Source organism: Magnolia sinica, chromosome 13 (assembly GCF_029962835.1).
Source record: "Magnolia sinica isolate HGM2019 chromosome 13, MsV1, whole genome shotgun sequence".
In the NCBI taxonomy this organism is placed as follows: Eukaryota; Viridiplantae; Streptophyta; class Magnoliopsida; order Magnoliales; family Magnoliaceae; genus Magnolia; species Magnolia sinica.
Genome location: NC_080585.1, coordinates 32,772,437 through 33,008,660, shown reverse-complemented (window position 1 = coordinate 33,008,660; position 236,224 = coordinate 32,772,437). Strand labels below are relative to the sequence as shown.

The window sequence follows — 236,224 nt, the reverse complement described above, 5'->3', positions numbered from 1 at the left end:
TGCTTATATCATAATGTCAAATTGGATATGGGCAACATAAACATCTCTTGCTTTCTCCTGCTTCCATATAAACATCTTGCTCTAGCCAACTTCTTCGCTTTCTTCTTCATCAGCAGTAGCCCATGCCAACCAATCTTTATACCCTAGAGGAGTGCATGGCCACTTCTCAATTTTAATGAGAATTGAAAAACCACTGCTTCCATTGACTATTCAATAACAATTAGCATCATAATCTTCCTCTAGCCAACTTCTTCGCTTTCTTCTTCATCAGCAGTAGCCCATGCCAACCAATCTTTACCCTAGAGGAGTGCATGGCCACTTCTCAATTTTGATGAGAATTGAAAAACCACTGCTTCCATTGCCCATTCGATAACAAGTAGCATCATAAGTGAGTCACTGTAAGAAATTTATGCTGGATGGATGATTGTGACCATTACTATTTGTGGATAGATTAAGAACATTGGAAAGAAAATATCAATTGGCTCACGTTCAACTCTAAGAATCAATGGTCAAGATTATTATTGAAACACGAATATGGGACAATAGCTTGTTTCTGGCAGAAGTGAGAATATTAACGGTTCGAACCATCAAATCATGTCATCATGTGGATGCTAGTGGGCAACGACACATGCAACCGGCAAAACAAACTCCAACATACTTCAGGAAAATATTTAGTGCTCCTACTGCCACATCTCTGTCCATTGAGTATGGGTGAGAATTCCTAAGCATGTTTCTTTACTAACGAAATGTATGGAGGGAATCAAAGATTCAAATGTGCATATGATCCCCATCCACCAGCAATGGGCTGTGGGAGATATTAGTATACATGAGATTTTGTAGCAAAGAAGAAACGTGAGCAGTGCTTTGTGATAAAAAGATCTTGTCCTTCTTGGATTGGTCAAAATACCAAATGTTTCTTCACATGAAAAGCCAAACTTTTTCACTTGGTGGGAGTAAATCATGAGGTATTATTATACATCTATCAAAATAAATAAATAAAGGATCATGAGGTATCATATAATGTTCGGGCTGAGTGATTGTATGGTATGTCTAGGCTTTTAATTTTTACAAGCAGGCCCATGGTACATCATTCAAATCAAGATATGCGTCTGGTTTACATAGAAGTTGATGATCAAGATATGGCCTGTGACATATCGGTTGATGATCAAGATATGGCCTGATGTATATGTCTTGATCGGGGAACCTAATGTCATGTTTAGGTAGTGATAACTTATTTTGATTAGATAGTTATTTGATACCCTACCCTTGTAAGATTGATGGTTGGTGTGTAGACACCTGAAAATTATAAATGGAATACTTTAAATTCAGCCGTTTAAATTGTGTGACCTGTGGCACACCTACGTGGACCCAATGAGATGCTGCCACGTGTCAGTAGTATGAGCTAAATAATGTACAAAATCTTACTTGTATACCGAGTATACTATTTACACCTGGCGTAACACTGCCAGATCAAAGGATATAGAAGATGCCACATGGAAACAATGCTACGTGTGGTGTAGATCAACTTCAAGAGGAGTTTGATACGTGTACATGAGAAAGCATTAAATGTTAGAATTATATCAAAAGTATTATATGAAAAAGCAAAAGTCTCTCTTTTTCTCAGCATTATATGCCAAAATCTTGTCAAAATATATTTCTATCTAACATTAAATGGTCATGCTAAAAGCACCCTCTATGGATATCAAAGCCAAGTGACATAAGGGCGAGTCCATTGACGGAAGACTCTAACCAACGCACGATTCAAAGAAGTGAGAGTCTCTCTTATACACGTAGCCATATGCAATAGCCTATAATGTCATGAAAGAATCAATGAGAATTATATACTCGATCATGTAAATCCTTCATAATGTTGAAGACTACACAAGACTACCGCATCTTAAAAGCCAAAAAAAGCAGCAATCAACCAAAAGCTCTAAGCCCACGTTAAACATAATCTATTTTCTTTTTACATTTTCATTACTTTTATCCTAGCATAACATATCCTACTTTTAGCATAAATCATTACCATCCAACACTATTGCAATAACACTGTAGAATAGATTGAATATCCATGACCCTAAGTTGTTAAATCCCGATCAACTAAGTTCTTACTTAGAACATTATAGTTCTGGTCACATCCTGCTAACCATCCTCCTCAATTATCTGTTCTTACGGACAGATCATGTACTTATCATTATCGGTTTTTATTTCTCTAGTTTATTTGATATTTTGTCGATTGTAATGACCCATATTCATATATTAATAAAATTGATATTATTTTAGTTTTTTTTAGTTTTCCTTTAAGAATACATTGAATGCTAGCAGTGGTGAAAGAAAAGTATTGAAGTTGTAAGGTAAAAAGAATCCATAAGAAAAGATGAACCCTTATCCTTTTGCAAATCACCTTCTCGCTGATTACAACTGGTGGCTATCTCGATAACTGGATTTGCGAATCTGTTCCAACGTATTCGTTTCGGTACGGGGGTCACTAGCATTCAATCAAACATTGAGTCGACTAGACTCTAGCACGCTTGCACATCATACACACACCCAAATCCGAATACAGGTCCTCGAAGACGTGTGGCCTTGTGTTTGATAGAATGACACAAACATGACCTAAATTATGATTAATGGACATTTCTAAATTATGATTGGTTAGATGATTCTAAATTATGATTAGTGGACATTTTCCACTGTTAGCCATACCCCACTTGGGAATCAATATATCGTTACCCAATATACCATGGACATTTTCTTATTGAATTCATACCATTGGCTATTTTTCATTTGAAACATTCATTAAATGTCTACCAATCCCTTGGTTAGAAAAGAAAATAAGTGTAACTTCTAATCTATGTCCCATAGCCATGTTTTGAAAAGTTTAACTGAACCTCTTAATATATCAAATGTAGAATATTTCCGTGCCTTCATATCAACCACGACATTTTGTTGGAATATCAAAGCTTCTCTCTTTAAGCTTACGGATATTGAGGAGCTGTGAAAAGGGCTCCACGTCCTCACTCGTTAGAAATTGTTGACAGTAGAAATCTAAATAAGAATCATTTCAAAGCATCATAAATCCCTTTATTAAATTAAGATAGAAATTGGAGCAGCATTGGGCTAGAACAATAATCGCTCTCTATTTTTTGTTATTTACGAATTCTCATTAAAAGTGGTTTGTGATACTCAGTAAAATGCAAGACACTACCACACAGCTTTGAGGTTTTGGGTGATTTAATGGAAAACTCATATCACTCTTTGGTACATGTGCTTGCACGAATATACGTGTATGGGCCATTTTGTGCACTCTAGATATATAGTGAATAGTTATAGCTGTGTGTGGCATTAGTGAACATGTAAGCAATTAAGAATCTTTAGTGTAGCACATGAAAGACGAAGAGCCATTTGTTAGTTTGAGAGATAATGCTAAAAGTCAATGTCATGGTTGTGGGGAATAGTTTTGGTTCTTTCCCAAGTATAGGATGTACTTTGGAATGGAATTATTTTTGTTTTTGTTTTTGTTGGAAGGCAAGAAAGAAATTATATTATCATCTAGACTAACCAAAGTAAAAAAGATTACAAGAAAAGAGAACGAAAGACAAAAGATAGCAGCAACCCACATCTCAGGCTAGGAGAAAAAGAAAAATATACGCACTAAAATGCCCACATCCCAGACTAGGAAAAGAGAAAACAGCCCATATGCTGGCCTAGTGAGAGAAAGCCCCCACTCGAGCAAGGAAAAAGCAAAACATTAGAAGTTTACAAAAGCAATCCTCAAACTGAAAGGACTCTAGTCCATGGAGAATGATTAGCATCTCAAGCGATTGGAGAAGACAGATAAGGGGAGTAGATAAAGGAACATAACTAAGATTTTCAATTGTTTTCTTCCTTCGTGAGTAAATAATTCTTGATATGATACCTAGATAATTGATATTTAAATTTAAATTGTGAGTGAAGAATTGCATTTGCCAAGAGGAGCAGTCTGAGTATTGAATAGTAGAAAGCGTCTTCATATTATAAACCTTAAATGAACCCATACCTGAGGAGACAACAAAGCAGAGGTTAGAGAAACTAAAAAGTAGAATTCTTATACTCTGGTCCACAATGCTTGCACAACTCTTTACAGGCACAACCATCCTAAAGGGCTTCTCCAGTGGAGAAAAGGTGCACACAACCAATCCTAAAATCTCAAAGAGTAGCATTATATATATACAATCCACAGCACGGGATTGAAGGGGCTTCACAACCCTGTCTCTGCAGAGTAGAAGGCACTTGAACATGGATATAAGAGGTGAGGAGGTACCAAGTGACACATAGAGTGTACAAAGACTAATTTGGAATGATTGGGCTGATAATGAAAATAGCCATACTCCTAACATGATGAAGAATCCTTCTTAGAAAACTTTCCTTTGAGAGAGATTTCTTGGAAACAATGCAATTACTTCTCTCTCTAAACATGCCAAGCAAGAATGATACGGAATCCACAGAAGTGATATAAATCAGTCATATGGAATCCACTTGGGGCTATTACAAATGGAATGAAATTTTAGTTGCACAATAGGCCTTGGGCCTTCAACCACTGTTGAAGAATGCATAGATTCAAAACTGGCCCCTTGGGTTCCATTTGTTGGAGCCAATGTGACTGTTAGATAATCAATCAAATGTAGCTTTTGATCGGTGATACATGTAAACTGGAATTCATTTTTAACTTTCCTATGTGTATGCCACACGCGTACAATTTCTCAGTACCTTTGTATCGTCCACCACTCAATCTTCATCATCCGTCAGTACCTCTGCATCATCTATGGTACATAAACATCAGCTTAAGTCTGATATGCATTGTATTCCAACCCAAATGATGATAATAATAATAACATAAATGGAAATCAAGAGGCTAGCTAAAGCCGCAGGTATGGAGACAGACACCCTGCCATAAACATGCAGCCACATGGGCTATGGTAGTGTGTTTGAGATAATGATCTGGCCATTTCACCCTTCAGGTGGGCCACGATGTAGAAACAACAATACGAAAATAGTCTTTGAGGCATAAGAGGAAATTAGAACATGTAATGAATGTGGCATTAGCATACTAGAGGAAGAAAGAAAGCATGAAGATTAAAAGAGAACGGCTAATTCCACATGCACGTGGGAACCATACACAACTGTATGTGTCACAATGTAAGAAATGTGTGACATCCGAACTTTCCATCAAGCGTGCTACACTGGTTAGATATTGTGGCATAAAATCCAGGTCGTTTCACACCTCAGGTGGGCCACGGCATTACATAACAAATGGATGGCCAGTAAGAAAAACTGTCAATTTACCGTGTACGTTGTGGGACACCTAAAGAGTGAGATTCTCTGACGTTTTAGCAAGATGGATGTTAAGAATTATTTCTAATATTAAGGAAAGCTCCTATCTCAGACGTGTGCTTTCTACTTGCACGTGTTCCTGCACGTAGATATGTACGGTTCCACACGCTTGTGCAATAAGCAATCCTCAAAAGAAGAGAATACCTTGAGTCCAACTGGTTGAACTGCATGTTATGGTCCATCCATCAGACAAATTCTAACTAAAAACGCTCATGGGACACATCCAATGGATTGACCCCACCATGATGAACATGTTTTCAAAATACATGCTATTATATGTTGTGTGGCTCACTTAAACAGTGGATAGGGCTGATTTTTGTATTAATTAATTATCATTATGCGGCCAACCTGTTAGGAGGTTTGGATTTAACAAGAACTCAATATTTTGGAAGTTATCAATTAGATGGAATTTTAAACTGTGGTCCCGCTAGTTGGACACATTATATGTTCCAATATAATACGATACCTCTTTAAACAGGGAATGGAATTGGGAGATGACTCTGTCGTTTCCTCCCCAATCTAACCCCTCCAACCAATTCCTTTCTCCCTTAGTCTTTCGAAGCGACGGCACACTGTCGGCCCCACCTTGCAGAGGCTGCACCTTTTTAAGCTTGGGACATCCGTACACATAAAAAATTTTCAGTGAATGCCAGTCCAATTGCCGCGGTGGAACAGCCTCTCCTCCTCCGTAGATTCGCACCAATTCCGGTAGAAAGGATAATCTCAGAAATTTTAGTTTAGGTAGGAGACCCTCATTATCCACCACATCTGAAATGATCTCTTCTACTCCTCCGCAATCATTCACGGTGAGGTTGACGAGATTAGGGAGCCCACCCTTCATCTGAACCGACGAAATAACGGTCTTCTTAAAGAAATGGCACCTCCAAAGCTCGAGAGTAGTCAGGTTATGGAGATCTTTAAGATTCGAGGTTTTGAGTTTGAAGAACACATCATTGGGCGGTCCTTCAAATGCATGCTCCATTCCTCCACATCTCCACACTCGTATTTGTTCCAGTGAATTCCAACCCAGTTGCAACAGGGGATCAGCCTCTCCTCCACATATGCGCACCAATGTCGGTAGATCTGTTAAGCCTAGAGTTCTTAGTTTAGGTAGCAGACCCTCATTATCCACCACATCTGAAATGATCTCCTCCACTCCTTCGCAATGAAACACGTAGAGTTGGTAAAGGTTAGGGAGCCCACCCTTCATCTGCATCGCCGACACAACGCTCTTCTTCAAGCCATGGCAACCCCAAACATCCAGAGTAGCGAGATTTTGGAGATTCACCACTAACCCCATCGGCCAAATACTTGTCATGCTCGTGAGATCTGAAAGAGCTAAGGTTTCGAGTTTGGAGAGCACATCATTGCGTTGCTCCACCGTGGGTGGTCCATCAAATAAATGCTCCATTCCTCCACAATAAGACACTCTAACCTTGGTTAAATTATCCATTCCTTGCAATAAAACGGATGGGAGTAGATGCTTTAGTTTAGGACAGTCGTACACTTCCAGCTTCTTAAGGTTATGAAATAAAAGGGTGGGAAGCAATCCCTCTTCATACTTAGTGAGGACTTTCTTTAGATTTGGCAGGTTTCTCAACTCTAAACTCTGTAGATTACCGAATGCATTTTCAGGAGACTCCTTTGCACTGACAACAAATTCCACATCATCACATTCCTCAACTGTAAGAGATTTCAAAATTGGGAATCGTCCACCGCGATTAAGTGCCTCTTGACCCTTGCAATTTTTTAACTTTAAATGGGTGGTCTGTGGTAAAAGCATTAGAGCCCATTCGGGGATGAGACTACAACCAACAATCTCCATATATCTCAACTCATCACGGTTCGACTCGGGATAAGCACGTTGTACACGACCATAATCAGGCCTTGGGCATATGCAGAAGCAAAAGTTCTTCAACTTCGTCAGATGTTTAATCAGAGGATAGTCTCGTGGCAAACGTTCCACTTGCACAATCCAGAGATGTAAATTAGATAACTCTTTCAAAGATGCCACTTCACTCAAACAGGCGTTGCTACTGCTGCCGCTGCTTGCATCTTTTTCTTCTGCCTTCCACTCGTGGAAACTGTTCCACATCTTCAATTCTTCCAAGAGAGTCAACCTTGATATAACACCACTTGGAACAATTTTAAGATTAAAAGTATTTGTTAAATCCAAGCTCCGCAGATTGACCAATTCTCTGATTTCATTTGGCAACTCGCATAACCAATAGTTAAATGACAGATCCAGAAATTCAAGCTGCTTCAGTCCCCCAAGTGCTGACAAACAATTCCCTTCTTCAAACTTGCAGCTCCTCAGACAAAGCACCCGTAGATTCACCAGGTTTGCCAGTGGTATCTTACTGATAAGTGTATAGCTTAGATCCAGAACCCGAAGTTCTTTTGTTGCTTCCCAAAACCCACCTTGAATTTCAATCGGCTCCTCATTTCCCGGCATCATCAATGTCACCAATTTAGGACAATGCATCCCTTCTGGCAGTTTATTAATCCCACATCGCCTGATAGAAATCCTCTTGTATTCCTCCCAACTTTTCCCCTGTGGCAAACCTTTCAATCCGATTCTCACAAAAGATTTGCAGTCCTCACATTCTTTTGACGAAATCCAAATGGCAACATCCCTAATAATGTCGTGCATCTTTACATACCCTTCCTTTTCACCTGCTAATAACAAACAAGAAGATTTGAGTTCTTCAACCAAAGCGTGCCCTTTATTTAATGCTTCCTCCCAACTTTCAACATCTTCCAAAAAGCCTTCACCCTTCCACAATCTAATCATCGTGTCCACATGAATATCATGATCTTCAGGAAACAGGCAGCAAAACAAGAACCCTAGTTTCAGCTCAGCTTGCAAACGTTCATAGCTGATTTTGATAGACTGGTACACTCCTTTCTCCATTTCTTTGATATTTCTTGGTGCAGACTTCTTCAGCTGTGATAGTGCGTTATCCCACACTCTAGGATCTCTTTCACCTCTCAGTGCCCTTCCTAATGTTATAATTGCAAGTGGAAGACCGGCGCATTCCTTGAATACCTCCCTTGCCTTGGTATGAAAGGAAGGATCATCAACAATGACACCTGCTTTATCTTTGAATAGTTTCCACGATTCCTCATCTGAGAGCACTTTTACTTGAATGTCGACTTGGCTTTCCATTCCTTTGCACACATCTTTATTCCTTGTTGTGAATATGATCTTACAATCCTTGAGTATGGTTGGAGAGGGAATCCCTACCTCTGCCAAAACAAGCGGCTCCCACAAATCATCCAAGATGATGAGGAACCTCTCCTCTTTCATTAATCTGCTACTAAGGTCAATTGCTCGTGACGACTCCGTATCATCCTGGAGTTTGAAACCCATTCTCTTTGCAATGTCTTCCTGGATCTTTTTGATGTCCGCGTCCTTTGAAACAGTAACCATTATGACTTTTTTGAATTGTTGTGTCCCATATAACTTATTATTCGCATTTTTCACGAGGGTGGTTTTGGCCACACCACCCATGCCCAATACTCCAATTATTTTGGTATTTTCATCACGTAAGGCACTCATGACTTCTTGGAGAGATGATTCTACTGATGGTAGACCCTGGATTGATGGAGCTTCCTCGATTATGACGGTCGGAAGGGATTGGGGCATTGTCATCTTAATATTGTCTGGATTCACTTTACCAATATGCGTAATAATGCTGTCCGTCATCTGTTTCGCCTGCTTGCTTATACTGTAACGCCATCTCAAATTCAGACAATGTAGACATCCCTTGTTTTCTGCCACTTTTTGCTGTACCGTCCCTGCTTTTTGTATCAATTCGGCAGCTCGTGTTAGCCATAGCTTAACTTCTGGGGTTTCTTCTTCACCATTGGAGCAACCCGTGCTTACCAATCGATCTATGTGCTCCTTCCTGGCCACCAGATCTTGTACGCAGTCTTTCAGATCCTTAACGTTGTTATTAAAATGAGTAACATAGCCGGTGCATTCCTTAAGAGGAGCACATGCGCACTTTCCGATCTCGACTGCAGCTGAACCCACCACCTCTTCCATTGCCTATTCAACACAAATAGCATCATAAACAACAACAATAATGAGAAGAAAAACTGAATTATTTTTCGAGATGAGTATTAACCAAACTCGTTCAAGATTACTAGATTTAGCTCATTAACAAGTTAGATTATTCAAAAATCTAACTTGTTAGTGATGGGACCCCACCATTTAAACGTTTGGCCAAACATTTTTCAGTGTCCATTGATAGTGGGCGGGAATCCATATTCAAGTTTCCTTCCTAGCAAAGGTTGTTGGGAAGAAAAATGTGAACGTGCATGTCATCCCCATCCACCACCAATGGAACATGGTGTAACTTGTAGAAAGAATGAAAAGTGAGTTGTGTTATCATTAAAGGGTCAACTCCTTATGAGAACACATCGCAACTAGTTCTTGAGGCCCTTCCCCCTGAACCGTTTTATAGGAGGCTTATGATGTAACGTAGTGTATATGGCCACTATGATGTACGGCCCACATCCAATCCATGTATGATGTAGAGCAGGTCGCGGATAGTTTCATGGCCAAGATGGACCTGAAAAGGCCCGATCGGAGGTGGAAGTGATCCGGATCGTCAGGACGTTAAAACGAACGTATCTCGCAAACTGAAATGAGTTATCCGATGTGCCATATATGATTTTGGGGTAGGACGACCAGATGGCTTCTTGACTGCATTTTTCTCAGCTTGTTGGGAGATTGTTGGTCAGGACCTTCATCAGGTCATGGTGTCTCTCTTCAATGGAGGAAACATGCCAAGAGCATACACTACATCCCTCATTTGTCTTATCCCGAAATCCCTAAATTCAGATAAGTTCTCTAATTTCTGTCTTATTAGCCTGTGTAATTGTGTTTATAAAATATTCTCCAAAGTCATTGCCAATAGGTTTAACTCCCTGCTTCACAAGCTCATCTCGCCGAAACAAGGGGCATTTGTCAGAGGCAAATCCATCATAGAAAGCATAACACTAGCCCAGGAAGTGTTCAGGGACATTGATAAGAAGGTTAGAGGGGGTAACATGGTCCTCAAGCTGGACTTGGAGAAAGTGTATGACCGAGTAAAGTGGAGTTTCCTCGTTGCAGTGTTGAGAAAATTTGGCTTTAGTGTTCAGTGGATTCAGTTGATTGAGAAGTGCTGGTCTAATTGCTGGTTTTCGGTATTGATTAATGGGGAAAGCTGCGGATTCTTCAAATGGGCTGAGGCAAGGTGACCCACTTTCACCGAGTCTATTTATTCTAGGGGCGGACGTTTTAAGCCGTGGCCTTCATCACATGGTTGCGACGGGTAGTTGTGCTCCTTTCTCCCTCTGGAGGGGCAACTCACCTTTTTATATGCAGATGGCACGATACTTTTCCTGAATGGTTTTATTAGCTCTCTTAAGATTGTCAATGAATTCTTGAGAGCCTTCGAAATAAGGACAGGCCAGAAGATAAAACAAGAAAAAAGCAAGCTGATCGTTCCCGCCGCCACGTCAAACATCAAATTAAGAAGAATGGCAAGAATTCTCAGTATCCAAGCATCTCACACCCCACTGATCTACCTTAGAGTGCCGCTATTCTTTGGTTGTTACAAGATAGCCTATTTTCCAGCCCCTCATGGCAAAAATTCAGTAGCGCCTTCAAGGTTGGACTGCCAAGTATCTATCCTAAGCTAGAAGGCTCACTCCAGTCAATCACGTCCTTACGAGTATCCCGATCCACACATTAGCATCTGCTGATGTCCCAGCCACTTTGTTGAACGAGTAGGAGAAACTTTGCTTAGATTTTCTTTGGGGTAAGGACGATGGTTGCAAGAAATTACACTGTGTATCATGGAACTCGGGCGGGTTGGGTCGGATTGGTGCTCAACCCTAGCCCAACCCAATCTTCCTATGCCTCAACCTTAACCCAACCCAACCCATCCTCGGGTTGAGAATTCTCAACCCAAGCCCAATCCATGCGGGTTGGGTCGGGTTCACCAGGTTGGTCGGTAGATATATGCTAATATTTTCATTATTACATTAGTCTATTATATTTTCAATACAAGTTTTATTTTTTATACCTATAATTTTATTAATTATATATGTAGTTATTTATTGTAAAAAAACATTTTTTCTAAGCAAACAAGCGCTAGGACAACTACTTTAAAAGTTGTATTGTGTATCAAGCAATCTATTTGGGAGAGAGAAATCCAATGTATCTTATTAGCTTGAGTAATCAGAAATGACATGGACCAATGGCATTGAAATTTCCTGTACCTTCAATACAGACGATCTGCACTCAATTATAATTAATTTATAAAGAACTTATATATTGATCAGGTTCAGGTTGGGTCGGGCAACCCGAGACCTCAACCCGAGCCCAACCCCAGTTTTATCAGGTTGGTGTTTGTATAGCCCAAGCCCGAGACCAAACCCAATACATCTTGCCCAAGCCCAACCCAATGTCGGGTCGGTCGGGTTGAACCCGCCCAACTTTCAACCCTAATATACGAGCAACGAAGGAATAAGTGATCGACCGTTTCTTCAACAGCCATACAACAAAGGCAGACGTTGAGGAGAATCATCAGCCTTGAGAGCTTGTGGGCTAACCTGATCAGAGTAAAGTACGCTGCCCATTTAGGCCCCTCTTCGTTGCCTCACGCGCGCCCACCTCCTCGCCAAGAAAATCAGGTGCCTCCTTCCTATCATTGACAACAACTAGGTGGCTTATTGGTCAAGGGGACTCCAGTTTTTGGCTACGTAATTGGACTGGGCTCAGTCCTTTAAAGGAGCTTGTCTTGAGGATAATTCCATCAGATTTCTTGGGCTTGAGAGTGCAAGACATATTGGGGATGGAGGGAATTAAGGCTCTCAATCCAATCCAGGGCCTATTGCCTTTGCAAGTGTGGAATCATATTACCAATGTAGGCTTCTATTCATCGGAAGGGACTGACAGGTGCTTGTGGACTGCATCGCCTTTAGGGAAGTTCGAAGTCAAGGTGGCTTGGGACTTATGTAGGATTGGTTCCAGAAGAAAATATTGGGCCAAATGGGTATGGCACTCTAAATTACCCTAAAAAATCTCTGTTTTCATTTGGAGGGCTCTCCATGGCGCGGTTCCTGTGGATGTTCGCATTAAAGGCAAAGGAATTAGTTTGGCATCCTGCTGTGACTGCTGCCTCCCCCAATCTAACCTCCAGCCCGCAGAGGAAACACTGGACCACCTCTTAGCTATCGGAGGCCTCACCATGGAGGTTTGGTCCTTCTTTGGTGCTCATTTTAACATCTCCATTTTGCCTATCCAGTCCATGGAAACCAGAGCGACTCATTGGTGGAGTAAGGCCAGATCATCCAACACTTTCCACTTGCTTCACGGCCTCCTCCCATGCATTATTTTTTAGGAGTTATGGCTAGCCAGGAATTGCTCCAGATTTGAAGATAGACCGGTTAGTGGGCCTCGCACTATAAACCAGGTGACCTGTTGGATGTAATTAATCGGTCCTTCTCTTCCTAACCCCCTTAAAGTCAATCCCTATCATCAGCACACATTACAACATCTTGGAATCAAATGCATCCCCGGGTTTACCAACAATCTAGAAGTTGTTAAATGGTCCAAGCTAGATGTGGGCTGGGTAAAAATCAATGTGGATGGGTCGGTCATGGGTAATCTGGGCCAATCCGGTGGTGGAGGGATATGTAGAGGCAGTAACGGGGATTTCATTTTCACTTTTTCCTCAAACTACGGTATTGGAACGAATTTCATGGTTGAAACCACATCACTCCCTGATGGGCTGGCCCTGGCAATATCGAAGGGCTTCTCTCACATCGATGTAATGACTCTCAGAGCCTGGTGGACCTGAGTAACAAAGATGGCAACCCGGGTTGGGCTCATTGGTATTCGTGGGCAAAAATTTCTCGTGTAAAGAAGAGGGCCACTTTGAGGATCTCCTTCACACCGAGAGAGGCCAATGTAGTGGCAGACAAGCTGGCCAAATTTGGAAGTGATGTCTAAGGTAGGACGGTTTCAAACCTTAGCTGATGTCTCGGCCCTTGCTCGGGGTTCTTATTTTCTAGATAGGGTGGGAATTGGTGCTATTAGATTGAGTCGAGGTGGTTAGTAGTTCTTCGGTCTTTCTTTCTTTGTAGGTATTTGTGGATTAGTTTCGATCAGATAAGTGAGGTCTTCGCCCCTTTTTGTGAGGCCTACCTGAATTACTTGCCTTCCACACACACACACATATATAGGGAAACGGTACTATGCGCTTGACCTCATGAGTCCGTCCCACGAGGACGTGCTGTGCGGGCCCCACCGTGATGTGTTTCGAACATCTACCCCATCGATCGGATGCACCATTCCATCGTGGGCCTAGGTCTCAAAAATCAAGTCAATCCATGACTTAGGTGGGCCACACCATATACGAAGTGGGGAGGGGCCGTGCACCATTAAAACATTCATAATCATTTTTTGGGCCCACCGAGATGTGGTTTGCAAATCCAGCCCATCCATTATGTGTGTCCCACTTGGATGAGGGTTCAGACCAAGTTTCAACAGCATTCAAAACTCAGGTGGGCCCCACCAAATCATTTAATAAGTTTTAACGGAGTCTACACATGATTATAGATGGTATGGCCCATCCGAGTTCCATATACGGCTGATTTTGGGATATCCCATAATTTATAGGGGAGCCATCAAATGCACGGTGTTGATGGTCGACACGCATCACGGTGGGGCCACGGCTCGACCTCACGGGAGCTTATCGTGAGGTCGAGCGCTTAGTACCTTTTCCCATACACACACACACACACACACACACACACACATAAGACACCATACATTTAATTAAGCTTTTCACCAATGCTTATTCACCTACGTGGAACATATTCACTTGTGTAGAAAACTTATTCATCTATGCATGGAAGTTATTCAACTACATGTTTCGACCCACCGTGTCAAATGTATGCTATCCACCCTCATCATCGTGTGCACTACCTCAAGTTCACCATAGACCCCAAAAATCAAGCCAATCCAAAACTCAGGTGGGCCATACCATAGGGAACCATATAAAATCATGCCAAAATCTCTAAATTCAGATGGTGTGGCCCCACATGAGTTTTGAAATGGCTCAATTTTCAACATGTCCCTTCCTCCTGGTGAAGCACGTCGGATGCATGTATTGGATGGCATAAACACACCACTAGGGGTGGCAATTGCCTAAGCTAGGGCTAGGCAAAAACCTAAACAATGCAAATCAATTTCTTGATACAGCGTTGTATAATACCTTAAAATAGAGTTTTGCTTAGCCCTGCAAACTTATTTACACAACACACCTGTCATCATAGAACATTAATAGGAGAGGTGATCTCTTATTTGCATTTTTCAGTGGCAATGGCTTGTGATGAGGACATCACTTCACGTTTTTTTTTTTTTTGCCACTTATTGAGAGGTCCATGGTTTTATCATTTGAAGATTTTGGTGCTGAACAAAAAATCTCCCATACACAAACTTAAAACCTAAATAATGCAATTCAATTTCTTGACACAGCATTGTATAATACCTTAAAATAGAGTTTTGCTTAGCCCTGCAAATTTATGTGCACAACACACCTATCATCATAGAACATTAATAGGAGAGGTGATCTCTTATTTACATTTTTCTGTGGCTATGGCTTGTGACGAGGACATCACTTCACGTAGACCTTTGCGTACATATCATAGGAGGAGGTGGGCCACACCGATTTTCCTGTGGTTAGGCGAGTACTCTTGATCATGTGAAGACCACATGTGCATGTGCGAGTTTTTGGAAGATCCCGAAGCTTCTCTAGACTCCTCACGGAGACTTCTCGAATCCACAAGGAAAGAAAGTAAGAAAATATAACTAAATTCTAATAAATTCGAAATTTAATTGATCAATGAGATAAAGCAGTTCACAACCCTTTAAATAGGGATACAAGCAAAAGGAGAGAAATTAGAAGCAAACTAAAACTAAAACTCTTAGAAATTTGTAACTTACTACAAATAGTAAATTTACTTTTTATAGTAAGTTTCCTATGTAGCTTAACCACGTTATTCTCCTAATTATTCTAAGCACTTTTCATGTTGGACACAACTCCTAAAGCCCAACGGATGAAGAGTTATAATCAAAATAAAACTTGCTATTTATATTAAAAACAGAATTAATATGAAATTCGATCGTAGATATGATGGAATTTTGCAAATCTGCGTATGGTCAACCAGACAGCTCGTCTTACCCCAAAATCATATATTTTAAGCCCAAAACTCATTCGGATTGCGAGATACGCACGATCTAAGGTCCGACGGTCGATCACTTCTGTCGCCGATCGGGCCTTTTCGATCAATCTTGGCCATGAAACCGTCCACGACCTACTCTACATCGATCCCCTCCACTTCAAAAGAACTCGTCCTGCTCTTGTTCATGATACTCGGTCGGGTTCGCGATATTGAAAGTCCATGAGATCGACATGTCATCTAGAAGAGTGTTGAGGGTTAAATATTGCATATTAGATCCCGATTATTACCTGGATTTACGAACATGATACCGTTTAACGTCATATTTTAATCATGTTTGTGATGCAAGGTGTATTTAGAAGCCTAGACTGAAAAAGGATACTAAAAGCATAGATTTAACGCTCTGAAGTCACCAAGGCAAGAGATGGAACCCAGGGGACTGAGATCGAAGGATTTACATGCCAGATATCCGATAAAATCAAGTCACTCACGTTAGACGAGCCTGAAAATCGTCTAGAATGCAAGATCACAGGGTTCCCACCATCCGTTCAGCTCGAAACTTCATATATGTCCTGAGGACCATAAATTAACCATACAAGTCAAATTTCAACCATTGGATCCTTGTGGAAGTTGCCCAACGGACAGATCAGTCCTAAAATCCTGGTTTGGTTCCCACTTGGTACCTGAATATGTTTCAATTCAAGTCTCAAACCTTTAAATGAGATGACAAAATGGATGGACAGAGTAGATTTATCATTCACATCACTGTGGGCCCTACACTAGTATGAACGTGCACATGGGGTGTGCACGTTCATAGTGCACCAGACCGGGAAAGATCGGTCAACACGCGTTGACCGATCCTTCAAAAAAAAAAACAAAGATGGAACTGATCTGTTTCCGCCGGCGTTCACACTAACAAATTCAGTGGGCCATCTTCATTATCATCTAATTCGATGATCTAAGCTGTCCAATGCATCTAAGGGGTGGCGTCGACCATAGCCATGATGACCATCTGCATCAATGCACACGCACACAGGAAGAGATCCACCATCCTTCATATGAGGTGCAAGAAGAACTCCGTGGACCACACTGAATCTGAACGGAATCACACCATTCCCGACCAAAATTTCAAGAGTAATCGGGTGGACGGCGTAGATTTCTCGAAAGAAAAACAAAGTGAGCCCCACCAAGCTTTAGCGCAGCTCCCCTGCGTATGGGTTACGCAGGTACCGCGCGTCCGGAAATCGCCTGGATTTTTCGAGCTGTTACATGTCCATAGAGAGGATCATATGGATGATCCAGACCGTTCAACCTCTTGAAAGGGTGGTCCTAACTTTGTCCATGATGTTAGTTCTCGTGGAATGGACGATCTTGCGTCCCGGATTCAAATCAAATGTAGGATATTGTTGCGGGGTGCGTTTTGTTTTCTGCGAAAGGAGGTGCGTAAGGAGGTCGGTTCTTCCACCGACTCCAGCTGTCTACGCACCACCTCTTTGTGCGGAAGCTCCACTTAGCCGACTTATGTTAGCTATTAAAAGAGGAAGCGTGGAGAGAGATGGGCATTCAAATCTGCTAGGACGTTAGTGAGAAAGGTAAAGTTTGTTTTATTTGTTTATTTACTATTTTTCTTTTATTTTTTTATTTTTTTAAGAGATCCAACTCAATTATGTTGGGCTAAACCTCTTAGCTAGGGCTAAGAGGTGGCTTTGATTCATGTTACACTGAATTGATATTGATTTTAGTTTGATTATTATGAATGTTTTCAGTTTTTAATGGTTTATTGTGACTAAAATTACAATAGATCTGCGATGGTTTTAAGTATTTCATCTCCCTTATTTTGATTGTGAAGATAGGCAACTCTATTGTTCACCATTGCCCCTTAGACAAGGTTGGATGATGAGATCCTTCCTAACATTCATACATCTTTCTAATTGATTGTGGATTAGTTTAATTCTGTTGTTTACTTTGTCTCATGGGCATTGTTTTGTAATGGAATCAACTCTAATTCTCATACCTTTCATCTCTTTGAGGACTAGATCAAAGGAAATTCAGATTGAGTTTTAGTGATATATCTTCCAACTGGATGAAGATGGGACACGAAGTCCAGTTGAGTTCGTGAATCAAGCGTACATCTCCCTGACCTCTACAAGTGGATCCTCTGAATCCCTAGTTTCTTATCTTTGAATTTTACAAATTTTAGTTTCCTATTTCACCATTATTCCCTCATATTCACTTGAGTTAGATTACATCTTATTCTAGTTCTAGTTCTAATTATTTTCAGATTACATGCAGGTTTCAATCCCTGTGGATTCGACCTCGGTCTTACCGAGTTTATTACTACATAACAACCCTATACTTGGTGTGTGAACAAGTTTTTGGCGCCGTTGCTGGGGACTGACAGTTACGTTTTTCTGAAATTAACTAGTTTTGGAATTATGTTAATATTAGGATTCTCTAACTTTAGGATTAGGTCCTTGTTTTTCTCATTTTTAGAAACTAACCTAACGTTCTTGTTTTGTAGGATTTTGAGTTAGACTCTCTAAAGTGGTAACCTCTGTCTAATTTTTATTTTTTTTACTTTTTTTGTTTTTAGGTTTAGGGTTTTATTTGATTTTTAGAAACTTTCTAATTTTAGGTTTTCTTTTGTTTTTAGAACTAATTTACTTTCTATTTTTAGGTTTGTAGGAACTTTATAACTTTAAGAAACTAATTTCTTTTGTTTTCTCTTACAGGATCTTAACATAGGCAATCCAACCTGGTAACTTCCTTCTAACTTCTCCTCCTTTTACTTTCCATACTACTGTAGGATTTTTTTTCTTTTAGGAGTAGACTCAAAGTTAGGGTTTCACCATGGAAGAGTGGGTACGTCATTATGCTGAGATGGACAAAAGATATTGGGGTGGAATGTTTAATGATTCTTATGGAATTCGACCTATATCTCAAGATTTTTCTCATAACTATGGGAGTGAGAATTATTATCACTCATCTAGTAAAAAGAAAACAATGCATGATTATATTATGAGCGATAATATATATTACCAACCATCGGATTCTCCCACCTATGATCCATATGATTATAATCAGTGGAAACATCAAAATTGAGGAAATGAATCAACAACATGTTATAATGATGATTCTCTTAGATCCCCTACCTTTGAGATCCAACTAGAAACGATCCAAGAGAATTCATTTAAGTGTAACATGGCCTGTCTTTTTTCAGAAATGAGAAAATCGTTGGAAGCGCTTAATTCACGCCTTGATAAGGTAGAGGAGGCTCGTTCATCCCAGTCACAATTCATTTCAGAAATACAATGCGAGGAAAGTGATCCTAACTCGCTTTTAAAGAACTCTAGAATTACAGATGAGGAGTTGGATTCCATTAATGAGTATACGGTTCAATTTCCCGTTGAGTCAATTTCGATGACTGTTCAAAAGAATGGTAAAGAGACATGAGTGTCTTTCAAATATAATGATAGTGACACATTTCACTCACATGACATAGATGATTTCAATGATGAAGGAGATGTTAGTTTATTTGAACCTCAACCTAATTTAGGAATAAAATGTGAGGAAAGCAATCCCATCCCAGGTGTGTACTGCACTAAATTAGACGATGATGAGTATTGGGATGACGATCATGAATGTGCAGCCCAAATTCTCCTAGAATTAATCTTAAGTTTGGTCCAGGTCAATGATCAAGACGTATGCGAAGCGGTCGGTCATAGTGAGCCACTCCTCTCACCTGACATGTCGATTTTAAAAGTGGAGGATGAGCCCCTTACAACCGACCCTTTTAACTCTTGTGAAACATGTTTGGACCACTCCTCTGAATCGAATGATGATGTGATTTAGGAGAAGGACGAGTTACTTGCTACGACTTTGGAATTTGCAACCACTCAGTTGAGGCCACCATCTAAGTTGTACACGTTTGACAATTCAACGCTTCGATTGCATAGTTTCAATGAACAGAGTGATCACATCGATGCTTCCCCTATTAATCTTTAATCTTTCTGTGTAGGACTGAAGCAAGAGGGCGTACCTCCATCCACTTTTAAGGATGATGAATTCCTTGGGCAGATCATCACGAGCTCCAATGTGGAACATAAGTCACGCTCAGCTGAATTTCCCAGCTCTTTCGATGATTAATTGGCACACTTTGCAAATTTAAATGATCCCATGTCCAAAGACAAAATGGATGCCTCGCAAGACAATACCTCGGCAGATGTCATAGACCGAGAGAAACCTCATTCTGAAGCCCCTCCTTCCCCAGACCCTGAATGTTTACCATTAAAGGAAGAGGAGCTGAAAATTGAACTAAAATCTGAAACTTCAGAATGTGTTGAGACTACATTACCTGAGATTTTTTTTTTAAAATTTTATCTACCTGTAGTCTCCGATTCACCACGGGGTACTAACTCTGAAGCTTTCTCTGTCACAGGTGAATCATATATACTTTGGACACCTTAAGAAATTAAAAAGAAACCTTATGCTGAGGTCCATAAATTTCTCTGAAAATTCATGCTCCAGGGCATCCAAGCCTATTGAAAGAGGGGCTTTTGAATGATTTTGTTTAAAACCTCCTTCGCCTTGCTTTGCAAGGAAGAGTTATCTACAACAGCACCTGCTTTTTCTTTGAATAGTTTCCATGATTCCTCTTCTGAGAGCACTTTTACTTGAATGTCAACTTGGCATTCCATTCCTTGACACACATCTTCATTACGTGTTGTGAATATGATTTTACAACCTTCAAGGCTGTTAGTAGAGGGAATTCCTACATCAGCTAAATCAAGTCGCTCATTTTCTCGTCAGGTACTATCTTCCCGTAACTTTTCTTTCAATTTCATTGTCTCATATGCATTGCATGCTCATATCTTTTACATTGAGGACAATGCATATTTTAGGTTGGGGGTGGGAGATTAGGTCACTTTTTGGTTACCTAATCAGTGTTTTTTTTGGTCTTGAGCAAAAATTATGAAAATTTTTAAAAAATTTTCTGGACTTTCTTGTGAATTCAAAGTGATTTTGAAGGATAATCGTGATTTGAGACTTATAATACGGAATGTTGGTGATTTACGACTCTTGGATTTAGTTATCTGTTAGATTTCACAGTTACGTTCGAATTATTAATCTATTATTAAAAGTTGTAAACATTGATTGAGTCATGATTTCACATGTCACATCTCGCTTGCACATTAAGGTTTCAGTTTGATATTGAAGGATTAACTTGGTAATAATTAAGCATAAAAGGAACCAGCCTGATAAAATTAAAAGGGTTAGGCGAATGGTCTTCATCATAGGTTTTCTCCCTATAGGTGGAGGTTCGATTCCCCAAGGTTAACATTCGGAAAGGGTTGGGCGAATGGTCTTCACCATAGGTTTGCTCCCTATAAGTGAGGATTTGATTCCCCTCCTTGGCATTATTTTTAATAGAGAAATTAAAAGCCGCTAATGAAAAAGATAATCTGCAAGGCAAGTTTCAATTTCGGTTTTGGTTGTTATGAATTCTCTTGATGGTTACTAATGATATCATGAAATAGAGAAGTGAATATTACTGTTGATAAGCCAAGATTACACTATACACCCATGGATCTTAATGTTTAGAGTTTTTTCTAATTAATGGATCAATACTTAGAACTTGATTATGAAGTTTACCGTGTACTAGAGTCCAGGATAAAATAATGCCCAACATTCACGGATCTTAGAATTCTAGTATCTGGATTGTTTTTCAAATATCACTCGAGTTCATAGAAATTGTTCTGTAATTCTCAACTTATTTTTCATATACTTTGCTCAGGACTAGCAAAATGCTGGTTGGGGATTGTGTTGAGGGTCAAATATTGCATATTAGACCCCAATTAATACCGTTTAACGCCATATTTTAATCGTGTTTGTGATGCAAGGTGTATTTAGAAGCCTAGACTGAAAAAGGATACTAAAAGCATAGATTTAACGCTCTGAAGTCACCAAGGCAAGAGATGGAACCCAGGGGACTGAGATCGAAGGATTTACATGCCAGATATCCGATAAAATCAAGTCACTCACGTTAGACGAGCCTGAAAATCGTCTAGAATGCAAGATCACAGGGTTCCCACCATCCGTTCAGCTCGAAACTTCATATATGTCCTGAGGACCATAAATTAACCATACAAGTCAAATTTCAACCATTGGATCCTTGTGGAAGTTGCCCAACGGACAGATCAGTCCTAAAATCCTGGTTTGGTTCCCACTTGGTACCTGAATATGTTTCAATTCAAGTCTCAAACCTTTAAATGAGATGACAAAATGGATGGACAGAGTAGATTTATCATTCACATCACTGTGGGCCCTACACTAGTATGAACGTGCACATGGGGTGTGCACGTTCATAGTGCACCAGACCGGGAAAGATCGGTCAACACGCGTTGACCGATCCTTCAAAAAAAAAAACAAAGATGGAACTGATCTGTTTCCGCCGGCGTTCACACTAACAAATTCAGTGGGCCATCTTCATTATCATATTCGATGTTCTAAGCTGTCCAATGCATTCAAGGGGAGGGGTCAACCATGGCCATGATGACCATCTGCATCAATGCACACGCACACAGGAAGAGAGCGATCAAACACAGGATAGACGGTGGAAAGATTTGAATCGATGGACCACACTAAACCCGAGCAAAAACACCCTTTCCCAACTGAAATGCCGAGAGGAATTCAATGGATGGGTCGGATCTCTCGGTTAACATCGTTCATGGGTCCCACCAAGCGTCAGCGCAATTCCCCTGCATATGAATTACGCATGTACGGCGCATCCGGAATTCAACTGGATTTTTCGAGCTGTTTCACGTCCATAGAGAGGATTGGATGGACGATCTTAATTGTCCATAAGTCAGAGAAGGGAATGTCGACGGTGCCTATGCTGTTAGATCTCATGGAATGGACGATCTTGCGTCTCGGATTAAGTTCAAACGCAGGATGCTGTTGTGGGTTGCGGTTTGTTTTCTGCGAAAGGAGGTGTGTAAGGAGGTTGGTTCTTCCACCGACTCCAGCTGTCTACGCACCACCTCTTTGTGCGGAAGCTCCACTTAGCCGACTTATGTTAGCTATTAAAAGAGGAAGCGTGGAGAGAGATGGGCATTCAAATCTGCTAGGACGTTAGTGAGAAAGGTAAAGTTTGTTTTATTTGTTTATTTACTATTTTTCTTTTATTTTTTTATTTTTTTAAGAGATCCAACTCAATTATGTTGGGCTAAACCTCTTAGCTAGGGCTAAGAGGTGAAGCTTGTGGTGTGATGGGAAGACTCTATGACTCTGATTCATGATAGTTGAACTGATTTGATTCTGGCTTGATTATAAGGAATGCTTCTAGTTTTTAATGGTTTATTGTGATTGAAATTATAATAGATCTGCAATGGCTTTGAGTATTTTCTTTTCATTATTTTGATTGTGAAGTTAGGAAGCCCTATTGTTCACCATCACCCCTTAGACATGGTTGGATGATGGAATCCTTCCTATCATTCATACATCTTTCAGAATGATTGTGGATTAGTTTAATTCTGTTGTTTAGTTTGTCTCATGGGCATGGTTTTGTGATGGAATCCATTCTAATTCTTATATCTCTCATCTCTTGAAAACTAGATCAAAGGAAGTTTGGTTTGAGTTTTAGTGATATATCTTTCAATTGGAAGAAGATAGGACTTGAAGTTCGGTTGAGTTCATGAATCAAGCATATATCTCCCTGATCTTTACAAGTGGATCCTCTGAATCTATAGTTTCTTATCTCTGAATTTTATAAATTTTAGTTTCCAATTTCATCATTATTCCCTCATATTCACCTGATTTAGATTACATCTTATTCTAGTTCTAGTTCGAGTTACTTTCAGGGTACGTACAAAGTTCAGTCCTTGTGGATTCGACCTCGGTCTTACCGAGATTAGTACTACATCACAACCCTATACTTGGTGTGTGAACAAAGATCAACAACATAAGTGTTGTCATTGATCTTTTGGATGATTAGTACCAGTCCAATCTTCTAATTCTTCAATTTGTTATACATACCGCTCAGAAATTTTTCTTTGCGCAGATGGACCATGACGTGGTTGCACACCTCAGACATTTTTTGTCACCGGTGCTTATCCGTTTGTTCCTTATACTTCTTGTTCGAGGCATGTAGCTTAGTCTGCACTTCGGTATAGATGCCCATAATCTTATTTGCCATATGTTCTACTGTAATGCTCATGCCTTGGTACTTGGGTAAAGGGACCAAGTCAAGTGTGTGGCGAGGCACTCGTCCGTAAATAATTTGGAACGGTGATTTCCCTGTCAAGCGGTTCACCATGTTGTTGAATGCAAACTCCGCTTGAGACAAGGACAAATCCCACTGCTTTAGTTTTTCTCCTAAAATACAGTGAATGAGGTTTCCAAATGTGCGATTCACAACCTCGATCTGTCCATCAGTCTGTGAGTGGTAGGTGCTGCTGAATTGAAGTTGTGTATTGAATCGAGTTCACAAAGTCTGCCAAAATTGGCTAATGAATTTCGTGTCATGATCAGAAGTAATGGTCTTAGGGACCCCGTGTAGCCGTACGACCTCCCTAAAGAATAGATTCGCCACATGTGTTGCATTGAAGGTCTTCTTGCATGGGATAAATACGTCACATTGGAGAAATGATATACTACCACGAACACTGAATCCATGCCGTGTCGTGTTTGTGGGAGACCAAGCACGAAGTCTATGGATAAATCCTCCCAAGGACCGTTAGGCACACGTAACGGAGTGTAGAGTCTCGTATTTTGAGATTGACCCTTGAAGGTCTAACAAACATGACAACGTTGTATGGCTTTTTCTACATCACGTACAATTGCGGCCAGTAATGCCACTCTTCCACAAGAGCTCGCGTTTTGTCTCGCCCAAGGTGTCCGCCGAGGCCACCTCCATGTAGCTCCTGAATAATTTGCCCATTGAAAGAACTTTTAGGGATACACAATCAATTCCCTTTGAAGAGGAAACCGTCTTGTATATGAAGGTCATTGGGATGATCTTCTAAGAATCTTTGAAGTCCTTGTCCTCGACATACAACTCCTTGAGACAGTCGAAGCCAACCACCTCATTGCTCATCATAACAAGTACTGATGACGACGGCTAAGTGCATCTGCCACCTTGTTTTATTGTCCTGACTTGTGCTTCAGAACGAATGTGAATTTCAGTAAGAACACAACCCATGTAGCATGCACACAATTCACGTTAGTCTGTCTATTAATAAACTTTAATGCTTGATAGTCAGTGTACAGTACAAACTCTCTTTGAATCAGATAATGCCGCAAATGTCACAGAGCCTGAACAAGTGCGTACAACTTAAGCTCATACATCAATCACTTCTTTCGAGCTTTGCTGAGCTTCTCACTGTAAAAGGCTAACGACCTACCTTCCTTTGATAGTACTCCTCCAATTCTGACATATGAGGCATCACACTCAACCTTAAATAACTTGTCGAAATTAGGAAGCACTAAGATCGGTGTTGTGGACAAACGATGTTTGATCTCATGAAGCTCTTGTCAACTTCTTTGGTCTACTGAAACGGTCCTTTTTTCATGTAATCTGTAATAAGCGCAACTATTGTGCTAAAATTTTGCACGAATCAACAATAGAAGGTTGACAACCCGTAAAAACTCATCACCTCATGAATGTTTGTTGGGATTGGTCATTCCTTAATGGCTTGCACTTTTTCATTGTTCACACGGATGCCCGTGGACGTTACAACAAATCTTAAGAATAATAGGCTGTCTATTATAAAGTTACATTTCTTCAAGTTAAGGTACAACTTGTTAATTTATAGGACGTACAGTACGTACTTAAGATGTTTCTTGTGCTCCATCTCATCCTAGCTATATATCAGTATGTTATCAAAATATACTACCACAAATCAGCTAGTGAATGGTTTGAGAACTTGGTTCATCAAACGCATAAAAGTACTTGGTGCGTTCGATAGTCTGAAGGGCATGACCAGGCACTCATACAACCCGTTTTTGGTCTTGAATGTCGTTTTCCACTCATCACCGGGTCGAATATGAATATGATGGTACCTGTTCCTAAGGTTTGGTTTAGAGAACACCTTGGCCCCTTCTAGCATATAGAGCATGTCGTCCAATCACGGTATTAGGAATCGATATTTGATGGTAATTTTGTTGATCGCCTGGTTGTCGACACACATGTGCCAGTTCCCATCTTTTTTGGCGTTAATAATGCTAGTATAACACATGAGCTCATACTTTCTCTCAAGAGACCCTTACGGATCAATTCCTCCACTTGCCCCTGAAGTATCTCACACTCCTTCGGACTCATCCGATAATGAGGGTTGTTGGGCAGGCTAGCTCCAGGGATGAGGTCTATGTGATGTTGGATGTCCCTCATTAGGGACAATCCATCAGTTAAATCTTCAGGTAAAACTTCTTTGAATTCGTTTAGCAATAGTCTTAAACTTAGAGGAATGTTTGAGGGTTCCGATTCCTTGTTATTCACCACTACGGCGTATACCTCACTGATTTCCTTAAATTCCTCCATAAAATCCTGAATCGTTAGGAGGGAACTCCCCTCCACTTTAGAGGCTTCAGGGTGGTTCTCTATTACCATAGGGGCAAGGATTATTTTTTGACTATCCTTGACGAATACGTAGACATTGTCTCGTCCTTTATGGGTCGCATCACGGTCCAACTGTCAGGGTCGACTGAATAACATATAACATGTTTCTATGTCGACCACGTCACAAAGTATCTGATCCTTATAATATTTGTCAATTGAAAATGAGACAGTACATTGTTCAGTTACCTTGGTCTCATTTATCTTTTTTATCCAGTCATTTGAGTACGGGGAAGGATGCTTTGTCGTTGGTATCTGAAACTTATCCACCATCATTCTTGAAACAATGTTCTCACTACTTTTACTGTTTATGATTACGTCACAGACCTTTCCGTTAACAGTGCACCACATACGGAATATATTATGTCATCGTGGATGTAATTTCTTCCGTGGGGTATACAGTAATCGCTTCACAACTAGAGATTCGCCACGATCCTGGATTGTCAACTCATCACCATTTGCTCCTTCCTAAGTGGCTTGCTCATGTTCATCAAAGTCAGGGTCTTCTTCTATAGCCTCACCTTAAGTGCCCCGTTCGTTTATAGCCAAGTGTGCTGTGGGATGTTAAGGACAGTATTTGATAAGTGGCTTGGTTAGCCACAACGGTAACAATTGCTCGACCTTAGCCGAATGTAAGGATTTTGAATCCTACTCGTGCCCGCTATTGTGGGTGCTACATGTTGAGGCCTAGATGAACTGCTTCCCGTATCATAGTTTGCAGTCGTGGGAGGTTAAGGACATTCTCCGAACAGTTCTTTTCCTCGTACCAGCACTGGATCCCGAGGGGGACCCATTATGGGGCGTTAAGTTGAAGGAAAATGTCGATTAAAAACTCTTGTAAGCTGCGTTTCTACACTACCTGCCAACCGAACCACTTCATTCATGGTCCTGATTAGGTGCATCTGAACTCAATCCTGAATTGTCGATCGTAAACCCCTATAAATCGTCCAACTTTCTGTGACTCAGATTCTGACAGCCGCTGGAATTCTTCAGTGTAATATGTGACAGTTCGATTTCTTTATCGGCAATTCTGGTATTGTTGGAATAATATCTGATCGTAATCATTGGGGAGGAATCGTGATAGAAGAAGGTGTCTCATCCGTTACCATAATGAGATGGGTGCCTTGTTCTGGTTGGCACGTACGAGTTGTAATTGTTCCCACCATGCAGAAGTATCAGATTTTAATTTAAACGCTACCAGCTTTACCTTTTTATAATCTAGCATGTCCATGTAATCAAAGTATCTCTCTAATTCGGCTAGCCAATCGAGAAAATTTTCTATGCGTAATAACATATTAAAGCTAGGAAATTGCCCTTACCTCGATAGTCGCTTTCTGCACGATCTAGATGATCGCCTCCATAAATTAGTCATTGGGTAAAGCCTTCATTAAGGTCCTCCTCACTAGAACTTGAATAATCTAGTGTGGCCCTACGGTTTATCACTAGTAGTGCTTTACGAAAATCAGGGTTGTGGCATACAACAACCACGGGCGGTGGCGTAACTATAAGCAATGGAGTATCGCCTAGGGCTCGAGGTGGGAGTAGTGCATCCGCAAGACGGTCGAGGGTTACCCGCAACCCTTGCATGGTCAACTGACTTCTCCGATGGAAAGCTTTTTCATTCTTCCCGCAAGATAACAAATCCTTAGATCATTGTCCACAGGATTTTGGCTCATACCTTCGTTATTTACTATTGGCCCGAGAGGATCCTCGCTTTATTACCAATTGAAGCAGGGATGAACGTGATGAGGTCGATCACCATCTTCCTCAAGGATAACTTCTCTGAATCCACGGAACTTCTCTAGACTTCTCACAGAGACTTCTCCAATCCACCAGGAAAGAAAGCAAGAAAATAGAAATAAATTCTAATAAGTTCGAAATTTAATTAATGATTGAAATAAACAAGTTCACAACCCTTTAAATAAAGATACTAAGTAATAAGAGAGAAATCAAAAGAAAGCTATTACTATAATTCCTAGAAATTTGTAACTTCCTAGAAATTTGTAACTATAAATAGTATATTTACTTTTTATAGTAAGTTTTCTATGTGGCTTAACCATGTTATTCTTCTAATTATTCTAAGCACTTTTCATGTTGGACACAACTCCTAAAGCCCAACGGATGAAGAGTTATAATCAAATTAAAACTTACTATTTATAGTAAAAACGGAATTAAATATGGAATTTGACCGTTGATATGATGGAATCTTGCAAATTCTACGTGTGGACAACTCGGCGTTCGTCCTACCCCAAAATCATATATTTTACGCCCGATGACTCATTCCGGATTGCGAGATACGCCCGAGCTACAGTCTGACAGCCTGAATCACTTCTGTCGTCGACCGAGCCTTTTTTGATCTATTTGGCAATGAAGCTATCCGCGACCCGCTCTACATCAAAAGCGATTCTCAAATGGTAGTGAGGATCCTAAACAAGGATCGTCCATCTAATTGGATATTGTGGTACTGGTGGGCCTAGGTTGCCTCTCTTTGAAAGATGGTGGAAGTTATCTTATCTTATGTTCCTAGAGAGGTGAAGGGTGCTGCAGACAGCTTAGCCCGCTTGGGGAGTGATTCTCAATGTAGGAGGTCCTTTTAGAATCTTAGTAATATCCCTAAAGCAATTCATGGGATCCTCTTTATTGATCGAGTGGGCTTTGGTTATTTAAGACAGGCTTGAATTTTAGTTCTTGACATTTTCTCCCCTTTGTGCTTGTGTACATCTTCTGTATATGATAGGAGGTCCGTGGTGGTTTTCGTGTGCTAGGAACGCAGAATGTATCCAGTGGGAGCTTTGCTCTTCATCCCTTCCTATTAATAAATTCTTTTATCAAAACATAAAATAGAACATGAATATAATTTTCCCAATGACGCACCACTCTGTAGATGCTCTTACCCAAGGATCAAGTCGTTCCACTATTCATGCAAGCCACAGTTTATTAAATGAATGTACTGCTAGAAAAAGAAAACAGAAAAACACTTGGCTGAGATTTTTGAACCCATCCTTTTGCTTCTAGTGGCCCACCTGATGGTTGAACTAGATTTATTGATGAAACTCCTTAACACAACTAGATTTCACTTATTTATAAGTACATCTTTTAAAAACTCAGCTTCAGCCACTACAGTTGGTTGATCGGTTTGCATCTAGTTATATCTATAGCTAGCAAAGCAACATGAGGAAAAAATGGTACTGAAAATGTGTTGAAAATATAATTTGAAAATAAAAAAACAAAAAAAAAATAATTTGAGAAATAATGTAAAATTGCTACCAAAACTGCTAAATTCATGCAGTGTGGCCCGCCTGAGTTTTTTTTATTTTATTTTCAGGTTGTTCTTTTTATTTTCTTTTCATCATGGTTAGTAACAGCAGATTAACCGGTTTGATGAAAGATACACACATGGTTCATGGTGCCCTGCACACAAACCTATGGTTGGCATCCCTCCCCATGGTTCCATGTGGTGACCCATATGAGCTCTGGATGTAGCCGATAGTTCGTCTCAGGGCCTTAAATCTAAGATACAACCTCATACACCAAGTGAAGTTTTCACATACCACAAGGTAGACCCAACATACTTGACTGCCTAAAACATGATCAGTTGCATACGATTCCCGTCCTTGCTTCGCTGACGAGGCCTAAGTTGTGTGGGGCCCACTGTAATTACGTGTTCTGTCCATGTCGTCCGTCCATCTATTTTGCCGATTCATTTTAGGGTATTAGCCAAACAATGAAGGAGATCAAAGGCTTAACTGGACCACATGACATGAAAGTGGAGATTAAATGCCTACCATTAAAAACATTTTAAGTAACCACCAAACAAGTTTTGGGTAAAATGAGATCTTTGTTTTCCCTTCATCATGTGCCACCTTATGAACAAGTTATTAACAAATAAACACCACGGTGGGGGCCAGGTAGGTTTCAAAAACGGGAAAGAATTGGCTACTCCCTCTGACACCATCCAATGGCTGGTGTCAGTGCTCTGTGGGCCCCACCATGATGTACGTGTTTCATCCATGCCGTCCATCTATTTTTACAGATAATTTTACAGTACGAGACCAAAAATGAGATATATCCAAATCTCAAGTATACCACATTACAGGAAACAGTGTTGAATGAGCGTCAACCATTAAAAACATTTTGGTGGCCATAAAAGTTTTGGATCAAGCTGATTTTTGTTTTTTCCCTTAATCTGGGCTTGTATGACCAAATTAACAGATTGGATGTCAAATAAACAGTACAGTAGACCTTAGGGGGATTTTAATGGTGGATATCCAATCACTATTATTTTCATGTGGTGTGGACCACATGCGATTTATATCCTTGTAATGTTTGGAATAAAACTCTAAAATGATCTTTAAAAATGGATGAACGGAATGGATGAAACACATACATCATCGTAGGGCCGACAGAGCACCGACCACCAGGGGGAATAGCCAATCCGTTTCCTTCACAATGGGTGTAAAGCATACCAGCATCGGAGATTGGGCCATGTCGGAACATCACAATGGATGAACGGCCATCAGAGCTTCGGCCATATCGTGATCGAGGCATATTCCCCGGACATCCGCTGTAGGAAATCTGCGTCCACAGAGGTGGTCGTACATTGCTTCGCTGTAAAGCAGCTCAAAAATGTAGCTGCCCACCCTTCATGACAGAGCAACTCAATAATGTAGCTGGCCATCTTGCCGTACATTGCTTGGCTGTAAAGTAATTCAAAAAACGAAAGCGTATTGCGGACAAATATGTACTCGATCGGAGATGGAAATGATCCGGACGGTAAAACTCTAAAATAGTCATACCTCACGAGTCAAATTGAGCTTTTTCAAAGTATCATGTATAATTTTGCGTAAGAGATACCACTTTAGCCAACCGAGGCCGAATTACCCACGTTGAATTTGTAGGATTCCGTCCAATTAACAGTTAGAAATTCATTAAAATTCATTTTACTTTCATTTTTACTATAAATAATAATTGTTAATTATATCATGACTTTGTTCCTTTTAAGCCGTCGGAGTCATGCCCAACATGAAAAGGATTTAGAACAATTAGGAGAACAATGTGGTTAAGCCATTTTTGACACTTACTATTTTTGGTCCAAACCATGAAGTTTGGTAGGAATCATGACCGCCTACTATTTATGGTAAGTCACATTTTTTAGGAATTTGAGATGGAGTTTAAGTCCAAAACTTTGTCCTATGTTTGAACTCATTATTTAAAAGATTGTAATTTCTTTTTTAATCATCAATCAATCTATTTTTGAATTTATTAGAAATTATTTCTATTTTATTTCTTGTGAATTCGAGGAAACTCTGTGAAGAATCAAGAGAGTTCCATGGATTTGGAGTAGTTATCCCTAAGGAAGATGATAATTGACCTCATTAGGTCTTTTCCTGCATCAATTAGTATTAGAGAGAGGACTCCTCTCAGACTGATGGCAAGTAACGATGGAATGAACCAAAATCCTATGAACGATTATATAGGGATTCATTATCCATTTGGAAGAATGGAAGCTTTCCATTGAGATAGTCAGTTGACCATGCAAGGAATGCAAAAAACTCTTGACCGTATTGTGGATGCGCTAATTATGTCCCGAGCCCAAGACGATACTTAGACGCTCGTGATCGTTATACTTCACAACCCTGATTTCGAAAGAGCGCTTTTAGAGGTGAATCCTAGAGCTACTCTGTATAAGTCGAGCTCCAGCGACAAGAACATCGATGGCATCGTTGCCCGACAATCAATTCATGAAGACGATCGACTAGATCGTGTTGAAAAAGACTATCCAGGCAAGGCTAAACTAACTATTTTTTTAATAGTTTATATTATATAAAAGACTTCCTCAATTGGTTAGTCGAAGTAGATTGATATTTTGATTACATGGACCTGCTAGAACATAAGAAAGTATGTTCCAATTAAAATCCGGTGCTTCTGTATGGTGGGAGAAATTATAACTCTCATGTGCTCGACAGAACAAAACGCCCATCCAATCATGGCCACGGATGAGACGCCTTCTTTGATTATGATTCATCCCCAGTAATTACAAGCATGTATTGTTCCAGCAATACCAAAATCATCAACAGAGGAATCGAACTGTCACAGTTTATATCAAAGAATTCCAGCGGTGGGCAACGGGAAATGACTTGTCGAAGACCGAATCACATAATGTAGCACAGTTCATTTGCGATTTACGATCGACAATTTTGGACAGAGTTCAGATGCACCTAGTAGGGACCATTGATGAAGTGGTTCAATTGACAGGTAAGGCAAAAATGCATTATACAAGGGTCTTTACTCGGTCTTATCCTTCGACTCGGCCCCCATGATGGGTCTCATGCAGGATTCAGAATTGGTAAAAGGAAAGGAACCAGTAGGAGGACGTCGTCAACTTCCTAAAACTGCAAACTGTGACACGGGGAGCGGTCCATCTAAGCCTCAATATCAACATCCACAAATGCAAATCTGAGTAGGATTCTAAATCCTTATGGTCACCCAAGGCCGAACAATTATTACCATTGTGGCTAACTGGGCCACTTATCAAACACCTACCATCAAATTCATATCCAACCTGATTATGAATAAAGTGTTGAAGTCATTCATTGGCCGGTTTGTGGTACTATATTTTGATGACATCCTGATATATAGCCAGGGTAAGATGGAGCACATGGAATATCTCAGGCAGGTGTTAAAGGTCTTGATAGTTAATAAGGTGTACCTCAACTTGAAAAGGTGTAGATTTTTTAATAGACAACCTGTTGTTCTTAGGATTTGATGTGACGTCCACGGTCATCCATGTGGATGATGAAAATGTGCGAGCCATAAGGGAATGACCGATCCCGATGAACATTCATGAAATGAGTAATTTTCATGGGTTGGCAACCTTCAATTGTCGATTCGTGTAGAATTTCAACATTATAATCGTACCCATTATAAATTGCATGAAAAAAAAAAAAGCCAGTTTCAGTGGACTAATGAGGCTAATAAGAACTTTGCTGAAATCAAGCATCGATTATCCACAACACCGATCTTGATTCTTCTCAGTTTCGACAAGCTATTTGATGTTGAGTATGACGCCTCATATGTTGGAATTGGAGGAGTTTATCACAAGAAGGCAAGCCGGTAGCGTTATAACGAGAAGCTCTGCAAAGCCTAAAAAAAGTAGTCGACATATGAGCTTGAGCTGTATGTAGTTGTTCAAGCATTGCAACATTGGTGGCATTATCTAAATCAGAGAGAGAGAGAGAGAGAGAGAGTTTGTTCTCTAAATTGACCATCAAGCTTTAAATTTTATTTATAGTCATTCTAACTTGAATTGTGTGCATGCTAGATGGGTTACATTTTTAAAGGAATTCACGTTCGTTCTAAAGCACAAGTCAAGGTAACAAAACAAGGTGTTCGATGCACTTAGCCGTCGTACATCACTACTTGTTACAATAAGCAATGAGGTGGTTAGCTTCGACTGTCTTAAGGTGATATATGGCTAGGGCGATGACTTCAAGGATGCATGGATAATATGCTAAGAGGGTCGTCTTAGTAATATACATATGCAAGACAGTTTTCTCTTCAAAGGGAATCGATTGCGCATCCCCTAAAATTCTCTAAGGGAGTAGATTATTCGAGAGCTACGTGGAGGTGGCCTTAGTGGACATCTTAGGCGAGGCAAGACGCGAGCTCTTGAATAGTATTACTAACTATAATTGGTATATGACGTGGGTAAAGTAGTGTAACATTTTCATGTTTGTTAGACCTTCAAAGTCCTGTCTTAGAATACATGCCTCTACACCCAGTTGTCTGTGCTTGACTACCCTTGGGAGGACTTATTTATGAACTTTATGCTTGGTCTCCCACAAATACATTGCAGTATAAATTCAATGTTCATGGTGGTAGATCATTTATAAAAGATGGCGCACTTTAACACATTTAAGTTCTTTAGAGAGTCGTCCGACTATATAGGATTCACAAGACCATTACTTCTAACCGTGAAACGAAGTTCATTAGCCACTTCTAGTGGACTTTATGGAATAATACATAACTTCAATTCAAAAGTGTCTACCACCTACACACCGATGGGCAAACTGAAGTTGTGAATTGCACATTGGGAAACCTCCTTCAGTGTATTTTAGGTGAAAAACTGAAGACGTGGGATTTGTCATTGTCTCAAGCGGAGTTTGCATTCAACAACATGGTGAACTGCTCGACACGAAAGTCCCCATTTTAGATTATTTATGGTCAAGTGCTTTGCCACATACTTAACTTGGTCACTCTATCCAAGCTCCTGGTCATGAGCATTACACCAGAACATATGGTGGAATAAATCATTGGCATTCATGTGGATGTGCAAGCCAAGTTAAATGACTCGAACGACAAGTACAAGGAGTAAGTTGGCAAGCATCAGTGACAAAAGGTGTTCGAGATGGGAGATTATATTATGGTCCATTTACGTAAGGAGAGATTTCCTATTGGGACCTACAACAAGTTGAAGAATAAGAACATTGGACCGGTACCGATCATCCAAAAGATTAATGATGATGCTTACATTGTTGATCTTCTGGATGACAAGGAGATTCATGTACTTTCAACATTGTGGACCTAAGTTATCATGAGCCGAAGCTGGACGAGCACTCGAGGTCGAGGTCTTTTGAAGTGGAGGGGGCTGATGTAGATTAGGTCACAAATACTTTCATGGCAAAGATGGACCAGAGAAGGCCCGATCGGAGTAAAAAATGATCATTACTGTCAGAACCTTAAAGCAATTATATCTCGCAAACTGGAATGAGTTTTTCGACTTATCATGTTTGATTTTGGGGTAGGAGAAGCTACTTTAACCAACCAACATGTTATGCCTGGTTTTCCATGCCAGATTTGAGAGATTCCATCAAATCGACCATCAAAAGTTCATTTTATTTTCATTTTTTACTATAAATAGTAAGCTTTAATTCGATCATATCTTTTGATCCTTTGAGTTGTAGGAGTTGTTCCTAACATGAAAAGGGCTTAGAAAAATTAGGAGAATAATGTGGTTAGGCCAAATTGGACACTTACTATTTTTAGGCGAAAACTATTGTTGAGGGTCAAATATTATATATTAGACCTCAGCTACTGCCTAGAGTTACGAACATGATACTGTTTAATGACTCATTTTAATCGTATTTGTGATGTAAGGTGTATTAACAAGCTTGGACTGAAAAAGGGGGGATAAAAACATGGATTTAATGCTCGTAAATCACCAAGGCAAGGGATGGATTCCGGAGGACCGAGATCAAAGACATTACATGCCAGAGATCCGAGAAAACTAGACCACACGCATTTAAATGGGCTTGGAAATCGTCTAGAATGCAAGATCATAGGGTTCCCACCATCTGTTCGGCTTGAAACTTCATATATGGCCTGAGGACCATAAATTAAACATATACATCAAATTTCAGTTATTGGATCCTTGTGAAAGTGGCCCAAAGGACATATCAGCCCCTAAAATCCTGATTTGGGGCCTACCTGATATCTGGATATGCGTCAATTTTGGTCTCAACCCATTAAACAAGGTGACGCAGATAATGGATGGAGAAGATTTTGTGTAAACATTACAATAGACCCCACATCACGGTATGAGTACACCATGTACACATGACCGGATGCGCACCGAGTCAGCGGAACCGGTCAAAAGACCGTGGACTCGATCCATCTTCTTCGCAGAGATAGCTGCTAGTGGGCCCCACTCGTCACCTAATATGAAGATCTGGACCGTCCATTGTGTCTGGAGGTTGAGCTTGACTCTCATCTAGGTGTCCTTTTGGCCCCATACATACATACACACCTGGATCGTCGAAAAACGCAGGATGGATGGCGAATTGATTTTATATAGCGGACCGCACAAAAACCAGATAAAAACTACTCCTTACCAACTGAAATCTCTTCAGGAATTCAATGAACGGGTCGGATTTCTCCGAAAACACCAATGTGGGGCCCACCGAGCATCTCAGCGTCCCTGTTTTCCGCAGGGACGTGCGTTCACAAGTCCGGCCCGACGTGGGCCGTTGTGTGACTCTGATAAAGGTTGGGTAGATGATCCAAACCGTTAAAATGATGGAAAAGGGGGTCTTGACCCTTCCCAAGAAGTCGGATGTCTAAATAGGTTGACCAATCCACAACAAACTCAGGCCAAATGCAACTGTATTTGTGTTTGCTGCGAATGCTGCCGCGAAATAGAGTCGGTCCGACTGCAAACTGACTCCCAGCGTTTCTAGACCGACATATATCTGCTATAAAGGAGAGAGGGACGTGAAAAACAGGAGGAGGCAGCCGTGGAGGCAAGGTGGAGACGACCAAGAGTTTCTTCTTCTTCTCTTTTAGCTTTTCTTCCTTTATTTTATAGAGTTTTTAGCATGATCGAGCCTATGATTTGCTAAACCTCTTAGCTAGGGCTAAAAGGTGAAGCTTGTAGCGTGATGGGGTGATTTTACGGCTAAGATTCATGTTTATGAACTGATGTTCGATTCTAGTTTGATTAATAGGAATATTTACAGTTCTTAATGATCTGTTGTGACTTAAATTACAATAGATCTGCGTTGACTTTGAGTATTTCTTGTCCCTTATTTTGATTATAAAATTAGGAAGCCCTGTTGTTAACCATTGCCCCTTGGACACGGTTGGATGACGGAACCCTTCCTAACCTTCATATATCTTTCTGAATGGTTATAGATTAGTTTAATTCTGTTGTTTGCTTTGTCTCCTGGGTATGGTTTAGTGATGAAATCCATTCTAATTCTTATGCCTTTCATCTTTTGAAAAGCTAGATTAAAAGAAGTTCAGATTGATTTTCATGGTTATATCTTCCAACTGGATAAAGATGGGGCTCGAAGTCCAATTGAGTTTATGAATCAAGCGTAGATCTCCCTGATCTCTACAAGTGGATCCTCTGAATCCTTAGTTCCTACCTTTGAATTTCTCATATTTTAGTTAATAATTCACAATTATGTCCTTCCTTTTACCTAATTTAGATTTCATCTTATCCTAGTTCTAGTTCGAGTTATTTTCAGATTATGTACAAGGTTCAGTCCCTGTGGTTTCGACCTCGGTCTTACCGAGTTTATTACTACATCACAACCCTATACTTGGGGTGTAAACAAAATCCGGCGTGGACAACTTGGGTTGGTAAATAGTAAGTTTACTATTTATAGTAAGTCACCTTTTTTAGGGAGTTTGAGGAGTTTTGAGTCTAGAAATTCATCCTAGGTTTGAAATCATTATTTAAAGGATTGTAAACTCATTTTCTTTTTTATCATCAATCAATTTATTTTTGAATTTATTAGAATTTATTTCTATTTTATCTCTCTTGGATTTGAGGAAACTCTCTAAAGAATCCAGAGAGCTCCATAGATTCGAAGTAGTTATCCCTGAGGAAGAAGGTGATCGATCTCATCACGTCCTTTCCTGTGTCACCATCAAATGGTTAGAATTATCTAGTCAAAGGTTTATGGAGATTTATGTTCAATCAAAAGTTCACATACATATGGTCTAGAGCAATGATTAGATTTATTATTTTGATCAATCTAGACCATTCATTATCTTAGCTATTAAACAAATGGTTAGCATCACCTGGTTAAAATGATTTTTAACATATATTTTCAATTGACGATTAACCGTTTTTTAGTATGATAATTTTGGATTGTCCATTTTCCTATCCATTAATTGGGTTCAAGGTGGGATGTACATATGGGACCAATATGAAAAATAGTCAAGATTTACGGATACAACTTTCTATAATTAACTTGGAAAATTCATTTTTTTGGTCATCAAATGGTTAAAATTATTCAGAGTGTTCTTTGTATTATGGTTCAACAAAGGCTCGCCTACATCTTAGACCCTTAGGATCAATGGTTAGGTTTATCTTTTAATTAATACATATCAATCATTTTCTTGGCCATTGATTAAATGGTTACATCAGCTAGTTAAAGTGGTTCATGAGAGTTATAACCAAACATTTTCTAGTATAATAATTTTTTATTATCCATTTTCACATACATTGATCGAATGGTTGGAATCACCTTATTAGTTTAAGGGCTACTATCAATTAAAGGTAGAGTATGCATTATAGATCACCTATACAAATGAACCAAAGTATACATTGGATCATGTCATGGATAAAATTAGCTAACCTAATGTTTGAAGTACATGGTGATAAGAGCATCCGAGCAAGTGCTTTGAAATACCTAAGGGTGAAGGAAGATGAGCCGAGCAGTGAAATTCAGTGACCAATTTGAATTACTTGAACTAGTTTGAAGATATGATTTGTTAGAAAACCCACATATCTCAGTTAGAAGAACCGATCTTGTAGGCAGCCCTACTGACCTCGACCTTAGATATTGGTCTCACCATGTCGGATGCCAACCTCGGCCATAGGTGACAATTTCGACTATTTACCTCGAGCTCGACCTCGACCTCAACCTCAACCTCGGATACCGACCTTGTCATCGAGGAACGACTTTAACATTCAACAACCTCGACTTTAGAACGGAAATACCCAGAAAGAATCATGTATCGTATATGGGTGGGGTTCTCCTACAAAGTTTCAGCTGAAGACGACGCCAATCGAGGCAGAATCAGAGAAATATCCGAGGACAGATTCTGATTCTAATACGGGTCCCTCCAGCGTATTTTACGGATATGCACAGATATGAGAATTGCCGGAGAACACCTATAAATATACCCTCCTCTTTAAAAAAAGATACACACAACTATCCCGATTTTACTTCGCCTAATATGAGTCTATACGACTGACTCCAGTGTCCAACAGGAGGGTCCGGGGTCACAACTGGCTCCTCCAATGTCCCTTATTCTCTATTAATTTCCAGGTTATTAGCAGCTTATTGGAGATGGAATAGGGTCGATCAGATTTGAGCAACAACAGATCATCCATTAGAGATTGATAGTTAGAATCACCTTATCAATAGGATTCTTCAATCCATTTTATTGGCTATTGATTGGATGGTTCGAATGAATCTTCCGAACCCAAAATATCGCGAACATCCAATGCCACTTCTCAAAGAAAATGACAAACTGAATTGCAAGTTCTATTGTACCTGTGGAACACACACCGTGACCAAGTTGCAATTTCAGGATGCGGTAGCTAGACAAAAAAAGTATAGTTTGTAATTAACGTTCAATTGCAAAGTAATAAAATACTGTTTGAAACCTAGATATGATTTAGTAAATTGATCATCCCAAGACTTCCTTAGGAAAGAAAAGAAAAGAAAAAAAACTATAGAAAGAGAACAAAGACAGAGAAGGGCAAAAAGATAGAGAAAGGAGCACACCTCGATTTGAGAATAGAGAATACAGATTAATAAGAAATTAGGACTCCAAAATGGGAGGAAAATATTACAAGCAGCAACGCCTGGGTTTGATAGTTGATTCAAGAGAGTGGGGAATAACTGCTTACTGCACTCGTTTGCATGAGATGAGATAGACCGGAGTATATGTACTGTCTGTGACTCATGTATACTGTCATCAATTAGGGTGCATTATGAGTATGTCGCTTAAAAAATTCAGAGATAATCCTCATGAGAAAATGTTGATGATGACTATCAACAGAGAGAGAGTATAAAAAGGAGCAAACCTAAAGTTGAGATTTGAGAATAGAGAATACAGATAAATAAGAAACTAAGATGGGAGAAAATATTACAAGCAACAGTTCTTGGGCCTGGTAGATGACTCAGGAGAGTGGGGAATAACTGATTAGTATGCTCGTTTGCATGAGATGAGATCCATGGAGGTACATGTACCGTCTGCGACACATGCATACTGTTATCAATTAGGTTGCATTTTAAGCATGTCCCTTAAAAAATTCAAAGATGATCCTCATGACATGATGTCGATAAGGATTATTGACGGAGAGGAGAGAAGGTAGAGAAGGAGCATACCTGAATTTGAGAATAGAGAATATAGATGAAGAAGAAACCAAGACCCGATAAAATAATAGAAATAGCAATGTCTGGGCTTGGTTGTTGATTCAAGAGAGAGAGGGGAATAACCCTTTACTGCACTCGCTTGCATGAGAGGAGAAGAAACAATCCAATAATGTTAGATAAGTCAAGGTGTGCTCAACCTGATGCTATTCCAAGGCCAAGAAAGGCAATACTAAGTATTCAATGAACGTACAAAACTCTGCTTTTTTCTTTTCTTTATCTTTTTATTGTTTATTATTTACTTTTAGACTTGACTTGCTTTTAGACATGTATTATTGCGTTGCTCGGCTGTAAAGCAAATGCAATAATCGAGAACTAATCATTAATTAAGATAATGAATTCCATTCAATTTCCCTTCCACCTTCCATTTTATTTCCTTGGATTGGGATGTAAAAGTTTAGAAATCATTCTTAAATTGTCATGTGGCTCACAACAATTAATTTCTAGCATGTATCCGTGCTGTGGTACTTTACAACAGTAAAGTTTATATGTTACCCAATTCATTTATCTGATGTGCCAGGCCAAGATAAAAGAAGAACTCAAAAATTATAGAATTATATATGAAACTCAGGTGGGCCATAGCACATGAATTAAGAAGCTTTTATGTTCAATTTTATGGAGTGGCCCACGTTAGTGTTAAACCAGTTTGTTTTTTAGATCAAGGCAAAACAAAGCGTGATGTACTTGATGGATGGAGTGGATTTCATGCACCATAAATGGTTTCTCAATGTCAGAGAAAATAAACTAGGTAGATAACTACTCAAGGTAGGAAAGCTTTTTTTTTTTCCTTTTTACAGGTTAAATATATTTACTTTGGGGGTTTACATTTCCAGCCATGTGTTACCTCCCGTGTATCAGAGAAAGTAAACCAGGTATACCTACTCACTCGGAAACGGATTGGCTACTCCCCTGCCACCAGCTCTGTGGCTGATGGTGAGTGCTTTGTGGGCCCCACCATAATGTATGTGTTTCATTCATTCCTTTCATCCATTTTTACATATTATTTTATTGCTTGATCCAAAAACTGAAAAGGATATAAATCTCAGGTTGACCACACCACATGAAAACAATAGTGATTGAATATCCACCATTAAAATCCTCTTAAGGCCCACTATACTGTTTATTTGACATCTAATCTGTTGATTAGGTCATGCAGTCCCAGATGAAGAGAAAAAACAAATATCAGCTTGATGCAAAACTTTTATGGCCCTCAAAATGTTTTTTATGATCGACCTTCATTCAACACCGTTTCCTGTAATGTGGCCCACTTGAGATTTTCATATACCTTATTTTTGGACTCACGCTATAAAACATCTGTAAAAATAGATGGACGGCATGGATGAAACATATACATCATGGTGGGGCCCACATAGCACCGACCAGCAGCCATTGGGCTGATGTCAGGGGGAGTAGCCAATTCGTTCCTACTCACAAAGCGAATTAAGCTGGTGTGTGTACGTGTCGCTCGGAGAGTAGCGCGTCAGCTCCTCCAGCCGCCTGACACTGTGACCTGCTGATGGGATAAGGAGAGTAATCGACGCATTCTTGCTTTTTCCTTGACTTGCTTTTAGCCATGTGTTATTGCGTGGCTCGGCTGGAAAGCAAATGCAATAATGGAGCAGCAATCATTGAGATCATGAATTCCATTCAATTTTTCTTCAGCCTTCTATTTCGTTTGCTTGGATTGGCACGTAAAATTCTAGAAATCATACCTGCATTGTTATATGTTGCTCACAACAATCAATTTTGTACGCATGTATCCATGCCCTCGTACTTTGAACCAATCCGTAGAACCAAACCGTGGATCCGATCCGTAGAACCGAACCGTGGAACCGAACCATGGAATCAAACCGATGTATTTTAGCATACCTTATAATTATTTTCTTTAGAATAATTATTTTTATAAATGTATTTTTACACACCTTATACAATATCTAAACCATTCATCAAATGGACCACAACATGGATGGACATGGGCTTGCAATTGGGCTGGATTATAAAAAGCCCAGAACCGTGGGACCGATCCGGAACCGAACCGGTTTTAACGGTTCGGTTCCGGTTCGGTTCTAGGGTGCCAACCGTCGAACCGTTCGGAACGGTTCTGTTCTAGTTTCACCCTAGAGTGGCTCGGCTGGAAAGCAAATGCAATAATGGAGCAGCAATCATTGAGATCATGAATTCCATTCAATTTTTCTTCAGCCTTCTATTTTTATTTTTTTTTCCTTGGATTGGCACATAAAATTCTAGAAATCATACCTGCATTGTTATGTGTTGTTCACAACAATCAATTTTATACGCATGTATCAATGCCCGGGTATTTTGACAAGGATAATGTTTATATGTCACCCAATCCATTCATCTGATGTGCCTTCTCCCGATAAAAGAGGAACTGAAAAATTATAGAATCATGAAACTCAGGTGGGCCATAACATAGGAATTAAGAGGCTTTAGGATAAATTTTATGGAGTGGCCTATGTTAGTGTTAAACCAGCTTGTTTTTTAGATCAAGGCGAAACAAAGGTGATGTACTTGATGAATGGATTGGATTCCCTAGATCATTTCTCTATGTTAGAGAAAGTAAACTAGGTACATAAGGGATAGGACCCAAAACGCATGCAATGCGCCATCATGTGTTATTCTCAATTCTAGCTTCTTCTTTTTTTCCCCTGCTTTTTTACCCCTTTTACAGATGAAACATATTTACTTTGGGGTTGACACTTCCAGCCATGTGTTACCACCCATAAGGGAAAACGCTTTTCATTATGATAAGGGAAAACCCTTCCCTATCCAAAAAGGCCCTAAGACATAAGGGATAGGACCCAAAACACATGCAATGCGCCATCATGTGTTATTCTCAATTCTAGCCCTGACCTTAAAATATGCTACATCCACAACTTATATGGGCAAAAACAATAGGAAACAATGGAGATGAGCTGCAAACCATAAGCTTATTTATATAGCTAGCCACTGCATTGTATCTTTCCTCAATCTGTTTATTAGGTGAAACTCGCCTTGATTGAGAGAAGCTACAAAAATCACCCTGATCTGAAAATCAGGCAAGCCACAACATATGATTGAGGTTGTAGGAGTAATTTTACAATATTCTCATTGATGTCGCCCACCTTTATGTTCCCTCACACTAATCTATTATATGTACACTGCACACAATGTTTCGGATCCAACAATCTACAGCGAGCTTTAGCATTTCTTTGTTGTATGTGATTGCTGCTGAACATTTGCTGTGATTTACAGCCCAGCAATGCACAACCACACATCAAAAGTCACCGTAACTTTTTGGCTCCTCGTTTGTGAAAGTGGATGTAACTCAACTCAAGAAAGATGATTCAAGCCTCAGGAGTCACACCATCCATCTTCATGTCTTCGGATCACTTACCATACACGGGGTATATGTTTATGATGATCCAGTCAACCACCCTAGATGTTAGGCACAGGCCTATTTGAAGTCTTGTTTGTGGCCGGGAAGAGCCCAGCCCTATTGACAGCCCTTGTTACAAAGTTAATCTTATTATTATTATTATTATTTTTAAAAGGTGAATGGTAAATGTGAGCCTGACTTGCTTTGGTAAAACTTGTCAAGCTGATTTGAACTCCCTCAATCAAAGTAAATGGGAAGGGTGAAAATCAATCCCAGAAATTCACATAGATGAAGAGGGGGGCGCGGTTTATCTGTGACCCTATCACTAGCCAACTAGCTTGTTTCAAAGCTTTGTAGGTGCCACCCTGATGTGTGTTTTATACACTCCGTCCATCTAGTTTGCTAGATCATTTCAGGGCATGGGCCCAAAGATGAAGTAGATCCAAATCTCAGGTGAACCACACCACAGGAACAGTGGGGATTAAATGAAGCATATCCAAATTTCAGGTGAACCACACCACTGGGATTGGATTGAACACTTACTGTTAAAAGCCTTTTCGAGGCCATAGAAATTTTGGATGAAGTTGATATTTGTGTTTTCCGTTCATCCAGGGGTCCATGTACCTTATCAACGGGTTGAATGGAAAATAAATATTACAGTGGGCCGTAGGAAGTTTATAATGGCATGCATTCAATTAATGCTGCTTTTGTGTGGAGTGGAACACCTATGATTTAGATCCTGATTTTTTAGCTTCTATCCTAAGATAGGATGGCAAAATGGATGAACTGCATGGATAAAAAAACATACACCATGGTAGAGACCACAGAGTTTTTGACACTAGCTAACTCTGGCCGCGTCTCATAGAGAAGCACTCGGTGAGCCAACAGTTTCATAACTGTACTTCAATTTTATGTTAGTTGTTCCTAATTCTAACTATTTAATATATCTATTGGTATATCCCAAAAATTTATTGTTATAATTATTAATGACTGTTTGCTTATAATTAATTTTATTAACTTTTGTAAGTTAATAAGTTTATTTTTTTACTTAAATTAATTTCACAAAATTTTTTATGAAAGTAACTTATGTACCGAAAGTTATTTATCTCCATTAGTGCTTACATCTTTTATTTTTAATTTTTAACTTTACCACTTATCTCTCCCTCAATGGATTGGATGGTCCCTATCAAAGCAAGCACCACACAATGGACGGTCCACATCAAATGTGGGGCTCATACAATGGATGGCTCAGATCAATGGTGGGCCCCATATTATGGATGACCCACATCAAGTGAGCTCACATAATGGATTGTCCACATTAAAGTAGGTCGCTAATGATGAATTGCCCAGATCCAAAGTGGTCCCACATGATGGACAACCCACATTGAAGCTGAGGCCCACATAATGGATGGTCCATATTAAAGTTGGGCTCCACATGATGGGTGGTGGGTATTAAAAGGGGCCCTACATGATGGCCAATAACATTGAAGGTAGACCCCGCATGATGGATTACCATATCTATGTTGGCCTCTAATGATGAATGGCCTACATCCAAGGTAGAGCTTGATGATGCATGGCCCGCATCGAAGGTGAGGCCCATGCAACAGATGGTTCACATCAAAGGTAGGCTCCACATGATGGTCAATGAATATTAAAGATATGCCCCACATGATACAATAACATTGATGGTGGGCCTCACATGATAGATGGTCCATGTCAAGGTGAGCTCCATATGAGGACAATTCATATGAAGGTTGGCCTCTAATGATGAAAGACCCACATCCAAGTTGGGACCTGCTCAATGATTGGCCTACTTCGAAGTTGAGCCCTGCATGATGGGCGATCCGCATCAAAGGTGGGTCTGCATGATGGACGATCCACATCTAATGTGAGCCCCACATGATGGATAACCGACATCGAAGGTGACCCTCACATGGTGGATGGTCCACAATATTGAAGGTAGGACATATAAGATGAACAGTTCACATTGAAGACAAGGCCAAGGTGGGCCCAACATAATGAAAGGTCTACATCAAAGGTTGGGTCCACATGATGGAAGGTGGATACTAAGGGAAGACGAGACAAATTGGAGAAGTAAGTACTTATGTGAAGTGATATTGAAAGCCAAACATAATTTTCTACTTTTTTTGCTTAATAAGTAGAAACTAAGGTAAGCATTTAAAAATAAGTAGCTCATGTTAAATAACTTATGATCCAAACACCTCCTCATCCTCAACCTATTTATTTTGATGTAATCACAATGTTAAGTGTCAATTCATAATGTTGACATCTTTACCTTTTGATACGTCTTAGTTTATAAAACGAGGTAGACTATGTGAGCCCCATGCATTGTATCAATGCCGTTCATTCATTTGTTTTTTTTTTTTTTTTTTTTTCCAGATCATTTTTACGGATTGAGCCAAAAAATGGTGTAGATCCAAAGATCAAGTGGAGCAGATCATAGGAAACAGTAGGAATAATGATGCCACTATTAAAACTACTATTTTCTTTGTCGTGGTCCCCTAAACTTTGGCTCTGCCCCCTTATTAGGCTTAATGCACTAAAATGATCTCAAAAGATGAATGAGTGGGATGGATATAATGCATACATCATTGCGGACCCGAGTAAGTTCCCATAAGGAAACAATGTTGAAATGTGCCAGTGTAATTCCATTCATTTAAAGCAGAGTACTCACATAATTATAGCTTTTACACTACAAATACACGTAATTACACCAAAATAAATAGACCTGTCTTACCTTGCCCGCACCGTAGAAGTGGGGCTCATGTTTTTGTTTTTGGTTTTTGGTTTTTTTAATTTATGGACATACCGGGAATTTAGAAGCCTTGGAGACCAGACTGGAAAACATTAACATTTCAACCATTTGGAGAAAATTTGGCATTTCAGCAAGAACACTACAAAAAGGAATAGACAATGGAAAGCCAGGAGCTTTCAACATGGAGGAGGCACAAGATTATCGGTCACAAACTATATGCCCATTTGTATGGAAGGAATCCGATCCCATTAATTAATTCCTCTTTACATAGAGCCTTAATTGGAATTAAAGTGTTAGAACCAAACGATGACAACAAACTTTTGGTCAAAGTTCCAAGGTGGTTCACTTGCTACAAGCACCAGACCCTTGTTCAGATTGGGCCAACCATGAATGCGCCCTGGCCCATAAAAGCTTAGGCAGGACTGCTTATCAAAGTGGACAACAAGTGTACATTGAGGGTAGACCATCAACCATTTCTTTTTTACCCATCATTTTCCGTATATATATTTTTTGCCCACCTAATTAGTGGATTGGCTTAATTTCAGGTTATATGACCGATAGAACCCACGTTCCTGCATTATTGATGGTGCATTGAACAACATGTAACTTGAGGCAAGAATATCTAAAGAGCGTGCCTACCGATGGAGGGCTCAAATCTCACACACGTGTTCTATATTGGCATATGTGCCCTTGTGTGGATGGGTAGGGCTCCATGTGCGGATGGGCTTGGGCAGCATATTCATGTGATTAGAGATACAGGTAATAGCAAAAAACAAAATAAAACAATAAAAAATATTACCATCCCTCTGTAAACAAGGGTTGGAAATGGGGCTTGAGGGTGCTGCTTCCATCTCAATCCAACCCCACGGACGCGGTTTGGCTCTACCCACCACTTCTTTCGGAAGGGTTTGGCTCCATCCACCACTTCTTTTTGAAGGCAGCTTGGCAGGCGACCCCAACACCAGCCTGCTAGCTGATGTCAAAGCTCCTCGACTCCACCATGATGTATGTATCCTCTCCATGCCGTCCATTCATTTTTCTAGCTAATTAAGACAGATCTGAAGATCAAGTGGATCACACCACAGAAAACAGTGGGGATAATACCGTCCACTATTGAATCCTTCCTAGGGTCCACAGTCATATTTATTTGTCATCCAACCTGCTCATAACATCACACATAACTGGATGAAGGGAAATCACAAATATCAGCTTGATCTAAAACTTTTCTGGCCCTAGGAAGTCCGGGCATTTAATCCCCGTCATTTCCTATGGTTTGGACACTTAAGCTTTGGATCTGCCTTACTTTTGGGCTCATCCCCTTGGAATGAAATAACAAAATAGACACATGCATCATAGTGGGGGCGCATAGAGCTTTGACATCAGCAATAGCTTGCTGGTGTTGAGGTCACCAGCCAAGCCATGCCCTTTCTTTTCGGAAGCGGATTGCGTCCTACCTCTGCCATCTCTACCCAGGAATGGGCAGATCTATGTGGGGCCTACCATGTTGTTTATTTTCCACCAACCTATTCATAAGGTCACACAGACCTAGACGAAGGGAAAACACAAACATCAGCTTGATACGAAACTGCCATGGCCCTCAAGAGCTTTGTATGTCTCATTTTTTGGATCATACCATAAAATGAACTCGCAACATGAATGCACAAATACATACATCATGGTGGGGCTCACTACCAAATCCGAGTCCAAATTACAGTACGCAATCCGCTTCCCCGCAGGTATGGTGTGGCCTGGCTCCAAGAGGGAGTAGCTTCTTAAGCTTGGAACATCCATGGATTCGAATCTTTTTCAATGAATCTGAATCCACAGATACGCACCAATTCTAGCAGAGAGTGTAATCCCAAGAATCTTAGCTTTAGCAGGAGAACCTCATTATTCACTAATGACTCCTTGGCAATAACCTAGGGTCAGCTCCACCAGATTTGGAAGCTCCCCTTCATCTGCACCGATCATTAAATTTTTTTTTTAAAAAATAAATACTCTACTCCAAATTATGACTTCTCCAAAGAATCTGAGTAGTGAGCTTAGGGAGTGTTACCACCAACTCCATCAAAGATCAAACGCCTAATTTGACTGATTTTGAATATAAATAGTCTGAATTAACTGATTTCAAAGATTAGCGGTCTGATTAGCCCAGTTTCGAATTTGATCAATCTAATTAAATTGGTTCTGAAGATGAGTATAAATCATTCCAATCATTTGAAATTGGGCTAATCAAACTGCTCATTTTTTAAATTGGTTAAATCAGAGCATTGATCTTTGAAAGCATTAATCTTCAAAATCGGTTAAATCACACCTTTCATCATCAAAGTGTCATTCCCTCTGACTGATATCCCAGCTTTTTAGCGATTTGTTTCAACGCGAACATTTCTTCTGGAAACCGATATAGTCATCATCAGGACCACCGGTGCAAGTTCAGTATGGACCATGCAACAGTGGTCAGTCCCACCTTAACTTACTTCAGGCTCATCCCGACCTAACAACAAACCCAAATCTCATACCTGTATGCCATATTCCGGTGTGTACCGACTGCTAGCCATCTCTCCAAGCATATAGAGCAAATCTGCGAGGGTAAATCTAGGGACTAGATTAAGTGCGGCTCTTACCATATGCCCCATCTTAATGTATGTATTGCATATTGCATATCCACACGCTGTCCATCGGCATGAGCCCAAAAATAAAGTAAATATATCTAAATCTAAGTAGGATCATGCTACAGGGAACAATAGTGATTGAATGTCACGCCATTAAAAACCTTCTAGGGCCACAGTAATTTTCTGTGATTTTTATTAGCCATCCAACCTGTTGATAATGTTACAAAAGTGTACATGAAGGTATTTTTTAAAAAAATGTAAGTTTAATTCAAAACTTTTGTGGCCCACAAGAAGTTTTTAATGGCCAATCACCACTGTTTCTAATGGAATGGTCCACATGAGATTTGATCAGTTTCATTTTTTCTGCTCGTGCTGTGAAATGATTTGTTAAAACTGATGGACGGTGTGTAAATAGAATAAATACATGTAGATGGGCCCCACTGTAAGGACCGCACCATCTTCGGTGAGGCTAGGGCAGTACCTAATCGGCTCCTGCAGGGGTTATGACCATACTTAAAAAGGACGCGGATTGCGTCCTACCTCCGCCCGTCTCAAGCCACGAACGGGCAGTTCTGTGGGCCGACCTGCTGTATTGTATCGGTTTATCCATGCCGTCCATTCGGATCATTCTAAGGTATAATCACAGAAAGGAGGCAGATCCAACGCTCAAGTGTACCACACCAAAGATGACTCTTGCATTTAATGCAACCGGCAACCAAGATTATTATTTGGTGTGGTCCACTTGAACGCTGGATCTGCCTCATTTTTGTGCACGTACCTTAAAATGATAGTAGAGGAGGGATGAACGGCATGGATAAACAGATACATCACAATATCAAAAACCCAATAACTCTGTTCAATGTCCAGTCAAGTCAGGCTGACTCGAAGACAACTCCAGTCAGTATTTATAATTAAATTAAAGAATACTTGAAAGTAATATTAGATATTTCAAATGGTGTATGCAACTAAAATGGCTAAGTAGATAGCAAAAACAGGGTTAGAGGTCTTTGTCTCTCTCCAAGATGACTCACTGAGTTTCTGAGCCAAGTCATCGAGTTTCAGAACTGTGGTAGTATCTGAGCCCAAGATGCTCTGATACAGACGGGTCTGTTTCAAAGCTTAGGCCAAGCAGGTTTCAAGTTAAGACACTCCGCCTAAATGTTGGGCCAGGCTTCATCAATTTCTCGTCCCACACAAAACAACATTGCCAACTCAGCTTGGCGCCCGCCCTAGTTAAAACTCGAAACATTTGTTGTGAGCTAAACTTTGGAGGAATTATATGATCCTAATCTTCATGCCTTAAAATGTTTTTTTTTTTTGCCTACACTATGAAAGTGTGACCCATGTTTTAATGATATAGACCATTGTTTTGATGGATGGATGTGGCTCTGAATGTCTTCTAGATTGGAAGATGTTAGCCCTTCAACCCTGGGGTAAGAATTGACATTTCAGCAAAAACAGAGAGCATTGTTACTCTTATGAAAGGATGAACTTCGAATGGTAAGGAACTTTTAAGAATGACAACTTCTTGACGTAGGGGAGGACGTGAGGTCGAGCACCGTTTTCCTCAAGAGGATAACTATTCTGAATCCACGAACTTCTCTAGACTCCTCACAGAGACTTCTCGAATCCACGAGGAAAGAAAGCAAAAAATAGAAATAACTTCTAATGAATTCGAAATTGATTAATGAATGAATAAAAACAAGTTCACAACCCTTTAAATAGGGGTACCAAGCAATGAGAAAGAAATCAGAATCAAACTACAACTAAAACTCCTAGAATTCGCGACTTACTATAAACAGTAAACTTACTATTTATAAACGGTCGTGATGTCTACTAATGCGCAAGGTTTTCGGCCAAAAATAGTAAGTGTCCTATTTAGCTTCACCAAACCGTTCTCCTAATTATTCTAAGCTCTTTTCACATTGGGCGCAACTCTTAAAGCCCGACGAATGAAGAATTATAATCAAACTAAAACTTACTATTTATAGTAAAAACGAAATTAAAACTGGGAAGCAACTGTCGATCCAGGGGTTTTTCATAATTCTGGGTTGCACAACCCGGCATAGCGGGGTTGGTTGGCTAAAGTAGCTCGTTCTACCCCAAAATCATATATTTTACGTTAGATAACTCATTCCGGATTGCGAGATACGCCCGATCTAAGGTCCGACGGTCCGGATCACTTCTGTCATTGACCGGGCCTTTTCTGATCCATCTTGGCCATGAAACTGTCCGCAACCTGCTCTACATCACTTCTGGTATAAACAATAACCATAGCAGGGCACCAACTTAACAGTCACAAATCTATGGCTGTCAATGAGTTGTGTCTGGGTCGAGCAAATTCAAAAGTTTGAATAGGACCCTACTGATCAGTTCAAAATTCAACCCCTGAATTGGCCTGTGGACAGCCCTACACAAACCATATGCTCCTTTTGTAAGGACGGGGATTGATGTTTTGATCCCTTATATGACCCCTGAAAAGGGTGTGATGAGGAAGGCCACCATCTAATTCAAGTTTGCCAAAACTTGAATCCACAATGTTATTCTTGAATCCACAAAATACAAAGTAAAATTCACAATTTTATTAATCAATAATGCTTAGACTTCCCAATTATGTTAGTTACAAAGATAAAGTAAAACTCTAATTAGGTGTTGTAATTTGATTAAACTAGAATTTACCTGAAATAATAATTTTTACTAAAAAAAAAAAAGAAAGTCTTAATTTAATCATAACAAGTGATTCCTAGCACAATTAGAATCAATTTTGTAAGAAGACTGCATATGCTAAAACTCTAAAATGAAGGAGATGCATCTAAATTAAAACTTCCTAAAAATAGCAAGTTTTTCCTAAACTGCAACTTTAAACTGGAAGAAAGCGTTTTCATATGAAATGGACTGACATGAGCTGCTTATGCAGGTTGGTTCACCCCGGATTGTTTGTTATATTAAAAATTTATAGGTTATGTGTCCCGTAACGATACATGGATCAAAAGTTATGTCCAATTTACAGTTGACACTTCGAACAACAATTTTTCCCTATCCAAAATGAATTTCTTCAATCCGCGGACATGCCTGGGCCCTGTTACATCATGCCCTATGTAGGATTGGGCCCGAATATGTGGATTATGTTTGCTTCCGTTCGAGCTTCTTTTGGTCCATTAGTATTAAGAATAGATCTGAGCCCACTCTACATTACCATAACCCTAATGTATAGCTTTAATTCAAATAAATGTGTTACTATTTAAAAACCAAGGGGAACAACAAACTTTGCAACGAACCATCTTATGCACTGTCACAAAAAGCACAGGCAGTACTATTCATCAGGTGGCCGAAATATATACATTGAACATATACAGTTGACCATTTGTTTCCATTGTTTCCTCTGGCAACCCATTTAAGTCCTCAATATCTCGCCCACCTAATTAGTGGACTGACCTGATTTATTATTATTATTATTATTTTTGGCTGGAATGGTCCAGAATATCCGCATTCATGACATGTCTTTCAGCATACTGGCACGCCCTTAAACATGATGTGAATGGTATTTGCTCAGATGGTTGTTCTTTTTTGCTCTCATCTGGAGCAGTGTGGATGGTTGCAGAGATGAGCTGCTATGGAGTGATGTGGTCCTCTGTTCTTTGTCTGTGATGTGAATGGGCTGCTGTTTGTAGGGATGTCTAATCAGATCATCTGCTGTATGTGGAAGGACTTTACGAATGGGGTCTGCTGTGTGTGATGGCTATGCTATGATAATTAGAAAACAAAAAGAAAAGGAATTTCCAAGCAATGCACCGAATTATTGCGTTGGCTCTCTGCAGTTTGATTGGCATATGCTTGGTAAAATGTCTTGGTTCTTATTGATTGAGGCAGAGGTCCGATGTGCATAGTAGTTCAGAGGATTGATTCTCCCCTGGTTGGTCTACTGGGTAGGCTGGTTGTTTGCTCTTTTTTTTTTTTTTTCGGTTTTGATTAGGGTGGCTGGAAGAACTGTACTTTTCCTATTTTGATCTCGTTTTGGCTGTGTGGTCCCACCCTTTGTGTATGATTGTATAAAGGAGAAAGGGTTGTGTCATCCGATGGCTGAGGTCCATTTCTTTTTGTGGTGCCCACCTGAATGGTGGTGCGTTCTCACCTTTCTTAAATAAATAAATAAATAGATAGATCTAACCATTCCGATTTTGGGGGCTATGATCTATCTGCAGGGGATCCTACAATTCACCTTGTTTAACTTGAGTTACATATGTGCCTTATCTCCAGCCACTGCAGTCATGCTTACGCCTGTCATACTCTGCTAGGGTATCAAATAACTCCACTGATGCAAATATTCATTGATATACCTTTTCAATTGAATTATCTTTCAGTGGGCATTGTCCAGTTAAATTCTGAGGATGATCTTTGCATGACAGGCTATCAGCCAGAATGATGTCCAAAACATTCTCCTCTCTTAACTCGTGCACACTTTAGAACTTAAGACAGAAGCTCATACAGGTGTCTGCTAAATGTATGCATCTAATTCATGATTGAAACCCTTACCGTGAAGGTCCCATTAGAACCCAACTCCCATCTCCGCGTATCTCTCTTCCCCGAGATAGAAACAGCGTTTTTTTTTTTCTTTTTCTTTTTTAAATCTTTCTTGTAGTATGACAAACTCCTCAATTTCTGTTTCCATTAGATTCCTGGGAAAACAAGAATTCCATCTAAATGCACCTGCCTCTAACTTAAAACAATCTGCTCTCCTTAAACCCCCCGTCCAAGGTAGTACTGTATAAAATTTCAGAAGAGGTAATGTATACTACTCAAAAGGTAAGTCTTCTTTCATTGCCCCTTTGAAATTACATAATTGCCTTTATAAATTATGAAATTACCATCAATAAGTTGATTTAACCTTCACATATTAAGGGTATTAAAGTATTTTTCTTCTTGTACGGGTGTAATTACAAATATGCCCTTTGAATACAATATTTATGAAATTTATATTGTTGAAATTTATACACTTTCTATTTTTCCTACAAGTGTTTGCCTTTTCTTATTAGAATTGACTCTTACTGAGTCAATGCCTGAGTAGTTAAAGTACCATTGTTGTAAGTACTATTGTTGTACCATTGGCAATATGTCTACGCTGCCTCGAATCCAGCTAAGTACCATTGTTGTAAAGAGAAACATTTGATACTCTGGAACAATGTGATGTTTCATACACATGCACACAGAAATTGTGCTGCGGCAAAGAGGTAACCAGAACTGAACTGTGTAAATCAGGGCCCACTTTACATGGGTCGAGAACAAAAATTTGATGGAACTGATGTGTTACCTAGCTAGTTGGTTACTTCTAAATAGAAGATTGAAATCCAAATAGTCAAACATTCCAAATTTGGCAAACAAATGTGTATCAATACAAGGATGTCGTCTCTCCTTTTAAGTTCATATTCAGCGTTGTCATGGCGCTGTATTTTTCTAATTTTTTCAGTTTTTTGTGCTTTATAGCAGTTCCATACGATGATAGGTGTGGCCTGTTCCTTTTTTGTGGAGCCCACCTGAATGATTGTACATCATTTTTTATTATTATTTTTTTTTTGTTGAATAAAAAGGAAAAAAAGAAGAAGAAGGTGAGACTCATCTGAAAATCAGGGTGGGAGATGTTCTTCCAGTGGTCGGGTATCATCTAAAGGTTAGGCTGCAAGTTTCAATTGTGTTCCTACGAAGTGTCAGGCAACTAGTCGTTGCCACTTTCAGAACCTGTCTTTCAGCAAACTGGCACGCCCATAGCCATGATGTGAATGTTTTTTTGTTCAGACTGTTGTTCTTTTTTGTTCCCTTGTGCAGCAGTATAGATGGCTGCAGATAGGGGTGGACTGTTGTGGAGTGATGTGCTGCTCTGATTTTTGTCTGTCCCGTGAATGGGCTGATGTTTATAGGGACGGTTAATCTGATCATCTGTGTTATGTGGAAGGACTTCTTGAATGGGGTCTGTTGTGCGTAGGGAGGGCTATGCTATAGTAATTGAATAATAAAATAAAAATTCCAGGCAAGGTATGCTTTACCAAGGAATGCACCAAATTATTCGTTGCATTGGCTCACTGCAGTTTGATTGGCGCATAGATGGTAAAATGTCTTCTTTCCTTTTAATTGAGGGAAGAGGTCCTATATGCATGCTAGTTCAGAGGATTGATTCTTCCCTGTTGTTGGTCTACAGGGTAGGCTTTTTTTTTTTTTTTCCTGCTTAGGGAGGCTAGAAGAATTGTACTTTTCCTATTTTGGTCTGGTTTTGTCTGTGTGGTTCAGCCCTGTGAAACCTTGAGCATCACTGTATAAAGGAAAGAGTTGTGTTATGCGATAGGTGAGGTCCTATATGCATGCTAGTTCAGAGGATTGATTCTTCCCTGTTGTTGGTCTACAGGGTAGGCTTTTTTTTTTTTTTTTTTTCCCCTGCTTAGGGAGGCTGGAAGAATTGTACTTTTCCTACTTTGGTCTGGTTTTGTCTGTGTGGTTCAGCCCTGTGAAACCTTGAGCATCACTGTATAAAGGAAAGAGTTGTGTCATGCGATAGGTGAGGTCCTTTTTGTGGCGTCCACCTGAATGCCTCGTACAAATCTTTTAATGTTACAGGTGGTGGGCTCTCAATTTTCTTAACCAAAATAATAATAATAATCAAACTCATCTGACTTGGGTTCTATGACCTATCTGCAGCAGGTTCTACAATTCACATGGTTTAATTTGAGTTACATATATGCTGTATCTCCAACTGCTTAGTTCATGCTTATGACTGTCAGACTCTGCCAGGATATCGAATAACTTCACTGATGCAAATATTTATTGATGTACTTTTCGATTGAATTATCTTTGGAAATCATTGTCCTGTTAAATTCTGAGGGTTGCCTTTGCATGACAGGCTATCAGCCACAATGGTGTCCTTAATCTCGTCCAAGGTGGTCCAGTATAAGTTACAAAAATGTGCTGCAAACAGATTGTCCTAATGCCATTTATCTTCCCAAAACCTTTTCTTGCTATCCAAAGAATAAAGGAATTGCCTTTGCTGAATTCCTATCTGAGCTTCATTGCTTCAACAAACCAAATTCCTTATATGAGGATTCCTTTGTAAATCACCCTCCTTCCTGCATGCCATACTTTATGACAATTACTTGAATCCACGGAGAGTTATCGTGGTTCGCAAACCTCCGTAACCACTTGCCAATGAGTGCCCAATTGATGATTATTAAGTCCTTTATGCCTATATGACCATCGTCCTGAGGATGGTAGGCTTCCTTCCAATTAAACAAATGATAAGTATTTTGATCAATGACATGGAGTAACTTGGCAAATTTGAGAGAGCTTCCTTTCTTCATAAGAGTGAATATTCTACCTCCTAATGACAGGTATTTGCTTTTCCATGCCGAATGTTTTCATTTCAAGTCACTCTATCGCCAAGCGGACTTACTAAACCTCATATATCACACATGAATTTTGAAAAGGAAAAAAATTCTACTGAGACAACAATATAACACCATTATATGGTTTAAATAGTTAAGTATTTATTTGAAAGTGCATTGGTGATGGCGTTGCTAATTGCATGCTTTCCTTGATGACATATTCGCAATTTTCCATTTTGCATTGGAGGGGAATGCTCCCGAGGCCATAGAACTGACAGAACAGCTAGTGCATGACCTTTATTTTTCATGAACGGGGGAGCACACCACTTAATTTTTTTAAAAAAATGGAGCAAAAGAGTATATCAATTCAGAGGTGGAAAACAAAGAGCCCTCCCACCTCGATACAACACAAAACTATATCTACAATGCAGCTGAACAAAACCTTTAAAAAAAGAAAAAAAAAAAAAGCAAAAAAGAAAAAAAACATCTGCAACACAAAGCAAGCAACCACACCATCACCGTTATCCAAAACTTCTCAAAATCAAAAGCAAAACCACTAAACATGGCATCCAACAGCAACACTCATGCCATAACCCGCCATCAGCCAACCAGAGACACCAATAGAAGCTCAACCAGAAAGTTGCCAAGAAATCACATACACTGCAAACCTTAGCCATAGTTTCACCTGACTGTTCCAAAGAGCAAACTGCTTCTAATGTCACTGGGGAAATTCTTCATGTTCCGCACAAATCTATATCCTTCCACACCACTTCGCATCTTTTCTAAGACATCTGCTACTGATTTGTTCTCGTGAGGCTATCCGACATTGGTCCTTTGCTCATTGGCTAGACTTGGACATCTCACTTGACTGGCTTTTTCTAGCTTTCCCTGCAGCATCCTTGATCCGCTGCCATTCAGGGCTAGAATGATGAATGACTCTTGCCTGCAATGCTCAGACTAAGTCATTTAGGTATACAATTAGATTGGTGCTCTAGCAAGGAAGAGGTTCTAGACTCCTCGATATGCACTGCTGTGTTCAAACTCCTAGCAAATTTTCAACCTCATAGCCCAGAGCTTCAGATTGGGCCAGGATCTGCTGCAGAAAAACAAGAATTTGCATTTTGATCTCTAAAGCCTTCATTTTGTTGAGCTTGTCAGCTCTAGAAAATGGTGAGGGAATCATCAGAGTACCCTTTACGAATTATAAGTGAGGGAATCATCACAGTACCCTTTATGAATTATACTCTTGCCCTTCAATGGAAAGCAATATTCACCTTAACTTTCATGGCATCACAGAAGCTCTGGAGTCTGCTGAGGCCAAGTTGATACCATTTGGTAATGTCGACAAATATGTGGAGAAACTGGAAATACGTCTTATACTAATTCTCTCTTCTAAGTTTCTAGCTATATTCTTTTATTTACCACAAACCAACATATGGGCGTGTCCAATATGTGGGAATTGATTTCTACATCCCACTCTTATTTATTATCCCACTCTTATTTATTGCAGCATCCTTGAGTTTGGATTGCTAAATGACAGACATATATTGGACCTATATTGTGCAAACTGAAAATCTGAGAACCTATGCATATTTGTGGGCTAAGGATCATATAATTCATCTTTAATACTAACTGTTTGTTTGATCTGTGTAGCTTAGATAACAACATTCAGGATACTTGATCACATGCAGTAATTTAAAGATTGATGGTGTTGGTTGATACTATCTATTTCGCTGGTTGGCAACACAAGATATGAGGGAATTCTCTGAAGTCAAGAGTCTTATTGTAGAATGGGCCCAAGTTCATGGGGCAATTCAGGGGATTTTCTAAGGGTTTTCTTTGATGTTTTGGGATGATTGATGGTCAACCGGTTGTATCCTTCTCACTTTCGCCCTTTAAAATGCAATTAATGTGGAGAAATCATATGTGATTGTACGGTGATCTACGGATTGTTCACACTCTTTCATTTTGGTTTTTGAATGTAATACTTGTATTGTAGGATATTTGAATGATATTATTTCATTTTGGATAAATAATTGTATCACTTCTGTTAGACAATGTATAATTTAGGCCTCTGTACAATGGAGACTTATTGTGCATACTTGTTTTTATGTAGTGTTTTCAGTAATCATATCTCTTTTAACATCACTCGAAGTTCCGTTGAAAAGTTCCATCACTTACCCAATTTTCCCTTGGACAACAATACATTCTATATTTCCTATGCAATGCCTTTATGTTTTTGTGTTCAAAGTGTGATACAGGCATTGATACCAGTAGTTGAAAATAGTGGTCATGTATTTTCAATTAATGCTTATGTCCAGTTAGTGCTTTTATTTATCTATTTATCATCTGGTTTTCCGTTGTGCATGCATGTCGCAAATAGGATTGTGTCTTTCATATCAAACAAGAAATAAATATCTTGAGAAAGGATGTAGAGCTATCAAGATTATCTTAGTTAAGCCATGAAGCATTTAATATCCTTAAATGTGGTAGACATGTACAAGATATGAACCTTTCAACTATTTGGCCCTGTTGTGGATGGAGGCAAAGATCACATTCATTGGTGATCTTGGCTCATGATAGATTCTTGAGGACTACAATTGGTCTGTTGGTTGTTCATTTGGAGTGGGTCATTGGTGGCACTGCTTGCTCAGGGAAATGTGGGCGGTGCTACCCCCTAAGGGCCTTACCCTTCTATTTTCTGGGGCTCTGCCCTTCTTTGGTTTTGCATATCTCTGTTTACGTTTCATTTCCCAGCGGAATCCCAGGATGTTATGTTTTTTGGAATCAGAGTCGCTAGAGAATGTGGTTTTGATGCGGATTTTGCTGGAGTTCTCCTCTCAGGGCCTGTGTTGGAGGCGAGGTGGTTTCCGTTTTTGACTAGTGGCGCTGTCTATTTGATGTGGTGTGATTGCAGGTTGTGGCTGAATGGCGGATGTATTGGTGCAGGTCTAGGCTGTTGCCGAGAATTGTTGTGGGTGTTGCTTGAGCCCTTTTGCCGCTGCCCAGCCTCCATAGTTTTGGGTGGTTTTGGGTAGTGGTTGGTGTGGTTTAGTTTGATGTGTTGTCTTTTCTGATCCTTGGTCAGATTTCTCTTGTTATTTTGTGTTTTTTGTGGATATATATAATAAGTGGGGGTGTTTGTTTTTGTGGTGCCTACCCCAAAATCAGCCATTTTGCCATTTAACAAAGTTATAGGTGGTGAGCTCCCACCTTTCTATATATATATATATATATATATATATATATCTTCAGAACTACAAATGGGTAGTTGGCAAAAAGTCCAAGAAATGGTTGACTTTCATTGATAAAATGCCTTATTGATGGCTATGATCATATGCTGGTTTTATTTTTATTGTAAGGTCTGTATAGTCTGTCCAAGATATGGTATATGATAGATGAATAGTTCAGATCTTGTGTATGTGTGTGCCCCCATGCCTTGAATTTAAGTGCTTGATAACTAACACTTAGATACTAGCATTTAGCACTGAATAATTTCTCAAACATCTATTCAGGAAGAAAAGCTGGGATTTGAGCAAGTTGGATCAACCAATCAATCGATTGACATCTAGTGGTTTGAGTGGGGACTTTTTAGTTAAAAGATTGGTAAGACTTTTGAAAGTAATTACTATGAATGGCCTTAGGGGGGTCGGTTGTACTTCATACTCTTTCACCTTCTTGTGAATTGGTAGGATGGGCCTTCACCATTTTCTTTTAAAGCTTTCCACAATAGCTAAATGATGCTGATGTTTGAACTTACTGCCAATAGGAAGTTCCAGTTTGTTCCATTCTCCTGATCTCCTGGTGTATATGCATGGTTTGTGGTGCAAGCTTCCATCATGGGAGAATGGTTCTCAAAGAACTGCAATGTGTAAAGGCTAGCTGGGTAGGCCATGTATGTGTTCATTTCTTCTTGTGATTTGGTTGGGTTTGCCTTGTCTTTCTTAACTGGCCGAATGAATGTGTTTCGTAATGTTGCTCAAATTAGCTCGTTGTCATCGTCGTCGTCGTTGTTGTTGTTGATGATGATGGTGTTGCTGCTGTCATTGCCAGGTTTTGGTCTCTCACAACTGAAGCATACAGTGTATCAAGAGAGTAGTAGCAACTTCACCACTATTTTAGATGAAACATACCATAATTGGATTAATTATCCTGTAATAAAACAAAAAGAGAAACATTTCATGTTTTAGTTACTCTGTTTTCTTTCTTCCTCTAGATACAAATTGCAGATTGCAAATCTATTATTTAATTCAATCGAGTGAATGTTGTCCAAAGTAGAGAAAGAAGGGCTAGACCGGTATGTTTGTTTCACACTATTTAAAACTGGTGGTGACTCTTCCAACATATGTATGGCATTGTTGTACTGCAATCCAGACTGTGCAAAATCAATGACATAACTGTAAATAGATCATTACCAAACCATTCAACTGATGAGTTGATAAACCATTTTATTTTTCATTTGAATTTGGATCATTCACCATTTTACCTTTAACCATCCATTTGTTAGCCATTGATTGGATGATTATGATTGTTTGATCAGTGCTATTTTAGTTATGTGCTCCATCCACAATGGAACCTACAATCTGCATGATCTGGATAGCATTACGTCAGGGCCACATACAAGATGAATGAGTCACCATCATTTTTTTAAATGGTGCAAAGCTAACCTAGGTGTTTAGCACAGAAAAATGCCAATCAGACTCAACAACATTCCCTTGTTGGCTCTTATTGCTATTTGTATTTCATATCCATATTTTAGCTTCACTTGAATATGGGATTTAGAAAAAAATAAAATAAAATTGTAGGGCAACTTACTCCATGTGATGGTTGATTATGGGCTCATGTGGGCAAATTTATGTATCCCCAAACTGTTGTTTGCGGGTTCTTAACCAATCATCTTCTGACTATGTGAGATTTTTTAGTTATATGCTTCAGCTAGGAAATCCTTTTCTTTTCCCTATTTTTTCTAAACATCTCTTCTTCTTTTTTTTTTTTTTTCAATCTCCCTCTCATTTCCTTGAATTTGTAATTCTCATCCATTTTCCTTGTTGCCAAATCAGAAGACCGTACAATGTTGATTTTTTTCTTTTCCCTCTTTTAGATGCAGTTGTATTCTCTGCTTTACGCGTAATGTAGACACAGCTATTGAATGACCAAAACTGTGCGTGCTACTTTGGAGGCTCACAATTCCGATAATTTTATATATATATATATATATATATATATATATATATATATATATGATTTTATTTTTTTCTAATTCTAATTCATAATGGGTCTTGGTAATCCTCCTCTACTTCCATTCATCAATATTAATTTTTAGTAAAAGAATTCTTGTGTTTGTTGAGATTGCATTCGGATGCACAATTGACTTAGAATTGTGAACGATTGATTTAATCATAGATAAGATAGAATTTTAGTTTCATGTTATTACATATGAGGTCCAAAATACCGATTGAACATGTAGCTGATAAATTCCATTCTTCGACAAAAGTTTTAGTAAAAGAATTCTTGTGTTTGTTGAGATTGCATTCAGATGCACAATTGACTTAGAATTGTGAACTATTGATTTAATCATAGATAAGATAGAATTTTAGTTTCATGTTATTACATATGAGGTCCAAAATACCAATCGAACATGTAGCTGATAAATTCCATTCTTCGACAAAAGTTTTAGTAAAAGAATTCTTGTGTTTGTTGAGATTGCATTCGGATGCACAATTGACTTAGAATTGTGAACCATTGATTTAATCATAGATAAGATAGAATTTTAGTTTCATGTTATTACATATGAGGTCCAAAATACCAATCGAACATGTAGCTGATAAATTCCATTGTTCGACAAAAATGTTTATGTTGTTGTTTTTTTTTTTTTTTTTTGTAAACTTTTTTCTCCCAAAAAATGACAGCAAATTAAAAATTGATTTTGAAAATTCCAAAACATGTCTTAAATATGTAAGGTATGTGTGTCTTAAATATTGACAACAATAAAAAGTTACCTCTAAATTATCAATCGTTCCACAATGCTCAATTGCTCAAGAGAGGCAGGTACACCCTTCTTCCCCCACTAATAACAGAAGAAGATTTGAGTTCTTTAATCCAAGTATGCCCTTTGTTTATTATTTCCTCCAGAAATTTGATGTCTTCTAAAAATCCTTTGCCACCTTCCAACATCTGATCATTGTACCCACATCAATATCATAGTCTTCAAGAAACAGGCAGCAAATCAAGAATCCTGGTTTCAACTCACTTGAAAAATGATTGTAGTTTACTTTGATAGACTGGTACGCTGTCCTCCATGCCATGTGCCTTTGATGTTTCTTGGGGTAGATGTTTTTAGCTTTGATAGTGCATTATTCCACAACTTGCAATTGCTTACACCTCTCAATACTCCTCCAAGTGTTGTAATCGCAAGCGGAAGACTGCCGTATTCTTTGACAACCTCCCTTGCCAATGGTGTGCAAGGTAGGGTCATCAACCATATCGCCTGCTTTCTCTTCAAATAGCTTACATAATTCATCGTTTGAGAAATGTTAACTTGGCGTGGTGTCGGTAAAATCTCTACCAGCGCTAGTATACTTTTAGCGGCGCTTGTCTGAGCGCCGCGTATTGTATACCCTTTTGCGGCGCTCATTCTGCCTTTACCGACGCTTTGTGGCTGATAGTATTTTCTGACAGAAGCGCCTGTATAAGCGTCAAAAGCGCCGCAAAAGTGTATCCAAGCGCCGACGAAGCACAGCGCCTGTATAACCGTCAAAAGCCCCGCTAAAAGTCATATATAGATTTCAAAGGCTCCAGTAGGCCAATAATATTTATTTATTATATATAATTCAATTGAAAAACCTGCATTTTGAAAGATAAAAAATGATGCAATACAATTAAAACTGCATATTAAATAAAATTTATATTACTTCGTAATAAAAAAAATATAATATTTATTACAATAAATTAAAAATGGTCTCAAATAAATAAAAACAAATCCTCTATATGGTCTACTCATGGCACAAGTGGCATCAAAAGGGTGAAGTGCTTGTAGGCCTAAATTCAGGCACACTTGATTAAAATCCTGCACACAAGGAAAAAAAAAAAAGAGTCAAAAAGTAGCATTCAACAAATTGATGCATGGAAAATAATCAATCATTTGATCCTATCCTTAAAAAGTCAAAAACTATCAAGGCAACAAATGTTGTAACTTGAATTCCATTACATCTATTGGCACTACATTGATGCATGTGTTTTATCCACGCCCATCCATCCATATGCACCCTTCACACGTGACATTCAAGTGTACACGTGACCAAATCAGTGGTGAATCTGGTTCATTAATTACAATTCTATGATCTGCTTTAGGTGACATGGATGAAACGGGATAGTATCTAAGATGTGTTGAGAATCAAAGAATCTTCTACATAATTATCACAATAATAGTAGTAAACGAACAAATTTAGAAAGTTGAGAATCTATTAGCATATAAAACAACTCTCAATTTAATAAAAACAATGAGGAGATGTAATACCACCAATATCACCTTCAGATGCTCTGGAATGACGTACAATTCATCCTCTGCACTTTGTAAATCATTCTCAATATGACCTGTAGCATCAATGCTCTTGCCCCTTTTCTTTGCCAAATCTTGTTCAACATACTTCAACCTATAAACAAGAAAACATGGAAATATGGGAGTTGATACAAGTTGAAAGGAGTCAGTCGGTACAAGTGGAGAAGTTAAGAATTTAGCACTCAACATTGGCAGACAAACAACGCCAACCATAACACAAATCGAACCAATAAATGCATATAAAACACTGGAAAAAAAAAAGACGGGGGTGTAAATATCATTACCCTAAAAAACTGAAATTTTTAGTGAAAAAATGTGGCAACCAAACAGATCAAAAACACGCCAGCTGAAACAGAAATACCCTCCCTTTTTTATTCATAAACCCCACATTTCTGCTTTTTTGTATGATTCAAGAAGCACAACTAGACAATGGGGTGTATGCATTAAAAAAACATGGGTGCAAATATCATTACCATAAAAAAGCTGAAAATGCAAGATTTTTACCTGTTTTTGTACCAGTTTGTAATGACCAAAGCCATTTCCAGAGTGCAGACAATGCATTGGAGAAAACCCCACCTACAAATCCTACAAAAAATGAGAGATTTCAGCTGAAATGCTAAAAAAAAGAGGTACTATCAACACCAACCCTCTTAAATGCAAACACCCAAATTCCATTTTTGGAATTGAAATAGTATAAAAGTGTACCATTTCTTTTTTCTAGTTTTAATACACTTACTTCCTGTAGTAGGAGTAGCAGCTGAAACTGACGAAAAGCCTCCAATCAACAAAACCATGAATATGAGCAGCAGAAGAGCATAGCATTTCTATCCCATTTTCTGAAAAACATGAATGAAGTTTGATTCCACGGAGAAGCATTAAGATTACATGCCACTCAGCTTTATCACACTCTGCCGGTCAAACAAAACATGTAGCCTACACCGATCCGAACCAATCAAACATCCTAAATCAAAATTGAAAATAAAAAAGGCCTAGAAAACTAGGGTAATTACGGATCAACTACCCTAGATGAAAATGTAAATGGTACCTGTTTGCAGCAATCTCCAAACAGATGATTGCTTTACATACCTCCCCCTGCATTCCAGAGAGGGAAAAAAGAAAAAAAATAAAGGATGCTGTTAAAATTCAGAGATCGGAAATGAACGGTTGACTTTTACTCTAGCTTTTGGCTGAAAATTAGAAAACAAAAAGAATTTAAACAGAAAGTTTGACTTTTCCTAAGTTTCTCTAAAAATCTTGATGTATGAACCAAACACGGGGAATGAAAAACATAAAGAATTTAAATAAACATCTAGACTTTTCCTAAGTTTTTTTCTGAAAACTCCTATGATGAACTAAACAAAATTTAATCATACCAAATAATGTTACAAATTAAGAATACATGTAAAATAAAAAATAAAAAAATCTCACTAAGGGCCTACAAGGATAGCAACATGCTAGGTTTATCATGCATCTGGCTTGAACCCATCTGGTTCAGATTTATGATTGCTCATATCTAGTAAAGCATACAACCATATTTCCCAAATAATGTTCAGTTCAAGTACTCCATCAAATTTTAGACATTGCACAAGTGCACACCCACAAAGATAATTACCAGAACAATAATTAATATGTAATCTGAATATGTGCTGGTAGGTGTATATGTAGGTTTGGCATTTAGTATTCCCTATATACCTTCTTTCATCTACATCCAAGTTACAACTACTTAAATGCAGCAAAACATGCATTTGAAATAACTGTATGGTCTTCCAAACAACAATCAGTTCCAAACAGCATACCCAGATCCAAACATGATTAAGGAATTCAGGTTTGAATCCCATTTTCTTTAGATCCAGGTATCGTATTTGAAAACCGTGGTTACTTCAGAACACACATCAATAGTACTATTGAAAAAACAAAGAAATCAAAAAAATATTCAGCATCTATACTACCCAATACTAACAGTGACAGATTGGCCGCACCACTCAGCTCTGTTATTGCTCTTGCAGCTTCAAATATAACCATTTCTATGAGTTAAAACTCCAAGAAGTTCCAAAGAAGCTCAAGAAACTTTTATGAGTTGCCTCAAATGGGTTGGACACTTCATACCAGCAAAAATCACGGATCCAAAACTTTGATTGGACGAGGAAAACCTAGAAGAAAGAAAAATTCCTCTTTTATTTTGTTTTTTGTTTTTCATTTTTTCTTTTAAAGAAAGTTAACAGAAGATTGAGTACATAATTACACGTGTGCATCCCACAAACGTTGGTAGGAACCTGCTCCAACCTATCATTGATGAGGCTAAGGGAGTTGATGGCGTGTCAAGTGTTCAGTGTAGATGTTTTGGGCAGCAAGTCATGGAACTCCCAAATGAAAAATCAATAACAATATGATATAACGTTGAAAAGATGTGTTTGACAAATTGAATTCTTTATCAGAAATGATATCCTAAAAGAGATTTAATAAAGAAAATGCGTGGAGAATAACAGAATCTGCTGTTCTGCCACTTCTATACTTGAAAGTTGGGAATCTTGCTTGCTTGCTTGCATTTTGGTTGTCATTGTACTTGACCTGAAATAAATCCCTATGTTAATATCAAATTAGAAGATATAAAAAAAGAACGGAAGAAGTGTGTTCATTTCTAGGAAAGAAGAAGATCACTAGGAAACAAAAATTGATGTTTCAAGAATCTTAGAGATGAATAATTTGAGCTTTTTAGTAGGTACATGGGGCAGTTGTAAGAAGCAAGAATTAATCTAAATAAGTTATGTGAGCTAATCAAAGCAGGTATTGCACCATTCCCCACCTGGACACGGGAACAACATTCGTCTAAAAGATATAGCCATTTAAGCTAACCTCCAGTGTCATTATCTATAGATGAATAAGTGGATAAATTAAAATATACAAACGATGCACCATCTTTAACACTCATCACAAACACAAAACCAATTCAGTGCAGCAAAAAGTACTCTGGTTGTCAAAATGAAGGATTGTTTTTCAATTTAAAGATGCAAGCCTTGCTCGTCAACTTGTTACCATTGAAGTAAGTTACACTTGTATAACTGTAGAAACTCGGCATACTCTGGCTGTCCTTCATCCATCATGTGCAGCTGTAGAACCAGCGATTGACATCTGGCAATCCCTACAAAGAAACCACAAGATCCACCATTGAAAAAATTCAAAATAAAAATAAAAATAAAAGTAAAAGAATATAAAATATAGAACTCCAACCAAATCCCCTAGGAAGAAAATCCCACCTGATGATGCTCTTCAAAACTGATCATTTTTCCAAATTCTACAATCAAATGAAATAAAATCAAATTATAAACCAAATAAATGTACAAAAATGAAGAAGATGAAGTACATGGAAACATATTGAGAGACAAACCTGTCCACCGGTGACAACGACGGAGGAAGGGCTTCCCAAGAGTCAGCAGGGCATTGTCACAACCATAGTCGCCGAGGACTGTACAGGCAGTCTGGATCCTGTTCATGAGGTGGATCAAGCTCTCCATTGTCGTCATCTCCATAAACCCTAGCCCTAAACTTCCGACCCGAAAACCCTAAAATCTAATTTGAGAGAGAGAGAGAGAGAGAGAGAGAGAGAGAGAGAGAGAGAGAGAGAGAGAGAGAGAGAGAGGGAAACAGAGGGAATCGGGGGCTAGAGGGATCTTCAGCATCTCATCTGTTGGAAAACCAAAAGTAGTGTTTCGATCTTTTTCTACGGCAGGGATTATCTTAGCATCGTCATTGACAGGTTCGAGTTTTAAAAACTTGAGATTCCCTGATCCAAAATCAATCACTCTCGGTTGTAGTTCAATGCTGTTTGAGCTCTCCATCAACTTCTTCTGCTGCAACGTCGTGTGATCCTCCACAACGGACCTGATGGGTCAGAAACTGAGCGCATTCAGCTTCGGGATCATTGGAGATCCAAGTAGAGAGGATCCATCAGTTGGATTTGCACCGTAGAACTCGGGGTTTTGGAGATTTCCTGCCAGAAGCGCTAGAAAACCCATCGTTGGAAATAAGAGGTTGATAGATCGTCCTTCGAAGAATCACGATGAAAAACCTCCCTCCATTTGAGGTTTTGTTGCAGATATTGATTGGAGAAATAAAGAGGAATGGAGCTGAGAATAAGGGTTGAATCGACCTTTTACAAAGAAAAATGGAGCTTCTACCCTAAAAAAGCTAATGAGACAGAGAGAAAAAAAACGGAGAAATTTTTTTGGGAAAGTACGAAATAAGAAATAAGAAATGGGATTCGGCGGTAGTCATTCCCTCCGTTAGGGCAAGTGCACTAAAGTACCGGCAAATTCATATTTTCATTGCAAAGATGTGCCGGTAATCCCCATATTTCTTGTCGCCTGCTTTCTCTTCAAATAGCTTACATAATTCATCGTTTGAGAAATGTTAACTTGGCGTGGTGCCATTGCGACCCTCTAAAACTTCCCTTTATTGCAGTGCTCTGCAATAATATCTGCCTTCTCTTTCGCCTGCTTTCTTATATCATAACATCAAATCGGACTCGGACAACCTAAGCATCTCTTGTTTTATCATGTTTCCATGAAAACATCTCGCTCTAGCCACAACACAACTTTTTCACTTTCTTCTTTCATTGGCGAAGCAACCTATGCTAACCAATCTTCCTTGACAGGTGTCCATGGGAACTTTTCAATTTTGATGAGAATTGAAAAACCACCGCTTCCATTGCCTATTCAATAACTAAAAGCATCATAAACAAAACCAGTGAGAACAAATTGTGAATTATTTTTCATGACCAATATTAACAAGTTGTTTATGGATTGAGTGGAAAAGGGATGTATGAAATTCATTCCATTCCTCTGAGCATGTCTGTGATGGGTCATCCCAGGTTGCTATATTTGGTTCACTGACAAATAGAGCTTTTGAAAAAAAAAGGATTTGTAGTTCATGAATAAAATACAACATGGCTGAGCTAGTGAAAGTATCCCAGTGGAAACATATTTTTGCCATTTGAAATTGAGTGGCAAATAAACAGGGCCTAAGGAAACTAATTTACGATAATGAGTTTGTTTTGCTTCTGTAGTAGTCCAGATTATAGCATTTCTTGTGGCTCACTGGACCCACATGTTCGAATTCTAGCATGTGCCACTGTTGATTGGGCCCGCATGCTGAATATTTTGATTATTTGAACCATCCATGTTGCTAATACGAGTCACTGTTAGAAAATTATGCTGAAGAGATGATGGTCACCGTTGCTATCCATGGATTTATTTAGAACTATAGGAAAGAAAATTTCCAATGCTCATGTACAACTCTAAGAATCAAAGTTTAGGATTGTTAATGAAGCATGATTATGGACAATAGCTTGTTTATGGGAGTTGCAAGAATATTTACAGTTCAAATCACAAGATCATCTGAGCATGTGGATTCCAGTGGGATGCGACACATGAAACACGGGAGGCCAAAAAAAAAAACACTCCAACATTCTTCAAGAAAATATGTAGTGCCTACTGTACATCTCTTGCTGGCCATTGAGTGTGAGTGGGAATCCCTTAGCATGTTTCTTTCCTAACAAATTTTAATGAGTTGGAGGGAATCAAATATTCAAATGTGCATGTGATCCCCATCCACCAGAAATGGTGAGTGCAAGACGTTAGTACACATGATATTTTGAAGGAAAAAAATGCTAGTTGTGTTCAGTGATAAAAATTTCTTGTCCTTCTTGGATCAGTCGAAATGCCAAATATCTCTTCTCATGAAAGGCCAAAATGTTTTACTTGGTAAGAGTAAATCATGAGGTATTATACACCTATCAAAACAAAGAATCACAAGGTATTATATAATGTTAGTCCGTGAGATTGTATAATATGTCTAGGCTATTTTTAACAAAAGGCTTATGGTTTCATTATCCAAAATGTTGATAAGATGGGACTCAATGGGAATGGCCCATGCACCAAAAACCCCCCATTGGAAATCCTACTAATGGAATATTTAGCCTTCTATTGGATAAATGAGAACTTTTGGCCACCTATTATTGATGGGTTTATGATTTTTCTGTCTGTGTGATTTTTGTTGGAGTAAAAATACAACATATATCGAGTAAAAATCAGCTTTTCGCTTTTCAAGTGTAAAATCTTGTTGCACTGTGGATATGGAGGAGTGCATCATAAATCATACTTTGTAGAGAGAAACGATGAGATTGGAATGTTTCAGAAGATTGGGCAATTTTGTGCAGTCTAGATATGTAGTGAACAGTTATAGCTGTGTGAGGCATTGATGAACATCTAAACAATTAAGAATCTTTGGTGTAGCACATGAAACATGAAGTGCCATTTGTTACTTTGAGCGAGAATGCTAAAAATCAATGTCATGGTTGTGGGGAGTAGTTTGACTCTTTCCTAAGTATGGGATCTACTTTGGAATGAAACTATTTTTTTTTTTTAGTTGAAAGGTAAGAAAAATAATTATATTACCATTTAGATTGGGCAGAGTGAAAAAGATTACAAGAAAGGAAAATGAAAGACAAAAGATAGCAGCCCATATCCCGAGCCAGGAGAAGAGAGAGAAGAAAAAAAAAACACTATTGCCCACATCCTAGGCCAGGAAAAGAGAAGAAAGCCTGTACGCCGGCCCAGTGAGTGGAGGCATCACTGCTGTTAGACAACACAGTTTAGGCCCCTGTAAAATGGAAACTTATTGTGCGTATTTGTTTTTGTAGTGTTTTGAGTTCTAAGTGTGTAATTAATAATCTTTTAATATCTCTTGATGTTTCATTGAAAAGTTTCATCACTTTCCCAGACATTGATACATTCCCAGATACATGTGATATTTCCAATGCACTATCGATATGTTTATGTGTCCAAAGGGTGCGATGCGGGCATAAAACAGTCACATGTTTCTCATGGGTTTTCAATTAATGTTTATGTCCAATTTGTACTTTAAAGAAAATCTTTTATCATCCAATTTTCATTGTGCATGCATGCCTCAAAGAGGATTGTGTCTTTCATGTCAAACAAGAAATAAATATCTTGTAAAAAGATGTAGTGCTATCAAGATTATCCGAGTTAAGCTACGAAGCATTAATATCCTTAAAGGTAGACATGTACAAGGTTTCCTTTCGTCTATTTGGCCCTGGTGTGGATGGGGTAAAGAATCACATCAATTGGTGATCTGGTCCATGATAGATTCTTGCATACTACAAATGGACGGTAAGGAAAAAGGCCAAACAGTGGTTGACTTCATTGGTAAAATCCCTTATTGATGGCTACAATCATATGCTAGTGTTGTTTTTATTGTGAGGTCTATGGTCTGTACAAGACAGGGCACGATCAATGAATAGTCCAGATCCTGTGCATATGTACCTCATGCCTAGGAATTAAGTGCTTGGTAACTGACACTTAGGTACTAGCATTTAGCACTGGATAATTTTTTTAAACATCAATTCGGGAGGAAAAGATGGTGATTTGAGTAAGTTGGATCGACCAATCAGCTGGTTGATCTACAGTGGTTTGAGAAGGGCATTTCTAAAGATTGGTAGGACTTATGGAAGTAATTATTATGAATGGCCTTAGGGGGGCAGATGGTACTTCATACTCTATATCTTCTTGTGAATTGGCAGGATGGGCCTCCACCATTTTCTTTGAAAGCTTTCCTCAACAAACTTACTGCCAACAGGTAGTTCTAGGTCGTTCCATTCTCCCAGTTTCCTTTGGGCTATATACATGGTTTGTGGTGTAAGCTTCTGTCATGGGAGAATAGTTCTCGAAGGCCTGCAATGTGTAAAGGCTAGCCGGGTAGGCCATGTCTGTGTTCATTTCTTCTTGTTATTTGGTCAAGTGTGCCTTGTCTTTCTTAACTGGCCAAATGAATGTGTTTGGTAACGTTGTTTAAGTTGTTGTTGATGACGATTATGCTGCTGCTTGTATTGTCAGGTTTCGGTCTGCCACAACTGAAACATATGGTATATCAAGAGAGAAGTAGCAACTTCACCACTGTTTTAGATGAAACACACCATAATTTGATTAATTATCCTTTAATTAAACAAAAAGAGGAACATTTCATATATTATTTACTCTGTTTTCTTTCTTTTCTTCCTAGAGATACAAATTGGGGATTGCAAATCAACCATTTAATTCAAGTGTGGCAAATGTGGCTAAGGAGTTCCGTAGTGCCATAAGGTAGAGAACGAAGGGCTAGACTTGTATGTTAGTTCACACCATTTAAAAATGGTGTTGACTCTTCCAATGTACATATGGCATAGTTGTATTGCAATCCGGACCGTGCAAATCAATGACGTAATTGTGGATGGATCATAACAAAACCATTACGCCGACGAGATGGTAAACCATCTTATTTTTCATTTGAATTTGGATCACTCACTATTTTATGTTTAACCATCCATTTGTTAGCCATTGATTAGATAATTAGGATTGTTTGGTCAGTGTCATTTAAGTTATATGCTCCATCCACAATGGGAGGCACAATCTGCATGGTCTTGATAGCATTACATCAGTGCCACATACAAGATGGATGAGTCACCACCAATTTTTTAAATGTTGCAAAACTAAAATTAGAGTTTAGCCCATAAAAAATGCCCCCACAATGAAACAAAACAACACTTCCGTGTTAGCTCTTATTGCTTTTTGTATTTCATATCCATATTTTAGGTTTACTTGAATATCTTATTTAGAAAAAAAAATAAAAATTGTAGGGCAAGTTAATCCATCGGCAATACCTCCTCTTAATCATACTATGGTTGATCACGGGTTTGTGTGGGCTAATTTATGCATCCCCAACACTAAAGTGTTGTGTGTGGGTGCTTGACCAGTCAACCTCTGACCATGTGAGATTTTTCTAGTCATATGCCTCAGCTAGGAAATCCTTTTCTTCTTTGTTTTTTCTGAACATCCTTTTTTTTTTTTTTTCTTTTTTCTTTTTTCTTTTTCTTCTTTTTATCTCCCTGTCATTTCTTTGAAATCGTAATTCAGTTGATTTTTGCCAAACTAAAGATCATTTAATGTTGATCTTTTTTTCTTTTTTTATTCCTATCTTTTCTTCTTTTAAATTCAGTTGTAGTCTCTGCTTTACGCATAATGTAGACACATTAGCTATTGAATGACCAAATTTGTAAGTGCTGCTTTGGAGGCCCATGATTCTAATAATTGATCATTTTTCTAATCCTAACTGATAATGGGTGTCTTGGTAATCCTCCTTTATTTTCATTCAGCAATGTTAGTTTCTAGTAAAAGAATTCTCATGTTTGTTGAGATTGCATTTGGATGCACAACTGATTTAGACTTGTGAACATTAAGTCATCAAAGATAAGATAGAATTTTAGTAGCATGCTTCATTATTCATAACGAGGAGGTAGGCCACATTGCAGTTACATTTGAGATCTAAAAATCCAATTGAACATGTAGCTGATAAACTCCATTATCAATAACAATATGATGTGTTCCATTCTTCAATAGAAGTGTCTATGTTCTTTGTCTCTCTCCTTTTACACTTTTTTTTTAAAAAAAAAAAAAAAAAATTTAAAATTTACCACAAAATAACAGCAAATTAATATTTTATTTTGAAAATTCTGAAATGTGTCATAGATATGTACAACAATAAAAAGTTACAAATATATAAATTATCAGTCAAGGCTCGACTGCTCAAGAGTGGAGGTACACTCTAATAACAAACAAGAAGATTTCAGTTCTTTAACCCAAGTTTGCCCTCTGTTAATTATTTCCTTAGATATCCAGTGTCCTTTAAACAGCCTTTACCTCTTTTTTTTTTTTTTTTTTTTTTTTTTCTTTTTAATATATGTTGTTTTACACGCACTCACACCTCAGTGGAATTTCACCGCAATGGGTGCTCGAACCCATGCGATGAAACTCTTGTGAGTCTACCAGCAAGGCATGAGTGAGCACAAACTTTACCTCCTTCCAACATCTGATCATTGAATCCACGTCAATATCATAGTCTTTGGGAAACAGGGAGCAGAGCAAGAAGCTTTGTTTCAACTCAATAGGAAAATGATCGTAGCTGACTTTGATAGACTAACATGCTGTTCTCCATGGCATGCCTTTGATTTCACTTGGGGTAGATGTTTTCAGCTGTCAAAGTGCATTATTTCACACCTTGTGATTGTGTACACATCTCAATACCCTTCCAAGTGTTGTAATCACGAGTGGAAGGTGGCAGTATTCTTTGACAACCTCCCTTACCAATGGAGTGCAAGGTAGGGTCGTCACCCGCTTTATCTTTGAATAGCTTCCACAATTCATCATTTTGGAGCACATCCACCTTGATGTTAACTTGGGATGGCGTCTTCCCTTTATCGCGGTGCTCGGGAATAATATCCACCTTCTCTTTTGCCTGCTTGCTTATATCATAATGTCAAATTGGATATGGGCAATATAAACATTTCTTGCTTTCTCCTGCTTCCATATAAACATCTTGCTCTAGCCAACTTCTTCGCTTTCTTCTTCATCAGCAGTAGCCCATGCCAACCAATCTTTACCCTAGAGGAGTGCATGGCCACTTCTCAATTTTGATGAGAATTGAAAAACCACTGCTTCCATTGACTATTCAATAACAATTAGCATCATAAGTGAGTCACTGTAAGAAAATTATGCTGAACAAATGATTGTGACCATCGCTATCTGTGGATAGATTAAGAACATTGGAAAGAAAATTTCAATTGGCTCACGTTCAACTCTAAGAATCAATGGTCAAGATTATTATTGAAACACGAATATGAGACAATAGCTTGTTTCTGGCGGAAATGAGAATAATAACGGTTCGAACCATCAAATCATGTCATCATGCGATCAGCAAAACAAACTCCAACATACTTTAGGAAAGATTTAGTGCTCCTATTGCCACATCTTTGTCCATTGAGTGTGGACGGGAATTCTTGAGCATGTTTCTTTTCTAACAAATTTTATAGAGGGAATCAAAGATTCAAATGTGCATATGATCCCTATCCACCAGCAATGGGCTGTGGGAGATATTAGTATCTTGTCCTTCTTGGATTGGTCAAACTACCAAATGTTTCTTCACATGAAAAGACAATCTGTTTCACTTGGTGGGAGTAAATCATGAGGTATTATTATACATCTATCAAAAAAAAAAAAAAAGGATCATGAGGTATCATATAATGTTCGGGCTGAGTGATTGTATGGTATGTCTAGGCTTTTAATTTTTACAAGCAGGCCCATGGTTACATCATTCAAAATGTTGATAAGATGGAACTCAACTCAATGGAGATGGCCCATGCACAAAGAATCCCTCCATTGGAAATCCTAATAATGGGAATATTTAGCCTGTTATTGGTTGAATGAGAACTTTTGGCCACCTATTATTGATGGGTATATGATTCTCCATCCGTGTGATTTTTGGAGTATAAATGTAACATATATTTTAATTGTTTGAAACTTTTGAGTAAAAATCACCTTTTCACCTTTCAAGTGTAAAATCTTGTTCCACAATGAACAGGGAGGAGTGTATCATAAATCATACTTGTTAACAAATATGCAGAGAGAAATGAAGAGATGGAGCTGTCTCAGAAATTATGATACATTTTTTTTTTCTCGAGGAAAATGTATCATATGTTAGCATATTTGATCCAAAAGTTGGGCCATATCTTTATATCACTCAAAATAAAAATGGGGCAATCTACTCTGTGGGTAGGTTACACCAGTTCATTGAATCATGCCATTGGCCGTACATTGATTTTGATGTTGTGTCCAACTCAATGAGTGGACCGGTCTAATTTACATATCAGTTGATGATCAAGATATGGCCTGATGTATGTCTTTAATTATCGGAGCACCTAAGGTCATGTTTAGGCAGTGACAACTCATTTTGATTAGATAGTTATTTGATACCGAGTGATGGGTAGTGTGCAGACACTTGGAAACTATACAAATGGAATACTTTAAATTCAACCATTTAAATTGTGGGACTTACGGTATACCTACATGGACCAATGAGATGTCACCACATGTTGGCATTATGCGCTAAATAATGGAGTGGCCTGAATAGAAATATTGTATCGATGTTGTACATTTCCCTCATCTAATATATATTCACACATTTTGAAAAAAAAAAAAAAAAACTGAGAGCTACAACAAGGATTTTTCATGAAAGCAGTAAGAAGATGAGGAAGTTTTGGGACAGTTTACTAGGTATTCATGATTATGTTAATAGCTCTTTTCCATTTTAATTCTCTTACTTAATTATAATCAGGCATTCAGAAGAGTTAAGAGGTAGGAAGTCTTACGGCGCTCTACACATCCTATATATGCTCTAATCAATATTACATTGATCACTGTACTCAAAATTCATGAGTTTTTGTATTAAAAAAAGGCACTAAATAATAGACAAAATCTTACTCGCATGCCAAGAATTTGTTTACACCTGACCTGGTACAGCCAGATCAAATGATCCAGAAGATGGCACATGATAACAGTGCCATGTGTAGTGTAGATCACCTTTAAGAGGAGTTAGAGACGTACACATGAGAGGACATTAAATGTTTTAGTTCTTCATCGGTAAAAGTGAGAGTTTTTCTATTTTTCAGTATTAAATGTCAAAATCTTATTGAGACATATCTCTATCTCGCATTAAATGCTACGGTCATGTTAAAACCATTCTCTACGGATGCCAAAGCCAAGTAACATAAGGACTCCAACAACCTTCTTATGCGGGGGTCCATTGGCAGAGGACTCTAGCCAACACACGATTTGAAGAAGCGAGAGTCTCTCTCTTATATGCATAGCCATACGCAATAGCCTATGCTGACATGGAAGAATCAATGAGATTTCTACAACCGATTATCCAAATCCTTTACGATGTTAAAGACTACATAAGTCCACCACCTCCTAAAAGCCAATAAGAGCAACGATCGACAAAGAGCTCCGGGCCCACGTTAAACATAATCTATCTTCGTTTTACATTTATCTTTACTTTCGTCCTATCATAGCATTGCCTAGTCTTAGCATAAATCGCTACCGTCCAGCGCCATTGCTATAGTACTGTAAATTAGATTAAATGTCTATAATCCTAAGTTGTTGAATCCTGATAAACTAAGTTCTTACTTAGAACATCATCTTTCTAGTCACATCCTGCTAACCATCCTCCTCAATCATCTGTTTTTACAAACAAATCGTATATTTATCATTGTTTGTGTTTATTTCTCTAGTTTATTTGATATTTTATCGATTTTAATGACCCATATTCATATATTAATAAAATTGATATTATTTTAGCTTTTTTAGTTTAATCATTCATCTTTATTCCTTTAAGAAATACATAGAATGCCAATAATGGTGAAAGAAAAGTCCAGAAGTCGTAAGGTACAAAAAATCCACAAGTAAGGACTCGCCCCCATCCTTTTGCAAATCGCCTTATTGCTGGTTACAACTGGTGGCTAACTCGATAAATGGATTTTTGAATCCGGTCCAACATATTCATTTCGGTACGGGGGTTACCAACGTTCAATCAAACATTGAGTTGAGTGAACACTGGCATGCCCGCACATCATACACACACCCAAATCCGAATACAGGTCATCGAACACATGTGTGGCCTTGTGTTTGATTGAATTGCTCAAACATGACGTAAATTATGATTAATGGACATTTCTAAATTATGATTGGTTAAATGATTCTAAATTATGATTAATAGACTTTTTCTTTTTTGGAATTGATACTAAGATTGAAACAAGGTTATCTTCACCTTGTCTAGCATGGACGTTTCCTTGTTGAATTCATACCATTAACTAATTTTTCATCTGAAACATTCATTAAATGTTTACCATTCCCTCGGTTTAGAAAAGAAAATCAGTGTAACTTCTAATCTATGACCCATAGTCATGTTTTAAAAATTTTAATTGAACTTGTTAATATTCCAGATGTCGAATATTTTTGTGCCTGCATATCAACCGCCACACTTTGCCGGAATATCAAAGCTTTTCTCTTTAAGCCTATGGATATTGAGGAGTCGTGAAAAGGTCTCCCCATGCTCACTCGTTAGAAATGGTTGATAATTGAAATCTAAATAAGAATCATTTCAAAGCATTATAAATCCCTTTATTAGATTAAGATAGAGAAATTGTAGCAGCATTGGGCTAGAACAATCACTTTTTTTTTTTTTTATTTACGTATTCTCCTTAAAAATGATTTGTGATAAGCAGCTGGATGCAAGACACTAGCACACAACTTTGAGGTTTTAGGCGATGTGATGGAAAACTCATATTACTCTTTGGTAAATGTGCTTGTGTGAATATACATGTATGGGCCATTTTGTGCACTCTAGATATGTAGTCAATAGTTATAGCTGTGTGAGGCATTGGTGAACATGTAAGCAATTAAGAATCTTTGGTGTAGCACATGAAAGACGAAAAGCCATTCGTTATTTTGAGAGAGAATGCTAAAAGTCAATATCATAGTTGTGGGGAATAGTTTTGATTCTTTCTTGAGCATGGGATCTACTTTGTAATGAAAATATTTTTGTTTTTGTTTTTCATTGAAAGGCTAGAAAGAAATTATATTATCATCTAAACTAGCCAAAGTAAAAAAAGATTACAAGAAGGAGAACCAAAGACAAAAGATAGCAGCAACCCACATCTCAGGCTAGGAGAAAAGAAAAACATACACACTAAAATGCCCACATCCCGGACCAGGAAAAGAGAAAAGAGCCTATATGCTGGCCTAGTGAGAGAAAACCCCCACTTGAGCTAAGAAAAAGCAAAACTTTAGAAGCTTACAAAGCAATCCTCAAACTGAAAGGACTCTCGTCCATGGAGAATGATTAGCATCTAAAGCGATTGAAGAAGACAGATAAGGGGAGTAGATAAAGGAACATAACTAATATTTTCAATTATTTTCTTCCTTCTTGAGTCAATAGTTCTCGATATGATACTAGCCAATTGATATTGAATTTAAATGGCGAGTGAAGAGCTACGCTTTCCAAGAGGAGCAGTCTGAGTATTGAATAGTAGCAAGCGTCTTCATATTATAAACTTCAATAATTCAAATACCTGAAGAGACGACAAAGCAGATGTTAGAGAAATCCGAAAGGAGAATTCTAATACTATGGTCTACGATGCTTGCACGACCTTTTATGGACACAAGCATCCTAGAGAGCCTCTCCAGTGGAGAAAAGGTGCACACAACCAATCCTAGAATCTCAAAGAGTAACATTATATATACAATCCCCGGCATGGGGTTGAAGGGGCTTCACTACCCTGTCTCTGTAGAGTAGAAGGCACCTAAACATGGATATAAGAGGTGAGGAGGTACCAAGTGACACATAGAGTGTACAAAGACTAATTTGGAATGATTGGGCTGATAATGAAAATAGCCATACTCCTAACATGATGAAGAATCCTTCTTAGAATACTTTCCTTTGAGAGAGATTTCTTGGAAACAATGCAATTACTTCTTTCTCTCCACAAGAGTGATATAAATCAGTCATATGGAATCCACTTGAGGCTATCACAAATGGAATGAAATTTTAGTTGCATAATAGGCCTTGGGCCTTCAACCACTGTTGAAGAATGCAAAGATTCAAAACTGGCCCCTTGGGTTCCGTTTGTTGGAGCCAATATGACTGTTAGATAATCAATCAAATGTAATATTTGATTGGTGATACATGTAAACTGGGATCTAGTTTTAACTTCCCATGTGTATGCCACGAGTGTATAATTTCTCGGTACCTTGGTACATCCAGCCGATCATAATCATCTTCATATTCATAGTACTGTACCTGTGCATCATCCATGGGTACATAAACATTAGCTTAAGTCTGATATGCATTGTATTCCAACCCAAATGATGATAATAATAATAACATAAATGGAAATCAAGAGGCTAACTAAAGCCGCAGGTATATTGGAGACAAACATGCAGCCACATGGGCTATGGTAGTGTGTTAATTTGACATAATGATCTGGCCATTTCACTCTTCAAGTGGGCCGCAATGTAGAAACAATAATACTAAAATGGTCTTTGAGGCATCAGAGGAGATTAGAACATGTAATGAATGTGGCATTAGCATACCAGAGGAAGAAAGAAAGCATGAAGATTAAAAGAGATCGGGCAATTCTACATACACGTGGGAACCATACACAACTGTATGTGTCACAATGTGAGAAATTGTTCACTCCCCAAGTGTAGGGTTGTGATGTAGTAATAAACTCGGTAAGACCGAGGTCGAATCCACAGGGACTGAAACTTGTACGTTTCCTGAAACTAGGTAGAAATAGAACTAGCCTAAGATGCAATCTAAATCAAATATAAATTGATGAATAATGGTGAGAGATTAATGTAAAACTTAAGGAATTCAAAGTTAAGAAACTAGGGATTCAGAGGATCCACTTGTAGAGATATCTTTTGCCTGCATCAAGAATCACGGAAATCAAACTGAACCTACTTGATCTAGTCTTCACAAGATGAAAGGTATATGAATTAGAATGGATTCCATCATCTAACCATGCCCAGGAGACAAAGCAAACAACAGGATTAAACTAATTACCAACCAATCAACAATGTATGAAGATCAGGAAGGGTACTGTCATCCTACCATGCCCAGGAGACGATGGTGAACAACAGGGCCTCCTGACATCATAAACATCAAAAGAGAGAAAAAATATTCAAAGTCATTGCAAACCCATTGTAATTTCAGTCACAACAGACCATTAAAGACTAAGAAAAATATTCCTTTAATAATCGACTAAATCAAATTCAGTTTATGAATTTTAAAGGCTCAAAGTAGAATCTCCCATCTCGCTACAGGCTTCACCTCTTAGCCCTAGCTAAGAGGTTTAGCCACACATGAATGGGCTAGACAAAGCAAATAAAAATAAAATAAAAAGAGAAAGAAAGGAACAAGAAGGAAAGAAATAAATAAAAGGAAAAGAAAGTCGAAACCAAAAACCTTCACTCTCTCTTCAATCGTCTAGCTTGGTCCCCTGCCCAAAGAATTCTTCACGTTTCAGCCATCGATCTCCAAAACTCCTTTCTTTCCAGCCCTTTATAGGTAAGGAGCTCGTTCTGCGGTATATCAGCCGTCCGGAACAGCTGCTGCGGAACTTTTACGCAGCCAAGAATGCAGTTTTCAGAACTTTGCTCTGGCTGGCGTTCTTGTGCACCAAAACAACAATTTCCCCTGATTCGTTCACCCACTCTGCAACGTATAGATGTTCCACCCATACTGATGTGTATCTGCATCCCTGACACACAAAACGAACCGTTCAGATCCTCATATGTGGCCCATCAAGAAAGGATGAATCACTGATTCAATCCAGGAAAATGGTACAGTGGATCATGGCAGATTTTCGGGCACAGGGCCTCTCCTCGTTCTGATGCTTAGGGACGGCTTGGATGGGTCACGGAGAGCTTGTGGGCCACTGAAATCGGATGCTCGGATGGTGGGCAGAAACGCAACTTACTTACCCGTCCGGAAATCCCGAGACTTTCGGCGCAAGGAAGTCTCCTCCCCGCTTTTCCTTCTCCTTCTGCATCATGCGGTCGGTCGGACGCGTCATAGCCTCTCAACAGATGGATCTGTTCAACATATCTGATCAGCACGTAGTGGTGGTGGCCCCACTACCGTCTGAAATCTGTTTCTTGCTTTGAAGGGTAACAACAGAGGATGTGGACAGCGATTCTTAGCTTCATTTGCAGTGCTCTGATCTTTGGTGTGACCAAAACTTGCCTGTGGATATGATGAACAGTTCCGATCATCATGAATGATGATGGAAGTGGGCCTGATCATGTCCCAACGGACGGTCCCGCGTTCAAAAACGCCAGCGGCAAAAAAATAGGGGGCCCGTAGCCTTGTTTCTTTTTCTTCTTTTGGAAAGCACGGTCAAAACCGTGTGTACATTCCTGGTGCAATGCTGATTGCACATGATGTTGTGCACATTCATCATAAGTGGGGCCCCACAGAGATGTTAATGAGAAATCCGCTCCGTCCATCAGCTTTTTCACCTCATATAATGGGTTGAGAAAAAACTTGAAGCATATCCAGATCTCAAGTGGGCCCAGAATCAACTGTTTATGGGCTGATCTGACAGTTGTGCCACTTATAGAGGTACTGAACACATGAAAATCGACGTGTATAGTTAATTTATGGTCCTCAAGCCACGTATGGAGTTTCGAACTGATCAGATGGTGGGAACTCTATGATTTTGCATTCTGGACACTTTTCAGGCCACTTGAGCTTCAATTTCTCGATTTTCTTGGTGTTTGACATAATGATATGGCCATTTCACTCTTCAGGTAAGCCACAATGTAGAAACAATAATACTAAAATGGTCTTTGAGGCATCAGAGGAGATTAGAACATGTAATGAATGTGGCATTAGCATACCAGAGGAAGAAAGAAAGCATGAAGATTAAAAGAGATTGGCTAATTCCACATACACGTGGGAACCATACACAACTGCATGTGCCACAATGTGAGAAATGTGTGACATCCGAACTTTCCATCAAGCGTGATACACTGGTTAGATATTGTGGCATAAAATCCAGGTCGTTTCACACCTCAGGTAGGCCACGGCATTACATAACAAATGGATGGCCAGTAAAAAAAAACTGTCAACTTACTGTGTACGTTGCGGGACACCTAAATAGTGAGATTCTCTGGCGTTTTAGTAAGATGGATGTTAAGAATTATTTCTGATCTTATGGAAAGCTCCTATCTCAGACGTGTGCTTTCTACTTGCACGTGTTCCCGCACGTAGATAGGTACGGTTCCACACGCTTGTGCAATAAGCAATCCTCAAAAGAAAGAGAATACCTTAAGTCCAACCGGTTGAACTGCAGGTTATGGTCCATCCATCAGAAAAATTCTAACTAAAACCGTTCATGGGACATCCAACCTGTTCAATGGATTGGCCCCACCATGATTAACATTTTTCAAAAAAATCATCCCTGTCTACCTATTAAGTTGACCACACTTTTATTTTGCATTTTTATCAATGGATACATGCTATTATATGTTGTGTGGCTCTCTTGAATAGTGGATAGGGATGATTTTTGTATTAATTAATTATCATAATGGGGCCAACCTGTTAGGAGGTTTGGATTTAACAAGAACTCAATAATTTGAAAGTTATCAATTAGATGGATTGTTAAACTGTGGTCCAACCAGTTGGACACATTATATATACCAATATAATACGATACCTCTTTAAACAGGGAATGGAATTGGGAGCTGACTCTGTCGTCTCCTTCCCAATCTAACCCCTCCCACCAATTCCTTTCTCCCTTTATCTCTTTAAGCGACGGCACACTGTCGGCCCCACCTTGCAGAGCCTGCACCTTTTTAAGCTTGGGACATCCATACACCTTAATTGTTTTCAACGAATGCCAATCCAATTGCGGTGGTGGAACAGCCTCTCCTCCTCCATAGATTCGCACCAATTCCGGTAGAGAGCATAATGTCAGAATTTCTAGTTTAGGTAGGAGACCCTCATTATCCACCACATCTGAAATGATCTCTTCTACTCCTCCGCAATCATTCACGGTGAGGTTGACGAGATTAGGGAGCCCACCCTTCATCTGAACCGACGAAATAACGGTCTTCTTAAAGAAATGGCACCTCCAAAGCACGAGAGTAGTCAGGTTATGATGGAGATCTTTAAGATTCGAGGTTTTGAGTTTGAAGAACACATCATTGGGCGGTCCATCAAATACATGCTCCATTCCTCCACATCTCCACACATGTATTTCTTCCAGTGAATTCCAATCCAGTTGCAACAGGGGATCAGCCTCTCCTCCACATATGCGCACCAATTTCGGTAGATCTCTTAAGTCTAGAGTTCTTAGTTTAGGTAGGAGACCCTCATTATCCACCACATCTGAAATCATCTCCTCCACTCCTTCGCAATCATACACGTTGAGTTCGTTAAGGTTAGGGAGCCCACCCTTCATCTGCATCGCTGACACAACGCTCTTCTTCAAGCCAGGGCAATCCCAAAGATCCAGAGTAGCGAGCTTTTGGAGATTCACCGCTAACCCCATCGGCCAAATACTTGTCATGCTCCTGAGATTAAAAAGACTTAAGGATCTGAGTTTGGAGAGCACATCATTGCGTTGCTCCACCGTGGGTGGTCCATCAAATAAATGCTCCATTCCTCTACAATGAAACACTGTCACATCGGTTAAATTATCCATTCCTTGCAATAAAACGGATGGGAGTAGATGCTTTAGTTCAGGACATTCCTCCACTTCCACCTCCTTAAGGTTATGAAGGGTGGGAAGCGATCCCTCTTCATACTTAGTGACGACTTTCTTTAGATTTGGCAACATTGTTAACACTAAACTCTGTAGATTACCGAATGCATTTTCAGGAGACTCCTTTGCACTGACAACAAATTCCACATCATCACATTTCTCAACTTTAAGATATTTCAAACTTGGGAATCCTCCACCGCGATTAAGTGCCTCTTTACCCTTGCAATTTTTTAACTTTAAATGGGTTGTCTGTGGTAAAAGCATTAAAGCCCATTCGGGGATGAGACTACAACCAACAATCTCCATATATCTCTCCATATATCTCAACCCATCAGGGTTTTTGGGATAATCACGGCGTACACGACCATAACGAGGCCTTGGGCATATGCAGAAGCAAAAGTTCTTCAACTTTGTCGGATGTTTAATCAGAGGATAGTCTCTAGGCAAACGTTCCACTTCCACAATAAACAGATGTAAATTAGATAACTCTTTCAAAGATGCCACTTCACTCAAAGAGGCATTGCAACTGCTGCTGCTGCTTGCATCTTTTTCTTCTGCCGTCCACTCGTGGAAACTGTTCCACATCTTCAATTCTTCCAAGAGAGTCAACCTTGATATAACACCACTTGGAACAATGTTAAGATGAATAGTATTTGTTAAGTCCAAGCTCCGCAGATTGACCAATTCTCCAATTTCATTTGGCAACTCGCATAACCAATTGTTAAATGACAGATCTAGAAATTCAAGCTGCTTCAGTCCCCCAAGTGCTGACAAACAATTCCATTCTTCAAACTTGCAGCTCCTCAGGCAAAGCACCCGTAGATTCACCAGGTTTGACAGTGGTATCTTACTGATAGTTGTTCTGCTTAGATCCAGAACCCGAAGGTCTTTTGTTGCTTCCCAAAACCAACCTTGAATTTCCATCGGCTTCTCATTTTCCAGCATCATCAATGTCAGCAATTTAGGACAATGCATCCCTTCTGGCAGTTCATTAATTCCACATCGCCATAGAGAAATCCTCTTGTATTCCTCCCAACTTTTCCCCTGTGGCAAACCTTTCCGTCCGATTCTCACAAAAGATTTGCAGTCCTTGCATTCGTTTGACAAAATCCAAATGCTAACATCCCTAACAATGTCGTGCATCTTTACATGCCCTTCCTTTGTACTTGCTAATAACAAACAAGAAGATTTGAGTTCTTCAACCAAAGCGTGCCCTTTATTTAATGCTTCCTCCCAACTTTCAACATCTTCCAAAAAGCCTTCACCCTTCCACAATCTAATCATCTTGTCCACATGAATATCATAATCTTCAGGAAACAGGCAGCAGAACAAGAAAGCTGGTTTTAGCTGAGGTCGCAAATGGTCGTAGCTAATTTTGATAGAATGGTATACCCCATTCTCCATGCCTTTGATATCGCTTGGCACAGCTTTATTCAGCTGTGACAGTGCATTATCCCATTCCTTAGGATTTCTCCTACCTCTTAGTGCCCGTCCAAGTGTGATAATTGCTAGGGGAAGACCGCCACATTCCTCTAAAACCTCCTTCGCCTTGCTTTGCAAGGAAGAGTTATCTACAACAGCACCTGCTTTTTCTTTGAATAGTTTCCATGATTCCTCTTCTGAGAGCACTTTTACTTGAATGTCAACTTGGCATTCCATTCCTTGACACACATCTTCATTACGTGTTGTGAATATGATTTTACAACCTTCAAGGCTGTTAGTAGAGGGAATTCCTACATCAGCCAAATCAAGTCGCTCCCACAAATCATCCAATATGATGAGAAATTTCTCCTCTTGCATCAATCTAGTCCTCAGATCACTTGCTCGTGAGGACTCGGACGTCCCATCCAGGAGTGTGAAACCCAATCTCTTCGCAATGTCTCCCTGGATCCTTTTGATATCCACGTCCTCTGAAACAATCACCATTATGACTTTATTGAATTGTTGTGTCCCTTGCAACTTATTGTTCACATTTTTGACGAGGGTAGTTTTGCCCACACCACCCATGCCCCATACTCCAATTATTTTGGTATTTTCATCACTTAAAGCACTCATGACTTTTTGGAGAGATGATTCTACTGATGGTAAACCATCAATTGATGGAGCTGGCTGGTTTATTACTTTCGGAATAAGTGGGGGCATTGTTACCCTCTCAAAATTTCCTTCATTGTGGTGCTTAACCATATTCTCCATCGTTTGCTTCGCGTGCTTGCTTATACGGTAACGCCAGCTCAAATTTGGACAAAATAGACATCTCTTGTTTTCTGCCACTCTCTGCTCTATCGTCTCTGATCTTGTATCATTTTGGCAGCTCGTGTTAGCCATATCTTAACTTCTGGGGTTTCTTCTTCACCATTGGAGTGGTCCGGGCTTACCAATCGATCTATGCGCTCCTTCCTGGCCACCAGATCTTGTACGTGGTCTTTCAGATCCTTAACGTTGTCATTAAAATGCATAAGATAGCCCACATGTTCCTTAAGATAAGGGCATGCACACTTTCCGACCTCGATTGCGGCTGAACCTGCCGCCTTTTCCATTGCCTATTCAACACAAATATCATCATAAACAACAAAAATAACAAGAACAAAGAAAAACTGAATTATTTTACAAAATGAGTAGTAATAAAACTTGCTATAGTCAACTAGATTTAACTCAATGACAAGTTAATCATTAAAAAAAACTTAGGATTCAGAAACTACACTGGGCTGACTCCATTTGGGATTGTTTGCCAAACATATTTTATCTAGTGTCCATTGATTGTGGGCGGGAATCCATGGTCAAATTTCATTTCTTAAAAAATGATCTCGTGTGGAAAAATGTAAACATGCATGTAATCTCCATTGCCTCAATGAAAAGTGAGTCGTGTTGTCATTAAAGAAAAGTGAGTCGTGTTGTCATTAAAGAGTCAACTGCATTTATGAGAACACATCGCAACTAGTTCTTGAGGCCCTTCCCCCTGAACCGTTTTATAGGAGGGGTTTATGAGTAAGATAGCCAGCGTGTTCCTTAAGAGGAGCACATGCACACTTTCCGATCTCGACTACAGCTGAACTCGCCACCTCTTCCATTGCCTATTCAACACAAATAGCATCATAAACAACATAAATAACAAGAACAAAGAAAAACTGAATTATTTTACAAAATGAGTAGTAATAAAACTTGCTATAGTCAACTAGATTTAACTCATTTAAAAAACTCAGGATTCAGCAACTACATTGTGTTACTCCATTTGAGATTGTTTGCCAAACATATTTTAGCTAGCGTCCATTGATTGTGGGCGGGAATCCATGGGCACGTTTCCTTTCTAAAAAAATGTTCTCGTGTAGAAAAATGTAAACGTGCATGTAATCTCCATTGCCTTGTGGAAAGAATGAAAAGTGAGTCGTGTTGTCATTAAAGTCAACTCCATTTTAGCAAAGAACACATCACCTTCTAGTTCTTGAGGCCCTTCCCCCTGAACCGTTTTATAGGAGGAGTTTATGATATAACACGTAGTGTATATGGCCCATTATGATGTGGCCAACATCCAATCCCTCGATAATGAAAAATCAGGTTGATCCAAAACACAAGAGCGTCACACCATAGGAAACGGTTGGGATATATGATGTCCACCATTAAAACCCTCAGATTGTGTTTTGGGAAGCGGATTAGCTGTTATACCGCGCATCAGCTATATATTTCACTAGCTCGGTGTCGTGCGAAGACGAGCATTGACGCTCCTCCAGGCTCCAAGTTGTATGAGCGGTTTAAATGAGATCAAATTACATGTGCCCCCTACTTTGATGGTGTATTTATTATATTTACCCGTTCATTTATTTTTTAGAGATCATTTTAGAGGCATTATACAGAAAAGAATCATATCAAAGATCATCGGACCACACCACAAATAGTTGCGAGATAATGATTTTATCATTAAATGGCAAGCTAGCCTCCTCGTTTTCTACGCATGTCGCCTTCTTCCTCAACTGCTTCTCCTATTTTTTCTCTTCTTCAACTTCTAAGTTATAAAACCACTTGTAGTGGGTTCACAACCAATTGAGCAGAACTGTCCATACAATGTAGTGGACAACATGCACTGATAGAATTTCCAACACCCTTACCTTCTTCAATTGAGAAATAAGATGTCACGCTTCTCACCTTCCTCATATCTCAGAAACAAAGGCTATCTCTTATAAATCCAACCACTCAAACCATCCAGGTATTCAAGCCATTCATCAAGTGCCCTTCGATGTATCGCCAATCTCAACTATTCAAGTTAGGAAACCCGTTTTCATCAGACTGTCTGCCAGCTCAAGATACACAACAACAACTCTAGCTACTTGTGATAACATCTCAAGACTCAAGTAAGTAACCTAACGTGCCTCATGATTCATTGGAATTAAAATAAATTATTTGCAATGGTTTAAATGATTGATGTACTGATTTAAGTGTTTTGTTTTAATATTGTATGATGTGGTAAATTATATGCTAATTTGTGTCAAATTGTATGAATGATAATAATTGTAAGTTAAATTTACTTATTAAGATAAGTATTTATGACAGTTATGAAAAAGATACGTTCATATATCATCCATCTTTCATTACATTTACATAATGCATGGTCGATCCTAGGGGCCTTCCCTGGAAGAAATATCGATCATGGTAGAGCGTTACTAAATGCGGGTTATGGCCAAGCCTACTGAAAGGTGGAATCCTACTCAATGGGTGGATGCAGGTTGACGACCTCCAACCTAAGCAGATAGATGCTCATCCCATTTGATGCATTCATACACCATTTGCATCCATATCATTGTGTATACATTTTTACATTTAGTACTTTGTATTGTTTTAATTGCTATGATTATGAACCATGCTGGATTATTTTACCAAGCCTGGCCAGCTTATCATTTTATTGATGGAAAAACCGTACAGAGGAGTCATTAGTAGATGATGTGGCACAGGAATTGGAAGGATCTACAGCACCTAAACACAACCCATATGAAACATGGCCATACTTGTCTAAAGATGAAGTAGCGACATTAGACAATTTCTGATTATGTGATTTATTTGCTAGAATAGTTTGATTAGAATATAATGTATATCGGTATTGATTTTGAGATTTTAAGAAATTATTTATATTTATTTCATTGAAACAATATTAGTATGGAATAAACGTATTTATAGCATGATGATATAATAAATGAATGATTTTTAAGGTTTATTTTATTTTAATAGTCGTCAAGATCTATAAATGTCTGGTTGATTAGTGCTAAGTGTTATGTATGTGTGATTGAAGTTGTGGTGGAACTTAAAATAAATGTAATTATCACTTCTGATTAAACTGATCAAGGTATCAAATTAGCACACTTTGTATATGAGTTAGAACTGAAACTTGGGTCTGAGGGTGCACACTCTGTACCCAGATTCTGGGGCGTGATAAGTTGGGTTCGGAGTAAGCTCGACTTGACTCGAGGTAAGCTCGCCTCGAGCTCGACTCGAAAGGCTGGCAAATAAGCCAAGCTCCAATGATAAGCTCAAGGCCGAGCTCGAGGAGAGTGCAGACGAGTCAAGTCAAGCTTGGTCCACCTTGACTTGACTCAGCTCGATGTACAACCCTACTTAAATCCTTTACCCAACTTTGGGTAAATTAACGATACTTTATAAGTATGAATCCGGATCATCTGCTTGCCTCAAGTAAGAAAATCCTGCTTTCCAATATCGTGATTAGTCCACGTCATTGCTGAAATTGTCAGCATTGCCAGTGTGTGATGATGTATTCCAACTACATTGCAACAAGCCGGATTTTCCTGCTTGTGGCAAGCAGAGGATCCGGATTCTATAAGTATATTGTAACATAGACACTTAAATGGGATGGAACTGCCAGTTGGATTGAGATGTATCTTCTTTCTTGGACTTATCATCTCATCAGGTAAAACTCAACTTAATCTTCCCTTTGATAGTTAAAAATAGTGGTAGAATATAAGATACTAAAATTTTAAGTAAGAAATTATACCCGGTGACGTATTCAGGGGTCATTTCACATTTGTTAGGCCTAAATCCAGACCAAAATCTTGTGTTTTGCCACTGGAATGTGGGGGGCCTCAAAAATGCCACTTTTCAATTCCTCTTTAAAAGCTGGGTTGCAAGATCACAGGATTCACAGTCCACTTCATTGGTCATATTTTAAATGGCTTTCTCTCTCTTTGTAATCCACAGTCAGCCAAACACAATTTCAGGGTTTCCACATACTGAAAATCCAGTTGCCAAACACAGCTGATATAAAGACAATCTCAAGGATTTCACATCCTGTCTTCGTACTTCTATAAGTTTTTTTTTTTAATTTTTTTTAAAATTTTAAATATATTACAAATCCAAACTAACAAACGACCATTTGGTGTTGGCAGTATGGCCATGAGGGCCTTGTATTGCGAGATTCTAACGGTCACTAGTAACAATTCAAAGTGATTAAGGGGCCTCTAATTGAATTATACGAAAATCAAAGGAACCGTTACAAGGAAAATACTCCAAAAACTTACTTTAGAATCCGATTGCAAACAGCCAGAACCACCAATCTCACGACGCCAATTGCCTCTTCCCAGCATTGAATTCATTGATGCTACAGAGGAATCAGAGTCCTCTGGTTTGGGAAAAACGTCAAACACGTTGCAGGCGGTTTCTCGTGCAATGTTACGTCGCTACCATTCTATCCATATATCTGTCGATTGCCCGTTCATAGATTTCGTAAAAATAAAAAGAAGGAAAGGGAAAAAAAATAAAAATGCTTGACCTCCGATCTTCCTCAAATCGCATCTTAAGAACAATCTCCCCTCCCTTGCCATTCCATGTCACGTGCGCCCACATGAAGCTCTCGAGGAGAAGCAACAGAGGCTGTCCATCTTTTCGGTCGTTGCTCAGGTTCTTCCGGATTTGTGCCGATCAGACGAGCGCGGGAAGTGACTTGCCTGTAAGGCTGTAACCCAAAGGAAAGCGGATTGCGTACTGTGTGAACTCTGTGGGGCCTACCATGGATGTACGTGTCCTATCCATGCCGTCCATCCGTTTTTTCATATCATTTTAAGGACATATTCCCAAAATCTAAGAATTTAAAATTTTCAAGTGGACCACACCACATGAAACAGTGGGAATAATGATGTCCACCGTTGAAACTTTCAAAGTGCCAATAGTGATGTTTTTTTGTCATCCAACCTGTTCATGAGGTGACACAAACAATAGATGAAGGGAAAAAATAAATATCAGCTTGATCCAAAACTTTAGTGACCCCAAGAAGTTTTCAACAGTAAGTGTTTAATTCACGCTCTTTCCTATGGTGTGGTCCACTTGAGAATTGAATATGCTTCAATTTTGGGCGTATGCCCTAAAATTATCTGGTAAAATGGATGGACGGCATGAATAAAATACATAAATCGATATCACGGTTTGCCCCCACAGAGTTTCCTCGGTACGTTTAGGGTACCAAGTTTGCTTCCAACCCGAAGCTCTGTGGGGCCACCGTCATGTTTGTGTTGCGTTCATCCTGTCCATACAAGTGGCTTAGGGAGTTTTACCGAAACAATCCAAACTCTGAAAAGGAGAGAAAAGTTCTATCCAAATCATTGTTTTTCCGAAATCATGATATACTGATTGTTGCATAACTCTCTCTATTGCATTGGTAAAACAAAATAGCCCCCCAAACCCATCTCTCTCTATGCAACGTTTGGAAAACCATGCAGCCCTAATAACCTGGCTCATTTCTCTTATCTCATGTCCCCCAACATTGGCAATCTGCGAGTGTATGAATTGTCTACGACACTTACAACACCCAAGCACTTCGGAGTGCATCTTCGCGTAGAGGTGGGACCCACATGTGAGGATTAAGTAGTTTTTTGTCCATATGACCTTAACGGGGTATTTTGGTCTTTTGGCTAAATCAAATGAGATAAAATGAGCTTTTGTGAAGAGAGATTCTAGCAATTCAAAGGGTGTTTTTCCTTTCCCGGAGAGAAGAAGGAGAAGAGAAAAATGTAATTTTATTAGAGAAGAAGATCAAGAGTGTCTTACTACTGAAAATTTTGTATCCGAGTACAACGTTGGTTTCATCAATTGTCTTTTCTAAGGATTGTGTCAATGGTTTCTACAATCTCTAATTGGTGAAAATTTTATTTTTCTTCATTGTCGGTTGTAATTTATATTTGGGTAATGTAGCTTGGCTGCTTGGGTATTGCCGTGTCTTGATAACTGTACTTCTATTATAGTAGATTTGTGCCGAATTAAGTCCTGATTTTTTTTCATTTACAATCTTGATGTCTCTTACATCCTGTATGTTTAGTGATTTACTTATTTGTATTAAAAGTAATTTTCATCATTTAAATCTTTTATATTATTAATTTCATTAATTTGCATATGCAAAGAAAAGTGTGTGGTTTCCTAACAAGAATTTATTACATTCATCACCTAATAACCATCATTTCACCGTACATACAGGGGATCAGCCTCGAAAAACTCAGTTCGGCCCCAACAACGTGTCGCATATAAAATTGCTCCCAAAACACCAAAGTTCATGCCTTATCAGGCTGATCTTTTTATCCTCATTTTATCATTTTGATTCACATGTAATCACCAGTTTAATGAAATATACACACCATGTTTGCCCGACTTACAAATTTATGGTTGGCATCACATCGCATCATCGTGTGGCATGGTCAACACTCTCAAGGAGAAGCAACAGAAGCTGTCCATCTCTTCAGCCCCATACTCTATAAACTCTGTGGGACCACCATGATGTGTATCTTATCTACACTATTCATCCATTTTACCAGCTTATTTTAGGGCATGAGCCCAAAATTGAAGCATATCCAAAGCTCAAGTAGACCACAAACCACACTGCAGGAAATAGAGGGGATAATGACGCCCACCTTTAAAACTTTCCTAGAGCCCACAGTTTACGTGGCCCCGGCCCCCAAGAAGTTTCCAATGGTAGGTGTTCAAGTCCCACTATTTCTTGTGTTGTGGTCTACTTGAGCTTTGTATATACCTCAATTCTGGGTTCATGTACTAAAATGAGCTTCTAAAATGGATAGAGGGCATGGATACAACAAATAAATCACAATGGACCCCACAGAGTTTACTCAGCACACAATCCGCATGCTGAGTAGCCTGACTTTGTGTACATGTGAAGGTATCCGTTCCAGACATTGGTCAGGCAGCATGTGTTTCTTTATGCACGTGCGACCCCTGATCAGTAGATGGTTTAGGAACATTCACCTTTGGGCTTAACGGGCCGGGCTCAAATATGGACCATTGACACCCGTACAAGCTGTACATGAATAGCTAGATCAGGAATTAAAAGGGACTATTGTCTATATAAATAGATGGCATATCTTCCAAATCTCCCATTCAGCGGCCACCATAAATCTAACTGTTTGGATCCAAGCTTTTCTTTATTGGCATGAAGACGATTTTTAATGGATGTTCTGGTGGGCCTTTTTTTACTGCCCTTTGATAATTGACGGCCTATAAGTAGAGCCCATTTCAAATATATGTAGATTGAATGCATTTTGTGGCCCATCTCTGGCCAAATGTGGACAGTGCTGATATAGAGGTGAGTGCAATCTAAAGAAAACAGAACTAAAGTGGGCTTTCCAGGCCCACTTAATGTACAATTGTGTGTTTGTGTGTGTGAGAAAGAGAGAGATGGATAAAACGCCTTTGGCTGGCTCTGTGGTGGACCGCCAACATAATTTTGGATGCACATGCAAACCTTCGTGAGCACTAAGGCAAGCGGGCCCACTTGAGCATGAAGTTCAAGTGTGCTAATAAAGGTATTCTTTGAGCCCAATGGTCAGTGAAGCTTTTTTTTTTTTTTTTGTTGGTTGGAATCAAGTCGAATTCATGGTTGTTGATATTTATTAAGGGCCTTGATACATGGACAATAACTGGGCCACATGATTAGTGTGGTTTGTGGAATCCACAAAGTCGTGCATGTGGGGCCACTTAAAAATAGACAAGTACTTGTAACATTTAGCAATTTATTCTCTTGGAGATTTGACCTCTGTGATACACTGACCTCTGTGATCAAATGCTGCCTGAGTGTAATGTTAGTCCTATGGGATGCAGTTTGGGTAGTGAGGCTGCTACTTGCCGGTTGGCTAGTGGCCGGTGTTCTGTGGGCCTCAACATAATTTATGTTGTTTATCCATACTATCCATCCATTTTTTTTCAGATCATTTTAAGGAGTTACCTCAAAAATGAGAGCTCTAAATACCACACCACAGGAAAACAGTAGTGATTGAATGTCCAATATTAAAAACCTCCTAGGTTCCACTCTAATGTTTATTTGACATTTAATCTGTTGATTAGATCATACATTCCTGTATGAAGGATAAAAATCCAAATATCAGCTTGATGCAAAGCTTTTATGGGCCGTAAGAAGTTTTTAATGGTGGCATTCAATCAACACTGTTTCGTGTGATGTGGTCCACTTGAGAATTGGATCTTACCTTTTTGGCTCATATGGTAAAATGATCTGATAAAAATGGATGGACAGAGTGGATGAAACACATATCATGGTGGGGCCCACATGGCACCGACCACAAGCCACTGGCGAGTGGCAGGGTCACTAGCCAATCTGCGTCCGGACATTGTGCACATGTGGAATGATGCCCTTAACTCACTTCGTCCATATCGTTCAAACATTATTGTTGGTTTGTGATTTTTTATTTTTATTTTTTCAAAAATCATGCTAAATTCTACTGCTGGAGAACTACTGGAAAAAAAACAGCCTAACATGAATAAAATCCAACCGTCCAAATTCAACGAGCAAATGCCTATTTGGCTGAGGTTTGGATTTGATAGAAATGCACCATCTGAGGACAGACACATATTTTGGACGGTTTGGATTGTTTCAGATGTTCGATTCATGCACACTTGGTTTGTGAACGGGTATCAATGGCCCTTTCTATTTCCTTTGAAATTTCGTCGGTCTAAAGTGATGGCATTCCTTTCTTTCTCATTTCTTTCCTCATTTAAAACCAATGCCATTTCCTGCGCATCAGGAGCTGAATAATTTCCCCACGGTTGATTGCTCTTCATCCGTTAGGGTTCCATGATCCAAACCGTTGATCTTATGGATTCATCATAAACAGCTCGAAAACTTTGTAGATTGGATGATTCTGATCCATGCATCAATGGCCTAGAAAATGACTGTTATGGGAGAATGACTAACTGTTCACATTCAACAAAAGATGGTCCAAAGATTGAACGGTTAGGATCTTTCGTTATGGAAGATTTCTGCAGCACACCTCGTCCCTGCTGGGACTCACGGATAAATGGTCTGGATCACTGAATCCTACGCATTAGGCGCAAAGGAGGGAAAACGAATTATGAGAGAAAGAAACCCTATTGACATTCGTTCATGTGCTCAAGCCAAACGAAAGTGCCCTACACAACCATGTTGCTAATGTGTGCAAGATCTCGGCCCTTTATCTGGAAACCAAAAACTAAATACATTTTACCACAGCTAAGGTGAACTACATGCATGCAAAACCTTAGACATCATAAACGAATATCTAATGGTCCAGATCAATTTACACATACCGCGCATTAGAGTTGCCAATAGGCCCAACTCCGATAAGCTGAAGCACGTGGGTTCCAGCGCAACAGCTAAGTATCTTATTGCTAGCCCAGCCAAAAACATGATTTCATAAATCAGGCTCCAGTCCACAAATGCTGAATAGGTCAGGCTGGCCTAGGCCTTGAGTCTGCAAACACAAATACGATCCAATTAGTCGGTGGCCTAAGCTCTGGTACACAAGATCAACCCAAGCGCATCTAGGATAGGTCCAAACTAGGTTGGCAGGTTGGGTCAGGTTGAGAGTCAAACTTAAGCCCAGCCTGACCTTAAGAGGACCTAAACCCCAACTGAACTAAACAATAATTCCAGCACAAGGTGCTCAACCCGACTTAACCCAAACCGAATTTGCTTAATGCAAACCCAACCCGAGGACCTGGACAACCAGACCCAACCCAACCTGAACTCGGGTTGGATCAATTGGTTTTGGGTTGACCCATACCCAAGTTGCAGCCGTAGTCCAAACCCAGCCCCAAGCAATCTGGACTTGGGGTTATTGTAGAACTCAATTGTTAATTGGGTATAACACATAGCTCTAGCTACAACCTGATTTTTACTTGTATAATCCATGCATGGTCTGTGTCCAACCAACTTTGGCTGGATTTTGGCTAAGGTTAAAGGCTGTTGTGTGGGCTTGTGCGTGAGTTTTGAGGCCCAAGAGTAGCTTTGTTAGGCGGGTGTATGGATATGCATAAATACCCAACAAGAGAAGCTTGTTTAACTATGTAGGAATGGGAACTTGGCTAGCCGGATGGATTCAGATTGGAACTTGATGCTTATCTAGTGGGCAATGTGGGAATGGACTAGGTTATATTGATGAAAGGCCATGCTTGAACTCGGACCTCTATCTTCAATGATCTTGAAGTGTTATGCTACTGTCACACAGTACACCATGTCTGGTAAAATCATCAAATGACATTTCTTTCATGATTTAAATATTTAATTTAGCTTAGGATGGCTTCATCTAACATTAAACCAAAAAAATAAAAAGGAATTCAAGTGTTGCCAAAGTTGGTAAGTTTGGAACCAACCTAATTAAATTTATCAACTTAAGGCTCATTTGGAACCCAAGCATAGTTCTAAACTCTCTAGGGCACCTTAAAACTTGGCTGAGTGAACTTAACCAGACAATTTTGAGTTAAGTCACCAGGAAACTTGCCAGTAACTTGATATTTGGTTTGATTTGTAATTGGGTATAAATATTGTGTGAACGTTCACATTGATATCCGTACAGATTTAAGAGGATTTTGTAAATTTCTGTAGAAGAGACAAAAGCATATAAATGAAAAGAATTTATTTATTAATTATTATTATTATTATTATTTTTAATCTTCGGTTTTTATTACATTTCAAGTTGTGATATATCATGAGCTCTTAAATATGCTAAATGAAGTAACCATTGATTTTGAGACAATAATAGCAAGAAAATAGGTTACTTAAGTCATGATAGAGTTGAAGTTGTTTAATGCAGATGCAGAGATGTGATGCTCTGTTATTTGTCTGTGATGTGAATGGGCTGCTGTTTGTAGGGATGTCTAATCTGATAATCTGTTGTATGTGGAAAGACTTCGTGAATGGGGTCTGCTGTGTGTAGGGATGGCTATGCTATGATAATCAAGGAGAAAAAAAAGGAATTTCCAAGCAAGGTATGTTTTACCAAGGAATGCACCAAATTATTGTGTTGGTTCTCTGCAGTTTGATTGGCACATGCATGGTAAAATGTCTTCCTTCTTATTAGTAGAGGAAGCAGTCCTACGTGCATGCTATTTCAGAGGATTGACTCTCCCCTGCTTGGTCTACTGGGTAGGCTGGTTGTTTGCTTTTTCTTTTTGATTATTATTTTTTTAATTTTCAAATTTTTTTTTTTTGGGTTTTGATTAGGTAGGCTGGAAGAACCGTACTTTTCCTTTTTTGGTCTAGTTTTGGATGTTTGGAAAGAAGGGTTGTGTCATCCGATGGCTGAGGTCCACTTCTTTTTGTGGTGCCCGCCTGAACGGTGGTGTGTTCTCACCTTTCTTAAATAAATAAATAAATAAATCCAACCATTCTGATTTTGGGGGCTATGACGCCCCTATCTGCAGTGATCCTACAAGTCACATTGTTTAATCTGAGTTACATATATGCCTTATCTCCGGCCATTGCGTTCATGCTTAAGCGTACCATACTCTGCCAGGGTATCAAATAACTCCACTGATGCAAATATTCATTGATGTACTTTTCAATTGAATTATCTTTTGGTGGGCATTGTCTTGTTAAATTCTGAGGATGGCCTTTGCATCACAGGCTATCAGCCAGAATGATGTCCAAAACATTCTCTTCTCCCAACTTGTGCACAATTTGGAGCTTAAGACAGAAGCTCATACAGGTGTCTGACAGAGCATGTGATGGACATGAAAATCCTGGATAACCTGATAAGAGTAATGTGCGTTGGCGTTATTGTGCAGAAAAAAAGGGGTTAACCTGGCGTCAATGTGCGTTTGCTGTCCTCTTTCCCCGCACCTCGAATCGGTGGACCACATTCTTTCGAATAGTCAAACAGCTATCGAAGTTTGGGGTTTCTTCAACAGGGCCTGTAACATGCGTCCAGTGGGGCCAAGCTCTGCACCATCCGTTGCTGCTTGTTGGTGGGCGTCCTCGCCGACCTCGAGGACTCTCCCCCTCCTCAAAGGGTTGATCCCGTCATTCATCCTCTGGGAGTTGCGGATGGCTAGAAACAAGGCGCATTTCGATAGTCAAGGAATGCTTTCATCGCGGATCATCGGGAACATGCTCCGATGGGTAAGACTTACGGTTGATGGTCTTCCGAGGACTAAATCCCTTATTCTGCCTATGCGCCTCTCGCTCGAGATGCTTGGGATCAGCATCACCATGCCCAAGCAGCCCATTCCTTCTACTGTCAACATCGAGCCGAGGTGGGCCAAGCTCGGCTCGGCTTGTCCATGCTGTACTCGATTTCGAGCTCAAGCTCAACATTGAAGCTTGGCTTGTTTGCCAAAGTTGTCCAGTCGAGTTCGAGTCGAGCTAGTGGTTCGAGTTGAGTCGAGTTTACCTCGATACGAGAGCTTTTTCATATGTTAACTTATTAAATTTTTGGCAAAAAAATACAAATTAAATGTCTCATATCACACATGCATTTGAAACATGTTAATTATCATATGTTTGAGCTGTGTGGGGCCCATCACGAAGTGTGATTGCCATCTGACCTGTCCATTAATGTGCCCCAGCATTAGGCCTAGATCAATCCAACCTGATTCATAACTTAAGTGGGCCACACCAAAGGGAATGTTGGGGAGAAGACACCCACCATAGCAACTTCCAGGTGGAATGTGGGGTCCACCTATTGTGTATATGTCATCCAACTTAGTTATCAGGTATGCCCCACAAGGATCAAGGGACTCACTGGAATTCAGCCACAACAAGTGAACATGCAGGATGTAGGTATGATTCTGCACAGCTTCCTTTGGTGTGGCCCACCCAAGATTTTGATGGAGATGATTCTTAGCATGTATGGTGCCCCATGAAGAATCTCACCTGTTGAACGGTTCAGATTCTACATACACATCATGAATGGGGTCCACAGCTCAAACGCATGCATGTGATCTTTTCACCCTTTCTAAACTATATGCAGCCAGTAAGGGTAGGATTCTCCCAAGGAGATTCTTATATTGTGGCCCATCCACCACCAGACCAGATAAAAATAATCTGGACCGTCAAACCATGGGCCCCACTTTTAAAAACCAACTATCCAACCGTATAATTCCTCAAGTCTAACTTTCAATAAAAACCCAATTTCATTTTTTCTCAAAATCCTTATTGCATTTCCATCTCCTTGTTACAGGGATCTGGTGTTGTAACAAGAGCAGCCGTTCATCCTCCTAATCCATCTCTAATTGCTCAACCGTGTCCAAATCCGAATCATGGTTACATTAGATGATTTGGAAAAAAAAAGGCAAAAAAGAGAATGATTTGGAAACTATGAGGTGGGAAAACCAAACAAAACAAAAAACGAAAAAAGCAAAGAGTAATTTCTTAAAATAAAGGCATGGATGTGCCAGGAGACAAGTGTTAAGCGAGTCGGGATTGGGCGCGTGGCTATGTGGTCTTCTTCGCTTGGCGAGATCGAGCGGGCAGGCAACGGGCAAGCAGCGTGCTAGTCGTGCGCCGGTGGTGGTGGTCCGGTGGATTTCTATTGGTCGGGCGCCGGGGGGGCGTGCGGTGGGTAGAGAAAGAGAAGAAAGGGAAAGGGACTGCTTGCTAGGGTTGGGTGGAGTCGGGTGTTTGAGTGACTTATATATATATATATATATAATATTTAATAAATTAATATTCTTATTAAACGAGCCGAGTCGAGCTCGAGTTCGAGCTTCGAGTCGAGTCGAGTCGAGTTGAAATGCCCCCTGGTTGAACTCGGCTTGAACTCAACTCGAGCTATAAAAAATCAGCTTGACTCCGCCCGAGTCGGCCATTCAAGCCGAGTCAATCCGAGCTGACTCGAGCCGAGTCGAGCGAGTTAGTCGAGCTAGCTCAACTCGTGAACAGCCCTATTGTCAATTGGTCGAGGCCACCTCGGGGCTAGGTCAAAGTGAATGTTGATGGATCGGCGAGGGGGAACCTGAGCCCTTCTGGAGGGGGTGGAGTGGGAAGAAACAGTAGTGGGGAGTTGCTCTTTACTTTCGCTTTTGGGTATGGGAGAGGTTCTAATTCGAGGGCGGAATTTAGGGCGATTCTGGATGGCATCAAACAATGTGCTCATCTTGGGTTCTCGAGAGTGGAGATATCCAACAACTCTAGTACGGCGGTTGCGGCCCTCGCCAAGGAGGCGAACGGGTCCTGGCCCTTGTGGTACTGGAGGAGAAGGATTGATGCTCTTAGACGTACCTTGGAGGTTCGTATCTCTCATATGCTTAGGGAATCCAACGTGGTGGCAGATGGGCTAGCCAGACTGGGGAGCGAGTCCCAATTGGTGACGGTTTTCAGATCTAAGGAGTCCCTTCCCACTACCATCAAGGGTCATATGTTCCTGGACAGAGTAGGTTTGGGCTACCTAAGGGAGGTCTAGTCCTCTCAGGGTGTCAGTTTTTCTTTCCTTTTGCTCACGGGATAGGCGGGCCACCCCTTTTTGTCGCTGGCCCGGCCCGAATTAGTTCTAGCTCTGTATAGCCTTGGGCTGCAATACAATCACTCTTTCGAAAAAAAAAAATGTCCTCCCCAAAATAAGGCCAGTCCATTTATTAGGTTGTCCATCGGTTGATGTGGCTAATGCAGGGACACCAAAACGTGGCCAAATTGTTTAATTCATAATATTGAAAAAAATAATTTACAGCGATCCTGTGATAGGATGGATGAGAAGTCATTCCTACCGAAGTGTGGCTAGGATCAGCAAACACCTCCGGGTAGCTTTCCCTTTATTGAATGTGATACCCTCCCGACCTGGAATATATACTAAACCAACTTTGGCATAACCCAATGCATCCCAAAGGTCCCAAGAACCCTCCATGTAACAGATGAAAATTCACGGTGGAGAAACATAATGATACTTTTAGACATAAGATGCAGCCATTTATGAGAATAATCTTTCTTTTCCAGAGTTCATCAACATTGATAAATTTTCCTTCCACAACAAACAATCCAAAAAACAGACACCTTTCTTGGCACCCTTGGAAATTGCCAAATGTGTGCATCTAATTCATGATTAAAAGCCTTACTGTGAAGGTCCCATTAGAATCCAACTCCCATCTCCACCTATCTCTCTTCCCCGATATAGAAACAACGTTGTTTTTTATTTTATTTTATTATAATAATTATTATTATTTAATTCTTCTTGTAGTATGACAAACTCCTGAATTTCTGTTTCCATTAGGTTCCTGGTAAAACAAGGATTCCATCTAAATGCACCTCCCTCTAACTTAAAACAGTCTGCTCTCCTTAAAAATCCCGTCCAAGGTTGTAGTGTATAAATTTCAGAAGAGGTAATGTATACTACTCAAAGGTAAGTCTTCTTTCATTGCCCTTATGAAATTATGTAATTGCCCTTATAAATTATGAAATTACCATCGATAACGATAAGTTGATTTAGCCTTCACATATCAAGGGCATTAAAGTATTTTTCTTCCTGTACCGGTGTGATTACAAATATGCCCTTTGCATACAATATCTATGAAATTTATGTTGTTGAAATTTATACACTTTCTATTTTTCCTATTAAGTGTTTGCATTTTCTTATTAGAATTGACTCTTACTGAGTCAATGCCTGAGCAGTTAATGGAGAAGGACTACAAATTAATTGGCAATATGTCTAGGCTGCCTTGAATCTAGCTAAGTGCCATTGTTGTAAAGAGAAAACTTTGATACTTTGGAAGAATGTGATGTTTCATACACATGCACATAGAAATTGTGATGTGGCAAAGAGGTAACCTGAACTGAACTGTGTAAATCAGGGCCCACTTTACATGGGTCATGAACAAAAATTTCATGGAACTGATATGTTACCTAGCCAGTTGGTTACTTCTAAATAGAAGGTTGAAATTCAAATAGTCAACTTTCCAAATTTGGCAAACAAATGTGTATCAATACAAGGATGTAGTCTCTCCTTTTAAGTTCATATTCAGCGTTGTCATGGCGCTGTATTTTTTATAGTTTTTTCAGTTTTTTGTGTTGTACAGCGGTTCTATACGATGATAGGTGTGGCCTATTCCTTTTTGTGGAGCCCACCCGAATGATTATACTACATTTTTTTTTGGTTGAATAAAAAGAAAAAAAAAGGTGAGACTCATCTGAAAATCAGGGTGGGAAATGTTCTTCCAGTGGTCTGGTATCATCTGAAGGTTAGGCTGCAAGTTTCAGTTGTATTCCTACAAAGCGTCACGCAACTAGTCGTTGCTACTTTCAGAACCTGTCTTTCAGCAAACTGGCACGCCCATAGCCACGGTGTGAATGTTTTTTTTTATTATTCAGACTGTTGTTCTTTTTTTCTCTCCCTTGTGTAGCAGTATAGATGGTTGCAGATAGGGGTGGGCTGCTGTGGAGTGATGTGTTGCTCTGATCTTTTTATGTCCTGTGAATGGGCTGATGTTTATAGGGATGGCTAATCTGATCATCCGTGGTATGTGGAAGGAGTTCTTGAATGGGGTCTGCTGTCCGTAGGGAGGGCTATGCTATGGTAATTGAATAATAAAATAAAAATTCCAGGCAAGGTATGCTTTACCAAGGAATGCACCAAATTATTCTTTTGCATTGGCTCGCTGCAGTTTGATTGGCGCATAGATGGTAAAATGTCTTCTTTCCTATTAATTGAGGGTAGAGGTCCTATATGCATGCTAGTTCAGAGGATTGATTCTCCCCTGTTTTTGGTCTACTGGGTAGGCTTTTTTTTTTTTGTTTTTTGTTTTTTGTTTTTCCTGCTTAGGGAGGCGGGAAGAATTGTACTTTTCCTATTTTGGTCTGGTTTCGTCTGTGGTTCAGCCCTGTGAGACCTTGTGCATCGCTGTATAAAGGAAAGAGTTGTGTCATGCGATAGGTGAGGTCCTTTTTGTGGCGTCCACCTGAATGCCTTGTACAGATCTTTTAATGTTACAGGTTGTGTGCTCTCAATTTTCTTAACCAAAAAATAAAAAAATAAAAAAAAAATCAAACTCATCTGATTTGGGTTCTATGACCTATCTGCAGCGGGTTCTACAATTCACATGGTTTAATTCAAGTTATATGTATGCTGGATCTCCAACTGCTTAGTTCATGCTTATGACTGTCATACACTGCCAAGATATCAAATAACTCCACGGATGCAAATATTTATTGATGTACTTTTCGATTGAATTATCTTTGGAAATCATTGTCCTGTTAAATTCTTAGGATTGCCTTTGCATGACAGGCTATCAGCCACAATGCTGTCCTTAACCTCATCCAAGATGGTCTAGTATAAGTTACAGAAATGTGCTGCAAACAGACTGTCCTAATGCCATTATCTTCCCAAAACCTTTTCTTGTTATCCAAAGGACAAAGGAAATGCCTTCGCAGAATTCCTATCTGCCCTTCATTGCTTCAACAAACCAAATTCCTTATATGAGGATTCCTTTGTAAATCACCCTCCTTCCTGCATGCCATTCTTTATGACAATTACTTGAATCCACGGAGAGTTATCTTGGTTCCCAAACCTCCATAACCACTTGCCAATGAGTGCCCAATTGATGATTATTAAGTCCTTTATGCCTATATGACCATCGTCCTGAGGATGGTATCCTTCCAATTAACCAAATGATTAGTATTTTGATCAATGACATGAAGTAAATTGGCAAATTTGAGAGAGCTTCCTTTCTTCATAAGAGTGAATATTCGACTTCACAATGATAGGTATTTGCTTTTCCATGCCGAATGTTTTCATTTCAAATCACTCTATCACCAAGTGGACTTACTAAACCTCATACATCACACATGAATTTTGAAAAGGAAAAAAAATCTCCTGAGAAAGCAACATAACACCATTATATGGTTTAAATAGTTAAGTATTTATTCGAAAGTGCATGGGTGATGTTGTAGTTAATTGCATGCTTTCCTGGATGACATATTAGCAATTTTCCATTTTGCATTGGAGGGGAATGCTCTCAAGGCCATAGAACTGACAGAACGGCTAGTGCATGACCTTTATTTTTCATGAACGGGGGAGCACGCCACTTAAAGTTTTATTAAATGGAGAAAAAGAGTGTATCAATTCAGAGGTGGAAAACAAAGAGCCCTCCCACCTCGATACAATACAAAACTATATCTACAATGCAGCAGAACAAAACCTTAAAAAAAAAAAAAAGCATCTGCAACACAAAACAAGCAACCACACCATCATCGGTATCCAAAACTTCTCAAAACCAAAAGCAAAACTACCCAAACATGGCATCTAACAGAAACACTCATGCCATAACTCGCCATCAGCCAACCAGAGACAGCAATAGAAGTTCAACCACAAAGTTGCCAAGAAATCACATACACTGCAAACCTTAGCCATCGTTTCACCTGACTGGTCTAAGAGCAAACTGCCTCTAATGTCGCTGGGGAAATTCTTCATGTTCTGCACAAATCTATATCCTTCCACACCACTTCCCATCTTTGCTAAGACATCTGCTACTGAATTGTTCTCGTGAGGCTATCCGACATTGGTTCTTTGCTCATTGGCTGGACTTGGACATGTCACTTGACTTGCTTCATCTACCTTTCCCTGCAGCATCCTTATCTGCTGCCATTCAGGGCTAGAATGATGAATGACTCTTGCCTGCAATGCTCAGACTAAGTCATTTAGGTATACAATTAGATTGATGTTCCGGTAAGGAAGAGGTTCCAGACTCCTGGATATGCACTGCAGTATTCGAACTCCTAGCAAATTTTCAACCTCATAGCCCAGACCTTCAGATCGGGCCAGGACTTGCTGCAGAAAAACAAGAATTTGCATTTTGATCTCTCAGGCCTTCCTTTTGTTGAGCTTGTTTGCTCTAGAAAATGGTGAGGGAATCTTTATGAATTATACTCTTGCCCTTCAACGGAAAGCAATATTCACCTTAACTTTCATGGCAGCACAGAAGCTCTGGAGTCTGCTGAGGCCAAATTGACACCATTTGGTAATGTGGACAAATATGTGGAGAAACTGGAAATACATCTTATACTAATTTTCTCTCTTCTAAGTTTCTAGCTATATTCTTTTATTTACCACAAACCAACATATGGGCGTGTCCAATATGTGGGAATTGATTTCTACATCCCACTCTTATATATTGCAGCATCCTTTCCTTGAGTTTGGATTGCTAAATGACAGACATATATTGGACCTATATTGCGCAAACTGAAAATCTGAGAACCTATGCTTATTTCTGAGCTAAGGATCATATAATTCATCTTTAATCCTGACTGTTTGTTTGATCTGTGTACCTTAGATAACAACATTCAGGATACTTGATCACATGCAGTAATTTAAAGATTGATAGTGTTGGCTGATACTATCTATTTCGCTGGTTGGCAACACAAGATAGGAGGGAATTCTCCGAAGTCAAGAGTCTTATTGTAGAATGGGCCCAAGTTCATGGGGCAATTCAGGGGATTTTCTAAGGGCTTTCTTTAATGTTTTGGGATGATTGTAGAATGGGCCCAAACCTTCTCACTTTCGCCCTTTAAAATGCAATTAGTGTGGAGAAATCGTATGTGATTGTACGGTGATCTACAGATTGTTCACACTCTTTCATTTTGGTTTTTGAATGTATTACTTGTATTATAGGATATTTGAATGATATTATTTCATTTTGGATAAATAATTCTATTCACTTCTGTTAGACAATGTATAATTTAGGCCTCTGTACAATGGATACTTATTGTGCATACTTGTTTTTATGTAGTGTTTTCAGTAATCATATCTCCTTTAACATCACTCGAAGTTCCATTGAAAAGTTCCATCCCTCACCCAATTTTCCCTTGGACAACGATACATTCCCCTAATACATTCTATATTTCCTATGCAATGCTTTTATATTTTTGTGTTCAAAGGGTGTGATACAGGCATTGATACCAGTAGTTGAAAACACTGGTCATGTATTTTCAATTAATGCTTATGTCCAGTTAGTGCTTTTATTTATCTATTTATCATCTGGTTTTCTGTTGTGCATGCATGTCGCAAATAAGTTTGTGTCTTTCATATCAAACAAGAAATAAATATCTTGAGAAAGGATGCAGAGCTATCAAGATTATCTGAGTTAAGCCATGAAGCATTTAATATCCTTAAATGTGGTAGACATGTACAGTATATGAACCTTTCATCTATTTGGCCCTATTGTGGATGGATCCAAAAATCACATTAATTGGTGATCTTGGCTCATGATAGATTCTTGAGGACTACAATTGGTCTGTTGGTTGTTCATTTGGATTGGGTCATTGGCGGCACTACTTGCTCAGGGAAATGTGGGTGGCGCTGCCCTCTAAGGGCCTTACCCTTCTATTTTCTGGGGCTTTGCCCTTCTTTGGTTTGCGTAGCTCTGTTTATGTTTCATTGCCCAGTGGAATCTTGGGATGTTATGTTTTTTGGAATCAGAGTCGCTAGAGAATGTGATTTTTATGTGGATTTTGCTGGAGTTCTCCTCTCAGGGCCTGTGTTGGAGGCGAGATTGTTTCTATTTTTGACTGGTGGCGCTGTCTATTTGATGTGGTGTGATTGCGGGTTGTGGCTGAATGGCGCACAGGTCTAGGCTACTGCTGAGAATTATTGTGGGTGCTTCTTGAGCCCTTTTGCCGCTGCCCGGCCTCCATAGTTTTGGGTGCTTTTGGGTAGTGGTTGGTGTGGTTTAGTTTGTTGTGTTGTCTTTTTGATCCTCAGTTAGATTTCTCTTGTTATTTTGTGGATATATATAATAAGTGGGTCCTGTTTGTTTTTGTCGTGCGTACTCCAAAATCAGCCATTTTGCCATTTAACAAAATTACAGGTGGTGAGCTCCCACCTTTCTATTAAAAAATAAAAATAAATAAATAAATAAATCTTCAGTACTACAAATGGGCTGTTGTCAAAAAGTCCAAGAAATGGTTGACTTTCAATGATAAAATGCCTTATTGATGGCTATGATCATATGCTGGTTTTATTTTTATTGTAAGGTCTGTCCAAGATATGGTATGATAGATGAATAGTTCAGATCTTGTGTACGTGTGTGCCCCCATGCCTTGAATTTAAGTGCTTGATAACTAACACTTCGATACTAGCATTTAGCACTGTATAATTTCTCAAACATCTATTCAGGAAGAAAAGCTGGGATTTGAGCAAGTTGGATCAACCAATCAATTGATTGACGTCCAGTGGTTTGAGTGGAGAATTTTTAGTCAAAAGATTGGTAAGACTTTTGAAAGAAATTACTATGAATGGCCTTAAGGGGTTCGGTTGTATTTCATACTCTTTCATCTTCTTGTGAATTGGTAGGACGGGCCTTCACCATTTTCTTTGAAAGCTTTCCTCAACAGCTAAATGATGTTGATGTTTGAACTTACTGCCAATAGGCAGTTCCAGTTTGTTCCATTCTCCCGATCTCCTGGTGTAGTATATGCATGGTTCGTGGTGCAAGCTTCCATCATGGGAGAATGGTTCTCAAAGAACTGCAATGTGTAAAGGCTAGCTGGGTAGGCTATGTATGTGTTCATTTCTTCTTGTGATTTCGTCAGGTGTGCCTTGTCTTTCTTAACTGGCTGAATGAATTTGTTTCGTAATGTTGTTCAAATTATCTCCTCCTCCTCCTCGTTGTTGTTGTTGATGATGATGATGATGATGATGATAATGATGGTGATGTTACTGCTGTCATTGCCAGGTTTTGGTCTGTCACAACTGAAGCATACGGTGTATGAAGAGAGTAGTAGCAACTTCACCACTGTTTTAGATGAAACATACCATAATTGGATTAATTATCCTTTAAATTTTATTTTTATTTTTAAAAAAAGAGAGGAACATTTCATGTTTTAGTTACTCTGTTTTCTTTATTTTCTTCCTCTAGATACAAATTGAAGATTGCAAATCTATTATTTAATTCAATCGAGTGAATGTTGTCCAATGTAGAGAAAGAAGGGCTAGACCGGTATGTTTGTTTCACACTATTTAAAACTGGTGGTGACTCTTCCAACATGCGTATGGCATTGTTGTACTGCAATCCAGACCGTGCAAAATCAATGACATAACTGTAAATAGATCATTACCAAACCATTCAACTGATGAGTTGATAAACCATTTTATTTTTCATTTGAATTTGGATCACTCACCATTTTACTTTTAATTAACCATCCATTTGTTAGCCATTGATTGGATGATTATGATTGTTTGATCAGTGCTATTTTAGTTATGTGCTCCATCCACAATGGGACCTACAATCTGCATGGTCTGCATAGCATTACGTCAGGGCCACATACAAGATGGATGAGTCACCATCATTTTTTTAAATGGTGCAAAGCTAACCTAATGCTATCAATACATCAGACCCAAGCCTGCTCATAAGTGCCTGAACCTTAAGACCCAACCATCAGACACAACACCTCTACACTAATCCACAATTAGGGAATCGACACTACAAATCCCAAATTAGGGATTCGAAACTCAAAAATTCCCAATACACAAATCATTGCACAATGTTACTTGAAGGATTAAAAAATGCCAAAAAATGCCCAAATTGATATGAATAGATAAGGGGAGAGAGAGAGAGAGAGAGAGATACCTGATGTTGCAGCAGAATGCTCCTTGATGTGTGGTAGATCGAGCAGAGAGAGATACCTGATGTTGTAGCAGAGGGCCGAGGAGAGAGAGAGAGAGCGTGCGAGAGAGAGAGGGAGCGGTAGAGAGAGAGAGAGAGAGCGGCAGAGAGAGGGAGAGAGAGAGAGTCGCATGACAGAGGAAATTTTAGGTTAGGGTTTATATATATATATATATATATATATATATATATATATATATATATATATATATATATATATATATATATGCAGGGACCATGCTGGCAGCCGTTAAAACTGGCCGCCGGCAAAGGGTTGGCCCATCGGTCGGCTAAGGCCCTTTTTCTTGTAGTGTAACATTCCCTTGTTGGCTCTTATTGCTATTTGTATTTCATATCCATATTTTAGCTTCACTTGAATATTGGATTTAGAAAAAATAAAATAAAATTGTAGGGCAACTTACTCCATGTGATGGTTGATTATGGGCTCATGTGGGCAAATTTACGTATCCCCAAAGTGTTTTTTGTGGGTTCTTGACCAATCAATCATCTTCTGACTATGTGAGATTTTTCTAGTTATATGCTTCAGCTAGGAAATTCTTTTCTTTTCCCTATTTTTTTCTAAACATCTTATTTATTTATTTATTACTATTATTTTTTTTTATATCTCCCTGTCATTTCTTTTCCCTCTTTTAGATGCAGTTGTATTCTCTGCTTTACCTGTAATGTAGACACAGCTATTGAATGACCAAAATTGTGCGTGCTACTTTGGAGGCTCACAATTCCGATAGTTATAATTTTTTATAATTCTAACTCATAATGGGGCTTGGTAATCCTCCTCTACTTTTATTCATCAATATTAATTTCTAGTAAAAGAATTCTCGTGTTTGTTGAGATTGCATTCGGATGCACAATTGACTTAGAATTGTGAACCATTGATTCAATCATAGATAAGATAGAATTTTAGTTTCATGTTATTACATATGAGGTCCAAAATACCAATCGAACATGTAGCTGATAAATTCCATTCTTTGACAAAAGTGTTTATGTTTATGTTTTTTTTTTTTTTTTTTGTAAACTTTTTTTCCCACAAAATGACAGCAAATTAAAAATTGATTTTGAAAATTCCAAAATATGCGTCTTAAATATGTAAGGTATGTGTGTCTTAAATATGTACAACAATAAAAAGTTACCTACAAATTATCAATCATTCCACAATGCTCAATTGCTCAAGAGAGGCAGGTACACCCTTCTTCCCCCACTAATAACAGAAGAAGATTTGAGTTCTTTAATCCAAGTATGCCCTTTGTTTATTATTTCCTCCAGAAATTTGGTGTCTTCTAAAAAGCCTTTGCCACCTTCCAACATCTGATCATTGTACCCACATCAATATCAGTCTTCAAGAAACAGGTAGCAAATCAAGAATCCTTGTTTCAACTCACTTGAAAAATGATTGTACTTACTTTGATAGACTGGTACGTTGTCCTCCATGCCATGCCATGTGCCTTTGATGTTGCTTGGGGCAGATGTTTTTAGCTGTGATAGTGCATTATTCCACAACCTACAATTGCTTACACCTCTCGATACTCCTCCAAGTGTTGTAATAGCAAGCGGAAGACTGCTGTATTCTTTGACAACCTCCCTTGCCAATGGTGTGCAAGGTAGGGTCATCAACCATATCACCTGCTTTCTCTTCAAATAGCTTACATGATTCGTCATTTGAGAAATGTTAACTTGGTGTGGTGCCATTGCGACCATCTAAAACTTCCCTTTATTGCAGTGCTCTGCAATAATATTCGCCTTCTCTTTCACCTGTTTTCTTATACCATAACATCAAATCGGACTCAGACAACCTAAGCATCTCTTGTTTTATCATGTTTCCATGCAAACATCTCGCTCTAGCCACAACAGACCTTTTTCACTTTCTTCTTCATTGGCGAAGCAGCCTATGCTAACCAATCTTCCTTGAGAGGAGTCCATGGGAACTTTTCAAATTTGATGAGAATTGAAAAACCACCGCTTCCATTGCCTATTCAAGAACTAAAAGCATCATAAACAAAACCAGTGAGAACAAATTGTGAATTATTTTTCATGACCAATATTAACAAGTTGTTTATAGATTGAGTGGAAAAGGGATGTATGAAATTCATTCCATTCCTCTGCGCATGTCTTTGATGGGTCATCCAAGGTTGCTAGGTTTGGTTCACTGACAAATAGAGCTTTTGAAAAAAAAAATGGATTTGTGGTTCATGAATAAAAATGCCAGTTGTGTTCTATGATAAAAGTTTCTTGTCCTTCTTGGATCAGTCAAAATGCTAAATATCACTTCGCATGAAAGGCCAAACTGTTTTACTTGGTAATAGTTGTTAGACAGACTGAAATATGCCTTGTATAGCTAGCATACCTTATATAGTTGGTTTCCATAGGTAGATGATTCTGATTTTATTTTTTTCCTTGTATAGATGCTGTAATCTCTATATATTCAACCCCTTTGGGTTGTCTTAAATACACAAAAGCTTTCAGCTCCTCTCGGTTTACATGGTATCAGAGCTTCACTGATCCAAATCTGGCACCACCTGTCAGATTCGACCACCCCTGCGTCGTCCGGCCACCCCTGCTGCGTCGTCCGACCATCCCTCTGCTCGTCCAGCGCCCTCTGTTGCTCGTCCCGCGCCCCCTGTTGCAGATCTGACCACTCCTTGCTCATCCGACCGCCCCTTGTTGCAGATCCGACCACTCCTTACTCGTCTGACCGCCCCCTGTTGCAGATCTGACCACCCCCTGCTCGTCCGACCGTCCCCTGTTGAAGATTCGACCACCCTCTGCTTGTCCGATTGCCCCTCTGCTCGTCCAGCGTCGCCCCTCTGCTCGTCCAGTGTCGCCCAATCACCTCTATTGCTCGTTCTCTTCGAGTTCCACCAACCCCATCCAGATCTGTTCCTCCCATCCAGATCTGTTGAAAATCTGTTGCTGTTGCTCGCATCCAGATCTGTTGCTGTTGCTGCTGCGTCGCCAGATCTCGCTTATCCAAATCCAGATCCACTATTGCTGTTGCGATTCCGCCAGATCCAGATCTACATTTTCCAGATCCAGAGCTACTGTTGTTGTTCCTATTCCGCCAGATCTGCTGTACGGTACACCTAAAACATTCTTCTACTGCAACTCTTTGCGTGCTTTATATTAATTCCGATCAATAGACAACAACTCATCACGTACAAAGGCCCCAAGGTGTAGTTTTGATGGTACCAACTATTCGCTATGGGCCATCCATTTTCAGAACTTCCTCAAGGGTCGTGGTTTGTGGGGACTAATTGATGGATCTGTTACTATTCCCACTTCCACGGATGCCGATAAATTAGCTGATTGGGAAATGAACAATGGACGGATTATTACCTGAATTCTCGATTTGGTCGATTGGTCCATTGCTGTTGGCCTCACACCTCATCGCACGGCTAAGGCAATGTGGGAGCATCTTCAGACAATTTATCAACAAAGTAATGCGGCCCGGTCATATCGTCTGGAACAGGATCTCGTTAACCTTACTCAGGGTGACGACAGTATTCAATCATTTTATTCTAAAATTGTCACAATTTGGACTAAGATGGCCTTGATGGATCCAATATTTCCTAATGACTTTAGGATTTTCCAAACTATGCGCGAGAGTGCGCAAGTTTGCCAATTTCTTATGAAATTATGTCCGAAATTCGAGCATTGTCGGGCTGCTCTCTTGAACCGTAGCCCTACTCCTTCATTGAATTCAGTTATTAATGATCTATTGGCTGAGGAACAACGAATGAAAGTTCTATCACTTCCTTCCTCGACTCCGGGATCATCTGATATGGTGCTTGCTGTGTCCACCACTACACCAACACGTGGCTCCTCTCCTTTAACTTGTCACGGCTGCAACAAGGTGGGTCATGATGTCGCTCAATGCAAAGAATGGTGCGCTTATTGTTGACGAACTGGTCATGGTATTCAAGACTACCGTACACGTGCATATGCATCTTCTTCCGGCCGTGGACGTGGTGGTCGTGGTCGTGGCCGTGGTCGTGCTCTTTCTGCTACTGCTGCCACTATTTCTTCCGAGCCGACTGTTAGTGATTCTACATCTACTGTTTCTGCTGAAGGTCTTTCATCTCCGTTGACTCCTGCGATGCTCCAGCAAATTGTTCAGGCCATTTCTGCGGCCGGTATGTCAGGTATATCCCCATCTTCTACATGGTTCTTCGATTCGGGTGCTTCCAATCATATGACCGGTGCTGTATCCCATCTTCGTGACATTCGTCCCTACACCGGCAATCAGGCTATTTCTACTGCGGATGGCACTAGAGTACCTATTCAGTCTGTTGGATCATTGACTTTCTCTCCTTCTGCTCATCGCCAGTTCACCCTTCGTGATGTGTTTCATGTCCCTAACCTCTCCTCCAATTTAATTTCAGTTAGTCAACTCACATCCAATAACTGCTTAGTCATATTTCTTCCCAACTGTTGTTTTGTGCAGGATCTGGCGACGGGGAAGGTACTTGGGAGGGGTAGGCGGCATAGTCGTCTGTACGTACTGGATTTTGATCCATCTATCACTCCGGCTCGTTGTTTATTTTCTCCTTCTTCATCAGATATTTCTTCGGCAAATAAATTGTGGAAACTATGACACTTTCGCCTGGGTCATTCACATTTTGATCGGTTACTTCAGTTAATTTCGTCTGGCATGTTAGGAAATATTTCTCTTAATAAAAATGATTTGGATTATTCTTGTTCTTCTTGTTGTCTTTTAAAAAGTAAGTGTGTTCCATTTTCCCTAAGTACTACAAAATCATCTTCTATGTTTGAACTTGTGCATACGGATGTCTGGGGTCCTTCACCAATTATGTCTCTCTCTGGGTTACGATACTATGTTATATTCATTGATGATTTCACACGTTACACTTGGATTTACTTTCTGCAATCGAAGTCACAGGTTTTTTAAAAATTCAAGTTATTTCACTCTATGGTGGAGACTCAATTTCGAGTTTCAGTTCAAACTCTCCGCTCTGACTCAGGGGGGAATATCTCTCAACTGATTTTCGTACATTTCTTCAAGGGCATGTGATTATTCATCAAACCACCTGTTCTGATACTCCACAACAGAATGGGGTGGCTGAAAGAAAAAATCGTCATATTGTTGAAACTGCCAACACCCTGATGATAGATATGAGTGTTCCTCGTTCTTTCTGGGCGGAAGTAATGTTACATTCCGTCTACTTGATTAACCGGATGCCAACCAAAGTTCTGAACAGTAAATTTTCTTACTCTGTTCTCACCGGCTTACCTCCTGCATATTCCACATTTCGTGTTTTTAGTTGTATCTGTTATGTTCACCTGGCTTCACGTGAACGTAACAAACTATCTCCAAAATCAGTCAAATGTATGTACTTGGGATTTGGAGAAACTCAGAAGGGTTTTCGATGTTATGATCCGGTTTCTCATTGTGTTCGGGTTTCACGACATGTTGTTTTTCTTGAACACATTGCTTTTCATTCATCTCTTCCTCTTCCGCACGCTCCAAACTCTCTTGGTCTAACTGCCTTTCCAGAAATTCCGTTTGCCTCAAGTACTCTCTCTCATCCGCTGTAGGTTTACTCATGTCGACCACGTACAGATCCACCACCTATTACTCAACCCGAACCTACTGTACCTGTTGTAGATCCCGAACTTACCTCGATACGTCGTTCCGCTCGTGAACATCGAGCGCCTGATCGGTTGATATGCTCTATGTCTGCCATGAATGCTACTCTGGATACCGTTTCTATTCCTACTTCATACTCTCAGGCAGCCACTCATGATTGTTGGAAGAAGGCTATGGCAGAAGAACTTGCAGCATTGGATGATAATCATACGTGGGACATTGTCACTCGACCTGCTGACCAACAGCTAATTGGTAGCAAATGGATTTATTCTGTTAAACTCAAGTCTGATGGATCATTGGATCGATACAAGGCTCGACTTATCACTCAGGGATACAAACAGGAATATGGAATTGATTATGATGAGACTTTCGCTCCCGTGGCCAAGATGAAAATTGTTCGTACTCTTCTGGCTATATCTTCTGTTCGCTCATGGCCACTCGCTCAGATGGATGTGAAAAATGCCTTTCTTCATGGAGATCTCCAAGAAACCGTATATTTGAAACCTCCTCCTGGCTCTTTAATCCTTGACAATAAGGTATGTCGCCTAAAGAAAGCCCTGTACGGCTTCAAACAGGCACCTCGGGCATGGTTCCAACGCTTTCACGATGTTGTTACAGGTGCTGGCTTTACTCAAAGTGGTCATGACCCATCCTTATTTTTGCGCAACACTGCTCACGGAATTGTCATTGTTCTGGTCTATGTTGACGACCTCCTCCTGACTGGTAGCGATGCTACTGGCATCTCAGCTTTAAAGGAAGTTCTGCAATCCTCCTTCAAGATGAAAGACCTCGGCCATCTCACATACTTTCTTGGGCTTGAAATTTCACGTTTTAAACGTGGGATCCTGGTCAGCCAGCGTAAATATGCCAAGGATCTTCTCGCTTTGGCATCATTAACAGATCAGAAAACAGTTCAGACTCCCTTAGAACTTAACATTCATTATGACCACGACGATGGTGATCTACTTGCACAGCCCGACTTATACCGCCGTTTGGTTGGGAGTCTGGTTTACTTAACTATGACTCGCCCTGATATTGCCTACGCTGTCCAAGTCGTCAGTCAGTTTGTTTCTGCTCCTCGGACTCTTCATATGACTGCGGTGTTACGCATCATACGGTACCTATGTGGAACTCTAGATCGATCACTGTTCTTCTCCTCCACGGTAACTCTGGACCTTCGTGCTTATTCTGATGCTGATTGGGCTGGTTGCGCTCTCACACGAAGATCTACCACTGACTACTGTATTTTTCTCGGCACTTCTCTCATCTCTTGGAAGTGTAAGAAGCAGACCACTGTTTCCAAATCAAGCACAGAAGTCGAGTATCGGGCGATGTCTGCTGCGTGTAGTGAGCTTGTTTGGTTACGTGGACTTCTTTCCGACTTGGGCATTCCTGTGCAGAATCCTACTCCACTCCATGTTGATAATCTCAGTGCCATTCAGATTGCCTCTAACTCGGTTTTTCATGAACGGACGAAGCATATTGAAGTTGACTGTGACTTTATCCATGAGAAATTTCAGTCTGGGCTCATTTCTCTACCACATGTTGCATCCCATGATCAGATTGCAGACATTCTCACCAAGTCCCTAACTTCTGCACGTCACTCATTTCTCGTTGGCAAACTATTACTTGTCGATGACCCGCATTAGTTTGAGGGGGGATGTTAGACAGATTGAAATATGCCTTGTATAGCTAGCATACCCTATATAGTTGGTTTCCATAGGTAGATGATTCTGATTTTATTTCTTTCCTTGTATAGATGCTGTAATCTCTATATATTCAACCCCTTTGGGTTGTCTCAAATACACAAAAGCTTTCAGCTCCTCTCGATTTATAATAATAAATCATGAGGTATTATACACCTATCAAAACAAAGAATCACAAGGTATTATATAATGTTAGTCCATGAGATTGTATAATATGTCTTGGCTTTAAATTTTTAACAAAAGGCTTATAGTTTCATCATCCATAATGTTGATAAGATGTGACTCAATGGGAATGGCCCATGCACCAAAACCCCCCATTGGAAATCCTACTAATGGAATATTTAGCCTTCTATTGGATAAATGAGAACTTTTGGCCACCTATTATTGATGGGTTTATGATTTTTCTGTCTGTGTGATTTTTGTTGGAGTAAAAATACAACATATATCGAGTAAAAATCAACTTTTCGCTTTCAAGTGTAAAATCTTGTTCCAGTGGATATGGAGTGCATCATAAATCATACTTTGTAGAGAGAAACAATGAGATTGGAATGTTTCAGAAGATTGGGCAATTTTGTGCACTCTAGATATGTAGTGAACAGTTATAGTTGTGTGAGGCATTGATGAACATCTAAACAATTAAGAATCTTTGGTGTAGCACATGAAACATGAGGAGCCATTTGTTACTTTGAGCGAGAATGCTAAAAATCAATGTCGTGGTTATTGTTACGGGTCAAATATTGCATATTAGACCCTAGTTATTACATGGATTTACGACCATGAAAATGTTTAAAGGCCTATTTAAATCGTGTTTGTGTTGCAGGGTGAATTTACGAGCATGTGACTGAAAAGGATGTTAAGAGTGTGGATTTAACGCTCTAATGTCACCATGGTAAGGGAAGGACTACAAGGGAACAAGATTGACGGATTTACACGCCAGAGATTCGAGAAAATCGGGCCACTCATGTTAAACGGGCCCGAAAATCGTCCAGAATGCAAGATCACAGGGTTCCCACCATCCGCTCAGCTCAGAACATCATTCGTGGACCATAAATGAACCGTACAAGTCAAATTTGATCCCTTGGATCTTTATGGAAGTGGCTCAACAGACACATCAGCCCTAAAACCTCGATTTGGAGCCCACTTACTATCTGGATATGCCTCAACTTCCGTCCCCACTGTTAAAATGATATGAGAAAAGATATGGACGGAACGGATCTCCCATATACATCAAAGTAGACCCCACCCTGAGTGGCATGCGCACGCGCACTCGCTGTGCACCAAACCACTCAAGCCGGTCGAACTCGGTTTGACCGAGCTTTCCTTCTCCAAAACGGAGTTTCCGTTTTCATTCCAGCGTTCGCACGCCGTCCATGTGGGATGCTGATGTGGGCCACCATGAGTGTCTATTAGAGAAATCTAAACCGTCCATTCAAAGACCAAGGACTATATGACCCAGACCTAGAGGAGGGAACTAAAACAGGACAACTTGAATGGTTTTCAACCGTTCAAACACGGAACGGACGACAGCAACAAAAGTTCTGTGGGCCACACTGAAACTAAGAAAAAGTCATCCATACCCGACTGGTTTTGCGAGGGGAATTCAGTGGACGGAATGGATTTTCCAGGCATCACTGATCATGGATCCCATCATCATCACAACGTAACCATCTTACGCAGGCTCTGTTTCGCGTTCGGACGCTGTCCGAGTTTTGCGGAAGGTTGTGTGACCATGGCGGTGATCAGACCGTCAATTAGAACCATCCAGTAGCTATCCAAACAAGTTTCTACCACTCCTATGAGGTTGGATTTGTTAGTTTGGGCGATCCTACCTCTCGAATTCACCTGAAACACAACCCATCTCTGCGTTTTTGCTGAGCAGAGGTGCGCAGTCCGGCGTTTTTGTGAACCACATTGCGTAAAGAGGAGTGCGGAACTCTTGCTCCAGGGCGTCCTTGCCTATAAGAAAGAAGAGAGAGAGAACGGAAAGGGGCATTCAATTGGCAGGGATCCACGGCTGGGAATCTTCTAACGTGAGAGAGAGAAAGAATGGTTAAGAGTGTTTTTATTTGTTTATTTTTTGAATTTTTGGAGGATTAGCCAAATCATGTCAGGCTAAACCTCTTAGCTAGGGCTAAGAGGTGAAGCTTGTGGCGTGATGGAATGATCCTACGGTTTGATTCATGTTGAACTTGTTATTGATTGGTTTGATTTTAAGGAAGGCTTTAGTTTTTAATGGTTTATTGTGACTGATATTACAGTAAATCTGCGATGGTGTGAGTTTTTTCCTTTTCATTATCCTGATTATGCAGTTAGGAAGTCTCGTTGTTCACCATCGTCTCATGGGCATGGCTGGATGATGGAATCCTTCCTAACATTCATACATCTATCTGATTGATTGTTGATTAGTGTGATTCTGTTGTTTACTTTGTCTCATGGGCATAGTTTTGTGATGGAATCAACTCTAATTCTCATACCTTTCATCTCTTTGAAAACTAAATCGAAGGAAGTTCAGATTGAGTTTTAGTGACATATCTTCCAACTGGATGAAGATAGGACTTGAAGTCCAGTTGAGTTCATGAATCAAGCGTAGATCTCCCTGATCTCTACAAGTGGATCCTCTGAATCCCTAGTTTCCTACCTCTAAATTTCTTAAGTTTTACATTAATATTTCACCATTATTCCTCAAATTATAATCAATTTAGATTTCATCTTAATGTAATTTTAATTATACCTAGTTTCAGATAACGTACAGGTTTCAGTCCCTTGGGATTCGACCTCGGTCTCACCGAGTTTATCACTACATCACAACCCTATACTTGGGGAGTGAACAGTTATGGGGAATAATTTGACTCTTTCGTAAGTATGGGATCTACTTTGGAATGAAACTATTTTTTTTTTTTTTTAGTTGGAAGGCAAGAAAAATAATTATATTACCATTTAGATTGGGTAGAGTGAAAAAGATTACAAGAAAGGAAAATGAAAGACAAAAGATAGCAGCCCATATCCTGAGCCAGGAGAAGAGAGAGAAAAAAAAACAATACTAAATTGCCCACATCCCAGGCCAGGAAAAGAGAAGAAAGCCTGTACGCCGGCCCAGTGAGTGGAGGCATCACTGCTGTTAAACAACACAGTTTACGCCCCTGTAAAATGGAAACTTAGGGCCCGTTTGGATTCGCGTATAGTATTGTATTGTATTGTATTTGGGTACTGTTCATGTATACATTGGACGGTTTTCAGAATACATCCAAATCAATCAGATACTAATCAATGTTTGGATAGGAGGTATTGTTTGACATAATATACAATACGTTATACAGATCAATGTTTGGATAGGATGTATTATGTCTGCGTATTGTACAATCTTAATTGGGTTGGGTGGCCTGTTTGACGTATGAAACTTTCTGATTTCTAGCCCAGATGATTTTCGCGTTGAAATGTACCAAATGAACAGTCCCGATCTTACACTGCATAGGTATCAGATATCCTATAATCCTACAAAATTCAAACTTTCATCCGCTGCCGAATACAATGCAATGAATACAAAGTATTGATGGCAATAGAACCCACTTACAATACTCTACTGTCGGTTCGAAAATTTGGCTGGAGTTTGTATTCGCATGCATGGGATTCAACTCCTATTCACTCCAATCCAAACATGGTAAACGTCAAATTATAACTTCTAATACGATACAATACATCCCAAAACGTGTATCCAAACAGGCCTATTGTGCATATTTGTTTTTGTAGTGTTTTGAGTTCTAAGTGTGTATAATCTTTTAATATCTCTTGATGTTTCATTGAAAAGTTCCATCACTTTCCCGGACATTGATACATTCCCAGATACATGTGATATTTCCAATGCACTATCGATATGTTTATGTGTCCAAAGGGTGCGATACGGGCATAAAACACTGTCACATGTTTCTCATGGGTTTTCAATTAATGTTTATGTCCAATTTATACTAAAAAAAATGTTTTATCATCCAATTTTCATTGTGCATGCATGCCTCAAAGAGGATTGTATCTTTCATGTCAAACAAGAAATAAATATCTTGAAAAAAGATGTAGTGCTATCAAGCTTATCTGAGTTAAGCTACGAAGCATTAATATCCTTAAATGTGGTGGACATGTACATGGTTTCCTTTCGTCTATTTGGACCTAGTGTGGATGGGGTAAAGAATCACATCAATTGGTGATCTGGTCCATGATAGATTCTTGCAGACTACAAATGGACGATAAGGAAATTAAAAGGCCAAACAGTGGTTGACTTCATTGGTAAAATCCCTTATTGATAGCTACAATCATATGCTGGTGTTGTTTTTATTGTGAGGTCTATGGTCTGTACAAGACAGGGCACGATCAATGAATAGTCCAGATCCTGTGCATATGTACCTCATGCCTAGGAATTAAGTGCTTGGTAACTGACACTTAGGTACTAGCATTTAGCACTGGATAATTTTTTTTAAACATCAATTCGGGAGGAAAAGATGGTGATTTGAGTAAGTTGGATCGACCAATCAGCTGGTTGAGATCTACAATGGTTTGAGAAGGGCATTTCTAAAAATTGGTAGGACTTATGGAAGTAATTATTATGAATGGCCTTAGGAGGCAGATGGTACTTCATACTCTATGTCTTCTTGTGAATTGGCAGGATGGGCATCCACCATTTTCTTTGAAAGCTTTCTTCAACAGCTAAATGATGATGGTGTTTGAACTTACTGCCAACAGGCAGTTCTAGGTTGTTCCATTCTCCCGGTTTCCTTTGGGCTATATACATGATTTGTGGTGTAAGCTTCTGTCATGGGAAAATAGTTCTCGAAGGCCTGCAATGTGTAAAGGCAAGCTGGGTAAGCCATGTATGTGTTCATTTCTTTTTGTCATTTGGTCAAGTGTGCCTTGTCTTTCTTAATCTTAACTAGCCAAATGAACGTGTTTGGTAATGTTGTTTAAGTTAGGTCCTTGTTGTTGTTGTTGTTGATGATGATGACGATGATGCTGCTGCTTGTATTGTCAGGTTTCAGTCTGCCACGACTGAAACATATGGTATATCAAGAGAGAAGTAGCAACTTCACCACTGTTTTAGATGAAACACACCATAATTTGATTAATTATCCTTTAATTAAACAAAAAGAGAAACATTTCATATTTTATTTACTCCGTTTTCTTTCTTTTCTTCCTAGAGATACAAATTGGGGATTGCAAATCAACCATTTAATTCAAGCATGGCAAATGTGGCTAAGGAGTTCCGTAGTGCCATAAGCTAGAGAAAGAAGGGCCAGACTTGTATGTTAGTTCACACCATTTAAAAATGGTGTTGACTCTTCCAATGTACATATGGCATAGTTGTATTGCAATCCGGACCGTGCAAATCAATGACATAACTGTGGATGGATCATAACAAAACCATTACGATTTTTCATTTGAATTTGGATCACGCACTATTTTACATTTAACCATCCATTTGTTAGCCATTGATTAGATAATTAGGATTGTTTGGTCAGTGTCATTTTAGTAATATGCTCCATCCACAATGGGAGGCACAATCTGCATGGTCTTGATAGCATTACATCAGTGCCACATACAAGATGGATGAGTCACCACCAATTTTTTAAATGTTGGAAAACTAACATGAGTTTAGCCCATAAAAAATGCCCCCACAATCAGACAAAACAACACTTGTTAGCTCTTATTGCTTTTTGTATTTCATATCCATATTTTAGGTTTACTTGAATATCTGATTTTAGAAAAAATAAAAAAATAAAAATTGTAGGGCAAGTTAATCCATCGGCAATACCTCCTCTTAATCATGTTATGGTTGATCACGGGTTTATGTGGGCTAATTTATGCATCCCCAACACTAAAGTGTTGTGTGTGGGTGCTTGACCAGTCAACTTCTGATTATATATGTGAGATTTTTCTAGTCACATGCCTCCGCTGGGAAATCCTTTTCTTCTCTGTTTTTTCTAAACATCCTTTCTTCTTCTTCTTCTTCTTCTTCTTTTTATCTCCCTGCCATTTCTTTGAAATCGTAATTCTCATCCAGTTTCCTTTTGCCAAACCAAAGATCATTTAATGTTGATTTTTTTTTTCTATATCTTTTCTTCTTTTAAATTCAGTTGTAGTCTCTGCTTCACGCATAATGTAGACACATTAGCTATTGAATGACCAAAATTGTAAGTGCTGCTTTGGAGGCCCACAATTCTAATAATTGATCATTTTTCTAATCCTAACTGATAACGGGTCTTGGTAATCCTCCTTTATTTTCATTCAGCAATGTTAGTTTCTAGTAAAAGAATTCTCATGTTTGTTGAGATTGCGTTTGGATGCACAACTGATTTAGAATTGTGAACATTAATTCATCAAAGATAAGATAGAATTTTAATAGCATGCTTCATTATTCATAACGAGGAGGTCGGCCACATTGCAGTTACATTTGAGATCTAAAAATCCAATTGAACAAGTAGCTGATCAACTCCATTATCAATAACAATATGATTGGTTCCATTCTTCAATAGAAGTGTTTATGTTCTATGTCTCTCTTTTTTTACTCTTTTTAAAATAATAATAATAATAATTAAATTTAAATTTACCACAAAATAACAGAAAATTAAAATTTTATTTTGAAAATTCTGAAATGTGTCATAAATATGTACAACAATAAAAAGTTACAAATATATAAATTATCAGTCAAGGCTCAACTGCTCAAGAGTGTAGGTACACTCTAATAACAAACAAGAAGATTTCAGTTCTTTAACCCAAGTATGCCCTCTGTTAATTATTTCCTTAGATATCCAGTGTCCTTTAAACAGCCTTTACCTCTTTCGTGTTTTTGTTTTTTTGTATATATATATTTTTTTCACACGTACTCACTCTCCACACACACTCACACGTCAGTGGAATTTCACCACAATGGGTACTGGAACCCATGTGACGAAACGCTTGTGAGTCTACCACCAAGGCATGAGTGAGGACCCAGCCTTTACCTCCTTAATTACAACATTTGATCATTGAATCCACGTCAATATCATAGTCTTCCGGAAACAGGGAGCAGAGCAAGAAGCCTGGTTTCAACTCAATAGGAAAATGATCGTAGCTGACTTTGATAGACTAACATGCTGTCCTCCATGGCATGCCTTTGATTTCACTTGGGGTAGACGTTTTCAGCTGTCAAAGTGCATTATTTCACACTTTGTGATTGTGTACACATCTCAATACCCTTCCAAGTGTTGTAATCACGAGTGGAAGGCGACAGTATTCTTTGACAACCTCCCTTACCAATGGAGTGCAAGGTAGGGTCGTCACCCGCTTTATCTTTGAAAATCTTCCACAATTCATCATTTTGGAGCACATCCACCTTGATGTTAACTTGGGATGGTGTCTTCCCTTTATCGCGGTGCTCGGCAATAATATCCACCTCCTCTTTTGCCTGCCTGCTTATATCATAATGTCAAATTAGATATGGGCAACATAATCATCTCTTGCTTTCTCCTGCTTCCATAAAAACATCTTCCTCTAGCCAACTTCTTCGCTTTCTTCTTCATCAGCAGTAGCCCATGCCAACCAATCTTTACCCTAGAGGAGTGCATGGCCACTTCTCAATTTTGATGAGAATTGAAAAACCACTGCTTCCATTGCCTATTCAATAACAATTAGCATCATAAGTGAGTCACTGTAAGAAAATTATGCTGAACAAATGATTTTGACCATTGCTACCTGTGGATAGATTAAGAACATTGGAAAGAAAATTTCAATTGGCTCACGTTCAACTCTAAGAATCCATGGTCAAGATTATTATTGAAACACGAATATGGGACACTAGCTTGTTTCTGGCAGAAGTGAGAATATTAACGGTTCGAACCATCAAATCATGTCATCATGTGATCAGCAAAACAAACTCCAACATACTTTAGGAAAAGATTTAGTGCTCCTGTTGCCACATCTTTGTCCATTGAGTGTGGACGGGAATTCTTGAGCATGTTTCTTTCCTAACAAATTTTATGGAGGGAATCAAAGATTCAAATGTGCATATGATCCCCATCCACCAGCAATGGGCTGTGGGAGATATTAGTATACATGAGATTTTGTAGCAAAGAAGAAACGTGAGCAGTGCTTTGTGATAAAAAGATCTTGTCCTTCTTGGATTGGTCAAAATACCAAATGTTTCTTCACATGAAAAGCCAAACTGTTTCACTTGGTGGGAGTAAATCATGAGGTATTATTATACATCTATCAAAATAAATAAATAAAGGATCATGAGGTATCATATAATGTTCGGGCTGAGTGATTGTATGGTATGTCTAGGCTTTTAATTTTTACAAGCAGGCCCATGGTACATCATTCAAAATGTTGATAAGATGGGACTCAATGGAGATGGCCCATGCACAAAAAATCCCTCCATTTGAAATCCTAATAATGGGAATATTTTGCCTGTTATTGGTTGAATGAGAACTTTTGGCCACCTATTATTGATGGGTTTATGATTCTCCATCCGTGTGATTTTTGGAGTATAAATGTAACATATATTTTAATTGTTTGAAACTTTCGAGTAAAAATCACCTTTTCACTTTTCAAGTGTAAAATCTTGTTCCACAATGAAGAGGGAGGAGTGTATCATAAATCATACTTATGTTATATGATTTTAACAGATATGCAGATAGAAATGAAGAGATGGAGCTGTCACAGAAATTATGATACAATTTTATTTTATTTTTTCTCGAGGAAAATGTATCATATGTTAGAATATTTGATCCAAAAGTTGGGCCATATCTTTATATCACTCAAAATAAAAGTTGGGGCAATCTACTCTGTTAGTGGGTTACACTAGTTCATTGAATCATGCCATTGGCCGTACATTGATTTTGATGTTGTGTCCAACTCAATGACTGGACCGGCCTAATTTACATATCAGTTGATGATCAAGATATAGCCTGATGTATGTCTTTATGGGAGCACCTAAGGTCATGTTTAGGCAGTGACAACTCATTTTGATTAGATAGTTATTTGATACCAATTGATGGGTAGTGTGCAGACACTTGGAAACTATACAAATGGAATACTTTAAATTTAACCATTTAAATTGTGGGACTTATGGTATACCTACTTGGACCAATGAGATGTCACCACGTGTTGGCACTATGCGCTAAATAATGGAGTGGCCCGAATAGAAATTGTATATCGATGTTGTACATTTCTCTCATCTAATATATATTCACACATTTTGAAAAAAAAAAAAAAAGATAAAAAAAATAAAATTTGAGAGCTGCAACAAGGAATTTTCATGAAAGTAGTAAGAAAGGATGAGGAAGTTTTGGGACAGTTTACTAGGTATTCATGATTATGTTAATAGCTCTTTTCCATTTTATTTTGTTACTTAACTATAATCAGACATTCAGAAGAGTTAAGAGGTAAGAAGTCTTACAATGGCACTCTACACATCCTATATATGCTCTAATCAATATTACACTGATCACTGTACTCAAAATTCATGAGTTTTTGTAAAAACAAAATACACTAAATAATGGACGAAATCTTACTCGCATACCAAGAATTTGTTTACACCTGACCTGGCACTACCAGATCAAATGATCCAGAAGATGGCACATGATAACAGTGCCATGTGTGGTGTAGATAACCTTTAAGAGGAGTTAGAGACGTACACATGAGAGAACATCAAATGTTTTAGTTCTGCATCTGCAAAAGCAAGAGTTTTTCTCTTTCTCAGTATTAAATGTCAAAATCTTATCAATACATATCTTTATCTAGCATTAAATGCTAAGATCATGTTAAAACCATTCTCTACTGATGCCAAAGCCAAGTAACATAAGGACTCCAACAACCTTCCTACGTGGGAGTTCATTGACGGAGGACTCTAGCCAACACACGATTTGAAGAAGCGAGAGTCTCTCTCTTATATGTATAGCCATACGCTTATGCTGACGTGAAAGAATCAATGGGATTTCTACAACCGACTATCCAAATCCTTTATGATGTTAAAGACTACATAAGGCCACCACCTCCTAAAAGCCAATAAGAGCAATGACTGACAAAGAGCTCTAGGCCCACGTTAAACATAATCTATCTTCTTTTTACATTTATCTTTACTTTCGTCCTATCATAGCATTGCCTAGTCTCAGCATAAATCGCTACTGTCCAGCGTCATTGTTATAATATTGTAAATTACATTAAATGTCTATAACCCTAAGTTGTTGAATCCTGATAAACTAAGTTCTTACTTAGAACATTATCTGTCTGGTCACGTCCTGCTAACCATCCTCATCAATCATCTGGTTTTACAGACAAATCATATATTTATCATTGTTTATGTTTATTTCTCTAGTTTATTTGATATTTTATCGATTGTAATGACCCATATTCATATATTAATAAAATCGATATTATTTTAGCTTTTTTAGTTTAATCACTTATTTATATTCCTTTAAGAAATACATTGAATGCCAGTAGTGGTGAAAGAAAAGTCCGGAAGTCGTAAGGTAAAAAAAAATCCACAAGGACTCACCCCTATCCTTTTGCAAATCGCCTTATTGCTGATTACAACTGGTGGCTAACTCAATAAATGGATTTTTAAATCCGGTCCAACTTATTTATTTCGGTATGGGGGTTACCAACGTTCAATCAAACATTGAGTTGAGTGAACTCTGGCACACCCGCACATCATACACACACCCAAATCCGAATACAGGTCATCGAACACGTGTGGCCTTGTGTTTGATTGAATTGCTCAAATATGACGTAAATTATGATTAATGAACATTTCTAAATTATGATTGGTTAAATGATTCTAAATTATGATTAATAAACGTTTCCTTTTTTTTTCGGAATTGATACCAAGATTGAAACGAGGTTATCTTCCCCTTGTCTACCATAGACATTTCCTTGTTGAATTTATACCATTGACTATTTTTTCGTCTAAAACATTCATTAAATGTTTACCATTCCCTCTGTTTAGAAAAGAAAATCAATGTAACTTCTAATCTATGACCCATAGTCATGTTTTGAAAAGTTTAATTGAACTTGTTAATATTCCAGATGTCGAATATTTTTGTGCCTACATATCAACCACCACACTTTGCTGGAATATCAAAGCTTGTCTCTTTACGCCTATGGATATTGAGGAGTTGTGAAAAGGGCTCCACATGCTCACTCGCTAGAAATGGTTGATAATTGAAATCTAAATAAGAATCATTTGAAAGCATTATAAATCCCTTTATTAGATTAAGATAGAGAAATTGCAGCAGCATTGGGCTATAACAATCACTCTTCATTTTTTATTTTTTATTTTTATATTTACGTATTCTCCTTAAAAATGATTTGTGATAAGCAGCTGGATGCAAGACACTACCACACAAATTTGAGGTTTTAGGTGATGTGATGGAAAACTCAGATCACTCTTTGGTAAATTTGCTTGCGTGAATATACATGTATGGGCCATTTTGTGCACTCTAGATATGTAACCAACCGTTATAGCTGTGTGAGGCATTGGTGAACATGTAAGCAATTAAGAATCTTTGGTGTAGCATATGAAAGACAAAAACCATTTGTTAGTTTGAGTGAGAATGCTAAAAGTCAATATCATAGTTGTGGAGAATAGTTTTGATTCTTTCTTGAGTATGGGATCTACTTCGTAATGAAAATATTTTTGTTTTTGTTTTTTGTTGGAAGGCAAGAAAGAAATTATATTATCCTCTAGACTGGTCAAAGTAAAAAAGATTACAAGAAACAAGAATGAAAGACAAAAGATAACAGTAACCCACATCTCACGCTAGGAGAAAAGAAAAACATACACACTAAAATGCCCACATCCCGGACCAGGAAAAGAGAAAAAAGCCCATATGCTGGCCTAGTGAGAGAAAGCCCCCACCTGAGCCAAGAAAAAGCATAACATTAGATGCCTACAAAAGCAATCCTCAAACTGGAAGGACTCTTGTCCATGGAGAATGCTTAGCATCTCAAGTGATTGGAAAAGACAGATAAGGGGAGTGGATAAAGGAACATAACTAAGATTTTCAATTATTTTCTTCGTTCTTGAGTCAATAATTCTTTATATGATACCTAGACAATTGATATTAAATTTAAATGGCGAGTGAAGAGCTGCATTTTCCAAGAGGAGCAGTTTGAGCATTGAATAGTAGCAAGCGTCTTCATATTATAAAACTTCGATAATACAAATACCTAAAGAGACAACAAAGCAGAAGTTAGAAAAACCAAAAAGGAGAATTCTAATACTCTGCTCTACAGTGCTTGCACAACCCTTTATGGACACAAACATCCTAAAGGGCTTCTCCAATGGAGAAAATGCGAACACAACCAATCCTAAAATCTCAAAGGGTAGCATTATATATACAATCCCCATCAAGGGATTGAAGGGTCTTCACTACATTGTCTCTGCAGAGCAAAAGACACTTGAACATGAATATAAGAGGTGAGGAGGTACCAAGTGACACATAGAGTGTACAGAGACTAATTTACAATGATTGGGCTGATAATGAAAATAGCCATACTCTTAACATAATGAAGAATCCTTCTTAGAATACTTTCCTTTGGGAGAGATTTCTTGGAAAGAATGCAATTACTTCTCTCTCTAAACATGCCAAGCAAGAATGACATGGAATCCACGAGAGCGGTATAAATCAGTCATATGGAATCCACTTGAGGCTATTACAAATGGAATGAAATTTTAGTTGCACAATATATAGGCCTTGGGCCTTCAACCACTGTTGAAGAATGCATAGATTCAAAACTGGCCCCTTGGGTTTCGTTTGTTGGAGCCAATATGACTGGTAGATAATCTATCAAATATAATATTTGATCCGTGATACATGTAAACTGGGATTCATTTTTAACTTTCCTATGTGTATGCCACAAGTGTACAATTTCTCCGTACCTTTTGTATCTTCCACCACTCAATCTTCATCATCCGTATACCTGTGCATCATATCCATGGGTACAAAAACATTAGCTTAAGTCTGATATGCATTGTATTCCAACCCAAATGATGATAATAATAATCATAACATAAATGGAAATCAAGAGGCTAACTAAAGCCGCAGGCATGGAGGACAGACACCCTGCCATAAACATGCAGCCACATGGACTATGGTAGTGTGTTTGACATAATGATCTGGCCATTTCCCTCTTCAGGTAGGCCACAATGTAGAAACAAAAAATATTAAAATAGTCTTTGAGGCATCAGAGGAAATTAGAACACGTAATGAATGTGGCATTAGCATACCAGAGGAAGAAAGAAAGCATGAAGATTAAAAGAGATTGGCTAATTCCACATACACGTGGGAACCATATACAACTGTATGTGTCACAATGTAAGAAATGTGTGACATCCGAACTTTCCATCAAGCGTGCTACACTGGTTAGATATTGTGACATAAAATCCAGGTCGTTTCACACCTCAGGTGGGCCACGGCATTACATAACAAATGGATGGCCAGTTAAAAAAACTCTGTCAATTTACTGTGTACGTTGTGGGACACCTAAAGAGTGAGATTCTCTGACGTTTTAGTAAGATGGATGTTAAGAATTATTTCTAATCTTACGGAAAGCCACGAAGCATTAATATCCTTAAATGTGGTAGACATGTACAAGGTTGCCTTTCATCTATTTGGCCCTGCTGCGGATGGGGTAAAGAATCACATCAATTGGTGATCCTGGTCCATGATAGATTCTTGCAGACTACAAATGGACTGTAAGGAAAAGGCTAAGCAATGGTTGACTTCATTGGTAAAATCCTTATCGATGGCTACAATCATATACTGGTGTTATTTTTATTGTGAGGTCTAGGGTCTGTACAAGATAGGGCACAATGGATGAATAGTCCAGATCTTGTGCATATGTACCCCATGCCTAGGAAGTAGGAATTAAGTGCTTGATAACTGATGCTTAGGTACTAGCATTTAGCACTGGATAATTTTTTAAACATCAATTTGGGAGGAAAAGATGGAGATTTGAGTAAGTTGGATCAACCAATCAGCTGGTCGATCTGCAGTGGTTTGAATAGGGCATTTCTAAAGATTTTTTTTTTTTTTTTTAAAAGGTACTCTTTTTTATTTTTTTTCTTCTAAAGATTGGCATTTCTAAAGATTGGTAGGACTTATGGAAGTAATTATTGTGAATGGCCTTAGGGGGGCAGATGGTACTTCATACTCTTTATCTTGTGAATTGGCAGGATGGGCCTCCACCATTTTCTTTGAAAGCTTTCCTCAACAGCTAAATGATGATGGTGTTTGAACTTACTGCCAACAGGCAGTTCCAGGTTGTTCCATTCTCCTGGTCTGCTTGGGCTATCTACATGGTTTGTGGTGTAAGCTTCTGTCATGGGAGAATAGTTCTCGAGGGCCTGCAATGTGTAAAGGCTAGCTGGGTAGGCCATGTATGTGTTCATTTCTTCTTGTCATTTGGTCAGGTGTGCCTTGTCCTTCACTGGCCAAATGAATGTGTTTAGTAATGTTGTTTAAGTTAGGTCGTCGTTGTTGTTGTTGATGATGACGATGATGATGCTGCTTGTATTGTCAGGTTTCGGTCTGCCACAACTGAAACATACGGTATATTAAGAGAGAAGTAGCAACTTCACTGTTTTAGATGAAACATACCATAATTTGATTAATTATCCTTTAATTAAACAAAAGAGGAACATTTCATATTTTATTTACTTTGTTTTCTTTCTTTTCTTCCTAGAGATACAAATCCCAAATCAACCATTTAATTCAAGCATGGCAAATGTGGCTAAGGAGTTCTGTAGCGCCATAAGGTAGAGAAAGAAGGGCGAGACTGGTATGTTAGTTTCACACCATTTAAAAATGGTGGCGCAACGTACATATGGCATAGTTGTATTGCAATCTGGACCATGCAAATCAATGATGTAACTGTGGATGGATTGTAACAAAACCATCGCGCCGATGAGATCGTAAGCTATCTTATTTTTCATTTGAATTTGGATCACTCACTAATTTACTTAACCATTCATTTGTTAGCCATTGATTAGATGATTAGGATTGTTTGATCAGTGTCATTTTAGTTATATGCTCCATCCACAATGGGAGGCACAATCTGCATGGTCTTAATAGCATTACATCAGTGCCACATACAAGATTGGATGAGTCACCACCAATTTTTTAAATGTTGCAAAACTAAAATAAGAGCCTAGCCGAGAAAAATGCCCCCACAATCAGACAACAACAATTCCTTGTTGGCTCTTATTGCTTTTTGTATTTCATATCCATATTTTAGGTTTGCTTGATTATCTGATTTAAGAAAAAAGTTGTAGGGCAAGTTAATCCACCGGCAATACCTCCTCCTAATCATGCTACGGTTGATCACGGGTTTGTGTGGGCTAATTTATGCATCCCCAACACTAAATGGTTGTGTGGGTGCTTGACCAGTCAACTTCTGTGTGAGATTTTTCTAGTCATATGCCTCAGCTAGGAAATCCTTTTCTTCTCTATTTTTACTAAACATCTTTTTTCTTTTCATCTCCCTGCCATTTCTTTGAAATTGTAATTCTCATCCATTTTTCTTTTGCCAAACCAAAGACCATTCAATGCTGATTTATTTATTTTTTTCTATCTTTTCTTCTTTTAGATTCGGTTGTAGTCTATGCTCTACGCATAATGCAGACACATTAGCTATTGAATGACAAAAAATGTAAGTTCTGCTTTGGAGGCCCACAATTCCAATAATTGATAATTTTTCTAATACTAACTGATAATGGGTCTTGGTAATCCTCCTCTATTTTCATTAAGCACCGTTAGTTTCTAGTAAAAGAATTCTCATGTTTGTTGGGATTGCATTGGGATGCACAGCTGATTTAGAATTGTGAACCATTAATTCAATCAAAGATAAGATAGGATTTTAGTAGCACGTTTCATTATTCATTGCTGTAATATTTGAGGTCCAAAAAACCAATTGAACATGTAGCTGATAAACTCCATTATCAATAACAATATGATGTGTTCCATTCTTCGACAGAAGTGTTTATGTTTTCATCTTTTTTCTTCTTATTTTAATTTATTTACCACAAAATAACAGAGAAATAAATTTTGATTTTGAAAATTCTGAAATGTGTCATAAATATGTATAACAATAAAAAGTTACAAATATATAAATTATCAGTCATTCCTCAAGGCTCAACTGCTCAAGAGAGCAGGTACACTCTAATAACAAACAAGAAGATTTCAGTTCTTTAACGTAAGTATGCCCTCTATTAATTATTTCCTCAGACATCCAGTGTCCTCTAAACAGCTTTTCTTTTTTCTTTTTATTTCTTTTTAATTTTTTTACACGCGCTCACACCCACACACACTCACACCTCTGGAATTTCAACACAATGGGTACTTGAACCCATGACCTTGTGATGAAACTCTTGTGAGTCTACCACTGAGGCATGAGTAAGGACCCCACCTTTACCTCCTTCCAACATCTGATCATTGTATCCACATCAATATTATAGTTTTTGGGAAACACGGAGCAGAGCAAGAAGCCTGGTTTCAACTCAATGGGAAAATGATCATAGCTGACTTTGATAGACTAACATGCTGTCCTCCATGGCATTCCTTTGATTTCGCTTTGGGCAGACGTTTTCAACTGTCATAGTGTATTATTTCACACATTGTGATTGTGTACACATCTCAATACCCTTCCATGTATTATAATCACAAGCGAAAGGCTGCCGTATTCTTTGACAACCTCCCTTGCCTATGGAGAGCAAGGTAGGGTCGTCGCCCGCTTTAGTTTTTAATAGCTTCAACGATTCATCGTTTTAGAGCACATCCACCTTGATGTTAATTAGGGATGGTGCCATCTTGACACTCTTAAAGCTTCCCTTTATTTCAGTGGTTGACGGTGATATCCGCCTTCTCTTTTGCATGCGTGCTTATATCATAATGTCAAATCAGATATGGGCAACATAAACATCGCTTGCTTTCTCCTGCTTCCATGTGAACATCTTGTTCTAGCCACGATCCAACTTCTTCACTTTCTTCTTCATCAGCAGTAGCCCATGCCAACCAATCTTTACCCTAATGGAGTGCATGGACGCTTCTCAATTTTGATGAGAATTGAAAAACCACTGCTTCCATTGCCCATTCAATAACAAGTAGCATCGCAAGTCAGTCACTGTAAGAAAATTATGCTGAACGAATGATTGAGACCATTACTATTTGTGGGGTCTGGATCCACGTTCAACTCTAAGAATCAATGGTCAAGTTATTGAAACACGAATATGGGACAATAGCTTGTTTCTAGCATAAGTGAGAATATTAACAGTTTGAACCATGAAATCATCTCATCATGTGGATGCTAGTGGGCAACGACACATGCAACCGGCAAAACAAACTCTAACATACTTCAGGAAAATATTTAGTGCTCCTACTGCCACATCTCTGTCCATTGAGTATGGGTGAGAATTCCTAACCATGTTTCTTTACTAACAAAATGTATGGAGGGAATCAAAGATTCAAATGTGCATATGATACGCATCCACCAGAAATGGGTTGTGGGAGATATTAGTACACATGAGATTTTCTAGCAAAGAAAAAACGTGAGCAGTGCTATGTGATAAATGGATCTTGTCCATCTTGGATTGGTCAAAATACCAAATCTTTCTTCACATGAAAAGCCAAGTTGTTATATATATATATATATATAGAGAGAGAGAGAGAGAGAGAGAGAGAGAGAGAGAGAGAGAGAGAGAGAGAGAGAGAGAGAGAGAGAGAGAGAGAGAGGTATCATATAATGTTCGGGCTGAGTGATTGTATGGTATATCTAGGCTTTTAATTTTTACAAGTAGGCCCATGGTTTCATCATTCAAAATTTTGATAAGATGGGACTCAATGTAGATGGCCCATGCACCAAAAATCCCTCCATTGGAAATCCTAATAATAGAATTTTAGCCTCTTATTGGTTGAGTGAGAACTTTTGGCCACCTATTATTGATGGGTTTATGAATCTCCATCGGTGTGATTTTTGGAGTACAAATGTAACATATATTTCAATTGTTTGAAACTCTAGAGTTAAAATCACATTCTCACTTTTCAAGTGTAAAATTTCGTCCCACAATTGAAAGAGAGGAGTGCATCATAAATCATACTTTGTTAACAAGAATTATTGTAACAAATACGTAGAGAGAAACCAACAGATAGAGCTGTCTCAGAAATTATCATACATTATTTTTCCAGGAAAATGTATCATATGTAGAATATTTGATCCAAAAGTTGGGACCATCTACTATGTGGGTGGGTTACACGTGTTCGTTGAATCATGCCATTGGCCGTACATTGATTTTGATGTTGTGTCCAACTCGATGAGTGGACCGGTCTAGTTTATATATCAGTTGATGATCAAGACATGGCCTATTACCCATTAGTTGATGATCAAGATATGGCCTACTGCATATGTCCTTATCGGAGAACCTAAGGTCATGTTTAGGTAGTGACAACTCATTTTGATTAGATAGTTATTTGATACCCTTGTAAGACTGATGGTTAGTGTGTAGACACTTGGAAACTATACAGATGGAATACTTTAAATTTACCCGTTCAAATTGTGGGGCCTGTGGCACACCTACGTAGACCAATGAGATGTCGCTACGTGTCAATAGTATGAGCTAAATAATGGACAAAATCTTACGCATATACTGAGTATACTGTTTACGCTTGGCCTTGCCCGGCCAGATCAAACGATCTAGAAGATGTCATATGGCAACAATGTTGTGTAGTGCAGATCAACTTCAAGAGGAGTTTGATACATGTACATGAGAGAGCATTACATGTTAGAGTTCTATTAAAAGCATTCTCCGCAAAAGTAAGAGTCTCTCTTTCTCAGCATTAAATGCCAAAATCTTATCAAAGTATATTTCTATCCAACATTAAATGTTAGGGTCATGCTAAAAGCACCATCTACGGATGTCAAAGCCAAGTAACATAAGGACGCCAACAACCTTTCTATGTGGGTGTCCATTGACGGAAAACTCTACCCAACGCATGGTTTGAAGAAGCGAGAGTTTCTCTCTTATACACATAGCCATATGCAATAGCCTACAATGTCGTGAAATAATCAATGTGATTTATATAGCCAATTGTGTAAATCCTTCACGATTTCGAAGAGTAAACAAGGCCATCGACTCCTAAAAGCTAATAAAAGCAGCAATTAACAAAAAGCTCTGGACCCACATTAAACATTTATCTTTACTTTTATCCTAGCATAGCATTGCATAGTTTGATCATAAATCGTTACCATCTAGCGTTATTGCTATGGTACCGTAGAATAGATAAAATGTCTATAACCCTATGTTGTTGAATCCCGATCAACTAAGTTCTTACTTAGAATATCATTTTTCTGGTCACATCCTGCAAACCATCTTCCTCCATCATTTGTTCTTACAGACAAATCATGCATTTATCATTGTTGGTGTTTATGCGTTATTTTGTCAATTGTTATGACCATATTCATATATTAATAAAATTGATATTATTTCAGCTATTTTAGTTTAATCGTTCATCTTTATTCCTTTAAAAAATACATTGAATGCTAGTAGTGGTGAAAGAAAAGTACTTATGGAAAGAATCCATAAGGAAGGACTAACCCCTATCCTTTTGCAAATCATCTTATTGCTGATTACAACGGGTGGCTGACTCAATAGTTAAATTTTTGAATCCGGTCCAATGTATTCATTTCAGTACAGTGGTCACCAGGGTTCAATCAAATATCGAGTCGACTAGACTCTGGCATGCTTGCACATCGTACACACACCCAAATCTAAATACAGGTCCTCAAACACATGTGTGGCCTTGTGTTTGATTGAATTCTGCAAACAAGACCTAAATTATATGATTGGTTAGATGATTCTAAATTATGATTAATGGACATTTTCTTCTTCTTCTTTTTTTTTTTTTGGAAGGGGGGAGCTTCTTTGTAGACACCTCACTATTAGCCACACCCCACTTGGGAATCGATACCAAGACCTCAATGTTAAAACGAGGTTATCTTCACTTAGTGTACCACAATCATTTCCTTGTTGAATTCATACCATTGACTATTTTTCGTCTGAAGCATTCATTAAATGTCTACCAATCCCTTGGTTAGAAAAGAAAATAAGTGTAACTTCTAATCTATGGCCCATAGCCATGTTTCAGGTGTAGAATATATTTGTGCCTGCATATCAACCACCACACTTTGTTGAAAAATCAAAGCTTCTCTCTTAAAGCTTATAGATATTGAGGAATTGTGAAAAGGGCTCCACACATGCTCACTCATTAGAAATTGTTGATAACTGAAATCTAAATAAGAAAAATTTCAAAGCATCATAAATCCCTTTATTAGATTAAGACAGAAATTGGAGCAGCATTGGGTTAAAATGGTCTATGATAAGCAAGAAAGAAATTATAGTATCTTGTATACTGGCCAAACGAAAAAGATTACAACAAAAGAGAATGAAAGACAAAAGATAGCAGCTCACATCTTGGACTAGGAGAAAAGAGAAAGATACACACTAAAATAGCCACATCCCGAAAGCCCATATGCTGGCCTAGTGAGAAAAAGCTCCCACTCGAGCCAGGGAAAAGCAAAACATTAGAAGCCTACAAGAGTAATCCTTAAACTGGAAGGATTCTCATCCATGGAGAATGCTTAGCATCTCAAGCGATTGGAGAAGACAAATAAGGGGAGTGGATAAAGGAACATAACTAAGATTTTCAATTATTTTCTTCCTTCATGAGTCAATAATTCTTGATATGATACCTAGGCAATTGATATTTGAATTTAAATGGCGAGTGAAGAGCTGCATTTTCCAAGAGGAGTAGTTTGAGTATTGAATAGTAGCAAGCGTCTTCATATTATAAACTTCAAATGACCAGAGACCTGAGGAGACAACAAAGCAGAGGTTAGAGAAACTAAAAAGTAGAATTCTAATACTCTGGTCCACAATGCTTGCACAACTCTTTACAGACGCAAGCATCCTAAAGGGCTTCTCCAGTGAAGAAAAGGCGCACACAACCAATCCTAGAAACTCAAAGAGTAGCATTATATATACAATCCCCAGCACGGGATTGAAGGGGCTTCACAACCCTGTCTCTGTAGAGTAGAAGGCACCTGAACATGGATATAAGAGGTGAGGAGGTACCAAGTGACACATAGAGTGTACAAAGACTAATTTGGAATGATTGGGCTGATAATGAAAATAGCCATACTCCTAACATGATGAAGAATCCTTCTTAGAATACTTTCCTTTGAGAGAGATTTCTTGGAAACAATGCAATTACTTCTTTCTCTCTAAACATGCCAAGCAAGAATGATATGGAATCCACAAGAGTGATATAAATCAGTCATATGGAATCCACTTGAGGCTATCACAAATGGAATGAAATTTTAGTTGCACAATAGGCCTTGGGCCTTCAACCACTGTTGAAGAATGCAAAGATTCAAAACTGGCCCCTTGGGTTCCGTTTGTTGGAGCCAATATGACTGTTAGATAATCAATCAAATGTAATATTTGATTGGTGATACATGTAAACTGGGATCCAGTTTTAACTTCCTATGTGTATGCCACGAGTGTATAATTTCTCGGTACCTTGGTATCTTCGGCCGGTCATCTTCATATTCATACTCTACCTCTGCATCATCCATGGGTACATAAACATTAGCTTAAGTCTGATATGCATTGTATTCCAACCCAAATGATGATAATAATAATAACATAAATGGAAATCAAGAGGCTAACTAAAGCCGCAGGTATATTGGAGACAAACATGCAGCCACATGGGCTATGGTAGTGTGTTAATTTGACATAATGATCTGGCCATTTCACTCTTCAAGTGGGCCGCAATGTAGAAACAATAATACTAAAATAGTCTTTGAGGCATCAGAGGAGATTAGAACATGTAATGAATGTGGCATTAGCATACCAGAGGAAGAAAGAAAGCATGAAGATTAAAAGAGATTGGCTAATTCCACATACACGTGGGAACCATACACAACTGTATGTGTCACAATGTGAGAAATGTGTGACATCCGAACTTTCCATCAAGCGTGCTACACTGGTTAGATATTGTGACATAAAATCCAAGTCGTTTCACACCTCAGGTGGGCCACGGCATTACATAACAAATGGATGGCCAGTTAAAAAAACTCTGTCAATTTACTGTGTACGTTGTGGGACACCTAAAGAGTGAGATTCTCTGACGTTTTAGTAAGATGGATGTTAAGAATTATTTCTAATCTTACGGAAAGCTCCTATCTCAGACGTGTGATTTCTACTTGCACGTGTTCCCGCACGTAGATATGTACGGTTCCACACGCCTGTGCAATAAGCAATCCTCAAAAGAAAGAGAATACCTTAAGTCCAACCGGTTGAACTGCAGGTTATGGTCCATCCATCAGAAAAATTATAACTAAAACCGTTCATGGGACATCCAACCTGTTCAATGGATTGGCCCCACCATGATTAACATTTTTCAAAAAAATCATCCCTGTCTACCTATTAAGTTGACCACACTTTTATTTTGCATTTTATCAATGGATACATGCTATTATATGTTGTGTGGCTCTCTTGAATAGTGGATAGAGATGATTTTTACAATAATTAATTATCATAATGGGGCCAACCTGTTAGGAGGTTTGGATTTAACAAGAACTCAATAATTTGAAAGTTATCAATTAGATGGATTGTTAAACTGTGGTCCAACCAGTTGGACACATTATATATACCAATATAATACGATACCTCTTTAAACCGGGAATGGTATTGGGAGCCTCTGTCGTCTCCTTCCCAATCTAACCCCTCCCACCAATTCCTTTCTCCCTCTATCTCTTTAAGCGACGGCACACTGTCGGCCCCACCTTGCAGAGGCTGCACCTTTTTAAGCTTGGGACATCCATACACATAAATTGTTTTCAATGAATGCCAATCCAATTGCGGTGGTGGAACAGCCTCTCCTCCTCCATAGATTCGCACCAATTCCGGTAGATGGGATAATGTCAGATTTTCTAGTTTAGGTAGGAGACCCTCATTATCCACCACATCTGAAATGATCTCTTCTACTTCTCCGCAATCATTCACGGTGAGGTTGACGAGATTAGGGAGCCCACCCTTCATCTGAACCGACGAAATAACGGTCTTCTTAAAGAACTCGCACCTCGAAAGCACGAGAGTAGTCAGGTTATGATGGAGATCTTTAAGATTTGAGGTTTTGAGTTTGAAGAACACATCATTGGGCGGTCCATCAAATACATGCTCCATTCCTCCACATCTCTCCACTTGTATTTCTTCCAGTGAATTCCAATCCAGTTGCAACAGGGGATCAGCCTCTCCTCCACATATGCGCACCAATTTCGGTAGATATCTTAAGTCTAGAGTTCTTAGTTTAGGTAGGAGACCCACATTATCCACCACATCTGAAATGATCTCCTCCACTCCTTCGCAAAAAAACACGTGGAGTTTGTTAAGGTTAGGGAGCCCACCCTTCATCTGCATCGCCGACACAACGCTCTTCTTCAAGCCATGGCAAACCCAAACATCCAGAGTAGCGAGATTTTGGAGATTCACCACTAACCCCATCGGCCAAATACTTGTCATGCTCGTGAGATTTGAAAGATGTAAGGTTTCGAGTTCGGAGAGCACATCATTGCGTTGCTCCACCGTGGGTGGTCCATCAAATAAATGCTCCATTCCTCCACAATAAAGCACACTGACATGGGTTAAATTATCCATTCCTTGCAATAAAACGGATGGGAATAGATGCTTTAATTCAGGACATCCATTCACGAATATATTGTGAAGGTTATGAAATAAAAGGGTGGGAAGCAATCCCTCTTCATACTTAGTCACGACTTTCTTTAGATTTGGCAGAGATCTCAACTCTAAACTCTGTAGATTACCGAATGCATTTTCAGGAGACTCCTTTGCACTGACAACAAATTCCACATCATCACATTCCTCAACTTCAAGATATTTCAAACTTGGGAATCCTCCACCGCGATTAAGTGCCTCTTGAGTACCCTTGCATTTTCTTAACTTTAAATGGGTGGTCTGTGGTAAAAGCATTAGAGCCCATTCGGGGATGAGACTACAACCAACAATCTCCATATATCTCAACTCAACATGGTTCCAATGAGGATAATCAGGCCTTGGGCCTATGCGGAAGCAAAACTCCTTCAACTTTGTCGGATGTTTAATCAGAGGATAGTCTTGTGGGAAACGTTCCACTTCCACAATACAGAGATGTAAATTAGATAACTTTTTCAAAGATGTCACTTCACTCAAAGAGGCGTTGCTACTATTGCTGCTGCTGCTGCTGCTGCTTGCATATTTTTCTTCAGCCTTCCACTCGTCGAAACTGTTCCACATCTTCAATTCTTCCAAGAGAGTCAACCGTGATATAACACCACTTGGAACAATTTTAAGATTATCAGTATTTGTTAAGTCCAAGCTCCGCAGATTGACCAATTTTCCAATTTCTTTTGGCAACTCCCGTAACCAATCGTTAAATGATAGATCCAGAAATTCAAGCTGCTTCAGTCCCCCAAGTGCTGACAAACAATTCACTTCTTCAAACTCGCAGCTCCCCAGGCAAAGCACCCGCAGATTGACCAATTCTCCGATTTCTTTTGGAAACTCACATAACCAATTGTTAAGTGACAGATCGAGAAATTCAAGCTGCTTCAGTGCCCCAAGTGCCGACAAAAAATTCCTTTCTTCAAACTTGCAGCTCCTCAGACAAAGCACCCGTAGATTCACCAGGTTTGACAGTACTGGTATCTTACTGATAGCTGTTTCGCTTAGATCTAGAACCCGAAGTTCTTTTGTTGCTTCCCAAAACCCACCTTGAATTTCAATCGGCTCCTCATTTCCCGGCATCATCAATGTCACCAATTTAGGACAATGCATCCCTTCTGGCAGTTTATTAATCTCACATCGCCTGAGAGAAATCCTCTTGTATTCCTCCCAACCTTCCCCCTGTGGCAAACTTTTCAATCCGATTCTCACAAAAGATTTGCAGTCCTTACATTCTTTTGACGAAATCCAAATGGCAACATCCCTAATAATGTCGTGCATCTTTACATACCCTTCCTTTTCACCTGCTAATAACAAACAAGAAGATTTGAGTTCTTCAACCAAAGCGTGCCCTTTATTTAATGCTTCCTCCCAACTTTCAACATCTTCCAAAAAGCCTTCACCCTTCCACAATCTAATCATCGTGTCCACATGAATATCATGATCTTCAGGAAACAGGCAGCAGAACAAGAAAGCTGGTTTTAGCTGAGGTCGCAAATGGTCGTAGCTAATTTTGATAGAATGGTATACCCCGTTCTCCATGCCTTTGATATCGCTTGGCACAGATTTCTTCAGCTGTGACAGTGCATTATCCCATTCCTTAGGATTTCTCCTACCTCTTAGTGCCCGTCCAAGTGTGATAATTGCTAGGGGAAGACCGCCACATTCCTTTAAAACCTCCTTCGCCTTGCTTTGCAAGGAAGAGTTATCTACAACAGCACCTGCTTTTTCTTTGAATAGTTTCCACGATTCCTCTTCTGAGAGCACTTTTACTTGAATGTCAACTTGGCTTTCCATTCCTTGACACACATCTTCATTACGGGTTGTGAATATGATTTTACAACCTTCATGGCTGTTAGTAGAGGGAATTCCTACCTTAGCCAAATCAAGCTGCACCCACAAATCATCCAATATGATGAGAAATTTCTTCTCTTGCATCAATCTATTCCTCAGATCAATTGCTCGCGAGGGCTCTGTCCCATTCTCCCGGAGTGTGAAACCCAATCTCTTCGCAATGTCTCCCTGGATCCTTTTGGTATCCACGTCCTCTGAAACAATCACCATTATGACTTTATTGAATTGTTGTGTCCCTTGCAATTTATTGTTCACATTTTTCACGAGGGTAGTTTTGCCCACACCACCCATGCCCCATACTCCAATTATTTTGGTATTTTCATCACGTAAAGCACTCATGACTTCTTGGAGAGATGATTCTACAGATGGTAGACCCTGGATTGATGGAGCTTCCTCGTTTATGACGGCCGGAAGGGGTGGGTGGGAGCATTGTCATCTTCATCTTCTCGGGATTCCCATCATCATAGTGCCTAACAATGCGCTCCGTCATCTGTTTCGCCTGCTTGCTTATACTGTAATGCCATCTCAAATTCGGACAATGTAGACATCCCTTGTTTTCTGCCTCTTTTTGCTGTATCGTCACTGCTTCTTGTATCATTTGGGCAGCTCGTGTTAGCCATAGCCTAACTTCTGGGGTTTCTTCTTCGCCATTGGAGAGGTCCGGGCTTACCGATCGATCTATGTGCTCTTTCCTGGCCACCAGATCTTGTACGCGGACTTCCAGATCCTCAACGTTGTCATTAAAATGCATAAGATAGCCCACATGTTCCTTAAGATAAGGCCATGCACACTTTCCGACCTCGACTGCAGCTGAACCCACCACGTCTGCCATTGCCTATTCAACACAAATAGCATCATAAACAACAAAAATAACAAGAACAAAGAAAAACTGAATTATTTTACAAAATGAGTAGTAATAAAACTTGCTATAGTCAACTAGATTTAACTCATTAAAAAAACTCGGGATTCAGCAACTACATTGGGTTACTCCATTTGAGATTGTTTGCCAAACATATTTTAGCTAGCGTCCATTGATTGTGGGCGGGAATCCATGGGCACGTTTCCTTTCTAAAAAAATGTTCTCGTGTAGAAAAATGTAAACGTGCATGTAATCTCCATAGCCTTGTAGAAAGAATGAAAAGTGAGTCGTGTTGTCATTAAAGAGTCAACTCCATTTATGAGAACACATCGCAACTAGTTCTTGAGGCCCTTCCCCCTGAACCGTTTTATAGGAGGGGTTTATGATATAACGTAGTGCATATGGCCCATTATGATGTACGGCCAACATCCAATCCCTCAATAATGAAAAATCAGGTTGATCCAAAACACAAGAGCGTCACACCATAGGAAACAGTTGGGATATATAGGATGTCCACCATTAAAACCCACTCAGATTGTGTTTTTGGGAAGCGGATTGGCTGTTGTACCACACATCAGCTATATAGCTGCTGTAGGTACGTGTCGTGCGAAGACGAGCATTGACGCTCCTCGAGCTCCAAGTTGTATGAACGGTTCAAAGGAGATCAAAGTTACATGGGCCCCACAGTGGTGTATTTATTATATTTACCCGTTCATTTATTTTTAGAGATCATTTTAGAGCATTATACAAAAAACGAATCATATCAAAAGATCATCTGGACCACACCACAAATAGTAGCGCAGATAATGATTTTTACCATTAAAAAACTTGTAGGGCCCACCATAAAGTTTATTTTCCATCTAATCTGTTTATAAGGTCACAAAGACTTGAATTAAGAGGAAAACAAATTTTATATTGATCACAAAATTTCTGTGACCCCAAAAGGGTTTCAATGGTAGATGTTCAATCAGCCACTACTTTTTGTAGCGTGCTCCACTTGGTAGTTAGATATGAGCTCACCAAACGAATGGACGGTTTGAATTTAATACATACCTTATGATCAGACCCACAAAACTTACCGACGATCAATAAAGCAGCTATATAGCTGGCGTGAGGTACAACAGCCAATCCGCTTCCGTGTTTTTGGGGCTAAACTTATTGTATACTGGAAGCCGATGTACCACTCATCAGCTATGTAGCTGCTGTAGGTACATGTCATATTAGGTTAAGCTTTTGGCATAGGAACCTTGAATTGGGCCTGACTTCGGCATCAACTGGACCCAATTTTCGTGACTGTCGGTCCTACTTTCTATTAGTGGAAAATTTATATTAAGTGAGAAAATGACAAATTTACCCTCCTCAAAAGTGAACAACATTGTTCTCGCTGTATATCCAGAGCCGGTTTGAACTTGTTACACGGGTTTGAAACGTGTTTGCTTTGTGGTGCGAGTGTGACGTATTAAGTTGTGATCATGGGGCCCACAGTGTTATTTGTGAAATATCCGAGCCATCCACCATTTCTCTAGTATGATTTTCAGATTTGGGCCCCAAAATAATTTAGATCAAAAGCTCAAATGTGCCACAAGGAAAGCAAAAGTGTATATTGAATGCATGCCCTTCAAACCATCATGGGTCAAGAATATTTGATGGTTACCTTCCCCACCAGGAATGACCTTCCGAAGGGTTAGGAATGCCGTTTCAACAATTTACATAGCTTACAAACAATTAACTTCTAAAAAATAATAATAAATAAATAAATAAAAACCATTGATAGTTTCAATGGGGGTAACCAACCAACTTTTTCTTATCTTGTGATCCACCTGTGCATTGGATTCACTTAGATTTTGAACCAACATTGGCTAAAATTAAAATGGTAGATAGTTTGGATTTACAACAAGAATTATAAAAGTGAGCCCCACTGAGACCGAGGGTGTAAAACCCGTATCCTAGTCCGTACTGTTCCGTCGAATCTCGCGATCCTTCCCGTCGAATCTCGTGATCCTTCCCGTCGAATTCCGGCAACCCGCGACGTATAATCAACGTTTGCGCACGACCCTAAGTCGTATCCTGTAGAATTGAGTCGGCTTTATTCGAGACTTGTACCATTATGACCGTATCATTGCCGCGGTTCCAACGCCGCGACTCGTGCACCAATCCAATACCCTGGCAGAGAGATGTGGGCCAGTGTTTATTTTGAGAAAACACCGCGCATTTGTAATCTTAAGAGAATCTCTACGACATGTCAAATCAATCCCATCAATCAATCCCATCCATCACCTCATGTCAAGTATAAAGCAACCCATGCTTTCTCTCTCCAAAGTCAACCCTTTCTCACCCTCTCTCTTACACACCCATGTTAGTCAAGTACACCATCACCTCACCCATCACTCACATCCATCACTCCTCTCCTTACATCCCATCTCTCTCTCTCTCTCTCTCTCATTTCTCAACTCAATCCCAAGCAACAAGAGAGCTCACATCCAAGCTCTCTTCCATGTGAGAGAGTGCATGTGTGTGGGCCACTTTCTCATCCCAAATCCTTCATCCAAGCCATCCACTTCTCATCTTCCTCCATCAAAGTGAAGCACAAGGAGGTCGGCTTTCCAACAGACCGAGAAGACCGACCGGTGGGTGCTCCTATAGGCTAGTTTTCATATTTTTTATGATGGGTCAAGTGAGGCCTACCGATCAATGGTATGGATCTCACTTTGGACCCTTGATGTGGTCGATGGACCATTTTGATCCTCATGATCATTCCATGATGGGGCCATTCTCCATGGACCCCATCATGATGTTTATTTTCTTGCATAGATGGGGTCATCTAAACCTTTCATTTTGGTAGAGAAAAGATCTCTACCGTTGATTTTCAATTTGATGGGCTCACGCGTAATAGGACCCACTTGATGTACGATTGGATGCTTGAAACGGGGGGCCCATAGTGCCGGGGTCCTTCCATCACACGTGTCCCACTCTCTTTTTATCTCTCTCCCTCTCTTGTTATTTATATATTTTATGTATGATGGAATGGCCATATGGCCCACCTGAATGGACCCCACCATGAAGCATGGTTTGGACCCAATCTATTTGTGGGTGAGGCCCACTTTACATGTGTATGTGATCCACACCACCCCACCATATGGTGGCCCGCCTAAGTAGGGCCCACTTCAATGCATGTGTTATGTGAAAACCGTCCAGACGTAAATTAAAACACAAATATTGGCTTGTTTTTCAAGCCTTTGGAAAGGGGTCACTCATATAGGCCCCACCTGGATGTATAAGATCAATCCAGGTTGTCCATCCCTTTGCTCAGTTTTTTTTGGCGTTGAACCAGAAAACGGAGCCAATCTGAGATTCTAGCGGGCCATTCCTTAGCAAACAGTGATCTCCACCATTTAAAGTTTCCCAAATTTTTTTTACACGCTGAAACAGGCCCAATATTGGGCTTGATGAACTTGTTATGGACTATGAAATCTAATGGTTAGAGTGGATTACCTTGAAGCGGGCCCCACACATGAAAAACCACATAAATAGAGGTTTTCCAAAAAAAAAAGATAAGGGGCAGCGCCTGTTGCCGCTGACATAGCAGCAGTACGCTGCTGCGCTTTGACGGTCGGCCAGCAGGGACCCATTGCTCCAGCCGTGGCCCCACCTTGATGTTACTTGTCATCCAATCCGTTCAGAAGTGGGCCCACCCCAAAAATCAGTCGTATACATGTCGCAGGTAGCCCACAACAAAAGGAAAAGTGGGATTGAAGGTCTACCCTTGGAACCCTTTTCTGGGCCACAGAAGTTTTGGATTTATATGAAGTTTGTTTTTACCCTTCATCCAGGTCCATGCGACCTTATCAACGGTCTGGATGGAAAATAAATGTTATGGTGGGCCCCACGTGGGACCCACAATGATGTACGTGTTTCACTCTCATCGTCCACTGACGGTGGACGGTGGACCCCCCTTACGTGTTCTGTCCACATCGTCCAGGGGACGGTGTGTGTGTGCGCGCGCGCGCGTGTGTGTGTGTGTGTCTATGTATGCATATATATATATATCATATAATATTATATATATATATACTATATATAAATTATATATTATATTATATATAATATCATATAATATTATATATATATATATCCTATATATAAATTATATATTATATTATATATAATATTCATGATGGTGGGCCTTCATGTGGACCCCTCACCATGATACATGTGTTGCATCCGAGCCGTCTAACCCTTTTGAAAGCCCATTTTAAGGCTTGAGACTAAAAACAAGACAGATCTATAGTCCAAGTGGACCCCACCTTGGTATATATATAAGGCCATAGGATTAAGCCCATCTTGATGTATTATGGCCTGTTGTTGGGGGCCCACTTTAGTATAGGCATAGGGCCCAATTGGTGTGGCCCATCTGATGTACATAAGGCCCATATGATTAGGCCCATTCAATGTAATTGTGGCCGTTGGTGAGGCCCATTAATGCGGCCCATTTGATGAATATAAGGCCCATGTGATACGACCCATTTGATGTATCTAAGGCCTATGGGTCGAGGCCTAATGAGATGTATATAGGTCCATTGCAATGTGTGATTCTCTATGGTTTGTGTAATGATGTTTTATGGCGGGCCATGCCTAAGGAACAATGTTGGTTTGACGTCCACATTGTAAGAATAATGTTGGTTAAATGTCCGCATTATGACTCTCCTTAAGGCCCATTGATAGGCCCATACTTGTTGATAATTCATCACTTTATAACATGCTTAGTATAGCTCCATGATTCATGCCCATGCGCATCATATGTATGCTTGATATGGGGAATGTTTGATCATAACATAAGTCATTGGGCTGAAACATTTACAGGACTCCTTATGAGGCGGAGTGCCTCACATGATTGCGTGGTATGCTCAGGATTGCTGCATGATTATACGGTGTGACTCATGCATCTTGCATATATGTGACTTGATCATTGTACGCCCTAGTGACATCAGGGTCGTGGCCTCCACAGGCACATCGTGAATGGCCAGATGGGACACCGAAAATATTTGGTTCTAGCACTATGGGCACTTAGGATGTCCTTGAGTGAAAATCCCAGAACCTCCGAAGCCAAGAGTAGCCCCAACGTCTAGACCGAGTGGAACATGAGCGCTCGAGTGCCGAATACCAGTAGACCGTATCTCCCACTGTGTTGTGGTCGGTTGAGAGGGGGTGTGGCCTTATCCGCCTGAGTGAGGGGGCTATAAGCTAGGCTGAGTGTGACCAGCTCGTAAATAGGTCCGCTATCGACGAGCTGGGTAGGTATTGGCAGACCACTGGTCAGGCAGATAGTGAGGTCTATTCCGCTCGCTGGGCTGTGCAGTTAGGGAGGAGGCAGTCGGTATCGAGTGTAATAGACCCCGGTGATTTCTCCAGAGAGCAACCGTATTGATATGTGGACTTATTGAGCAAGAATTGCATATCCATTCATTCATTCACTACTCACTTAGGCTGGTGGTGCATAACTATTTGTTACGTGTACCATTGCATGGCCAGGATTTCGGTTGGGCACGCGACTAACCTGAGATAAGGAGTTTACCACATTGTGTCTGACTATCCAAATTTAGATAAGGGACTGGTTTGGATAGAAGTCCCTTGTGATGGACCCCATAGCCTGTGATACTTCGTACTATCATCCCGACTTCACATTCCAGCATGGTCATTTCATTCGCACCGCATATCACATTGCATCAGCAGTACTTAGCATTTTAGGTTACTATGTTTTTTGCACTTTTATAGCCTAAATGAGGTTGATGGTATTCGTAACTCGTCAGGATTTACATGTTGCATTGCATCGTCAGCATTTATTGTCTTATTATGTTTTGCATCGCATGGCCTTGGTACGGCTGATAGCACTCATGGACTTACCAGTATATTTTCGCTTATTCCGATGATGTATGATTTATGGGCTTTATGGTATACTTGACACTTATCTTGTGTACACACTTTCATCGCCCTCTAAGCTTTTGTAAGCTTATGCACGATAGATGCATGCAGGTGGCGTTAGGTTGCAGCAGCATTGAGTCTGGAGTGTGTAGCTGTCCTTCGGAGCTTTGATTTCGATATATGTATTTCTCTTTTAATATTGTATTCAAATGTTTATATTAGTGGATATGTAGTGATGATGTTGCCTTTATGATTTGGGTATACTTATAGTTATGCTTCTTATGAGATAAATGTAAGTTGGAAAATCCTCCTTGTAGGATCCCAGGATCGGAATCTGGCATATGAGTGTTGGAATCCGAGAATGGGGCACTACGGAGGCTGTCGGCGCCGGATTCGGTGATCGAGAATTTTATGAGCCCGGTTTCCGAGTTTAGGGCGTGACAGAGGGGTGATCATAAACACTGAATGGACGACCATCGGAGCTTGGGCGATGTCGTGACATCACAATCGATGGACAACCATCAGAGCTTGGGCCATGTCGTGTGAAGACGAGCGTTGCAGCTCCTCGACCTCTCAGTTGTACAAACGGTTCAGAGGAGACCAAAGTTATAAAGCCCCAACATGATGCATTTATTGTATCCATATGGTTCATTCATTTTTTGAAATCATTTTAAAGCATGATACCAAAATGATTCATATCCAAATCTAAGGTGGACCACACCAGAAATAGCAGTGGGACAATGATTCTCACTGTTAAAACATTCATAGGGCTCACCGTAGCATTTAATTTCCATCCATTCGCAAGGTCACAAAGACATTAATGAAGAGTAAAAACAAATATCATATCAATCCAAAACTTCCGTGACGACCAAAAGGCTTTAAATGGTAGACTTTTCCCCACATCTTTTTACGCTGTGGCTCACTTTATCTTTAGATATGTCTTAATATGAAATGACGGTTGCTATATAACATGATAGGACCTACAGAACTTGGTGACTTCAACGCTCAGCCATATGGCTGGAGTGCAGTACACTAGCCAATCTACTTCCGCGGACGTACATTGCCGGGCTGTAAAGCAACTCAATAATGCAGCCAGACACCCTTTACCATGGGTGTACATCTAGTTCGGTCACTAGTTGATCTCAGCCTGAACTCGGCTTGGTCGGGTCCCTGAGCATGACTGGCCAGCTTAGCTCGGTTCAGTTAGCAGCTGGGCCAGTTCAAGCCGAGTTCACCGTTGCAACATTTTCACAAGCAACTGGACTGCACCTTCAAAGTCCCATGGTATTTGAGACAGCAACAATGGTTTTACAAGTATTTTATCAAACACTTTCTAAGCAACATAAAAATCAAGAAAAAAAAGGGTGTTGGTTTCATATACATACCTTTCTTGCCACTAGCCACACTTCTTTGAGTCATTTCATCAAACACTTGGTAAGCAACGTCAATAACAAAGTCACTGAGTCACTGAACTGGTTCGATCCGAGTTCGATTTGAGCTGGGTTTGATCCGAGTTGAGTCGAGCTGGGGCCGGCTCAAACTCGGCTTGAACTCATTTTCAAGATAAAAAAATTAGCTCGACTTGGCTCGAACTCAGCTTCGAGATCAAAAAATTAGCTCGACTTGGCTCGAACTCAGCTTCGAACCAAGTCGAATCAAGCTTTTTCGAGTTGAGTCGAGCAAGCTAACCGAGCTAGCTCGGTTTGTGTACACCTCCACCCTTTACTGAGATAGCCGTACATTGCTTGGTTGTAAAGCAATTCAATGATGCAGCGGCCCTCTTATGTAGCCAAAGAGACTCGATACGGGATACAACGGTGTTTGGCTAAGACCATGATTTTAAAACCTATTTCTGTTTTTAGTATCGGTGCTATCACCCCAATATTAGGATTTTTCAAGCCCATATGAACCCATACAACCATATCATTCATGTGTGATACGCATACATATCAGGTGATGTACCAATTTCGAATGACAAGTCAAACCATGGCCAGGAAATTAGATGTTAATTTACTTTTGAGCTTAATTTCAGTTGGTGCAGGTTGGACCCACCATTTGGTGATCCAAAACGTCCATAGTGTAGACTAGCCTGATTGTTTTTTGGCCCAATGGTCTAGAATATCAACGTCTGACACTTTGGCATGTTAGTTAAACAACCATTTAAATGAAAATTGTTGATGCAGTTTTTCGATATATCTTTCTTAACTCTTGTATACCTGCACAAGAAACAAATAAGGAAGACCCTAGCTAATGCAGGGGACCCTCCAATGCCAAAGTCAGGGATTTGGGTCTTTGTAGAAACGGTCTTGATAGATAGGGTTATCAGTACGTACCTTTCACGATTCATGGAGCCTCTATTTATAATAGAGGGGATATCTCAACATAGAGGGATCCTTATCCTTATTTGGTAGGTGCGTGTTGTAGTTGAGTTGGAATTCCTAACAAACTGGGATCTTCGGGATGATACACTTATCTCTCTGGGATCCTCGGAGAATACTTCAGACCGTTCCCTTGGATAAGGTCGCACTATAAGAAATTGGCCTTTTACCAATGAACTTATTTCCGACGAAATAAATTTCGTCAGTACACATGACTTTTCCCAATGAAATCATATTTTGTTGGCAAAAGATTCCCGCCACGACCAAATATGTTCCCGCCACCATTTACAACGACGACCTAGAAACTTTTCCCGACGACATTATGTATCGTCGGTGAAAACTATTTTCCCGACGATTATTTCATCAGTAAATGTAATTTTTCCCGACGAACCAAATAATTTGTCCGCAAAAGATCCCTTGGTGTCCTTTCCAATGACGGAGAGGCTATTTTTACTGACGTTATAAAATATTATCGGTAAAGGAACTTTTTACTGACGAAAAATATCGTCGGTAAAGGAACTTTTTACTGACGAAATAGACACATCGTCGGACAAAATTAACGGTGGACATATTATTTCACTTTGTGTGGTTGATCATGAATGTTGATTTGTAATTTTTATTTTTAGTGAAGCCAATAAGTATATTTAAAAACATATGTACAGAGTGGATGAGGCTGATAGAGCACAGGTGGACCCAAATATTTTTTTTAAGCCTTTTACCGACAAATTGTGAAAAGTATTACCAACGAAAAGTTTTGTCGGTAATAATGATATGTTTTAACTTGAACCGACTCCCGCGCCCATCTCTCTCTCTCTCTCTCTCTCTCTCTCTCTCTCTCTCTCTCTCTTTCTCCCTCTTCTTACCCTACCTCCTCTCCCGCCCGAACGAGCGCTGCTGCCTGCCTGACGCCCCTATTCCGGTCACCCTAAACCCTAACTCATTGTTGTCTGCCCGACGCCCGATTGTCTCCCTCTCGGTCTCTCTCATCTCAAATCACTCTTACGTTGGTCGAAAAAGTATTTTATTTCGTTCTTATGATTTCAGTCTTTTTGAAATAGGGGTAAATCAATTTTCATTTGGATGCCCGTAAATAGTTTAGGGCCTATTTGGATGCCTGTAAGTTGGGTTAGTGGGAAGTGACTTACAGGGAAGTCACTTGCAGGTGTTGTTTAGGGGAAGAAATTCACCTGTAAGTGAGCGATGCATGTACATATACATGGATTGCCTACTGACGCTGCCATTAGCCAATGCTCTATGGACCCCGCCATGATTTATGTGTTTTATTCATGCTGTCCATCTAGTTTTAAAGACCATTTCAGGGCATGATCCCAAAAAATAAGACATCCAAATATCAAGTCAATTACACAACAAACAGTGCTGATTGTACCCAGGTTTAAAAGCTACCCAGGTTTAAAAGCTTCTTATGTTCCACTGAATGTTTATTTTTCATCCAATCTATTAATTAGGTCACAAAGACTTCGATGACAGAAAAAAAAAATACAAATATCAACTTTATCCAAAAATTTTATGGCCCCAAGAAGTTTTTAACTGTGGTTGTTCAATCACCAATGTTTGCTATGGTGTGGTTCAATTGAGATTTAGATCTATCTAATTTTTGGTCTCCAGCCATAAATTGATCGGTAAAAGATGCTGCCAATAGCAATGTGGCTACTTAGACGTTGCTCCATGGGGGGGCCCACCATGATATATGTGCTTTATCCATGCTGTCCATGTACTTTAAAAGATAATTTTTGGGCATGGTTTTGAAAATGAGACAAATCCATATTCAAGTGGACCACACCACAAGAAAACAACGAAGATTGAACACTCACCATTAAAATCTTCCTAGGGCCCGCCGGAATGTTTATTTTCCATCCAACTTGTTGATTAGGTCACAAAGAAAGGAAAATACAAATATAATCTTCATCCAAAACTTTGGTGGCCCACAAAAAGTTTTTACTAGTGGGTGTTTAATCACCACTGTTTCTTGTGGTGTGGTCTAAACCAGATTTGGATCTGGCTAATTTTTGGGCTCATGCCATTAAATGATCTATTAAAAATAGACGTGCGGCATGGATAAATCACATACATCATGCTAAGGCCCACATAGCCTCAATTTCCATCTTATAAAGAAATTGGAGAGCTTTAGATTGGGTGCACTCTATTGGCACCGGTACCACTCGAGCGTACTGCCTAAGAGATGAGGCCTCCGAAGTTATTTTGAAGCCTCAAGAAGTCATCATGAATTGAGTCCTTGGTCCATCCTAACCTAGCTGTGAAGTAATATTAATAGTATACTAATGATTGTAACATAATATTAATAATTTAATATAGGGTAATAGAGGCCAAGGCATTGCATTCGTTCCTAGCATTAGGCCCAAACATGGCCACGATTAACTCTCAGGATTGAAAATCTAGGCTAGTTTCAGTCGGTGGACATAAAGACTTTCCCTAAAACCAGTTCAATGCTAGTTGGACCAGCTACCCTAGCTTTCCATGAAACACGATGCCGTTGTTGCTTATCAATGGACTGAACGGGTTAAGTACTCGTCCTTGCATCCGATAGGGGTGTCAACGGCCGGGTTGGCCCATGACTGACAAAAAAATCTAGCCTGAACCAGAAAGAAATTTTGAAAAGTAAAGCCTCACACCCATGATCTTTTTAGGAGCCTAATATGATGTGTATGTAGGATCTACTCTGACCATTAGATGTGTAATCCAATGTTAGGCTAATTAAGGGTGAAAAAGTCAGGCTTAGCCATGATTCAGGTGGTCCACAGCAAAAGAAACAGTAGTAAGAGAGATCCATTCTTAATTATTATAGATATCACTATGATGATTATATAAAATATACTCCAACCATTAGATTCCAAATTAATATTTAGTAATGGGGCCGAAAAATTAGACCTATCCCTGATTTAGGTGGGTCAGACCAAAGGAAATAATCCAGAGGGTAAGCCTTGCCTTGTGCATTCTTTCCAATCATGTGATCCACTTGAATTATGATTGAGGTTGATTTTGAGGCCATGGATTTAACAAGGTGTGACATACCCAATGGATAGAGTAGATTTTACATCAAACACCAAGGTGGAGCTCACCAAGCCACCAACCCCTTTCTCAAAAAGTGTGAAATAATCCCTACCTGAGATGTTCACTATAAAATAACTCTTAGAATGATGCCCTTTATTCTTTAGAAGGCCCACCTTAATGTGTAGGTGAAATCCTCTCCAGACTATTAGATGTATAATCCTACATTAGGTAGATGAACAAAAAACCAGGCTGACTTATGATTTGGGTTGGCCATACCAAGGGAAAAAGATGGGAAAGAAATGTCCGGCCTTGATATTTACATGGCCCACTCTAATGATAATATAAAATCCTTAGATACCACACCAGGCTTAGGCCTAGGGCGCAAACATCAGCTCCATCTATTATTTAGATGGGACATACCAAGGAAAGTAGTTTGAAGGGTGAGCATTCCCCTGTACACTATTTATAATCGTGTGGTCCACTTGAAATATGGATGGGACTGAATTTTTATTCTTGGGCCTAACATGGGTTGAAAATTTTGATGGTCGACATGGATTTTAAATAAACACTATGGTGGGACTCATATAAGTTGGCAATCCCTTCTCTTCTTCACATTTATTAACATTTTCTTTACACACTCCCGCCCACACACTACAACTACTCAAACCCATGACCTCAGTGTTAAAACTTACCACTGATCCATGAGTAGGGTCCCCCACCCCCCATTTATTATCATTAAGCCCTGGAAGTCGAATGAAGGAGACCCGGACTAGGTGAGATATCAGTAACAACTAAGTAGTGAGGCCTTGACTGTGGCGCCCATCTTGATTTATATGTTGTATATCCAGTCATCCATCCATTTTGTCAGTTCATTTTAAGGCATTTTAAGGTATAGTCCAAAAAATAAGCTAGATCCAAATCTCAAGTTGACCACACAATAAGGATTAACTACCACCATTAAAAACTTATCAGGGCTACAAAAGTTTTGGATCAAGCTGCTATTTGTGTTTTCCATTCATCCATGTCTACGTGACCTTATCAACAGGTTAGATGTCAAATAAACATCACAATGGGCCTTAGGAATTTTTAATTGTGGACGTTTAATCACCACTATTTTCGTTTTGTGTGGTCCACCTGAGATTTGGATCTGTCACATTTTTTGGACCATGCCTTAAAATGAGTAGGAAAAATGGATGGACGGTGTCGATATACAACACATAAATTGAGGTGAGCTCCACAGTCAGGGCCTCACCCACTATGATCTTCCCCCTGCCCCACCTGATCTGCACTCTCTGAGGGACGTTTGTAAACCCTATCAAGCCGGGCTGGACTGATGAGCTTTTGGACTTCTTAATCCAAACTTGGGCGGTTTATAAACAGGCTTCAAATTTAAGCTTGAGCCCGACCGTCAAGCCTCATACTCCACAGCCCATACCTAGCCCGATGTTGGACAAGCCTAACCCAGCCATTTGAAACAACTATGTTGAGGTGTGGAGCCAGCACACCAGAGCGCTGCTCGACCAGTCGAGTGGCCTACTTGACTGGTCGAGTGGCCTGCTCGACCAGTCGAGGGCATGCTCGACTCAAAGTCCAGCGAGCAGGTTTTTTGGGGCTTGACCAGTCGAGGAGCTTGCTCGACCAGTCGAGGGTTACGCGGATTTTACACGGACTGCGTAAATTTGAGGCGGTTTCGCAAGAGTGCGAAAGAGAAGTTGCCTAAGCTATAAATAGGGGTTCCTAGGACTATTCTAGGATATTTTAAGGTGTATGCAAATGGTTTTTTTTATATACATCCAAAGAGAAAAGGGCTATCTCTGTGCATGGGAGCATTGAGAAGGTTAGTATTTTGCTTGTAACTTCATTTTCTTCATAGTGGAAGTTTGCACCTATGGTTTTTTTACCCTTGTTGGAGTTTTTCCACGTATATTCTGTCTTGTGGTTTGTTGGTATGCTTGGATTCTACTTATAAATTATATTTCTTCCTGTTTATCATTTATGGGTGAGACCAGATCACAGGCAAAACTGCTAGGAAACTTCCAGGGGCTAGAGGTGAGAAGTCACTTCCTGTAAGTGACTTATAGGCCAACGGTCTGATTTTTTAAACAAGGGGAAGAGGGGGAAAACACACCTCCATTATCGAAAAGCTCTGGCCATTGAAGAAGCTCCACTACGCTCTCTCTCTCTCTCTCTCTCTCTCTCTCTCTCTCTCTGCAATGGCGTTGTGCGCCTCCCTCTCTCCCTCTCTGCAATTAATATTTCTGTGCGCCCATCTCTCTTCCCCTCTCTCGTTCTTTGCATGCAGTTAGGGTTGCCATTTTCTTTTTCTTTTATTTGAATAGATGGATTCAGTTAGGCTGTGACAGTGGGGCCCACCATAATTTGTGTTTTATTTTGGTACATCTATGCCATCTATCAGTTTTGCCAGCTCATTTTAGGGCATAAGCCCAAATATGAAGTATATCAAAATGGATTGAATGTCCACCATTAAAGCTCCCCACCGTCCGGTCTATTGAGGTGGACCATTTTTATTTATTTAAATTTTTTTATTTAATTATTTTAATGGATCTTATAAATATGGAGGTGGGCATATAAATATCACAGTGGGCCCTAGTAAGGTTTCAATGGTGGGAGTTTCAATCCCATCCATTTGCATGCACCCTTTTTTTTTGTGTCGGATGTAACAATCTGTAAATTTAGAATGGGAGTATGTAAATCAATGAGAGTGTGCATAAACATCAATTCCCTAGATAGAACAATCCATCTAAACCGCACTGTTTGATTTGAACTACTTGTATGTTGCATATGCAATTTCATAGTAATTTCTCAGTATTAAACACTAATTCCCTACATAGAATGATCCATCTAAATTGGACTGTTTGATTTGAACTACTTGTATGCTGTATATGCAATTTGTAAGTAATTTCTCAGTATTAAACATCAATTCCCTAAATAGAATGATCCATCTAAACTGGACTGTTTGATTTGAACTACTTATATGTAGCCAATGCAAATTCTAAGTAATTTCTAAGTACCTGAAATGTGTGTTGGACCTACTTAAAAATCTAAACAGATAGACTGTTGAAGTGTACCAGTGCAACTCAGAGCACTGAAACTTATAGTGATTTAAAAGCACTGTAGCATCTCCCAATAATCCGTTTGACAAATGCTTTAGGGATAAAATTACTCTCAATGGGCTGTGTTTGAGCCCGTCAAAATCAAAATATTAAATAGGATTGGCCCATCAGGCCCAACTCAAACAATTCAAAATTCATGAAGAAGCCAACCTCAAGCCCGTAAATTAGACATCCAAATCCCAACCATTGTATAATTAACTAATGTATTACATTGCTTCTTTGCTTTTCTCATTATTGTGCATTGTTTATAATTAGCTTAATATGTATTACATTTTTTTCTTAAATTATTATTGTGACTTGTTAGTTTATAGTTGTGACTTGTGAGGCAATTTTACTCCTCAGTGGGCCATAATATGCAAAGTGAACTGACAATCAAATGGATGCTTTCTATCCATCCATTTGTTCTATATGCTATAGCCCACATGAGTTTTGAAAGAGCATGACCCACCTGATGGAGCATACCCGGATGTGTGTCGAAGCAATCCGGATGTTGAGCGGGGGTCCCTGGAAGGTGGGAACCGCTGTTATGACCATGAAGAAGCTGTCCATTTTCTTTGGACAGAAATATGGGTGGCCTGACCATTTGGACAGGCCCATGTTTATGTATTAGCTCAGAATTGATGGAGTAGACCCGGATGTGCGTCGGAGCTATCCGGATGTTGAGTGGGGGTCCGTGGAAGGTGAGAACCGCTGTTATGATCATGATGAAGCTGTCCATTTTCTATGGACAATAATATGGGTGGCTTGGCCATTTGGACAAGGCCGTGTTTATGTATTAGCTCGAAATTGATGGAGCAGACCTTAGTATAACCCTAAACTTAAACCTACACCTAAACCTATTCTTAAATCCCTAAACCTAAACATACACCTAAACCTAAACCTAAACTCGAAAACCTAAGCCGAAACTCGATCCCAAACTCGAATCCGAATCCGAATCCCTAAACCCTAAACCTAAACCTATTCTCAAATCCCTAAACCTATAACCTTAACCTTAACCTAAACCTAAACTTAATTCACTTAACTTAAACCTACACGTAAACCCAAACTGATAACCCTAACTTAAACCTATATATATTTGTGCGTGGATGAATAGCGAAAGGAAACAATTTCCACCCTTAATTTGCCTCTCTTTTTGTATTGGCCTACTAAAGTTTTGAATCAAGTTGAAAGTTGGGTCTCAGGGGTTTCATGGGTGCGACATTACATCGACTAGATTTTAGGCCTATGACACACACACACACACATATATGAGTAATGCTCACACACAACTAGTTGGACATTACATTTTCATCCAACTAGCTGTGTATTTAATGAAAACTTTCTTCCTAATTAATGTAAATGCTTCCATTGCATGCTAATTAATGTAAACCTAAACCTATTCTCAAATCCCTAAACCTAAACCTATACCTAAACCTAAACCCGATCCTGACTATGATGAAGCTGTCCATTTCCTATGGATAACAATATGGGTGGCCTGACCATTTGGACAGGCCCGTGTTTGTGTGGAGCAGACCCGGATGTGCGTCGGAGCTATCCATGAGTTAGTTGAGTCTCCAAGACCTAAACCTTAAACCCTAATCCTAAACCCTAAACCTAAAACTAAACATCATGGTGGGGACAGTGCCCCCAACCGTTAATTCCTTCCTGGGACCCACCATGATGGTTATTTGAGATCCAACCTATTGGTAAGTTCACACAGACCTAGACCGGAAGAAGAGATAACACAAATATCAACTTGATCAAAAACTTTTGTGACCCCAATTAGTTTCGAGGTCCACTTGAGCTTTGGATCTACCTCATTCTTCAGCTCATTCCCTAAAATGATCTCTCCAAATGGATGGATGGTTGGATACAACATATACATCATGGTGTGATCCAAATCTTTGGTGGACCATAATACAATAAACAATGGTCCATCGTGATTTATGTATTTCATCCAGTCCATTCATCCATTTTAACAGATAATTTTATGTCTTGAGACAATAAATGATGTATATATATAAAAATCTTAAATGGACCACATGTACAGGAAAGAATGTGAATTGAACTTGTTCCGTTCAAAAATTCTTGGGAGGCTGCGGAAGTTTTAGATCAAGCCAATATATTTTTTCCCTTCATCAATGTTTGTGTGATCTTGTGAATAGGTTGGATGATAAATAAACATCACTACAGGCCCTAGAAAGGTTTCAATGATGGAAATCATTATACCCATTGTTTCTTGTGGTATGGTCCACCTGAGTTTTGGATATGATTCAATTTTGGTTTCAACCCCTTTAATGATTTGGAAAAGCAGATGGACAGTGTAGATAAACTACATATATTTACAGTGGGCCCAACTGAGCATACTGAGTAACTTAAGACACAATCCGATTTTAGGCGTAACTAACTTAGTGGGTTAGGCCTTGACTGTGGGACCTAACTCGATCAATGTGTTATACATCTACGTCGTCCATCTGCATTTGCAGCAACTCATTTTAGAGGATGTCCCAAATTGAGGCACATCTAAAGATCAAGTGTGGGTCATACCACAGGAAAACAATGGTGATTGAATGCCCAGTGTTAAAAACTTCGTAGGGCCCACTATAATGTTTATTTGGCATCAAAACATGTTGATAACGTCAAATAGATCCTAAACCTAAGAAGGGAAAACACAAATACCTGATTGTTCGAAAACTTGTGTGGCCCTAAGAAGTTTTTAATAGCAGGAGATCAATCCTCACTGTTTTCTTTGGTGAAGTCCACTTGAGCTTTAGATCTGTCTCATTCTTTAGCTCATGCTGAACCCGAATTCCTAAATCTAAACCTAAACCTAAACTCGAAAACCTAAACCTAAACTCGATCCCGAACCCGAATCCCTAAACCCTAAGCCTAAACCTATTCTCAAATCTCTAAACCTAAACCTACACCTAAACCTAAACCTATAACCCTAACCTAAACCTGAACCCGAACCCGAACCCGAACCCGAACCTGAATCCGAATCCCTAAACCCTAAACCTAAACCTACACCTAAACTAAACCTAAACCTAAACCTACACCTAAACTAAACCTAAACCTAAACCTAAACTTAATTCACTTAACTTAAACCTACACCTAAACCCAAACCTATAACCCTAACCTAAACTTGAAAACCTAAACCTAAACCCGATTCCGAACCCGAATTCCTAAACCTAAACTTCAACCTAAACTTAAGCTCAAATCTTTAAACCTAAACCTACACCTAATCCTAAACCTATAACCCTCACCTAAACCTAAACCTAAACTTGAAAACCTAATCCTAAACCTACTCCTGAACCCAAAACCGAACCTGAATTCCTAAACCTAAACTTAAACCTACATCTAATCCTAAACCTATAACACTAACCTAATCTTAAACCTATTTCCATAAACTGACTCTAATTTTTTCATTGTAGAGATGTTATGACAGAGAGAGAGAGGTTCAACATCTACGGGTCATCATCGATGAAATCAAAGAGCAGCTGGAGAGGTAGAGGGAGGAGGAGCAGAGGCATAAGGAGGAGGAGGAGATGCGATGGGAGGATCAGGACAGGAGGATCGAGGAGATGCGGATGGAGCATGAGCGACGGATGCAGGAGATGTTTTAGGCTCTCACTGCACACTTTGCCACTGATGCCCCAACACCTCCGCCTTCATATTCGTCATTTTTTATTATTTTTTTATGATTTATTTTATATATAAATGTTAAACTTATATGTATTTATGCGTGAATGAATATTGTGGGTTGTATGTGGATATAGATAGGATTATTTTATTTTATTTATGATTTATTTTATATACAAATGTTAAACTTATATATATTTGTGTGTGGATGAATGTGGGTTGTATGTGGATGTGGATAGGATTATTTGTGTATGGATGGATGTGGTTTGTGTTTGGATGGATGTAGTTTGTGTTTGGATGGATGTGGATGTGAATATGATGAAAATGTATTGTAACAGGTGTATATTAGGAATTTTTTCTTGAATTTTGAAAATAAATGAAACCAGGAAGAAATAAACTATTACCGATGAAATATTTCATTGGTAATAGTAGGTCTAAAACTTATACTAACAAAATCCTTCGTAGGTAAAAATTAATACAAAAATTTATACCAACGATCTATATGAGATATACCGACGAATTATTTCATCGGTAATAGAGGGCTTATGCTGACGAACATACTTGTTGGTATTATTGTTTTATCGATGAACGTACTCGTCAGTAATGTCGTTAATCCACAATTTTACCGACGAAGAAATTTGTCGATATAAGGTGTGTTTACTGACGAAATATATTATTTTTTCCTACCAACAGTAACATGTTTTGCTGACGATTTTAGTTGTCAGTATTTGTTTTATCATTGCCGATAAAGTCATATTTCGTCGGGAAAATCTTTTAGCCACAGTCTTATTACGACGATCTTTCCGACGATAGATTTCGTCGGTAATAATCATTACTGATGAAAAAAGATAAAATAACGACGAATTATGTTATCGATAAAAGAGTAATTTTCTGTAATGTCAGACATAGTCTGGGGTTGATAGACTCGTCCGGCCTATAGGTAAGGTCGGACGATAGAGGTAATGGCGCGTAAAAGATACACTGGCCGAGCTATTGGAAGGTTGGCATTGTTCTGATGATTAAACTGACCAAGCAAGCTTGTGACGTCTTTATGATCACTAACTTCAGTATTCTTTAGCTTCTTCACGATGCCTAACAGCTCTACTAAGCTATTCCTTGGGGAAGTTCGTTGAGGGTTGTGCCGACCTATAATGTGCCAATGTATAATGTACCAACCTTAGCTGGCATCGGACGGTTGGATTTAGTTGGCTTTTTCCTCACCATTAGCCTATTGGGTCGTGCTAGTTGTTGGTACGACCTGATCTTGTGGATCGACCCATTTTTCCCATAACTGTAAGCCCCACTACTTTCAAGTTGGTAGCATAGACTCGAAAAGTAGGTCAGATTTTCTCAGGTCGGACTATTCAACCGTAAATGCTGAGCATGGCGGCCAGCCCGGGAGTCAAGGTGTGTCAGTAATCATGTACGACGCGATCCAGGTGGCATGTCGTGGCTCAAGGCCATGTGACCTGTCAGGCCGCCTTTTCGGTACTAGATCAATGAAGAACCGACACGTCGCCATTTCTCGAAAATGGAGTCAGGTGACGAGCGGGGTCGCGCCATATGTCGAGACGGGATAGTTGGGGGGCGTTTGTATGACCACGTATTGATGAGGGCATTAATGCCCGTCCACATGTCTTCCCTATATAAGGGAAACCCTAACAAGGGGGCCCGACTCATTTGCCTATCTTCCCTTTTGTCGTTTTTTGCTTCCGGCGCACAGCAGCTTTGGGGAAGCAATTTTCGGCTATCTGCTAGCGATTTTAGGTGGTCTACTAATACCCAGTACACCGATGTTGCTACAATCCAATGAGTTTCACTCCCCCCTCCCTTTCCCCTTCTTTCTTTTTGGTTTGTTTCTAGCATTTTCAGGCATGTTGCTATGCTGGAAATGTCAAGTTCTCGGGAGGGGGCCTCCGGTGCTGATAGTGGGATGAGTGAGCTCCGTTCATGTCTAACCCACTATCCCTGATGATGGTGATGAGCGACGTTGAATTCTGGATGTTGCAAACATCGTGGGCGTTGCAGAGGTCTCGGCAAAGCGTCCGACGGAGGTCGTGGAAGACCAATTCGACGAGGAAGGATTGGTCGGATCTTCTGATGATGGGGACGAGAAAGTAGAAAAGGGCCCCTTAGAATCAGTCCTCGGGGAAGCGGACCTGATCAGGATCAGGGTGGGGTACCACATACCTGATTATGTGCTTCTCTGAGCTCCCTCACTGGGCAAGCTTCCAAACAATCCTCCCAAGGGAGAGGTAGCTATCTTCCAAGTCGCTCTCTAATGCGGCCTAAGGCTTCTCCTCTAGAGAATTGTGAGACAGGTGCTTGCACACCTGAAGATGGCTCCGAGGAAGCTGATTCTAAATGTATAGAGGGCATTGGTTGGCTGTTATGTCCTCTGGTCCAATCTTGAGCAGCCCGAACTCACAGTAGAGGAGTTCCTTAATATGTACCAAGTGAAGGTCAACCCTCTTCACGATGGTTGGTATTATTTTTCTTCTCGGAGGGGGACCGGGAAGGGCATGGTAGTGGACGCCCCGACCTCGAACAAAAATTGGAAGAATCGATGGTTCTGGGCTTCGGGGAGTTGGAAAGTACCAGGACCAATCTTGAGTCATGGTTGGGTCCCCAATGCCTTCACTGTATTAGGTCGGTGTTGCCCAAATTTAGTTTTTTTTTTTTTTTTTGGTTTCTTAGCTCGGCTTCAATGTTCTAACTTGTTCAAGCATGATTCGTCTTCCTTTTACAGATCTTTCCCAGCCTCATCCCGAGCTCAGCTTTGAATCTCATGCTTGCATTATAGGGGCAAGGTCAGTGAGGGTCGAGGAGAGATCGTTGAGAAAGCTCATTCAGCCCTAGCTTTTACTTAAGTCGGGCCTCGATTCTGAGCTAATAGGTATTAATTTTAGAGGACCTTAGTACTTAAAAGATTTGTTAATTGTTAACCTCTTCCTTACTCTGACTATCATAGAAATGCCTAAAGCTCGACCCACCATCAAGCCTGCTTTGAAACACAAGGCTCCCCTTCCCGGGGAATTAACTCCGACACCAAAGAAGGCCAAGTCGAAGACCAAGACGAAGGTGACCTCCATGAGCCAAGGGAGGGTAGGTCCCTCGGCCCCTACGATCGTGGAGGTCGAGGATGAGGCAATAGCTTCAGAATCTATCCCCGTTGTTGCTGAGGTGGCGATCGAAATGACCTCTAAGATAGGGAAGGAAGAACCCTTCTTTGTATAAGACGTTGTTGACCATGGTGTAGTGAACTTCCTTGGTTCGCAGGTTGCGCGCTTTTGAGTGATCTTCGGGAAGCTTATCCTCCTTAAGGAAATCGATAATCAGATCCATCCAAGTCAGTTACGAGCTTGTCAAAAGAGCTATGGTGAGGTCAGATCGCTAATGCTTGGTTTGGTGAGGAATTCAATTGGAATAGACCTTGGGATATCATCTTTGGCCGAAGTGGCTAATTTTGCTAACATATTGGCCTTGAAGATCTTTGCTTGGGGGATCTGGTCGACATTACACCTCCAGAACCCACTGATTAGTTCTTTATCCTTTAGTAGATATATTTTCATTCGTTCTTTCTTAGCTTGATATTCCTCAGCTATTTGATTAACGATTGTTGAGAATCGCTGAAAACTTCCAGGTGTTGGGCTCTCATGGCGGCCGCCAACCTAAGTCCGACGAACAAAGATTCATATTCTGCTACATTGTTAGCAGCTTGGAATCTAAATCTCAAAGCATATTGAACACATACACGATCTGGAGTCTCCAAGACTATCCCGGCCCTACTGACTTTAAAGTTGGATGAGCCATCAACATATAACGTCCACCTCGGTAGGTGTAACGACCCTAAAATAATTTCTTTCTTTACATCAATTTTCAATTTAAATAGGACGTGTGAGACCCGTATCTTAGCCCGTACCATTCCGTAGGCTTCCGCGGTCCTCCCAGTCGAATTTCGATGACCCTCGACCTGTATCCAACGTTTGCGCGCGATCCTAACACGAGTCGAGCATATTGGAGTCGGCTCGACTCGAAACTTGTACCCTAGTGATCGCGTCGTCGCTATGGTTCCAACGCTGTGACTTGCACATCGATCCGATACCCGGGCCGGGAGATGTGGGCCCATGTATTTTTTGATAAAACGCCGCGCGTTGCGAATTCTGAGAGAATCTCTACGATAGGTCACATCGATCCATCAATAAATGTCAAGTATACAACCTTACCAAGCCCATCCCTCACCCATTCCCCAAGTCAACTATCTCTTACATAACCCATACCCATCTCATTCATTTCTTACCTCAAGTCAACAAACACTATCCCATCTCATCCCATCACCCCACCTCACCACTCCTCTCTCTCTCATTTTCCAAGCAAACCTCATGGGACTTCAACGTCGAAGCAAGCTCCATGGATAGAGCTTGTGTGGCCCACCTTTCTACCTTCTATCTCCACCATCCTAAGTCGATCTCAACCATTGAAGTCCATCCATTGGATCTCTAGCATGCATTGACGGAAGAAGAAGACCAAAAGGATCTAAGGTGGGTGATTTCATTATTTGATTTTGTGACTTGAGGGCCCACATATGTGGGACCCATTGTTGAGGGTCAAATATTGCATATCAGACCCAGTTATTGCCTGGATTTATGAACATGGTAGTGTTTATAGCCCGATTTAATTGTGTTTGTGATGCAGGATGTATTTACGAGCTTGGATTGAAATAGGACGCTAAAAGCATGGATTTACGCTCAGAATTCACCAAGGCAATGGACGGGACCCCAGGGGACCAAGATCACTTGATTTACCCGCCAGTGGTCCGAGAAATTTAAGAAATTGAACCTCAAGTGACCTGAAAGTCAATCAGAATGCAAGATCATAGGGTTTCCACCATCTGTTGAATTGAAAACTTCATAGATGGCCTCAGGACCACAAATTAACCATTCACGTTAAAATTCATCTATTGGGTCCTTCTGGAAGTGTCCCAACGGATAGATTAGACTTTAAAATTCGGATTATGGGTCCACCTGCAAGGTGGATATGCCTCAATTTTGGTCCCAACTGTTAAAACGATATGAAAGATCTGATGGACGGAACAAATATTTCACAAGCATCACAGTGGGCTCCACGTACAACGTGCGTGTACATGGCATGTCCGCACGTGAGCCGCACTAGACCAGGAGTCCCAGTCAAAGTCGGCTGACCCGACTCCTTGCACAAGAACGGACAACGTCCTTCACTGTCCGTCCATTTTTTGCAGTTGTGAGGCCCGTTCATCATCCAGATCAATGATCTGGACCATCCATTCGTCTCGTGAGGTAGCCACAACCCACGCATAGGTGTCAGAATTCCAGATAACAACACATACTGGTTTTCAACCTTTCAAACAAAGGTTGGACGGCAAAATGGAAAAGAAAGTGGGCCACGTCTTCAGCACTCAAAAACCAACCATATTAAAATGGCTTTTCGAGACGAATGTACTGGACGGTGTGGATTTTCAAAACAAAAGCGAAGTGGGCCCCACCGAACACGTCAGCGGAGGTTGGAGCCAAGATCGCGAGTCCGGAAAATTCGGATCTTCCGTGGAGTTGTGTGACCCCGAACGTGATCGGATCAGAGATCAGGACCGTCCATTATGACCCTGAGGTAGAAGCAGAGTTCCGCGAGGAGTCTGCTGCAAACGATTTCGCACTCCAGCAGGGTCGGTTCTGCTGATTCTCCACCACCCCTCCTTGCTCTATAAAAGGAGAACAAGGAGAGAGAGGGGGATTCAATTCCAAGGAAAGAACGTGAAGCAAAGGAGAGATTTTTCTTATTTTTTTTCTATTCTATTTTTTCTGTTTTATTATTATTTTTTAAAGATACTTAGCTTCATCATGTTTATGTGTGGCTAAGCTTCTTAGTTAGGGCTAAGAGGTGAAGCTTGTAGTGAGATGTGAGAGTCTATTTTATGCCTTTGATTTAATTTTAATTTGTGAACTGAACTTGATATTAGTTTGATTATTAGGGGAATGTTTTTAGTTTTTAATGGTCTGTTGTGACTAAAATTACAATGGGTCTGCGATAGCTTTAAGCGTGTTCCTTTCCTTTTATGTTTATGACGTCAGGAAGCCCTGTTGTGCACCATCGTCTCCTGGGCATGGTTGGATGACGGTACCCTTCTGATCCTTCATAGCATGTTGATTGGTTGGTAATTAGTTTAATTCGGTTGTTTACTTTGTCTCATGCGCATGGTTTGGTGATGGAATCCATTCTAATTCATTACCTTTCATCTCTTGAAAACTATATCAAAAGAAGTTCAGTTTGATGGTTACACCCTTCAACTGGATGAAGATAGGACTCTAAGTCCAGTTGAATACTTGAAACAGGCATAAGATCTCCCTGATCTCTACAAGTGGATCCTCTGAATCCCTAGTTCCTTTCCTTGAATTGTTTAAGTTTTAGATAATTATTTCATCATTATTCCTCAAATCACACTCGATTTAGATTTCATCTCATTCTAGTTCTAGTTCTAGTTAGTTTCAGATTATGTACAGGTTTCAGTCCCTTGGGATTCGACTTCGGTCTCACCGAGTTTATTACTACATCACAACCCTATACTTGGAGAGTGAACAAGTTTTTGGCGCCGTTGCCGGGGATTGACGGTTACATTTTTTCTGAAATTAACTAGTTTTAAGATTAGTTTAAAATTAGGATTTTTCTAACTTTAGGTTTAGATTTTTCTGATTTCTAGAAACTAACCTGTTTTCCTATTTTGTAGGATCCTGACATAAACTTCTAAATTGGTAATCCCTTTCTAATTCCTCTACTTTTTCTATTTTTAGAATTAGGGTTTGAGTTTTAGAAATTTTCTAATTCTAATATTTTTCTATTTTTAGGAAATAGTTTATTTTTAGAAACTTTCCTCTTTTGTTTTTAAAAACTAGGTTAGTTATTTTCATTTTTAGAAATTCTTTCTAATTTTATTTTTAGTAACTTTCTAATTCTAACTCTTTTAGAACCTAACTTTGTTTCTTAATTTATTTTTAGAAATTTTCTACTTATAGACTTTTTGTTTAGAAACTAACTTTCATATTTTGTAGGCTTTTAAGATAGAAATTTCTAATTCGATAAGCTCTTTCTCTACTTTCAATTTTTTAGATCTCTTTTAGTAACTTACTTTCTAGTTTAGGACTTTCCTAAGTTATTTTAGAAATTTTCACTTTCTTTTAGGAATTTCTTCTTTTAGAAACTAGTTTACTTCTATCTTTCTTTTTAAGGATTTTCTAATTCTAGACCTTCTCTTTGGAAACTGACTTGTTTTGTTTTCTTTTGCAGGTTTTTAACTTAGGGGATCTAATTTGGTAACTTCTTTCGAACCCTCTCTTCTTTCTAGATTTTCTTTTCCTTTCTTAGGATTAGGTTTCGAATTTGATTGAGGGTTGCGAGTGTTTCATGCCCAAGTGGGCACGTGACAACACTCGACGTCTCTTGACTGGAGGATGATTGGTTGAGGGGTTAACTATCCATCGCAGGACTAGACACCACTCGAAATCTCCTGAGTTAATTGAAGTGATGGCTGAAAACCAACCTCTTCTACCCCAACCTAGGGTGGAAGACATTCAGAATGAGAATGAGGTGCATCAAGCACCCCCGCCTCGTACTTTACGAGATTATTTACAACCAGTGAGGGTGAGTATGCCCTCATGCATGGTTTTTTTTAAAAATACAGGACATACGGACATCAAGCTAAGGGTTATTCGACTCCTTCCTAAGTTTCATGGGCTTGAATCTGAAGAACCATATTTACATTTGAAAGAGTTTAATGAGATCATAGCCACTTTATATTTTCAAAATATGTCTGAGGACACAGTCAGGCTGAAACTCTTTCCTTTTTCCTTGAAGGAGAAGGCTAAGACGTGGTTACATTCACTGCATCTTAGATCCGTTGGCACATGGAATGATATGCAAAGGGAATTTATAAAGAAATTTTTTCCATATCATAAAGCGATTACCCTTAAAAAAGCAATCATGAACTTCACCCAAAAGGAGGATGAAACATTTTACCAATGTTGGCAAAGGTTCAAGGATTTGGTCAGTTCATGCCCACAACATGGCTTTGAAACGTGGCGCATCACAAATTTTTTCTACGATAGACTGACATCTTCCATGCGCCAAATAGTCAAGACAATGTGTAATGGAGAATTCATTAATAAAAATGTCGACGAGGTATAGAATTACCTCGATAATCTTGCTGAAAAAATACAATCATGGGATTATTACCCAAAATCGAACACTACGTCTAGGCCGACTCAATCTAAGGAGAAAGGTGGATTGTATCTCTTGAAAGAAGAGGATGATCTCAAGTATAAAGTGACTATGCTCATAAGGAAATTTGAGGCCATGGAAGGAAAGAAGGATAAGGTTAATGAAAGTGTTTGCGATATCTGTGATTGCAACATTCATACAACTGAAAATTATCCTACAATACCCGCCTTTCGAGAAGTGTTGAATGAACAATACAATTCCGTAAATACTTATCAAAGACCTTTCAATGGACCAACCTCTAATACGTACAATCCTGGTTGGAAAAATCATCCAAACTTTAGTTGGAGAAATGGACAAACTGCTACACCTCAAGGTTTCTTCAATCAAAATCCAAATCAGGGGAAACCTCAAGAAGAACCGGTTCAAAATTCCATGCAAGAACTGACCCAGGCAATGCGAGATTTTATACAAAAGATGGATTCACGTATGACGATTATAGAAAAGGGGATGCTTCCTGCACAACCGCTCCCCAATCCTAAACCGCAATATAAGATAAGTAATCCCAGCTCTTCAAATCAAATGGAGCACGCTAAATCCATCATCATTCTTAGGAGTGAGAAGATCATTAATAAAACCCTTCCGGTTAGGCATGAAAAGCCTCAAGAACCGGAAGAGGACAATAATGATGGATCTAGTGATGCCCCACAAAAATTAGAACCGGAACTTATAGAAAAGCCAGTTGCTCCATTTCCCCAACGGTTAGTCGCACCAAAATCTCTCTCTAACTCTCAGGATATCCTAGAGGTGTTGAAACAAGTGAAAGTCAACATTCCTCTACTTGATGTCATAAAACAGATACCTTCATATGCCAAATTCCTGAAAGACTTATGCACAACCAAACGACGGCAGAGTATTCAAAAGAAGATCTTCTTGCCAAGAAAGTGAGTGCCACAGAAATTCAAAGATCCTGGTAGCCCACCCATATCATGTATAATTGGGGACCATCGAATTGATCACTCACTTCTTGACTTAGGAGCGAGCGTCAATCTGATTCCCTACTCGGTATACAAACAGTTAGGTTTGGGTGAATTAAAACCCACCCTAACTACACTACAACTTTCTGATCGCTCTGTTCGTGTACCCAGAGGGATAATTGAGGATGTGTTGGTCCAAGTTGATAGATTTTACTACCCTGTATATTTTATCATCCTGGACACCGAACCCATCAATAACATGAGCACTCAGATTCCCGTCATTCTTGGTCGCCCATTCCTTGCCACTTCAAACGTAATTATCAATTGCAGGAATGGTGTCATGACTATGTTTTTTGGGAATATGACATTGGAGTCAAACATCTTTTTCAATAGCGGCAGAAACTTAGAGGATGATGATGATTTCTACGACATTAACATAATTGACTCTTTAGTGGAAGATACGACACCTCTGACCTTATCCTCTGACCCTCTAGAGTGTGCCTGGCCCACTCCCATGATTTTGATGATGACATGATTAGGAAGACGTGTGCCTTGCTTGATACTGCACTGGTACTTGAAGTTAACCGGTGGAGGCCACAATTTGAAGAGTTGCCCCAAACTGATGTAGTGCCTCTACCATTTAACCTCAAGCTGCCGAAGCTTGACCTAAAACCTTTACCCTCTGATTTGAAATATGTCTATTTAGGTCAAGATGAGACATACCCGGTGGTGATCTCTGCCCACCTGGAGAAAGAACATGAGAGTATGCTTATATCTACTCTTATTGAGCATAAGGGAGCCCTTGGATGGACGATAGCGGACCTCAAGGGAATCGACCCCTCGATTTGTACTCACCGCATATATCTTGAGAATAATGTGAAGACCGCTCGACAATCATAACGTAGACTAAATCCAAACATGAGGGAAGTGGTTAAGGCTGAGGTTCTTAAACTATTGGATGTGGGTATCATATACCCCATATCCGATAGTCAATAGGTGAGTCCAACTCAGGTAGTTCCTAAGAAGTCCAGGATCACCATTGTAGCCAATGCCAATAATGAACTCGTGCTAACAAGAGTTACTACTGGTTGGAGAATGTGCATTGACTACAGGAAGCTGAATACCGTCACGAGGAAGGACCACTTTCCTTTGCCCTTCATTGATCAAATCTTGGAAAGGCTAGCTGGTCATTCTTATTACTGTTTCCTTGACGAGTATTCGGGCTACAATCAGATTGAAATTGCCCCTGAGGACCAGGAAAAGACCACATTTATATGTCCCTATGGCACCTTTGCTTACAGAAGGATGCCATTCGGATTATATAATGCCTCTATCACCTTTCATCGATGTATGATGAGTATCTTTTCTAACATGGTGGGGAAATATCTAGAGGTCTTCATGGACGATTTCTCTATTTTCGGTTCATCTTTCAACGATTGCTTAGAGAGTCTTAAATGTGTGCTAAAAAGATGTGAAGAAAAGAATTTGGTACTTAATTGGGAGAAGTGCCATTTCATGGTTCATAAGGGAATTGTTCTTGGACATATTATCTCATCCAAAAGAATCGAGGTGAATAAGGCAAAAATTGATCTTATCTCTAACCTACCTCCACCCAAGAACATACGGGACGTGCGATCCTTCTTAGGACACGATGAGTTTTACAGAAGATTCATAAAGGACTTTAGTCTCATCTCTCATCCTTTATATAACCTACTTCAAAATGATGCACCATACGAGTGGACTGAGCCATGTCAGGAAGCTTTCACTAAGCTTAAGGGCATGTTGACTAGTGCACCCCTCATACAAGCACCCGACTGGAGCATTCCTTTTGAACTTATGTGCGACGCTTCTGATTATGCTCTGGGAGCTGTTCTAGGTCAGAGAAAAGATAAGAGGCCCTATGTCATTCATCATGTGAGTAGGACTTTAAATCCTGCCCAAGTGAACTACTTGCCTACGGAAAAAGAACTCTTAGTCGTAGTGTTCACCTTGGACAAATTTAGGTCTTACTTGATCGGATCCAAGATCATTATCTACACAGATCATGTGGCATTTAAGTATCTTTTTTCTAAGAATGGTTCTAAGCCCCGCCTGATACGATGGATCCTTCTACTCCAAGAGTTTAATTTGGAGATTAAAGATAAAAAGGGAGTAGAGAACGTAGTGGCCGACCACCTTTCTTGCCTTAATACCTCTGATTCCCTTGAGGTGACCCATATCAATGACATGTTCCCTGATGAACAACTGTTTAGAGTCTCCCATTCACCTTGGTTCGCTGATATTGCTAATTATCTTGCCACAGGTTCCATATCGACACAGTGGACTGCACAAGATAAGAAGAAATTCTTTAGCGAGGTGCGCAACTTTTTCTGTGACGATCCATATTTGTTTAAATATTGCCCAGACCAGATCCTAAGGAGATGTGTGCCAGACGATGAGCATCAGAGTGTCATCTCCTTCTGTCACTCACAGGCTTGTGGTGGTCACTTTTCTGCTAAAAAGACCACGGCTAAGATTTTACAGTGTGGCTTTTATTGGCCCACTTTGTTTAGGGACACTCATGAGTTTTGTAAGGCTTGTGAGCGTTGTCAGAAATTGGGAGCATTGTCCTGTCGAAATATGATGCTCTTGAATCCCATTCTTATTATTGAGGCATTTAATTGCTGGGGCATTGATTTCATGGGACCATTCCCCCAATCTTTTGAAAATCTATATATTTTGCTCGCTGTAAACTATATCACTAAATAGGTTGAAGCGATTCCGTGTCGGAATAATGACCATCGCACGGTTATTAAATTCCTAAAAGAGAACATCTTTTCCCGATTCGGAACACCTCGAGCTATCATTAGTGATGGGGGCTCACACTTTTGTAATAGGCCATTCGAGAATTTAATGAAGAAATACGATATCTCTCATAAGGTGAGCACCCCATATCACCCATAGATAAGTGGGCAAGTTGAGATTTTCAATAGAGAGATCAAACACATTTTGGAGAAAACGGTTAACCCTGACCATAAGGATTGGTCAATCCGATTGACTGATGCCTTATGGGCTTACCGTACTGCATTTAAAACCCCTATTGGAATGTCTCCTTTTAGACTTGTCTATGGGAAGGCTTGCCACTTGCCTGTGGAGTTGAAACATAGATCCTACTAGGCAATCAAAAAATTGAATTTCAATCTGGACAACGCTGGTTCGCTACGCAAACTTCAATTGAATGAACTGGAAGAAATCCGGAACGATGCATATGAGAACTCGAGAATTTATAAGAACAGAATGAAGGCGTTTCATGACCAACGTATTTTATGAAAATCATTCACACCTAGTCAGAAAGTCCTTTTGTATAATTCTCGATTACATCTCTTTCCAGGTAAGCTTCGATCTCGTTGGACTGACCCTTACATTGTGGTCACTGCGTATCCTCATGGGGCCATTGAGATAAGAAATCCTGACAATGGCAAGGAGTTTAAAGTAAATGGACATCGCTTAAAGCCATTTGTCGAGAAATTTGATTTAGAGGACATGTCCATACCTCTGACTGATCCTGTTTACCAGGATTGATCTCCTAGTCTGATGGAGGTATAGGTAGGTTTCCTGTTTTCATAGGAGTGGGGCAGTTTGCTTTATGCTGTTTTAGGTTAATTTGCTTTCTACATTGTCTTAGGATAGTTTTCTTTTATTGGTTTCTCTCTTGTGCTGACTTGCTTTCATGCTGAGATCTTTGTGTAAAAGCTTTTGGAATCCCTCGTTCAAGTACAATCTTCCCATCACTTCTCATTTACTTTCATTGTCTCATGAACATTGCGAGCATATCTTCTACATTGAGGACAATGTAGATTTTTAGTTGGAGGTGGGAGATTAGGTTACCTAATCGGTGTTTTCTTGGTCTTGAGCAAAAATTGTGAAAATTTTTAAATTTTTCGAGAATTTCTTGTAAATTCGATGTGATTTTGACGGCCATCTAGGGCAATTAGAATTTCAAGATACATCATGTTGGTAATTTATGACTCTCAGATTCAGTATCTGTTAGACTTCACAGTTAAGTTTGCATTGTTAATCCATGATTAGAAGTTTTAAATATTGATTGAGTCATGATTTCACATGCCACATTTCGCTTACATATGAAGGTTTCAGTTCGAAATTAAAGAGTTAACTTGGTAATCACTAATTAAGCACAAAAGGGACCAACTTGCGAAGTTCTACCATCATGTTTATAAAGAAGAATTGAAAGGATTGGGCGAATGGTCTTCACCATAGGTTTGCTCCCTACAGGTGAAGGTTTGATTCCCCAAGGTTGACATAAAAAAATATATATATTGTGCGACTGGTCTTTACCATAGGTCTGCTCCCTATAGGTGAAGATTTGATTTCCCTTCTTGGCGTTACTTTTAATGGAAAAATCAAAAGCTGGAAGAATAAAAAAATGATCTATGAGGCAGGTTTTGGGTTTAGGTTTTGGTTGACATGAATTCTCTTATTAGTTACCAATGATATCACGAAATAGAGAAGTAAACCTTAATGATAAAGTGAAGATTACATTATACACTCATGGATCTTAATGTTTAAAATTTTTACAAATAGTTGGATTAATACTTTGATCATGATTATGAAGTCTACTGTGCGCTTGAGTATCGGTGAATGTAATACCCAACATTGATGAATCTTAGACTTTTGGTATCTGGATTGTTTTCGAAAATCACTCGAGTTCTTAGAAATCGTCTTAGAAATCTCAATTTATTTTTCGCATACTTTGCTCGGGACTAGCAGAATGCTAGTTGGGGGTTGTGTTGAGGGTCAAATATTGCATATCAGACCCAGTTATTGCCTGGATTTATGAACATGGTAGTGTTTAATAGCCCGATTTAATTGTGTTTGTGATGCAGGGTGTATTTACGAGCTTGGATTGAAATAGGACGCTAAAAGCATGGATTTACGCTCAGAATTCACCAAGGCAATAGACGGGACCCCAGGGGACCAAGATTACTTGATTTACACGCCAGTGGTTCGAGAAATTCAAGAAATTGAACCTCAAGTGGCCTGAAAGTCAGTCAGAATGCAAGATCACAGGGTTTCTACCATCTGTTCAACAAGAAACTTCATAGATGGCCTCGGGACCACAAATTAACCATTCACATCAAAATTCATCTATTGGATCCTTTTGGAAGTGTCCCAACGGATAGATTAGACTTTAAAATCCAGATTATGGGTCCACCTGCAAGGTGGATATGCCTCAATTTTGGTCCCAACTGTTAAAACGATATGAAAGATCTGATGGACGGAACGGATATTTCATAAGCATCACAGTGGGCCCCACGTACAACATGCGTGTACATGGCATGTCTGCACGCGAGCCGCACTAGACCAGGAGTCCCAGTCAAATTCGGCTGACCCGACTCCTTGCGCAAGAACGGACAGCGTCCTTCGCTGTCCGTCCGTTTTTTACAGTTTTGAGGCCCGTTCATCGTCCAGATCAATGATCTGGACCATCCATTCGTCTCGTGAGGTAGCCACAACCCACGCCTAGGTGTCGGAATTCCAGATAACAACACCTTCCGGTTTTCAACCTTTCAAACAAAGGTTGGACGGCAAAATGAAAAAGAAAGTGGGCCATGTCTTCAGCACTCAAAAACCAACCATATTAAAATGGCTTTTCGAGATGAATCTACTGGACGGTGTAGATTTTCAAAACAAAAGTGAAGTGGGCCCCATCGAACACATCAGCGGAGGTTAGAGCCAAGATTGCGAGTCCGGAAAATTCGGATCTTCCGTGGAGTTGTGTGACCCCGAACGTGATCGGATCAGAGCTAGTTGTACGCAATGCTGCGCAAAACAGAGTCCGATTCTTGTGTAATTTGGACTGCGGAAACAGGGTCGGTTCTGCTGATTCTCCATCACCCCTCCTTGCTCTATAAAAGGAGAACAAGGAGAGAGGGGGGGATTCAATTCCAAGGGGAGAACGTGAAGCAAAGGAGAGATTTTTCTTATTTTTTTTCTGTTCTATTTTTTCTGTTTTATTATTTTTTTTCTTTAAGATACTTAGCTTCATCATGTTTATGTGTGGCTAAGCCTCTTAGATAGGGCTAAGAGGTGAAGCTTGTAGTGAGATGAGAGACTCTATATTTATGCCTTTGATTTAATTTTAATTTATAAACTGAACTTGATATTAGTTTAATTATTAAGGGAATGTTTTTAGTTTTTAATGGTCTGTTGTGACTAAAATTACAATGGGTCTCCGATAGCTTTGAGTGTGTTCCTTTCCTTTTATGTTTATGACGTCAGGAAGCCCTGTTGTGCACCATCGTCTCCTGGGCATCGTTGGATGACGGTAACCTTTTTAACCTTCATAGCATGTTGATTGGTTGGTAATTAGTCTAATTCGGTTGTTTACTTTGTCTCATGGGTATGGTTTGGTGATGAAATCCATTCTAATTCATATACCTTTCATCTCTTGAAAACTATATCAAAGGAAGTTCAGTTTGATGGTTACACCCTTCAACTGGATGAAGATAGGACTCTAAGTCCAGTTGAATACTTGAAATAGGCATAAGATCCCCCTGATCTCTGCAACTGGATTCTCTGAATCCCTAGTTCCTTTCGCTGAATTGTTTAAGTTTTAGATAATTATTTCATCATTATTCCTCAAATCACACTCGATTTAGATTTCATCTTATTCTAGTCCTAGTTCTAGTTAGTTTCAGATTACGTACAGGTTTCAGTCCCTTGGGATTCGACCTCGGTCTCACCGAGTTTATTACTACATCACAACCCTATACTTGGGGAGTGAACAAGTTTTGACCCATCCTGATGTATGTATTATATAGGGAGGGCCCATAATGGCGGGTCCCTCCCCTCCTCACTGCCGATCTCTCTCTCTCTCTCTCTCGTGCTGAACACCATTATAGACGGTGCTGTGGCTCTCCAGCGTGATGTATGTGTATTTCCACACCTTCCATCCATTTTCCATAGACGTGGCCACCTCACACGTGTGGTTCGTGTGAAGGTGAGGTCCACCTATATGTACGTGATTTAAACCCACACCGCCAGTCCAGGCGTCCAGAGAGTCTGGACGTTGGACTCCCTCATTCTAATATAATATATATATATATATATATATATATATATATATATATATATATATATATATATATATATATATATATACACACTGTGTGTGTGTAATATATATATACATAGATGTTTCTACGGTGGCCAGCATATAGCTGCTGTACTCAGCAGGCCTGTGGCCCATCATGATATATGTGCTATACCTGAGCAGTCCATCTGCTGGACGCTGGGCCTGCAGTAGTCCAGCAGCTGGACGCTGCGGTTTGGCCCCATCATATGATGTATTTGTTACATCCAAACCGTCCAGCCAACGGTGAGCTCTTCTTGATGCTTGAGGCAAAAATAAAGCAGATTCAAATATCTGGTGGGCCCTTCCATGATCCAAACCGTCTGTCCGTTGGAGGACGTGGACCGCACCATGGCACACGTGTGGGGCCCACAGGGATGTATGTATTTGATATTTACACCGTCCATTTCTGAACGGTGTATGTGGAGCCAACCTTTATATGTGATTATCCATGCCTTCCAATCCAAGGACGTGGATGGAAGCGGACTAGCTAGTGTACCTCACCAGCTTTGTAGCTGCTGATGTCAGCAAGCTCAGTGGGTCTGATCATATCCCAGCCATTCCTCTATGTGGACCCCACGCAGCTGATTAGCTGATGTTGTACGTCAGCAAGGGCTGTGGAGCCCACGTAATGTGTGTGTTTCATCCTATGCCTTCTGCCCTGATCAATGAACCAGCACTTGACGTATGTGTTTTATCCATGCTGTTTATCAGCACCGTCCATTGCTGGACGGTGTCATGTGGGACCACTGTGAGGTACATGTTTTATATCCACTTCGTCCATCTGTCCAGGGACGTTGGATCCACCCTGCTGCAGTGTTGCACCCACCACCATCCAGTTCAGGGACCGGTAGGACTGACCTTGATGTATGTGCCTTATCTGCACCGTCCAATACCTGGACAGTGCTGATTTACATGAGAAATGTCTGGACAGTGCTGATCATCTTCATGTGGGCCATGTGTCCTATGGGATGATAGGATACGGTGATACACATGTTACACATGTAGCTATTGAAATGATTTTGGTGTGGCCCAAGCCCACTTGAGGGCCATTGGTGTGGCCCATCCGTGAGGCCCACCTTTGATGTATTTATGGCCCATCCGTGAGGCCCACCTTGATGGATTTATGATCCACCCATGAAGCCCACCATGATATACATATTGTATCCTTGCCATCCATCAGTTTTCGGGCCCATGGGATGTGGCCCAATGCAATGTATATGAGGCTCGTTAGTGCGGTCCATGGGTTGTGACACATTGTGATGTATTTGAGGGTCATGTGTAAGGCCCACTTGTTATGTATTTGTGGCCCATTGGGTAAGGCTTATTGTGATATATTTTTGGCACATATGATGAGGCTTGACTTGATGTATACAACGCCCATTGCGATGTATATTAGGCCTTTATGTGAGGCCCCGGGCTCACTTTATGTTTGACTCTATGTGGGCCACTGCTTGAGAGCGATGTTGGTTAAATGTCCACATTGATGGGCAATGATGGTTAAATGTTCATATTGCGTTCTTTCCTTAGGCCCTAGTTAGGCCGATCCCGATTGTCGTGACTAATTTACCAATTTTGACTATCAATCAATTCCGATTGTCATGACCGATTTACCGATTCTAATTATCGATCGATTCCGATTGTCATAACCGATTGCCGATTCTGATTATCGATCGATCCCGATTGTCGATTTCGATTGAGGTGACCGATTTACTGATTCTGATTATCGATCGATTCCGATTGTTATGACCGATTACCGATTCTGATTGAACGTGACTGATTTGTCGATTCTGATTATCAATCGATCCCAATTGTCGATTTCGATTAAGGTGACCGATTTGTCGATTCTGATTATCGACCGATCTTGATTGTCATGACCGATTTACCGATGCCGATTATCGATCGATTTCGATTATCATGACCGATTGTCGATTCCGATTAACGTAACCGATTTGTCGATTCTGATTATCGACCGATCCCAATTGTCGTGATCGATTTACCGATTCTGATTATCGACCGATCCCGATTGTCATGACCGATTTACCAATTCTGATTATCGATCGATTCCGATTGTCATGACCGATTGCCGATTCCGATTAACGTGATTGATTTACCGATTCTGATTATTGACCGATCCCGATTGTGTGACCGATTTACCGATTTTGATTATCGACCGATCCCGATTGTCATGACTGATTTATCGATTCTGATTATCGATCGATTCCGATTGTCATGACCGATTCCGATTGTCATGACCGATTGCCGATTCCGATTAACATGATTGATTTGTCGATTCTGATTCTCGATCGATCCTGATTATTGTGACCGATTTACCGATTCTGATTATCGACCGATCCCGATTGTCGTGACCGATTTACCGATTCTGATTATCGATCGATTCCGATTGTCATGACCGATTGCCGATTTTGATTATCGATCGATTCCGATTGTCATGACCGATTACCGATTGCCGATTCCGATTAACGTGACTGATTTGCCGATTCTGATTATCAATCGATTCCGATTGACATAACCGATTTGCCGATTCTGATTATCGATCGATTCTGATTGTCGTGACCGATTTACCAATTCCGATTATCAATCGATTCCGATTGTTGAGGCCAAGTATTGAGGCCGATTACAACTTGTCGAAGCCGATTGTATAGGCCGATTACGACTTATTGAGGCCGATCGTATAGGCTGATTCCGATTGTCGAGGTCAAGTATCGAGGTCGATTTTAATTGTCGAGGCCGATTGTTGAGACCTATATGATGTATATGCGGCCCATATTTGAGGCCCATTGTGATGTGTATTCAGCCCGTATGTAAGACCTAAGGTGATGAATATGAGATCTATGTGATGAGGCCCATTGTGATGTATTTGAGGGCCAGGTGATGGAGTCCATTGTGATGTATGTTAGGCCTATGTGAAAGGCCCATCGTGATGTGTATTAAGCCCTTGAGTGAGGCCCATGGTGTTGTATATTTGACTCTTGTGTAAGGTCATGGGCCCACTATATATTAGGCTCTATGTGGGCCCTTCCTTGGGAGGTAATGTTGGTTAAATATCCACATTGTCGAGGCTGATTGACGATGTCAGTTATTGATGTCGGTTATGAGTATGTGACAGCATAGCATCATGATACATGCTCATACGCATCATCTGCATGTTTGTTATGAGATGTGGTTGATCAATGCATATGTTATTGAACATGTTATTATGAGACTCCCTGATAGGCGGATGTTATCTTACATGAGCGCACAGTATGCGTAGGATTGATGCATGACTGGATTGTATGACTCATGTATTTTTCATTATGATTACTGTACGCACTAGCGATATCAGGGCCGTAGCCTCCACAGGCATATCGTGGATGGCCAGACGGGGCACCGAAAATTTGTTCTAGCATCGGGCTGCCATAGATGGCCCTGAGTGAAAATCCCTAAACCCTGTTGGTACCCGAGGATGCCCCAATATCGAGACCGAGTGGATACATGAGCGCCCGAGTACTGAAAACCAGGAAGCCGCGTCTCCCACTGTGTCGTGGTCGGTTAGGAGGGGTGTGGCCTTACCCGCCTAAGCGTAGGGGGCAATACTAGGCTGAGTTTGACCAGCTCGTGAATGTGTCTACAATCGATGTGCCGGATAAGTATTGACAGACTATTGGCCAGTCGGATAGTGAGGTTTTTTATGCTCACTTGGACTGTGCCGCTAGGAGAGCGACAGTGCCATTTGGAGTGTACTAAACCCCGGTGATGATCACAGAGATGAACTGTACTGGTATGTGGACTTATTGAGCAGGAATTGCATACTTATTCATTTATTCATACATTCACTATCCACTCGGGTTGGTGGTGCGCAACTATTTATTACATGTACCTTCGCAATGGCAAGGATTTCGGTTGGGGCGCGCGACTAACCTAAGATCAGGAGTTTACCACATTGAGTCTAACTATCCAAATTAGGTATGAGACTAGTTTGGATAGAAGTCCCTTGTGATGGACCTCATAGCCTGCGATACTATGTACTATCATCCCAACTTCACACTCCAACATGGTCATTCCATTCGCACCGCATGTTGCATTACATTCGCGGCATATGGCATTTTGGGTTACCTATGTTTCTGCATTTATATAGTTTAGATACGGCATCTGATATTTGACTCTTTATTACTCCTCATTTGTATAGTTAATCTGAATCACGTATTATGATATTGTTCCTCATTTGTATAGTTAATCTGTATTGCGTATTCTGATATTGTTTGACTCATGGACTTGTCAGTATTTTCGCTTACTCTGATAACGTATGATTCATAACCTTGCACCTATTTTGACATTGTATGAATATGACATTGCGTTGAATACTTGACACTTACCTTGTGCACACACTTACACCACCCTCTAAGCTTTCTATAAGCTTATGCACGATAGATGCGTGCAGGTAATGTTAGGTTGCAGCAGTGTTGAGCTTGGAGCGTGCAGCGGCCTTCTGGAACTTGATTTTCGATTTATCTATTTCCCTTTCAGCATTGTAATCTAATGATTATTAGTGGATATGTGATGATGATGTTGCCTTTGTAAATTGGGTAATCTTGTGGTTATGCTTATTACAAGTTAAATATAAAAATAAATAAATAAATAAAAAATTCTCCTTGTAGAATCCCAGGATCGGAATCTAGCGTATGAGCCGAGAATGTGGTACTACGGAGGCTGTTGGCACCAGATTCGGCGATCGGGATTCCTATGAATCCGATTTTCGGGTTTGGGACGTGACAGGACGAACCACCCTCCACTTGAAACTAACATTCCAACTAAAAATCACTAACTGACTTTAAACCACCCCATGATGCCAACTAACACAACTAAACAAGTGCTGACTGTCTAACTGAGATAATCAATACTAAAACTCCTAGTTCAAGCTTCTACGAGAGTGGAAACAGGCTTAAAAAGAGTTATAAACCTCGTTTGAGAACTGGACGGCTTATATCTCACCACAAAGAAATCAAGAATTTCCAAGTAAAAGTAACCGTGGGTGAATAATAATTCCCCAAGGCCATTGTACGGCACCGATCGCCTTAGATCAGATCGTGGAGCCCACTTTTAATGGGTGCATGTACACAGTTTGTACACTCACGCTGTGCACGGAACTCATCATTGGGTCAAACTGTTGTTGACCCGATGAAATCCCGAAATTTCCAAAGAAATTCAAAAAAAATTCCTCCCGCCCAGCGATGCTTCAATGGGACCGTCCATTCGACGGTACAAATGAACATTTCCCGAATACCGTAGCTAAATCCACACCGTCCATCTGATTTTTTTGGGTCCTACCGACCTCGTTCACGTTGATATTACTCATTGAAAACCACCCGTGTCTCCTCTGTTAGCAACCCAGCAAGCAACGCACGAGCAAGACGCTGACGAGAGAAGTATAGCCACGCACGCCATCCCTCTGGCAGATCCGACCGTTGGGAGTCGTCGGATGAAGGCCACGTACGCACAGGAAGTCCCAGTCATCCCTACCATTTCCGAAATTAACAACCTACTCACCGGATTACGGAAAGGAATCTTTCCGCTTATAGCCACAACACATCTCGTCCGTTCATTGGCGCTTAGAAGCTTCCCTTAGGCAAATCCTAGATATTCAAAGTAGGGTAACCCGATATTTTCGTAGCAACCGTGAAAATAGCGAGATCTTGAAGCTGTGCCCCTATTTTTCACTTTCAATGAGTTGGGTTAATCAACAGCCATCCTTGCACCGTAAAATGGACCCCACATCACCTTTGGGTCATATCAGGACCGTCCAAACGGCCCTGATCTTCGGATTAGCCACTCTGTTGAAAATTGCCATTTTCGTCAACCACCTCCCTCAAACTAACTGTGATACCCACTTCCTGTTAAGTTGGACCCATTCACTGATCGGGTCCGTTCATCGTGTGGCCCACCACATTTAATGTCCATCAGGGACAATCAAATGGACTCATGTACAAGATCAAAAACATTGAGAGAACGTAGAGCCAAACCGTTTTCAGTTAACGTAAGTAATCTTTGCACTAATCCTTGTGATTAGCTGTGGATATTTCTAGAAAAGGAAACGGCTATAAATAGCCGACATTAGGGCGAATCCCAAGGAAAAGAAAAGATAGGAAATGGTAAGAGAGGGAGATAGGAATTTTGGACTCCGTTTGAGCGAGTTGCAGGCCTGGTAGCAACTAGACTCGGTTTGGGTCGTCCTCTGCTAGGCAAGGGAGATAGAGAGTAGGAAGTGAGATCAAGAGAGAAGGAGATAAAATAGAAAGAGATAAGGAAAGAAAGAGAGAAAATGGCCACTGGTGCGTGTTGCAGACCCTGTTGCAACTCGCTTCGGTCCTTCTAACAAACGAGTCAGCATTGGCCTGACTCGCTCTTTTACAGAGAGAAAGAAAATGGAGTGAGAGAAAGGAGATTGAGAAGGATGGAGAAGGAATAGAGAGAAGGGAGAGAAGAAGAAAGTGAGTGCAGGCCGACTGCTGGGACCATTTCCAGTCAGCCGTCTGAAGCTCCTTGGGCTACCACAGGCCCTGTTTGTTCAACTTCACAACCTCAGCCACAGCTCAGGTATCAAACTAAAACCGCCCCTGTTAAAGGCCAGACGCCAAAATCCATTCCCATCCTGACCCAATGCTCTGCTCATCCAGGCCATTATCATCCCAAAACGGCAACCATAACTGAGTCATGGAGGTGCATTTCTGATCCCGACGAACGCAGAGCGACTCACGCCACATACAAATCCCCTTTCAGCACCCAAACAGTGTCTCGGATCAAGTAATCTGCGCCGATCCACTCTCAGTTACTGTAGAAATCAATCTACTCGGCTTATGGTGTTCACAATCATCTCAACTTGATTACAAGTTGAGTAACTCAGCCACACGGACCTGGGTGAAGATTTGGATCTGAATCCATAGCTGGGGTCGTTTCACCATGAGCAATGGTCAGCACAGGGGACCGGTCTCTGTCACACTCATGGTATGGCACGCTGTAGTCCTGGTGACTCAACTGAGTTGAGTCACCGCTGAGTCGGTAACTCGAGGCCGTTTCAGACTCAATTGACCCCAACTCAGTTGGGCCAGGAGGGTAGATCTCACTGGTTAACCCAAAACTAGTCAGGGCCAATCACGCATGCCCGATTGAAGGCTGACCTGACTGGTTTCCCCAATTGAGCCAACTCAATGCTCAATAACGTGCTAACTCAGTCCGTTTCCCAACTGAGTCGAGCCAACTCCGATCATCTGGAGATAATTTGGGTAGCTTTGGATTCAATGGGTCAGTAATCTAACCCTGGGGTAGTAAATCTCTTAAGAATCGACTCAACAGGTTGTTAGTAGGAAACCCAACCAAGTCAACTCAGTACTGGCTCACTAGGATTCTATATTACTCTATTCAGGGACCGTTTGCAACAGATATATTTGAAGGACCTTTACCTTCAATCAATCTCAAACTAAGTGTTCATAGACGCACCTCATCCAATCGAGGTGAGGAGCATCCCCCATGGCTTCTTCCTTTCACTAATTTCCATATGGATTAAATCTCTAATGTATAGAATTTTAGAAAATTATTGATTCCTAGCTATCGTGACTTTCTTGGATTAATCGTTTTAATGCCATATTTCCTTATAATTATGTATATGACGTATTGTCTTATAAACTCCATGTCACATTTATAATTACTTGCCTATGAATATATCTCTGTTAGACATATTAAGAAAAGAAAGCTTCCACACTAGATTATCTGTGAATTGTGTAGTGAAACATTACCTTCATGACTTTCTATATTATCTAATCTCTAATTTAGTTGGCACTATAATGTGGATAGTTCTTAAGATATGGCAAATGTGAATTTGTTTACATATAGTGTACAAAGGGATGATTGGAATTCCATTTTCATAATTATTACTGTTTTGCTATGAGACAAAATTCCTCTTGTCATCTTTATATCATGAACATAACTCTAATGAGACTGACTTGAGCTTTACAAACTCTTATTTCATCATACATTATGAGTAGTATGAAGAATGATTATGGGAAGAGTCCTTAAGGGACATAGAAGGACTCTTAGATAATTCAAATGATATGACCTCACTTGAAATTTTACATGATACTTGGTGAGCCCTCCTTTGAATGTAAAGAAATTATGGAAATCCATGTGGAATACATAGTTGGATATTTCCTATTTGAAAGTTGAAAGTCATTCCTATTCTATCAAAGTAATGTATATATGTGTCATAGTGCATAACATCCACGCATGACATGTGAGTTTTTCCGAGTGTTCATCGTAAGTCACATCTTGTTGGGTTGTTCAAGGTACTATTGCCTAAGTCCAACCATCAGGTATGTGCATTTGTACACTTTGGGCCGCTCCTTCTTTACAAGAGGCTTTTCCGGGATTTTTGTACCTCCTTGAGCATTCCTCGAGTATTTTTCTAGGAGGTCATCCTTGGGCGCACTCACTTTCATGACCTTTTCCAAATAGTTTACCTATCACGAGCGGTCTTTTATTTTGACAGCTGGATGTGCATAACCAGATCTGTGACTTGAACATACATTCATATATTCATGCAAATGCATATATAGTTGTATTACCCTATGAATTAGATATGAATTGTTAATCTATTTTGGAATAATGTGTTATGGTTGAATATATGAGGGAAATTCCCACTAAGTTTTCACTCATCAAATCGTGCGGTTGCACCAAATAGATACAGGTATGACGGAGGGAAATGGTGCCTATGACGACACCCCGGGTGCAGTAGAAGAGGAGTACGGAGATGAAGAACATTATGCCAACCCGGTTGAGCTGTTGGAGCTCAACTAATGCCATAGGATTATTTACTTTCATGCTTTTAGACATTATCTCAGTTTTACTTGCTTTGGGAATTGTAATTAAAAATCCCCTGTTGTGGGATCTAGCGTTATTTGTTTTACTTTATAATTTTATTCACGTATGTTGAACCCCTTGTTAGCTTATACAGTGGTTACATCTTGTTGTTATGAATCGTATTGGTAATTAGTTGAATGGTAATCTTATTTCATAATGTAACCCTCGGGTTCTCGTACTCGAGCGACCGTCCTCGGGTCACGAGAATCAGGGTGTTACAGTAGGTCAAGATCAACTTGATGATCGGGTGTTGGCTCGAGCAGAACGCTCAGAACCAGTTCTAGCCCGGATTGAATGTACGGGTCGGCCTAAATGGTTAGATCGAAGCTCGACTCGTATACTTGTCCATGTGCCGGGATGAGCTCGATAATAAAGTCGGCCACCGCTTGACCCTTAATTGTTGCTCGGGGTCGATACTTGATGTCAAACTCACTTAGTTCGATCGCCCACTTAGTCAGCTTAGGCTTCTACAACACTTGGCGGAGAGGTTGATCAGTCGGGATGTGATGGTGTGGGCTTAAAAGTACGGTCGCAAACGTCGAGACGAAACGACCAATGCTAATGCCAGTTTTTCTAAGTCTGGATACCTTATTTCGGCTGAGACCAAGGCCTTGCTTATGTAGTACACTGGGAGTTGTTTTCCCTCCATGTTCCCTAATCGAGGCCAAGATTATTGCTGCATCTGAAACTACCAAATATAACAGCAGCGGTTCTCCTTGCTCAGGTTTAGAGAGCAACGGTGGCGACCCTAGGTATCGCTTGAGTTCCTAAAAAGCCATCTCGCATTCCTCTGTCCAGTTTATGACCTGCTTCCCTTTTAATTATTTGAAGAATGGGAGGCACTTATTTGTAGCCCGAGATACAAAGCGATTGAGAGGGGCGATCCTTCCTGTAAGGCGATGGACATGTTTAATTGTTTTTGGCAAATTCATGTTGAGCAAAGCTTTGATTTTTTAAGGGTTTGCTTCGATTTCCCCGTTGGCTGACCAAGAAGCCAAGGAATTTTCTTGAGCTAATCTTAAAAGCACATTTATTTGGGTTTAACTTCATCTGATATTCCCAAAGAATCAAGAATATTTCCTCGAGATCGAATAAATTATCTGTGGCTCTAATGCTTTTGATGAGCGTATCGTCCACGTATACTTCCATTGTTCGCCCGATCTGTCGGGTAAACATCTTGTTAACAAGCCGCTAATAGGTAGCTCCAGCATTTTTCAGTCCAAAGGGCATAACCCTATAATAATAAAGACCTTTGTCAGTGACAAAGGTTGTTTTTGACTTATTATATGAATGCATTACAATCTGATTCTAGTTGGAATAGGCATCCATAAAACTCAGCAGCTCATGCCCTGCTATACTATCGACGAACTGATTAATTCGGGGAAGAGGGAAACTATCTTTGGAGCAGGCTTTGTTTAGGTCGGTGTAATCAACACAGACCAGCCACTTCCCATTGGACTTTCTAACCAAAATGACATTGGCTATCCAGTCCATATAGTAAATTTCTTCTATAAACCCAACTTTTAAGAGCTTGTCTACTTCTTCTCCAATCACTATGTATCGCTCGGGGCCAAGTGGTTTGCACTTCTGTCGAATCAGTCGAGGATCGAGGTCGACATTTAGTCGATGAAAAATGACCTTTGGGTCAATGCCGAGCATATCTTCTCGGGACCATGCGAAGACATCTGCATATTATTGAAGGAGGTTCACGATTTTGTCTCGTAGCGGAGACGTTAGAGACAACCCGACTTGGACCATTCTAGAGCTGTCAAGTGGAATGAGAATGAGGTCCTCTACAGGACAACCCCTCTCTCTATAATGTTTTCGGGGGTCCAGAGAGGTGATGGTCATCGTATGATGCTGAGCTCTTAGCGCCATCGTATAGTAATGCCGAGCTTCGTGTTGGCCTCTTTTAACCAACTCGACGCCTTGCTCGGTCAAAAACTTCATTACCAAGTGATAGGTCGAGACTACACCCCGCAGGGCGTTGAGAGAGGGTCGGCTGAGGATTTCGTTGAAGATGGACGGGTAATCCACCACCAAAAAGTCAATCATCGTGGTAACTTAGTTTTGTCCATCTCCGGCGGTGAGAGAGAATCTAAGCAAGGGAGTCTTGACGGCTCGGAGTCGAGACCGACCGCCCCCCATCTTGTCGAACGCATGCACGAAGAAGATGTCGGCCGAGGATCCGATATCCACGAGGATTCGAAATACCTTGCAGTTGGCTATGGTCATTGTGACTACAAACGCATTGTCGTGTGGATGATGGACTCCTCGGGTGTCCTATTCGGTGAAGATTATGCTGGAAGTTGTTATCTTTTGTTCTTTTGAAGTTTAGGTTGCAGGTTGCTATCTTTTGTTCTTTTGAAGGTCTATTGGTGATGATGATTTCTCGTTCCAAGTTGGAGTGAGTGATGCTCCTTGCGTGGGTTCTCCGAGCTCAGTTCAAATCTCCCCGGTTAGTTCATTATTGATGGGCTATTCATCTTTTGAGACAGTCCGATCTCCTTTCCGATTGACGTATTCTCCAAGGTGCCCGCTGTGAATGAGCGCTTCGATCTCCTCCTTGAAGTCGAAACAATCGCTCGTCGAATGGTTGTGGTCCCAATGAAAATGGCAGTATTTATTTCTGCTTCGCTTGCTAGGATCGGATTTCATCTTATTCGATCATTTAAGGATGCGTTTGACTTAAATCTTTATTAAGACTTGCTCAGGTGTCTTGTTAAGGGGAGCGTATGACTTGAACTTACTATCAGGTCGCTTGTTTAGACACTGATTATCTCGTGATTGGTCATCCTTCTTTTTCTTGCTTGTAGTGGTCGAGCCGGGTTCTACTTTAAGTTGTTGTTCTTCGGTCGATGTTCCTTTATTCTGGATGGCTTGTCATAGAGTAGAGGCTTCCTCGGCATTAGAATACTTTTGCAACCAGTTCATAAGGTCAGCCATCATCGTCGAGGGGTTTTTATCCAGCGAGAAGAGGAATTTGGGATCTCTTAAACCTCTCATTATCGCGGTCAGAGCGATTTCCTCATAATGCTTCCGTACTTGCAATGTTTTAAGATTGAAGCGCTTGATATAGTCCTTCAGTAGCTCTCCTTCTTTTTTAATAATGTTGAGAAGATGAGAGGCCGGTTTGAGTCTCTCCTTTCCCCCGATAAAGTTTGGGACAAAAATTTGACCGAGCTAGGAAAATGAGCTAATGGATTGCGGCTTCAACTGCTTAAACCATTTCCGATCAGCTCTAGTCAGGGTCAATGGGAATGCCTGACACATTATTGCAGTAGACACGTTGTGCAGCTCCATCCAGACTTTGAATGACTCTAGATGCTCTGATAGGTAGGCAGTTCCTGAAAAGAGAGTGATTTGTGGCATACGGAACATGTCCGGCAATTGCACCTACATAATGTCGACAGTAAACGGAGGCTCGATTTCCTCCATTATTGCCTCTATTGGGGTTAGAGGGTTTGCACAGTAGGCTTGTCGTATGTCCCCAATATGACCACACAAGTCATTTAATTCGACTTTGCCACAGTTCTCCGCTCTTGGCCACAACTTCGACGGGAGCTTTACCACTCTTTTTTTTGTCCAGCTCATGGCGTAGGTCGGAAGCAGGCAGAGTGGCGGTGTAACATCGGGCACAATCAGAACAATGTCCTGAGGCATCCACGTGTGAATTGCCGAAAGACTGCATGATTCGATCGCACGTGTGGGGCTTATCACCAATAAATTAACCTAGGTTAAGCCACTAATGCGATTGAGTCTGATAATGTTTGGGCCGAACGCGGGTCGTAGAGCCGATCTGTCCATTTGTACTAAGCGACTGTTTGTACGAGTCATGCATTGCCCAAGGAGGGGCAGAAAAATCTGAAACTTTGGGAGGCCATGGGCTTATTAGGCTTATTGCCCATCGCGGGCAACAGACTCAGACGATGCCTGGAAATAGACGATTCGTGCCATCCAGACGGCACTTGTAAAGTGCAACTCACCCTAGCTTTTGCCTAAAATTTGAAATTTTAAAGCAAATGGCCCCGCCACTTAGGACAGTGAATTGGGACATTGCAGCCATCGGATTTCATCCAAATTTGCACCAAAGGTTGAAGATATTTCCCTGTACTCGTCCGCCAAATCTAACCCTTGATCGAGGAACGGTGACTGTTGATCGCAAATTGGACCTTTGCGGTAAATTCTTGTATTTGTTTACTGTCAAACCTTATACAGCCCCTTATCAGACCATGGGGCACCCATTTCATAATTCAGATGGGCCAGGGGGCCATCAGGGCAGCACTGAAAGTCATAAGTTGGCCCCAAAGGGCCATTTGAGGAAATAAGTGACACGTAGGGCCAACTGAACTAAAATGCAAGGTATAAAACACTTTAAACCCTCTCTCCCTCACTCCCACAGCAAAAATTCTAGCAGCTGAGAGGTAGAAGAGAGAGAAAGAGAGAGAGAGAGGGAGGGTGTGAGTGCTTGGGGAGCTAGGAAATTGGAATTCCCGCACTCCTACCTCCGACATTCGCCAGAAACCTAAGCCCTACGGCCGTAGAGATGAGGTGTAGCCGATCTAAGGTAATAATTCGAGTTCTCCTCCATTTTTCTTAGCTAAGGTCGCATGCATATGTCCTGACATGCAATTCATGTGGCACAGGGCCTTGGCACGTCAAACTTGCGGACCCGGCGCCGCTAGAGTGACCGCAAGAACTTCCAGTCAACGAAAAGTGCTGACCATTACCTCTAGGTGGCCTGTTATCATGCCTAGAGTGAACTTTAGTGATTTTGTGTGTAAATTTGCTTATATGTTTTAGTATAAATTTGCTGATTTAAAACTTATGCCTAGAATTTTCCTAAATTGGGAAAGAAATTTCAATTCTAAGTTCCCTGATGTATGCATTGATGAATTGTCTGTCAAACTATGAAGTTGCATGTGCATTATCCCCAATCTTGCTGATTTCATAAGTTAGATTATGTTGCATGCAACTTACATGGTAGATTGGTGTATTATTATTTATACTATTGAATTGCTAAAATTGTGGAACTCCTAGCTAGGAATGTCCCTAAATTTGCTGAATGTACACTATGGACTAGTACACATGCCTCTTGTAGATTTAAAATAGGAGAATTCACTACCCACACCACACCACGTAGGATGAAATTCTCCTTACAGCTAGCCACGGTGTTCATTCCCACACCGCGATCCTTTAAAACTTAGACCCACATATGTGTATAACTAGGAATTCCCAAGTTATGCACAACAATGTCTTATACCATGATTTCAGATGCGAACTATAATTACACTCACCTGATTCCCCTCACAACTATGGGTAGATCGACTTCTACTTGTTGGCCTTGTATTTACACATTGTGTCTTTTTCGGATCGGCCAGCCAACTGGGATTTGCTTAGGCAACCCTTTTGTTGGGTTAGCTCATGGGCAAGTTTGGTGCACTAGCCAAACTGCAAGTTGTTAGTTGTAGTTAGACTATGCAAGACTTTTCTCTTAGGCCTTACAACCATGGTTCGTCTCGTGGGTACGAATTGGCCCACTGGTTGGTCATCCTTGTACGTGAACCGTGTTTGTACATGCCTGCTGAAACTTGAGGCACCATATACCCGTTTGCATCCACTAATAACCATTAATTGCAGCCTACAAGACTCATGAGTTGGGGATGGTGGTATGAAACACTATGCTCGAGCTGTCGGCCTACGCTGAGGTGACGAGCCTCTCCTTACTGACTAGTGAGTAACTAAACTCGTGATCTGGGGATGGTGGTATGAGACACTATGACTGAGCTGTCGGCCTACGTTGGGGTGACGAGCCTCCTCGTAGTGACCGCAAGCAAGACTTTAATTGTCTTAAACGCCTTCATATGATTCCAATTATGGGAATGACGAACCCAAACAGGCCAAGGATCGCGAGAGCCATATAGCCATGGCCGCCGGAGCCGTATGATCGGATTAGGGCATTGATCTATCGAGGTATCTCGGTTTCCACAAACTGCTGGATGAATGGACATAATTAATCAACTTGGCTAACATTCACATTACATTGCATTGATTACTTTAGCGATTTAGCAGTCGTGGTCGCACTAAGGGAGTTTTGGTTATTCGCGATCGTTAGATGTTGTCATTCGAGGAAGTGTTGTGGTGAGAGCATGCATCATATCATTGAATTATGCATTTGCATTAACCAGAGTATTTAGGATTCTGTGAATATATGTCTTTCACTAAACTTGTTCATGCATATGATAATCTGTGTAACTTATTATTAATGGTACCACTAAGTTAATCACTCACTACCACTCTAGGACGGTGTTTCAAAATACCAACCAGAACCTGTCATAAATGCAGGGACGATGAAGCTGAATGCGCTGGAAGATGTCAGCGTGGATGATGAGGAGGAGCAAGCATATTACCAGATCTTCGGCGGCTCCTTCTAGCTTATGTATGGACGATCGCGAGGTATGGGCCAGGGCCCTAGTCATTTTGGGACACTTGTATGGGTGGGACTAGTTCCCTATCCTAGATTTTCTTGAGATTGTATTTTGGATATTTTACATATTTAGCGGCACTTATTACTATTTTATGACTTATGCTTCATAGTTCGCTAAACACCCCATGGCTTATGAGATAATCCAAATGTAATTGAAATCTGAAGCCCATTAGGGCACATGTGGCACCCGGGAATTCGGGAGCCGAGTTCCTACTCGACCCCTGAAATTTAGGGCATTACAACTTGGTATCAAAGCATGGTTCAGGGTTAAGCTGGGCCTTAGGCAGTGAGTCTATTATAATGCCCTATCGACTTAGAAGGGAGCGATCAAACTTAGCGACACTTATAAGACCCTACGACCTAGCCATTTGGCCAATCTGAACACTGAAATGATAGCCTAGGGTTCATCTATAGAAGAGGATTAGGCTACGTGAAGTGATCTAAATCACTGTGATAGGGAAATCGATGATCAAAGACGATCCGACCTAAATATGGTAGGATCAATCTGCAGGAGTACCTTGCGTCATCCCAAACATGTACTTTATACATCCGATAGTCTTACCCGAGATAGGATCCGCTTCAATTTCAATTTTTGGCTGGACAGGACGTCCCTGCCTTGAGTTTGAGAGACATTGGGCCCACCAGGGCCACCAAATAGAGGGTTTTTCAAACCTAAAAGATCACCACCAACATAGAAAATCGATCCTTGGGGCGCAATATGCGGATCTGACGATCAGCGAATCTAACCGATGCGCCAAAGGGGTCGCCGCGACCCCATGAATCACGAAAACACCCAAGGGGTGGTGGGCCACAGCCATTCAGGGCATGCCACCGCCAGACCAGCTAGATGGAGGCAAGGCCACCATCAGGTCGGTTGGCCATTGCCGACCATGGCAGTGCACGGCGGGACCACAGCCAAGGCGGCGGGCCACCCTAGCCCGAAGCTCAAGTGGGGCCCTCCCACATGTGGGGACTCCCTCCTACCCCTTTTAAACCCTTGAAAAGCCCTAAAGGCTTCTCCCTAAAGCATTCTCTACCTCCCTCACTCTTAAACCCTCACCCCATTCCCATCCCAAGCTTCAAAACCTATTTTCTAGGTTGTTAACCCTCTTTGAATCCATTCTTACCCCCAAATCCTTTAACCCATCCCAACAATAACCCACTCTTACCCCATTTGAGTCAAAACCCCTCTTCTAAGGGACCCACACCCCTCATACCCCCAAAAAAATTATCAACTAGGACCCTTCTTTCCAAGAAACCTCCATTCCTTATTTCATTCTTGCACAAGGGCATGAACATCCAACTCCATGGCTCTCTTTGAGGTAATATCATCGATCTTCTCCATTTCCATGCTTTTGTCTCTTATGGGGAAAAAGCGGGCGGCCCTCGACGACGCTGGGCCGAGCCGCGAAAGGAAATCTAAGAAGAAGCAAGACAACGGTGCAGGGCCAAGCATTGAGTGGAGATCGAAACGAGGTTTCGATCCCCCAGCCCCACCTACAAAAGCGGTGCTGCTGGGCATTGAATTTGGCAAGTTTAGAAACCGCGATTGTTTTTGAGGTGCATGTGGATGAAAAGCTATTCAGCGAGCATCAATCACTCGACCACCTCCTTGAGAATAGTTGGGGCCCAATGTTCGAAGGGAAGTACGGAGACAACGAGGGTCTAGTGCGAACCTTCTACGCACGCATTCAAAAACCCACTCTCGAGCCGCTCGAATTCAGCATTGGCCTCAATAGGTAAGAGGCCCACGTTGGCGTGGATGTTATCGTTCAAATCCTTGGAGTGGAGCACGGGAATGTGCATACTCACGAGGATAATTTGACGAAAAAATGGCAGAGAGACCTCCATACGCACCACTTGTGTGATAAGCTTGTCGAGTGGAGGAGAGGAAGCAACATTAAGCCATCAGATTTGACCCCTGACTATCACTCACTCCATCACATTTGCACTTACAACGAATATCCGAGGGCTAACAACCGCACGGAGTGCTCCCGGTTCATGATAGACTTTCTCTACCAAGTGGGACAGGGAAAGAAGGTTTGCCTGCCCACGCTTATGCTGACTCAAATTGTGAAGGCCACACTATCCACTCGAGAGAAACTGATGCTTCCATTTAGAGGTGTGCATTTGTGACCCGATCCGGCCCATTTCGAACAAAACCGACGACCAAGATCGGGCCTGATCGGGTTGTGATTTTCAGATCTGATTTTTTTCGGGTCGGGTCTGGATAGACCTCTGTCCGGACCGACTTGACTTGGATACCCGAACCGATGGGACCCGAACTGCACCAAACAGACCCGGACCGATAGGCGGGCGGGTAGTATAAAATATATTTTTTATTTTTTACCCTAACTTTCCTAAAAATGGATTGATGATGTGGATAAAACATATGTTAATCAGGTCATAAGGACCCAGATGAAGGGAAAAAATAAATCGAGTGTGATTTGAGGAATAATGATGAAATAATTAATGACAACCTTATACTTGATCGAAAACTTTTATGGCCTATATAACATTTTTAATGGTCAAAATTCATTTAACACTATTTTCTATAATGTGGTCCACTTGAGATTTCAAAATACCTCATTTTTTTTCTAATAGCATAAAATGATCTATAAAAATAGATGGAGGGCATGGATGAAACTTATACATTTTGGTGGGGCTCACTGAGCACCGACGTCCAGTGGCAAGGGGAGTAGCCAGTCCGTTTCCAATACAGTGTACAGCTGTACTACATCTGGCCTCCTCGAGCTGCAGGCGCTCCTCGAGCTTTGTGTTTTACGAACGGTTCAAAGGAGATCAAAGTTATATGGGCCCCACAGTGATGTATTTATCATATCTACACCGTTTATATATTTTTAGAGATAATTATAGAGTATTATTCAAAAAATAAATAATATCTAAAGATCATATGGCCCACACCACAAATAGCAGCAGAGAATGATTTTCACCGTTAAACCATTCGTGTGGTCCACTTGATAGTTAGATCCGTCTTATTTTTCATCTCAAGCCTTAAGATGAGCTTGGAAAATGGATGAACGGTTTTGATATAACACATACCCTATGATTAGACCTACAGACCTCGCTCACGTGGATTAAGAAATCACCCCGTACAGGCTCTGCTTGCGTGAAAGGCAAGTAGTTCGATTTCATGCACTGCACGTCAAAGATTTAATAAAAACGCTATATATGGTAGATTGAAAGTTCTTTCATAGCTACATGGGGCCCATCTTGATGTATATGTTTTATCTAAGCCGTTCATCAATTTTTACATATTATTTTAGCCATTGACTACAAAAAGTAGGTATATTAAAGGTTAGAGTAGACCACACCACATGAAACAATTTAATTAAATTTATATATTCGAATTCTACCCTCCGACTCAGTTTTCCTAACCGAGTCAGACACTGTTCGAGTCACAGAAACCATGCATCGGATCTGTCCGAATCATGTGACCCGGATCCGGGCACAGATCGGATCGGGTTCGGGTCAAGCCTTTGGGATTTCGGGTAAGGTTGAGTTGGACCTTATCCGATCCGACCAGGACTGATGCCCAGCTCTACTTCCATTTGGCTAGTTGATATGTATGATTGCTCACAACTATGGGTACAAGCAGCTCGAAGAACTCCCCATCCCGATCAAGATGATCAATGAGGAAACTCTCAACCACATGAAGAAGGGCCCTAAGTAGTGTAGGGCCCGCATCAAAGAGTTTAGGGACGAAGCGGAAGAGGAAAGTGGAGATAAAGAAGAGGATGAGGAAGAAAGAGAAGAAGAGTTCCAGGACACTAACAAGGAGCCACCTGTCACACATAGCGAGCGCAAGAGCTTGGATGCGCTCGACGCTTGCATGGCCAGGATAGAAGAGAACCAGGGGAACCTGAAGAGGAGGCTTAGGAAGATGTCTCGCATAGTGAAAGCAATTCTGTGCTATGTACAGAAAGAGGGAGCACCCCCTCCTTCGCCAGACTCAGAGGATTAGTAGCATGATGTAGGAGTTGCTTTCTTAGGTTGTTAATTCTAGATAGGGTTGCTTTGCTTGTTTAGGTCATAGTTTCCTTAGGTTTTTTAATCTACTGGCGACTCTTGCATTTTCTATCTTTGTGCATGTAATGCATCAGCCTATGTATCATTCACAAATTTTGGCTCTAATGGAATGCTTGAAGTTGCCGAAATTTAAGTAATGTTTGAAATGTTAATAGTGGTCGTTAGCACTTATATGATATCACTATCAGTATGTGCATGTGTTGAATGTTATATCCATGGATTTAATAATACTAAACCTTATAAGAATGCCTTTCAGGAAATGAGGCCTCAAGGTGATGGTTGCCTAGTCCACCTATCTCTTGGTAGAATGGATGAACGAGATCACACTACCCCTAATAAGCAACAAGGCTGCCAAGGGACAACTGACTAGCCTAATGTGGGGAATGTCATTTCGGACGACCTTCACGAAGCGCCCCTAATGCAAGACGTAACCTCCCCATACTGGGCAACCCCAACCATGGGCACTATGGAGCAAATGCTACTTGTTATGCAATAGTAACAACAGACCCTAAATACTCTAGTGAGAACCATGACCCACCACATGAACATGCCACCACCAGAGCAACCTGGGTCGTCTACTATTTCGTACAATCTCTTTAAGTGCTTTTAAAGGGTCAGGCCACCCACCTTCATCGACACACATCGTCCTGAGGAGGTCGAGTTTTAGCTAAATCGGGTCACCAAGGCGATTCGGGCCTTCCACTGCACCTTGGCGGAACAAGTGGAGTTGATCTCATACCTATTTGAGAAGGAGGCTGACATATGGTGGGAAGGCGTGTTAAGGAATGTCCCTGCCAACTTCTTATGGACATGGGAAGATTTTGAAGCCCGCTTCTTCTAAAAGTACTTCCCACCAACCTACATAAATGAGAAGGAAAATGAGTTCTTACACCTCCAACAAGAGGGATGTCAGTAGCCGAGTATGAGAACCGGTTTACTGAGTTGTCCCACTACGCCCCTCGAATAGTTATCGATGAAGAGACTCGGATGAGGTGCTTCAGTGAAGGCCTGAGGGTCGGCATTCGCACCAAGATGTGTTGTACAAACATCCGTACCTATGCCAAGTTGGTGGAAATGTCCTTGCGGTTTGAGCAGGATGGAGAGCGGGTCTAGTGAGCTCGCCTCCAACTTAACTCTTGAGGTAGAGCGGGAGGACAGTCTTCTTCTTCTATAGGGAGGAAACCACACCCGAGCTCACCTCCCCGATGTGCAGCTCCTCTACCCGCCTATGCCCGACTTGATCACACCTGTGGGTACTACAAGAAAGCAGGCCATTCGGAGGATTTCTACTTTTCTCGGATGAGGGACTACAGCTACGTGCCCCCTCAGCGCATCAACCTATTGCCCCAACTCGCATTGCCGACTCCCCCTCAGCTAGCCGCGGGTTCGGCCTAACAGTTCCACAGGTCGTCGGCACCTCAGTATAGGCCACCATCACGGCCTATGTACAAGCCCAACGTGTCACAGCAAGCTTGAGTTCACGCACTGGCAGCAGAAGGTGTGGATGCAGCCATGCCCACACCCTCAACATTTGAAGTAACGACCCACATACGAGGTACCCTTATTTTCCTTATAGTGGAAACTGGGTCCACTACGTCACTAATATCATGCATAACTGTCAAGCATCTAGGGCTATCCACCACTCCCATGTTGGGAGTGAGGATCATAGTGGCAGCCAGAACTTTCTCGGAAGCTACATCAGTGTACCGAGGTTGCCCCATTTCACTACGATGTCATCTTGGGCGTGAATTGGCTCTCCGCAATGAGAGTCAAGATTGATTGCGAAGATCGGACAGTGATGATCTATGAAGACGATGGCTCGTCCTTTACATTCCCAGTCCAAGTCAGCTATCCGCAACGAGTCTTATGTTATGCTTCATTAGAAAAAGGAGACGATGAACTCTCGCTAACACGCATGCTCATTGTTCGGGATTACGTTGACGTATTCAAGCACATACTGGGACTCCCTCCCCGAAGGGAGATTGACTTCATTATAGATTTGGTGTCGGGCACCACACTCATCTCCCTTCTGACCTATCATATGCCTCCATGCGAAATGGAGGAATTTAGAATCCAGATAGATGATCTGTTAGACTTGGTCTTTATCCGACCCAGTGTGTCGCCTTAAGGAGCCCCAGTCGTCTTTTTGAGGAAGAAAGACGACACCTTACGGTTGTGCATTGAGTACCGAAGATTGAACCAAGTCACCGTGAGGAATAAACACCCATTGCTTAGAATTAATGATCTGTTCGATCAACTGAAAGGTACTCAATACTTCTTGAAGATTGATTTACAATTTGGATACCATTAGCTACGGGTTAGAAAGGAGGACGTATCGAAAATGGCATTCAGAACCAGCTTTAGACACTATGAGTTCCTAGTCATGCCCTTTGGACTCACAAACATGCCAGCTGTGTTCATGGACCTTATGAATAGAGTCTTCAGACCGTTCCTGTACCAATTCGCCATTGTATTCATAAACGACATCCTGATATACTCAAAGAGTCGTAGGGAGCATGAAGAACACCTACGAGCGGTCCTGGAAATGCTCAAGCAAAATAAATTGTTTGCTCAATTCCGGAAGTGCAACTTCTGGAAAGAAGAAGTTAAATTCTTGTGACACGTGGTGTCTAAGGAAGGAATCTCCGTGGATCTACCTAAAGTGGCAGCAGCACGAGACTGGAAACGACTGGGCTTGGTTACTGAAGTCAGAAGTTTCCTGGGATTGGTGGGATATTACCGTCGATTCATCAAGGATTTCTCGAAAATAGCCCGACCTTTGTCCCAGCTCACCAGAAAGGATATCAAGTTCGCCTGGAACGAAAGGGTAGAAGCGGCCTTCTGGGAATTGAAGGATAAGCTGACCTCGGCTTTAGTGCTCATTTTGCCTGAGCAAGGAGTCAAGTACACCATCTATGCTAATGCATCCCGAGTGGAATTGGGTTGCGTGCTTATGCAAAGGGACAAGCTCATCGCCTAAGCCTCTCGGCAATTGAGGAAGCATGAAGAGAATTAGCCCACTCACGACCTTGAGTTGGCGGCAGTCGTTTTCACCTTAAAGCTATAGAGGCATTATCGATATGGGGAGGAATTTGAACTCTTCTGTGATCACAAGAGTCTCAAATACATCTTCACCCAGAGGGATTTGAATATGAGGCAACGTCGTTGGATGGAGATGTTAAGAGATTTCAAATTTGAGGTTTCCTATCATCCAGGTAAGGCCAACTTGGTGGCGGATGCCTTAAGCCGAAAGAGGTCGCTAGAATTTGCAGCCTCACTGATGGTAGAAGAGTGGGGCATGGTAGAGTTCGCATGGGATTTTGAAATGAAGTTGACAATTGAAGAACCGTATGAGGTCATCGCTCATGTCCACGCTCAGCCGTTGGTTGATAACCAGATCGTCGAAGCCCAAAGGGGCGATGGATTGTTAATAAGAATGAGAGAATTAGCAAGAGACTAGAGTGAATTCGAATGAAGAGTCATCTCCGATGGAGGATTACGATTCCAGGGTTGCCTTTACGTCCCAAACCATCTTGGACTGAAAGAAAAGTTGCTTAGTGTTGCTCACAACTCCAAATAAACGGTGCATCCATGAAGCACCATAATGTATTAGGACCTCAAGAAAAATTATTGGTGGGACAACATGAAGAGGGAGATAGCCGACTATGTGTCTCGATGCCTCACTTGCCAGCAAGTCAAAGTCGAGCATCGCCGACCACCAGTCCTTTTGCAACCCATGCCACTTACCGAATGGAAATGGAACTTTATATCTATGGACTTCATTTTTGGTTTTCTTAGGATGAGGAAATGACACGATTCAATCTGGGTGATCGTAGACCGATTGATGAAATTGGCTCATTTCCTTCCGATTCGAGCTTTTAACTCGGCCAACGATTTGGTCGGGTTATACATTAAGGAAATAATACAGCTCCATGGCATTCCTTTGGAGATCGTATCGGATCAGGATACTCAGTTCACTTTAATGTTTTGGACCCGAATACAGGAGGCTATGGGGGTAAAGTTGAAGTTTACCACCGCTTTCTACCCACAAACGGACGGGCAGACAGAACGGGTGAATCAGATACTGGAGGATATGCTGAGAGCATGGACATTGGATTTCCTAAACAGTTGAAATGAGTGTCTTCCCTATGCCGAGTTTGCCTACAATAATAGATACCAAGTTAGCAGTGGCATAGAGCCTTATGAGGCTTTATATAGGCGCCCCATGTCGGGCTCCTCATTATTGGGCAAAGATTGGCGAGAAGAGCCTAATAAGGCCTGATTTGGTGCGGACAACCATCGAGAAAATTAAAATCATTAGGCGCCGTCTCTTAACAGCCCAAAGTAGGGAGAAGAGCTACGCAGATACAAAACGAAGGGACCTAGAATTTGAAGTAGGGAATCATGTGTTCCTAAGGATCTCACCAATGAAAGGGGTCCTACACTTTGACAAGAAAGGGAAACTCGCTCCATAATATATTGGGTCTTTCCAAATCCTTTATCGCATAGGCCCTGTCGCATATCGTTTGGCCTTACCCACTCCACTTGCTGGGGTGCACAATGTATTCCATGTTTCAACGCTAAAGAAGTACGTCCTCGACCCCACTCACGTTATCCAGTAGGAGCACATGGAGCTTAAGGACAAAGCCACTTATATTCTCTAACCCACTTGGATTTTAGACAAAAGGGAGCAGGTGCTGTGAAACAAGGTGATCCCGATAGTAAAGGTGTTGTGGACGCATCACGGGGAAGAAAAGGCCACCTGGGAGACGGAGACTGAGATCCACAAGCACTACCCAAGCCTGCTCAAGTAGTACGAATATGTACAAATTTTAAGGATGAAATTTATTTATAAGGGGGGTAAATTGTAACATTGGGCACAATCAGAACAGTGTCCTGAGGTGTCCACGTGTGAGTTGTTGTAGGAACGCACGATTCGATCGCTGTGTGGGGCTTAACACCAATAAATTAACCCGACTTAAGCCACTAATGTGATTGAGTGTAATTCTGTTCGGGCCGAACGCAAGCCATAGAGCCGGTCTGCCCATTTGTACTTGGCGACTGTCTGTATGGGTTGTGCATTGCCCAAGGAGGGGCAGAAAAATCTGAAACTTTGGGAGGCCATGGGCTTCATTGGGCTTGTGGCCCATTGCAGGGAATAGACTCGGATGACGCCTGGAAACAAATGATTCACGTCATCCAATCGGCACTTGTAAAGTGCAACTGGCCCTAGCTTTGGCCTAAAATCTGAAAATTTAAAGCAAATGGCCCTGCCACTTAGGACGGTGAAGTGGGGTATTTCAGCTATCAGATTTCATCCATATTTACACCAAAGGTTGAAGATATTTCCCTACACTCGTCCACCAAATCTAACCCTTGATCGAGGAACGGTGATTGTTGATCGCAAATCGAACCTTTGCGGTAAATCCCCGTATCCGTTTGTCGTCAAACCTTGGACAGCCCCTTATTAGACCATGGGGCACCCATTTCACAATTCAAATAGACCAGGGGGCTATCAGGGCAGCCCCGAAAGCCATAAGTGGGCCCCGATAGGCCATTTGAGGAAATAAGTGACACCTAGGGCCAACTGAACTAAAATATAGAGTATAAAACCCTGTAAACCCTCTCTCCCTCACTCCCACAACAAAAATTCTAACAACTGAGAGAGAGAGAGAGAGAGAGATGGAGGGTGTGAGTGCTTGGGGAGCTAGGAAATTGAAATTCCCACACTCTTACCTCCGCATTTGCCGGAAACCTTGACCTTACCGCCATAGAGAAAAGGTGTGGCCGATTAAAGGTAATAATTTGAGCTCTCCTCCATTTTTCTTACTTAGAGTCACATGTATGCGTCCTGACATGCAATTCATATGGCACAGGGCCCCGGCACGTCAAACTTGCGGATCCGGCGCCGCTAGAGCGACCGCAAGAACTTTTGGTCGACAATAAGTGCTGACCATTACCTCTAGGTGGTCTGTTATCATGCTTAGAGTCAATTTAGTGATTTTTTGTAGAAATTTGCTTGCATGTTGCTATTTTAGTATGAATTTGTTGATTTAAAACTTACGCCTAGAATTTTCCTAAATTGGGAAAGGAATTTCAATTCTAAGTTCCCTGATGTATGCATTGTTGAATTGTCTGTCAAATTATGAAGTTGCATTTGCATTATCCCCAATCTTATTGATTTCATAAGTAAGATCATGTTGCATGCAACTTACATGTGTAGATTGGTGTATTGTTGTTTGTACTGTTGAATTGCTGAAATTGTGGAACTCCTAACTAGGAATGTCCCTAAATTTGTTGAATGTACACTATGGACTAGTACACATGCCTCTCGTAGATTTGAAATGAGGGAATTCACTACCCACACCACACCACGTAGGATGAAATTCTCTCTACAGCTAGTTGCGGTGTTCATTCCCACGCCGCGATCCTTTGAAACTTAGACCCACATACGTGTATAACTAGGAATTTCCCAAGTTATGCACAGCGATGTCTTGTACCCTGATTTCGGATGCGGACTATAATTACACTCGCCTGATTGCCCTCACAACTACGGGTAGATCAGCTTATACTTGTTGGCTTTGTATTTATACATTGCGTCCTTTTCGAATCGGCCAACCAACAGGGATTTTCTTGGACAACCCTTTTGTTGGGTTAGCTCATGGGCAAGTTTGGCGTGACTAGCAAACTGCGAGTTGTCGGCTGTAGTTAAACTACACGAGATATTCCTCTCAGGCTGTACAGCTGTAGTTCGTCTCATGGGGACGAATTGGCCCACTGGTTGGTCATCCTTGTACATTAACCATGTTTGTACACGCCTGCTGAAACCTGAGGCACCCTGTACCCATTTGCGCCCACTGACAACCATTAATTACGCCCCATAAGACTCATGAGCCAAAGATGGTGGTATGATATACTATGTCCGAGCTGTTAGCCTACGCTGAGGTGATGAGCCTCCCTATAGTGACCAGTGAGCAACTAAACTCATGAGCCGGGGATGGTGGTATGGGACACTATGCCCGAGCTATCGGCCTATGCTGGGGTGACAAGCATCCCCATAATGACCGCGAGCAAGACTTTAATTGTCTTAGACACCTTCGTATGATTCTAATTATGGTAATGATGAACCCAAATAGGCCAAGGTTCGCGAAAGGCATACAGCCATGACTGTCAGAGCCTCGCGATCGGATTAGGGCATTAATCTATCAGGGTATCTCAGTTTCCCTAAACTGCTGGAAGAATGGACATAATTAATCAGCTTGGCTAACATTCACATTACATTACATTGTTTACTTTGGCGATTTGACAGTCGTGGTCGCACTGAGGGAGTATTGGTCATTCGCGATCATTAGATGTTGTCATTTGAGAGAGTGTTGTGGTGAGAGCATGCATCATATCATTGAATTATGTATTTGCATTAACCAAGGTATTTAGGATTCTGTGAATGTATGCCTTTCACTAAATTTGTTACTACGTATGATAATTTGTGTAACTTATTGTTAATGATACCACTGAGTGGATCACTCACTCCCATTCTGGGACGGTGTTTCAAAACACCAACCAGAACCTGTCATAGATGCAGGGACGACAGATCTGGATGCATTGGAGGATGACAGCGCGGATGATGAGGAATGGGTGTATTACCAGACCTTCAGTGGCTCATTCTATCTTATGTATGGATGATCGTAAGGTATGGGCCAAAGCTCTAGTCATTTTGGGACACTTGTATGGGTGGGACTAGTTCCCTATCCTGAATTTTCTTGGGATTGCATTTTAGATATTTGACATATTTAACGGCACTTATTACTATCTTATGACTTACTTATGCTTCATGGTTCGCTAAACCCTCATGCTTTATGAGATAATTCAAATGTAATTGAAATCTGAAGCCCATTAGGGTACACGTGGCACTCGAGAATTTGGGAGTTAAGTTCCTACTCGGCCCTTAAAATTTGGGGCATTATACGCGATCCCAAAAACATGAGAAGGGGCCGGCCTTACTGATCTGAGCTGTCGGTTTCTTTGAGAGGCAGCTAGCAGGTTGGAGGCCTGAGGAGGATCGTGGACCAATTGCTCAGCTTCCTGGGCAGTCCTCTGTACTTGTTGGGGTTGTAGTTGCTCTAGAACTGCCTCATAGAATTCATGTTATTATTTAGGATTTCAAATATGGTTTGAGTCTTTGTACATCGAGTACGTTGGTGTGATGAGACAACATTCGAGAGTATCTTAGAGGTGGATTGTTCAGTATTCTTGTTGCACTACAAACATCGTCTAAAGGAGGGCAAATCAATTTTAAGTGGAATGATTTTCATCGTAACTTAAATAAAATAAGTTTTCTAAATTCTCCCTTATTCAATTTTCTAAATTTATTTTAATTTCTTTATACAATTATTTTAAAATTTCAAATTTCTATAATTACGGATTTACATATCCAAAATTCTTATAATCTTGAAATTGATCTACTAATATGTAATATGTAACAATGGCAAACATAATAGTAAATCCGACCACCGAATAATCTAAAATCAAAACATTTTCTAGGAATGATTTTAAAAGGTGGAAACAGAAACTCACATTTGCTTTAGATACATTGAAAGTATCTGATGTGTTATTTGATACTTTCCAATATTAAGCCGATAAAGAAACTTTTGTAAGGGATGACCATAACTGTAAAAATTATATTCTTAATTTCCTTTCTGATGAATTGTACAATGTGTACGCTCCATATGAAAGAGCCAATGATATCTAGTCGGCGTTGGTTAAGAAATATGTGTTAGGAGTGGTTGGTGCTAAAAAAACATATTATTTCCTCCTTTTTGAACTTTTCTATATTAGATAATAAACTCGTATCTAATCAGATACTTGAGTATCAAAGTTTAGTGCACATGTTTACATCTGAATGATTAAAAATAGATGATGTTTTTCTTAGAGGTGATTTAATTGAAAAACTCCATTCCTCTTGAAAAGTATACAAAAATAAAGTGAAACACAAGAAAATTGGGATGTCCATGAAAAATATTATCATACATTTCTGAATAGAGGAAGTCAATCGTATAGGAGATCAAAGGGAAATGCTAATAGAACTGCTTCAAATGCCAACCTAGTTGGAAAAAATTAGGATAATAAAATGATCAAATTGGATCATGTTCTCACTTTGGAAAGACAAGACATTTTATTGATCAACACCAATACTTAAAAGGTAAATATTTCCACTATGAAAAACCAGGCCATCATGTTGAACAATATAAACTCAAAAATAAGAAAAAGAAATTGGTAAAAAAAAAGAAAAATGTTTTCATTGTAACAAACTCATGTATCATATTGGAGAGTATAGGCACAAGAAGAAGGCTTTTTAAGCTTAGGCCAATGTAACTAAACAAGATAGACAAGATGAAATAGTTGTGGTGATATCTGAAGTAAACCTTCTCAATACAATACATTGGGTACTAGACATTGGGGTTACACTTCATATCCGTAAGGATCAAAGTATGTTTGCCTCCTACCAAACTATAAGGGATGAACAAGTGTTTATGAAAAATGCTTAAACCTGCTCAGTAGTCAAAAAAGGAAAAGTAACCTTAAGGCTCACTTCTGTAAAGACCCTTGAACTAAATAATATTCTGCATGTGCATGACATACAAAAAATATAGTTTATGGATACCTCCTAAATAAAGTTGGCATCAAATTAGTTTCCATTCAAAGAAGGTTATACTATCCAAGATGAGACATTTGTTGGGAAGGGCTACTATTGTGATGGACTGTTTGTATCATCTATTGATATTAATAAGATGAATTCCAATTTTGCTTACTTCATTGAGTTACTTGATTTATGACACAATAAATTAGAACATGTAAAATGTTCTGAAAAGAATGAAGAAACTAGGTCTTATATCTAGTTTTTCACATCAAGAACCAAATAAATGTGAAGTGTGTATAGAGTCTAAGTTCCATAAGAAACCATTCAAATTAGTTTTTAGAAAATCTGATATTCTAGAACTTATTCATAGTGAGTTGGATGATTTTAAGAATCACATGTTTAGAAATAAATAAATAAAAAGATTCTATATAACCTTCATAAATGACTTCTCGAAGTATACTAAGGTATACTTATTAAGAAGTAAAGATAAAGCCTTTGAGTTCTTTATCAAACATAAGACAGAAGTTGAAAACTAGTTAAATAAAAAAATCAAGAGAATTATAACAAAAACGGGGATGAATATAAATCTTTACAATTTAAAGAATTCTACGAAAAGAATACCATTATACATAAAATCACTACCCCTTATACACCTGAACAAAATAGTATAATAGAACAGAAAAATAAAACTTTGAAAGAAATGATGAAAGCAATGTTGAACAACTTTGGCTTACCCCCAAACATGTAAGGAGAAGCCATTTTTTCTTTTTATCATATCCTTCATAAAATACCTTATAAAGTTACAAGTTAGATACTCTATAAACTATGAAGAAAAAAAAACATCTTACTAGTTATAAATATTTTAAAGTGTAGGAGTGCTTAGTAATAGTAAAATTAGTAAAAACTAAAAAAAGAAAATTAAGTTTGAAAGCAATAGACTGAGTGTTTATAAGATACGCAGAAAATAGTGCAGCCTATAGATTTTTAGTTTTGAGATATAAAGATAACATTCTATACCCTAACACTATCATCGAGATAAGAGATGTAAATTCTTCAAGAATGTTTTTTCAATAAAAGTTGAATCTAAATAAATTAAAAATAATGATGCTTCAAATATTGTCTCAAGTAGTAAGACATTAGAAAGAGAAAACGTATAAATAAAACCAAAGAAGAGCGTAAGAGTTGAAAAAAAAAACTAACTTAGAAGATGAATTTTATACTTTTCTCCTTAAGGTGATCCTTTAACTTATATAGAAGCTATCAATTCACCCAATGAATCAAAAGAAGCTATACATGATGAATTAGAATTTATTCTGTATCATAAGATTTGGGAATTAATAGACCTACCACCTGTAAATAAGACAATAAGGTGTAAATAAGTTTTTAAGAAAAAGTTAAAACCTGATGGTATCATTGATAAGTTAAAAGCTAGATTAGTGGTTAAGGATTTCAGATAGAAGAAATGAATAGACTACTTTGATACATATTCTCCTGTAGCTAGGATCTCTTCTATTAGAGTCGTTATATACAAACTTCTTATACGTCAAATATATGTCAAGACAACTTTTTTTTTTAATGGAAATTTATAAGAAGAAATATGCATCGATCAATATAAGGGTTACCAAATTGAACGTCAAGAAAACAAAGTATGTAATTTATCAAATTCCTATATGGTTTGACAAGCTCCTAAATAGTGGCATGAGAAAGTTGATTATGCTTTGAAATCTAATGGATATAGAATAAATGACATATTCAAATGCGTATATAATAAATTATAGGTAATGAAGGAATTATTATTTATTTGTATGTAGATGATATATTCATTTTTCGAAATAATCTTAAGTTGATTAATGCTACTAAGAAATTCTTGTTATTACATTTTGATATGAAATATCTAGGCAAGATCAATGTAATTCTTGGAATAAAAGTAATTAGAAAAGATGATGATTTTATTCTATTTCAATCTCATTACATTGAGAAAGTGTTAAAAAAGTTTTAATTATTTTAATAACATTCATGTTAGCACTCCTTATGACTATTTCATATATTTAAAGAAAAACACGAGTAAAAGTGTATCACAGCTTGAATATTCTAGAACCATTAGTAGCTTAAAGTAATTAATGAATTGCACAAGGTTTGATATAACTTATGTAGTAAATAAATTGAGAACATATACTTATAACCCCTAATCTTGATCAATTGAATGCTTTATCTAGAATACTAAGATATATAAAAGGTATAATAATATATGCTATATATTACATTGGTTTATAGATTATAAATTCAGATGAAGTAAATTCCACAACTGTATATATTTTCGTTTTGAATGGAGCTGTCTGTTGGAAATCCACTTAACAGATTTTTATTGCTCGATTCAATATGGAATTCGAGTTCATTGTTTTGAAAAAAAAAACTTGAATAGAAGCAGAATTGATTAGAAATTTATTGATTGATATACATTTATGGCCAAAACCTTCTTCAGCATTGCGATTGTCAAGATGCTATAACAATAGTCAATAATAAAATATATAATGGAAAAGGTGACGTATTTGACTCCAGCATAACATAGTAAGATATTTACTACATGATGGAGTAATAGTCATTGCTTTTATGAGATCAGAAAAGAATTTGGCAGATCCTCTAATTAAAGGACTTAGTAAATAATTAGTCGTAAATATGTCGAAGGGAAAAACCCAACCTATACAAATATAGATCCCATATAATAGGTTTCAAATGGATAAATAACAAAACATTAGGAGTCGTTTAACACTGTGATAAGGAAGCCCCTTCTATGGTGAGGCAGTACAAGCAACAATTAGTAAAGTTGAATTTCGAACTCTTAATAAATCCATATGTTATATACTTGTTGGTGGTGTATTCGGTTATTGTATATACTTGATGGAATTCACGTGTACTAATATGGAGGTGAGGCCGCTTTCTATGAAAACGTGGATGAATTCTCTAAGGGGGTGTTTGGACAGGCAGATTGGAAGGGATTGGAAGGGATGTGATGGTAAAATCCCAGGATATGCCAAACGTGCCAAACAGACCCGGTGAACTTTTCCTTAGATATTGCAAACCCATGGATCTTAAACCAATCCACCGACATCACCATCATTACCTTAAAATTGATCCCAGCCCTCCTATTCCCATTCAATCGTGCGTGGGGCGTGCTTGGTTGGACGGATTAGAGGGGATTGGAAGGTAAAATCCTGGGATATGTTGGGCGTGCCAAACAGACTCAGTGAACTTATCCCGGGATATAGCAATCCCATAGATCTTAAACCAATCCACTGACACCACCATCATTACCTTAAAATCCATCCCATCCCTCCTAATCCCATGGGATCCATCCAACCAAACAGGCCCTAAAGTACTAGTGAAATCCAGGTAAATGTGTATGGCAAAAAAGTATCAAACCACAGAACCTTCTTTATCAGAACAATTATGTGAGTGACATATGTAGTTGTTTTGTATTAATAGAAATCTTGTTCAAGATTATTTATCACCTGACTCCTGTGAATCTACCTTATCTATTCCAAGTATCGATGCAAGTCTACTAGGCATCTATATAATGCACAATTATTCATGTCTAATTCGAAGATCATTATTTTGAAACATGCAGGGGATTGTTGATTTCGATGTTTCAAAATTAAAGAAAAAATCCATCCAAATTTTTCAAAAAGAAACAAATGCATTTTTTCTTATAATAGTGTGAGTTTAGTCCTACATTGGATAGGTAAGTAGAAAAACTTGGGTCTATAAGAAGAGGATTTTGCATAAAGCTTAGGCTTCTTTCAAGGAACATGTGAATTAGGTTGCTTAGAGGGTTATGCTAACAACTCCGATTTATGCCATATACCATAAGCGCGTTGGACAGGGCCATAGTTGTGGACGTGGTGTGGTGCAGCGCGGTATTGTGTGTTGTAGTGTGGTGCGTTGAAGTGTGAGCACGTGCGCACTAATATACTTGTGAGCTTAAAAGTTTTTTGTTACCTTTTAAAGTTTTATTTTACAATAGTTGACCTGAATGGTCATTTATTTTAAACTTCTGAATAGAGCTCGAAAACGAAAAAAAAAAAAAAAAATCTTAAAAGAAGAAGAAAAAAAAAACCCAACGGCCATGACTGTTAGCAGGGTGCATACACATTCATTTGAGACAACCTTTGAAGTCTATATAAGAGACTTCTCTGGTTTCGAGTTAAAAATTAAAAAAAATAAAAATCTAATCAATCTTGTAGCTCTAATTCTTAATTCAAATCTCTGCAATGGTTTCTTATGGTTCATTTGGTTTAGCCTTTGAGTTAGACATACAAATACTTTTTAAGTCTTCATATATCAAGTGCGTCGGTATGATGAGACAATATTCGAGAGTATTCTAGAGGTTGATTGTCCAATATTTCTTTTGCACTAAAGACATTGTCCAAATGAAAGGAAATCAATTTCAAGACAAGTGACTTTCGTCTCACCTCGAATCAAATAAGTTTTCTAAATTTCTCTTTATTCAAATTTATAAATTTAGTTTTATTTTTTTAATTATTTTAAAATTCTGAACTTTCATAATTACGGATTTTCATATCCAAAATTCTTAAGTATTATATCTAATATCATTTTAAACAACCAATTATTCTAAAAGCTTGAGCAGGATGATGTATCAATATATATCAAGGGACTTTAACACAAGAAGAAGATGAGAAGAAGAGAAAATGGGAGCAAAAGAGAAGAGGGTTGAGAAAGGGGCATACGTAAGTTTTCAAGAAATGTGATTTTACTCTGCAAAGAAGACAGATGGACAAGTATTAGTATGGCATATGAAAATTCTTAGACAGACAGAGAGAGAGAGAGAGAGAGAGAGAGAGAGAGAGAGAGCTATGCATGAGCTTTTTAATTGAGTGTAAAATGGTAGAGCTTACTTTTTTCTTCAGTTGAGGCTCTGCCCAAAATCTCACCCACTTTAGGAAAAGACTCGCATACACCTACTATTTTAACTTGAAAGAAAAGTGGAAAGTGGGTGTTAACAAATCAATCACTCGGCTTTGCATGAAAAGAGAAAAACCAAGAAGAAGAGATAGAAACACAAAAAAGAGAAGGGTGGAGAAAGGAGCCTACTTCGGTTTTCAAGAAACGTGAATTCACTCTGCATAGAAGAGACATGGACAAGTGTTATGTATAGCCTGTGAAAAGTCTTACAGCTAGCGCTATGCATGAGCTTTCTATTTGAGATTGTTAGAGTCATAGAACTTCTCCCTTTCTTCAGCTCAGGCCTCAGAAGGTGTAGTGTTGCCCATTATAGTGATGCTGCGGCTTCCGTGGATCCCCAAATCTACCCAGGTCGGTGGATCCCTAACTGTGGGGCCCACGGTAATTTATGTGCCTTATATCCTCACCGTCCATTAGTTTTGGCAACTCATTTAGGTTATGGTCAAAAAAAAAAAATGAAGCAGATCCAAATCTCAGGTGGGCCACACCATATGAAAATATGTGATTGACTATCGACCATTCAAAAATTATTGGGCCCACCAGAATGTTTATTTGTCGTCTAACCTGTTAATAAGGTCACAAATATCTGAATTAAGGGACCATACAACTATCAGCTTCGTCCAAAACTTTTGTGGCCTAAAAGAATTTTAATAGTCAATTACCATTATTTCCTTAGTCCACATATGGTTTGGATCTACTTTATTTTTGAGTAATGCACATACGTCAAGGTGGGCCCCACAGCCACGGAAACACCCACCATGAATCGCCGCTGCACCACTAATTTCAGTCATTTGTGTGGGAAAGACTACTCCTACGTGTGCAGGTGTTCGACGTTAAATACAGCTAAGGCCATTTACGAACCAGTGCATTGCAACCGCGCGAGTGGTAGTGGATTAGGTGCACCCCGGCAGCACCGAAGGCAGTGCCCCCCTTACCGTGGGGCCACCTTGTATTCTATGAATATGTTTTTCAGATCATTTTAGTTCTTGATTCCAGAAATAAAGCAAATCCAATTGTCAGGTGGATAAACATAGGTGATTAAAGACCCACCATTAAAAAATTCCTGGAGCCCACCACAAGGTTTACTTAATGTTATTTGCCATCCAATTCATGGATAAGGTCACATAAACCTAAATTAAGGGATAAAACAAATATTAGCTTGATCTACAAATTTTATGGCTCATTAATGATCAATCACCATTGTTTCTTATGATATGGTCCACCTGAGAATACACACATCAAGGCAGGCCTTGAGTGAGGCTGGGGCGCACCTAATCTACTCGGCTTGTACAATTTGAGCAAATGCCTATAAGATGGGCCTCATTGAGTAGATATTTTGGCCATGGTATCCGATAATATTGACATATATAAATGCTATAGCCGTTTTTTTTAATACCTCAATTTAGGCCCAAAACTCAGGCTAAAACATTAGAAAGTGTGCACCACATCTGCCAGCAGGGCACTATCGGTCCAAAATCCAATCCATCCATTTTAACCTCTATGATGGACGGGAATGGACATAATCATTTTGGACCATAATCTGAAAATCATAGGTGACCGGTCCCAACCATTGTATCAGTGGATATCATCAATACTATCAATATTAGCCAGACGTCATGAATCTAACCAACCCAGTCATGTATAAGAGATTTACGTATTCTCTCAACTCTCATGTATGTTTTAAAATTTTCATAAAACATATAATTTTCTTTATCTTTACCTAAAATATAATAAAGTTTTACCCTATTTTCATTTTATTTTTCATTTTTCCCTCATCAACGAGTACCCACAGGTGGTGTAATTCCACCAGCGTGAGTGTGTGGGGTGCGTGTGCGTGTGGAAAAAAAAAAAAAATTTTAAAAAAAAAGTTTCCATTTTATGATCTGAGTGGATGTCACGTGCATGTGTATACGCCACTTTATGAGAAGGATGTTAACATCAAACCGGTTGGACAACATCTGTCCACAGATCAGGACATCCACCCCATTCAATGGGTTGGCCGCACAATGTGGATCTAGTTACGCAGAAAATCAGCTCCATAAACTGATCAGATGGACCACAACATAGAAAATAATATATATGTAGCCGACGAAAATAACAAACTACAAGTGTGGTCCACCTATTTTTGTTCAACTGATCCTCACAGTGGGTTGAAACTGTTGGACGGCTAGGATTCCACACAGAGCTACACGTTGCTCGGCTTCATCCTATAAAAAGGAAAAAAAAAAAAAAACCCAGGACGTTCTGATCATTTTAACCTCCGAAATGCACTTTTTAGGATTTTTCATTACCCAAGAAGGCATTGTTTGGCAAACTCATAATTCTTGACTAATTTTTTGGTTAAATATCCCAAAAAGAAAAAATAAAATAAAAATGTAACACATCTGAAAATAAATGTATATATATGAAACGAAAGTACGAGAAACTTATTAAGAAAGAAAGGAGAGAAAAAAAATAATACACTTTTGATCCGCGTACACCTACTATTTTAATTCTAAAAATAAAAATAAAAAATAAAAAATTAAAAGAAGAAGAAGAAGAAGAAGAAAAGAAAGTGGGTGTTAACAAATAAATCACTTGACTTCGATGAAAATAAATAAATAACGAGCAAGAAGATGGAAAGAAGAAGAAAAAGCAGGACAAAGAAGGGTGTAGAAAAGAACATACCGAAACGTGATTTCAGTCTGCAGAGAAGAGAGATGGAGAAGCGTTGGGTATGGGCGTGTGAAAATTATTTCCTCGATGCGTGTAGTGATGAAGCAGAAGAGGGATGTTAATTTCACTAATCTGTCCGAGACGCTCTTCAATTCAGTCCTCGGTGCGTGCAATGTCGCAGCAAGAGGGAGGAATGCTAATTTCACTCATTTGTCTGAGATAGTCCAGCTGTACGTGTACAACTTCGCACACGTGTTCAGCATTAAGTCCATCCAAGCCCATTCACAAGCCGCATTCGGATAAGATGGGCTTGACTTAATAGATATTTTGGCCAAGGTAACTGCGGTCACCCGGAAGGCGCTGTACGACCTACGTTTTTCTTTTTATTATTAACGATTTTGTCATGTGGCCGCTGCTTTTTGGCTGTAGACCAAAAACCTTCTGCTTTTTAAATATTTCTATGAACCTGCTTATAGTTCAAACTGTTAGTCGACGAATTGATTTTTATATTTTTAAAATGTACAAAACTGCCCTTGCTTTACGGCAGCTGGCAATTGCAATTCGCAAGTTGGATTAGTACCGTACCAGCCCACCCTGACTGTACGTGGTCCACTTTGATGTTTGTAAGAAATTCACCAGTCCATCTATTTTTCTATCTCATTTGAGGGCATGGACCCAAAAATGAGGTGGATCCACATCTCAAAGTGGGCCCCACCATCGCCCTGAGATATTTCAACGTTAACGTTCTTTCCCACTGTTTTTTTTTTTTTCTTATAGCCCACTATTTTATGTTTAATATGGATTTGCATCATTTTCTTGTTCATGCCATGAATGAGCTGAGTTAACTGATGGGTGGGGTGGATTTGTTAAAAAATATCTTTAATCCTACAAATATTTCAATGGTAAGCTTTCAATCCATAATCTTTATGTTGGTGTGGCCCACTGGAGCTCTCTAATAGCCTCGTTTTTGGAACCATGCTCTAAAATGAGATGAGAAATCTGACGAACAGAGTGGATTTATAACAAGTATAATGATGGCCTCACTTACTGTCAAGCTACAGCTTAAATGTCCAACCGCCCCTCTGAAGCAAATTTACACGTTGATTGTCATGCAATTATCACCGTGACCGCACGTGGGTTTCACTTTGATGTTTATGAAAAATGGTCACAAGTGTGAATTTGTCAAACATTATATTGACATGGCCCGGACCTACAAAAATGCCTGACGTTTTTTTTTTTTTTTTGACAAACGCGCACACACACTCAGGCCTTACAATTACCAAATAAGGAGGCTAAGTAATGATTTTTATTAATTCCTCCATAGGTGGTTCATTACAATTACCAGAGTGCTTAAATTTTATTAAAGAAAATAAATAAATGAGAGATAAATACCTAACCAATTTATAAGAACATATGATCAAGGCAAATGGTTAGCGGGATATGACCAGAGATATATAATCATCTAAATAAGAACTCAATTAAGTGGGATCTAATAACTTAAGTTTATGAACATTTAACAATTCCTGGGATACTGCAGCGGTGAACGCTGGGCAGTAGCGATATATGATAAAACTATGTTATGCAATATTATACTAGGATAAATGTAAAAAGATAGATATGTTTGTTTAGAGCCTAAAGCTCTTTATCGCATGATCCTTTTATAAGCTTTTAGAAGGTGATGGCCTTACGTAGTCTTTAGCATCGTGAAGAATTTGAACGATTGGATGTGTAAATCTCATTAATTCTTCCATGTCAGCATAGCCTATCACATACGGCTATGTGTACAAGAGAGAGAGACTTGCTTCTTCAGATGGTGTGTTGGTTGGAGTCATCTATCATTGGACTCCCACATAAAAAGGTTATTAGAGTCCTTACGTTACTTAGTTTTGGCATTCATAGAGAATAGTTTTGGTATTACTCTAGCATTTAATGCGCTCTCATGCTCACATCTCTATTTCCTCTTAAAGTTTATTTACACCGAACATGACATTGCTGTTACATGATGACTTCTAGATTGTTTAATCTGGCCATACTAGACCAAGTGTAAACAATATTCTTGGTGCAATAGGATTTCATCTGTCATTTAGCATGTAGTGCCAATACGTGATGACATCTCATTGGTCCGTGTGGGAGTGCAAAAAGCATAGGTGTAAAGAGTATCACTAGATAATATCAATGTTAGCCAATATCACTAGATAATATCAATGTATGTTTTAAAATTTTCATAAAACATATAATTTCCTTCATCTTTACCTAAATAATATAATAAGGTTTTACTTTATTTTCATATTTAAAAGAAAAAAAGAATGATTCATTATCTTTTCGCTTCCATTTCATTTTAATTTAACCCACTAAAAATTACAAGATGAGATTGGTTGAACTAGTTGACTCATCCAAATTTCGATTTTATAGTCTGTTGAGCCAACTTCTGGTTTTTATTTTTCGAATACCAATAAAACAAAGATTAATATTCATGTTAATTAGTGAAAAACTCCCATTTGCTTAAAATACAGGAGAATATTATAATAGTTTGAAATTTTCAGTGATATTTTGTTATATTTAAGCCCAATTAAATGGTTTTGTATGAGTTAACGCTTGTCCAAATCTTGACAATGAGCCTTCGGTGGAGGCATGCTTCCTGAAAATCTCATTGCAACCATTGCTGACCCAATAATGTTAAGTTAGTCTAATGACCTCCACCTATCAGCCTTTATACGTAACAAACCCCAACAAGGCTTCATAAGTACTTCATGTTGGCAATGTGCTTCAAAATATGGTATAAGTTATACATGTATTTGTCTTTTATTTTTATAATTAATTTATTATATGTATATTATTGGAATATATATGCATCTCCACTAAAGTATTATACACTATGTATACTTGATACAATCAAAAACATGTAATCATCATTAAAGATGCATGAATGTGTGCACTCCATTAACATTATCAATGCATGTCCCTCACCTAAGGGCGTTATACAAGCTCAACCTTATCTCATTGTGTAAGTGTTTTTTTTTTTGTTTTTTTTTATTTTGTATAAGTTCTTTTTATACCTCAAATAATATTTAGAGGCAATATTGTATCTTAGTGCTAGGACCTATTTGGATTGGGACGTACCAAATAATGCATTCTTTTACTTGTCACGTACCCACATTACATATGCATTTGACCACCGTATTATGTGCTAATTTAGATGTTTAAGTAAACATTGTAAAAATGTAATAATTACACTTTTGTGTTGAACTACAGTTGTAATTGAAAAACTAAATTAGCTGTTAGGGGCTGTTTGATTTTTCATTTCCTTTGTAAACACTCATAAATAGCTTATTATTACTCGTTAGGTGTGTTTGAAAGTGGGTGATCGGTCTAAAAGAGCTTACTTAAATTTATGGGCTCATCATGTTGTATGTGGCATATCCATGCCGTCCATTCATTTTATCAGAATATTTTTTATTGTGAACCTAAAATTGAGGTAAATCCAAAGCTCAAGTGGCCCACATCGCATGAAATAGTGGTCTTAAAACACTCAACATTGAAATTTAGTTTTTTCTTAGGTCCCACATTATGTTTATTTGTCATGTAAATTATTCATAAGGTCACACAAACATGGATAAAGGGAAACACAAATATCATCCTGATCCAAAACTTCTACAGCCTTTAAGAAAATTTTAACAGTGTTTCGTGTGGTGTGGTCCACTTGAGCTCTAGATTCTGCCTCATGGTTTGGTTCATGCCCAAAAATCATCTGACATAATGGATGGATGGTGTGGATAAGCCACATGCATCACAACGGGCTTCACTTTCTTTTTTCTTTTTCTTTTTTTTTCCGTGTACCTCAACACGATTTTAGTTTTGAAAAACCAATAGCTAGAGAATTTTGTGGATAAGCCACATGCTTCACAATGGGCTTCAATGTTTGCACTGAGAATGTTGTCTGAATTACATAGGCAGGTAATCGTTACCTATTTACAAGGACTTACAAAACGAATTTTTTAAAAAAAATTAAATAGTCCATTAGCATAAATCAATGATAAACACCCTTTTGATATTGAGATCAAATAAAAATTTTATAAGAGAATGAATTGGTTGAATCTCCAAACAATAAGCAGGTTCTTTGTTGCAAATTTAGAGGTGTAATTTCTTTTTTGCTTTCTTTCTTTTTCAACAAGTGGCATTACATCGCATCCCCTAGGCTGAAATTCTTCAAGTGATCAATCCCTTCATTATAAGATTTAACACACGAGCTATGGCCAACTCATTTAAGTTCATACATGACTCGTTCAAGTTCATACTTGACTCATTGAAATCCACTCAGACTTGGTTCATATAATCGAGCCTAAAATATCAGGCACAGTAGTCTTGATTCACTGACTACACGCAATCAAGAACCGAACCTAATGTGGAAGATGACTTGGGCGTGGCAGTGGGCCCAAGCATTTTGGCCATTGGAAATATCAAACGTACTAAAGTACCCCATTTATTCTTATAATTTAGAACCTACATGGTATGCGTATGCCAGCTAACTTGCGCGGTGTATAGTATTGTTTGTAGTATTGTGGCTCACCTTATGTTTAAGAGTACCACGACTTGGTTCTTCTGATCATTGATGGATTACATTTATTGGATGAATTGGGATATCATAAGCTCTCACGTGGGCACCACAGTTCTTTGCTTTATCACTTTTTCAAGTTTTTTTTAAATTTTTTTAAACATAGTGAGATTATGACAGATTCACTACTAAAAATTTCCCTTCCCTACTAGTTAGTTGGTAGAGGCATTATTATGTGCAGGCCTTGGTACAACTTTTTTTTGGGAGCGGATTAGGTGTGGCCGGGCCTCAATCGAAATGGTGTGGTCCTCACAATGGGGCCCACCTTGATGTATATATTCTATATTCATATTGTCCATATGTTTTTCCAGATGATTTGATATAAATCTTAGATGGACCATATATACCATATGAAATGGTACTAATTGAATGCTCTACCATTAAAAAATCCCTAGGGCCCACTGTAACGTTTTCGTAAGTTTTATTTGCCATCCATTGTGATGATAAGGTCATATAAACCTAGATGAAGGGAAAAAATAAATATCAGCTTGATCCAAAGCTTTTGTAACTTATAATAAGCTTTTGCCACCTAAGCATTTTATCTACTACATTTTATGATCATGACCTGAATTTATCTTTGACTTGCATTGGGATGTCCTACATTTCTTAGTTGTAAAAAGCAAGGTAATAATGCAACAACAGAGGCCCACATGTACAAACTTAAAAGCATTTAATTATCATTACCTAATTTGGTGAGAAACATTATTTTCAAGGTAGATACAAAATTAAGGTTAATTAAAATCTCATGTGGGCCACACCTAAGTGACCAATGTAAAACTACTTGAAGACCACTAAGTTCACATGGCGTGGCCTGCATGAGCTTTTTATCAGGCTTGCCTCTGTAAATTTATCTTCATCTTGCTGACTTACACCTAATTAACTTGTTGGATGAAAGTACACACCATACTAGCCCCATACTCAAACGTCTATACAACATCTCATCATGTGTCCCATCTAAGTTGCAGATTTAGTTGAATTTTTACAACAGGACTTAACATTGAGGATAAACCCCTATTGAACAGAGTGGATTTTACATGTGTGCTAAACTCAACCTCATAAGTCATCTCCCAGCCAAATTTTGTAGGCCCCACCAACATGTATGTGTTATATCCATGCTGTCCATTCAATTTTTCAGATCATTTTAGGGCAGTAGCCTAAAATTGAGGCAAATCTAAATCTCAAGTGGACCACACACACATAAAACAGTGGGGATTGAAGCTTTCCCATTGAAAACTCGGGGGGGGGGGGGGGGGGGGTGTTCGTCCAAGATGGTATTTGTGTTTTCCTTTCATCCATGTCTGTGTGATCTTATACAGTGGTTTGATTTCGCTACTCCGCTCTCAACAGACGCACTCAACACATGAGCGTACCAGATTTCATTATCGGAGGTCTTAAATCAGGTTCACCTTTAACCTTCACAATCCTACACAAGGATTGGCTCCCTCGGAGACTTATATGGTTTTCTATAAGCTCATCATGAACCTTGATCCTATTCCAATGTCCTACGTTTACTCCTGTCGGATGCTAACAAGTACACACCTATGTCCAATGGCCTACATAATGACTTTGATGTAGGTCCTGCACAAGAGCTAACCAACTTTTCAAACCCTGCACTCAATCCTACACAAGGAAGGAGTGTGCATTGACTCTTACAAATAACAAGTTACTTGTTGGATTAAGCCCATTTTATAGGACCTTATCAGGTTGCTTGATCGATGCTCTCATGTGCTTCAATCATCTCCCCTTACTCCCTTGATCATGACTCCTATGCGCTGTTAATGCTTCAGCTCTAAGATCAACCACCTTGCATGTGATGCCTCTTTCAGTAATCAAGGTGATAGGAGTTTGGTGAATCACCTAGATGTGCTTGAACCCCCACCATTTTCTAGAGTTTAGACCCAACCACTATAGGTATATCTTTATCTAATCCTTTAGGAGACACATCTAGGTGAATCCCTTAGGATTATAATATTCTCTTTAGGAGACACATCTAGGTGAAATCTGGTACGCACTCAACACATGAGCGTACCAGATTTCACTATTGGAGATCTTAAATTAGGTTCACCTTTAACCTTCACAATCCTACACAAAGATTGGCTCCCTCGAAGACTTATATAGTTTTCTATAAGCTCATTATGAACTTTGATCCTATTCCAATGTCCTACGTTTACTCCTACCGGATCCTAACACGTACACACCCGTGTCCAATGTATAAGTGCTATAGTTTATATCCCTGTCTGTTGTCAAATTTGTGGTGCCAAAATCACTGTTATATATAACTTGCATAAGTGAAGCTCTCTCAAGGATCAACATTCATAAACAAGCAAAGCTCACAAGACAAGACTCAAGCTGCAAGACTTCAAGAAGAGTACAAGGCAGTTTGTAAAGAACTCAAGACACTTTCAAGGGTGAGCTACATCAAGATTTCAACTATATCAAGACTTCAAGGCTCATACTTCAAGGTCACTAGTTCCTAATGTTTCAATGTCCTTACTTCTTGGTTGAGGTTTGATTGACCATAGGTTGACCTTAGAAGTAGGTCATTTCGGATACATAAATCGAATGTTTATTTTACATGAGTTTGATCTGTTCTTCGACTAGTCCTAGGCCTTCTTCGACTAGTCCTAGAGTTGCTTCGACCAGTCTAAGAAATTCCTCGATCAGTCGTAAGTTTGTTACAAATTTCAGATAAAATCTGTTAGGCTTCGACTAGTCCAGGAATCTATTCGACCAGTCGAAGGAACAGTGTCGACTGCATTTTCGACCAGTCGAAAAACTTCGACTCAAAATCCAGCGATATGTTTTAGGTTCTTCGACTAGTCGAAGGAGACCTTCGACCAATCGTAGAACGGTCAAAGCTTATCCCGCCGGATTTTTCAAATATCTGTTATTGCTTCGACTAGTCGAAGAGCTCCCTAGACCAGTCGAAGACGCGATCTGCTCACCTATAAATAGTGCACAAATCTCAGAAGAAATCATCGAATTAATTAATCCATTCAAGCCAATCTTCATCGAACTTCTGAGAGATAATTCTGTGCTACATCTAAGCTAAGTGTGCTTATTTAATATTCTCTTTCCTTAACTTTATTTAATTGATTTTGTTTCTGCTATTTCAATCTAATTTGATAAGAGGAATTGTTATTCCCTTTCTTTAGAATCAAAATCAATTAAGGCGAGCCCTATTTGGTTTAATTTAAAATCTATTAGAATTAGAACCATTGTAATTGAGTACTGGACATTGAACTTGGACATTCAATCATCTACTCTGATTTGGTTCTACCGGGCTGCTACAATGAAGGAGATAATCAGGTATTTTACATTTAATTGTAAATTCCTTTCTGTTTTGGTTTCTTTCAAGATTTGCCAAAAAAATCTTGTTGTATTGGTTATCTGAGGAGAGCCAGGAAAACTCAGAAGTGGGGTTTTTTTAATTGTGTAAGCCCACAGACAAAGACACAATTGTAAAGGTTTTGGGTGAACCTGAGAAAACCTATTTTGTTAGTGAACGCTAATATCCCCTGTGTGAGGATATTAGGAGTGGAGTAGCATTCTGTGTGGCTGTTGTTTAACAGTTGGTAAACACACAGGCGAACCACTATAATCCCTTGTGTTGTGGTTGAATGATTTATACTTCTGATCTTTAATTATTCTTTTGTGGGATGTATGTATAGTGGTGAATGTTGTAATCATTTAATTCAAGCATTGTGAGAATTTTGTAATAGTTTAGAATTTATTTTCTGCTATTCCTTTATCAACTTGATATTCAATTTCATTTAAAAGTTGTTCCAGCAAGGTTGCCCTGCCATTTTTATGGTGTATGGCTGTCCCTAGAACAATACATTTGTGATTATTATTTATTTCAATTCAGTTTGTATTTATTTCTGTATTCCTCTTCGGTTTGAAATTTGATACAAAGATCCTTCTAGAAATAAGGTTGTCCTACCATAAACTCTGGTTTTTGGTGTAAGGTTGTCCTTAGAACAACATTTGTATCAACCTCTCAAGATCTGAATTTTGAGGCTGTTTTACTTTCCTGCATTGTGATTTACTTTGGCTATCATATTCTTTTTAATTCCGTTGTTATAAGTTTTATTTGGCATTGTCCTATTCACCCCCCTCTAGGACATATAGCTAGGCCTTTTCACAATGGCCTACACAATGACTTTGATGTCGGTCCTGCACAAGAACTAACTAACTTTTCAAACTCTGCACTCAATCCTACACAATGAAGGAGTGTGCATTGACTCTTACAAATAACAACTTACTTATTGAATTAAGCCCATTTTATAGGACCTTATTGGGTTGCTTGATCGATGCTCTCATGTGCTTCAATCATCTCCCCTTACTCCCTCGATCATGACTCCTATGCGTCGTTAATGTTTCAGCTCTAAGATCAACCACCTTGCATATGATGCTCCTTTCGATGATCAAGGTGATGGGAGTTTGGTGAATCTCTAACAATAAGTGTGAATATTGTAATCCTAAGGGATTCACCTAGATGTGTCTCCTAAAGGATTTAAACAAAGATATACCTATAGTGGTTAGGTCTAAACTCTAGAAAATGGTGGGGTTCAAGCACATCTTAAAGGTGGAGCTTGGAATTCTCATTAAAGTATTAATTTAAAAAAATGTGACTTAGAACTTATTGGTTTAAAGGCTTGAGATGGGGGATATGATCATGAAATCACCTAAGCTTCTATTGCACTAAAAACTCAACAAAATGCCCAAAGAATGGATCTTCTATATAAAGGAATCGAGTTCCAATGTTCATAAAACGGATAGAAACTACTAGTCTTTGGTCGCACCGAATTGAGGTTCGGCGTACCAAATTAGGCAAAGAAGCACTAGACAAACTTGGGCTCTTTCGGTTACACCGAGTGTGGTCTTCGGTCGCACCAAACATGGTCTTCAGTGGAACTGAATGTAGCATTCGGTTGTAACCAAATTATCTAATATACGGCCACAACACACTATCCAGTTTTAGCTGATTTCGATGGGACCGTGCAGATTTTAGCAACTCGGGACCTCTAAAGCTACTTTACGGATGATCAATTAAGGTTCACATGACTTTAGAGATGATCAATAAAATGTTTATCTATTAGGGTTAAGATTATCTGGAGGTTTAAGTTGTATAGGGTAAAGGGTTAAGGTTACCAATGCACCTCACATAACTATTTTTTGCTCCTTAATGCTCCACCTCCACTTATCTTCGATCTTCAGCTTCCAAGGGTTCAACCGACTGCATAACACATGAAGTCACATAATTGACAAATAAAGTGCACAAATCAATGCAATAATAATTCCTTCATCACAAGTTCACATGAGTTATGGTCCAATTCGATCAAGTACATACTTGACTCATTCGAATCCACGTGGACTTGGTACCGTGCAATTAAGCCTAAAATATCAGTCCCAGTGATCGAGATTCACATGCTACACTCAGTGTAGAACGACACCCAATGTGAGAGATGACTTGGACAGGCAGCGAGCCAACCATTTGGAAGCAGATTGGTTGGTGTACCACACACCACCGAATTGGTTGGTGTGTTGACGTCACTGAGTTTTGTGGGTCCCACCATTAGGTACGTGCTATATCCAAACCATTCATCCATTTGGCATGCTCGTTGTAAAATAAGACAAATCCAAAGATGAACTGGACTACATGGCAAAAAGCAGTGGAGGATTGAACATCTACCATTGAAAGCCTTTTGGGTCCGAGAAATTTTGGATCAATATGATATTCGTTGTTCCTCTTCATTCATGTCTATGTGACCTTATGAACCAATTGGATGGAAAATAAACATTACAGTGGGCCCTACAAATATTTTATAAGTGAAAATCATTATGCCATTATTATTTGTGGTGTTGTACACTCGGGGCCTGCTTGATTTTCCATGATACATGTAAATCACGGTAAATAAGTAATTGTTATCTTTTCACCTTGTTTGAAAATATGAGAGTAATTTCATCTCAAAAATCGAAACAAAAGTGTTGACTTAAATATGTGGACCCCACTGTAATGTATATGATATATCCACACCGTCCATCTATTTTATTAGAACATTTTGGACATGAACCAAAAAATAAGGTAGATCCAACACTCAAATGGCCCACACAAAAGGAAACAGTGGCCTTAATTCATCCACCATTAAAAGTTATTTTCTTCACTGGGCCGCATTGAGGTTTTTTCATCATCTAACCCGTTCATAGGGTCACACAAGCATGGATAAAGGGAAAACATAAATATCAGCTTGATCCAGAATTTTTAAGGGCCCCAAGAAGTTTTTAACGGTAGGCATTTGATTCCCGTTGTTTCTTGTTGTGTAGTCCACTTGACCTTTGGATTTGCCTCAATTTTTTGTTCATGCTATAAATTCCACTGGCATAACAAATGAGCGGTGTGGATAAGTAACATACAACGCGATGGGCCCTACATTGATGTCGTAAATTTCTCGATTTAAGTGTTGCAAAAGTAAATTGTCACATATGCATTGAGAAAGTTGTGGTAATTACCCATTTACATGGTAATTACACTTGAGCTGGAAAATCAAAGAAGCCAATATAACTCATTTTTTAGATCATGTTCTAAAATAATCTCTCCAAATGGTAAAGAGTGTGGATATAATAAATACATCATCATGACCCCATATAACTTTGATATCCTTTGAATCGTTTATACAGCTCGCAGCTTGAGGAGGGTTACCGCTCGTCTTCCCACGGCACATTCACACCAGCTAAGTCGGTGGTGTATGGTACCCTAGCCAATCTGATTCCCAAGCGTTTTGGCCTGTAAATGTCCAATGCACCGCATAATTCCTGAACAGATGCGGTTTTCCTGCTAAAAAAAGCTCCTGCGAAAGGACGCTGGGTGGAACTTCCCGGGAAAGTCTTTTGCAGAAAATGGGGTTCGATCCGGCGCACAATTTTCGGGAGTGGAGTAGGTTCGGCTGGCCTCACTCAAGACCGTGCAGCCCCATGGAGCCTAACTTGATGTATGTATTTTGTATCCACATCGTACACACGTTTTTCCACATGATTTTCCGGCATGAACCCAGAAAATGAAGCAAATCCGAATTTGAGGGGGACCATACAATAGGAAAAAGTACTGATTGAACGATCCACCATTAAAAACTCCCTGAGTCCACCTTAATGTTTCTGTACGTTTTATTTGCCGTTCAACTTGTTGCTAATTTCATATAAACCAGGATAAAGGGAAAAAGCAAATGTCGGCTTCATCCAAAGCTTTTGTGACCAACAATAAGTTTTTAAATCACCGTTGTTTTTCAATGTATCGTCCACCCGAGACGTTATCTACCTTATTTTTCTCTCATTCCCTGACATAATATGAAAAAACGGATGGACGAAATGGGTATAGAATACCTGCGTGCATCGTGGTAGGTCCCACAGTTCAGACCGCACCGTCTTGGATTAGTCCGGGGCCGCACCTAATCCGCTCCCACAGGCGGATTGCCTCCTACCCCCGCCCGGACAGTAATCCGTCCGGGAAGGGCTCTGTGGGGCCCATCCACGCCGTTCATATCTTTTATCAGGTCAGTTTAAGGTATGATTCCAAAAATGAGTAGGTATACAGCTCCAATGGACCACAAAGTGAGGATTGAACGTACACCATTAAAAAGTTCTTGGGAGTGGGAGAAGTTTGTGTTTGGTACCCTTGAGTGTGAATCAACTTTAATTCAGAAATACCTATACATGGTATATTTATGGGGGTTTAAATTTAATTACTAAATCAACTTTAATATCTCCAATTAGTGAGATATATAATTTTTGACACTATGGTTGTGATAAGCCCGCTAAAATATATGTTTTGTCTAAAAGTGATGAAATTCCAAGTCTTAGATGAACCGCAAGCACAAGATCATGTCTGAGTGACTAACCAATGATTTTTAATCGTTGATTGATATGGACAATGTTTGGACGGTGCTGGACAATATTTGGACGGTGCTAATCTACATGAACAATGTTTGGACAGTGCTGATCATCGTTAGTGGGCCATGTGCCCAGTAGAATGATAGTGTACTGTGACATACATTTATACATGCAACTATTCAAATGATTTTAAGTGTAATCCAAGCTCTTTACAAACCCCCTCAAAGAGGGGATTGGAAACCCCCTGGATTGGCAATCCTCAGTTGCCTTTTGCTGCCAAACAACCGTGGGGATTTGCAAGCTTATATTTGTGTTTTCACTTCACCCACGTCTACATGAACTTATTAATAGGTTCGATGGTAAAAAGAAAAAAAAAAAAACATTACAGTGGCCCTTAGAAAGGTTTCAACGGTGGGTGTCATTATCACTGCATCTTCCTTTGGTGTGGTCCATTGAAGCTGTGGACCTGCTTAATTTTTAAGATTATAATTTAAAATGGTCTCATAAAAGCGATGAATGGCGTGGATAAAAAAATTACATCACGATGGACCCCACAGAGCCCTGTCCGGACGGATTACTGTCCGGGCGGGGGTAGGACGCAATCCGCGTTCAGAGGAGAGGGGACACGTCCTGCATTTCTTAGCTGCAAAGGAAGGCAATAGTAAATAAAGGACGGCAATAATGCACTAAAAAGCAATAAAAGATGCTCACATGTACGAACTGAAAGGGACTCAGTTATCATGCTTAAGATGCTAAAGGACCGTAGGTTCTACCATGTTGCATACGTAGAATCTATTCCATCCATCTGATGAGAAATGTTATTTTCACTATAAATGCAAAAAGTAAGCTTAATTTTTATCTCATATGAGCCATACTAACCGGACCAATGTAAAACTGCTTCCAAGACCACTAATTTCACACGGTGTGGCGTGCATGAGTTTTTAATCAGGCTGTGCTCTTTGTATTTATCTTTGTCCCGGTGTGTTACACCTGCTTAACTTGTTTGTCGGTAGTATACACCATACTGGCCCCACTCTCAAACTTATGTTCAGCATCTCATCGTGTGTCCCACCTAAGTTGTAGATCAAGTTGATTTTTTTACTTCAGCACTTCTCATCAAAGATAAACCCTACTGAAAGGATTGGATTTTACATAAACAATATGGCAGGCCTTGCAGACTTACGCATTCAACGCACCCCCTAACATAAGTGTTGTAGAAGATTAGGATCCAACTGAAAGCACCGTTAAGTGGATGTGGCTTCGGTGGATCCCTGAATGTGGGGCCCACTTTGATATATGTGCCTTACATCCACGCTGTCCATCCGTTTTGAAAGATCATTTTAAGATCATTTTAAAACACGTCCCAAAAAATGAAGCAGATCCAACTCTCAGTTGGACCGCATTACAGGAAGCAATGATGATTCACCATTAAAAACTTCTCGAAGGCAACAAAGTTTTGGGTCAAGCTGATATTTGTATGGTCCTTTCATCCATGTCTTTGTGACCTTACCAATAAGTTGGAACTATTTCCTGTGGTGTGGTCCACCTGAGATTTGGATCTGCTAATTTTTTTTGGATCATGCCCTGCATGAGCTGTTAAAACTGATGACGGTGTGGATATAAGGCACATACACAAGGTGGGCCCCACAGTCAGGGATCCACACGCCTAGCTAGCCATTAGGTAAGATGAGGACACACATGTAGAAAGATGATTTGCCTTGACAATCCGCAACCATCAAATGCCCTCTCTGGGTCCGTCTAGTATCTGTTTGTATTCCACCAATTAAAGGTTGGTATTGTCCAAAACAGTGTGATTTACAGTATGGTGTACTGTTAATTTGATCAGCTAAATGAACAGTTTCTACGTAGTACATATATAGCATGTGTGCACCTGACACACCTGCCTCACTTCTTTTTCTTTTCTTTTTTTTTTTTTCATTGGACCATGTCATTGTTACATAGGATTTATGGCAAACGGATCACAACAATTGAATAAGATTGGAGATGGGTTTTGGTAGGTACGTCCATTTATCAATCCATAGCTTTTGATACAATTTAATACAACTTAAAATTTGAAGTTATTATATTTATCATATGTTATCTCATTATATGGAATTAGATAGCATATTCAGTTTTGGAAGAAGTATAGGCGGTTAAGTTTTTTAAGTTAAGATTTGAATGTATAGTAATTTGGATATCCAACTTTCATGGTTAAACATCCTCAAATGAAAAAATAATTTTTTTTTAGGAGAGACCAACAATCAATGGTAGCTCCTGTTGTTGCTCAAATCCGGTCGATTATGTTCCACCTCCTACGAGCCGCTAAGTACCTTCAAATTAATAGAGAACAAGGAGACACTGAGAGTGCCGGTTATGGCCGAGGACCCTTCGATGCATAAGTTAGGTGTATGGACTCTCACAATAGGCGTAATAGAATTGGGATAGTTATGTGTACCTTCCTTTTAAAGATGATGATGTATTTATAAGTGCTCTTAGGCGACTTCCCTATCCGAGTAAATATTTAAGATATGCTGGAGGGACCGTATTGAAGTCGAAATATGTTCTCCTAATTATGTCTCGATTGACATGAACTTTGGATGAGATCTCATTGAGCAGTCCTGCTCATATATGGTGCGAGATTCTCTCTGGATCTTTTTGTTCCACGCCTAAGGTTAGCATCTGAGGTCAAGGTCAACTTCCGACCTTGAGGTCGGCATTCTAGGTTGATATCGTTGTCCGAGGTTGAGGTCAGTACTTATAGTCGAGATTTGTAGGTCCGTTAATAAAGTCTTATTTTCAAACCGGTCTAACTTTTTTTAGCTTAGTCATTGAGTCTTCTTTCTCAGCTCATCTTCTCCAGCCTTTTGGTAGTTCAAAGAGTCTGTTATGATTGCCTTTTTTCCACGTATCCCATATGTCAGGTCATCTCAATTTTACTCATAATAGTTGCCCCCTATTTCCAAGCTTTATGTTCATGAGCTCGGGAAGTAAGCATATTTGAACTAATGAGTGGGTGGGAAGTTCTGAGCTTCTAATCGGAGGAGGTTGGCTTGTTGCATGAGTGTTCCTCGATTTTGTCGCCTGGTAGTTAATGCGGGGATTGGAAAGAAATGGCACATGCTGCGATGATCGAGGAGAATATTATGACAGTGGTTCCGTACGAGAAGACGTGCATAGAGAGGTAAGCGTCATTTCGCCTTTGAGCGACTCGCAGGCGGACACATGTCCTTGCTTCATTAATGTGGACCCTGAGCAAACCCTGTATCGCGACGTGGAGGAGAACATGCGTCGAGGCGTCTTTTCAAATCTTCACAAGTAGTGCCAGCATTAAATGCCCTTCTTCCGATTCTCTTATAAATAGGGGTTTTCCCCTCATTCTCCCGCTCAATGGTTCTGTGGTGTATGAGTTGTACCGACATCCTTTCTCTTTTTCTCCTTCTCTATTCACTGAGTGGATCGTCCATTCACTTAGCTTTTCCCTGTATGTTCTATTCTGTGCTTCTTTTCTTTTTTCATTCGTCTTTTTTACTTTATTACAATGTCTTTAGAGGGTTACATGGGGATTTCTGTGTCAGGAGCCTTCCATGAGGAGTCCATTCACAATAGCGTGAATTCTTGGCTAGTCGCATCGTCGAGCAGACCACCTCCAACGATGGCAGCTCGGGATGAGGAAGTTCTACCACCCCAAATGGAGGCAACTTCTTCATTTTCTCAGGGACTGACCCCATCATTAGGTCTCATCTGTTTGAAGCTCTGATCAGGGGATCTGGTTGCCCTCGGGTCGGAGTTCTAGAGCCCTGACTCAGTGGAGCTACGGCTACCCCAGTTCAGGGAACTTCTGGGCAATCCTCCTGAGGGAGAGGTAGCCCTTTACCTTATTTTATTTTCATGTGGCTTGCGACTGTCTTTCCACCAAGTGGTGAGGGAGGTAGTGCACCGCCCATGGCTTACCCCAGGACAACTTAACCCTAACATGTGGCAAGCTATCTTTGGGTGCTAGGTTTTAGGGCACCAGCTCGGTCATGCCGAGCTAATTATAGAGGAGGTTTTGTACTTATACCAAGCTAGGAGTAGTTCAGGTTCTCTCGGCTGGTACTATTTTTCTTCATGGTCGGGCAAAGATTAGGCCCTTATTATTAATAATCCATCCTCCAATAAGAGCTAGAAAAAAAGTTGGTTCTTTGCTACTGGAGAGTGGGAAGCTTTGGAGGCGGAGCTGGGCATGTTGTGGTTTCGGATCCCCACCAAGTTTGCCACCCCAATTTGGAACTTGAGTTGTAGCTTCTATTCGTTTGTAGTTTATTTTGTACTTTTTGAAGCTTTTTTGACTAACTAGGTTATGTCTTCTTGTAGCTCTTACTTGGCATCAGCCTCAGCTTTACGATCTAAATCCGCCAAGTCGGGATCGCTCGGGAGTGCACCTTAGCTCAGAGGGATTGGAGGAAGTCGATCACTCCGATTCTCTTGGAGCAGGTCGGCTTATCAGTGGCCGGAGTTGTCAATTTCTTTTTATTCCCTGACCATTTTGCTTATTCTTTTTGTAGAGATAGCATATCGCCCACGGCCGAAGAGGCTAAAGCTCCCCTTCACAGCAGAGCTAGAGCAGTTGAGGAGGGCTACTAGGAAGGATTCTCCCTTGTCCTTAGGTTGACATGCTTCTGGGATCGTGGCTTTGGAGATGATCACGAGTAGGTCGAAGCTTTCCCTCGAGGTTCTTCCTCTGACCGAACAAGTGAAGGTAGTCGGGGCGGTCATAAAGGGAAAAATTGGGATGCTCTGGGAAGCTGCCTTAGATGGTTCAGCCTGGGGCGCTCCTCCTTCGCATTTTGCCCCGAGGGAGGTTGTCGACCTAGAGTCATTCCCGGCCCTCACTGAGGAGGAACGGGCAGAGGCCACTGCCGCTGTGGAGCCGGAGACAAGGGAGGGGAGCACTTCCGGATGCCAAGCTCCTGAGGGGGTTGGGTTGTCAAGGTCAGCAGTTCCCACACTCCTCCCTCATCACATGGTGGTCTTGGCTTATTGCAACCACCACCATGTGTCTGAGGAGGAGGTCATCTTGATGCTCTCCCTACATCCTGAACCCTTGCTAGGCAGGGTGGCATCGATGTTGATCAATGTAATAACGTCGATCTCTTTTGTATATGTGTTCTTTTTTTTTCTTTATGTTAGTTGATTCTTTTTTCTGTTCGCAGAGCGCCACCGAGGTTCTCGCCACCTACCATGATATCCTCGAGTTGAGGGGCTGCTTCGAAGTAGCAGCTCGGAGGCTTGAGTTAGCTAGGGTTGAGCTTTAAGCTAAGGCTCGGAGGCTGGGGCTACGGCCCATGCCGAGTTCAAGGCCTTGCATGAGGCATTGAGTCTTGTCGAGGAGGACAACACTACCAACACTACCTTTCTGGCTGCGGTGCAATGGGAGAAGGCTAAGCTGGCGGCCCAAGTGGTTGAAGTGGAGTCTTGTCTTAGTGAGGTGGAGGGTCTAGCGACCGATGTGGAGGCTTGGTTAGCGGAGGTCGGGGCCTCTATTCCTACAAGGGAAGCAACAATCGTGGAAGCATTCAAGGCTTCTGAGAAGCGCGCGATAGAGCTAGATGAGCCAACCTCCGCTTCCAATGATGATGGGAGGACGTTTTAAAGAGATATCCTAACTTGGACCTGCGTTACTTGGACGATGACGCTCTTGAAGACCCTGGTGTTGTTGCTACCCCCGAGACCGAGGAGCCTCCTCAGGGATAGATCTCCCTCTTTTTTGTATTTTTCTTGTACACTTTTAATAAAAAATATACTTCTTGTTTATTTGGATTTGTGCCTCTATGTGTGATTAGTTGTATGGTAGTTGCACATGTAGATTTTTTCTTGATAGTCAAGCATATAGATTTTTGCTCGATAGTCAGGCATATAGATTTTTGCTTGATAATCGAGCATGTAGATCTTTAAGTTGCGAATCTAGTAGACAAAGTACTAGAATCATAGGAAAGAACCTTTTATTCACTACCAAAAAAAGGGGCAAAGGTTACGGATAAAATCCGTAGCCATAGACCTATGGCTACGGTTTTAGTCCGTAGCTATTCCGTAACACGACCGTCGTCGTAGGTGCCATAACAATAGGTCTGGAACCTATGGCTACGGATTTAATCCGTAGCTATAGGTTCAATAGCTACAGATATAATCCGTAGCAATTCTACCTATAGCAAAAACTTCAAACAGCTACGGATATTATTTGTAGCTGAAAGTCCGTAGCAATAGGCCAAAATTAAAAAGGCTACACCTGTCTGATTAGTGGCTACGGATTTAATCCGTAGCTATAGGTTAAATAGCTACAGATATAATCCGTAGCAATTATATCTGTAGCAAAGACTTCAAACAGCTACGGATATTATTTGTAGCTGAAAGTCCGTATCAATATGCCAAAATTGAAAAGGCTACACCTGTCGGATTAGTGGCTACGGTCAATATCCGTAGCTATTTTGTACATTGAAAAATTAAATCATTTGTTCATTCAGTTACCACCTGTACAATCATTTATTCATTCAATTATAATCATTCATTCATTCAATTACAATCATTCATTCAATCAATTACATCATTCATTCATTCAATTACAATCCTTCATTCAATCAATTACAATTATAATCCTTCATTCAATCAAATTACAATTACAATCAATTACAGTTACAATTACAATAATGCTGAAAATACAAATCTTTAGCTTCATTAGAGAAATGTGCTCGACTTCACCTTGAAATTTCAACAGCTTCGTATATTCCATCATCCTACAAACAGTCATGTCATTCATAAATTAGAATGCCCATTGGGGAAAAGAAAGACAGTGAAAGAAGTGCATCACGTATAACCACTTTTTTTTTCTTAATGAATTAAAAAAAAAAACTCAAAGAGGAATGAAATTAACATAAAAGAAATGGTCTCACCATATGATTATAGGTTTTGGTTTAGGTTTAGGTTATAGGTTTAGGTTAAGGTTAGGCTATAGGTTATAATTAAGTTTAGGTTATAGGTTATAGGTTTTAGTTTAGGTTTAGGTTAAGGTTGAGGTTTAGGTTATAGGTTATAGCTTTTGGGAACTTGATTATAGGTTAAGGTTTAGGTTTAGGAAATCGGGTTCGGGTTCGGGATCGAGTTTAGGATTGGGTTTTCAAGTTTAGGTTTAGGTTAAGGAGTTGAGATTAGGATTAGGTGTAGGTTTGGGTTTAAGGATTTGAGAATACATTTAAGTTTTAAGTTTAGGTTTAAGTTAAAGGTTTAGTGAAAGGTTATAAGTTTAGGTTAGGTTTAGGTTTAGGTTATAGGTTATAGCTTTAGGGAATTGAGAATGGGTTATGGTTTAGGTTTAGGAAATCGGGTTCAGGTTCGGGATTGGGTTTAAGTTTGGGTTTTCAAGTTTAGGTTTAGGTTTAGGTTATGGAGTTGAGATTAGGATTAGTTGTAGGTTTAGGTTTAGGGAATTGAGTTTAGGTTATAAGTTTAGGGAGAGGTTAGGTTTAGGTTATAGGTTTTGGGATTTAGGAATAATTTTAGATTATAAGTATAGGTTTAGGTTAAGTTATAGGTTAAGGTTTAGGGATTTGAGTTTAGGTTATAGGATTAGGTTACGGCTTATGTTTAGGTTATAGGTTTTGGGATTTGAGAATGGGTTCGGGTTTAAGTTATAGGTTTTGGTTTTGGTTTAAGTTATAGGTTTTGGTTTAGGTTATAAGTTTTTAGATTTGAGAATGGGTTCGGGTTTAGGTTATAGGTTTTGGTTTTGGTTTAGGTTATAGGTTTTGATTTAGGTTATAGGTTATAGGTTTATGTTAAGGTTTAGGTTTAGGTTAAAGGTTTTGGGATTTGAGAATGAGTTCAAGTTTAGGTTATAGGTTTTGGTTTTGGTTTTGGTTTAGGTTATAGGTTTAGGTTTAGGTTATAGGTTTTGGGATTTGAGAATGGGTTCGGGCTTAGGTTATAGGTTTCGGTTTTGGTTTAGGTTATAGGTTTTGGTTTAGGTTATAGGTTATAGGTTTTGGTTAAGGTTTAGTTTACGTTATAGGTTTTGGGATTTGAGAATGGGTTCGGGTTTAGGTTATAGGTTTTGGTGTAGGTTATAGGTTTTCAGATTTGAGAATGGGTTCGAGTTTAGGTTATAAGTTTTGGTTTTGGTTTAGGTTTAGGTTATATGTTTTTGGATTTGAGAATGGGTTATCATAAATACGGCCTGTCCAAATGGCCAGGTCACTCCAATCATGATTCAAAGAAGAGAACTCGAGGGTTTTCCTTACCTTCCATTGTATGCTTCCAAGGTGCAGATGACCCCTGAAAGACACATACATCCTAGGAATCGATCGCTTCTCAAAACCGCAGACTTGCACTAGCTGAAGCAGATCACTCTGAAAAACAGAAACAGGTGCAAAGGCAACAACTATGAAGACAAATTGTAATTAGAGTTTCAACACTCAAAATAAAAAGAGATGGTATGAAATACCTCAGATATTTCATGGCCAACGTTTCGGACATGAATAACCTTAGAAGGCTCTGTCATCTTAGCAGATCTCTGCAGCAAGCAAAATGGCAGAGAATCCAGGAATTTCACTATTTACTATTTACATACAGGTAAAATATAGTTGAATTCAATGTAAAGAAAAACAATCACAACCAATTCATGTCATTTACTTCAACATATAAATTTAGGGGGAAAAAACCAGTAATCTTTATAGATGAGGGCCATGTAAGCCCAACTTTCATTGATCCAGACCGTACTTATGGTGATAATTAACTAGACACTCTAGATCCAGACCGTTGCTAGAAACTAGACACTCTACCCACAGAAGATTCCAGCCAATCCATGTCCATGGAGAGACCTTTTGAATTAATGAACAATCAAAAGTTTCAATTAAGCGAATCGAAAATTAGGTGGCATGGCATGCAACAAGGTTATTACATGCCATCTCACAAAGACTACACAAAAGGATAGGCTAAATCAGATGATCCCAGCCCTTTGAGTGTGGGTTTATTTTCTCACCACCATCTGTTTTTACATATCATAGATAATTAGCATCATCAAAACCAACAACATATAAGTATACATGTTATCAAATGTACAGTAAGATCTAATCACTTTAAGAACCAGCTGAACATCGAATCTAAATTCTTGAGTTTTTGAACATGTCAGAGTTTCTCTGATGGCAACTCACTATTAGGATTTTATAATGAGGATGGTGTTAGTAGCTTCCATTGGCCTTCCATGTATATTGAACAGTCCCATAAAGTGGCACACATGAAGAAGATGAGATCTGTACACTATGCATCTAGTGGCCCTGTTATGGATGGTATGATGGACCATACAAAAATCACATTGCACCAGACAATACAAACTGCTGATTCCTAAATTACATTAACCAACGAATTAACCTTTTGACACTGTGTCTAAAAGGTAAACTCTGTAGTCTAATCCAGATAAAGCAATCCAAGAGATATTGAATCAATGAAAAAAGAAATCCAAACTCACTTGGCTTGTAGATGTTTATAGAACGACACACTTCCCCTTCCTTCATGAGTCAAGATCAACATCGGCACCATCTTCCTCAGCTTCATCTTCTGGGTCATTTCCAAGATCTAAAAAAGTCAATGAATAACCATTAAAATGCTTCATCTTCTAGGTTCATTTCCAAGATCTTATATAAGTTCATTTCCTGCTACATCCTTTTAATTCTAAAAATCGTTAATTAGAAATGGAACCAATTCTCTGCAAAGAACAAAGGTTAACATAAATACTCTTGAACCATGTAAGCAACACTTCAAATACATGAATACTCCAA

At 39.8% G+C, this 236,224-nt stretch overlaps 5 protein-coding genes, 6 long non-coding RNA genes and 1 other non-coding gene across 22 annotated transcripts; 5 read left to right on the top strand and 7 right to left on the bottom strand.

Annotated features, from left to right (window-relative positions):
• Positions 1–3,530: 3,530 nt before the first annotated feature.
• LOC131223487 (probable disease resistance protein At4g27220) lies at positions 3,531–40,382 on the bottom strand. Of its 5 annotated transcripts, XM_058218922.1 has the most exons (6): positions 40,144–40,382; positions 39,906–40,008; positions 39,538–39,724; positions 5,840–9,427; positions 4,750–4,791; positions 3,531–4,039 (listed from the first exon to the last, which is right to left on the bottom strand). In XM_058218922.1, the coding sequence occupies exons 4-5, from the start codon at positions 9,422–9,424 to the stop codon at positions 4,768–4,770; spliced, it is 3,609 nt and encodes a 1,202-aa protein (XP_058074905.1). In that variant the 5' UTR covers positions 9,425–9,427; positions 39,538–39,724; positions 39,906–40,008; positions 40,144–40,382; the 3' UTR covers positions 3,531–4,039; positions 4,750–4,767. The 5 variants fall into 5 exon arrangements, with proteins under 5 accessions (XP_058074905.1, XP_058074902.1, XP_058074904.1 ...); XM_058218919.1 differs by lacking the exon at positions 4,750–4,791 and having other exon boundaries at positions 39,906–40,024; XM_058218921.1 differs by having other exon boundaries at positions 3,531–4,791.
• On the top strand, positions 6,557–84,106 carry LOC131223494 (uncharacterized). Its single transcript, XR_009160498.1, has 3 exons — positions 6,557–6,638; positions 6,717–6,895; positions 83,928–84,106. It is a non-coding gene; the product is annotated as an uncharacterized LOC131223494 (long non-coding RNA).
• LOC131223496 (uncharacterized) lies at positions 54,514–58,415 on the top strand. The gene is made up of 2 exons (XR_009160501.1): positions 54,514–54,617; positions 55,839–58,415. It is a non-coding gene; the product is annotated as an uncharacterized LOC131223496 (long non-coding RNA).
• On the bottom strand, positions 78,460–86,297 carry LOC131223489 (disease resistance protein At4g27190-like). 2 transcript variants are annotated; one of them, XM_058218924.1, is made up of 2 exons: positions 83,040–86,297; positions 78,460–78,887 (listed from the first exon to the last, which is right to left on the bottom strand). In XM_058218924.1, exons 1-2 carry the CDS (start codon positions 86,280–86,282, stop codon positions 78,858–78,860), a joined length of 3,273 nt encoding a protein of 1,090 aa, XP_058074907.1. In that variant the 5' UTR covers positions 86,283–86,297; the 3' UTR covers positions 78,460–78,857. The 2 variants fall into 2 exon arrangements, with proteins under 2 accessions (XP_058074907.1, XP_058074908.1); XM_058218925.1 differs by lacking the exon at positions 78,460–78,887 and adding an exon at positions 79,612–79,654.
• Positions 86,298–98,145: 11,848 nt separating this feature from the next.
• LOC131223490 (uncharacterized) lies at positions 98,146–121,651 on the top strand. 6 transcript variants are annotated; one of them, XR_009160493.1, is made up of 4 exons: positions 98,146–98,472; positions 107,447–107,537; positions 107,624–107,862; positions 121,279–121,651. XR_009160493.1 is itself a non-coding variant. In XM_058218927.1 (3 exons), exons 1-3 carry the CDS (start codon positions 98,164–98,166, stop codon positions 107,739–107,741), a joined length of 441 nt encoding a protein of 146 aa, XP_058074910.1. In that variant the 5' UTR covers positions 98,146–98,163; the 3' UTR covers positions 107,742–107,930. The 6 variants fall into 6 exon arrangements, 2 of the variants coding, with proteins under 2 accessions (XP_058074910.1, XP_058074909.1); XR_009160494.1 differs by lacking the exon at positions 121,279–121,651 and adding an exon at positions 120,916–121,236; XR_009160495.1 differs by lacking the exon at positions 121,279–121,651 and adding an exon at positions 119,206–119,416.
• LOC131223495 (uncharacterized) lies at positions 98,604–105,986 on the top strand. The gene is made up of 2 exons (XR_009160500.1): positions 98,604–99,132; positions 99,533–105,986. It is a non-coding gene; the product is annotated as an uncharacterized LOC131223495 (long non-coding RNA).
• Positions 110,055–111,225, bottom strand: LOC131223492 (uncharacterized). Its single transcript, XM_058218928.1, has 2 exons — positions 110,357–111,225; positions 110,055–110,261 (listed from the first exon to the last, which is right to left on the bottom strand). The coding sequence occupies exons 1-2, from the start codon at positions 110,649–110,651 to the stop codon at positions 110,182–110,184; spliced, it is 375 nt and encodes a 124-aa protein (XP_058074911.1). The 5' UTR covers positions 110,652–111,225; the 3' UTR covers positions 110,055–110,181.
• Positions 121,652–127,946: 6,295 nt separating the features above from the next.
• LOC131223493 (uncharacterized) lies at positions 127,947–138,015 on the bottom strand. Its single transcript, XR_009160497.1, has 2 exons — positions 137,898–138,015; positions 127,947–129,206 (listed from the first exon to the last, which is right to left on the bottom strand). It is a non-coding gene; the product is annotated as an uncharacterized LOC131223493 (long non-coding RNA).
• Positions 130,370–130,940, top strand: LOC131223497 (uncharacterized). Its single transcript, XR_009160502.1, has 2 exons — positions 130,370–130,665; positions 130,809–130,940. It is a non-coding gene; the product is annotated as an uncharacterized LOC131223497 (long non-coding RNA).
• An 852-nt stretch (positions 138,016–138,867) lies between the features above and the next one.
• Positions 138,868–142,325, bottom strand: LOC131224212 (probable disease resistance protein At4g27220). The gene has a single exon (XM_058219749.1). It carries the CDS (start codon positions 142,249–142,251, stop codon positions 138,868–138,870), a length of 3,384 nt encoding a protein of 1,127 aa, XP_058075732.1. The 5' UTR covers positions 142,252–142,325.
• Positions 142,326–168,839: 26,514 nt separating this feature from the next.
• LOC131224484 (small nucleolar RNA R71) lies at positions 168,840–168,946 on the bottom strand. The gene has a single exon (XR_009160965.1). It is a non-coding gene; the product is annotated as a small nucleolar RNA R71 (small nucleolar RNA).
• Positions 168,947–211,135: 42,189 nt separating this feature from the next.
• Positions 211,136–214,688, bottom strand: LOC131223486 (uncharacterized). Its single transcript, XR_009160491.1, has 3 exons — positions 213,932–214,688; positions 211,394–211,421; positions 211,136–211,272 (listed from the first exon to the last, which is right to left on the bottom strand). It is a non-coding gene; the product is annotated as an uncharacterized LOC131223486 (long non-coding RNA).
• Positions 214,689–236,224: the final 21,536 nt, after the last annotated feature.

Bases quoted from the DNA above. Each gene is read 5' to 3' on its own strand.
- LOC131223492 (XM_058218928.1), bottom strand. From the start codon at position 110,651: ATGGTCGCAATGGCACCACACCAAGTTAACATTTCTCAAATGACGAAT. The intron at 110,262-110,356 runs GTAAGTACAATC...TACAATGATCAG, and splicing joins CAACGTACCAGTCTATCAAA to ATGTTGGAAGGTGGCAAAGG.
- LOC131223487 (XM_058218919.1), bottom strand. From the start codon at position 9,424: ATGGAAGAGGTGGTGGGTTCAGCTGCAGTCGAGATCGGAAAGTGCGCA. The intron at 4,040-5,839 runs GTATCGTATTAT...TTGTCTCCTCAG, and splicing joins TCCATTCCCTGTTTAAAGAG to GTATGGGTTCATTTAAGGTT.
- LOC131223489 (XM_058218924.1), bottom strand. From the start codon at position 86,282: ATGGAGAATATGGTTAAGCACCACAATGAAGGAAATTTTGAGAGGGTA. The intron at 78,888-83,039 runs GTATCGTATTAT...TCGTCTCTTCAG, and splicing joins TCCATTCCCTGTTTAAAGAG to GTATTTGAATTATTGAAGTT.
- LOC131223490 (XM_058218926.1), top strand. From the start codon at position 98,164: ATGTGCGTTTGCTGTCCTCTTTCCCCGCACCTCGAATCGGTGGACCAC. The intron at 98,473-107,446 runs GTAAGACTTACG...ACATCTATTCAG, and splicing joins TCGGGAACATGCTCCGATGG to GAAGAAAAGCTGGGATTTGA. The intron at 107,538-107,623 runs GTAAGACTTTTG...GTGAATTGGTAG, and splicing joins AATTTTTAGTCAAAAGATTG to GACGGGCCTTCACCATTTTC.
- LOC131224212 (XM_058219749.1), bottom strand. From the start codon at position 142,251: ATGAGTGCTTTACGTGATGAAAATACCAAAATAATTGGAGTATGGGGC.